This window comes from Chlorocebus sabaeus, chromosome 6 (assembly GCF_047675955.1).
Source record: "Chlorocebus sabaeus isolate Y175 chromosome 6, mChlSab1.0.hap1, whole genome shotgun sequence".
Lineage (NCBI taxonomy): Eukaryota > Metazoa > Chordata > Mammalia > Primates > Cercopithecidae > Chlorocebus > Chlorocebus sabaeus.
In genome coordinates this window covers 49,881,096-50,100,086 of record NC_132909.1, presented here as the reverse complement: position 1 = coordinate 50,100,086, position 218,991 = coordinate 49,881,096, and the positions used below count along the sequence as shown (strand labels likewise).

The following is a 218,991-nucleotide window of genomic DNA, read 5'->3' as shown; positions in this document are numbered from 1 at the left end:
TTGTATTTTTAGTAGAGAGACGGTTTCACCATGTTGGCCAGGCTGGTCTTGAACTCTTGACGTCAGGTGATCCACCTGCTTCTGCCTCCCAAAGTGCTGGGATTACAGTTGTGAGCCATCAAGCCTGGCCACAGATTTCTTCTTCTTCCTTCTCCTCCTCCTCCTCTTCCTCCTCCTCCTCCACCACAACCACCATGCCCAGCTTATTCCAGGTTTGGTTGTTTTTTTCTTTGAGACAGAGTCTCACTTCATTACCCAGGCTGGAGTGCAGTGGCACGATCTTGGGTCAGTGCAACCTCCACCTCCCTGGTTCAAGGGAGTCTCATGCCTCAGCCTCCCGAGTAACTGGGATTACAGGTGCACACCACCACACCTGGCTAATTTTTTTTTTTGTATTTTTAGCAGAGACAGGGTTTCACCTCTTCCAGGTTTTATGATGGTGCCCTGCTTACTTCTTCCCAAACTCTGCTCTCTGAAATACCCACATCAGTGCCCTGGCATTACTCATTAATGAGGCAGCCACTGTCCCAGGATCATGGGTTCTTCCTCCCTCAAGCCACAGCATTCTCAGGCCCTCTGGGCTTCAGGTTTTACTAATTTAATCACACGGACTCCTGATGAGTCCTGAATATAAAAGTCCAGCCAAGGCCGTGAGCTATGATCACGCCACTGCACTCCAGCCTGGGCAACACAGTGAGACCCTGTCTCAAAAAAAAAAAAAAAAAAAAAAAAAAGGCCTGACATGGCGGGGCTCATGCCTGTAATCTCAGCTGGGAGGCAGAGGTAAGTGGATCATCTGAGGTCAGGAGCTCAAGACAGGCCTGGCCAACATGGTAAAAGCCCGTCTCTACTAAAAACAAAAATTAGCCAGGCGAGGTGGTGGGCACCAGTAATCTCAGCTGCTCAGAGGCTGAAGCAGGAGAATCGCTTGAACCTGAGAGACAGAAGTTGCAGTGAGATTGTGCCACCGCACTCAAGCCTGGGCGGCTACAGAGTGAGACCCCATCTAAAATAGAAAAGAAAGAAAAGGAAAGAAAAAGAAGAAGGAAGAAAGAAAACAAAAATTCAGCCAGGATCCCTTCTCTAACTGTAGACCCAGAAAGCCAACTGCCTCTTAGATGTCTCCTTGCAGAGATCTCACAGACGCTTCAAACATAACACACCTGAAATCCAGCTCCTAATCAGCCCCCCAATCTGCCACACCCTGTGCGTTAGCTTTGTCCTTCCAGGTACTGAGGCCAAAAGAAGTCATGTGGATTCCTCTTCCCACCACAGGCCATCACATCAACCCAGCGGCCACACCAACCCAGCAGCAAATCTTACCAGCTTTGCCTTTATTTTTATTTTTATTTTTTATTTTTGAGACATAATTTCGCTCTTGTCACCAGGCTGTATTGCAATGGCACGATTTTTGCTCACTGAAACCTTCACCTCCCGGGTTCAAGTGATTCTCCTGCCTCAGCCTCCCAAGTAGCTTGAATTACAGGCGCCCAGTACACCCAACTAATTTTTGTACTTTTAGAGACAGGGTTTCATCATGTTGGCCAGCCAAAGTGCTGGGATCACAGGCGTGAGTCACCGTGCCCTGCCAGCTTTGCCTGTAAATCGTATCTAGAATCCAACCATTTCTCACTCCTCCAGGGCCCCCAGCCTGGCCAGAGCCTCACTATCACCCACCCACCCGGACTACCAACCTGGTCTTCCAGCTCTGGCCCTGGCCTCCTAAGCCTGTTTCTCCCAGAGTGGCCACCAGAGGGCGCCTATGAACACCAGGGCCAGGTCACATCCCTCCTTTGCTTAGACTCTTCCATGGCTCCCACCTCACTTAGAATAAAAGTTAAAGTACTCTCTGCAGCCCACAAGTCCCTGAATAATCTCCCCACCCTCATCTGCTTTCTTTCATTTTTACTTTTACATTTTTTTTGAGACGGAGTCTTGCTTTGTCTCCCAGGCTAGAGTGCCAGTGGCGCCATCTTGGCTCACCGTGGCAAGCAAACTCCGCCTCCCGGGTTCACGCCATTCTCCTGCCTCAGCCTCCCGAGTGGCTGGGACCACAGGCACCCGCCATCAAGCCCAGCTAATTTTTTTTGTATTTGTATTTGTATTTATTATTATTATTATTATTTTTGAGATGTAGTTTTGCTCTTGTTGCCCAGGCTGGAGTGCAATGGCGTGATCTCGGCTCACCACAACATCTGCCTGCCGGGTTCAAGCGATTCTCATGCCTCAGCCTCCTGAGTAGCTGGGATTACAGGCGTGTGCCACCACATCCAGCTAATTTTCTGTTTTTTTTCTTTTAGTAGAGGTGGGGTTTCTCCATGTTGGTAAGGCTGGTCTCAAACTTCTGACCTCAGGTGATCCTCCCGTCTCAGCTTCCCAAAGTGCTGGGATTACAGGAGTGAGCCACCGCGCCCGGCCGCATTTTTCTGTATTTTTAGTAGTGACAGGGTTTCACCGTTTTAGCCAGGATGGTCTCGATCTCCTGACCTCGTGATCCGCCTGCCTCGGCCTCCCAAAGTGTTGGGTGGGAGCCATCGCTCCCGGCCTTCTGCTTTCTTTTTTTGTTTGAGACGGAGTCTTGCTCTGTCGCCCAGGCTGGAGTGCAGTGGCCCGATCTCCGCTCACTGCAAGCTCCATCTCCTGGGTTCCCGCCATTCTCCTGCCTCAGCCTCCCGAGTAGCTGGGACTATAGGCGCCCACCACCACGCCCGACTAATTTTTTGTGTTTTTTAGAGATGGGGTTTCACCGTGTTAGCCAGGATGGTCTCGATCTCCTGACCTCATGATCCACCCACCCACTGTGTCCAGCCTTCTGCTTTCTTATTCACTCCACTCCAGCCACTCTGGTCCCCTTACTGTCCCTCTAGCATATCAAGCGAGGTGTCATCTCAGGGCCTTTGTGCAAACTGTTCTGCCTGGATCTTCCCCAGATACCTTCATGGCCTCTCCCTCACCTCCTTCAGGTCTCTGCTTCAATAATGTCACTTCCTTGGTGAGGCCTCCTTTCTGGACCTTTTTTCTTTCTTTCTTTCTTTTTTTTTTTGTAGATGGGATCTCACTGTGTTGCCCAGGCTGCAGCGAGCTGAGAACGTTCCACAGTGGTGGCTCACTCTGGTAACTCTGGGCACCAAGGTAAGGGAGAGAAAGTGGGCCAGGGGTTTACCCCATTGCTTTTAAGAAAAGCTTAGTGGCCGGGCACGGTGGCTGACTCCTGTAACCCCAGCACTTTAGGAGGCTGAGATGGGCAGATCATCTGAGGTCAGGAGTTCAAGAACACTCTGGCCAACATGGTGAAACCCCAGCTCTACTAAAAATACAAAAATTAGCCCGGTGTGGTGGCATGTGCAAGTGGTTCCAGCTACTCAGGAGGCTGAGGCAGGAGAATCGCTTGAACCCGGGAGGCAGAGGTTGCAGTGAGCCAAGATCGTGCCATTGTACTCCAGCCTGGGTGACAGAGTGAGACTCCATCTCAAAAAAAAAAGAAAAAATAAAGCAACAACCAAAAAACAAAACCACTACACATTCACAGACACACAAAGGTGATCCCCACTACACATTCACAGACACACAAAGGTGATCCTCACCTATCTCTGGATGGTACTATTCGTCACGCACACTTAGTAAGAATGCAAACCAAGCTTTTCTTTCTTTTCTTCTTTTTTTTTTTCTTTTTGAGATGGAGTCTTGCTCTGTTGCCCAGGCTGGAGTACAATGGCTTGACCTCAGCTCACTACAACCTCTGTTTCCTGGATTCAAGCAATCCTCCCACCTCAGCCTCCCGAGTAGCTGGGATTACAGGCATGTACTACCATGCCCTGCTAATTTTTCTATTTTTAGTAGAGGAGTGGTTTTGCCATGTTGGCCAGGCTGGTCTCGAACTCTTGACCTCAGGTGATCCACCCATCTAAACTTCCCAAAGTGCTGGGATTACAGGCATCAGCTACCGTACCTGGCCGCTAAGCTTTTCTTAAAAGCAATGGGCTAAACCTCTGGCCCATTTTCTCTCCCTCACCTTGGTGCCCAGAGCATAGCCAGGGCAGATTGAAAGTCTTTATTTTTGTCAAATATAAAATCAGAGTCTCCCCAGGCAGCACATGAACTCCAGAGAGAGAATCAACGATAAGAATCACATTGCTAAAAAGAACAGGCCTATACCTACCTCCCACTCTCCCTCCCCACCAATCTGGGAGAGGGAAGGGCAGAGATCATGGCCTCAAAGTTCTCAAGCAGCTGGCTGAAGCCCAGTGCTGGGCGCCATGTGAGGTGGAGGAAGCCAGGGTGGGTGGAGCCCAGGCTGGCTGGATCCTGAGGTCAGTGCTTGTCAGTGGGGCGAAGGTTCAGAGATGCGAGGCGTCCCAGGGGTCCACGGCGAGCATTGGTTGCCAGCCGCTGCTGTGCCAGGAATGACTGGGCATGGGCAGGCGCCCGCTCTTCCCCAGCTCGCTGCTGCAAGGCCATGCCCTTCAGAAGGAGGTATGGTTGGGGTCAGGTGAGCTCACAGGACCCCCTCCACCAATACTCTACCCATGAGATCTTAGAGCCCAGACCCCACACTTACCATATTATACCAGGCACTGATGAGCAGCTTTTCTTCCTGCTCCCTCTGACTTCGGCTTTTCTCAAAGTCCATCTGTCAAGAAGGCAAGTGTCAGGGGCCTAGATATGCTGGAGGCCGCGTAAAGGCATGAGGATACCCACCTCCAGGTGCCGGATGCGGACATCGCGTTCTCGGAGCTGTGTCCTTAGGGAACGGAGTTCTGGAGGTCCCCCTGCAGCCGGCCGCTGCTTGGGTTCCATGGTCTGCATGACCTACAGGTTGAGGAAGTCACAGCCAGGTGACTTTGGCCTTGAAACCCAGTGGGACATATTGGGGTGTGTGTATTCATTCATTCATTATAGAATGTTGCCCAGGATGGTCTTGAACTCCCGGCATCAAGCAATTCTCCTGCCTTAGCCTCCCAAAGTGTTGAGATTACAGGCATGAGCCATTGTGCCCATCCATGCAGTACTTTATTTTTATTTTTGTGATGGAGTCTGGCTCTATTGCCCAGGATGGAGTGAAGTGGCACAATCTCAGCTCACTTCAACCTTTGCCTCCCAGGTTCAAGTTATTCTCCTGCCTCAGCCTCCCAAATAGCTGGGATTACAGGCGTGTGCTACCACTCCCAGCTAATTTTTCTATTTTTAGTAGAGATGGGGTTTCGCCATGTTGGCCAGGCTGATCTCGAACTCCTGACCTCAAGGGATCAGCTGCCTCAGCCTCCCAAAGTGCTGGGATTACAGGCGTGAGCCACTGCGCCTGGCTGTGCAGTACTTTTTTTTTTTCAGATGGGCTCTCACCCTGTCGCCTAGGCCGGAGTACAATGGCACAATCTTAGCTCACTGCAACCTCCACCTCCCAGGTACAAACGATTCTCCTGCCTCAGCCTCCTGAGTAGCTGGGATTACAGGTGCCCACCACCATGCCCAGCTAATTTTTGTGTTTTTAGTAGAGACGGGGTTTCACCATGTTGACCAGGCTGATTTCGAACTCCTGACCTCGTGTTCTGCCTGCCTTGGCCTCCCAAAGTGTTGGAATTACAGGCGTGAGCCACGGCGCCCGGCCGGCTGTGTAGTACTTTAATGCGACAATCAGTAGCAGTGGGGAATCATTGCAGAAGTCGGTCACATGGTGGGGTATGACAGGTGTGAATTGGGGCACAGATGTGCAAGCAGGAGGTTTGGCTCAATAGGAGGCACAAAAAGGCGGGAGCCAGGGCAGGCAACTTGTGGGAACACCCAGTGTCCTCACCATGCGGGCCTTGTCCACGTAGCGGCGGTATCGCTCCTCCATGGCCCGCAAGTCGGCGTCCTTCTTCTGCAGGTTATGCTGCAGCTCCTCGATCCGTCGGGCTGCTGGTGGAAGAGGTGGCTCATCAGCTTCATGCTGCTGGGCTCTGGGATCTCCCCACCCCCTGGTCACCAGGTCCCACTTACTGCTGCTGTCAGTGGGTGGTTCCAGCTCCTCAATGTACTCCCGCTTCCTCTGCAACTCCAGATCTGCCTCATGAAGCTTCTGCCTGTGGACAGGGATGAGCAGCAGGGGGCTGACCTCCGAGCTGGCTTCTCTTTCGTCCCAGTGGTAGCCACAGACCTCCCCGCCAGCCAGAAATGCCCCTACATGGCCACAGAGCCCTCTCTGCCTGCCCCTCATGCCTGGGGGCTGTGTGCCCTGGTCTCACCATCTCCTCAGCCATCAGTCACAACCCTTCGCACCCTTAGCAGGTATCCTGTGGAACAGCCCCCTGCTGTCCGCTTCGCCCATCCCAAAGCTCCCAAGTTGGTCCAGCCACCATCATCCCTTGCTAGCTTCTTCTACTCTCAACCACTCCATCTAGCAGCCAGGGATCTTTCTAGAATACAAATCTCTTCAATAGCAGACAGGTAAAAGAAAAGAAAGAAGGCCAGGCGCAGTGGCTCATGCCTGTAATCCCAGTACTTTGGGAGGCCAAAGCGGGTGAATCATCTGGGGTCAGGAGTCCAAGACTAGCCTGGCCAACATGGTGAAACCCCGTCTCTCCAAAAAATAGAAGAAATTAGCCAGGCATGGTGGCACACGCCTAAGAAACTCCCCACTAATGTCAAATCCATGCCCCCACCAAGAGTGCCCTCTTTCTGCGACTTACAAATGTTCCTCCAGCTTTCTTTTCAGCAAGACGGACTGGGGGAGAGAAGAGGCAAGGTGAGTGAGGGGTCCAGAGAGGACCTAATTCCTCCTTCCCAGGGTGAGGGTAGGGGGTGCCACCCTGGGCCCATGGTACTTACAATGGCCTGTATGGGGCATCGGGCAGCATGGGAGAGAGAGGAGGGTTACTTCGGGGCATGAGGGAGGGCCAGGCAGGGAGGTGGTGGGTGACACTCACGTCTTCAGTCTTGCCCCCCTGCTCCTGCAGGGCTTTCTGAAGGTCCTCCACCTGGGCCCGCAGCTCAGATAGCTGCTGCTGGTTCAGCCTGCAAGGGTGGGGGGCCGCTTAGTGCCTTCGCCCACTTTCGGCCCCCTCTGTCCCTGCTCTGCGCAGGTAGGTCCCCAGGCGCTCACCGGAGCTGCGTCTCCAACCCGTGGCGTGCGCGGTTCGCCTCCTCCAGGTGGCGCTGCAGCTCCTCCTGCCGCTCCCGGTCGGCCCCCTCCTGCCGGCACAGCCGCTTGTTCTCCAGCTGAAGCCGCAGGAGCGTCTCTCTGCAGACCCGGGAGGAGAAAGCAGGGCCAGGGTCGGGTCACCCCGCAGGCTTGCTGGGGCTCAGGGCGGGTGGAGCTAGGGGCGGGACAGAGCCCTGGGGAAGAGCTCAGCCAGACCATGGGGTTGGAACACCGAGGACCTAACTAGGGTTAAAGTGGACGGAGCCCTAAGCTGGGGTACGGGGTGGAGCTAGGCAGGGGCGGAGCTACAAGAGTGGATTCGAACAGCTGGGATGCGGCTGCTGGAAAGCCGGAAGCAGAAATGGGAAAAATTAGGATGGGAGAGTTTTTGGGTTTTTTTTTGTTTGGTTAGTTTTGTTTTTTTTGTTTGTTTGAGATGGAGTTTCGCTCTGTCGCCTAGGCTGGAATACAGTGGCGCGATCTCGACTCACTGCAACCTCCGCCTCCCAGGTTCAAGTGATTCTCCTGCCTCAACCTCCCGAGTAGCTGGGACTACAGGCGCACGCCAGCACGCCCAGCTATAATTTTTTGTATTTTTAGTAGAGACGAGGTTTCACCGTGTTAGCCAGGATAGTCTCGATTTCCTGACCTTGTGATCCGCCCGCCTCGGCCTCCCAAAGTGCTGGGATTACAGGCGTGAGCCACTGCGCCCGGCCGTTTTGGGGGTTTTAAAATCATTTATATTTTGTAGAGAGGGCCACTATGTTGCCCAAGCTGCTCTCGAACTCCTGGGCTCAAGTGATCCTGCAGCTCCGGCCTTCCAAAGTGCTGGGATTTAGAGGTGTGATCCACCATGCCTGGCCTGGGAGAGTTAATGCCAGCAGGGTACAGGGGACTGAAACTCACAGAGGCTACACTGACAGGGGTGGACCCTGGGGGAAAGGATCAAAGTCGGCGGGGCTAGGGCATAGGATTTTTGTGCGGGAAGTGGAGCCAGGTGTTGGACATAATGTGTGTACTAAGGATAGACCCTGGAGAGGCAAAGTCATCTGGTAGGGCTGAAAGGAGCCAAATCAGCAGTAAGTGGGCCTAGGAGCCCGGCTAGGACCCGGAGCTGAGACCAAGCAACCGGTGCTAGTAGGTGGGAGGGCGGGGGGTGGGGCTGAGGGCGGGCCTTGGCAGGCCTGGGTGGAGCCAGAGTTTTGAGTGACCCCAGGATACCTGAGCTCTGCAGGCAGGATCTCCGCGGCTAAGTTATCCACGGGTGGGGAGGTGGGATCCAATGAGGGGTCTGAAGAATGCAAGAAAAGTCTTCAGGTCTCTTCGCATTCCCTGTCCCCGCCCCTAGGGTCTTCTTCCCAAACATCATCTTTTGGGGCTCAAGTTCAGCCAACAGCCTGGCTTAACACAAGCTCCATCCCCGGCTTTATCATAGAGAACCAGGAGGGTTGGCCTGGCTTTTTAGCCTTTGCTCCACCCTGAGACCCTGAGCCTCTCTCTTCAATATGACCATGTCACATCTTTCTGGTCACCTCCAGCCTGGCCTAGCTCTCTCCCCAGCCTAGACATGCACTGGGACACAACCTGTTCTGTCCAAACAGTACACCAGGACAGGTAAGGCCCCAGCATGGGGCTTCATCTCACCGGCCTGGGTCAATCCCCGCGGCTGCAGCTGGGCGCAGCGCAGCTCCTCATTGGCCTCCCGCAAGGAGTCCCGCTCTGCCAACAGCCGCTGCAGGGACAGGGTACAAGATACCACACGGGTCAGGCTCGGCTCCCTGGGAAATAGGCTACCCCAGAATTGGCAGGGTGGGGCTTGGGCAGTGGAACCTCAGCCTCACCTCCTTCTCCTTTGTCACCGACTCATACTTTTCCTCCAGGTTGCGGTATTCAAATAGCCATTTCTCGGCCTTCATGGCCTCCTCCTGCCGCTGTCCCTGCAGTTCCTGCACCTGAACACAGAGAGGGGAAGAATAAGGACTGCAGGGGTGGAAGCAGGGGCAGGGGCTGAGTACAGATGGTTCCCAATCCAGGATGGTTTGACTTATGATTTTTTTGACTTTACTATGGTGCTTTCAGCTGTGTATGTTTTTTGTTTGGCTTTTTAAGAGACAGGGTCTCGCTCTGTTGCCCTGGCTGGTCTCAAACTCCTGGCCTCAAGCGATCCTCCCACTTCAGCCTCCCAAAGCACTGGGATTACAGGTGTGAGCCATTGCACCCAGCCAACTGTGAATGTTAATAGTAAGAACCCATATAACCATTCTGTTTTTCAATTTCAGTAAAGTAGTCTTCAATAAATTGCATGATATTGTCAATGCTTTATTATAAAATAGGCTTTATGGTAGATGATTTTGCCAAACTAGGCTAAGGAAAGCATGATTAAGGTAGGCTAGACTAAGCTGTGATGTTCGATAGGTAAGGTATGTTCAATGGATTTTCTTTCTTATTTCTTAAAAAATTTTTTAAAAATTATTTTTTAAAAACAGATGGGATCTCACTATGTTGACCAGACTGTTCTCGAAATGCTGGCCTCAAGCGATCTCCTATCTCAGCCTCCCAAAGTGCTGGGATTATAGGCATGAGTCACCACGCCCAGCCCTCTTTTTCTTTTTTTTTCTTTTTAAATATATTTTTCTTTTTTTCTTTTGAGACAGAGTCTCCCTCTCTCAACCAGGCTGGAGTGCAGTGACGCGATCTTGGCCTACTGCAACTTCACCTCCCAGGTTCAAGCGATTCTGGTGCCTCAGCTTCCTGGGTAGCTGGAATTACAGGCGCGCGCCACCATGCCCGGCTAATTTTTGTATTTTTAGTATTTTAGGGTTTCGCTATGTTGGCCAGGATGGTCTCAAACTCCTGCCTCAAGTGATGTGGGGTTACAGAAGGCGTTATGGGGTGCCCGCCTTGGCCTCCCAAAGCACTGGGATTACAGGCGCGAGTCACCGCACCCAGTCTTTTTCTTTTGTTTGAGGCAGGATCTCGCCTTGTCACTCAGGCTGGAATGCAGTGATGCAGCCACAGCTCACTACAACCTCAAAATCCCAGCCTCAAGTGATCCGGTTCAGTCTCCGAAAGCGCTGGGATACTAGGCCTGGCCTTTAAACGCATTTTAGGATATTTTCAATTTACCACGAGTTTTGTTACATGGGTAGATAGCCCCAAGTAAATCAAGCAGCAAGGTGAAGGGGCGGGCATCAAAGAATTTAGAGGAGCGGTACTTAAGGGAAGGGCTGGGCTTACTAACCCAGACAGAGGAACAGCCTGGGTGGAGGGAAGAGGCCTGGAAGGCGTGGCCTAAGTGCAAGTAAAGCAGGGTCTCAGGGGAGGGCGGGCCAACAGTAAGAGACACGCTGCCAGGGGCGGGGCCCCGGCCCTAACCCGGACCCCGCCGCACCTGCCGCCGCTGCGCCTCCAGCTGGGCGCGCAGGGAGCCAGCTCGGCGCAGCTCATCCTCCAGCTGCCGCGTGCGCTCGGCGTGGCCAGCATTGCGTTCCTCCAGCTGCCGCACCTGCCGCCGCAGCTCCCTCAGCTCTCCCAAGCGGCGCTGGCAACTGTTCAGCGTGGCCTCCAGCTGCCCAGCACGCTCCGAGGACTGCCTAGGGGAGTGGGGAGGGAGTGGGGAGGGAGTGGGGAGGGAGTGGGGAGGGCTGAGAGCTCTGATCAGGGTTCAGCTGGGATGCAGAGTGGCCCTTGGAGCAGAGGAGGGTGTTGTTCAGCCTGAGGCTTTTGGGTTCAAGGTGAAGGGGTCATGAAAGTCGAGGGTCAAGGGTCAACCCGGGCCTGGTGCTGTTGAGAGTCATTACAGCAATAGTTAGCCCAGGGTTATAATCAGGGATCCTCTGGGGTGGAATTGTGGGGACACAGAGGGTTGTGGGGTTATAGGGGGAGTGATGGGGGGCCTAGAGAGGTCTGAGCATCTGCCAAGGACACTTTGGGGTCATTGGGGGAGCTATGGGACAAGAGCACTGTGGGGTCCTTAGAAGTGCAATGGGGGCCGGGCGTGGTGGCTCATGCCTGTAATCCCAGCACTCTGGGAGGCCGAGGCGGGCGGATCACAAGGTCAGGAGATGGAGACCATCCTGGCTAACAGGGCGCAACCCCGTCTCTACTAAAAATACAAAAAAGCCGGGCGTGGTGGCGTGCGCCTGTGGTCCTAGCTACTCTGGAGGCTGAGGCAGGAGAATGGCGTGAACCCGGAAGGCGGAGCTTGCAGTGAGCCGAGATCGCGCCACTGCACTCCAGCCTGGGCAACACAGCGAGACTCCATCTCAAAAAATAAAAAAAAAATAATAAAAAAAAAAGAAGTACAATGGGGGGGTGCACTAGTTCTTTTGCATTACAGAGGTGCTATAGGGGCCCAGTGGAGCCCTTTGTGGTTACAGAAGGCACAGTAGAGTCAAAAGGGGTTGCAAAGTCCTAGAAGGTACCATGGGCATTATGAAGTCCAAAATGTGCAGTGGGATCTGCAGACCATTGTGGGGGAGGTTCTTGTGTTTTGTGGGGCCAAAGGGATGCTATGGGGTCTTGGAGGCATACTGTGGAATAAGAGGGGACAGTGTGGGGTCCAGGGGTTATGGTGGAGTTCAGGATAGCGCAATGTGGCCTTGGGCGTTCTGTAGGGCTCAGGGTGGCACCGTGGAGTCCAGGGGGCATATTGGGGGTTCACTGGGCATATAGAAATTACAGAGTTGCATGGCATCAGAGGGGAACTCTGGCAACAAGTTTACCCCCAGCCCCCTGTGATGGGGACCCAGGAACCCACCACTCACCGCAGCTCATCCATCTCATCCTTCAGGGCCTGTGCCTCCTGGGCCAGGCTGGTCAACGCCTGGTTCCGGTGCTGCAGCTCCATAACCTCCCGCTCCAGCTCAGCACAGTGCAGGCGCTCATCCTCTCTGCCACTCTCCAACCTGGGGGTGGTGGTGGGGAAAGGGCACATGAGGGAGCTGCCCTCCCCCTGTCCCCTGGCTTGCCTGGCCCAGTCCCCAGATGACCGTACCTGAAGTTCTCCTCCTGCAACTGCTCCAGCTGGGATTGCAGCAGCAGCAGCTTCTTGGCAGTGAGACCTGGGGTACCCTCGCCTTCAGGTCGGCCCACCCGCTCACGCAGCGCTGCATTCTCTTGTGCCAGGCTCTGCTTCTCCTCTGACAGGAGCATCAGCTAAGGGCAGGGTAGGAAGATGAGCTGGGGCTTGGAGAGGGGCTATTGAAATGTCCCTGCCCCACCTCGGGCCCTACCTGCCGCTCCAGGTCCAGACAGCGCTGCTGTAACTCGTCCCCCTCCTCAGCCTCCTCACTTAGGAAATAGTACCTGCGGGACTGCGGAGATGAGGGGGAAGAGGAACTCAGGAATTCAGGAGAAGGAGGAGGCGAGGGAGGCTGAGATCTCTAGAGGCCAGTGGAGGGGAACAAGAAACCCTCAGGATTGAAAAGAGGGCTGGTGCCGGGTGCGGTGGCTCACGCCTGTAATCCCAGCACTTTGGGAGGCTGAGGCGGGTGGGTCACCTGAGATTAGGAGTTCCAGACCAGCTTGGCCAACGTGGCAACCCCCGTCTCTACTAAAAATACAAAAATTAGCCAGGTGTGGTGGTGCGCACCAGTAGTCCTGGCTGCTCGGGAGGCTGAGGCAGGAGAATCGCTTGAACCCAGGAGGCGGGGGTTGCAGTGAGCCGAGATTGCGCCACTGCACTCTAGCCTGGGTGACAGAGTGAGACTCCATCTCAAAAAAAAAAAAAAAAAAAAGAGAAAAAGAAAAGAGGCCGGGCGCGGTGGCTCAAGCCTGTAATCCCAGCACTGTGGGAGGCCGAGACGGGCGGATCACGAGGTCAGGAGATCGAGACCATCCTGGCTAACACGGTGAAACCCCGTCTCTACTAAAAATACAAAAAAAAACTAGCCGGGCGAGGTGGCGGGCGCCTGTAGTCCCAGCTACTCCGGAGGCTGAGGCAGGAGAATGGCGTAAACCCGGGAGGCGGAGCTTGCAGTGAGCTGAGATCTGGCCACTGCACTCCAGCCTGGGTGACAGAGCGAGACTCCGTCTCAAAAAAAAAAAAAAAAAAAAAAAAAGGAAAAGAAAACAAAGCTGGGGTTGGAGACTGAAGGAAGAGCGACTCCAGAACACTGGAGACCTGGCACAGGAAGTGACTAGCACCCTGGGAGATGGGCGTGGCTTACAGGCTTAAGGACAAGCCCCTCCGCCTTAGGGAGCCCTGAGCATCTGTATTGGGGTCTGGAACTCTAACAAGGTTCAGTCCCAAGGTTAATCACAGCAAACTTATTCCCAACTCCGGGCCTTTGGATTTGCTGATCCCTGTGCCTAGAACACCCTTCCCCCAAATCTCTTACCTGGCTATCAAAGTTGCCATATGTCTCTGGTGACAGGGAGTCAGGAGTGTCTTTGGTCATGAGCTGGGGAGTGGGAAGGGGCATTGTAATGAACTGGATATCTGAGGGCAGCCTTCAAAGCATCTACTATCCCAACTGAGAACCTCTCCATCTTCCCGTCGTCAAGGCCAGTTCTGCCCAATAACCCCAGCCCAGAGGTTGCCCTCCTGCCTCCAGCACAGAGGAAAGCCAGATCCCTTGAGCCTGCTATATTGCGACTTAGAGCTGGGAGGAGCTGGCAGACACATGAGACAGAGATGTCTGGCCAGCTGAGTTCCAGGCAGAGTCCAGAGCTTACCAGGGCAGGGCCTGTGCCCAGTTGCCTCTGCCCTAGTGATGTCCCCTCTGCTGACATTTTTCAATTGCACACTGAGCGCCCCCACCCACCTCCTGGATGGCTTCCATCACCACATGCTGAACCGATTCTTCCAGCGTCATGATTCTCTGGATGTGCTCTGGGGATCAAGGTGGGGGAGGCTGAGACCCAGGGGTGAGGTGGGGAGGAAGGAGGATTTCCTCAGGCCAGCCCCTGGGGACCTCCTAAGCTCCCCATACCCTGCTTTTTCTCGCAACTGATGGCACAGCCCAGCACCAGCTGAAGCAGCTTGCCGAGCTCTGCTGGGTCTGAGAACTCTCCAATGAGGCTCACATCTGGGAGGTGCTCTTCTGACACAGGATGCGCCAGGACCTGGGGAGAAGGGGGTGTCAGGGGCTCATGGGTCCACCCTTCTCCCAACTCAACCCCCTGAATCCCTTTACAGTTACTCACATCCTGGGAGTACTCTACCAGGCTCCGTAAGACCGTCTTCAGATTGCTGACCTAGGGAGAAACAAGGAGCTGTGGACAAGTTCAGAGGTCCCCGACTCTAAATCTGTACATCCCATCCTTTCTCCACCTCACTTCTCTTTTCCTGCTCATCTCATCCTATTCTCCTGCATGTGCCTTCCTCTAGGGGTGACCTGTTTGGCTATCTGCCCCTTTTGTGTACCTGACCATCTTTGTTTCGTTTTTATTTATTTTTTTTGCTTTAGTTTTTTGAGACAGGGTTTTGCTGTCACCCAGGCTGGAGTGTAGTAGTGCAGTCTTGGCTCACTGCAGCCTCGACCTCCTGGGGTCAAGCAATCCTCCTATCTCTGCCTCCCTAGTAGCTGGGACTACAGGCATATGCCACCACACCTGACTACTTTTTTTTATTTGTAGAGAGGAGGTTTTGCTATGTAGCCCAGGCTGCTCTCAAGCTCCTGAGCTCAAGCAATCCTCCCATCTCAGCCTCCAAAAGTGCTGGGAATACAGACATGAGCCACAGTGCCCGGCCTGCCTGACCGTCTTTCTTCATATGTCTCCGGAACCCAGTCACTTCTCACCACCTGCCCCACCATCCTTCAGCCCCGCCCATCCATCCTCACCTCTCACCTGGATTAATGCACCAGCTGCCTCTCCTCTTCCACTTTCGCTGCCTACATTTTATTTCTTTCCATGCAGCCAGGGGGAGCTTTATAAAGCCTAAGCCAGGTTGCATCTTTGCTCTGCTAAAACCCTGCCTTGACTTTCCACAGCACTTAAAAATAGAATTCACACCCTCACCATGGCCTGCCAGGCCCCTGATGACCTCATCTCCTACAAATCTTGCCCTCTTGCTCTGTTCTGCCCTCTTTCCCATTCCTCCATCACACCAAGTTTATTCCCAACTCAGGGCCTTTGCATCTGCTATTTGCTGTGCCTGGAACACCGTTCCCCCAAATCTCACTTGGACATTAACCCATCTGATGTAATCACCCACCCATGCCCTCATTGCTCTTTCTCAAAGCCCTGCTTTTTTCTTGTCTTCATAGAACTATTGGCATCAAAAGTTTTTTCTTTTTCTTTCTTTTTTTTTTATTTCTTCTTGAGACAGAGTCTCGCTCTGTTGCCCAGGCTGGAGTGCAATGGCTCGATCTCGGCTCACTGCAACCTCCACCTCCCAGGTTCAAGTGATTCTCATGTCTCAGCCTCCCAAGTAACTGGGATAACAGGTGCACACCACCACAGCCAGCTAACTTTTGTATTTTTAGTGGAGACGGGGTTTTACCATGCTGGCCAGGCTGGTCTCAAACTCTTGGCCCCAAGTGATCCACCCACTTTAGCCTCTCAAAGTGTTGGGATTACAGGCATGAGCCACTGCGCCCAGCCTGGAAGTTAATTTTTATGGTTGTGTTTTATGTGTTGCTTGTCACTAGAATGATGGCTGTGTGGGGCAGGTTTTTGTCTGTGTTATTCCTTGCTGAATGCCCAGGCCTGGCACAGGGTGAGTACTCAATAGATGAATGGATGAACAAATGGTTGATCATCAGACATCTGTCCCTCTTCCTGCCGATCACCCAGGACATGTGCCTAGCTGATCCGTGTCTGGTCATCTCTTCACCAGTCTGTCCTCTAATCAGGAGTCCAATTGTCACCTTCAGCTTCCAGTTGGGACCTGGATCTTCTGAGATGCCCTGGAGCCATGCCTCGTTGAACCAGGAGGGGTCTCTGGGGGCGAGAAGGTGGGATGAGAAGACTGGGGGACACTTTTGGGATCCTCCCCCTCAGCTCCACTCACATCTGGTTCAGCACATAAGCTATGGCAAGGCCGCTGCTCAGGTCCTGAGGGCTGGCACACGAAGACGGAACATGGAACGTCCGTAACTGAGGGGTCAAGGAAAAGACAATGGAGAGAGTTAGGGCCTGGGAGAGCAGGACCACTCCCCTTTTGCAGACTTTGCCAGTCAGCGAACCTCACATGGTGGGGCGGGTGCTGCTCCGCCACAGTAGCTCTGCAAGGGAGTGGCTTCTGCTCACCTGAGCCCAGAGGGGGCGTGGCCTCACTTCACCTCTGCCCAACAAACCCTACGCGTCCAGGCCAGGGCAGTATCACGAGTCACCTGGGCCCCACAGGCACCACGTGACCAGGCCAATTCACCTGCGCCCTCGCCCCACGTGAACCAGCCACAGAGGGGCGGGGCCTCACCTGTCCATTCCACTCAGACTTGCCACGTGACGGGGGCGGGTGCTCGGGCCAGAGTCCAACGGTCCAGCAAGCCGACGACCCCTGCACCTCCCCGCCCCAGCACCAAGGGACTGACCGCACCAGGACCAGGGATCCCGGGCAAGAGGAGTGGGAGCTCACCTTCCCCTAGCCCCGCCCCACGACCTACCCAGGTGAGCAGAGACCCGCATAGCTCGGCCTTGTCCACGCTCATGGCTCCTGATAGGATTCAGTCCAAGCCACGGAGCCCCGGCGCCGCGGCCGCCTCCGGGTCCGCCACCAGCGAGCGCCCGCAGCCCCGACCTCCGGCTCGGCCTAGAGCGCCGCCCCGCCCCGCCCCCTAGGCGCAGGCCCCGCCCCGCCCCCAAGCCCAGGCTCCACCTCGGTAACGTGATCTCCTCCCCACGCCCGCTCTTGCCTCCAGCCCCGCCATCTTGGATCCGGGCAGCGTTCGGGCGCCCACCCTGCCGCTAGGGGTCAGCCTGGCACAGCCTTGTGCATCCGAGGGTGGTCCCAACTTCCCTCCTCCCCCTGGTCCTTTTTGGGGTGGGAGGTCCTCAAGATCCTTTTGAGACGAGGTGCTCCACCCTGTTACGCAAGCGCATTCACATATTTTCTCTGGAACTTAAATAAATTAATGCGTCTAACCACTTTATGATCGGAGCCTTTGTGCTGGGCGGGGCGAGCCCTGGCATTTTCTATGGACTCGGAGAGGGGATGCTAAAGGGGTTTTCCGGCCGAACGCCGTGGCTCTCGACTGTAATCCCTACTTTGGGAGGCCTAGGAGGGATAATTAGTTTGGCCAGAAGTTCGAGACCAGCCTCTCTTCAAAACATTTAAAAATTAGCCAGGTAGCGGTGGTTCACGCCCGTAATCCCAGCACTTTGGTAGGCAGAGGCGGGCGGATCACGAGGTCAGGAGTTCGAGACCAGCCTGGCCAACATGGCGAAACCCCCGTCTCTATTAAAAATACCAAAAATTGACTGGGCGTGGTGGCGCACGCCTGTAATCTCAGCTACTCCGGAGTCTGAGGCAGGAGAATCGCTTGAACCCAGAAGGCGGATGTTGCAGTCAGCCAAGATCGTCCCACTGCACTCCAGTGGGGCAACAGTGCAAGACTCCTTCTCAAAAAAAAAATTACCCAGGCATGTTGGCGTGTTTCTGTCGTCCTAGCTCTACAAAGGTTGAAGTGGGAGGATGGTTTGAGCCCAGGAGGTCGAGACTGATGTGAGCCGTGATAGAGCCACTGCACTCCAATCTGGGTGACAGAGCAAGACCCTGTCTCAAAAAAAATAAAAATAAAAAAAGATAAAAATTTAAAAATAGGACCAGGCGCGGTGGCTCACGCCTGTAATCCCAGCACTTTAGGAGGCCGAGGCGGGCAGATCACGAGGTCAGGAGATCCAGACCATCCTGGCTAACACGGTGAAACCCCGTCTCTACTAAAAATACAAAAAATTAGCCGGGCGTGGTGACACCTGTAGTCCCAGCTACTCGGGAGGCTGAGGCAAGAGAAGAGCTTGAACCCGGGGGGCGGAGCTTGCAGTGAGCCGAGATCGCGCCACTGCACTCCAGCCTGGGTGACAGACCACTGCACTCCAGCCAGGGTGACAGAGCGAGACTTCGTTTCAAAAAAAAAAAAAAAAAAAAAAAAAGGCCTGGCGCGATGGTTCACATCTGTAATCCCAGCACTTTGGGAGGTCGAGGAGGGAGGACTGCTTGAATCCAGGAGTTTGAGAACAGCCCTGGCAACACAGCGAGACTCCGTTTCTACAAAAATAAAATAAAAAATAAATGTAGCTGGGCGTGGTGGCATACGCCTATTCCCAGCTACTCCAGAGGCTGAGGTGGGAGGATCGCTTGAGCCCGGGAGGTCAACGCTGCAGTGAGCCGTGGTCGCGCCACTGCACTCCAGCCTGGACGTCAGGAGGGGAGGCTCTGTCTCAATAAATAAATAAATGAAGGGATCCTCCCCGCATTATTGACCCTAGGAGTAGATAAGGGGACACGGGTATGGTTCTAGGTCGAGGAAAGGTCAGCTAGACACATATCCCGGCTGATGGACAGGCACCCTTGACCAGCCTGGATCCGTCTTCCACGATATTCCCCCCACGCCTTCCCCTCCCCAGATGAGCGCTCGGCATCCCCCAGCACCTCAGAACCCAGGATTTGGCTGAAGCTGCCGCGACGCCCGCGCCCACCAGGGGGCGCGGAGACCGCAGAACTAGGCCTAGGGGGAAGACTGTGCCCGCCGTGAGACCCCCGCTGGGGCGGTGGAGGGGGCTCAATGGAAAGTGATGGCAATTATAGTTAACAATAAAATTGCAGTCACCATGTATGGCGTGCTTACTGTATGCAGTCCCTGCGCTAAGCGATTTAAATACGTAGACTACTAGATGGCAAGTGCTGTTTTAAATCCTTGTTTTGCCGGCGAGAAAACAGAGGTTCCGAGTGGACCCGGTTTTGAGGGGAAGGGTGAAGCCCAGGCTCGCGCCCTATGACCCCAGGGTCCCTGGGCAACCCCTCCCCCATAGGCGGGAGGCGTAATGTGCACTAATTAGAGGTTATTAGCTGTACCCGGAGGGAGGGGCGGGCTCTGCATTGGGGGCGGGCCCAGATGGGAGGGGAGGGGCGCTGCTCCCATCCGCCCAGAAGATCCTGGCGCCAGCTACCTTGCCCCGGAGCAGGGTGGGCAAAGTGACAGCTGCTCCCCGCGCGCATCGCACGAACGCAGTCACTCACCCCCAGACACCCCATTACAGCCTACTCATGCGCAGCTGTACGCACCCGGGGGCCTCGGATGCTCGTCCACGTCCCCACAACCTCCTCCCGCGTGGTTTTCCAGACTCCAGCCCCTGGGAGCGGGTGGAGAGGATAGTGGGGGATGGGGACAAGGGCCGGCAGCGCTGGCTTCCGGACTGGGCTGTCTTCCGGCGGTCGTGGGAACAGCTGCTGTTGGCTCCCCCACCTCGCATTCACCAGAGGCGAGGGTGCTGCCAATACTGGGAAACAGGGCCACCCCGTTCCCAGGTAGCAGTTGGAGGTGAGCCAGGAACCACAGCTGTTACAAGCATGGGTGACTGGACATGCTGAGATCATCACATTAGGATGGGGGTCGCAGGGATTTTGATGTTCAGGAGAAATCTGGAAATCCAAATATTTAGGGAAATTGACTTAAATTGTCCTAATGTTGGCGTGATGTTGTGGGCGTCCCAGATGTTCCGGGAGCCAGGAGTCCCCAGACTTAAGGAAAAGTCTGGGTGTGCTCAATTTGGGGGAGGAGCACAACCCTCCATTTTGGGGCGGCAGGGAGTCCCACATTTGGGGAAAAGCAGTGAGCTTCTATGTCAGCAGGGAAGAGAGCAGCAGTCTCTGTTTTGAAACACAGGGACCCTGCTGTGCGGAGATCCAGGCACCTTTAGTTTAGCAAGAGAGGCTGAAAACCTTCCACATTTTGGAAGAAGGATCCAAACCCGTTTTAGGTAAAGAGAGCCCCCAACGTTTTAGGGGATGGTCTGAAGGCCGCCATTTGTAGGGACACAGAACCCTGGTGTGCAGGTCTGGGCCAGCAGCCCCCAGCTGGATTGGGAAGCCCACCCCCTCCTACCGGTTTCCAGGAACAGCTGGGCCCAGCCTGGGTTGTACTGCTGGGAAGTGGCTGACTCAACCCCTCCCTGTGGCCACAGCTGGACCCCGGCCTGCCCCCTCTAGCCTTCACATCTGGGCAGGGACCCAGTCTTCATCAGGGCTGAGAAGGGGACCCTCAGTCCCACAACTGGAGAACAGTGCCCCTCTGGCACTCCCCTGGCTGACCACAGCCACTGGGTGGACTCCATGCATCATTACCATGGAGGACTCTGGCAGGACCCCTACAGCCCAGATATTGACATCCTGCCAGGAACTCCTAGCTAGTCCCCCCTCCCTGTGTCTGTCTGCGCCTGAGTCCATGTGAAATGTGCTGGGTTTTTTGTTTGTTTGTTTGTTGTTTTGGAGAGAAAGGGTTTTGCTATGTTGCCCAGGATGGTCTCGACCTCCTGACTTCAAATAATCCCTCTGCCTCTGCCTCCTAAAGTGTTGGGATTTCAGGTGTGAGCTACCGCGCCTGGCCAGATGTGCTAGTCTTTGTAGGTGTGAGATGGAGGACCTGTGACTGTGTGTACACGGGCATGTGTCCTGCATCCATTGTGTCATAAGGCCTTGGAGTTTGTGCAACAGGCTGTGCCTGATTTGATGTGGAGGGGCGGGGATTTGCTTTCAGGGACTGGGGGAGGGGAAATTTGTAACATCCTTGTCTGTAACATCCAGGTTGGGGCCCGGCTTGTTGGCTCACAGCAGTAATCCCAGCACTTTGGGAGGCCAAGGCAGGCAGATCACTTGAGATCAGGAGTTCAAAACCAGCTTGGCCAACATAGTGCCAGGCGTGGTGGTGAGTGCCTGTAATCCCAGCTACTCGGGAGGCTGAGGCAAGAGAATCGCTTGAACCTGGGAGGTGGAGGTTGCAGTTAGCTGAGATCGCGCCATTACACTGTAGCCTGGGTGACAAAGCAAGTCTCCGTCTCAAAAACAACAACAACCAGAAAAACCCATCCAGATTTTAGGGGGACTAGGGAACCTCTAGTGTATGCCCCTGTGTATCTCTGTATGGTCCAGGCAGAGTTTGGGTAGGGCTCTCTCATTCCAATTGCATCTTCATGTGTTGTGTGTCTGTGTCTACTATATACGTCTATATGGGACCTCACTTTGGGTTTTTATCTGTGTCAGTCTTTGTGTGAGAAGTGAGGTCATGAAAATAAGACAAAGTAAGACAATCAGTGCCTCAATATAGCTTTACCTTGTGTGTCTGTGACCATGTCCTACTTTTGTCTTTGTAGTCTGAGATAGTGTGACCCTGTCATGAGTGTCCTTGGTTTGTCCATGTCCACTTGACATTCTGAGTGTCCCTGTACGTGGCCTTGTCTATGTGACTGTATCCCATTTGGTGCCCCCTACTTGTGATAACAGGGGTCACGTGATGGCATGACCACCCTATGTGTGTATATGTATCTCTGTACCACCACAATCACCATGGAAGAGGTGTGGCTGTGTGACAAACCAAGCCCTGGTGTCCAAGACTGTGTCCCTCCCTGTTCCTGTTTTTCTTTGTTTTTGAGACAGGGTCTCCTCTGTTGCCCAGGCTGGAGTGCAGTGGCACAATCATGGCTCAGTGCAGAGTTGAATTCCTGGCCTCAAGTGATCCTCTTACCTCAACCCCCACATACTTGGGACTATAGACACGACTATAGGCATGCACCACCATGCCCAGTTAATTAAGAAAAAATCTTTTTGTGGAGACAGGGGTCTTGCTATGTTGCCCAGGCTGTTCTTGAACTCCTGGCCTCAAGCAATCCTCTGGCCTTGGCCTTCCAAAATGCTGAGATTACAGGCCTGAGCCACTGCGTCCGTCCTACTTTGCTGGATGGGGTTGCTTTATCAGGATATATCTGCCACCTGCCTGTGTATGAATATGGCTCTGTTTGCGTCCCTATCACAAACACTATGTGACTGACGTGCCTGCGTGATTGTCTGCGTCTCCATCCACGTGTGTCCGTGTTCGCTGTGAGGCTGGCTGGACTAGAGAGGGTTGGTGCCAAGATGTGGCAGGTGTATCCTGCGTCCGTGTGACACTGTGGGTCGGGGAGTTTGTTTGTGACCTTGTGTGTAGGGGGCGGGAAGTGGGAGTCAAAGTCACAAAGGACAGCAGGCTGCGCGGACGCAGTGATGTGCGCAGGGGGCCTCCCGCCCGCGCCGTTCTCCTCCGGGAGGGCGCCCTCCCCGCGTTGCGGGGGCGCGTGCGTCGTGCGTGACGTGAGACACGACGGGGGTCGCTGCGTGCGTGGAACCCGACGCGGTCGTGCGTGCGAGCACGGGGAGGGGGGAGGGCGGGAGCTCTGCACCGGCTGCGTGCGCGCGTGCGTGGGCGGTGGCGTGGGCTGGGCGATCGGAGGCGCGCGGGGCAGGACCAGCCCCGCCCCGGCAGGGACTGTGGGGCGCCGGTGAAACTCGGGAGGGGGCCGCCGTTAACCCCTTCCTGCCCGATCCGAAACTTCTGGCCCCTCGACCAAGGGCGCGGGGGCTTCCCCAGCGCCCGACGGGAGGGCAGTCCCTGTTGGGGGAGGGACCCTTCCCATGGAGCTGAGACCCCCCCCAGTTGCCATGGGAACCAGAGCTTCCCGCGCAGCCAGGCGCGTGTTTCCTCTCCCCGCCCAGCCATCCTGCTTTTCCTCCAGCTGCCTAGTCTACCAACAATTCGCTTCCCGCTCGTGATCCCGGGAGAAGGGGGCTGGGGTCAGCGTGGCCTGGGCGTGCGTGACTCAGGCCAGCCCGGGGGTCCCCTGGCCGCAGCTGGCCTCGCTCCGGCTTCTCCGCCCCCGTGACTCACCCCTCCCGGCTTTCCCCGTGTGTGACTCAGGCCCCTGGGGAGGGGGCTGCGGAGTCTGGGACCCCTCCAGACAGTGGGGCCAAGAACCAAGTTGTGGGGACTTCACTCTCCGCGGGGAAGGCCTCCCCCACCAGCGAGCATCCAAGTGACAGCTACTCCCCTTAGCAGGCCAGAGGCGCTCCCCCCTCACCCCGCCTCTGAATTGGTAGACCCCCCACCCCCACCCCTGCAAACCTCCGGGAACCCAGCCCCCAACCCCTCCTCCCAGCCCACAGGAAGTTTTGGCAGAGCCCGTCGCGGCGATGAAACGGTTAAAGCCGTTTTCTTATTCATTTCATCCAGGGGCCCATTTTGACTCAGAGCAAGAGGCGCCCCCCTCGAGCCTGGCCTCCTGGGGGCCTGGGTGCATACTCTACCCCACATGTACCATTTTAGAAAGGGGAGGAAGGCGCTTGGTGAGCTGGCTGGGGGTCTTGGGTAGCATATAGAGCTGGGTTCAAATCCTGTCTCTGCTCTCATTGCTGCCTGGACCTCAGTTTCCCCATCTGAAAATGAGGGATCATTATGTCCAGCTTATTGGGTTGTTGTGGGGATTAGGTGAATAATAGATGGGACACTCTGCATCCAGGGTTGGGGACGGGAGCCAGGAGAGGGCTCCTCCTGTTTCTCAGGTCAGGGTGCCCAGCAGAAGCGAGTCCTTGCCGGGCAGGCCATGCCCCACCCAGGCACTCTAAGGCCATGGGGTTCATCTTGTCCACCCCCTGCCCGAGGCAGGCACCCAGGAAGTGAGAGGCGGGGCAGGAATGAGGCACAACCTGTTGGGCCCGTCACCTCCCCGCCCCCCACCCTCATTCCAGTGCCCTGACAGGGCCCCCCCACGCTGCAGCCCCACCCCCGCCGCTCTGGACGCCTGGGTCCTGACCCGCGGGTGGCCCGAGGGAGGGGACGTCGGATGGAGACTGTGTCTCGGGAACATCCTGTGGACTGCTGGCTGGACAGACAGAGGAGGGTCAGCCCCTCCCGGGGCAGGGCAGACATCGACTGGGGGCAGAGTAAACATGGCCCAGGGTTACCAGACAGGGGGCGGGTGGGGGGCTGTAGGAATGTACACAGACACAGTCACCCCAAGAGAGCCAGTCCAGACACACAAACCCCTGTCACCTTGGCCACAGAGAGACTGCCAGCCAGGGACACACAGACAGGGTCAGACATACAGCTGGGCAAGATGATCCAGCAATGACTGTCACACACGGACACAGTGACAGACGAGACCCTCAAGCAAGAGATGCACACCGTCAAACACGTGAACGCATCCACAGGTCAAAAATATGCAGGCAGGCCATGTGTGGTGGGGATAAATCAATCCAGCACATAAGCGTGATTGACACACACAGAGACTGACATTCAGGTGAGAGGCACACAGCAAGGCAGACACAATGGTGTGTGACACACATGGAAACAAACACGACAGGCTAGAAACACAGGGGCAAGACAGACACAGAGTGAAGTATATGTGAGACAAGCAGGCAACATGTGCATGCTGATAGGAGAGACAATCACCTTTGGCAGCAGCACCCTGAGAGCCACACGAGAGAAGAATACAGACACAGGCATGCACTGTCAGATTCTGACACGCAAGAGAAGGCCACACACACACACACACACACACACACACACACACCCCAGATCCCCAACTCAGAAGACAGAGACAAGACAAGAGAGACAAACAAACCTAGGGACAGAGAAGATGTGTTCATAGTATGGCAGAGAGTCCCTGGCACCCTGGCCCACTACTGTTGCACACACATCAGAGATGCTCCTAGGGACACCAAGCCGAAGCCTTAGAGGTACACACCATCTCACCAGGAACATACATATGTGGAACCTGGCAACAGATTGGGCAGATTTGGGCAGACAGACTGATACATTCACAGACATGGTCTGGCCAGACAGTCACACCCAGTGCAGAGAGGCACAGACAGGCCACAGTGGGACATTCATAAACACATCGGCACAGAGAGACCCTGACAAAACCTGCTTGCACACACACATGTGCACACATACACATGGAGATCAGTAACAGACAAGATACAGATCAGCCATGGAACACACACATGGAAACAAGCCACAGACCTCACACACAGAGACCACACACGCACCAACCAAACACAAACCAACCACAGACCTCTTTTTCACACATACACACACACACACACATTACAGATCGTATACACACATACCAGCCATAGATGTCTTTTTCACAGACACACACACACACACCAGTTACAGGTCATATACACACATATATACAGACCAGCCACAGACCTCTTTTACACACACATACACACACACTACAGATTGTGTACACACATACAGATCAGCCACAGACCACACACACACACACACACACACACGGACACAGGTTAGCTATAGGAACTCTGAAGCAATCTACATTTACATACATCTAGGCTATGTGCAACCTATCCCATAGAGTTCACACGCACACAGAGCAGAACAGAACTCTACACAGATAGGTCCCACATAGACCTTTGCATCCAGGGCTGGGCACAGAAGCGGGCAGAGGGCTCCTCCTGTCTCTCAGGCCTGGGTGTCAGGGTTGGACCAGCACACACTCTCACACGCATCCTATAGGCCAGCCACATGCTTGCCCCCTGGACCTTGCCAAGGTTCTGTGGGGGCACTGGACACCCCAGTCTGTCTCTGCCCCACAGAGATCCTGGCACTTCCTCTCTCCAAACATCACCCCCACTTCCCTCCCTCTTTGCTTTTGCCACTTCCCCTAGGAGGCCTAGCTCAGCAGCCTCTGCTTCTGCTGGGGTGGGGGCCTGCTATAAAGAGGTCACCCAGGGTCTTGGTGATGCCCAGGTCCCCCAAGGCTTCACCAGCAGTGGCAGGATGGAAGCAGCTTCCTAGGAAACTCCCCTCATGCCCCACCATGTCAGCCTGGGAGAAAGAGAGAGACTCTCCTTCCTGCTTCCAAGAAAATCCAGCAGCTTCCTCTCCAGGAGAGGGGTTGAGGGACCCCCCAAACCACAGAGGTGGGAGAGGGAGGCTGCTGGTAGGCCAGGAGTTCCTCAGGGAGGGCTCCTGCTGGGCCTCAGATCCACACCCAGGGGCAGGGACACGGGAGGGAGACTGGGTGCTGTGTGCTGCGACTTGTGGGTTCTCGCCCTGGCCTGCCCACTGGCTGACTCACAGGCAGCCCCCGGCCCAGTTTCCTAGTGAGGGCCCCACCGGTCAGTGGGGCCAGCAGGGAGGGGGGTCACCAGGCTATTTATAAGAAGGAGAAGTCCCTTGTGCCAAGACCAAAAGCCCCGAAGACACTTGTGGGTGGGGGTGGGTGAACTTCCTCCTTATCCTGTGCCCTAGGCCCCAGGCCCTGGGGCATTGGGGAAGCCTGTGCACGGGCTTCTTAGCCAGGTGCTGGTCTGGAGCCCAGGGCCTGGGCAGTACCCAGCTGCCAGTCTGGGCGCTCAGGCCAGGCGGGGGAGGGGGCTGTCCTCCCACCCTCCTCATGGGGCCGGCCTGGCGCCAGTGGGGCGGCTTGAGGGGGTGGTGCCCAGGCCACAAGGGTGACACTGGCAGAGGCCTGGAACCGGCTGTACCAGCTTGGCTGGGCTCCCGCCCTCCCTGTCTGGTCCAATCTCCACCCCCTGCTCAAACACCCATGCAGACTGCTTGGAGGGACCCTACTCCCACATGCTGGCCTGTCCACAGAGACCCGTGCCCCTCTCTCTGTGCCCGACCACATTTCTCCCCCAATAAAAGGAGACCCTCAGTGGGGTGCAGTGGCTCACACCTGTAATCTCAGCACTTTGGGAGGCCCAGGTGGGAGGATCCCTTGGGGCCAGGAGTTCCAGACCAGCCTAGGCAACAGAATGAGACCCTGTCTCGATAAAATATATTAAAAAAAAAAACCTTAGCCAGGTGTGTTGTGCTTGTAGTCCCAGTTACTCTGGAGGCTGAGGCAGGAGGATTGCTTTTGCCCAGGAGTTCAAGGCTGCAGTGAGTTATGATTATGTAGCTGAACTCTACCCTGAGCAACAGAGTGAGATGGTCTTGCTTTGTTGCCCAGGCTGGAGTCCAGTGTCAAGATCATGGCTCATGTGATCCTCCTGCCTCAGCCTTCAGAGTAGCTAGGACTACAGGCACACCCCACTGACCCAGCTAATTTTTACATTTTTTTGTAGAGATGGGGGTCTTGCTGTGTTCCCTAGGCTGCTCTTAAAAATTTCTGGGCTAAGGCTGGGCGAGGTGGATCATGCCTGTAATTCCAGCACTTTGGGAGGCTGAGGCGGGCAGATAACTTCAGGTCAGGAGTTTGAGACCGGCTTGGCCAACATGGTGAAACTCCATCTCTACTAAAAATACAAAAAATTAGCTGGGCGTGGTGGCATGTGCCTGTAATCCCAGCTACTCTACTCGGGAGGCTGAGGCGGAAGAATCGCTTGAACCTGGGAGGTGGAGGTTGCAGTGAGCTGATATTGTGCCACTGCACTCCACCCTGGGCGACAGAGCGATATTCCGTCTCAAAAAAACAAAAGAAAACAAACAAACAAACAAAAACTCGTGGGCTCAAGTGATCCTCCAGCCTCGGCCTCCCAAAGTGCTGAGATTATAGACATGAGCCACCGCACTTGGCCAAAGTGATGTTCTCTTTAAAAAAAAAAACAAAAAAAGGGCCGGGCGTGGTGGCTCACGCCTATAATCTTAGCACTTTGGGAGGCTCAGGCCGGCAGATCACAAGATCAGGAGTTGGAGACCAGCCTGACCAATATGGTGAAACCCCCTCTGTACTAAAGATACAAAAATTAGCTGGGCATGGTGACATGCGCCTGTAATCCCGGCTACTCAGGAGGCTGAGGCAGGAGAATCGCTTGAACCCAGGAGGCGGAGGTTGCAGTGAGCCAAGATCATGCCATTGCACTCCAGCCTGGGTGACAGAGCAAGACTCTATCTCAAAAAACAAACAAAACACCAAAAAAAAGAGACCTTTCATGAGATGGCCTGCAGCTGGTACTGCATACATGCTTCTCTGGTTGTCATTATCCACAATATAGTGGCTAATGCTCTGAAGCTAGACAGCTTGGATTGTATTTCAACTCTAGTGCTTATAGCTGTTGGACACCAGACAAGTTCCTTAATCTCCTGTGCTTCAGTTTCTCATCTGTTAAATGGGGATACAAATAACATGCATTTTGCTGGATTGTTGGAAGCAGTCGATGACTTATTTTATGTTAACCACTTAGAAGGGTGCCTAGCCCACAGTAAGAGCCTTATAAGTATTGGCTATTAAAATAATAATTATTATTTTCAGCCTGTCTGTCTTAAGTGTCTCTGAGTCTTACTGTCTGTCTGCATGACGCTAACCTTGAACCCATTTGTCTCTCTGGGCATCTCTCCCTGCCATGACCCCCTGCCCCCATACACCCACTCTTCCTTGCCCTCCTCCTGGGATGGACTCTCTCTAGGATGGCCTCACCTCTCTCTAGAACTCCCCTCTGGCATGGCCAGCCTCAGCCCTGGCCAGGGCTGAATTACCGTGGCCTCCTGTCTTGTGGAACCTGCAGGTTAGCTTCCCAAGGTGCTGCCCTCTGGCCTGCCCTGCCCAACCCCCCAACGCTGCCCACTGTGCCCCCACAGGCCCAGCCAGATGTCAGCTGCAGTTATTAGCCTGGGCGGGAGACACAGGCCTGGCAGCGTGCCTGCCAGACTCACAGGCCTCCGGAATCTCCCTTGAGCCTAGGGCGGGGGAGGGGAGCCATTCAAGCAAGGGGAAGAAGGGAGGGGGCATTTAGGGGTCACAGGGACCCTCCAAGGACGGGACGCCCCCAGCTTCTGCTGGGACCTTCCTCCAGCAAGGCCACTGCACTGCTGGACTTCCCCCTGCCCCCACATAGCTCAGTTTCTTTTTCGCCTCTTTCGTTTTCCTTCTCTTGCCCACACTTGGTGAGATCTAGGCTGCCCCAGAAAGGCTGTTTAACCCCTATCCCTTAGCCTCTTTCTACCCTAAAGAAGAGACAGGCTCTCTTCATCCTCCAGAAGCCAGAGGCCTGGGAAGCTGAGAGAGAGAGAGACTAGGCTTCTCACCTCTTGGTCTAGTGGGTTCACACACAAACTGCTCGAAGTCCCACCTTAAGTCTAACTGGAAGCCTCACCATCTGCACCTCGCCGCAGCCCTTCCCGGGGAAGGGGCTGTGGGTTCCCTCATATTATCCCCTTAGATTTTCAGGTCTTCTCTGACTGGGGGAGGGAAGCCCTTAGATGAAGGAGCCACTCTAGGGAAGGAGGGGGGACTCCCTCTAGGTATTCTGGATGATGGATGGATGGGACCCGCAGACTCAAACGAGAGTGGAGCCCCTGACCCACATGAGTGAGTGCGGGGTGTTGGGGAAGGAGCCCCAGACCTCCTGGCAGAAGGGAAGGGCACCCCACCCGAGGGAGGAGGCAGCCGCCGTTCCAGCCCGCCCAGGCGCCGGGGGCGCCTCGAGGCATCGGCCCGCCCTCTCCGCGCCCCGTCGGGCCGGGGGCGAAGTCCGACCCAGGCCCGCGGGCAGGCGGGGACCTGCCGGGCTGGGTTGGGCCAGGCCGGGCCTGGCAGGACGCAGCCCCAGAGCGGCGGGGCGGGGCGGGGCTGGGCCAGGCGGCCGTGGGGGCCCCGGGGGCGGCGGTCGGGGCTGGTCGGGACTAGCAGTCCGGGGGCCCAGGCGCGCCCTGGGTCCTGGCAGATACTCGGGCTCCCCACTTCTGGCGCTGGGCCCCAGGACAGCGCTGGTCCCACCTCTTCCTGTGCCCTAATATGGGCGGCGGGGAGACACTCCGGGGGCCGCCCCGCCCTCAGTCCTGCCTGCGGACTCCCGCCTGTTGCCATGGCGACCAGGCCCCGCTCCTCGACTGCGTCCCCCGCCGTCGGGCCAATGGAACAGTCCCATGTTGCCTGCCTCCGCGGTCCCCTGCAGGCGCCGCGGGCGGAACCATTGCTTGAGGGGAGAGGATGGTGGCTGGAGGCTTCCGCGGCTGGGCAGGCTCCACGCACCCGGGCCTCCGCGGGGGCTCGCACGCCCAGGTTCCTCTTCCGAGGCGCAGGATGCGGCGGGACCCAGGGCGGGGCGCACGGTCCCGTAGGATCCAAGTGACGGAGACAGGGCCGGGCTCCTTCCCCCGGGGCTGTTGCCACACTTCCTGCCTCGGCGCTCTTTCCCCAGCCTGTTTCTAAGGAAGGGAGTGGGGTTGGGCGACCGCGCCCCAGCCGTCGGGCTGGGTCCAGGCTCCAGGAGCCGACACGGTGTCGGGCAAAGCCCAGGGTCAATAGGGGAGGGTTTTAGGATGGGGGACAGAGAATACAGATGCCTAGGAGGTTACCCACGATGGGGAGCACCAGTCGTGGAAGATCCAGCAGTCCTGGTGCGCAGGACCCTCAAAGCCCCCTCCTCGCATGTCAACTGAGTATCCTCTTATTGTCTTCTCTGCTCCAAAGATGTGTCCGGACCCTTCTGACTCTCTCCTTCATCCGGGCTTCGCAGATGACCCCAGTGGTCACCAGTTTCTGGCAGACTTGTCTCCATCTTCTACCCTGCATATTTTACCTGCCTCAGTGTACCGCAGGACGCTTACTCGCTTTCTGCATACCTAGATTTCCCCTAATTCCTCCTTCCCAATTACGGGAGAGCCCTCAGACCCTCCCATGGGCTCCTGGACCCTACTCATTTCTTGCAATTTAATGGGTCGTGCAGCTCCGCCCACTCACCCCTTTTGATCTCTCCCCTCCTCCATCCTGTGAAAATTCCAGTCCCGCATCCTTCTATGCCTGGGACCCCCAGTCAATTCCTGGGTCAGGTGTCTCCTTACCCCTCCCGATTTACCGTGCTTAACCCTCATTCCTGCTTTTTGGGGTCTCCCAATGAATTGTCCTACCCCTCTCGTATTCTGGGTACCTCAGGGGTTTCTTGGCACACCCTGAGATCCTCACCCTACTTGCTGCGTACCAGGTCCTGGTATTTGTCCCAGTGGACTTCAATGAAATCATCCTCCTCCCTGAAACCCCTCACTCATGTGCCTGGGCCCCCAGGCCTCCTTCCATGCGTACCCCGGGGTCCTTTGAGCCCCTCCCCCTGCAGGCCCGCCGAGCCACCCGGCCCGTGGCCGCTGTTTACAAGGACACGCGCTTCCTGACAGTGACGCGAGCCGCCTCCTCCCCTTCCCCACGCTCGAAGAGGGGGGCGCGGGGGCCCGGCTTCGGCGACGGCCAATCGGAGCGCACTTCCGTGGCTGACTAGCGCGGTATAAAGGCGTGTGGCTCAGGCTGAGCGGCTGGGACCTTGAGAGCGGCCAGGCCAGCTTCGGAGCCAGCAGGGAGCTGGGAGCTGGGAGAAACGACGCCAGGAAAGCTATCGCGCCGGAGAGGGCGACGGGGGCTCGGGAAGCCTGACAGATCTTTTGCGCACAGCTGCCGGCTGGCTGCTCCCCGCCCGCGCCAGCCCCCGAGAACGCGCGACCAGGCACCCAGTCCGGCCACCGCAGCGGAGAGCGCGCCGCTCGCTGCAGCGAGGCCCGGGGCGGCCCCGCAGGGACCCTCCCCAGACCGCCTGGGCCGCCCGGATGTGCACTAAAATGGAACAGCCCTTCTACCACGACGACTCATACACAGCTACGGGATACGGCCGGGCCCCTGGTGGCCTCTCTCTACACGACTACAAACTCCTGAAACCGAGCCTGGCGGTCAACCTGGCCGACCCCTACCGGAGTCTCAAAGCGCCTGGGGCTCGGGGACCCGGCCCAGAGGGCGGCGGTGGCGGCAGCTACTTTTCTGGTCAGGGCTCGGACACCGGCGCGTCTCTCAAGCTCGCTTCTTCGGAGCTGGAACGCCTGATCGTCCCCAACAGCAACGGCGTGATCACGACGACGCCTACACCCCCGGGACAGTACTTTTACCCCCGCGGGGGTGGCAGCGGTGGAGGTGCGGGGGGCGCAGGGGGCGGCGTCACCGAGGAGCAGGAGGGCTTCGCCGACGGCTTTGTCAAAGCCCTGGACGATCTGCATAAGATGAACCACGTGACACCCCCCAACGTGTCCCTGGGCGCTAGCGGGGGGCCCCCGGCTGGGCCCGGGGGCGTCTACGCCGGCCCGGAGCCACCTCCCGTTTACACCAACCTCAGCAGCTACTCCCCAGCCTCTGCGTCCTCGGGAGGCGCCGGGGCTGCCGTCGGGACCGGGAGCTCATACCCGACGGCCACCATCAGCTACCTCCCACACGCACCACCCTTCGCCGGTGGCCACCCGGCGCAGCTGGGCTTGGGCCGCAGCGCCTCCACCTTCAAGGAGGAACCGCAGACCGTGCCGGAGGCGCGCAGCCGGGACGCCACGCCGCCGGTGTCCCCCATCAACATGGAAGACCAAGAGCGCATCAAAGTGGAGCGCAAGCGGCTGCGGAACCGGCTGGCGGCCACCAAGTGCCGGAAGCGGAAGCTGGAGCGCATCGCGCGCCTGGAGGACAAGGTGAAGACGCTCAAGGCCGAGAACGCGGGGCTGTCGAGTACCGCCGGCCTCCTCCGGGAGCAGGTGGCCCAGCTCAAACAGAAGGTCATGACCCACGTCAGCAACGGCTGTCAGCTGCTGCTTGGGGTCAAGGGACACGCCTTCTGAACGCCCCCTGTCCCCTTACGGACACCCCCTCGCTTGGACGGCTGGGCGCACGTCTCCCACTGGGGCCCAGGGAGCAGGCGGTGGGCACCCACCCTGGGACCTGGGGGCGCCGCAAACCACACTGAACTCCCGCCCTGCGCCCAGTCCTTCCACCTCGACGTTTACAAGCCCCCCCTTCCACATTTTTTTGTATGTTTTTTTTCTGCTGGAAACAGACTCGATTCATATTGAATATAATATATTTGTGTATTTAACAGGGAGGGGAGGAGGGGGCGATCGCGGCGGAGCTGGCCCCGCCGCCCGGTACTCAAGCCCGCGGGGACATTGGGAAGGGGACCCCCGCCCCCTGCCCTCCCCTCTCTGCAACGTACTGTGGAAAAGAAACACGCACTTAGTCTCTAAAGAGTTTATTTTAAGACGTGTTTGTGTTTGTGTGTGTGTTTGTTCTTTTTATTGAATCTATTTAAGTAAAAAAAAAAAATTTGTTCTTTATTAATTTCTGTTGTCTTTTTTTCCAAGCTGGGAGGGCGGAGGGAAAAAAAAGCACTGGTGTGCCCCCAGCTCAGTGCTGTTGGTGGCTCGGTCCTGTGTGTGTCCCCCTCGTCGGCTCTGCGCAGGCATCTTGTGGTCCCAACCCGGGAGTCCCACCCTTCCCGCGTCCCCAGATCTCCAGGGTTGGATGGTTGGGGCGCGGGACGCAGTCCAGGGACCCAGTAGCTGAAGGCAGGGCGCTGGGGGCGAGACGCGGAGCGCGCAGGCGCGGCCCTGCCCAGCAGTGCGCGCCGGGGCTTTCCCCGCTGACGCAGCGGAAGCGCTGCCCATACAAGGACCGATTCTGCCCAGTGACGCGACCGCGGTCTCTGGGCAGATTCCGGGAATCCCCTCCCCCGCTCTGCCGGGCAGGGCCGCAGCGCCGGGAAGGGGGCCGGGATTTTCCCGGGCAGGCGGCTGCCCGGGCACGGAAAGCCCCAGGCCTGGGTCCAGAGGGCCCGTGGTGGGCGGGCAGCGCTCCTGGGCCCCGGGAGCCACCTCTGTGCTACCTTCAAGACACTGGCGCCTGGGCCCCGCCGCGCCCACGCCCCCTCCGTCTGACCTGACCGGGGCAGAGGGTTCTGCTGCTTCGGCGGCTTTGCCGACGCCGTCCCCTCTACCCCCACCCCCGCCAGGAAGGGCGGCGCCCGCCTGCCAGCTTCCCCTCCCGGGTGCCAGGCCAGGAGCGGGGCGACTGCCAGGTCTAGTCCTGCCGGGGCGGCTGCTCGGGCCGCTGGGCGCCGCCACCGCCCTCGCGCTGGGCTCCCTCCCGCGCAGCTGGGACACTTGGGGGTGGGGGTGCCGGTGCGGGTGCTGCTGGCACGCCTGGAGGGAGTCTGGCCGGCTTCGGGGCTGTAAGCCCCCAGAGCAGTGGAGAAAAACAGGTAGAGAAACTAGACAGGCAGTAGGGTGAGTGGAACAGACACTTCATCAATTCATTTGTGCAATACCTAGAACAACTAGACCCTGGAGACACAGCCTGGACCCCTCCAGACAAGACAATAAATAAACAAGCAAGCATGGTTCTTCAGAGGTGGTGGTAAGTGCTAGTAAGAGGGAAAAAAAAAAACCACACACACACACACACACACACACAGGTCAAGGTGGCAGTGATGGGGCAGAGAGGAAAGTTGCTTTGTAAAATGGAGTGGGAACATGGACCTTTAACGGGGCGACTTTTTCTTTTTTATGTTTTAGAGACCGGTCTTGCCCTGTTGCCCAGGTTGGAGTGCAGTGTTGCAATCATAGCTAACTGCAGCCTAGACCTTCTGTGCTCAAGCAGTTCCTCTCACTTCAGCTTCCCGACTAGCTAGAACTACAGGCACACACCACTATGGCTGGCTAATTTTGTTTACTTTTGTAGAGATGGGGTCTGCTCTGTTGCCCTGGCTGGTCTGGAACTCCTGGGTCAAGCAGTCCTCCCGCCTTGGCCTTTCAAAGCACTGGGATTCCAGGCATGAGCCACCGGGCTTGTCTCTCAGTGACTTTTTCTTTTTTCTTTTTTTTTTTTTTTTTGAGACAGATTCTTGCTCTGTCACCCAGACTGGAGTGCAGTGGTGTGCTCTTGGCTCACTGCAACCTCAGCCTTTTGGGTTCAAGCGATTCTCCTACCTTAGCCTCCCAAGTAGCTGGGATTATAGGTGCCTGCCACCATGCCCGGCTAATTTTGTATCTTTAGTAGAGACGGGGTTTCGGCACGTTTGCCAGGCTGCTCTTGAACTCTTGACATGAGGTCATCTGCCAGCCTCGGCCTCCAAAGTGCTAGGATTACAGGTGTGAGCCATCGTGCGTGGCTGCGACTTTTCAACAGATTTGAAGAAGTGGGGTCCTGAGAAAATCCTGGGTAACAACAGCATCAGAGGTAACAGGTGTTTTTTTTTTTTTTTTTTTTTTTTTTTTGTTGTTGTTGTTTTTTTTGAGGCGGAGTCTCGCTCTGTCGCCCAGGCTGGAGTGCAGTGGCCGGATCTCAGCTCACTGCAAGCTCCGCCTCCTGGGTTCACGCCATTCTCCTGTCTCAGCCTCCCGAGTAGCTGGGACTACAGGCGCTCGCCACCGCGCCCGGCTAGTTTTTTGTATTTTTTTTTAGTAGAGACGGGGTTTCACCGGGTTAGTCAGGATCGTCTCGATCTCCTGACCTTGTGATCCACCCGTCTCGGCCTCCCAAAGTGCTGGGATTACAGGCTTGAGCCACCGCGCCCGGCCTTTTGTTTGTTTTTTGAGATGGAGTCTCCCTCTGTCACCCAGGCTGGAGTGCAGTGGCTCGATCTCAGTTTACTGCAACCTCCACCCACAGGATTCAAGCGATTCTTCTGCCTCAGCCTCCCAAGTAGCTGGGTCTACAGGCGTGCATCATCATGCCAGGCTAATTTTTATTTTTATATTTTTAGTAGAGAGGGTTTAATCATGTTGGCCAGGCTGGTCTCAAACCCCTGACCTCAGGTGATCCGCCTGCCTTGGTCTCCCAAAGTGCTGGGATTACCAGTGTGAGCCACCCCGCTCAGCTGAGAGCAGCTCTTAAATGGCAAAATTTCTGTAGCCAGGTGAGCCTGTGAAAGAACAGCAGGAAGCCAGCGTGTCTGTAATTTGAGTGAACCACAACAGGGCAGATATTTAGGGAGACTGAGCAGGGGCCTTGGGGAGGAGTGTAGATTAAATTCCAAGGGCGATGAGTGACCCTTAGAGGGTATTAGGTGGGTACCAGCATTAATAGTGGATCCATGGATTAAATGAGCATATTAGCCCTGTTCTGTAGGAGGAAATTGGGGCATAGAGTAGCAAAACTACTTGCCTGAACGCACACAATATTCAACTGCACCCCTGGGAACCCTGCCTTGCTGCTAATACCTGCCTCCTAGCCTAACTGCCACCCTCCCACCCCAGGGGCAGACAGGCGATCTTTCCAGCCTGGGGTGGGGCAGAGCTCACAGCAGGGACTCTGCACTCTGCACGTAGCTCAGGCTCTCATTCTTGGTTCTGCTCTTAAGACTGGGTCCCCACCCTCTTCCCCATAAGACTAGACTGGGCTGGGTTCCTTCCAGCTCGAGGAAGCCATCTTAGGAACTAGGAACTGGGCCCCACACAGGGGCCTCGGCCCGAGCCTCACATAACTCATCACCTACAACTTTTACCACGTGCATAGTGATCTGGGTTTGCAGTCCTATTTTACTGTTGAAGAGACCCAGAGACGATCACAGCTCTTAAATGGTATTTGAACCCGGGCTGGCTGGTGACAAAATGTGGGCGCTGCCTTGTATGGCCAGATTTCTGGATGTAGGGCATCCTGGGATTTGCAAGGGACAAAGGCATGCCCTACTCCTCGGAAACCGCCTTGAACGCAAGGAGGAAAAGAGCAGGCACTGAGCATGTGATAAGACCGCCACCGTGTGGCGAAGATGAGCAAACAGGGTCAGTTTCCCAAGCCTGAGCCTGGAGAAGGGAGGGTGTTGCAGGGGAGGAAGAAAGGAGAGAGCACACCAACACAGATTTACACCTGTCCCTAATACTTTATTGGTCACCTCTAGGCCTGTGTGCGGCTAGGTGGGTTCGGGGGAGGGCGCCACTATTCAGCTCCTAGGTGGAGGCATGAGAAGGCCTTGGCCTAGCCCTCCAGGGTCCCAGACTGTAGGGTTTGGAGGGGCAGGTCTGGCCTTTCCTGGGTCAGCACAGGGCACCCAGGTGGGGGCACAGGTGGACACCCAGCACAGGCACCTAGGTAGGGGCACAAGCTTACTATCCGTTGGCTAGCCTAATTGTGTTTGGAGAAATATTCCTTGCTGTCATCCACGTTGGGCTTAATCGTGTCACTGCCAGGCTTCCAGCCAGCGGGACAAACTGTGGGAAGACACAAGGATGCACATGAAAGCTACAGCCCCAGGTTCAAGGTGAAGCAAACAAGGGCCTGTGTTGCAGAAGAAAATGCTGTAAGTGGTTCAGGCCCAGGAATGTGGATATTAAGAGAAGCCCTCCAGCCGGGCGCTGTGGCTCATGCCTGTAATCCCAGCACTTTGGGAGGCCAAGGCGGGCGGATCACGAGGTCAGGAGACCGAGACCATCCTGGCTAACACAGTGAAACCCTGTCTCTACTAAAAATACCAAAAAAAAATTAGCCGGGCGTGGCGGCGGGTGCCTGTAGTCCCAGCTACTCAGGAGGCTGAGGCAGGACAATGGCGTGAACCCGGGAGACGGAGCTTGCAGTGAACTGAGGTGGTGTCACTGCACTCTAGCCTGGGCAACAGAGCAAGACTCTGTCTCAAAAAAAAAAAAAAAAAAAAAAAAAGAGAAGCCCTCCAAGCCCAGTTCAGTATTTTTTCTCTTTTTTTTTTTTGAGACAGAGTCTTGCTCTGTTGCCCAGGCTGAAGTACAGTGGCATGATCTCAGCTCATGCAACCTCTGCCTCCTGGGTTCAAGCGATTCTTGTGCCCCAGACTCCCAAGTGGCTGGAATTACAGGGGTGCACCACCATGCCTGGCTAATTTTTGTATTTTTGGTAGAGACCATGTTAGCCACGCTTGTTTTGAACTCCTGACCTCAAGTCATCTGCCCATCTTGGCCTCCCCAAGTGCTAGGATTACAGGTGTGAGCCACCATGCCCAGCCAAGTTCAGTATTTTCTCTTTTTCTTTTCTTTTTCTTTTGAGACAGAGTCCTGTTCTGTCGCCCAGGCTGAAGTGCAGTGGTGTGATCTCGGCTCACTGCAACCTCCGCCTCCTGGGTTCAAGCGATTCTTCTGCCTCAGCCTCCTGAGTAGCTGGGACTGCAAGTGCCCGCCACCACGCCCTGCTAATTTTTTGGTACTTTTAGTAGAGACAGGGTTTCACCATATTGGTCAGGCTGATCTCAAACTCCTGACCTCAGGTGATCCGCCCCCCTTGGCCTCCCAAAGTACTAGGATTACAGGCGTGGGCCACTGCGCCTAGCTAAGTTCAGCATTTTTTAGTTGGTGTGTTTCCTACCCTTAATTCTTAAATTTCTTTTTGCCACCCACCTCTCCTTTTTCTTTTTTTTTTTTTTTTTGAGACGGAGTCTCGCTCTGTCGCCCAGGCTGGAATGCAGTGACCAGATCTCAGCTCACTGCAAGCTCCGCCTCCCGGGTTCACGCCATTCTCCTGCCTCAGCCTCCCGAGTAGCTGGGACTACAGGCGCCCGCCACCTCGCCCGGCTAGTTTTTTGTATTTTTTAGTGGAGACGGGGTTTCACCATGTTCGCCCATGTTGGGATGGTCTCGATCTCCTGACCTCGTGATCCGCCCGTCTCGGCCTCCCAAAGTGCTGGGATTACAGGCTTGAGCCACCGCGCCCGGCCCTCCTTTTTCTTTCGTTCTTTTTTTTTTTTTTTTGAGACGGAGTTTCACTTCACTCTTCTTGCCCAGGCTGGTGTACAATGGCACGATCTCGGCTCACTGCAACTTCTGCCTCTCAGCTTCAAGTGACTCTCCTGCCTCAGCCTCCCAAGTAGCTGGGATTACAGGCATGTACCACCACGCCCGGCTAATTTTGTATTTTTAGTAGAGACGGGGTTTCTCCATGTTGGTCAAGCTGGTCTCGAACTCCCAACCTCAGGTGATCCACCCTCCTAGGCCTCCCAAAGTGCTGGGATTACAGGTGTTAGCCATGACATCTGGCCTCTTTTTTCTTTTTCTTTTCTTTTTTAAGAGATGGGTTATTCCTATGTTGCCTAGGCTGGACTCAAACTCCTAGGCTTAAGCAATCTTTTGCCTCACTCTCCAGAGTAGGTGGAACTACAGGCATGAGACAGCATATTCCTGTCTTTTCGGCCCCTTTAACCCCATCTTTGTCCCTCTGCCCCACCCCTACAGGTTTTGTTATTGTTGTTTTGTTTTGTTTTGTTTTGTTTTTGACATGGAGTCTCACACTGGGCCTGGGCTGGAGTGCAGTGGTGCGATCTCGGCTCACCGCAACCCCCTCCTGGGTTCAAGCAATCCTCCTGCATCAGCCTCCCAAGTAGCTGGGATTACAGGCACCCACCACCATGCCCAGTTAATTTTTTTGTATTTTTAGTAGAGACGGGGTTTCACTATGTTGACCAGGCTGGTCTCAAACTCCTGACCTTGTGATCCGCCCGCCTTGGCCTCCCAAAATGCTGCTGGGATTACAGGCGTGAGCCACTGTGCCCGGCCTGTTTGTTTTTTGAGACAAGGTCTTGCTGTGTCACCCAGGCTGGAGTGCAGTGGTGCGATCATAGCTCACTGCAGCCTCGACCTCCCAGGCTCAAGCGATCCTCCGGCCTCAGCCTCCTGAGTAGCTGGGACTATAGGTATGCTTCACAAGCCAGGCTAATTGTTGCCCAAGCTGGAGTACAATGGTACGATCTCGGCTCACTGTAACTTCCGCCTCCCAGATTCAAGAGAACTCCTGCCTCAGTCTCTCAAGTAGCTGGGATTACACGCACATGCCACCATGCCCAGCTAATTTTTTTGTGTTTTTAGTAGAGAAGGGGTTTCACCATGTTGGTCAGGCTGGTCTCGAACTCCTAACCTCAGGTGATCCACCTGTCACAGCCTCCCAAAGTGCTGGCATTACAGGCGTGAGCCACTGAGCCCAGCTCCTTTGTCCACCTTGGTTGAATGTCAGGGGTATTTGTCTCCTACCACACTAGAAACTTCCTGCAGACAAACCCCTGAGCTGAATCTTCTTTGGGGTCCTAACACCCATCTAGACAGGTCAGAGGACAGGCAGTGAATGTTTGCATGAGTGACAGAGGCACTGAGTATGTACCCATGTGTCATGTGTGTTTCTGCTCACCTTCTCCATGCTCGTCTGTGTACTGGAAGGCCTGGACCAGCCGCAGAGCCTCATCCACGGAGCGTCCCACAGGCAAATCATTAACAGTGATCTGGCGAAGGACACCCTTGCCATCGATGATAAATAGGCCCCTGAAGACATCAGGGTTCCCAGTAAGGAGCTGGGAGCTCCCACTGCCAGAGACAAGGAAGGGACTACCAACCACCCGCTGCTAGCCACAGGGCTGGGGGCAAAGAAGACATTGTACAGGAGTGGTTCCAGCTCCACAGGAATGGGGGGTCTCCATGAGCCGGGCTGAGGGTCCCACAGTACCTGTAGGCAATGCCTTCATCTGTTTTTAGCACGCCGTAATCCTCAGACAAGTGTCTGGTCACGTCAGCAAGCAGGGGGATGTTCAGGGGGCCCAAGCCTCCTTCCTTCCGGGGGGTGTTGATCCTGGGAGTAGAGGAGATAGAATTGGGGCCTCAGGATGCCTGGTACAGCCGGGTCCTCACCCTGTGGGCCCAATGTGATAAGCACTGGAGGCCAAAGATAAGGGGCTTTAAAGTAGGCTGCTGGGAGCCTCACCCACCCCACCCTGGGTTGGGTACAAGGACTTCCCACAGCTGGGAAGACTAAGCTTGAGAGGCAACGCTCCAGCTAAGTGGCTTCACATGTGCTTGTAACTTGCAGCATCACCCAGCAGAGAGCCCGTGTTAAGAGTCTCGGTCCTCCTCTAGCTGCGTCATGGGGTACAGCTCTTCACTTAGGTGAACCGGAGTTTCCATCTTTATGAAATAGGGCAGCACAGCCTCCCTCCTGGGAACTAGTAGATAGAGCAGATAAAGTTGCATCTGAGTTGCATCTGCAACTCTATGTGCCAAACAACTAGCTCAACTAGCTGCCAAATGCTAATAATTACTGCCATCCTTAAAAACTTGGGCGGCAATATTTCCATTATGTTCAAGATGGGGAAACGCAGGTTCCAGAGATTGAGCAATGGTCACGAAGCCACACAGCTCGGACCCGAGGGTGTGAGCTTAGCTGCAACCTCCTTCTCTGGCCCCTGCTCATACCAAGCCAGGTGGGTGAACTGAGAGTCCACCGAGACGCCCAGCACTTCGCAGCCCAGCTTGCGGAAGTCCTCGGCACGGTTGCTGAACGCGATGATCTCCGTGGGGCACACAAAAGTGAAGTCCAGAGGGTAGAAAAAGAGGACCACGTACTTCCCTGGGGAGGAGGGACCAAGAGGAGTTAGGGCCCAGCCTCTCTCATGCACGGCCCCGCTTCTGCTTCTACCTGGGTCCGCTCCGGGCTGCGCTCACCTTTGTAGTCCGACAGCTTCACCTCTTTGAAGGCGCCATCAACCACTGCTGTGGCCTTGAAGTCAGGGGCTGGCTTTCCGATGCGCGCGTTACCGGAGGCCATGACTGAAAGCTGAGAACCCTGTCCGGTCAGTGCGCCCGGGAAGACCCTTTGTCCTCCCACCCCAAGGTCGCGCTGCGTGCTGGGCCCTGTGACTGAGTCAGCACGGCGGAGGCGACAGCACCAACCCTCACCCTCCCGTGTACCGGGTCTGCAAAGCCCAGAGGCTGCCGGAGGCCCGCCCTCCTGACCAGAGCACGAGTGACCCAGCCACTGCCACTAGCACCCCACGAGCGAGTCGGCCGGAGCGCGGTGTCGCAAGCCCCAAGTCCAGAAGGAGACAGTGAGGCCCCCTCGAGCAGGGGGCGGGGAACAGGGCGATCGGGCCTGCACTGCAAGGCTGTGGCCTCGGTTTCCCCCGCAAGGACAAAGGAGGCCACTACAGCGGATGGAAAACAAAGGCGGCCAGCACTGAGATCAGGATCCGGCCAAAGCAGCTTGAAGGGGGTCCTCCCGCCAGGTGCACTCTGTGTGTCTATACCTGCGTGGGCAAGGGCTAGACGCACGGACGATCACACGCGTGGACCCGCGTTCTCAGCGCCAAGTGAGCCCTGGGCCGCGAAGCCTTTTATGCCCGGCCCGAACCAAGACGTGCGCTGCGCAGGGGAGGGAGCGAACGAGCGGAGCGGTCGGGTCCACTGCACCCTCAGGTGCGGGGGAGCGTGCGGCCGGGTCCATGCGCCTGCGGGCGCCGGGGGGAGACGTGTTGCCTTCGGCCGGGACCACTGCACCGGCTCGCGGGGGTAATGCGGCCGCCGCAGACTCCGCGCACAACTCTGCCTGCGAGCGCGCTGGGTGCCGTTGGAGTCGGGCATGGCCCGGATCCCGGCGGCGCTGCTGCTGGTGCCTCTGCTACTCCTGCCGCTGGCGACCCCTGCCCAGGTCTACCAGGACTATCAGTACTTCGGCCAGCAGGGCGAAGGTGACACCTGGGAGCAGCTGAGGCTGCAGCACCTAAAGGGTAACCTCAGGCGGCGGGGGTGACGATGTCCATAGGCTCCCCGTTGCCCTACTTCTCCTGCTGGCTGCAAAGGGACCTTCCTCCGCGGGCTGCAAATCTCCACCCAGCTCTGCACTAGAGGCGTCCCCCTGGGCTGGTTACTGTTCTCTGAGGCTCGGTTTACTCTTGGATACGTTGAAATAGATACTGCTTTAAAGCAGCTCCCAAGGGAAGAGGGGGTGTGAGTAGGACATTGAAGCTGTCACTCGGGGATAGGTGCCAGGAAGGGCAGAAGCAGAGAAAGAAGAGGGCGGGCAAGCTTGGGAAGTCAGAGAGGGTCCGGTTGCAGAAGACCCGTGACCAGTGCAGCGAGAACGACAAGCGAAAACCCCAAATGGAAAGATTTGGGGAAAGAATGTCCAAGAAAGAGGGAATAGCAAGTGCCAAGGTGAAAAGGCCTGAAGGAGAAGTGGGAAGAGGTCGGTGAGGTGTGGCAGAGTGGGTGTGGGAGGGTAGCAGGTGTCAGATCTTGGTGAGCCGCGAGTTGGGATAAGATCGGAGTTGGAGGCCTGGCGCGATGGCTCAAGCCTGTAATCCCAGCACTTTGGGAGGCTGAGACGGGCGGATCACGAGGTCAGGAGATCGAGACCATCCTGGCTAACACGGTGAAACCCCGTCTCTACTGAAAAACACAAAAAAAACTAGCCGGGCGAGGTGGCGGGCGCCTGTAGTCCCAGCTACTCGGGAGGCTGAGGCGGGAGAATGGCGTAAACCCAGGAGGTGGAGCTTGCAGTGAGCTGAGATCTGGCCACTGCACTCCAGCCTGGGCGACAGAGCGAGACTCCGTCTCAAAAAAAAAAAAAAAAAAAAAAAAAAAAAAAAGATCGGAGTTGGGATAACATCTGTCTCATAGGGGAAAGGGGCAGATTCAGTATAGAGCCCTTTGAAGTGATCATAGTGGCCAGTGCGGTAGCTCACGCCTGTAACCCGAGCACTTTGGGAGGCTGAAGTGGGAGGATCCCTTGGTCTCTGAGACCAGTCTAGCCTGGCCCACATAGAAAGACTCTGTCTCTACAAAAAAGATTTTAAAATTAGCCTTAGGTGATGGCCTAGCACTTTGGGAGGCCGAGGCGGAAGGACTGCTTGAGCCCAGGAGTTCAAGACCAGCCTGGGCAACATGAAGAGACCCCCTTCTCTACAAAAATAAATACATAAATAAAAACAAAAAATAAATTAGCCTGCCATGGTGGCATGAGCCTGTCCCAGCTACTCAAGAGGCTGATACAGGAGGACCATTTGTGCCAAGGAATTTGAGGCTGCAGTGAGCCATGATTACGCCCTTACATTCCAACCTGGGTAACAGAGCAAGATCCTGTCTCAAAAAATAAAAATAAAAATAAAAAATAAAAAATAAACCTGATCATAAAAATTTGGTTTGTATATGCTAGTGCAGCACCAGGAGATTTACTTACCTTCATTCTGTCAATTATGCCATTTATCACTTGATAGCCCTGCTGGTCAGTTGGCATTGTGCCTGCTTCAGGGCCATGGTCACACCCCTGAAGACAGAAGTCAGCTTCAGATGGCAGGCACCGAGGATGTTATAGGACACTCACAACTGTGCAGGCTGGCACAGCCTGAAAGTGTCAGGTTGTAGTTCCTCTGAGCCACTTACCCTGTGTATGAGCTTGGAAGGTTGGCTTGCTGTCTCTTGGTTTCCCCACCTGAGACTCATGGAAAGATTAAATGAGGCCAGACATGGTGGCTGGCTCACACCTGTAATCCCAGCACTTTGGGAAGCTGAGATGGGAGTATCACTTGAGCCCAGGAGTTCCAGACCAGCCTGGGCAACATGGTGAAACACCATCTCTGCAAAAAATTAGCCAGGCATGGTGGCATGTGCCTGTAGTCCTAGCTACTTGGGAGGCTAAGGTAGGAGGATTGCTTGAGCCCAGGAAGTTGAGGCTGCAGTGAGCTGTGACTGTGCCACTGCACTCCAGCCTGGGCGACAGAGCGACACCCTGTCTCAAAAAAAAAAAAAAAAAAAAAAAAAATTAAATGAGATAGTCTACCGGGGAGTGTCTAGCATAGAGGCAGAGTCTAGCGAATATGCGCTTCTCTTATTTGTTAGTATCTTTATCTTTCTTCCTCTCTGGGGGAGGGGATTGGGAGTAGACCGCCTCCACCTAGGTCTTCATCTCTGCCCTCCCTCTCTAGAAGTCGAGGACTCAATCCTTGGCCCGTGGGGAAAGTGGCGGTGTCTCTGCGACCTGGGCAAGCAGGAGCGCAGCCGCGAGGTAGTCGGCACAGCCCCAGGCCCAGTTTTCATGGACCCGGAGAACCTGATCCAGTTAGGACCCTGCCGGCAACGGGATTGTCCATCTTGCAAGCCCTTCGACTGCGACTGGAGGCTCTGAGCCCGAGTGAGAGAGGGGCCCAGAGGACGCCGGGCCAGGGCAAGCCGCAGGGCCCAGGGTGGGCGCGGAGGGAGGCGTGCGGTGCGCTGCGGGTATGAAGTGAGTTTGGGGAAGGGAGAACTGGGGCTCCAAGTCTTGAGTGACTTGAGGCTGATATGGTTAGGCGGAAGCTGAGGCAGGAGCCGAGAGCCCCCCTGATATCTAGGGAGAAAGGCAGAAAAATGGAGGGGGGCGCCGGGCGCTAGGACTCAAGCCTGTAATTCCGGCATTTTCGGAGGCCGAGACAGGCGCATCTCTTGAGTCCAGGAGTTCAAGACCAGTCTGGGCAATATAGTTGAGATCATCTCTCCATAAAAATTTTAAAAATTAGACGAGCGTGGCGGCACATGCCTGTGGTCCCAGCTACTCGGTAGGATGGGGAGGGAGGATCGCTTGAGCCTGGGAGGCAAAGGTTACAGTGAGCCGAGATTGCTACACTGCTATCCAGCCTGGGCAACAGAGTAACACCCTGTCTTTAAAAAAAAAAAAAAAAAAAAAAGTGGAGGGTGAGGCGCAGAGGAATAAAAGGAGATAAAAAGACAATGAACTGGCCAGGCGCGGTGGCTCAAGCCTGTAATCCCAGCACTTTGGAAGGCCGAGACGGGCGGATCACGAGGTCAGGAGATCGAGACCATCCCGGCTAACAAGGTGAAACCCCGTCTCTACTAAAAAAATACAAAAAAAAAAAAACTAGCTGGGCGTGGTGGCGGGCGCCTGTAGTCCCAGCTACTCGTGAGGCTGAGGCAGGAGAATGGCATAATTCTGGGAGGCAGAACTTGCAGTGAGCCGAGACCCGGCCACTGCACTCCAGCCTGGGCGACAGAGCGAGACTCCGTCCAAAAAAAAAAAAAAAAAAAAAAAAGACAATGAACTAGGACCCTGAGGAAGGGGCATGAGCCTGGTAAGGGGCAGGAACCCACAGGCAGAGGACATGAGCCCCAGTGAGTCCAGGGAATAGAAGAAGTGTGGAGGCCAGGCACTGTGGCTCAGGCTTGTAATCCCAACACTTTGGGAGGCGGAGGCGGCCGGATCACTTGAGCCCAGGAGTTTGAAGCCAGTCTGGGCAACATAGTGAGGCCCCGTCTCTACAAAAAATACCAAAAATAGTTGGGCATGGTGGTGTGGTGTGCACCTGTAGTCCAGCTGCTTGGGAGACGGAGGTGGGAGGGTCGTGTCAACCCAGGAGTGGAGGTTGCAGTGAGCCAATATCGCACCACTGCACTCCAGCCTGGGCAACAGAGAGAGACCCTGTCTAAAAAAAAAAGGGGGGGGTGTCGGGGTGGGGGTGGGGACATTCATTCTAAGTTAGGAGGAATGAGCTTCTATATAGTGGGCAGAGACCCTGAGCAGGAGTCCACTGAGGTCTGTGATCTCCAATGGGGGTGGGGAAGGCTTTGCCTGAATGAGAGAGAGGGTAGGAAGCACAGATCTTGCAGGGAGTGGGGGTGGGCTGAAGGCAGCAACCAAGAGAGGGAGTTTGGGGACTCCAAATCCAAAAGCCTGAGTTTAGTGGAAGCGCGGCTACCTGGTTTAGGGGACTTAGAATGTGTACAGAAGAAGGGACTGCGAGTACAGGACCTGAATCCAGGTGGAAGTCGGGGACGCAGTGATGCGGGGACCGGGTCCTGGGAGTGGGGTGGTATTTGACCCTCTAGTTCCCCATTAGGCTGGGTCTTCGAAGCTGCGTCTCAGTTTCCCTTTTATTTCCCCTTTTTCCTACCGGCTAACGCAGGCGGGGCCCCAGAGACCGTGAAGCAGAGCTTGCAAAGTGACCCGGTCCACCGAATTCCCCACGCTGAGTATTCGGCCACAGTCCTTCGGGACTACAATTCCCAGAAGGGCGCACGGCAGCGGCGTCGGCGTCGGCTGCGTAAGCGTCCACGGCCGTGGGAGCGACAGGGGCGTGTTCTGCCCGCGGATTGGCCGGAAACAGGCGCCGCTGCAAGGCCCGCGGAAAACGCGCGCGGAGACCCGCTCCCGCGGTGTTAGTTCTTGCAGCTGGTGGCGGCGGCCGAGGCGGCATGGATCTCAGCGAGCTGGAGAGAGACAACACGGGCCGCTGTCGCCTGAGTTCGCCTGTGCCCGCGGCGTGCCGCAAGGAGCCTTGCGCCCTGGGCGTCGATGAGGCGGGCAGGGGCCCCGTCCTGGGTGCGCACCTAGGGCCAGGGAGGGGAGGGGCGTGGTACGGGGGATGCGGGAAACGGGAGTCGGGATTGCACCGCACTAGGGGAGGGGATGTGGTCGTGGTGATGGCACCCAAAGAAGCAGTGATGGTAGAACAGGGATGGATGGCAACTTTCACGGGCTCAGTGATTGGACCCCGGCTGCCAGAAAACTGACACCCCTTCTCCCCAGGCCCCATGGTCTACGCCATCTGTTATTGTCCCCTGTCCCACCTGGCAGATCTGGAGGCCCTGAAAGTGGCAGGTGAGCCCGAGGTGTGCGTCTGGGGAAGGGATTCCTGGGTATGTGCAGGGGCAGGTGAGAACTGAAAGGGGAGGACAGGAACTGGGAGAAGCAGCTGTTCCCCTTCTCTTCCAAACCTCCTCCCAGACTCGAAGACCCTATTGGAGAGCGAGCGGGAAAGGCTCTTTGCGAAAATGGAGGAGAACAGGGACTTTGTCGGCTGGGCGCTGGACGTGCTATCTCCAAACCTCATCTCTACCAGCATGCTTGGGCGGTGAGGGGTACCCGGGAGGGGCTGTGGGAGAGGGGCAGCCAGCATGGGCTGACTGGGCTTTCTTCCTAGAATGAGGTTAACTGGGCTCTGTTCCCCACGACAGAGTCAAATACAACCTGAACTCCCTGTCACATGATACAGCCACTGGGCTTATACAGTATGCATTGGACCAGGGCGTGAATGTCACCCAGGTAAGTGTTGAGTTGTCCCCATTTAGTCATCGCAGGATAAACTGGCGACAAAACAGGAGTTCTAGACTGCAGTGAGCCATGATCATGCCACAGCACTCCATCTTGGGTGACAAAGAAAGACCCCCCCAACCAAAAATGAAAATGGAGGCTGGGCCCAGTGGCTCACGCCTATAATCGCAGCACTTTGGGAGGCCGCGGCGGGTAGATCACCGGAGGTCAAGAGTTCGAGACCAGCCTGACCAACATGGTGAAACCCCGTCTCTACTAAAAATACAAAAATTAGCTGGACGTGGTGGCGGGCGCCTGTAATCCTAGCTACTCAGGAGGCTGAAGCAGGAGAATCGCTTGAACCCAGGAGGCAGAAGTTGCAGTGAGCCAAGATTGTGCCATTGCACTCCAACCTGGGCAACAGAGTGAGACTCTGTCTCAAAAAATAATAATAAATAAAAATAAACTAAAAATGGGAGGCCAGGCACGGTGGCTCAAGGCTGTAATCCCAGTGCTTTGGGAGGCTGAGGCGGGCAAATCACCTAAGGTCAGGAGTTGAAGACCATCCTGGCCAACATGATGAAACCCTGTCTCTACCAAAATCGCTTGAACCCGGGAGGCGGAGGTTGTAGTGAGCTGAGATCGTGCCATTGCACTCCAGCCTGGGGGACACGGCAAAAAATAAAGATAAAAGAAGTAAATGTGGGCAAAAACGTGCAGTGGGCAGATTTAGCATCAGATACGTCTGGAGTGCCTCAGGCATATTCATTGCTACTGTTGATTTCGTGCTCCTGTTTCTGCCCTAAATGTGTGCCACACTGAGGACCACAGTGTAGCCCCTAGTCCCATCTCCATCTAATCTCTCCCTCATCCTAAAGGCTCAGTCTGCAGAACAAATCCCATATGTGTCTCCCTGCTACCTCTGTCCTAGCCCAGGACAACCCCCCACACCCTGGACACCTGCTGAGCATCGTCTCTCATCCCCCACCCTCCTGTCCCCTCCAATCTGTTCCCCATGCAGCAACAGAAGGTAGTCTTTTTGAAATGCACATCTCCTGTGGCTCACACCTGTAAGCTCAGCACTTTGGGAGGCCCAGATGGGCGGATCACGAGGTCAGGAGATGGAGACCATCCTGGCTAACACTGTGAAACCCCGTCTCTACTAAAAATACAAAAAATTAGCTGGGCGTGGTGGCAGGCGCCTGTAGTCCCAGCTATTCAGGAGGCTGAGGCAGGAGAATGGCGTGAACCTGGGAGGTGGAGTTTGCAGTGAGCCGAGATCGCGCCACTGCACTCTAGCCTAGGCAACAGAGCGAGACTCCGTCTCAAAAAAAAAAAAAAAAGAAATGCACATCTCAACATTTAGTTTTCCGATCACAGTGGAAATTAAATCAGAAAAATTTACAGTCGAGTGGGGGAGAATTACATTAAATTACCAGAGAAAAACATAAATCAGCATTGCCTCGAATGCTCTCAGTGAAAGAACGGACCATTTTGAGAGCATAACAAGGCAAAATACCCTCGACGTAGGAATTGCATGCTGGGTGTGGTGGCCCATACCTGTAATCCCAGCACTTTGAGAAGCTGAGGTGAGCAAATTGGTTGAGGCCAGGAGTTCCAGACTAGCCTGGGCAACATAGCAAGACCCCATCTCTACAAGAAGAAGAAGAAAGAAAGGAATTATAGCAAGGTAGGCCTTGCTGAGGAGGGACCTGAGGATCAGGTCCAAATGCAGAGCTGGCGATGCAGTAATTGGCATAGACAGACAAGGGACCTGCCCGTGGGGGTTCAGGGCCTAGCCTGGGCAGAAAAATGTTTAGCTGGTAAACAAAAAATAAAGGTGGTTTCTGAAAACAGTACTGCTGTGGAGATACCACTTTCTCCCAGCAGCTGTTGACCCCTCTCTTCGGTGCTGTAGCCATAGACCCCCGTGCAAGGGCCCAGCATCATGGACCTGGTCCCAGCTCAGGGCCTTTGTACTGGCTGTTCTCACACCTAGAGCCCTCTTCCCCAGATCTCTGCACGGTTTAGTTCCTCATCTCCTTCAAGCCTTTATTCACCACTACACCTAGCTAATTTTTTATTTTTTGTAGAAACATGGTCTCCATATGTTGTCCAAGTTGGTCTCGAACACCTGCCCTCAAGTGATCCTCCCGCTTTGGCTTCCTAAAGTGTTGGGATTACAGGCGTGTGCCAACGCACTCTACCACTTTTTTTTCTTTTTTTTTTTTTTTTTTTGAGACGGAGTCTCGCTCTGTCGCCCAGGCTGGAGTGCAGTGGCCGGATCTCTGCTCACTGCAAGCTCCGCCTCCCGGGTTCACGCCATTCTCCTGCCTCAGCCTCCCGAGTAGCTGGGACTACAGGCGCCCGCCACCTCGCCCGGCTAGTTTTTTGTGTTTTTTTAGTAGAGACGGGGTTTCACAGTGTTAGCCAGGATGGTCTCGATCTCCTGACCTCGTGATCCGCCCGTCTCGGCCTCCCAAAGTGCTGGGATTACAGGCTTGAGCCACCGCGCCCGGCCCACTTTTTTTTCTAGTGTTTTCTGCCACCTCAGTTCCTAGAACAGTATCTGGCATGCAGTAGGTGCTAAATAAGTGTAGAGCAGATGCAGCATGATCAGAGGAAGCCTCTTCAGGAGGTGATTTTTTTTTCTTTGTTTTATTTTATTGTATTTATTTTATGTTTTTGTAAAGATGGGGTCTCACTGTGTTGCCAAGCCTGGTCTCAAACTCCCAGGCTCAAGCGATCCTCCCGCCTCAACCTCCCAAAGTGCTGGGATCACAGGCGTGAACAACGTGGCCTGGCCTGGGAGAAGATGTTTGAGTTGAAATCCCTGATTGATCCAGCCTGGGGACGGGCTGTGAGAAGAGGATTCTGGGTAGCAGGAAGAACGTGCCAGGGCTGTGAGGCTAGAGCATTGGTACATTGTTCAATTAATATGTGTCTGTTGCCGTGGCAGGTGTTTGTGGACACTGTAGGGATGCCAGAGACATACCAGGCGCGGCTGCAGCAAAGTTTTCCCGGGATTGAGGTGACGGTCAAGGCCAAAGCAGATGCCCTCTACCCAGTGGTTAGTGCTGCCAGCATCTGTGCCAAGGTCAGTACCCTACTAGCCATGGCCGGCTTCCAGCATCCCACTATATAAGGGCCAGGCATGGCCACCACGGGGGAGGAGGGAGATTCCAGGTGGCTGTCTTGCCCACAGGTGGCCCGGGACCAGGCCGTGAAGAAATGGAAGTTCGTGGAGAAACTGCAGGACTCGGATACTGATTATGGCTCAGGCTACCCCAATGGTGAGCAGACAGTGACCATGGTACTAATGTTGAAATGGCCAGAGCTGAGCACACTTCTGAGGTTTTCTTTTCTTCCTTTCTGTCGTTTATCATTTTATTTTGCTTATTTTTTGTTTCTATTTTTTATTTTTATTTATTTTTTGAGACAGAGTTTTGCTCTTGCTGCCCAGGCTGAAGTGCAATGGTGCGATCTCGGCTCACCGCAACCTTCACCTCCTGGCTTCAAGTGATTCTCCTGCGTCAGCCTCGCGAGTAGCTGGGATTACAGGCACGCGCCACCACGCCCGGCTAATTTTGTATTTTTAGTAGAGACAAGGTTTCTCCAGGTTGGTCAGGTTGGTCTTGAACTCCCGACCTCAGGTGATCTGCCCGACTCAGCCTTCCAAAGTGCTGGGATTACAGGTGTGAGCCACCGCGCCCGGCCTATTTTTGTTTTATAAAAATGGGTTCTTGTCATGTTGCCCAGGCTGGTATCACACTCCTGGAGTCAGGCAGTCCTCCCACCTTGGTCTGTCAAAGTGCTGGGATTACAGCCATAAGCCACCACCCCTGGCCCTTTTTTCCTTATTTTTTTAAAGAGATGGGATCTCCCTATGTTGCCCAGCCTGGTCTTGAACTCCTGGGCTTAAGTGATCCTCCTGCCTTGGACTTCCAAACAGCTAGGATTACAGGTGTGAACTACTGTGCCTGGCTGGAGGTTTTCTAAATTGTTCTGGTCACCCTACTCCACAGTGAAAGAGGCCAAGTGTTAGATAGTGGTGCCATTTGTTCATGGCCACACAGCCAGTGAGTGACGGAGCTGGGTTCCAGGCCATAGGATTGCTGCTGTCTTCCCCGCTTCCCACTTTACCGTCTCTCTGGAGCCCCAGTGATGAACTGAGACCTACGGTGGGCATCTGCCCCTTTGTTAAGGGGAAGGGGACCAGGCATGGTGGCTCATGCCTGTAATCCCAGCACTTTGGGAAACTGAGGTAGGAGAACCGCTTGAATCCTTGAGTTCAAGACCAACCTGGGCAACATAGCGAGATCCCCAACTCTATAAAAAATTTAAAAAATTAGCCGGTTATAGTGGTGCCCACCTGCAGTCCCAGCTACGCAGGCTAAGGTGGGTGGGTTGCTTGAGCCCAGGAGTTTGAGGCTGCAGTGAGCTATGATTATGCCACTGCACTCTAGCCTAGGTGACAAGGTGAGAGCTTATGTCAAAAAAAAATAATGTTAGCCGGGCGTGGTGGCTCACACCTGTAATCCCAGCACTTTGGGAGGCTGAGGTGGGTGGATCCCTTGAATTCAGGAGTTTGAGACCAGCCTGACCAACATGGTGAAACCCCATCTCTACTAAAAATACAAAATTAGCTGGACATGGTGGCACACGCCCGTAATCCCAGCGACTCAGGAGGCTGAGGCAGGAGAATTGCTTGAACCTGGGAGGTGGAGGTTGCAGTGAGCTGAGATCACACAATTGCACTTCAGCCTGGGAAATGAGCGAAACTCCGTCTCAAAATAATAACAATAATAATGTTTAATGACAGGCTGGGCGAGGTGGCTTATGCCTGTAATCCTAGCATTTTAAGAGACAAAGGCAGGTAGATCATGTGAACTCAGGAATTCAAGACCAGCCTGGGCAATATGGCAAAACCCCATCTCTACAAAAGATACAAAAATTAGCCAGGTGTGGTGGTGCACACCTGTAGTCCCAGCTACTTGGGAGGCTGAGGTGGGCGGATGGCTTGAGCCTGGGAGGCAGAGGTTGCATTGAGCTGTGATCATGCCACTACACTCCAGCCTAGGTAATAGAGTGATACCCTATCTCAAAAAAAATAAAAAGACTGGGCATGGTGGCTCACACCTGTAATCCCAACACTTTGGGAGGCTGAAGTGGGTGGATCACCTGAGGTCAGGAGTTTGAGACCAGCCTGACTGTCCAATACTGTGAAACCCCATCTCTACTAAAAATACAAAAATTAGCCAGATATGGTGGTGGGTGGCTGTAGTCCCAGCTACTTGGGAGGCTGAGGCAGGAGAATCACTTGAACCTGTAAGGCAGAGGTTGCAGTGAGTTGAGATCACACCACTGCACTCCAGCCTGGGCGAAAGAGCAAGACTCCATCTTAATAAATAAATAAATAAAATAGGCCGGGCGCGGTGGCTCAAGCCTGTAATCCCAGCACTTTGGGAGGCCGAGGCGGGCGGATCACGAGGTCAGGAGATTGAGACCATCCTGGCTAACACGGTGAAACCTCGTCTCTACTAAAAAATACAAAAAACTAGCTGGGCGAGGTGGCGGGCGCCTGTAGTCCCAGCTACTCGGGAGGCTGAGGCAGGAGAATGGCGTGAACCCGGGAGGCGGAGCTTGCAGTGAGCCGAGATCCGGCCACTGCACTCCAGCCTGGGCGACAGAGCGAGACTCCGTCTCAAAAAAAAAAATAAATAAATAAAATAAAAATGTTTAATCACTTGTTCTTGGAGGTCAAGGAGATGTCTCAGAGGCACTCTCCCTGCACTGCCCTTTGAGCAGTTCTTGGCCAGGTAAAGGTCCTGTGGCAAGAAGGTGCCTCAGACAATAGGAGGTGCCCCAGGTACTCCGGAGGAAGCCTTAGAAGAGTGGCAAGGAGGCCAGGCGCGGTGACTCACGCCTGTAATCCTAGCACTTTGGGAGGCCGAGGTGGTTAGATCACGAGGTCAAGCGATTGAGACCATCCTGGCCAACATGGTGAAACCTCATCACTACTAAAAATACAAAATTTTGCTGGGCACGGTGGCGTGTGCCTGTAATCCCAGCTACTTGGGAGGCTGAGGCGGGAGAATTGCTTGAACCCGGGAGGTGGAAGTTGCAGTGAGCTGAGATGGCGCCACTGCACTCCAGCTTGGGGACAGAATGAGACTCCATCTCAAAGAAAAAAAAAAAGAGTGACAAGCAGCTTGAATGTTATGGACTGTCACCATTGCCCACCCTACCCCAGATCCCAAGACAAAAGCGTGGTTGAAGGAGCACGTGGAGCCTGTGTTCGGCTTCCCCCAGTTTGTCCGGTTCAGCTGGCGCACAGCTCAGACCATCCTGGAGAAAGAGGCGGAAGACGTTATATGGTGGGTGTCATGGATGTCCTGGGGTGCTATAGGGAAGGAAAGAGGGAGGCCAGGGTTTAGCCCTGCCTGAGAGCATGGAAGTGGTCACTTTTATCACCTCTCTCCCACAGGGAGGACTCAACACCCGAGGATCAGGAGGGACTCAGGAAGATCACATCCTACTTCCTCAATGAAGGGTCCCAAGCCCGTCCCCGTACTTCCCACCGTTATTTCCTGGAACGTGGCCTGGAGTCAGCAACCAGCCTCTAGCAGCTGCCTCTACTCGCTCTATCTGCCTCCCCAACCCAGACATTAAAGTTTTTTAAGGAGAACCGCACGTAGGGGATGTACTTTTGAGACAGAGGTGAGGTGGGATTGTGCTCTGCAGCTGGGTCCAGCTATTGCCTTTTGGAACCTTTAACAGAATGGGTGTTGGTTGATTGATTTTATATGGTTTGATTTTTTTGTATTTTTAAATTTTATTTATTTATTTTATTTTATTTACTTTTTTTGAGAGACAGGAGTCTCACTCTGTCACCCAGGCTGGAGTAGAATGGGGCAATCTCAGCTCACTGCAACCTCTGCCTTCCAGGTTCAAGTGGTTCTCCTGCCTGAGTTTCCCAAGTAGCCGGGACTATAGGCATGTGCCATGCCCAACTAATTTCTTTTTTCTTGAGACAGAGTCTCCTGTTGCCCAGGCTGGAGTACTATGGCACGATCTCGGCTCACTGCAACCTCCACCTCCCTGGTTCAAGCAATTCCTCTGCCTCAGCCTCCCGAGTAGCTGCGATTACAGGCACGTGCCACCACACCCGGCTAATTTGCTTTTCTTTCTTTTTTTTTTTTTGAGACAAAGTCTCGCTTTCTCACCAGGCTGGAGTGCAGTGATGCAATCTTGGCTCACTGCAACCTCTGTGTCCCAGGTTCAATCGATTCTCCTCCCTCAGCCTCCCACGTAGCTGTGACCACAGGCACGTGCCACCATGCTCAGCTAATTTTTGTATTTTTAGTAGAGACGGGGGTTTCACCATATTGGCCAGGATGGTCTTGATCTCTTGACCTTGCAATCCGCCCGTCTCGGCCTCCCAAAGTGCTAGGATTACAGGTATGAGCCACCGCGCCCAGCCAGTTTTCTTGCATTTTTAGTAGAGACGGTGTTTCACCACGTTGGCCAGACTGGTCTTAAACTGCTGACCTCAGACAATCTGCCCGCCTCAGCCTCCCAAAGTGCTGGGATTATAGGTGTGAGCCACTGCGTCCCACCTAAATTTTGTGTTTTTTAGTAGAGACAAGGTTTCACTATATGTTGGTCAGGCTGTTCTCTACCTCCTGACCTCAGGTGATCTACCCACCTCAGCCTCCCAAAGTGCTGGGATTATAGGCGTGAGCCACTGCACTGACATTTTTTTAGTTATATGTTTAATTTAAAATTTTTTAAAAATTTTCTTTCTTGAGACAGAGTCTCGGTCTGTCACCCAGGTTGCAGCGCATTGGTGCAATCTTAGCTCACTGCAACCTCCGCCTCCCAGGTTCAAGTGATTCTCCTACCTCAGCCTCCCTAGTAGCTGGGACTACAGGCGCATGCCACCATGCCTGGCTCATTTTTTGTATTTTTAGTAGAGACAGGGTTTCACCATGTTAGCCATGATGGTCTCAATCTTCTGACCTCGTGATCCGCCTGCTTCGGCCTCCCAAAGTGCTGGGATTAAAGGTGTGAGCCACCGCACATGGCCTATTTTTATGTTTTTAAGATTTTTTTGAGAAAGAATCTCACTCTGTCACCCAAGCTGGAGTGCAGTGGTGCGATCTCAGCTCACTGCAACCTCGGCCCCCTGGGTTCAAGTGATTCTCCCACCTTAGTCTCCTGAGTAGCTCAGATTCCAGGCATATGCCATGATGCCAAATTAATTTTTGTGTTTTTTGTAGAGATGAGGTTTCACCATGTTGCCCAGGCTGGTCTTGTAGTCCTGGGTTCAAGTGATCTGCCTGCCGCGGCTCCTCAAGGTGTGAGCCACCATACTTGTCCGATTTATTCTAATATGTAAAGTACATGATATGACTGGGCACAGGGGCTCATACGTGTAATCCTAGTGCTTTGGAAGGCCAAGTCAGGAGGATCTTGACCAGCCTGGACAACATAGGGTAACAAGAGCAAAACTCTGTCTCAAAAAAAAAAAAAAAAATTGGCTGGGCCGCATGGGGGAAGATAAGAAAAAATAAAGGTAACAAACCAAACAAAAATCTTGACGGGCAGGGTGGAGTATGGCTGCAGTCCCAGCTTTTCTGGAGGTTTAGGTAGGCTCCAGCATGGGCGACAGAGCAAGACCATGTCTCCAAAAAAAAAAAAAGCGTATCTGCGCATTAATGTTTGGAACAAGCTGCATTCTCTCCAGAAGGACCTAGAAGGCCCAGATAAGCCCACCAGTGATTTGAGGCAGGTTGAGATGGAAGCTTTTCAGATGTTCTTTCTTTGGTGCTGTTTTTGTTTTGTTTTGTTTGAGACAGAGTCTCATTCTGTCACCCAGGCTGGAGTGCAGTGGCACAGTCTTAGGTCACTGCAATCCCCACCTCCCACGTTCAAGCGATTCTCCCACCTCAGCCTCCCGAACAGCTCCCGAACACCATGCCCGGCTAATTTTTGTATTTTTAGTAGTGACAGGGTTTCACCATGTGTGCCAGGCTGGTCTGAAACTCCTGACCTCAAGTGACCCACTTGCCTCAGCCTCCCGATGTGCTGGGTTTATAAGTGTAAGCCACTGCACCCAGTCTGTTTTTGTTTTCTGAGAGAGGATCGCTGTCACCCAGGCCAAAGTGTTGTCATGTGATCTTGGCTCATTGAAGCCTGGAATGCCTGGGCACACACGATCTTCCCACCTCAGCCCTGTGAGTAAGTGGAACTACAGGTATGCCACCAGGCGCAGCCAATTTAAAAAAAAAAATGGCCGAGTGTGGTGGCTCACACCTGTAATGCCAGCACTTTCGGAGGCTGAAGTGGGCGGATCACGAGGTCAGGAGGTAGAGACCATCCTGGCTAACACGGTCTCTACTAAAAATACAAAAAAATTAGCCAGGCGCGGTGGTGGGCGCCTGTAGTCCCAGCTACTCTGGAGGCTGAGGCAGGAGAATGGCGTGAACCCGGGAGGCGGAGCTTGCAGTGAGCCGAGATAGCCCCGCTGCACTCCAGCCTGGGTGACCGTGCGAGACTCAGCCTCAAAAAATAAATAAATAAATAAATAATTGGCAGAGACGGGATCGCCCTGTTGCCCAGACTGGTCTCTCAAATTCCTGGACTCAAGCGATCCTCCCATCTCAGCCTCCCAAAGTGCTTGGGATTACAGGTGTGGCCCACTGTGCCTGCCCTGCTCTCTTTTGAGACAGAGTCTTGCTTCGTTGCCCAGGATGGGTGCAGTGTTGCAGTCTTGACTTACTGCACCCTCGAACTCCTGAGTTCAAGTGACCCTCCTTCCTCAGCCTTGAAGTAGCTAGTACTGCAGGCATGTATCACTATGCTCACCATGCTCAGCTAAGTTTTTTTCTTTTTTTTTTTTTTGAGACAGATTCTCACTCTGTAGCCCACGGTGGAGTGCAGTGGCGCAATCTCCGCTCACTGCAAGCTCCGCCTCCTGGGTTCAGCCATTCTCCTGCCTCAGCCTCCCAAGTAGCTGGGACTACAGGCGCCTGCCACCATGCGCAGCTAACTTTTTTGTATTTTGTTAGTAGAGACAGGGTTTCTTTTTTTTTTGAGATGGAGTCTCGCTCTGTCGCCCAGGCTGGAGTGCAGTGGCCGGATCTCGGCTCACTGCAAGCTCCGCCTCCCGGGTTCACGCCATTCCCCTGCCTCAGCCTCCCTAGTAGCTGGGACTACAGGCGCCCGCCACTGCGCCTGGCTAATTTTTTTTTGTATTTTCAATAGAGACGGGGTTTCACTGGGTTAGCCAGGATGGTCTCGATCTCCTGGCCTCGTGATCCACCTGCCTTGGCCTCCCAAAGTGCTGGGATTACAAGAGTGAGCCAACACGCCCAGCCCGAGAGGGGGTTTCACGGTGTTAGCCCGGTTAGTCTCCATCTCCTGACCTCGTGATCCACCCACCTCAGCCTCCCAAAGTGCTGGGATTGCAGGCATGAGCCACCGTGCCCGGCAGGTTTTTTATTTCGTAGAGATGGGGTCTCCCTATGTGACAGGAGGCCTAGCACTTTGGGAGGCTAACACTATGTTGTGTTCTTGAGACGGAGTCTCACTCTGTCACCCAGGCTGGAGTGCAGTGGCATGATCTTGGCTCACTGAAACCTCCGCCTCCCAGGCTCTAGCAATTCTCCTGCCTCAGCCTCCCAAGTAGCTGGGATCACAGATGCGCACTTCCATGCCTGGCTAAATTTTTGGCATTTGGCATTTTAGTAGAGATGAAGTTTCACCATGTTGCCCAGGGTGGTTTCGAACTCCTGAGCCCAGGTGTTCTGCCCACCTTGGCCTCCCAAGTGCTGGGATTACAAGTGTGAGCCACACCTGGCCCCCACAGAGTTCTTTCTTTTTTTTTTTTTTTTTTTTTTTTTTTTGAGACGGAGTCTGGCTCTGTCACCCAGGCTGGAGTGCAGTTGCCGGATCTCAGCTCACTGCAAGCTCCACCTCCCAGGTTTACGCCATTCTCCTGCCTCAGCCTCCCGAGTAGCTGGGACTACAGGCGCCGCCACCACGCCCGGCTAGTTTTTTGTATTTTTTAGTAGAGACTGGGTTTCACCGTGTTAGCCAGGATGGTCTCGATCTCCTGACCTCGTGATCCGCCCGCCTCGGCCTCCCAAAGTGCTGGGATTACAGGCTTGAGCCACCGCGCCCGGCCCAGAGTTCTTTTTTTTGTTTTTTTCTTGAGATGGAGGCTCACTCTGTCACCCAGGTCCCACATACTCGGGAGGCTGAGGCAGGAGAATAGCTTGAACCCGGGAGGTGGAGGTTGCAGTGAGCCGAGATCACGCCACTGCACTCCAACCTTCTCGACAGAGACTCAGTAAGAAAAAAAAAAAATTGGGGGGGGCGCCGGGCATGGTGGCTCACGCCTGTAATCCCAGCACTTTGGGAGGCCGAGGCAGGTAGAACACCTGAGGTCGGAAGTTTGAGATCAGCCTGGCCACGATGGCAAAACCCTATCTCTACTAAAAATAAATTAGCTGGGAGTGGTGGCAAACACCTGTAATCCCACCTACTCGGGAGGCTGAGGCAGAACTGCTTGAACCTGGGAGGCAGAGGTTGCAATGAGCCAAGATCGTGCCATTGCACTCCAACCTGGGCGACAGAGTGAGACTCCATCTCAAAAAAAAAATTTTTTTTTTATAGAGATGGGGGTCTTGCTCTGTTGCACAGTTTGGTCTCAAATCCATGCCCAAAGGATCCTCCTGCCACAGCCTCCCAAAGTGTCAAATTGTTGAGATTACAGGCATGAGCCACAGTGCCCAGCCAAGTGTCCTAATTTCTTTTTTTTTTTTTTTTTTTTTTTGAGACGGAGTCTCGCTCTGTTGCCCAGGCTGGAGTGCAGTGGCCGGATCTCAGCTCACTGCAAGCTCCGCCTCCCGGGTTTACGCCATTCTCCTGCCTCAGCCTCCCGAGTAGCTGGGACTACAGGCGCCCGCCACCTCGCCCGGCTAGTTTTTTGTATTTAGTAGAGACGGGGTTTCACCGTATTAGCCAGGATGGTCTCGATCTCCTGACCTCGTGATCCGCCCGTCTTGGCCTCCCAAAGTGCTGGGATTACAGGCTTGAGCCACCGCGCCCGGCCGTGTCCTAATTTCTTATAGTCATTGGATTAGAGCTCACAAATATGAACTCATTTTACTTTTCCCCTTTCAACACACTCTCTCCAAACAGTCACATTTTGACGTCCTGGGGGTTAGGACTTGAACATATGAATTGGGGGAGACCATTCAACCCAAAACAGAGCATTTCTCCACTCCACGAAAATGCTGTGTTGGACACAGAAGCCAGCACTGCCCCAGCCAGCCAGAATCCCAGAACTGCCCTTGGACAGTGGAGGCTAGAGTGCCTGGGAATGCATGATGGGGGACCCAGCTCTGATCTGGAGGTCTCAAAGCCTGAGGAACCAACTGGCAGAGGTCTGCGGGGTGAACACAGTGGAATAAGTGACTGGAGGATGGAGGGGGTTTCAGGCAATGGGCACGTGTAGAGGCCTAGAAATGGGAGACCTGGCTTCAAGAAGGCCCAAGAAGCCAGGCGCCGTGGCTTACGCCTGTAATCCCAGCACTTTGGGAAGCTGAGGTGGGTGGATCATGAGGTCAAGAGATGGAGACTATCCTGGCCAACATGATGAAACCCCATCTCTACCAAAAATACAAAAATTAGCTGGGTGTGGTGGCGGGCGCCTGTAGTCACAGCTACTCCGGTGCCTGAGGCAGCAGATCACTTGAACCTGGGAGGTGAAGGTTTCCGTGAGCTGAGATCGCGCCACTGCGCTCCAGCCTGGTAACAGAGCAAGACTCTGTCTCAAAAAAAAAAAAAAAAAAAGAAGGCCCAAGAGCAGGGCAGTGAGAGGAGGCATTCAGGAGGAGGTTTGGTCTCCACCCAAGAGACACCCTCTATCCAACCCTCATCCTGTTGTTATTATTATTTTGTTATTTGACTTAAAAACTTTATTTTTCTTTTGAGATAGAGACTTGCTCTGTTGCTCAGGCTGTGTTGCAGTGGCACCTCGGCTCACTGCAACCTCCACCTCATGGGTTCAAGCGAGCACATCTGGCTAATTTTGTATTTCTTTTTTTTCTTTTCTATGTTTTTTTTCTTTAATTAATTAATTTATTTATTTTTTGAGACTGAGCCTTGCTCTATCGCCCAGGCTAGAGTGCAATGGCCGGATCTCGGCTCACTGCAACCTTTGCCTCCCTGGCTCAAGTGACTCTCCTGCCTCAGACTCCTGAATAGCTGGGATTATAGGCACCCGCCATCCCGCCCAGCTAATTTTTTTCTTTTCTTTTTTTTTTGAGGCAGAATCTTGCTTTGTCTCCCAGGCTGGAGTGTGGTGGCGTGATCTTGGCTCCCTGCAATCTCCACCTCCCGGGTTCAATAAATCCTTCTGCCTCATCCTCCCAAGTATCTGGGACTACAGGCACGTTCCACTACACCTGGCTAATTTTTTGTATTTTTAATAAAGACAGGGTTTCCCCGTGTTAGCCAGAATGGTCTCGATCTCCTGACCTCGTGATCCGCCTGCCTTGTCCTCCCAAAGTGCTGGGATTACAGGCGTGAGCCATTGCACTCCACCTTCTTTGACTTTTTATAGACACCGGGGGTCAGGGGAGGTGGGTCTTGAAGTCCTGAGCTCAAGTGGTCTCCTGCCTTGGCCTCCCCAAATGCTAGGATTATAGGTAGAAGCCACCAGTCACAACGTGTGGCCTGTAAATGTTATTTCTTTTCTTTTTTTTTTTTTTCTGGAGATAGTCTCGCTCTGTCACCCAGGCTGGAGTGCAGTGGTGCAATCTCGGCTCACTGCAACCTCTGCCTCCCAGGTTCAAGCAATTCTGCCTCAGCCTCCCGAGTAGCTGGGATTATAGGCATGTGCCACCACTCCCAGCTAATTTTTATATTTTTAGTAGAGACGAGGTTTCACCTAGTTGGCCAGGCTGGTCTTGAACTCCTGACCTCAGGTTATCCACCCAGTTCAGCCTCCCAAAGTGCTGGGATTACAGGCATGAGCCACTGCGCCCAGCCTGCAAATGTTACTTCTAACAACAGTCTGAATTTGTGTGAACTCAGTGCTGGGTCCCCATCCTAGCAGCATGAAGCTCACATGGGAGTTGGAGAGAGTCCAGGGTTCCACACTGACCTGCTCAAGATCCCCAGTATCATATTTTTGAGGATTTTGTTAAGAAACAGGGTTGGCTGGGTGCAGTGACTCACGCCTGTAATCCCAGCACTTTGGGAGGCTGAAGCGGGTGGAACACCTGAGGTCGGGAGTTCTAGACCAGCCTGGCCAACATGGTAAAACTCCATCTCTACTAAAAATACAAAAATTAACCAGGCCTGGTGGCAGGTGCCTGTCGTCCCAGCTACTTGAGAGGCTGAGGCAGGAGAATCGCTTGAACCCGGGAGGCAGAGGTTGCAGTGAGCCGAGATCACACCATTACACTCCAGCCTGGGGGACAAGAGTGAGACTTCATCTCAAAACAAAAAAAAGACGGTCTTGGCCAGTCACTGTGGCTCCCGCCTGTAATCCCAGCACTTTGGGAGGCCAAGGTGGGCGGATCAGGAGGTCAGGAGTTCAAGACCATCCTGACCAAAATGGAGAAACCCCATACGTGTAATCCCAGCTACTCGGGAGGCTGAGGCAGAGGAATCGCTTGAACCCAGGAGGCAGAGGTTGCGGTGAGCCGAGATCGTGCCATTGCACTCCAGCCTGGGTGAAAAGAGCAAAACTCCATCTCACACACACACACGCACACACACACAAAATAGCTGGGTGTGGTGGTGAGCGCCTGTAGTCCCAGATACTTGGGGAGCTGAGGTAGGAGGATCACTTGAGCCTGAGAGGTTGAGGCTGCAGTGAGCCAAGATTGCACCACTGCACTTCAAAGCCTGAACAACAGAGTGAGACCCTGTTCAAAAACAAAAACAAAAAAACTCAAGGCTGGGCATGGTGGCTCATGCCTCTTATTCCAGCACTTTGAGAGGCTGAGGCAGGTGGATCACCTGAGGTCAGGAGTTCAAGACCAGCCTGGCCAACATGGCAAATACCCGTCTCTACTAAAAGTATAAAAATTAGCCAGGTGTGGTGGCAGGTGCCTGTAATCCCAGCTAATCAGGAAGCTGAGGCAGGAGAATCGCTTGAACCTGGGAGGCAGAGGTTGTAGTGAGCCAAGATCATGCCACTGCACTCCAGCCTGAGTGACAAGAGTGAGACTCCGTCTAAAAAACCAAAAAACCTATGGCTCTCACATATTTCCTTTTCCAAATGAGGTCCTGAGTATCTGGGACTACAGGCACAAACTATAGCACCTTGCTAATTTTTTTGTTTGTGTGTGTGTGTGTGTGGTTTTTTTTTTTTTTTTTTTTTTTGGTAGAGATGAGGTCTCACTGTTGCCCAAGCTGATTTTGAACTCCTGGCTTCAAGCTATTCTCCTACTTCAGCCTCCCAAAGTCTTGGGATTACAGGTGTGAGCTGTCCTGCTTAATTTTGTCCAGCCTAATTTCTTTTTGTATTTTGGAGATGAGGTCTGGCTGTGGTGCCCATGCTGTTCCCAAACTCCTGGTGTCAAGCAATACCGTCACCTCAGCCTCCCAAGTAGCTGAGACTATAGCCACGAGCTGCCAAACCTTGCATCACACCCTATCGCTCTCTTTTTTTTTGAGACACCATCTCCCTTTGTTGCCCCAGCTGGAGGGCAGCAGTGCAATGACGGCTTACTGCAACCTCCACCTCCTGGGCTCAAACAATCCTCCCACCTCAGCCTCCCAAGTAGCTGGGTCTACAGGCGTGTGCCACCATGCCTGGCTAATGTTTTAAATTTTTAGTAGAGATGAGGTTTCACCATGTGGCCCAGGGTGGTCTGGAACTCCTGACCTCAAAGAATCCATCTGCCTCAGCCTCCCAAAATGCTAGAATTACAGGTGTGAGCCACCACTCCTGGTACATCACACTCTATCCTCAGATTCAAATGCCTCTGCCTGGCATCCAGTGTCTTCCAGGACCAGACCCCATCTCCCATGGTCTATCCCAGGCTTCCTGGTCAGCTCAGAGTTCCCAGAATATGAAATCTCCAGGCCTTTCACTTGGAATGTCCTCCACAGCTTGATTATCTGACTGGCGATCCTTTAAAGACTTGCTTTACTTGGGCCGGGCCCGGTGGCTCATGCCTGTAATTCCAGCACTTTGGGAGGCCGAGGTGGGTGGATCACGAGGTCAGGAGATCGAGACCATCCTGGCTAACACGGTGAATCCCCGTCTCTACTAAAAATACAAAAAATTAGCCGGGCATGGTGGCGGACGCCTGTAATCCCAGCTACTCGGGAGGCTGAGCTTGCAAGTGAGCTGAGATTGTGCCACTGCACTCCAGCCTGGGTGACAGAGAGACTCCGTCTCAAAACAAAAAAAAGACTTGCTTTACTTTTCTTCCTTCAGTGCTTGTTCCTCTTCCTTGTCACAATAACACAGTCTATAACATCAATAACCCAGTATGTAACATCATCCACAAGAAACAATCATAATAGACGGTGTCTACATTCATTGAGTGATAATTATGTGCCACACTTTCTAAGCATTTTATTTGACATCCCTCCCATTGGAGGTGGAGTCTATGATGCCTCTCTTTGAATATGAGCTGGCTTCAGTGACTCCCTGTAGTGAATAGAAAGAGATGTCACACTGTGTTAATTCCAAGGTTAAGTCATCAAAACTGAACTCCCACTTGGCTTGCTCTCTTGGGACATTTCCCTTAGATCGTAGCTGCCATGTTGAGAGGAAGCCCAAGCCACAGAGGGGCCATGTGCAGATATTCTGGCAAATAGCCCCAGCAGAAGTTGAAGACAATAGCCAATGCCAGCTAGCAGATATGTGAGTGAGGAAGACTTCAACGTGATTCCAGCCCCAGCCACTGTCTGCAAGTACATGACAGATCTTCAGGAAGAACTGCCAGGCTGGACTGAGTCAAACCCCAGAAGCATGAAAGATAGTGACTTTTTTTTTTTTTTTTTTTTTGAGATGGAGTCTCGCTCTGTCACCCAGGAGGCTGGAGTGTTATGGCGTGATCTTGGCTCACCGCAACCTCTGCTTCCTGGGTTCAAGCGATTCTCCTGCCTCAGCCTCCTGAGTAGCTGGGATTACAGGCATGCACCACCACCACACCCGGCTAATTTTCTGTATTTTTAGTATAGGTGGTGTTTCACCATGTTGATCAGGCTGGTCTTGAACTCCTGACCTCGTGATTCACCTGCCTCGGCCTCCAAAAGTGCTGGGTTTTTTTTTGTTTTGTTTTTGAGACGGAGTCTGGCTCTGTTACCCAGGGTGGGGTGCAGTGGCATTACCTCGGCTCACTGCAACCTCTGCCTCCCGGGTTCAAGTGATTCTCCATCCTCAGCCTCCTGAGTAGCTGGGACTACAGGTGCCCGCCACCACGCTCGGCTAATTTTTTGTATTTTTAGTAGAGATGGGGTTTCACCATGTTAGCCAGGATGGTCTTGATCTCCTGGCCTTGTGATCCGCCCGCCTCGGCCTCCCATAGTGCTGGACTTAAAGGCATGAGCCACCGCGCCCAGGCTAGTGACTTTTTTTTATCATCACTATATTGGAGTTGCTTGGTACGCAGTGTTAGATAAGCAGAAAAACTTGTACTAACTCACTGAATTCTTTCTTTTTTTTTTTTTTTTTTTTTGAGACGGAGTCTTGCTCTGTAGCCCGGGCTGGAGTGCAGTGGCCGGATCTCAGCTCACTGCAAGCTCCGCCTCCCGGGTTCACGCCATTCTCCTGCCTCAGCCTCCGGAGTAGCTGGGACTACAGGCGCCCGCCACCTCGCCCGGCTAGTTTTTTGTATTTTTAGTAGAGACGGGGTTTCACCGTGTTAGCCAGGATGGTCTCGATCTCCTGACCTCATGATCCGCCCGTCTCGGCCTCCCTAAGTGCTGGGATTACAGGCTTGAGCCACCGTGCCCGGCCTCACTGAATTCTTTCTCAGTTCTGTGAAAGGAACTCATTTCCATTTTATTTTATTTATTTTATTTTAATTTTTCTTTTTGAGACAAGGTCTCACTCTCTCATCCAGGCTGTAGTGCAGTGGTACTATCTCAGGTCACCACAACCTCCATCTCCTGGGTTCAACTGATTATCCCACCTCGGCCTCCCAAGAAACTGGGATTACAGGCATGTGCCACCACGCCTGGCTAATTTTTTTTATCTTTGGTAGAGATGGAGTTTCGCTATGTTGGCCGGGCTGGTCTTGAACTCCTGGACTCAAGTGAATGCACTGCCTGCCTCAGCCTCCCAAAGTGCTGGGATTACAGGCATGAGACACCATGCCCAGCCCACATTCCCATTTTAAAGATGAAGAAATTGAGGCTCAAGCTGGGCAATGTGTGAAACTGAAGTTACAGCATAAGTAAGTGGTAGAGCTGGGTTGTGAACACAGGCGGACACTACACAGGGTCATTCTCACCAAACTCTGTAGTCTGTATATGTATAATATGGGGTCTTGGACAGGCATGGTGACTCATGTCTGTAATCCCAGCACTTTGGGAGGCCGAGGTGGGTGGATCACCAAAGTCAGGAATTTGAGACCAGTCTGGCCAACATGGCGAAACCCCATCTGTACTAAAAATACAAAAATTAGCCATATGTGGTGGTGTGTGCCTGCAATCCCAGCTACTCTGGAGGCTGAGGTACGAGAATCACTTGAACCCAGGAGGCTGAGGTTGCATTTGCCAAGATTGCACCACTACACTTCAGCTTGGGAGACAAAGCTAGACTCTGTCGCAAAAAAAGAAAAAGGGCGTGGCGTGGTGGCTCATGCGTGTAGTCTTAGCACTTTGGGAGGCCGAGGTGGGTTGATCACCTGAAGTCAAGAATTTGAGACCATCCTGACCAACATGGTGAAACCCTGTCTCTACTAAAAATACAAAAAATTAGCCGGGCTTGGTGGCAGACACCTGTAATCCCAGCTACTAGGGAGGCTGAGGCAGGATAATCACTGGAACCTGGCAGGTGGAGGTTGCGGTGAGCTGAGATCCTGCCATTGCACTCCAGCCTGGGCAACAAGAGCGAAACTCTGTCTCAAAAAAAAAAAAAAAAAATTGGGGTCTGGCTTTTGCCCAGGCTGCAGTACAGTGGCAGGATTATAGCTTACTGCAGCCTCGAATTCCTGGGATCAAGTGATCTTACCTCAGCCTCCCAAGTAGTTGGGAGTTCAGCACATACTACCATGGCCAGTTTGGTATTCTGTGTCTGCATGTCTTATTATTTTTTATTTGAGACAGGCTCTCACTGTGTCACCCAGGCTGGAGTACAGTGGTGTGATCATGGCTCACTGCAGCCCTGAACTGAGCTCAAGTGATCTTCCTGCCCCAGCCTGCTGAGCAGGTAGGAATACAGGCACGCACCACTACACTGGGCCAATTTAAAATTTTCTTTTTGTTTTTTTTTTTTTGGTAGAGACAGGTTCTCACTGTATTGCCAAACCTGGCCTTGAACTCCTGGGCTCAAGCAATGCAACCACCTTGGCCTGTGAAATTGCTGGGATTACAGGCACGAGCCTCTGCACCCGGCCTTGAAGTGTGTCTTGAGGCCTATACAAGTTAGGCAGCTTTTTGGGAGCCCTGGTGGCACACAGTGGGAAGGAACCCCTCCTGCCCTTGTCAGACCCTGTTCTGACCCCCTCTCCATTTCCAACACCTGGGTGTTCGGAGTTATGTTGACTGCTCTAGGGCACAGGCCATCCATCATTTACACTGTAGTATGAATCAGTCACTGCTTCTAGGATCTGAGGATTAGACGTGAGACATCTGTTACTTTCTGGCAATTCTCCTTCCCACCTGTTTCCCCAAGAAGCAGCCACACACATCACGTGCTATAGCTGGCGACTTTATTCAAAGGGGAGAGGGAAAAGTGAGAGAGAGAGTTGGGTCATTTCTGGGATAACCTGGAGAGGGGTGAGTCTCTGGAGCTCCAGGGAAGAGGGACAGACATCTCAAAACTATTATAGAAGGCCGAGAGGGTGAGGGGTGGGGTTCTGGGTGTTCTGAGGGGCAGGGCTGGGGGAAGGGACCCTCCCCCAACTCAGGGCCACGCGTCCGCTAGGGGCCGCTGCCGCTTCCACTGCCACTCCCGCTGCCTGCAGCGTCCAGGATGGAGGTGCGAGGGCGGCGGGAACGCCAGGAGGGAGTTTCCCGGGCCCGCCGTCCTGGTCTGGGACGAGGTAGCGAGAAGATGGAGATATTGAAGCAGTGATGGGCTCCAGGAGCGGCCACCGGTAGGGCGTGGCCCAGAGCCGAGCGACAAAGGTCCGTCCCGTCTGCGAAGGTCTAGGAAAAAGTGGAGTTAGGGCCGTAGTGGGCAGAGTCCAGAGGGGCATGGCTTTCTCCCAGGGGCGTGGCCTCGGGAAGGGAAAGTCTGTAAGTTCCTTTGGGATTGGGGTCAGAGGCGGAGTGTGCAGTTTGGGAGTCTGTATGCGGGGCCAGAGTGGTGGCAGGTCCTTGGGGAGTGTGAATGTTCTTACTGGGCCCTAGCGGGATGAATCAGGGTTGGGGCAGTCGCGGGGCGCGCAGAGAGGTCTGTATCAAGGCTGGGGTTTTGTAGAGGGTGACTGGGCTTCTGGGTCCTCCATGGTAAACTGTGGATGGACCCAGAGCAGGGATGGTTTCTTGGGAAGGGCAAATCTGGACTTAGGGAGCTTTTGGGGTCAAAGGGCGCAACCCAATGGGAGGTTGGGCTAGGGAAGGGTTGGAGTAGGGACCTGGGGAGTGCCAGTCCGGTCTCTGGGGTCTAGACAAGGTAAGAAAGAACTTGGTGGGGGTCGGGGCAGTGGCTCATGCCTGCAATCCCAGCACTTTGGGAGGCTGAGGCGGGCGGATCACCTGAGGTCAGGAGTTCAAGACCAGTATGGCCAACATGGTGAAACCCTGACTCTACTAAAAATACAAAAATTAGCTGGGCATGGTGGCGAATGCCTGTAATCCCAGCTACTCAGGAGGCTGAGGCAGGCAAATCACTTGAACCCGGGAGGCAGAGGTTGCAGCGAGCAGAGATTGTGCCACTGCACTCCAGCCTGGGCAACAAGAATGAAACTCCGTCTCAGAAAAAAAATAAAGAACTTGGTAGAGAGGATCTCAGTCTCTTCTCTTCACCTTCTGCCTCACACTCACCTGTCCATAGGTAAGGCAGCTAGGCTCACAGCCCCTTTTTTCTGAGAGTGGGAGCCAAGTCGGGCCACAGGTGATATCATCTTCGCAGTTGGCGAACCTGGAGATGGCGAATGGAGAGGTGGGTAAAGCTTTTGTAGCTACATGCCAGCGGGATTCCGGTTCTTCTAGACTGTGTTAAGTATATGTCCCCCGCTGGGGTCCAGGCCCTGCCTCTTAGAACCACTCCCCTGCTAACTCCAGATTTCATCTCTCCAGATGTCATCCCACCCCATATTCTATCAGATCTTTCCATACTTTGGGCCATGTCACAACTGGCCTCGTCCCTGCAGACCTCAGACCATTTGTTACGGGCCAGTCCCTCATATTTTCCCACTCTTTCATTTTCCTTTTATTTATTTTTGAGACAGGGTCTTGTTCTGTGACTCAAACTGGAGTGCAGTGGCACAATCATGGCTTATGGCAGCTTTGACCTCCCGGGCTCGAGCAGTCCTTCACCTCAGTGTCTCAAGTACCTGGTACTATAGGCACACACCATCATGTCCGATTAGTACTTTTTTTTTTTTGAGATGGAGTCCTGCTCTGTCTCCTGGGCTAAAGTGCAGTGGCCCAATCTCTGCACACTGCAATTTCTGCCTCCCAGGTTCAAACAATTCTGCCTCAGCCTCCCGAGTAGGTGGGATTACAGGCGCCCACCACCACACCTGGCTCTTTTTTGTGTTTTTAGTAGAGACAGTGTTTCGCCATGTTGGCCAGTCTTGTCTCAAACTCCTGACCTCAGGGTATCCGCCCACCTTGGCCTCCCAAAGTTCTGGGATTACATGCGTGAGCCACTGCGTCTGGCCCACATCTGATTAATTTTTAAATTTTTTGTTGAGACTGGGTCTTGCCATGTTGTCCAGGCTGATCTTGAACTCCTGGCCTCAACCAATCCTCCTATCTTGACCTCTCAAATGACAGAGATTACAGGCGCCCTCCCTTTTACCTTCTCTTTTCAATCAGGAGGACTCACTCCTTAAGAAATCTCAGGGCCTGGCTGGGCATGGTGGCTCACCCCTGTAATCCTAGCACTTTGGGAGGCCAAGGCAGGCAGATCACCTGAGGTCAGGAGTTAGAGACCAGCTTGGCCAACATGGTAAAACACCGTCCCTACTAAAAGTACAAAACTTAGCCGGACGTGGTGACGGAAGCATGTAATCCCAGCTACTAGGGATGCTGAGGCAGGAGAATCACTTGAACCCAGGAGGCTGAGGTTGCAGTGAGCCGAGATCGTGTCACTGCACTCCAGCCTGGGCAACAAGAGCAAAACTCTATCTCAAAAAAAAGAAAAAAAGGCCGGGTGCGATGGCTCACACCTGTAGTCCCAGTACTTTGGGAGGCCGAGGTGGGAGGATCACGAAGTCAGGAGTTCGAGACCAGCCTGACCAACATAGTGAAACCCCGTCTCTACTAAAAATACAAAAATTAGGCAGGCGTGGTGGTGTGCGCCTGTAATCCCAGCTACTCAAGAGGCTGAGGCAGGAGAATCGCTTGAACCTGGGAAGTGGAGGTTGCAGTGAACCGAGACTGCACCACTGCACTCCAGCCTAGGGGACAGAGTGAGACTCCATCTCAAAAAAAAAAAAAAAAGGAAAAAAAAAAGAAATCTCAGGGCTATGAAAAGCCACATCGCCATATGGCAGGTATCTTAAAAACTGGGGGCTTCTACCTGGGCTCTAAACATTAAGCTGCATCTCTTAAACCTTGGCCCTGTTGGAGGCCACTCCCCTTTACACAGAAGGCCAATCAAACTGCAGGCTCCGCCCTCTCCCCCGCCCAAGTCAAGCCACGCCCCTTGCCCCCGCGTGTCCTACCAGGCCTGGCAGAGCTCCTCGCAGAGCGGCTGTGCTTGGCGTACCCCTAATAGCCGCAGGCGGAAGCGACTGCGAAGGGCACGTTGGAGGTGTTCCAGGAAGGATTCGCACCTAGACATCGGGAGAGAGAGGGTTGGATGGGTTAGGACCCGAGGGAAGTTCCAGGGCAATGGGCAAAGTACGGGAGAAAACAGTGGAGGGTGCTGTACTCACTCGGGGCTCGGCACTCCACAGCGTTCTGGATGGTTCCCAGGGCTCGATATCTCTGTTGTGTCCATCTCTGAGGGACAACAAGTTCCTGGCAAAGGGGAACCCTGTGAGCCAGGGTCTTGGATCCTCAGATAAGGTTTGGGAACTGAGGGCTGGGGATCCCCTGGACAAGGGAGATCCCAATTACATCAATCCTCACAAACTCATAACTTAAGACCCTTCCTTTGGAATGCAAATGCAGCTTCAAGTAGTAATGATCATTTATTGTTTATAATAATCAACTTACTTGTCATGTGCCTGGTAGTGACACTTGTGCTTAATCCTTTTCCTTTATTTTTCTTTCTTTCTTTTGAAACAGGGTCTTGCTCTGTCGCCCAGTCTGGAGTGCAGTGGCACGATCTTGGCTCACTGCAACCTCCACCTCCCAGGTTCAAGCAATTCTGGTGCCTCAGCCTCCCAAGTAGCTGGGATTTCAGGAGCATGCCACCTCATCCAGCTAATTTTTGTATTGTTAGTAGAGACAGGGGTTTCACCATGTTGGCCAGGTTGGTCTCAAACTCCTGACCTCAAGTGATCTGCCCACCTCGGCCTCCCAAAGTGTTGGGATTACATACGTGAGCCACCGAGCCCTGCTCATATGCTCATATGCTTAATCTTAACAACAGCTTTGTGAGGTATGTTTGTTATTTCTCTCTTTTTGGGGGTCCATGTGAGACCCAGAGAGGTTAGATGACTTCCTCAGGGTCACATAGTTACAAAGTGACAGAGCTGAATTTGAACCCAGGCAGTCTAATTCTTATCCACCATTCTTCAGCACTATCCCTGCCTCCCACCTTCTTGGCCTGCTAGGCCCCTCTCATAAGGAAATTCTAACATTGCCATGGCAGGGTAGGTATGGGTTTCTGGGTGTTGGTGGTGAGGCAGGGTCTGGGGTGCTCACCTGCCAAGTGCAGCTTGCCTTTGCCCAGATCAGCTGCCAGCCCATGGTGTCGCTGGGACCTGGCTTGGAGTGGGTGGCTCCCTCCACAGGCTTCTAGCAGGATCCATGTCAGGGTCAGTTGCACGACCCAGGTCAGGCCGATGGGTCGCATGTGGACCCTGCAGGCCATGTCCACCTGAGATAAGAGCTGGCAGGCATAGTGTGGGGTTCAGCCATCCCTTTCTGTGAGCTTAGGGTGGCACCCACCCAATGCATACCCAAGAAGCAGTGCCAGACAGAGTAGGGAAAATGCAGCTGAAGAGGAGGCTGGGGCAGTGGCCAAGGATATTCAAATCCCAGGAGACCACCAGGGCCTGCCTCCCTCCTAGGAACCCCCCTCCCATCAGAACCCTGACCTCTCTGTCCCCCACCAAGTGCCACCCCCACCAAGCTTAGACCACAGTCGCCCTCCCCCATCCAGCAGGATCTCCCACCTTTTTAGTCCTCAAGGGACCCCTTTTTTTCTCAGAATGAAGGGGACCTCCCTAGCTCTTCCAATCCCCCTCTGCTGTTCAGTAATTCCTCCTTCTCTTCTATGCGGCCTCCCTCCTCCCTCTCTCACTCTCTGCCGGCCTTTCTCTGGGTCACCTTCTCTCGGCCCACAATCGGCTTAGGGGCCACCCAGAGCTGGGCCTTTGGGACCAAGCGTGGTGTGGCAGGGCTCAGGTTCTGTCACTGGGGCCCAAAACCACAAGGCAGGGACAGCTAGCCGTCTATGGAGACAAGAGTGTCCCCTTCCTGCCTCCCCGAGTTCAGCCCCTCACCTGTTAGCTGGATTGGGGTGTAGAGGCTGATAAGACACCTCAGGATCCACTCCAGGAAACTGGCAACTGAAAGGGGCATGGCTTAATGCAGGGGCGGGACCTCCCACCATCCCGCCCACACTCCTGCTGACCAAAGGCTGGCCAACTTGGGCTGGTGTGTATATATCCTTGTGTTTGCTTTTATGTTGAGCTTGTGGCTTAAGCTGTGGTATCTGTATATGAGGGGAGTGCGTGTGTGTGTATGAGGAAGGTGTATTTGGCCTGCAAATTAACACACATACAAACACATACTCAGCAAATGCAAACACATGCAAACATCCACAAATACAGATACACACAAACTCACACTCTGCAGCCATACAAACACATGCTTAGGAAACACAGACATACACACACTCATCCAATGCAAACACACACAAACAACACATATAAACACTTAACCAGTGTCAACCAGTTCAGAACTTCAACAACTTCTGAAGTTTCTGCGAATGTGTGTTGCTTGTGAACACTCCCTTAACTCATCCATTCATTCGACAAACATTTATTGAGCACCTACTGTGTGCTAGATTCTGGGGATGCAGCAGTGAACAATACATGAAAATTTCAGCCAGGCATGGTGGTTCACACGTGTAATCCCAGCACATTGGGAAACTGAAGTAGAAGGATTGTTTGAGCCCAGGAGTTTGAGACCAGCCTGGCCAACCTGGTGAAACCCCATCTCTAGTAAAAATAATTTAATTTGGGAGGCCGAGACGGGCGGATCACGAGGTCAGGAGATCGAGACCATCCTGGCTAACCCGGTGAAACCCCGTCTCTACTAAAAAAATACAAAAAAAAACTAGCCGGGCAAGGTGGCGGGCGCCTGTAGTCCCAGCTACTTAGGAGGCTGAGGCAGGAGAATGGCGTGAACCCGGGAGGCGGAGCTTGCAGTGAGCCGAGATCCGGCCACTGCACTCCAGCCTGGGCGACAGAGCGAGACTCCGTCTCAAAAAAAAAAATAATAATAATAATAATAATAATTTTTAAAAAAATTAGTTGGGCGTAGTGGCACATGCTTATAATCTCAGCTGTTCAGAAGGCTGAGGCATGAATATAGTTTGAACTTGGGAAGCAGAGGTTGCAGTGAATCAAGATTGTTCCACCGCACTCCAGCCTAGGCAACAGAGTGAGACTCTGTCTCAAAATAAATAAATAAATAAATAAATAAATAAATAAATAAATAAAAATAAAAGACACACAAATCTCAACTTTCATAGAGCTGACATTCTAGGGGGAGAATCGGATGAGAAAAAATCCCTGCAGTGGGTACGGGTGTGTATGTCTATGTGTTGTGTTGGGAGAATAATTTGTTTTAGATTATAATTTGTGTGCAACTGGACATCCCTTGGTTTTGGAAATATGTGGCTGTGCTTCCACTGGTTGAGTGTTTATATGTGTTGTTTGTGTGTGTTTGCATTGGATGAGTGTGTGTATGTCTGTGTTTCCTAAGTATGTGTTTGTATGGCTGCAGAGTGTGAGTTTGTGTGTATCTGTATTTGTGGATGTTTGCATGTGTTTGCATTTGCTGAGTATGTGTTTGTATGTGTGTTAATTTGCAGAATGTGTGGGTCTGTGTTTGTGGAGTATATGTTTGCAGAGTGTGTTCAAATAAGTGTTTGCGTGTCTGTGTTTCCTGAATATGTGACTGTATGTAAGTGTTTGTGTGCGTCTCATCTCAGGGCAAGAGAGGCTTTTTGTCTGCCTCTTTTATCGCTGTATTCCCTCCCAGATCCCAAAATACTACATTGCACATAGTAGGTGCTCAATATGTGGTAAGTGAACAAATCAGTAGATACTATCTCTGGGTCCCTCTGTGTGCACCCAGTGATGTGCTGGAGACCTCAGTAAGCAAGATCTGCCGGACCTAGCCTTCTCCTGGTCCATCTTGAGGTGGTCCCAGATGCTTGTGGGTCAGATCTGTTCAGCCTCTGGGCCATGCCTCACGCCAGAGCCTCCGCACCCTTTGTCCTTCCCTAATCTCAGCCCCCGACCCTGCGCTTGGATTTCAGCACCGTGGACAGGAGCGCGCGAGACCAGCACCAAGGAGAGCTCCCGCGGTCGTCATCGTGAGCTAGGTCGCCAGGGGCGGAGTCCGGGCCATGGACGGAGAGATGTGCGAGCAAGGGACTCAGCGAGACGGTGACACAAACATGCCGACAAACATATAGAGAGACAGACAGATATAACCCAGGCAAAGGCGCGAACTTGAGGCGACAAGCTCCTGGGGAAAACCCGGACCCAGCCTCGCCGTCGTCCAGCAGGGGTCGCTCTTACCCAGCAACCGCGCCCTCCCGGACCTTGGGGCCAGATACTGGCCACCACCCCTTGGGAAGCCCTTCTGTCCCCCAGTGCCAAGACTTGGAGTTCGGAGGACTCGGACACCCTCCTCTCCAACTTCGGGAAGCATGGTGGATTTGGCCTCACCTGTGTGAACATGGAGGAGCGTCGAGGGAGCTGAAAAGCGCTTTAACTGCCCCCCTCTCCAACTACCAGCTAATCGCTCCTATAAATACAGACGGCCTGGCCTGGCTCCTTAATCCGGACCATGAGGGAGGGGTCGCTAGAGGGGCTGCAGGGTTCCCTGAGGAGGCTCTGATTGCGGGGGGCGGGGGGCGTAATATGCATGCACATGTTTTTCTGAGGTTGCCTCGCCTGTGAAGATGGGTCTCCTCAGTGAAAATGTTTCTCTGTAAGCATGACATCTCCCCTGGGGCTGTAGAGGTCTCATGGGTGGGGACAGTTTTCCACAGAGGATACGGCTTTTAGGGGTCTCTGATTGGAGGTATCCTCCCCAGTGTCTCGACGGGAATTGTTACTCCGGGGATCTTTCTCTTTGGGGAATGCCTCTTCCGTGGGGAGGGGGATGGCTTTTGAGAGGAAAGTCACCTCTCAGGGACCATATCTCTTAGGAATGATTTTCAGGGTTGGGGGAGTTCTTGATTGGAGAGGGTGTCCATGTGGAAACTATCTCCCCCGGGAAATGTGTCTCACCAAGGGGGTCTCTGGGGGATGAATGTGGGGGGAATGTATCTCAGGGAGAAGGCTTCCTTTGGGGTGTTTCTTAAGTGGGGGTTCTACCCCTGAGAATGTCTCTCCCCTGGGGTGTGTCTTTTTATAGGGGTCTCTCGGCAGCTTGGCTCCCGTGGGGGCACCAGGAGGCTCCGCCTCCCCACCCACCCCTTCCCCCCCCCCAGGGCGGGCAGCGGTGGCTGAGCTCGGGCTCGGGTGCCCAGACGCAGTGACGGCGCCGGGCCCGCCCCACTTCGCTCCGCCCCCTCCACCCCCCCCCCCAACCAGCCGCCGCCGCCGCCGCCGCCGCCGCCGCGGTCCCCGCGGCTTCTCACTCCCTCCCTCTTCCCTCCTCCCGCCGCCGCTGCCTCCCTCCTCCCTCCCCGGGCCGAAGTCGCCGCCGCTGCCGCCATGGACGATTCGGGCCTCATCCGCCGCCGGAGGCTGCAGGTACGCGGCTGCCTGGGCCCCGGGTGGAGAGGAAGGGGTCAGCGCCCTGGGGCGGGGCCGGGCAGGAGGCGGGCGAACTTGCACCAGGGTCGGCCGGGACTCCCCCACCCATGGGCTCGGGACTCTAACCGCAGGAAACGCTGTGGCCGCGCGTCCCGCCGCGCTGGGGACCCCGCCCCTCAGGCGCCGCCCGGCGATCCAGGGAGCCGCCGGAGGGGTGCAGCCTAGCGCTCCCCCTCGAGGATCGCCTGATGGGCGCTTGGCCCGCCCTAGGGGGAGGGGGCTGGGGCCGAAGTCATCGCCCTGGCGCCTCGCCAGGCTGGGGGTGAGGGGGCGCAGAGCAAAGTTATTACCCTAGGGCTCGTGCCCCTCAGGGCCATCGGCGCCGCTGGAGGCGTAAACATGTTTGTGCAGCAGCCTCGCCCCTCACCACCCCAGAAGCCCCCTCCCGAGGCATAGGACGCCCTGCGTCCCCCACGCACCTGCCTGGCCACCAGGATTCTTCCTACTGCCCTAATTGGACAGGCACCTAGACAGCTTTCTCACTCTTCATTCCACCTCCTCCACTACAACATCCGCCCCCCCACCGCGATCCTCAAGTCCAGCCCAGCTTGTGGGTGGGCGGGAGCGATTTTTAGCTCCTTGCAGCCTTAGAAGATGCTGGTCTCGAGGCTGCGCAGGCGCAGGAGGCGTGCGTCCACTGCACGGAGTGGGACACTGAGGATCGCTGTGGAGTGTGGGGAAGGTGGGGACAAACTCAGGTGTCGGGAGCTCCTACCTCCAAGGTGGGGAGGGATTCTGTAGCCGAGAAGCGTCCTCTGCTCGTCTTCAGCTGCGTTTCTGAGGGGTTAGTAGAGAAGTTCAGGGTTAACACAGAGGTTCGGTCCCAAACATTCCAGAGAGGAAGGTGATGATATCTGTGCCCCAAGGCCCTGCCTGGGGTCTGGCCCTTCTGAGCCTCCTTGGAGCTCAGCCCCAGGCTTGGTAATCTGGAGTTTAGATAAAGCCAAGAATCGGCCCAGACTCAGGCTCCATCCCCAGCCTGAATCTTGGGAAAACAGGATTCAAACCCTCACCTAGGGCTTCGTCCATTTCTAGACTCCCCTAATCCATCATTCCCGAGGTTGAAGACCAAGGGGAGCTGATCGGTCAGTGCAGCAGGAAAAATGGTGATCAGACTGCAGGAAGGACCTTCCAGGCGTCTGGATAACGCTGGAGCCAGACATGAGTTGGAAAACTAATTTGCTTTCAGAGCCCAGATGGCCCGCTCTCTGGAGCTTAGGCCTCTCTGAAGTGCTCCCCACATTCTCTCCCCCTCCTAGGGGTGGGTTAGGAGAGTGGGTTCCGGGAAAAGGGAGGCAGCTGCGGCAAAGTTAGAGCAAGTGCTGCAGCAGCCAGGCTGGGTTCGCGCCGTCGGGTCTCCGAGAAAAGGGAGGAAAGAGGCGGGGCCTGCACTGTGTGTCCCCGCCCTCCGGGCCGGCGTCAACTCTCATTGGCTCATCGCCACGCGGGACTTTAGACTCCCGCTCAAGACACCGCCCCCAACGCGGGATGCTTCCACTCACCCACCCACCCACTCAACCCGAGGCATGCTCTGGGTCTGGTGACCCATGTCGGAGTCCTGTCCCCACCGCTTCCCTTCTGGTGGGATTAACCACTTCGTTGCCTGGATACACCCACACACGTTGCTGCAACCTCTTAGGAACTGTCGCATCACTGCTGAGCGCCCGAGGGTCCCCTGTGTGCAGCTAGGCTCTAGTAGCTGGGATTACAGGCGCACGCCACCATGCCCGTCTAGTTTTGTATTTTTAGTAGACAGCGAGTTTTGCCATGTTGGCCAGGCTGGTTTTGAACTTCTGACCTCAGGTGATCCGCCCGCCTCGGCCTCCCAAAGTGCTGGAATTAGAGGCGTGAGCCACCACGCCCTGGGATCTTATATATAGACAGCATCCTGAGTTCGAATGTCCTGTCTGCAGTGTCAACTATTAATCCCGTGCAGGAGAAGCGGAATCCACTTGGCAGAGCGGCTCTGCAGCTGAGGTTGGAGGTGGCGTCTATCTACACTGACGTCAAAGATCTGAACTTTCGCCGCTCCAGTTTGACCCTTTCTTCGTCCCTAGAATGTTTGGGGGCGCTAGCAGATGGGGCTGGGTTCAAGGTTTTCTTCGTGTTGTGCTTAAAAGCCCTCCAGGGGCTTACCCTCCAAGGCTGGGTTATCCGGGTCTGGACCCCCCGGGCTCTGGGCCAGAAAGTCCAGGTCTTGATTTCTCTTGGGCCATTGCAGACTCGCAGCCAGGTCAACTGGTCCTGGCTGCGGCTCATTCAGGCCGGTCGTGCAAAGACAGAGGGAAAACCTGGTTTGGATTACCGGTCACCCGTGACTCGGGAGGGCAGGGCTGCCCTTTGGCACCGCTTATATGTTTGTCCATTGTACAAGGGGGTGGGACGACCCTCTGGCCCATCCTCTGTCATGCAGCATGTCCCTCCTTAATAACGCCTGTTCTCCGAACTTAGTATTTATTGAGCATTTGCTATGTGTTAGGCACCATGTTAAGGGGCTAGGCATCTGCATCAACTCACAAAATCCTCAAGGAGACACGGGAGTATTGGAAGGTCATTTGCCAAGGTCATAAAAGGCAAAATTGAGATTTGAACCTAGGGTTTTCTGCTTTTAGAGATCCTACAAATAGTCTAGAACATCCCTCATTTTCCTCTTGTTGGAGGTTTTGAAACTCTCCCCCAAACCTTTCCACCTGCAGCCCCACTCAGTTTTCTTCCTTCCACCTCACCCTGTGGATAGAAAACTGGCTGGAAGGTGCCGCCCCTTGTCCCCCATTCCTTTCCTCAGAAAAGGGCCAAGACCCCATATCTCCTGATCCCTACAGAGACTTCCTGAGAGCTTGACAAATGGAAGGCGACCTTCTTCAAATGCAGACACATAAAGTTAATACCCACTAATTATTATTATTATTGTCATTATAAAAAATGACTACGTGGCCATCACCTGCATTTCCATTTTTATTTTTTTATTTTTTAAATTTTTTATGTTTTTGTTTTTGCTTTTATTTTTGTTTTAATTGAGACCGTGTTTCACTCCAGCAGTGGTGTAATCACAGTTCACTATAATCTCGACCTCCTGAGCTCAAGTGATTCTCCCACCTTAGCCTCCCTGGTTCCCATTTTAAATCTCAGTTGTGAGTCACTCTACTTACCTACCCCCCACCCCCTACCCCAACTCTGTGACTCTAGCTGGGAGTCAGATAGATCTGTTGAGGTGTAGATGAGTCATTCATTCTTTCAACCTTTCATTCATTCAACCTTTCATTCATTCATTGAGCATGCCAAGCTTATTCCCGCCTCCAGGCCTTTGCCCTTGCAGTTCTCTCCACCTGGAATTCTCTCTCCACAGATCCTCCCATGGCTGGCTCTTATCTTTCAGCAACCAGCTTAAAAGTCACCTCCACAGAGCAGCCCTCTCTGACAATGTGTCTCCATCCCAGCCATTGTCCATCATATCACCCTGTTTATTCATAAGACAAATTACTGTCTAAAATGATTTTGTTCACTTCTACACTAATCTTGTTTAGTGTCCCCTTTACCCTACAAATACTCGTCCCAAAAGGCCAGAAACTTTTTTTTTCTCCTTGAGACAGAGAGTCTTGCTGTGTTGCCCAGGCTGGTGTTGCCCTGGACTCAAGCGATTCTCCTGCCTCAACCTCCCAAGCAGCTGGGACCAGAGGTGCACACCACCACACCGGGCTTGTAATTTATTCACTGCTGTGTCCCTAGTGCCTAGGATAGGGTCAGCATACAGTAGTGCTCAAGACATATTTTTCAAATAAAGATTCCTATTTCATTTGCACAAACACACACTGAGATGCCAACTCACTTGCCTTTATACAGGACCCCGCCTGTGTACTTGGGTCTCTGTTGGTCTCTGAGGGTCAGGAGAGGAATCACCCGGGGATCCTCTCCCCCAAGAAACTTGGCCCACAGTGCATGGCCAAGGGTGAAAGTGACAATGCTGAAGAGGGGCCTGTCTTACCCTGCTTCTGCTCCTCCAGGGAGCTGAGAATGCTTGTGGGCAGCAAGGGTAGGTCCACGCTGACCTTCATCGCTTTGCTTCTTTGCCTTCCAGAAGGATTTGCCCCTGCCCCGGAAAAGCAGCAGGTGAGCCTTGGGGAGAGACGTGGCGGGGGCTGGCCGCCCCTTCTCCCGCCGGGGTGGGGGCGCCAGGCGCGTGCGTGGGCGGGGCCTGGCTCGCCCGCACACAGCAGCGCCCCCTCCCGGCCAGCTGCAGCCGCAGGGCCCTCCCCTTCCCTGCCCTCCCCTGCCCGCTGCGGCGGCTCCAGCCTCCGCCCCGCGCGCTTGCTCCCCGCGCCGCCGCCGCCGCCGCTGCCGCACCTGCCACCATGTCGCCGCCGCCGGGTCATGTCTGACTCTCTCTGGACCGCGCTTTCCAATTTCTCGATGCCCTCCTTCCCCGGCGGCAGTATGTTCCGCCGCACCAAGAGGTAGACCCCCGATCCCCTAGACACTGTCCCAGCCCTCCCCGCAAAAGCCTCCGCTCCGGGTGCTGCTGCAGGGCGGGGCCCGGGATGCTGCGCCCGGTACAGCTGCGCCAGAGGTGCCCGAGCTGCGCCTTCCCGCCGGGGATGGGGTTGAATGGGGGTGGTGTGGGCCGAGTCTGGGGGGATTGCACGCTGGAGAGGACGGCCGCGGGGGGAGGGGGCTGCGCCACTGGGGGTTTGTGGCGCCTTTGTCTGCTGGAGCTGCGGGCTCCAACAGCCTGGTGGGGGTAGAGGAAGAAGGGGAGGCTGGGGGGCTTGGCACCCTCAGAACAATAGCCGCAGCCTGGCCTCCCCCCACCCCCATGCCGCGTGCTCCTGGACGCGCTAATATGCTCAGTCACTGCGGCTGTGGGTGAGGGGACGGACGGAGGGGCTTGGGGCTCCCTCTTCGGGAGTTGGGATGCTGAGGGGTAGAAAAAAGGGGGGATTTATCATAACACAACCCCCCCCAGAACACAGCCTTACACTGAAAATAGTGACACACAGCGTCACACAGGACATGATGTCACACACACATACACACACAACAGCCCTAGTGGCCCAGATACACTGGGAGGTGCCACACATACCTAGCCTTGCAGCTGCCACAGGTTAGAACCATGCACAGACACACAGGGGCACCACGTCCTGTACACCTAGTAAGATGTCACTTGCATGGTGATCCACACACACAATTATGTCATCCAAGATGCACACATGTGTGGCAATATCCCATCCATGCATCCAACAATGTCAACACACGATGTCAAATCTAGGAATCTCACATACTGTGTCACACTGACATCAGCATAAACAGATGTAGGGATCTTACAGAGAGAGAACCACGCAAAATCACACGTTATCACATGCAATACTCACCTAGAGAATGTCATACGTGGTGATATGTTTGGACATGGCCAGTGTCACAAGATGTTAAATTCACACAATAGATGCTACATACACATGGACACACATGGTGAATGTCACACCCAGACGGAAGGACAGTATCGGACACAGACTCAGAATGCCACACAAAGACATAGATACATGTAGGCGGGATCATGCATCCTGGCCAGGCATGGCGGCAGGCGCCTGTAGTCCCAGCTACTCAGGAGGGTGAAGCGGGAGGATAGCTTGAGCTCAGGAGTTTGAGGCTGCAGTGAGCCACTGCACACTGAACTCCATCCTGGGCGACAGAGCGAGACATTGACTTAAAAGAAAAAAATGCAGCCTCCCGGTGTTACAGCACACATTGTTATGGACAAGTGGCATTTCACACTGTGTCACATAGACACAGAAATGCTCAAATTGTGTCACACAAGATAAACCCACGTTGTGTCACACATATCACACTAGAATGCGTTCAGGGTCACACATTGTGGAATTCATACAGTGGATGCCACATGTGGATACCTACAGTGAATGTCACGCATAGACCGAAACACACTATCACCAATAGTGTCACCTAGACACAGTGACTATCACACCATGACAGACACTGCCGTACACATAATCAACACTGGGAGTTTCTCACACACATGTCACATGCAAATCCCCTGCCATACACAGTCCTGCCGAAGCCTCCACCACGTTTTCCTTCGAGAAACCCTCCCAGGGAGCCTCCAAACACACATGGATGGGAGATAGGCGGGGATCTGAGACGGGAGGTCAGCTGGTGGGGCACAAGAACTCACTGGGCTGCGGCCCGGCCCGGCCCCCCTGCCTTGCCTTCCCCGCAGCTGCCGCACCAGTAACCGGAAAAGCCTCATCCTGACCAGCACTTCGCCCACGCTGCCGAGACCCCACTCCCCGCTGCCAGGTCACCTAGGTGAGACCAGTGGCAGAGACTTGGTGGGTGCGGAGTGGCCTACAGGAGGCGGGGCCTCAGGCGAGGAAGCGTGGTCATGCTACAGAAGGGGAGCAGTTTGAATGGAGGCGAACTGGTTTGGATAGGGGGCGGAGCCATGCTTGTGTGGGTGTGGTCAGTCGTAGAGGGACGGGCATTGGAGGGCGGAGACTCAGGTGGGCGGAGACTCAGGTGGGACGGAACAGAAAGGAGGAGTCGTACCTGAGGGGCGGGGCCATCCCAGATGAAGGCAGAATCTCCTTGGAAGGGGCCGGGCTGAGTTGGCAACGAAAAAATTTAGAGAGGCTGGGCCACAGGCGAAGGGGCGTGGTCTCCCCATAATAGGCGGGACTAGACTAAAGACAGGACATGCTGCTGTTTGCACGCCCCTTTAGGGAACAAGAGGCCTGAAGGGATTTGCCCCCTCTTTCTCTCACAGGCAGCAGTCCCCTGGACAGCCCCCGAAACTTCTCCCCCAACACCCCCGCCCACTTCTCATTTGCCTCCTCCCGAAGGTGAGTCCCTCCCCTCCAGGGCCCCAGAACCCTGGGCAGACCCTCTCCACCCACCGTCTGGGCCGCCATCTGTTCTCTTCCTAATAGCACCCGAGCTAGGGCCTGAGGGGACCAGCAAGTGCCCCAAGGTCCCAGCGGGAAGGAGCGCCTAGCCTTCGGGATGGGGCCCATAAGAAGGCGGGGCCCAATCACTGGTCTGGAATGGGGAAGGGGGTGGGGCTCCTTTTGCGGCTGGTCGAAAGCGCGTGCGCCCTGGGCGTGGAGTCTGTCTCCCCGAGCCTCGCTCTCCTGGCCAGGTGTTTCCATAGCAACAGGACGGGGTAGCCAAGATGAGGTGCGCAAGCGCAGATTGCGCGATGCCTATCGAGCGACTCTTGGTCCCCGAGGTGGGGGAGGACGACTAGGGCTGTTTCTCAAGGGGAGGAATCTCAGGTTTCTTTCCAAGAATCTCTGAGGGTTTCTGGGGTGTCCTTAAATGAATTTTCTATGGGCCTTTGGTGAAACGGGGAGGCAGAGAGGTTTCTCTGATGTTTTCTGGAGAAACTTTTCTGGGAGTTTAGGCCCGTCTCTTTTTCTTTGAACTCTATTCATTCTAAAAATGGTGTCTAAACACCTGCTATGTTCTTAGGAGCTGGGCGTATGGGGTCAATGACGTTCTGTCTCTACCCTCTGAGTTGAATAGAGCAGGCAGGCCAGAGAATGGGGATCGTTGCAAAGGCTGATGAAGGCTGTGTTGTGGGAGTCAAGAGAGACTGTGGGGACAGAGGACAGCTCCCTTGGGAAAGTGGGGGAAACCGCTTATTGACCATGGAATTTAGCTGAGGGCAATAGAAAGGCAGGGTAAGGCTCTGGGATTGGGTCTCACGTGTTTATCCGCAAGCGGGGAAGGCTGAGCGAGGGGACTGCTGGGAAGAAGGAGGAAGGGAGGAGTCCAATGTATGGGGTGTGCGTGTGTCCTTGTAACTGTGCAATCTGTCTGCTGGTGTACGTGTGTGATTGTGACTGTGTGAGGAATTACGTGCCTATGCAATGGCACGAGTCTCCGAACGTGAACGTGTGAAGGTGTGTCTGTAGGATTGTAAGCATCTGTGAATATGCGAGGGGAGCAAGTCAGGTGTGTCTCCAGGTGAGCGTGCAATCTGTGTGTGGGTGTAAGCGTGTGTGAGTGTGTGACTGTGAGATAGTAAACGCAAAGTCACAGTGTTTTCTGTCTCTCTCTCTCTCTCTTTTTCTTTTCTTGAGACAGAGTCTCACTCTGTTGCTCAGGCTGGAGTGCAATGGCAGGATCTCGGCTCACTGCAATCTCTGCCTCCCGGGTTCAAGCGATTCTCCTGCCTCAACTTCCCAAGTAGCTGGGATTACAGGCGCCCGCCACCACACCCGGCTAATTTTTGTATTTTTAGTAGAGATGGGGGTTCACCAGTTTGGTCAGGCTGGTCTCGAACTTCTGACCTCAGGTGATCCACCTGCCTCGGCCTCCCAAAATGGTAGGATTACAGACATGAGCCACCGCGCCTGGCCAGTGTTTACAGTCTCACAGCCACACACTCACATGTGCATGTGCCAATGTGTGTTGTGCACTCACATGAGCATAGGCCGATGTGTGTCCCTGTGAGTGTGTATTTGCGTGCAAGTGTGAACGAGTGTGTCGCTGTGTGCAAGTTTCAATGTGTGGCAGTGAGCGCAGGTGTCTGGAATGTGCATCTGTGTGAATGTGAAAGTGTAGAGTACGTTTGGGTGAGTCTATGTGTCAGAGTAAGTGCTGAATCTCTGTAAGCACGTGTGTCTACAGATGAGTCCATGTCTGGTCTTGCACGTGCGATTGTGCATTAGTGTGTGAGAGTGTGATATTTGGGTCCATGGATGGGAGAGTCAATACGTGTGGCTGTGTTGAGGAGTCATGTGTGAGTGTGTGTCTTGGGGGTGTGTGAAGTGTAAATGTGTGCACTGCCAGTATGTGAACCTGACCTGATAGTCACACCAACATTAATGGGTTTGGCTACAGCAGCGATTGTGTCTGTGTGCACGAGAGCATAAGGACACAAGATTCTATGTCAGTGTGTTGGGGGATGGGAGGGGTCTTTCTTCTCTGAGAAGATCCAAGGGTCCCCCTCTGAGAGCTTTCTCATGGAGTGTTCACTCGGGGAAAAATTCTAGAATCTCTCTGGAAAGGCTTCATTGGGTGGGGGCTTTTCCAATTCTTGGTGTCCACTCTGGATGATAAGAGAGGGGACCATGGGGAGGAGAGCAGAGATGGATCCTCCCTCCAATTCCCGGTGCCTGTCTGGAAGAGTCCCTCTTTACCCCCTTGATTCTGAGGGCCTTGAGTAATCTTAGAGTGCAGACACATTCCCCCAGCCCCCACCCTGGCCGTGGCCAGTGGCTTCACCCACACCCTGAGGAGTAGGGGGACCTCTGGGGCCTTGTGGCCTCTGAGCACCTTGGCTGGGTTCCAGGGCGGACGGACGCCGGTGGTCTCTGGCCTCGCTCCCTTCATCTGGCTATGGCACCAACACGCCCAGTTCCACCGTCTCGGTGAGTGTGGAAAATGGGTGGGTGGGCCGGTGGGTGAGGAATTCAAGGGGTCCTCCAGCCTGAAGACCCACACCCAGGCCAGCAGTCCAGGCTGGGCTTGATGACAGTTTAGGGCCAGGCACAGTGACTCATGCCTGTAATCCCAGTACTTTGGAAGGCCAAGATAGGATTGCTTGAGCCCAGGAGTTCGAGACCAGTCTGGGCAACAGAGGGAGACCCTTGTCCCTACAAAAATTAAAAATTATCTGGGCATGGTGGTGTGCACCTGTGGTTCCCGCTATTTGGGAGGCTGAGATGGGAGGATCGCTTGAGTCTGGGAGGTATAGGCTACAGTGGAGCTGAGATTGCACCACTGCATTCCAGTCTGGATGACAGAGTGAGACCCTGTCTCAAAAGAAAAAAATAAAAAAAGACAGTTTGGGTTTCCCCATCCTTCAAGGGTGTTCACTTGTCCATCTGTTAGAGAGTTATGAGTCTGCTCCACTCAAAGCCCTATGCTCTGCCCTCAACACATTTATGGGAGGGTCCTTCCTACTCATTTCTGACTCACTCATTTACAGCTGGTGACATAAGGCTCTGTGAGTTAAGCCATTTACCCTGATATCAGCAGCTGGGCTGGGCCAGGCCACAGCTTTCACCCAGAGCCCATTTGCTCACCCCTTGCAATACCCAAAGTCTCTCCATCTGCTCCCTTTTCTATCCATGCCCATGGTTCCCTTATTCATCCATTGGCATGATGTTCGGCAGAAATTTGTCATGAGACTGTCATGTGGTAGGCGGGTTCTGCAGGCTGGGTCAGAGTGTAAAGATTCACACAGCCCTCATGGGGGAAGACAAGCCAGTAAGAAGGCATTCACAAAATAGAATGGTCAGAACTTTGATGCAAGTAGAACAAGGTGAGGTGATAGCAAAGGAGATGCATGTGCTTCAGCTTGGGGGGTTGTCAAGGAAGGCTTCCTGGAGGAGGTGACATTGAATCCAAGACAAAGGACCAGCAGGAGTTTGGCAGGTGGAAGAGAAGGGAGAAGAGTGTTTCAGGAAAGGGAAGAGCATGTGCAAACGTATAGAGGCCACAGAACTTGCTGCATTTGAAAAGTTGAAAGTAGCTTTGTGGGGCTGAAACTTTGGGATGCGGGGGAGGAATAGAGACGATGCACGCAGTGACCTTGATCAGGCTGGAACCTTGTCAGCTGGGGCAGCAAGGGAAATTTTATTCTAAATCCAGTGTGGGAGCCATGGAATGGCTTTATTTCTTTATATTAAATGGTACTAAAATTTCAGTTTGAACCATTTGAAATTGTGATTCTGTAGGCCATAGATAATGTACACTAATTTAAAAAATAAAAGAGATGGATGGGGTGGGGAATTTTAACCAGGGGAGTGAGCAATGTGATGTTTAAAAATATCATTCTGGCCGGGCGCGATGGCTCATACCTATAATCCCAGCATTTTGGGAGACTGAAGTGGGTGAACCATTTGAGGTCAGGCATTCAAGACCAGCCTGGCCAACATGGTGAAACCCTGTCTCTAGTAAAAATACAAAAATTAGCTAGGAGTGGTCGTGGGTGCCTGTAATCCCAGCTACTTAGGAGGCTGAGGCAGGGAGAATTGCTTGAACCTGAGAAGTGGAGGTTGCAGTGAGCCAAGACTACACCACTGCACTCCAGCCTGGGTGACAGCTGTATGGCTGGGCACAGTGGCTCACACCTGTAATCCCAACACTACAGGAGGTTAAGGTGGGAGGATTGCTTGAGCCCAGGAGTTTGAGGCCAACCTGGGCAACATGATGAAACCCTGTTTCTAAAAAAAAAAAAAAAAAAAAAATTAGCCAGGTGTGATGGCTTGTACCTCAAGTCCCAGCTACTCAGGAGGCTGAGATGGAAAGATTGCTTGAGCTCAGGAGGTGGAGGTTGCAGTGAGTGGAGGTTGAGCCACTGCAATCCAGCCTGGGGGACAGAGAAAAACCCTGTCTCGAAATAAAAATAAAATAAAATAAAATAAAATAAAATAAAGCAAGAGGAGGACCAGGCATAGTGGCTCATGCCTGTAATCCCAGCACTTTTTTTTTTTTTTTTTTTTTTTGATACAGAGTCTCACTCTGTTGCCCAGGCCTGGAGTGCAATGGCAACGTGTCAGCTCACTGCAACCTCCATCTCCTGGGTTCAAGCAATTCTCTTGCCTCAGCCTCCTGAGTAGCTGGGATTACGGGTGCCCACCACCATGCCTGGCTAATTTTTTTATATTTTTAGTAGAGATAGGGTTTCACCCTGTTGGCCAGGCTGGTCTGGAACTCCTGACCTCAGTTTTTCTGCCCGCCTCAGCCTCCCAAAGTGCTGGGATTACAGGCGTGAGCCACCATGCCCTGCCCTCAAGCCCAGCACTTGGAGAGGCCAAAGCAGGAGTATTGCTTGAAGCCAGGAGTTGGAAGCCAGCCTGGGCAACATAGCGAGACCCTGTCTCTACAAAAAAGAATTAGCCACGCATGGTGTAGTCCCAGCTACACAGAAGGCAGAGGTGGAAAGATTACTTTAGCCCAGGAGTTCAAGGCTTCCATGAGCAATGATTGCATTACATCACTCTAGCCTGGGTAATATAAGGAGACCTTGTATCTCTCTCTTTTTAAAAAAATTTTAAATAATTTTAATAAACAGAGACAAGGTTTCATTATGTTGCCAACTCCTGGGATCAAGTGATCCTCCGGCCTTCAACCTCCCAAAATGCTGGGATTACAGGTGTGAGTCACCATATTCAGTGGAGACCCTCTCTCTAAAATAATAATAATAATAATAATAAAGCAAGAGGAAACAAGATAGGGTAGGGATCGGGAAGAATGGGTGTGTGTTCAGAGGAGGTCTTCCCAAGGTGTGACATTGAAGCAAAGATTTGAAGGATAAGAAGGAGGGATCCATAGTTGATGTGTTCCAAGCAGAAGGAATAGCTAGTGCAAAGGACCTGAGGAAGGAGGTTGCCTGGCTTGTCCAAGGACCATCAACGAGGCCACTAGGCTGGGTGTGGTGGCTTGCGCCTGTAATCCCAGCACTTTGGTGGATCACCTGAGGTCAGGAGTTCAAGACCAGCCTGGCCAACATGGTGAAACACTGTCTCTACTAAAAATACAAAAAATTAGCCGGGCGTGGTGACAGGCACCTGTATTTCCAGCTACTCAGGAGGCTGAGTCAGGAGAACCGCTTGAACGCGGGAGGCGGAGGTTGCAGTGAGCTGAGATCACACTCCAACCTAGGCAACAAAAGCGAAACTGCATCAGAAAAAAAAAAAAAAAAAAAAAAAAAAGGAGGCCACTGTAGCTGGAGCAAAGGAAGTAAGCAGGAGACTGATAAAAAGCCATGGCAGGGACACAGGGTGGGATGAGGCAGGACCTTGTATAACTGGGGAAGGACTTGGGTGTTTACCCTGAGTAAGGTGGGAGCCATGGAGGGTTCTGAACAGAGAAGGCTCATGAATTGACACAAGCTTTAACAGAATCACTTTCTCCACCCCGTCTGTCCCTGTCCACCTGTGTGTGGCCAAGAATCCCAGTCAAGAGCCTAGGATCCAAGGATGGTAAATCAGGTCCTGATCCTGGCCTTGCCCAGTGACCCCATCAGCCTTGGGAGTCCCAGCTCAAGATCCTGAGCTGTTGGGGGGCCCATGGTGGCTCTGACCCCGGCCCTGCCCCTCTCCCCAGTCCTCCTGCTCCTCCCAGGAGCGCCTGCACCAGCTGCCCTACCAGCCCACGGTGGACGAGCTCCACTTCCTCTCCAAACACTTCGGGAGCACCGAGAGCATCACAGACGAGGATGGTGGCCGTCGCTCCCCAGCCGTGCGTCCCCGCTCACGGAGCCTCAGGTGGGCAGGTCTTAGGACTTGTGCATAGAGAGACCCCTGCCCCGCGAATAAAAGGGTTACATCTCGGGGCGAGGGCTCTCTGCGGGCTTGGAGGCAGAGGACTGGACAGAATGGGCTTCTCTCCCCGCAGCCCCGGGCGCTCCCCCTCCTCCTACGACAACGAGATCGTGATGATGAATCATGTCTACAAGGAGAGGTTCCCGAAGGTGAGGTGGGACCCAAGGCGGCCGCGGGGTGACCTGGCGGCTTGCACTCTCGCTCGCCTTATCCCCGCGCGCCCCCTGGCGGCCTCGGTGCACAGCGCAGGCTCCTGGCGGCCACAGCCTCCGGGCACATCCCCGCGCCCCTCCTCCGTCCCTCCCGCAGGCCACTGCGCAGATGGAGGAGAAGCTGCGTGACTTCACCCGCGCCTACGAACCCGACAGCGTTCTGCCTCTGGCCGATGGCGTGCTCAGCTTCATCCACCACCAGATCATCGAGCTGGCCCGGGACTGCCTAACCAAGTCCCGTGACGGTCTCATCACCACGGTCTACTTCTATGAATTGCAGGAGAACCTGGAGAAGCTCCTTCAAGACGTGAGTGCACGCGGAGGCCCGGTCGATCTCAGGCTCAGCACCGCCAAATTGTGCCCAATGCACCCCTTTCTTCACCCCACATCCATTTAGGGAGCTCCTACCACGTTTCAGGCACTGGCGTGGAGCTGAGGACTCACAGGGTGGAAATGTTCCCTTCCCTAGGTCTGACTGACTGAAGCGGCAGGAATTTCACCTCGCTCATTTCCCTTAGGTCTTTACTCAAGTATCACCTTCTCAGGTGGCTTCTTAGGTGGTCCCCAGCCATTTAAAATATTAAACTCGGCCGGGTGCGGTGGCTGAGGCCTGTAATCCCAGCACTTTGGAAGGCTGAGGCAGGTGGATCACCTGAGGTCAGGAGTTTGAAACCAGCCTGGCCAACATGGCAAAACCCCGTCTCTACTAAAAATACAAAAATTAGCGGGGTGTGGTGGCTTGCACCTGTAATCCCAAGTACTTGGGAGGCAGAGGTGGGAGAATCACTTGAACCTGGGAGCCGGAGGTTGCAGTGAGCCGAAGTCATGCCATTGCACTTCAGCCTGGGCAACAAGAGTGAAACTCTGTCTCAAAAATAAATAAATAAATGAAATAAAATAAAATATTAAACTCTACTCATATTTATCACCCACTTTTTCTTTAGTTTCTCCTTGACACTCAGCACTATCCATCATACAGTGTATTTTTGCTTATTTTATTTCATGTCTATCCTTCTCCAATGTCAGCCCCATAGATGGCAAGGATGGGGGGGCAGGGTTGTCTGTTCTGTACACTGCTGTGTCCCTGCTGTTTGGAACAATACCCAGCACACAGGAGGTACTCAATTAATGCTAGGTAAATTGATGCATGAATGTCCCTTTGCAGTGGCATGCACCTGTAGTCCCAGCGACTTAGGAGGCTGAGTTGGGAGGATTGCTTGAGGTCAGGAGTTTGAGACCAGCTTGGGCAACATAGCAAGACCCCATCTCTAAAACAATAAAAAAAATTTAAGCCAAGTGAGATGGTTCACAACTTTAATCCCAGCACTTTGGGAGGCTGAGGCGAGCGGATCACGAGGTCAGGAGTTTGAAACCAGCCTGGGCAATAAGGTGAAACTCTGTCTTGACTAAAAATACAAAAAAATTAGCCAGGAGTGGTGGTGCACGCCTGTAATCCCAGTTACTGGGGAGGCTGAAGCAGAAGAATCTCTTGAACTCGGGAGGCAGTGGTTGCAGTAAGCTGAGGTTGCGCCACTGCACTCCAGCCTGGGCGACAGAGAGAGATTCTGTCACCAAAAAAAAAAAAATTTAAATTAGCTAGGCATAGTGGCACACACCTGTAGTCCCAGCTACTTCAGAGGCTGAGGCAGGAGGATCACTTGATCATTCATTAATTCCACCAATATTTATTTATTTATTTATTTATTAAAAAATTTTAAAAATTTTTTGGAGACGGAGTCTCGCTGTATCTCCCCGGGCTGGAGTGCAATGGTGCGATCTTGGCTCACTGTAACCTCCACCTCCCAGGTTCAAGCAATTCTCCTGCCTCAGCCCGAGTAGCTGGGATCACAGGCACCCACCACCATGCCTGGCTAATTTTTGTATTTTTAGTCCAAACAGGGTTGCACTATGTTGGCCAGGCTGGTCTCAAACTCCTGACCTTAGGTGATCCACCTCCCTCTGCCTCCCAAAGTGCTGGGATTACAGGTGTGAGCCACCACGCCCAGCCCCTACCAATATTTATGAAGCACCTACTATGGGCCTGACACGAGCCTAGAAGCTGGGAAATCAACTGGAAATAAAACAAAAATTCTTGTCTTTGGGGAGCTGACATTCTGTTAATAGCAGGAAGAGACCGAGGATAAACAATAGGCATTAGAAGCTCACCCCTGGAATCCCAGCACTTTGGGCAGCTGAGACAGGAGGCTTTCTGGAGCCCAGGAGTTGGAGACCAGCCTGGGTAACATGGCAAGACCGTGTCTCTACAGAAAAACAAGTCAAACAAACAAAAACCCAATAGACATTAAGGCTGCGACCAGGACCAAGGTGAAGCAAGTGATTATTTCTTCCCCTAGAACATTAGATTAATTTTTGAAAAACTTGAAAAGTAGATAAATGAAAATCCAACATTATTTTAAGCTTACATATTTTATTTATAACCAAGCCAGAATCTGTTATAAATTTTACTGTCCTGCTTTTAATGAAAACGAACTCATCAATAAGACTATTTTCACTGAAGCTATTAGATGTTTCCAAAGACACGTTAAAACACATACAGGTTGGGGCACACTTTTTTTGACTCAAGTTAAAATATGACTAGGCACAGCCTGTTGAATTCTGTCTTTATTTAATTTTCTTTTTCTTTCTTTCTTTTTTTTTTTTTTTTTTCATTTGAGAAGGGGGACTCTCTATGTTGCCCAGAGTGGTCTTGAACTCCTGGGCTCAAGCAATCCTCCTGCCTTAGCCTCCTGAGTAGCTGGGATTATAGGCATGTACCACTACATCTGGCTTATATTTTGATATTTTGCTTATGATAGATTTTTGGCATTAATTTTAGGCTTTTCAAGTATTACAATAAGATACTAGTTCTTTTTTTCTTTTTTTCTTTTCTTTTCTTTTTTTTTTTTTTTTGAGACAAAGTTTCACTCTGTCACCCAGGCTAGAGTATAGTGATGCGATCTTGGCTCACTGCAACCTCCACCTCCCGGGGGGTTCAAGTGATTCTCCTGCTTCAACCTCCCAAGTAGCTGGGATTACAAGTGTGTGGCACCATGCCCAGCAAAGTTTTGTACTTTCAGAAGAGATGGGGTTTTGCCATGATAGGCAGGCTGGTCTCAAACCCCTGACCTCAAGTGATTCGCCCTCCTCTGCCCCCCAAAATGCTGGGATGACAGGCATGAGCCACCGTGCCTGGCCTCTTTTTCTTTTCTTTTCTTTTTTTTTTTTTTGAGATAGGGGATCTCTCTGTAACCCAGGCAGGAGTGCAGTGGTGCAGTCAACTCACTGCAGCCTTAGTCCCCCGGGGCTCAAGTAATTCTCCTGTTTACTTCAGCTTCCCAGGTAGCTAGGACTACAGGCAAGCACAACCACACCTGGCTAATTTTATTTTTTGTAGAGACAGGGTCTCACTATGGTTTTGTTGTTTGTTTGTTTGTTATTGCTTTTGTTTTGAGACAGAGTCTCGCTCTGTCACACAGGCTAGAGTGTAGTGGCATGATCTTGGCTCACTGCAACTTCTGCCTCCCAGGTTCAAGCGATTCTCCTGCTTCAGCCTCCCAAGTAGCTGAGATTACAGGCATCTGTCACCACGCCTGGCTAATTTTGCGTTTTTAGTGGAGATGGGGTTTTACCATGTTGGTCAGGCTGGTCTCAAACACTTGACCTCAAGTGATCCACCCACCTGGGCCTCCCAAAGTGCTGGGATTACAGGCATGAGCCACTGTGCCCAGCCTCATTATTTTTACTGTGTGGCTTGGGCCTCAGTCTCCTCACCTATAAGATGGAACAGTAGCAGCAGTATGTACTCCAAGGTGCTGAGAGAGGGGCCGGGATGAGGCAGGGTGCCTGTGAGCCCTGTCCCTCTGTGTCCCCTACCACAGGCCTATGAACGCTCTGAGAGCTTGGAGGTGGCCTTTGTTACTCAGCTGGTGAAGAAGTTGCTTATTATCATCTCACGTCCCGCGAGGCTGCTGGAGTGCCTGGTGAGGGGGCTGGGCATGGGTAGGGGCGGGGGGGTGGACCTGGGGAGCCTGTGGCGAGCCCACTCCTGCCCTGCCTCAGGAATTCAACCCCGAGGAGTTCTACCACCTGCTGGAGGCGGCCGAGGGACACGCCAAGGAGGGCCACCTTGTCAAGACAGACATCCCCCGCTACATCATCCGCCAACTGGGCCTCACCCGTGACCCCTTTCCAGGTGCTGACTGGTGGGCGCAGGGGGACTGGGGGTGAGCAGGCACAGACCCCAGCTCGTGCTCACTCTCGGTCCCTCCCTAGACGTGGTGCACCTGGAGGAACAGGACAGTGGTGGCTCCAACACCCCTGAGCAAGATGATCTCTCTGAGGTAAAGCTGGGTGGCCAAGCGGTCAGTACCCTGGTTCCTGGGAGGGTAGGGTAGGGCTCAACTCCAGCTTCTTTGCCCCCAGGCCTTGTGGATCTCTTGGTCCTGCACTCTGAGCCTCAGTTTTCCCATCCATAAAATGGGGTTAATAATAGCTCTTCCAGGGCCTGGCGCGGTGGTTCATGCCTGTAATCCCAGCACTTTGGGAGGCCAAGGTAGGCGGATCACCAGAGGTCGGGAGTTCGAGACCAGCCTAACCAAAATGGAGAAACCCCATCTCTACTAAAAACAAAAAAATACAAAAATTAGCTGGGTGTGGTAGCACATGCCTGTAATCCCAGCTACTTGGGAGGTTGAGGCAGGAGAATCACTTGAACCTAGGAGGCAGAGGTTGCTGTGAGCCAAGATCACGCCACTGCATTCCAGCCTGAGCAACAAGAGCGAAACTCTGTCTCAAAAAATAAAATAAAATAAAATAAAATAAAATTGAATTAAATTAAATTAAATAATAGCTCTTCCCCTGTGACCTCTTTATTTGTCATGTTAAAATCCATGAAACATAAAATTTAATTTACCTTTTTAACCATTTTAAAATGAACAATTAGTGGCCGGGTGCAGTGGCTTAGGCCTGTAATACCAGCACTTTGGGAGGCCGAGGCAGGAGGATTGTTCGTGCTTAGGCATTTAACACCAGCCTGGGCAGCATAAAAAATCAGCTGGGCGTGGTGATGCATGCCTGTAGTCCCAGCTACTCGGGAGGCTGAGGTGGGAGAATTGTATGAGCCCAGGAAGTCAAGGCTTCTGTAAGCCATGATCACACCACTGCACTCCAGCCTGGGCAACAGAGTGAGACCCTGTCCCAAAAAATGAAATTAAAAATAATAAAGAATAGGCCTGGTGTGATGGCTCATGCCTGTAATCCTACTACTTTGGGAGGACAAGATGGGCGGATCACTTGAGGTCAGGAGTTCAAAACCAGCCTGGCCAACACGGTAAAACCCCGTCTCCACTAAAAATACAAAAAAATTAGCTGGGCGTGGTGGCACATGCCTGTAATCCCAGCTACTTGGGAGGCTGAGGCAGGAAAATTGCTTGAACCTGGGAGGTGGAGGTTGGTGTGATGTGAGCTGAGATCGCACCACTGCACTCCAGCCTGGGCAACAGAGTGAGACTCCATCTCAATAATAATAATAGTAATAAAGACTAATACTAATAAGTAAATAATTTAGCAGCATTTAGTAATTCACAATGCTGTACAATTATTAGATCTATGTAGCTGCAGAACTTTTTTATCACCCCAAAGGAAAACCTCACACCCATTACACCCTCCCTCCTCATTCTTCCCTCCTCGCAGTCCCTGGCAACCTCTAATCTATTTTCTGTCTCTGTGGAGTTGCTTTATCTGGATATTTCCTTTTTTTCTTTTCTTTTTTTTTTTTGAGACAGAATTTCACTCTCGTTGCCCAGGCTGGAATGCAATGGCATGATCTAGGCTCACCGCAACCTCCACCTCCCAGGTTCAAGCGATTCTCCTGCCTCAGCCTCCCAAGTAGCTGGGATTACAGGCATGTGCCACCACACCCGGCTAATTTTTGTATTTTAGGTAGAGACAGGGTTTCACCATGTTGGTCAGGCTGGTATTGAACTCCTGACCTCAGGTGATCCGCCCACCTTAGCCTCCCAAAGTGCTGGGATTACAGGCGTGAGCCACATGCCTGGCGTTTTTCTGGATATTTCCTATAAATGGGATCATATGCTCTGTGGCCTCTTACATCTGGCTTATTTCACTTAGCATAACGTTTCTGAGGTTTATCCATGTTGTTGTAGCTTGTATCACTGCTTCATTCCTTTTTAAAGCTGAGTAATATTCCATTGAATGGTAGATCCATTCATCCACTGGTGAACCTTGGGTTGTCCATCTTTCATCTGTTGTAAATAGTGCTCCTATGAACATGGGTATACAAATATTTGGCTGGACAACTGTTTTGAGTTATTTACGGTATACGTATAGAAGTGGAATTTCTGGGTCATATGGTAGCTCTATATTTAACTTAATCCTGCATGGGCTTTTGAGCAAGCTAACTGGCTGTATGTGTTAATGGCAGCTCAGCATGGGGAAAATTGCCAATTCTATTTCCAGGCCAGCCACACTTTGGCAGATCTTCCAGATGTCTACTGGAGAGTCCTACCCCAGTGGCCACATGTGTGTTTTCTCTGAACTGCCTAGTGTTTTTCAAAAATTTGGGCAGGACATGGTGGCTCACAGCCACCCAGCACTTTGGGAGGGTGAGGCAAGTGGATCACTTGAGGTCAGGAAGTCGAGACCAGCCTGCCCAACATGGTGAAACCCTGTCTCCACTAAAAAAATACATAAAATTAGCCAGGTGTCATGGTGTCCACCCATAATCCCAGCTACTTGGGAGGCTGAGGCAGGAGAACTGCTGGAACCAGGGAGACAAAGATTGCAGTGAGCCAATATCGAACAACTGCACTCCAACCTGGGTGAGAGAGTGAGACAATGAGGCTCCATCTCGAAAAAAAATAAATAAATAAAAATAAAAGAAGCAAAATATAAAAATTGAAAGATTTTTGCTTCAAAATCTGGGTTTGGGCCTCCTCTTGAAAAATCAGAAGCTCTAGGGCTGGGTGTAGTGGCTCATGACTATAATCTCAGCACTTTCGGAAGCCAAGGTGGCAGGATTGCTTGAGCCCAGGAGTTCGAGATCAGCCTGGGCAACATAGCAAGACCTCGTCTCTACTTAAAAAAAAAATAGACGAAGAAGAAGTTCTAATAAAACTGTGGTGGAACCAGCTGAGTGGGGGTGGTCCTGTGATATTGGGTACCTGCCCCTTTGTCACCCATGGCCTCCACCCTGGTCTACTGGCCCCTGAAGATGCTTAAGTTTGTAATCTTTGTTTCAAATTGTGTCTATATAGTCACACAAATATATACACACACCTTTCCTTCATGTATATATTTAAAAGGAATCTCATGATACATGCCATTTGTTTAATTTTTTGAATAGGTAATGGAATGACATCACTCAAAAGTCTAAAACTCTAAAAAGGTATTTATCTCTCATTGTTTGTAGGATTCCATTTAATCAAACTTGTTAATTGAGTGATTCAAATCTTCCATCTCCCTATTCATTTATCTTGCCTGATTAATCTAAACAGTTTCTGAGAGATATGTGAAACCTTATTTTAAGCAACTTCTCCTTGTAATTCTGTCAATCTTTATGTCAGATATTTTTAGGCTACATTCTTTGGACCATATAAGTTCAATATTTTTGGCTGGGCGCAGTGGCTCAAGCCTGTAATCCCAGCACTTTGGGAGGCCGAGATGGGTGGATCACGAGGTCAGGAGATCGAGACCATCCTGGCTAACACGGTGAAACCCCGTCTCTACTAAAAAATACAAAAAACTAGCCAGGTGAGGTGGCAGGTGCCTGTGGTCCCAGCTACTCGGGAGGCTGAGGCAGGAGAATGGCGTGAACCCGGGAGGCGGAGCTTGCAGTGAGAGGAGATCGCAGCCACTGCACTCCAGCCTGAGCAACAGAGCGAGACTCCGTCTCAAAAAAAAAAAAAGACAGTACCTGTTCATCCACATATTTGCCCATAGAGGGTGTCAGGTTTTGGATTTTTTTTCTCCCAGTCTACTAGGTGAAAAATGGTATTTTGTGGTAATTATAATTTGTCTTTCTGTTATTATGAAATTGAGTTGTTTTTTTTTTTTTTTTTTAGCTGGAATTTTGCTCTTGTTGCCCAGGCTGGAGTGCAATGCCGTGATCTCAGCTCACCACAACCTTAGCCTACTCTGTTCAAGTGATTCTCCTGCCTCAGCTTCCCGAGTAGCTGGGATTACAGGCATGCACCACCATGCTTAGCTGATTATATATTTTTAGTGTAAATGGGGTTTCTCTATGTTGGCCAGGCCTGTCTCGAGCTCCTGACCTCAGGTGATCCACCTACCTTGGCCTTCCAAAGTGCTGGGATTACAAGCGTGAGCCACCACGCCCGGCCAAGATTCCTTTTTTATTTTTTATTTTTTTCTCTTTTGAGACGGAGTCTCACTCTGTCGCCTAAGCTGAAGTGCAGTGGTGTGACCTCTGTTCACTGCAAGCTCCGCCTCCTGGGTTCACACCATTCTCCTGCCTCAGCCTCCTGAGTAGCTGGGATTACAGGCACATGCCACCACACCCACCTGATTTTTTAAATTTTCAGTAGAGACAGGGTTTCACTATGTTAGCCAGGATGGTCTCGATCTCCTGACCTCGTGATCCACCTGCCTTGGCCTCCCAAAGTGCTGGGATTACAGGTATGAGCCACTGCACCCGGCCCGAATCCTTTAATATATTTAAGAGCTATAACTGGCTGGGTACAGTGGCTCATGCCTGTAGTCCCTACTCTTTGGGAGGCCAAGGCAGGCAGATTGCTTCAGTCCAGGAGTTCAAGAGCTGCCTGGGCAAGATGGCAAAACCAAATTACTAAAATTAGCCTGGCGTGGTGGTATGTGCCTGTTGTCCCAGCTACCTGGGAGGCTGAGGCAGGAGAATCACTTGAGCCCTAGAGGTGGAGGCTGCAGTGAGCACCACTACACTCTAGCCTGAACATCAGAGTGAGAACCTATCTCAAAAAAAAAAAAAAACTCTTAACTGTAATTTGTAATTGACTTGCCTCACCTACTTTTTTTCTCTTCAATTGTTAGGCTTTTGTTATTGATTTTTGGAAACTCTTTATATATTTATATATTAGGGTGACTATTTTGTAGGTTTCCTGCTATCTTTTCTAAAGAAAGAAAATGAGAATATGTCTTCAGCGTCAGTCTTGGGTTCAATTCCTGACTTTCTCTTTCATTATGGCACTTGGATGAAGGACTTTCTCATCCTTTCTGTGCCTCAGTTTCTCCATGTGTAAAATGAAATTAAAAGCATCCTACCGTCATGATGATGATGGAGGTGTGGTCTTCATCTTTTCCCTGAAGGGCCGCAGCAGCAAGGCCAAGAAACCTCCCGGGGAGAATGACTTTGACACCATCAAGCTCATAAGCAACGGTGCCTACGGGTGAGCCACCCGGGGCTCTGGCGGGGGGAGGGTGGCGGAGGCCGGGTGTCTCGGAGGTGACGGCCGGTCCTCGCTCTCTCCCCCTGCAGGGCTGTTTACCTGGTGCGGCACCGTGACACACGGCAGCGCTTTGCCATGAAAAAGATCAACAAGCAGAACTTGATCCTCCGCAACCAGATCCAGCAGGCCTTCGTGGAGCGCGACATCCTCACCTTCGCCGAGAACCCGTTTGTGGTTGGCATGTTCTGCTCCTTCGAGACTCGGCGCCACCTCTGCATGGTCATGGAATATGTGGAAGGTGTGGCTGCCTGTGGGGCCTCAGGGAAGATGGGCCATGCTCACTGGTCAGGGCTGCGGGGTGGCCTGCCTGAGCCACATTCACCATATTGATTAGTCGGCCTGTATGTTTATCCATCTATTTATTTCTGCAGTTGTTGATTTGTCCATCCATTCTCCCTATATATTTATTCAGTCATCTATTGGTTTATTTGTTTTTCATGTCATTCAATATAGATATATTCAGTCTGACCCATTATCCATCCATCTATCCTTCTATCTACTGATTTGGTAATCTATCTGTTTTTCCATCCATACATCCATGAACCTGTTTATTTTTATTTTATTTATTTATTTATTTATTTTTTGAGATGGAGTCTTGCTCTGTCGCCCAGGCTGGAGTGCAGTGGTGCAATCTCGGCTCACTGCAAGCTCCGCCTCCCAGGTTTACGCCATTCTCCTGCCTCAGCCTCCCGAGTAGCTGGGACTATAGGCGCCCGCCACCTCACCCAGCTAGTTTTTTCTATTTTTTAGTAGAGACGGGGTTTCACCGTGTTAGCCAGGATGGTCTCGATCTCCTGACCTCATGATCCGCCCATCTTGGCCTCCCAAAGTGCTGGGATTACAGGCGTGAGCCACCGCACCTGGCCATTTATTTATTTTTTGAGACAGAGTCTTGCTCTGTCACCCAGGCTGCGGTGCAGTGGTGCAATCTCGGTTCACTGCAACCTCCACCTCCCGGGCTCAAGCGATTCTTATGCCTCAGCCTCCCGAGTAACTGGGATTATAGGCCTGTACCACCATACATGGCTAATTTTTCTATTTGTAGCAGAAACAAGGTTTTGCCATGTTGACCAGGCTGGTCTTGAACTCCTGACCTTAAGTGATCTGCCTGCCTGGGCCTCCCAAAGTGCTGAGATTACAGGCATGAGCCACCGTGCCAGGCCTATTATTTATTTATTTATTATTGAGACGGAGTCTCGCTGTGTCGCCCAGGCTGGGGTACAGTGGCGCAATCTCAGCTCACTGCAAGCTCTGCCTCTGTGGTTCACGCCGTTTTCCTGCCTCAGCCTCCCAAGTAGCTGGGATTACAGGCATGTGCCACCACGCCCGGCTAATTTTTTGTATTTTTAGTAGAGATGGGGTTTCACCGTGTTAGCCAGGATGATCTCGATCTCCTGACCTCGTGATCTGCCCACCTCGGCTTCCCAAAGTGCTGGGATTACAGGCGTGAGCCACCACGCCCGGCCCTATTTATTTTTGAGACAAGATCTCACTCTGTTGCCCAGGCTAGAATGTGCGATCACAGCTGTGCGATCGCACAGAAGGTGCAATCACAGCTCATTGCAGCCTCAAATGCCTGGGCTCAAGCAATCCTCCCACCTCAGCCTCCCAAATACCTGGGATTATAGGTGCAGACCACCACACTTGGCTAATTCTTGGGAGACCAAGGCGGGCAGATCATGAGGTCAGGAGTTTGAGACCAGCCTGGCCAACATGGTGAAACCCTGACTCTACTAAAAATACAAAAATTAGCCAGATGGCACAGTCCTATAATCCCAGCTACTCGGGTGGCTGAAGTGGGAGGATTGTTTAAGCATGGGAAGCAGAAGTTGCAGTGAGCCAAGATCGTGCCATTGCACTCCAGCCCTGGCGACTGAGCAAGACCCTGTCCCACAAAAAAAAAAAAAAAAAAAAGTTTTTTTTGGTTTTTGTTTCTTTTGTTTTTCTGTTTTGTTTTTTATGCAGTCTCCCTGTATTGCCCAAGTTGGTCTCCAAGTCCTGGGCTCAAGCAACTGTCCTGCCTCAGCTTCCCAAATTCCTGGGATTACAGGCACAAGTCACCAAGCCCATCCCATATACCTGTTTATTAATCCACCTTTCCATCTATCCCTCAATTTATCTATGTGGTTGTCCATCTGTTTATCCATCCGTATGTCTGTTTACCATTACACACCTATTTTTCTTGTTTCTTTTTTTTTTTTTTTTTTTGAGACGAAGTCTCGCTCTGTCACCCAGGCTGGAGTGCAGTGGCCCAATCTCGGCTCACTGCAAGCTCCGCCTCCCGGGTTCAAGCAATTCTCCTGCCTCAGCCTCCTGAGTCGCTGGGATTACAGGCGTGTGCTATCACACCTGGCTAATCTTTTGTATTTTTAGTAGAAAGGGGGTTTTCCCCATGTTGGCCAGGCTGGTCTCGAACTCCTAACCTCAGGTGATCCTCCTGCCTCAGCCTCCCAAAGTGCTGGGATTACAGGCGTGAGCCATAGCTCTCAGCCCATATATTGTTTTTAATCCATCCGTGCATGTATTCACCCAAATATTAATCCATCTATTGTCCAAAAACACACATGCTGTGGCTATTAGGACACATACTTGATCCCTGGGGCCTCAGCTATGCCTCCTCCAAGACTTCCAGTCAACTATCCAGTCACTCAACAAACGCTTCCTCATCATCTCTCTAATGTCACATGCTGTGCTAGGTGCCAGTGACACAGAGGGGGCCCAGGCAAAGACATCTCCCTCTCATGGAGGTTCCATTCTGGTCTGTATAGACAGACAATAAACAAGCAGAGCAAGCCAAAAGAGATAAGGACATTTTATTTATTTATTTATTTATTTATTTATTTATTTATTTATGGAGTCTCGTGCTTTCACCCAGGCTTGAGTGCCATGGCGCGATCTTGGTGCACGGCAACCTCCATCTCCTAGGCTCAAGCGATTCTCACACCTCAGCCTCTTGAGTAGCTGGGACTACAGGTGCACCACCACCATGTCCAGCTGATTTTTGTATTTTTAGTAGACATGGGGGTTTCCCCGTGTTGGCCAGGCTGGTCTTGAACTCCTGACCTCAGGTGATCAGCCCACTTGGCCTCCCAAACTGCTGGGATTACAAGCATGAGCCGTCACGCCCAGCCAGGACATTTCATAGTGAGGGCATGAGGTCCCTGAAGCTGGAGGAGGTGATGGGGAGGCAGGCAGGGAGCTTCTCAGAGGCCTAGATTATGATGGGGTAAGTGACCTGCTAGTACAAAGTCTGTTAGGTGACAATTTGGATTTGGAGGAGGGGAGGGGAGGGGAGGGGAAGGGAAGGGAAGGGAAAAAACAAAAAGCAGAAAACTACGCTCCAGTGGCCTTCTCCTCCCCTCCCCTCCCCTCCCCTCCCCTCCCCTCCCTTCCTCTTCCTTCCGTTCCCTTCCCTGATGGAGTCTCGTTCTATTGCCCAGGCTGGATGCAGTGGCGCATCCTTGGCTCACTGCAACCTCCGCCTCCCGGATTCAAGCGATTCTCCTGCCTCAGCCTCCTGAGTAGTTGGGACTACAGGCACGCGCCATCACACCCACCTAATTTTTGTATTTTTAGTAGAGATGGGGTTTCATCATGTTGGTCAGGCTGGTCTCAAACTACAGACCTCATGATCTGTCTGCCTCAGCCTCCCAAAGGGCTGGGATTACAGGTATGAGACACCGCGCCCGCCTTTTTTTTTTTTTTGAGATGGCGTCTCACTCACGCTGTCACCCAGGCTAGAGTGCAGTGGGGTGATCTCGGATTACTGCAACCTCCACCTCCCAGGTTCAAGCGATTCTCCTGCCTCAGCCTCCTGAGTAGCTAGGATTACAGGCATGCACCACCACATCTGGCTAATTTTTGTATTTTTAGTAGAGAGAGATTTTCATCATGTTGGCCAGGCTGATCTTGAACTCCTGGCCTCAAATGATCCATTGGTCTCGGCCTCCCAAAGTGCGGGGATTACAGGTGTAAGCCACCACGCCCAGCCTTGTTTTGTTTTATTTTTAGTGCATTGTTCAGGCTGGAGTGCAGTGGTGTGATCACAGCTCACTGCAGCCTTGAACTCCTGGGCTCAAGCGATCCTCCCACCTCAGCCTCCCAAGTGACTGAAATTACAGGCAGGCACCACCATGTCCAGCTAATGGAGGGTTTTAAGTAGATTTGATATGATCAAATTTATGCTTTAAGAAAATCCATTTGGAGGCCATTATGGTAGCTTACGACTGTAAGCCCAGCACTTTGGGAGGCCGAGGTGGGCAGAACACTTGAGGTCAAGAGTCCAACACCAACCTACCCAGTATGGTGAAACCCTGTTTGTTTTTCTTTTTTTTTCTTTTTTCTTTTTTTTTTTTTGAGACAGAGTCTCGCACTCTCCCCCAGGCTGGAATGCAGTGGTGCCATCTCAACTCACTGCAAGCTCCACCTCCCAGGTTCACGCCATTCTCCTGCCTCAGCCTCCCGAGTAGCTGGGACTACAGGTGCCCACCACCACGCCTGGCTAATTTTTTGTATTTTTAGTAGAGATGGGGTTTCACCGTGTTAGCCAGGATAGTCTGGATCTCCTAACCTTGTGATCCGCCTGCCTCAGCCTCCAAAGTGCTGGGATTACATGCGTGAGCCACCGCACCCGGCCTCTTTTCTTTTTTTTTCTGAGATGGAGTTTCGCTCTTGTTGCCCAGGCTAGAGTGCAATGGTGTGATCTTGGCCTACCACAACCTCCACCTCCAGGGTTCAATCGATTCTCCTGCCTCAGCCTCCTGAGTAGCTGGAATTATAGACATTCACCACCACGCCCAGCTAATTTTGTATTTTTAGTGGAGATGGGGTTTCTCCATGTTGGTCAGGCTGGTCTCGAACTCCCAACCTCAGGTGATGCACCTGCCTCGGCTTCCCAAAGTGTTGGGATTACAGGTGTGAGCCACTGTGCCCGGCCAATGAAACCCTGTTTCTACTAAAATTACAAAAATTAGCCAGGAGTGGTGGTGCATGCCTATCATCCCAGCTACTCCGGAGGCTGAGGAACAAGAATTGCTTGGCCGGGTGCGGTGGCTCACGCCTGTAATCCCAGCACTTTGGGAGGCCGAGGCAGGTGGTCACGAGGTCAGGAGATTGAGACCATCCTGGCTAACATGGTGAAACCCCGTCTCTACGAAAAATACAAAAAATTACCTGGGTGTGGTGGCAGGCACCTGTAGTACCAGTTACTGTGGAGGCTGAGGCAGAAGAATGGCGGGAACCTGGGAGGCGGAGCTTGCGGTGAGTCCAGATCATGCCACTGTACTCCAGCCTGAGCAAGAGAGAGAGATTCTGTCTTGGAAAAAAGAAAAAACCGCTTGAACTCGGGGGCGGTGGGTGAGGGGAGGTTGCAAGGGGCCAAAATGGAGCCACTGCACTCTAGCCTGGGTGACAGAGCCAGACTCTGACTCAAAAAAAAAAAAAAAAAAAAAAGGAGAAGAAAAAGAAAAAATTAAGAAAAGAAATTCCATTTAACTCCTGTGGACAGAGCAGGATCAGGAGAGTAGGAGGTAGGTGACTTCTGTAGTCCAGGTTCATTGCAGAGGAGAAGGAGAGAAGGGGGCTGAATCAGTATCTCTATGGTGGGTTCTGAGTACACAATAAATGTGCTCAAATGCAGATTCCTGGGCCCCACCCTCAGAGAGTTTCTGAAACCCAGCAAAATCTCGCAGAAAAGAGAACAGAAAAATAAAGAAATATACTAGCTTTCTTGGTCTTTGGTGATTGAAAAATCAATTATTACCTTCAGGAATGGCTGGATCTAGGCACTCAAACCATTCCATCAGGAACCTCTCCATCTCTTGGCTCTGTACTCTAACATGTGGGCTTCCTTCTAGACAAGCCCTTATGTAGCAAGGTTGCCATCTAGCAGATCTCAGCTTACATTCTATGAGTGTAGCAATTCTTTTTTTTTTTTTGAGACGGAGTCTCATGCTCTGTCGCCCAGGCTGGAGTGCAGTGGCACCATCTCGGCTCACTGCAAGTTCCATTTCCCGGGTTCATGCCATTCTCCTGCCTCAGCCTCCCGAGTTGCTGGGACTACAGGCGTCTGGCACCATGCCCGGCTAATTTTTTGTATTTTTAGTAGAGACAGGGTTTCACCGTGTTAGCCAGGATGGTCTCGATCTCCTGACCTCATGATCCGCCCGCCTCTGCCGCCCAAAGTGCTGGGATTACATGCGTGAGCCATCGTACCTGGCCGAGTGTCGCAATTCTTATGGGAAAAGAGTGAAAATTCCAAGGGCTGAGTCACTGGAGCAACTTGGGTTACATACTGACGAGTTGCTGCACCTGGAAGGAAATCTAGCCTTTGTAAGAAAAAAAGGAAATAGATATTGAGAGACTGAAATACTAACGTCATTTACAGTAAATCTGGTGGAGGGGCGGATGCAGTGGCCAACACTTTGGGAAGCTGAGGCAGGAGGATCCTTTGAACCCAGAAGTTGGAGGCCAGCTTGGGCAACACAATGAAACTCTGTTTCCACAAAAACCTTTTTTTTTTTTTTTTTTTTTTTTTTTGAGACGGAGTCTTGCTCTGTCACCCAGGCTGGTCTGCAGTGGCGCGATCTTGGATCCCTGCAACCTCTGCCTCCCAGGTTCAAGCCATTTTCCTGCCTCAGCCTCCTGAGTAGCTGGGATTACAGTTGTCTGCCAACACACCAGGCTAACTTTAGTATTCTTTTTGTAGAGATGGGGTTTCACCATATTGACCAGGCTGGTCTTGAACTCCTGACCTCAAGTGATCCACCTGCCTTGGCCTCCCAAAGTGCTGGGATTTCAGGCATGAGCTACCACACCTGGCCTTGAGCAATTTTTAAAAAATCAGCTGGGCATGGTGGCTCACATCTGTAGTCCCAGCTACTCAGGAGGCTGAAGCAGGAGGATTGCTTGAGCTAGGAGGTAGAGGATGCAGTGAGCTGTGATCTTGCCACTGCACTCTAGCCTGGGCAATGGAGTAAGCCCTAAGACCCTGTCTCAAAAAAAAAAAAAAAAAAAAAATCCAGTGAAGGCCAAGAATCTGCATCTAAGGCTCCCAGCTCCAAGGTTCAGACACCTTGAGATAGAGGGCTGTGCTTCCAGATGCAGTTGATAATTGGGCAGCCTTCCTTCCCCAACTAAATGTCACCTCCTCCAACAACTGCCTGCATGACCCATCCTCTGTTTGAGTCTCCATCCCTTTGTGAATAAGATGAGCTGATGACACCAACTTTGGAGGACAGCTAAGAGGACAAGAAGAACCCAGTAGAGGGTCGGGTGCGGTAGCTCACACCCATAATCCCAGCATTTTGGGAGGCCGAGGCAGGCAGATCACGAGGTCAGGAGATCAAGACCATCCTGGCTAACACGGTGAAACCCCATCTCTACTAAAAATACAAAAAATTTAGCCGGGAGTGGTGGCGGGCGCCTATAGTCCCAGCTACTCGGGAGGCTGAGGCAGGAGAATGGCATAAACCTGGGGAGGCGGAACTTGCAGTGAGCCGAGATCACGCCACTGCACTCCAGCCTGGGCGACAAAGAGTGAGAATCCATCTGAAAAAAAAAAGAAAAAAAGAAAGAAAAAGAAAAAAAAGAGAAGAACCCAGTAGAGGACCTGGAGAGAGGGAGGCCCCTTTCAGAGCCTGTTTCCCTTATCTGTAAAATGGGTACATAACATGGGAAGTTGGTGCTATGGTGCATGCTCTCTTTACGTGGGCCCATTTCCTGGCTTGCAGGCGGCGACTGTGCCACTCTGCTGAAGAATATCGGAGCGCTGCCAGTAGAGATGGCCCGCATGTACTTTGCCGAGACGGTGCTAGCTCTGGAGTATTTGCACAACTATGGCATCGTGCACCGCGACCTCAAGCCTGACAAGTGAGCTTTGATCTTTCCCATCACTACCTCTCTGCCCCTTGGTAGGCCAGGAGGCAGAATGGACGGGCCTCATCCCTGAGACCCCGCCTGTGCCTACAGCCTCCTTATCACCTCCATGGGTCACATCAAGCTCACAGATTTCGGCCTTTCCAAAATGGGGCTCATGAGCCTTACCACCAACTTATATGAAGGCCACATCGAGAAGGACGCCCGGGAGTTCCTGGACAAACAGGTGTGTGTGCGGGCATGGGGGTCGCTGCGGGTGGAGTGACCCGGCAGGACCTCGGGAACCCAGGGCCTGTTGGGGGGCACAGTTCTCCCTCGAGGGCCCTCCTGTGGCCAGGGCGTGGGCTGACAGCCTGCCCCCAGGTGTGTGGGACCCCAGAGTACATCGCGCCTGAGGTCATCCTGCGTCAAGGCTACGGCAAGCCAGTGGACTGGTGGGCCATGGGGATCATCCTCTACGAGTTCCTGGTGGGCTGTGTGCCCTTCTTCGGAGACACGCCAGAGGAGCTATTTGGACAGGTCATCAGTGGTACGTGGCTTTGCAGTGCACAGGGGCAGGGCGTGGTGTGCACGGAGAGATGGACAGGCCCAGTGTTCCAGGGACTTCAAAGCCACCCCCCAGAGGATTGCTTGTACCCAGGAGGTCAAGGCTGCAGTGAGCCATGATCGTGCCACCGCACTTCAGCTGGGTGACACAGTGAGATCCTGTCTCCAAACAACAACAACAACAACAACAAAAACGCCCCTAAACTCCGTTTTGTTTTGCAGATGACATCCTGTGGCCCGAGGGGGATGAAGCCCTACCCACAGAGGCCCAACTCCTCATATCCAGCCTCCTGCAGACCAACCCTCTGGTCAGGCTTGGGGCAGGTAAGTCTGCCGTGCAGAGGAGCTGAGGGTCCACTGATGGAGAGCAGGACTCCAAAACCCCAGGCCCAGCCTGTGCTGTGGCCCGGGGGTGGAAGACATGGGGGGCGGGGCTCGGCTGCTGGGTTGGCCATCAGCTGTGGCTGGAATTCCTTCCCTCCCAGGTGGCGCTTTTGAGGTGAAGCAGCACAGTTTCTTTCGAGACCTGGACTGGACAGGGCTGCTGAGGCAGAAGGCCGAGTTCATCCCCCACCTAGAGTCGGAAGATGACACTAGCTACTTTGACAGTGAGCTGGGACACCAGGCACGGCCTGGGTCGAGGGGTGGGATCCGGGAAGAGGGACCCTGGGGTAAGTAAAGCCTGGGATAGGGCCCGGCTAAGTACTTAGATGTGATGCCTAGGTGCAAAGGTGGTATTTTGGCGGGGGCGGACTTTATCAGGGGCGGGGCCAATGGGGCGGGGCTGACATGGGGTGGGGCTCAGGCTGAAATGTAGGTAAGAATCTGAGATTGGGGTGGGTGTGGGGCGTGGACTGGGGTGAGTTGTGAGCGTGGGCCTGTAACTGAGCTAGAGAGAGGTACTAGCGCTCAGAATGGCCTGGGGTGAGGCCAGGGTGCAGAGCACTGTAGGTGGAATCTGGGGGCGTGGCATCTTTGGAGGCGGAGCTAGACGGTGCCACTGAGAATGGGGCAAGGACCTAGCCTGGGAGCGGAGACTAAATTAAATACACTAATGAGGTACGGACGTGGCCTGACCTGAAGACTTGTAAACTGGGCTTGAACCAGGACTGGGCTTCTGCGGGGATGTGATATGAGGAGGAAACACGTACCCACAGTCACAGCCCATACCCGCTCCCCAGCCCGCTCAGACAGGTATCACCATGTGAACTCCTATGACGAGGATGACACGACGGAGGAGGAGCCCGTGGAAATCCGCCAGTTCTCTTCCTGCTCTCCGCGCTTCAGCAAGGTGGGCCAAGGCTGAGTGTGGGACAGGGCGAGACCTCGGGAGGGATGGGACTTGGAGAGACAGTGAGAAACAGGTTCCCTGGTGCCCAAGGTTTCAGGAGCGGGAAGTTATTGATGGGGTGGGAGTCTGGGAAGTGGTAAGACCACGCGACAGGCAGTTTCGGGAGTCTATGGGGCGGGCCTTTGGCATTGAGTGGAATCTAACAGGAATCAGGACAGTTATGCAGATTGAGGCCATGGTGGGGCGGGGCTAGGTCTGGGCGGGGCGGGGTCAGGACGTGGGAATGAGGCCAGCAGCAAAGGCGGGGTAAAGCCCAACAAGGTCTTGCTTTTATTTATTTATTTATTTATTTTCTGATAACAGGCAGAGAAGCCATAGGTTTTGCTTTGAGAAGCAACTTGTAGAGAGGTGCAGGGTCTAGCCTGGGCGAAGGAGACATAAATTAAGGGGTTGCTGGGAAGATGGGGTGTGTAGAGAGCAGATTGGTCAGGGCATTCTAGGGATAGAGTCTAGAATAAAACGCAGGGCCTAACTTTGTGGGGTGGGGCCAGAACTGAAGAATTGTAGGTGGGCGGACCATGCACAATTGGTCGGAGCCAGGCCTCGGAGGGTGGAGTGCGCTTTGCGGGGATCCACTGCCAGGAAGATGATTAGCTCTGGAGTGAAGGTGGAATCCGGGCTGGACTTGCCTCCCACCACCACCTACAGGTGTATAGCAGCATGGAGCAGCTGTCGCAGCACGAGCCCAAGACCCCAGTAGCGGCTGCAGGGAGCAGCAAGCGGGAGCCGAGCACCAAGGGCCCCGAGGAGAAGGTGGCCGGCAAGCGGGAGGGGCTGGGCGGCCTGACCCTGCGTGAGAAGACCTGGAGAGGGGGCTCTCCGGAGATGTGAGCAGGGTAATGGCGGAGTTTGGGGGCGGGGTTGAAGGGGGCGTGTCTTCCCTGACCACGCCCCTCCGTGCAGCAAGCGATTCTCCGCGTCCGAGGCCAGTTTCCTGGAGGGAGAGGCCAGTCCACCGTTGGGCGCCCGTCGCCGTTTCTCCGCGCTGCTGGAGCCCAGCCGCTTCAGCGCACCCCAAGAGGACGAGGATGAGGCCCGGCTGCGCAGGCCTCCCCGGCCCAGCTCCGACCCCCCGGGCTCCCTGGATGCACGGGCCGCCAAAGAGGAGACTCAAGGGGAAGGCACCTCCAGCGCCGGGGACTCCGAGGCCAGTGAGTGCCCTATCGTGCTACCTTCCCCAATGTCCTACTGGTCATATAGTGAGCATCCCATGAGCCTGTTGCTGTTTGTGAAAGACTTCACGTACTATTCACATTCTAATTTAGGATTTTTTTTTTTTTTTTTTTTTTTGAGACAGAGTCTCACTCCCTCACCCAGGCTGGAGTGCAATGGCGTGATCTCGGCTCACTGCAACCTCCACCTCCTAAGTTCAAGTGATTCTCGCATCTTAGCCTCCCAAGTAGCTGGGATTACAGGCGCGTGACGCCACCCCCGGCTAATTTTTGTATTTTTAGTAGAGACGGGGTTTCATCATGTTGGCCAGGCTGGTTGCGAACTCCTGACCTCAAGTTATCTGCATTCCTTGGCCTACCAAAGTGCTGGGGTTACAGGCGTGAGCCACCGCGCCCAGCCCTATTTGAGATTCTTAACATTAGAAACACCCCAGTGCCATGGTCAGTCAGTGATACAGTCTGATACAGACTATGTCTCTATATGAGCAGCAGTGCGGGATGCAGGTTACCTGCTCAGATGAAACTCACCATACATCAGGGGTAAAAAGTGGGAAGAGCATTCCAGGCAGGGAAACAGCATGTGGGAAATCCCCGGCCTTGGACTGATTCCTAACACACCTGCTTTCTGTTGCAGCTGACCGCCCACGCCCAGGTGACCTCTGCCCACCCTCGAAGGATGGGGATGCATCAGGCCCAAGGGCTACCAATGACCTGGTTCTGCGCCGGGCGCGGCACCAGCAGATGTCGGGGGATGCGGCAGTAGAGAAGAGGCCTTCTCGAACTGGGGGCAAAGTCATCAAGTCAGCCTCAGCCACTGCCTTATCTGTCATGATTCCTGCAGGTAACGCTGGGCCCCACCTGGCAGGGGAGGGGCTGTCCCCCCATTTGAGGCAGGACAGACCAATGAAAATGCTGCATATTCCCTGTCCACCGTGATTGGCTCCAGGCTGGACCAATGAGAGGCTGCTCTGCGACTTAGACTTGGGAGGAGGGAGGAGCAGATACAGGGAGATGTGTGTCTTCTTGGTTCTAATTTCTGACCACGGTTGTGTGTCTGTAGTGGACCCACATGGAAGCTCACCCCTTGCTAGTCCCATGTCTCCACGATCTCTGTCCTCCAACCCATCCTCACGGGACTCCTCACCCAGCCGGGACTACTCACCAGCTGTCAGTGGGCTCCGCTCCCCCATCACCATCCAGCGCTCGGGCAAGAAGTATGGCTTCACACTGCGTGCCATCCGTGTCTACATGGGTGACTCGGATGTCTATAGTGTCCACCACATTGTCTGGGTGAGTACTCATGGGTGGAGTCTCTATCACAGAGTGGAGGCTGGGGGGGAAAAGGCCCCTCCAGCTCAAACCAGTTAGCCTGGGTGAGACACCTCTGTGACCCTCTATGCCTCTTCCCTCTCTGAACCTGTTTATTTTTATTTTTCTTTTTTATTTTAGGCGGAGTCTTGCTCTGCCGCCAGGCTGGAGTGCAGTGGTACAAGCTCGGCTCACTGCAACCTCCACCTCCTGGGTTCAAGCCATTCTCCTGCCTCAATCTTCCGAGTAGTTGGGAGTACAGATAGCCACGTGCCACCACGCCCAGCTAATTTTTGTATTTTTAGTAGAGACGGGGTTTCACCATGTTGGCTAGGATGGTCTCGATCTCTTGACCTCGTGATCCGCCCACCTCGGCCTCCCAAAGTGCTGGGATTACAGGCGTGAGCCACAGCATCTGGCCGAGTCTGTTTCTTCATCTGCAAAATAGGGAGAATAGTCCAGGCGCAGTGGCTCAGGCCTGTAATCCCAGCACTTTGGGAGGCTAAGGTGGTCAGATCGCTGGAGGTCAGGAGTTCAAGACCAGCCTGGCCAACATGGTGAAACCCCGTCTCTGTTAAAAATACAAAAATTGGCCAGGTGCAGTGGCTCACGCCTGTAATCCCAGAACTCTGGGAGGCTGAGGCGGGCAGATCACGAGGTCAGGAGTTCGAGACCAGCCTGACCAACATGGTGAAACCCTATCTGTACTAAAAATACAAAAAAAAAAAAAAAAAAAAAAAAAAAAAAAACCCACAAAAACTAGCCGGGCGTGGTGGCAGGTGCATATAATCCCAGCTACTCAGGAGGCTGAGATAGGAGAATCACTTGAACCCGGGAGGCAGAGATTGCAGTGAGCCGAGATGGTGCCATTGCACTCCAGCCTGGGTGACAGAGCAAGAGACTCCGTCTCAAAAAATAAAAATAAAAAAATAATTAGCTGGAGGTAGTGGCGCATGCCTATAATCCCAGCTACTTGGGAAGCTGAGGCAGGAGAATCGCTTAAACCTGGGAGGCGGGTGTTGCAGTGAGCCAAGATCACGCTACAGTGCTCCAGCCTGGGTGACAGAGTGAAACTCCGTCTTAAAAAAAAAAAAAAAAAAAAAAAAGGGTAGGAATAATTGCTATTTCACAAGGTGTTATGAGGATTCTAGTGCATGGAGAACTAAGTGTACTGCATATAAGTTTAGGAGCTTTCCTTGTTACCAATCCCACTAATCCTGCCCCTGTGGGGTGCTCTTTCCCCAGCACGTGGAGGAAGGAGGCCCAGCCCAGGAGGCAGGACTCTGTGCTGGGGACCTCATCACCCACGTGAATGGGGAGCCTGTGCATGGCATGGTGCATCCTGAGGTCGTGGAGCTGATCCTTAAGGTGAGTGCAGGGAAGGAAGCACCCTGGGCAGAGGGTGGGGGAGGCCTGAGCAACCCCTAGCAGAGTATTTTCCCCCATTCTTCCCCCAGAGTGGCAACAAGGTAGCAGTGACCACAACGCCCTTCGAAAATACCTCTATCCGCATTGGTCCCGCAAGGCGCAGCAGCTACAAGGCCAAAATGGCTCGGAGGAACAAACGACCCTCCGCCAAGGAGGGCCAGGAGAGGTGGGCACAGCTGTAAACAGCTTAATCTTTGAGCAGTGGGTGGAACTCAGGCGGGAGGGGCACAGGTGAGGATGGAGAAGGGAAGAGCACGGGAAAGGTGGGGGGAACAAGTGACCAACAAGCAAAGGGAAGAGGACAAAAAATTAAGAGGGGCTGCGGGCTGGGCGCGGTAGCTCACACTTGTAATCTCAGCACTTTGGGAGGCCGAGATGGGCAGATCTCGGGATCAAGAGTTTGAGACCAGTCTGGCCAATATGATGAAACCCTGTCTCTACTAAAAATACAAAAATTAAGGCCGGGCGCGGTGGCTCACGCCTGTAATCCCAGCAGTTTGGGAGGCCGAGGCGGGCGGATCATGAGGTCAGGAGATCGAGACCATCCTGGCTAACACGGTGAAACCCTGTGTCTACTAAAAATACAAAAAAATTAGCTGGTCGTGGTGGTGGGCGCCTGTAGTCCTAGCTACTCGGGAGGCTGAGGCAGGAGAATGGCGTGAACCCGGGAGGTGGAGCTTGCAGTGAGCCGCGATCCGGCCAGTTTGGATGAGTGTTTGTAGCCAGGATTGGGCGTGGCCTAAAGTTGGGCGGGGCCTGAAGTAGGAGGAGCTAAAGGAAGTTCTATCTTGATAGGTGTGTTGTAGCGGAAGAGGGAGGAGCTAGAGAGGTGGGCGGGGCAGAATAGGTTGGTTTTGTTTGGATGCTTGTTTCTAGCTTAGACTAGGAGTGGCCAAAGGCGGGGTGGGGACTGAAGTGGGAGGAGCCAAGCAGCACTGAGCTAAAGGAAGTTCTTTGTCTTGATAGGTGGGTTGTATCTGGAGAGGGAAGGGCCAGAAGGGGTGGGAGGTTACAGTGGTGAGACCGTGAAGTGGGAGGAGCCCTGAGCTCCGGCTTCCAGGTCAAGGACTCTTGGCCCCCTCCCTGTCCCGCAGCAAGAAGCGCAGCTCCCTCTTCCGGAAGATCACGAAGCAGTCGAACTTGCTGCATACTAGCCGCTCGCTGTCGTCGCTGAACCGCTCGCTGTCATCCAGCGATAGTCTCCCGGGCTCGCCTACGCACGGGCTGCCGGCACGCTCGCCCACGCACAGCTACCGCTCCACGCCTGACTCCGCCTACCTAGGTATTACCTCTTGCACCTGCGCCGGGACCTGGCTGGTGCTCGGGCTGGTGCGCAGGGTGGCCTGGCTGGTGCTCGAGCTGTATTCACTCGCTTCACCTCATGTCACCTGCAGGCGCCTCATCCCAGAGCAGCTCCCCAGCCTCGAGCACGCCTAACTCGCCTGCGTCGTCCGCGTCGCACCACATTCGGCCCAGCACGCTGCACGGACTGTCGCCAAAGCTCCACCGCCAGTACCGCTCTGCACGATGCAAGTCGGCCGGCAACATCCCTCTGTCGCCGCTGGCACACACGCCGTCCCCCACGCAGGCGTCACCGCCGCCACTGCCGGGCCACACAGTGGGCAGCTCGCACACTACGCAGAGCTTCCCGGCCAAACTGCACTCATCGCCTCCAGTCGTGCGCCCGCGCCCCAAGAGTGCCGAGCCCCCTCGCTCGCCGCTCCTCAAGCGCGTGCAGTCGGCCGAGAAGCTGGGAGCCTCCTTGAGCGCGGACAAGAAGGGTGCACTGCGCAAACACAGCCTCGAGGTGGGCCACCCGGATTTCCGCAAGGACTTCCATGGCGAGCTGGCGCTGCATAGCCTTGCCGAGTCCGACGGCGAGACGCCCCCAGTCGAGGGCCCTGGCGCGCCCCGGCAGGTCGCCGTCCGCCGCCTGGGCCGACAGGAGTCACCTTTGAGCCTGGGCGCGGACCCATTGCTGCCCGAGGGTGCCTCCAGGCCACAAGCATCGAGCAAGGAGAAGGAATCCCCGGGGGGCGCCGAGGCGTGCACCCCGCCCCGTGCGACGACCCCTGGGGGCCGGACCCTGGAGCGGGAAGTCGGCTGCACGCGGCATCAGAGCGTGCAGACGGAGGATGGCACTGGTGGGATGGCCAGGGCTGTGGCCAAGGCGGCGCTGAGCCCGGTGCAGGAACACGAGACGGGCCGGCGCAGCAGCTCTGGCGAGGCGGGCACGCCCCTGGTACCCATTGTCGTAGAGCCTGCGCGGCCCGGGGCTAAGGCTGTGGCGCCTCAGCCTCTGGGCGCGGACTCCAAGGGGTTGCAGGAACCCGCACCCCTGGCGCCTTCCGTGCCCGAGGCCCCCAGGGGCCGGGAGCGCTGGGTGTTGGAAGTGGTGGAGGAGCGCACCACGCTGAGCGCGCCTCGCTCCAAGCCTGCCTCCCCAAAGCTCTCCCCGGAGCCCCAGACACCCTCCCTAGCCCAGGCGAAGTGCAGTGCACCCAGCAGTGCAGTAACCCCAGCCCCACCGTCTTCCCTCTTGGGCTCGGGCACCAAGCCTGAAGTGGGGCTGACCTCCCGGTGCCCTGCTGAAGCTCTGCCCCCAGCAGGCCTGACCAAAAAAGGAGTGTCCAGTCCCGCACCCCCGGGACCATAGCTAAGGTGGGCGTTGGCCCTACGCTGTACAGCCTCCTGTATACATATGTACACATATAAATAAAGTGCGTCCGTGCTGCGTGAGTTTTCTGGGGCTCACTCCAGGCAAGGCGAGACATCATCACACGACCCCACCCCATGCCCAGGTGCTTTTTGGGAGGTGGGACTCCAGTTCTGGTTACCATGGAGAGTGGAGGGAACTTTGGATAGACACCTCCTGTGGTCGCACTTCTGGTCTCACCTCTGCACCAACTGTCCCCAAACCTTTAGGGGGAGAATTGATGCTGCAATGCTCTTGTGTCCCAGCGTCCACCTGAAGAAAAGGTTAACAGCCTCGTCCACCAATTTCCATTTATTTACTCCTCAACAATCCTGATAGCAGGTATTATGTTTCCATTTTGCAGACAGGTAGACTGTGTCACAGAGCAGTTAAGGCACACAATCAAGGTCACACAGCTAGGAAGGGGATGAACTGGGATTCAAAATCAAGTCCAAACTGGTTCCTGAGCCCTTAGATTTTCTTTTCTTTTCTTTTCTTTTTTTTTTTTTTTTTTTTGAGATGGAGTCTCATTCTATCACCCAGGCTGAAGTGCCGTGGTGGCATTATCTCAGTTCACAGCAACCTCTGCCTCCTGGGTTCAAGCAATTCTCCTGCCTCAGCCTCCTGAGTAGCTGGGACCACAGACACATGCCACCATGCCTGGCTAATTTTTAAATATTTTTAATGGATATGGGGTTTCACCATGTTGGCCAGGCTGGTCTTGAACTCCTGACTTCAAGTGATCCACCCATCTCAGCCTCCCAAAATGCTGGAGTTACAGATGTGAACCACTGCGCCCACCCCCCTACCTTTTTTTTTTTTTTTTTGAAACAGGGTCTTGCTATGTGACCGAGGTTGGAGTAATAATAGTTCACTGTGACCATGATGTCCCTAGTTCAATGGTTCCTCTGGCTTCAGTAGCTGGGACTACAGGCGTTTATCACTATGCTGGACTAACTTTTTTTTTTTTTTTTTTTTTTTTTTTGAGACGGAGTCTCGCTCTGTCGCCCAGGCTGGAGTGCAGTGGCCGGATCTCAGCTCTGCCTCCCGGGTTCATGCCATTCTCCTGCCTCAGCCTCCCAAGTAGCTGGGACTACAGGCACCCACCACCTCGCCCGGCTAGTTTTTTGTCCTTTTTAGTAGACACGGGGTTTCACCGTGTTAGCCAGGATAGTCTCGATCTCCTGACCTCGTGATCCACCCATCTCGGCCTCCCAAAGTGCTGGGATTACAGGCTTGAGCCACCGCGCCCGGCCTGGACTAACTTTTTTTTAAGTTCTAGTAGAGCTGCAGTCTCACTATGTTGCCCAGGCTGGTCTCAAATTCCTGAGTTCAAGTGATCCTCCTTCCTTGGCTTCCCAAAGTGCTGGGATTACATACGTGAGCCACTGCACCCGGCCGTGAGGGTTAGATCTTATAATGTCTGCTGGGCTTCCTGGCCGTGCCATTACAGGGCTGGTAGTTCTTCACCAGCGGCTGGAAGGCCTTCCAGAGGGCTGGCAGCTGGGCACACAGCGTGCCCCCACCCCGTTGCTCCTCTCCCTGGTTCCGATTCATGTCACCCACGCAGGTCCAGGGCCCTTTTGGGGACACGCACCATTTGGAGTGGTCCTCTGTGCTGTTGAAGCTTGGGCCACCTGGTCCAGGGAAAGCTATCTGGTTCACATTCAGAACCTGCCAGATATCTGAGCAGTTAGAGGGCAGGACGCCTACAGTTTTGTGCCAGAACTGGACCTGTAGGTTGGTACCAAGGGCTGCTGCCAACCAGCCAGAGTACAGGTCTGCAAAGGATGGAGAGAGGGCACAGGTAAGGTCAAGGCCATGGCTAGGGAGTCCCTAGGCCACTTCCCCTCTCTCAGCTCAGTTTCCATATTTCTTTTTTCTTTTCTTTTCTTTTCTTTTTTTTGACGTGGAGTCTTGCTCTGTCACCCAGGCTAGAGTGCATTGGTGCAATCTAGGCTCATTGCAACCTCTGCCTACCAGATTCAAGTGATTCTCCTGCCTCAGCCTCCTGAGTAGTTGGGACTACAGGCATGCGCAACCACACCCGGTTAATTTTTTAATAAAGAGACAGGGGTTTCACCATGTTGGCCAGGCTGGTCTCAAACACCTGATCTCAAGTAATCTGCCCACCTCGGTCTCCCAAAGTGTTGGGACTGCAGGCATGTGTCACCGAGCCCTGCCATAGTTTCCATATTTCTGAACTCCGTTGTCAATTCCCAGCCCTGGGAATGATGACATTAATATTAACTGCCCTTCCCAGATTTTTTTTTTTTGAGATGGAGTCTCACTCTGTCACCTAGGCTGGAGTGCAGTGGTGCAATCTCGGCTCACTGCAACCTCTGCCTCCTGGATTCAAGCGATTCTCCTGCCTCAGCCTCCCGAGTAGCTGGGATTACAGGTGCCCGCCACCACACCTGGCTAATTTTTATATTTTTAGTAGAGATGGGATTTCACCATGTCGGCCAGGCTGCTCTCAAACTCCTGACCTCATAATCTTCCAGCGCCTGCCACCATGCCCAGCTAATTTTTGTATTTTTAGTAGAGATGGAGTTTCACCATGTGGGCCAGACTGGTCTTGAACTCCTGGGCTCAAGTCATCCACCCGCCTCGGTCTCCCAAAATGTTGGGATTACAGGTGAGCTACTGCATCCAGCCCTAAGTGTTTTTGATTAATTAATTAACTTATTTATTTTGAGACCGGGTCTCATTCTGACGCCCCGGCTGGAGTGCAGTGGCAGGATCACGACTCCCTTGCAGCCTCGACCTCCTGGGCGCTATTCTCTCATCTCAGCCTGCTGAGTAGTAGGGACTACACATATGTGCCACCATGCCCCACTAATTAAAATTTTTCTTATAGAGATGGGGTCCCACTATGTTACCCGGGCTAGTCTCAAACTCCTGAGCTCAAGTGATCCTCCTGCCTAGACTGGGATTACAGGTGTGAGCCACTGTGCCTGGCCTATTTATTTATTTTAATTTATTTATTTATTTAATTTTGAGACACAGTCTCGCTGTGTCGCCCAGGCTGGAGGTCAGTGGCATGATCTCTGCTCACTGCAAGCTCTGCCTCCCAGGTTCATGCCATTCTCCTGCCTCAATCTCCCAGGTAACTTGGACTGCAGGCGCCTGCTACCACGCCCGGCTAATTTTTGTACTTTTAGTACAGATGGGGTTTCACCGTGTTAGCCAGGATGGTCTTGATCTACTGACCTCGTGATCCGCCTGCCTCAGCCTCCCAAAGTGCTGGGATTACAGACCTGAGCCACCACACCCAGCCTATTTATTTATTTATTTTTAAATAAAGACAGGGTCTCGCTCTGTCACCCAGGCTGGAGTGCAGTGGAGTCATCATAGCTCACTGTAGCCTGAAACTCTGGGCTCAATTTATCCTCCTGCCTCAGCCTTCCAAGTTGCCTGGCTAATTTTTAATTTTGTAGAGATGGGGTCTTGCTATGTTGCCCAGGCTTGTCTTGAACTCCTGTCTTCAAATGACCCTCCTGCCTCAGCCTCCCAAGTGATGGATTACAGGAGTGAGGCACCGCCTCTGGTGCCCAAATGCCTTATATGTACCACTTCATTCACAACAATTTTTTAAGTAGATGTCAGTATCCCCATTTTTCAGATGAGTAGACTGAGGCTCAGGTGAAATTATACATCACACAGCTAGAACCCAGGGTTTGAACCCAGGTCTGTTCACTGCTTATGTGATTATAGCTCCCAATCAGACCCAGTCTCTACCCCTGACTCGAACTCAGCCATGGCCGCACCAGTCACCCCTTCTGCAGAGAAGGAGCTCTCCACCCTCAACCTTCAGACTCACCATCTCCAAATTTGCTGAACTTGGCAAAGCTCTGGAAAACAGTCCCGGCCTGGGATGTGAGTGTGACGCTGCTGTTCCAGGGTTCTTGGCTAACGTGGTAGCCCTGGATCACATTCTCCAAGTCGGGGAATTCCTGGGCAAAGATTCCTTCCAGCTGGTAGTCATAAACCTGGGGGTAGGTGTAGGTCAGCTGCTTGCCTGGAGGACAAGGGGAGGAGGAAATGCAAGATCATTCTAGGTTCTAGTTGGTAAACCCAGGACTCATCCTGTGTCCCTGACTCCACTCACCAATCTTCGAGAACTGAGTGAAGGGAAAAGACACACAGAGCAGGGTCTGCCCGTAGGTACAGGCGCTATGAGGCCAGCTGTATGCAGCAGAGGAGGCCAGTGGAGGGAAGTCAGGTACGCTGTGGACCAGCCAGAAGCCTCCGTCGTGGTCGAGGAGCAGGACACCTGGACCAAAAGAAGGCATTAGAGGAGGTCGGGCGCGGTGGCTCAAGCCTGTAATCCCAGCACTTTGGGGAGGCCGAGACGGGCGGATCACGAGGTCAGGAGATCAAGACCATCCTGGCTAACACGGTGAAACCCCGTCTCTACTAAAAAAAAATACAAAAGACTAGCCAGGCAAGGTGGTGGGCGCCTGTAGTCCCAGCTACTCGGGAGGCTGAGGCAGGAGAATGGCGTAAACCCGGGAGGCGGAGCTTGCAGTGAGCTGAGATCCGGCCACTGCACTCCAGCCTGGGCGACAGAGCCAGACTCCATCTCAAAAAAAAAAAAAAAGGCCAGGCGCGGTGGCTCAAGCCTGTAATCCCAGCACTCTGGGAGGCCGAGGCGGGCGGATCACGAGGTCAGGAGATCAAGACCATCCTGGCTAACACGGTGAAACCCCGTCTCTACTAAAAAAATACAAAAAACTAGCCGGGCGAGGTGGCGGGCGCCTGTAGTCCCAGCTATTCGGGAGGCTGAGGCAGGAGAATGGCGTAAACCCGGGAGGCGGAGCTTGCAGTGAGCTGAGATCCGGCCACTGCACTCTAGCCTGGGCGACAGAGCGAGACTCCGTCTCAAAAAAAAAAAAAAAAAAAAAAAAAAAGAAATCAGCCTGGCCAACATGGCGAAACCCCATCTCTACTAAAAATACAAAAATTAGCTGGGCGTGGTGGTGGATGCCTGTCATCCCAGCTACTCAGGAGGCTGAGGCAGGAGAATCGCTTGAACCTGGGAGGCGGAGGTTGCGGTGAGCTGAGATCCGCCACTACACTCCACCCTGGGCCACAGAGCAAGATTTCATCTCAAAAACAAGTAAGTAAGTAAATAAATAAATAAATAAAAATTTTATAAAAGAAGGCAGACCTCACGCAGTGTCTCATACCTGTAGTCCCAGCACTTTGGGAAGCTGAGGCGGGTAGATCACCTGAGGTCAGGGGTTCAAGACCAGCCTGGTCAACATGGAGAAACCTCATCTCTACTAAAAATACAACATTAGCTGGGCGTGGTGGCAATGCCTGTAATCCCAGCTACTTGGGAGGCTGATGGAGGAGAATCGCTTGAACCCAGGAGGCAGAGGTTGCAGTGAGCTGAGATAGCACCACTGCCCTCCAGCCTGGGCAACAAGAGCGAAACTCCTTCTCAAAAAAAACCAAAAAAAGGCAATTAGAGGGTATTGCTCCAGGCCTCCCAGCAAGGTCATCTGCAACCAGGAACACCCTCAGTTTGCAGCGGGGCTTAGAGAGGGTGCCAGCAGCGTTAGAACCACGGCTGAGCTTAGTTTTTGCAGGCGTAAACTCCTATAGTCCAGAATAACGCCAAGATTAATATAAGGTAGGGAAACAGGCCAGGTGTGGCGGCTCATGCTGGTAATCGCAGCACATTAAAAGGTGAAGGTGGGTGGATTGCTTGAACCAGGACTTCGAGACTAGCCTGGACAACATGGCGAAACTTCACTCTACAAAAAATACAAAAAGTAGGCCAGGCGTGGTGGCTCACACCTGTAATCCCAGCACTTTGGGAGGCCGAGGCAGGTGAATCACCTGAGGTCAGGAGTCCGAGACCAGCCTGGCCAACCTGGTGAAACCCCGTCTCTACTAAAAAATACAAAAATTAGCTGGGCATGGTAGGGCACATCTGTAATCTCAGCTACTCCAGAGGCTGAGGCAGAAGAATCACTTGAACTGGGGAGACGGAGATTGCAGTGGGCTGAGATTGCGCCACCAAACTCCAGCCTGGGAGATAGAGAGAGAGTGTCGCAAAAAAAAAAAAAAAAAAAAAAAAAAAAAAAAAAAAAAAAAGCCAGGCGTGGTGGTGGGTACCGACAGGCCTGGTACTTGGGAGGCTGAGGTAGGAGGATTACCTGAGCCCTGGGAGGTCAAGGCTGCAGTGAGCTGTGATACTGCACTCCAGCCTGGGTGACTCTAGGTGAGACCTTGTCTCAAAAAAAATAAAATGGGGGAAAAAGATGACTAAGGTCTGACAGGGGAGATCTCCCACCCGGCTACGGAGATCAGGGGTGAGTTTGGAAAAATGTATAGGAACTCGGCTGGGCAGGGTGGCTCATTCCTGTAATCCCAGCACTTTGGGAGGCCAAGGTGGGTAGATCACTTGATGTAGATCACAGGAGTTCAAGACCAACCTGGTCAACATGATGAAACCTCGTCTGTCCCAAAAATACAAAAATTAGCCTGGTGTGACAGCGGGCGCCTTTAATCCCAGCTACTTGGGAGGCTGAGACAGGAGAATTGCTTGAACCCCAGAGGCAGAGATTGCAGTGAGCCAAGATTGTGCCACTGCACTCCAGCTTGGGTGACAGAGTGAACTCCCTCCGTCTTAAAAAACAAAAAGAAAAAAAAAATGTTGGAGGGAATAGATGCCCAGGGTCTGACAGTGCAGATCTCCCCAACCACCCAATGCAGTCAGGGGTTAGCCTGGAAAAATGTATAGGGACCCAAGTCTCTCCCCAACCCCCAATCCAGTCCTCACCCTTCGTGTGCCCACGTTTGGAAGAGTTGTGAGCCTTGCTGGCTTGAGGCGGTTGGTCATTGTAGAGCAGGAAGGCGAGCTGGGGGCGAATAAACGGAGACAACGTGAAATTCCTCCCAGGCAGGGCGGCCCTAGAATTTCACCCCTACTTGGCCCAGGGCCCCCTTCACCTGGCTGTTGTTGCTCCGGTACAGCGGCTGTAGGCTTCGGCCCACGGCCCCCTCCGGGCTGTCGATGAGTCCCCTGCCGTCCCGCCAGCCTCCGGAGCTCTCGTCCAGATACTTGTACTGCAGCCCTCTCTGCGCCGCCTCCCCGGACCCTCTAAGAGCTGGCAGCTTGTAGACCACGAACCTGGAGGTCGGAGAACGCACAGAAATAGGGGAGAGGGAAGAGAAAGCACCCCAGGGTTCCCCGAGGAGGCAGCCATCCCGGTCAAGTGACCCCCGCCGGACCCCGGGGCGATGGTAGGCCCCCCGCTGCACACTCACCAGTCTACAGGCTGCCCAGAGTCCCCGTAGCAGGTCAGGGCCCCGGCGGGGACGCACAGCAGCGCGGCCAGCAGCAGCGGGATCATCACTGCTATGGGGCTGAGATCCAGGAATCTGTGTCGGGGCTGCGGGGCGATGGGTTGCAACAGAGGCCAGGACTGGCACCTGGCACCTTTTATTTCCCTAAACTTGCCTGGGAACCCGGGCGGGGACATCACGAGGGTAGAGACTCCTCCCCCGAGACGCGACGCTGCGTTTTGGAGAGGCAAAAGGCAGCCCCGAGTCTGCTCAGACCACGCCCACGACGGGCCAGGCGCTCCAGCGTCTCTTGGAGCCTGGTCACCATTCCTTTTAGTGGTAGCTAATCCCAGCCCAGGCACTTCTGTTCGACCCAACTCCTGCCTCGGTTTCTGGATCAGGCACAAGTTTGATTTTGTTTCCAGCCCTACAACGTGGGTCCAACTCTTGTGACCTTTGTTGTTATTATTCTTCTTCTTTTTATGAGATGGAGTTTCACTCTTGTCGCCTAGGCTGGAGTGCAATGGCACAATCTCGGTTCACTGTAACGTCCGCCTTCCTGACTAAAGCGATTCTCCTGCCTCAGTCTCCCGAGTAGCTGGGATTTCATGCGCCCACCACCACGCCCGGCTAATTTTTGTATTTTTAGTAGAGACGGGGTTTTTCCATGTTGACTAGGCTGTCTCGAACTCCTGACCTCGTGATCCAACCGCCTTGGCCCCCGAAAGTGCCGAGATTACAGGAGTGAGCCACCGTGCCCTGCCATGATCTTTGTTTTCTTAAGAAGTGTTTGTGCTCCAGTGGATCTTCCCCTTTTTCTTTCTTCTTTTTTTTTTTCCTTCCTTCCTTTTTTTTTTCTTTTTTCCCCAGACAATATCTCACTCTGTTGCCCAGGCCGGAGTGCAGTAGCATGATCTTGGCTCACTGCAACCTCTGCCTCCCCAGTTCAAGTGATCCTCTCACCTCAGCCTCCTGAGTAGCTGGGATCACAGGCACATGCCACTATGCCCAGTTAATTTTTGTAGTTTTTTTGGAAACACGGTTTCACCATGTGGCTCAGGCTGAACTCCTGAGTTCAAGGGATCCACCTGCCTTGCCTCCCAAAGTGCTGGGATTACAGGCATGTAATCCACCCCACCCAGACTCCCCTTTTTCATTCTGCACGTTTTCCCCAGGACTCCCTGAGCTAGCAAAGAGGTGACTTTATGTTTGGTTTTTGTTGTTTTGAGACAGGATAATGGTTTCTCACCCAGGCTAGAATGCAGTGACTCCATCACGGTTCACTGCAGCCTCAACCTACTGGGCTCAAGTGATCCTCCCAGATAGCTGGTACTACAGGCCTGTGCCACCACACCCAGATAATTGTTCATTGTGGTGATGAGGGTCTCACTATGTTGCTCAGGCTGCTCTGGAACTCCTGGGTTCAAGTGATTCTCCCACCTCAGCCTCAAGGGATCATGGCAGGGCAAAGGGCTATGGGAATCTGAGTACTTGCTTGAAACTGCCTTTGCAAAAATTATAACAGAAAACCAACTCCACCTTGCCTTTAATCCCCAAACTGCCCTTGCTTGGTCATTCCTGAGTGTGAGGCCAAGCTAATTTTTTTTTTTTTTTGAGACGGACTCTCACTCTGTTGCCCAGGCTGGAGTGCAGTGGCATGATCTCGGCTCACTGCAAGCTCCGCCTTTCCGGTTCACGCCATTCTCCTGCCTCAGCCTCCTGAGTAGTGGGGACTACAGGTGCCTGCTACCACGCCCAGCTAATCTTTTGTATTTTTAGTAGAGGCGGGGTTTCACCGTGTTAGCCAGGATGGTCTCGAACCCTTGACCTTGTGATCCACCCAGCTCGGCCTCCCAAAGTGCTGGTATGACAGGCGTGAGTCACTACGCCCAGCCAACTTTTTTTTTTTTTGACACATTGTCTCGATCTGTCACCCAGGCTGGAGTCCAGTGGCATGATCTCAGCTCACTGCAACATCCGCCTCCTAGGTTCAAGCAATCCTCCTGCCTCAGCTTCCTGAGTAGCTGGGATTATAGGCATGCACCACCATGCCCTGCTGATTTTTGTCTTTTTGGTAGTGACTGGGTTTCGCTGTTTTTGGTAGAGATAGGGTTTCGCCTTGGGGCTCAGGCTGGTGTCGAACTCCTGGGCTCAAGTGATCTGCCCACCTCAGCCTGCCAAATTGCTGGGATTAAAGAGGGAGCCATCTATGCCCGGCCCCAAGCTAATTTTGGGAGGAATTTAGTTTATAGCTTAAATGATAATAGCCCTTCCCCAAACTAAACTGCCTTTGTAGAAATAATGACAGGGCACTAGGTTAGGAGGATGAGAGGAGCCTGAATTCTGCTAAAATGTAGTTGTAGTAGTTAAACTATGACCAGCCATTATTCTGGCCCGGTGTGGTGCCTCATGCCTGTAATCCCAGCACTTTGAGAGGCCAAGGCCGGCGGGTTACCTGAGGTCAGGATTTCGAAACCAGCCTGGCCAATATTTGGAAACCCCGTCTCTTCTAAAAATACAAAAATTAGCCAGGCGTGGTGGCACGTGCCTGTAATCCCAGCTACTTGGTCGGCTGACACAGGAGAATCACTTGAACCCAGGAGGCAGAGGTTGCAGTGAGCGGAGATGGCACCACTGCATTCCAGCCTGGGCGAGAGCAAGACTCTATCTCAAAAACAAAAACAAAGATGGCCAGCCATTATTCTGGAGGTCACAAGGTTTGCAACTTCCCCAGTTATTTCTGCAAATAACATGACTATTGCAAAACCTTACACTGGCCTTTTTAGATGTCTTTTTAGGCTTTTTGTATATCTGACAACTGGATGACCCTACCCAGACTAGTGTCTCTATGGTCCCCATCCAAAAGCTGACTCAGCAACTGTTTTCCACAGTCCCATGATTGCATCAAGGCACCCATTCCCTAGCCCTTCTGCCCACCAAACTGTTCTTGAATAACCCTAGCCTCTGAATTTTCAGGGAGGCTGATTCAAGTAATAAAACTCCCATCTCCCATTTAGCTGGCTGTATGTGGATTAAACTCTTTCTCTGTTGCAATCCGTCTGTCTGCATAAATTGGCTCTATCTGGGCAGTGGGCAAGATGAACCCCCTGGGCAGTCGCAGGCTGTGGATTCTCAAATGCAGGGAGATGTTTGCTGTCAATGTCCACAGGGTTTGAGGCAGAAGGCAAACATGGTGCAGCCTGAAGTGGGCGGGAAAAGAGAGGACAGCAAGGCCTGCAGTGCCCACGGAGGCTTGTTGGAGTTGAGGGGTGTCACTGTAGTTTAGGAGATGAGGGTGTGTAAGGCCCTCTAATATGACCTCTAGGTTTACAGCCTCCTGCTATCTTCCAGCCTCCAAAACCCAAAAATTCAGGCAAACGCTGAAGCTTTATCTGGGAAGGGCATTTTTATAGGACCCATAACCATTGACAGTTAATATCAGCCACAATAAGGGACCTTCAGGAGCCCCTTTCTAGACCCAGGGTCTCTGGGAAGCCTCACCCCACACCCTCTCCTGCTGTCCAGTGCCATCTGGGAGCTGGTCTGAGTGTCCACTGAGTCCGTTTATTTGGTGGTCTGTCTCACTGGGTCTGCATGACAGTTTGGACATCTCTGTGTGGCTCTCTGTGGCTGAAGACTTGTCGGATTTCCGTGGGAGGCTCCCCCAGGGCTGTCTATGGGTCCGTTTTTGATATTTGGGTGGATCTTTGGGACAGCGAGTCCAGGAGAGGGTCCATTCGTGGGAAAACCACCCGGCATTGTGTCACGCGCGTCCGTGTGAAGAGACCACCAAACAGGCTTCTTGTCCCATCCCCAATCCCCAGGACAGTCCACGTGCCAGGGCAGGGCTCAAAGGTGGCGCTTCATGTGCAAAGCCAGGTGGTCTGAACGCGAAAAAGCACGTGGGCAGAGCTGGCAGCGGAAGGGGCGTTGCCCCGTGTGTTTCCTGTAGTGGCGGGTCAGCTCGTCTGAGCGCGCGAACCTCCAGCCGCAGCCTTCCCACGTGCAGGCGTATGGCTTCTCCCCTAGGGGACGAGGAAGTCATAAGCGCTATTGTCAGCCCAATCATGTCCCTGGGTCCCCTGCATCTGGCCACACCCCTTTACTCAGTCTGGGCTGGGACTAGGATGAACAAAGTGAGGCCCCTAGGGCACAAAATTTAAGGAGGCACTCACTCTCAGAGCCAGCCAAGTCCAAGTCCCGCCCTCTGCAACCCTTCTTCCCCTGTAACTACAGCGGGTGCCACGCCCTTTCTCATGTCCGGGTTCCGTCCCCTCACCTGTGTGCGTGCGCAGATGCGCCTTCAGGTGGGAGCTCTTCGTGTAGCTCTTGCCGCAACCCGGGTGCACGCACGTGTGCGCCGCCTGCCTCTTGCGCGCCCACGAACGTCGGCCGCGCTTGGATGGCGCGGCCTCGGCTATCACACCGGGATCCCCCGCAGTCCCCCCGAGTCCAGTGCCCACCGTCCCGGGTCCCAGGCAACTCAGGAAGGAAGGGGACGTGGCGGGACCGGGCGCGGGTCCCTGGAGCCCGCGGAAGAGCTGGAAGTGCCCTTGGTACTGAGGCGCCGGGTACACCGCGGGGTACCCGGACAGCAGCCCGTAGGGGGCGCCCGACGCCGCAGGCACTGAAAGCCCGGTCCGCTGGAAGTAGCCGCCCGAAGAGCCGGCGCCGGGCCCGGGGTACACCGGTTGCAGCGCCAGCGCCTTGGGCTCGGGGGCCGGGGCTGGAGCCACGGCTGGGCCCACGAAGGCGTCGGGAGCCGGGGCTCGCAGGGCAGGGCGCACCCAACCCGAGTGATCCTCCGAACCCAAGAGCCCAGCCACCATCCCCGGGCCGCCCGCATAGGCGCCCAGAGTCTCGGGGGGCGGCGGGTATTGCACCCCGGGGGCCTCGCTGGGCGCCAGAGCGCAGGTCTGGGGCGCGCCACCCGGCTCCGGGCCCGAGAAGTTGGTGAGGAAGAGATCCAGGTCCCAGGTGGCGTCCGCGCCCCTCTCATCGTCCTCCTCCTCCCCGGGCTGGTCCTCAGACTTCACATGGAGGGGCGGCTCCGTGGGGTCAGGAGGACCCGGGCCCATGTCCTGCGCCTCTTCGGAGCGCCACCACTGCGGGAGGGAGCAGGCAGCTTGAGGTTCGGTGGACACTGAGGTGCCCTGCCCAGGGACATCGCAGGCTGGGTACTCTTACAGGGACAGGCTGGCCAGAGGCTTTGGAAAAGGGTCCTGTTTGCCTGTCTCTCTGTCCCACTTCCCCAACACTAGCCGCCCTCTAGCCGCCCCTCTCCCCCCTCTCCCCCAGCTCCAGGGACAGAAGCCGATCAGGTCTGGCTGGAGACAGGAGATAAGACTTCCACTATCTGGAACCACACTTGGGGATGGGGGAAGGGGTAGCAGAACTGCTGGAGATGGAAAATTGGCGGGGGATGGGGGAGAGGGTGCCAGCCTTGACTTAGTTTCCCCCTGGAACATCTCTCTCCTTCCCTGTCTCCTAAAACAAGAATAATTCCGAAATTTTGGATGTCCCCCAGACACACTCATCATTTCCCTCTGATATCTGGAAGATTGTGAGCCTAGATCTCGTTCCTTTTTTTTGTTTGTTTCTTGAGATAGGGTCTCACTCTTTTGCCCAGGCTGGAGTGCAGTGGTGCAGCTCACTGCATCCTTAATCTCTTGGGCTTTATTAATCCTCCTGCATCAGCCTACAGAGTACCTGGGACTACAGGCACATGCCCCCACGCCTGACTAGTTTTTGGTATTTTTTGTAGAGATGGGGTTTCACCATGTTGTCCAGGCTACCTTCGTTTTCTATTACAGAAATAGATCACACCTAGAACCTCAAGCCCCTAGACCACCCTCCTCACCCTCTGCCAGACTAAGCTGAGATCCCCTCACCTGGACTGAGTGTACCTCAGTTCTGGTTAAGTCCCTTGATTGCAGGGCAAGATGCAGGTCTGGACCCCAAGATCTGTGACTGTGGCCCTGGATCCCAGCCAGCCCACCTAGACCCCACCTTCTAGGCCCCACCTTGAGGAAGTCATCCTGTGTGTCCGGGAAGGGGCCCAGGGCGGTCAGTGTGCTGATGGAGGGCAAGGCGGTCTTGGCTGTGGCCATGGCTGGCTGGTGCCCACCCTGGGCCTCAAGCCTCCTCTTCCTTGGCTGCCTGGTGAACTCTGAGGCTGTGATAGCCCCTTCGAGGGCTCCTTTCTGCCCTTAGCTGATTGGCTGCAGCCTCTGATAAGGGGAGGCAAGACAAGGCAAGGCGGGGGGTCACTGTTTCTGGGGCACAAACTTCACATTGGCCTGTCTGGGTTTGGGACTCAAAGACTAACCCTGTGTCCAAAGCCAAGTCAAATATCAGGGGTTGAGGGGTTCAGGGTTTGAGGGTCCAGGTGCTGGGTAAAAGGAGACATTGGGTCTCCAAAGAAGGAGAGATTCGGGGGTCTGCCCTCAGTTTACTTTCCTGGAAAAGGCAGAAAGGGTATTCTGGGAAGAAGCTGTGGGACCCCCTGTCCCCCTGATTGAGGCTCTACAGCCCTCCCCCTCCCCAGTAAACAGCAAAAACCGTGCCGATGGCGGGACTTGGCACAAACTCCCTGCCAAGCATTATCAGACACCCCAGACGTTGGAGGCTGCTATCAGGTGGGGGGCCCAGGCCAGCTAGAGCTCTGTCCTCTGGTGAAGGGGAGAGCTGGGGGTTGGGTCTTCAAATTAGCCTGGCTTTCAATTTGCCTGGGTTGGGACCTCCCAGGGTCTGAGCCCTGTAGCAGGAGGACACCCCTGCCAACTGGCCCACCATGGTCTACTGGGGACCCTCGGGTGGCACTGCATGGGACTGCATGGAGGCTGGTTCAGTGCCAGCTGCTTTAGTGCGATGGGGGCAGTCAAGGGAAAAGTGACCCTCTCTCCTCCTGCGTGGGATAGGACCGTTGGACCAAGCCACAGGCAGTATCTGACCTGCAGGAGACCAGTACCCTGGCTCTGGGCCTGGCTGCTCCTTGATTCTGCCCAAAATGAGGAGAGGATCTGAGTTGCTACAACAGGGACCTCCACTCTGGTGCCCTGGGAGCCTGGGAAGGGGACATGGATACATATTACAGACACATAATTCATAGTCACTCATTGGAAGACTGAGGCAGGAGGATCACTTGATGCCAGGATTTCAAGACTAGCCTGGGCAACATAGAACCTATATTTCCAATAAAAAGCTGTGAGTGGTGGCGCATGCCCATAGTCCCAGATACTTAGGAGGCTGAGATGGGAGGATCGCCTGAGTCCAGGAGGTCGGGGCTGCATTGAGCTATAATCACAACACTGCAATATGACCACACCACTGCAATATGACCACACCACTGCAGTCCAGCCTGGGGAACAGAGAGCAAGACTCTGTCACTGAAAAAAAAAAAAAAAAGAGAAAAGTTGGGTGGCCATCTTTATTCCAGGCAGATCAACCTGGGTGACATAAACAAAAACAAGGCCAGGTGCAGTGGCTTACGCCTGTAATCCCAGCACTTTGGGAAGCGGAGGTGGGAAGATTCGAGAACAGACTGGCCAACATGTTGCAGCCCTGTCTCTGCCAAAAGTACAAAAATTAGCCGGGCATGGTGGCATGTGCTTGTAATTGTGGCTACTTGGGAGGCTGAGGCTGGAGAATTGCTTGAAACTGGGAGGCGGGGGGCCAGGCGCAATGACTCACGCCAGTAATCCCAGCACTTTGGGAGGGCGAGGCTGGCAGATCACCTGAGGCCAGGAGTTCAAGACCAGCCTGGCCAACACAGTGAAACCCTGTCTCTACTAAAAATACAAAAATAGGCTGGAGATGGTGGCATATGCCTCTAATGCTAGGTACTTGGGAGGCTGAGGCACAAGAATCACTTAAGCCTGGGAGGCAGAGGTTGCAGTGAGCCAAGATCACACCACTGCACTCCAGCCTGGGCTACAGAGCGAGACTCCCTCTCTAAAAAACAAAAATAAAACAGACTGGGAGCAGTGGCTTATGCCTGAAGTCCCAGCAATTTGGGAGGCCAAGGTAGGAGGAATGCTTGAGCCCAGGAGTTCGAGACCAGCTTGGGCAACACAGTGAGATCCCATCTCTAAAAACAAAAACAAAAACACAGTTACTCACAGGACCATGCAATTGCATAATGACATGAGTTCCTGGTCCCTCAGTCACACTGATCAGATCATATAATTCCTGCACATATAATTGTGTGTCTGTCTGTGTATATGGACTATGCACAGACACACAATTCCCAGGCACTAAAAGACAACCCTATGTTATATTGGTTACACAATGTCATAGCCAAACAATCCTTAAAACACAGAATTCATAATCCACAGGCAGGCACAGTTACACAATCCTACTGACACAATTTAGCTATAATTGAGCAGACACACATGGGGAGTCAGATACATTGTCGCAGAACTTTTTCCTTTTTAGACTGTGTGTCTCTCTCTCTCACCCATGCTGGAGTGCAGTGGCTTGATTTTGGCTCACTGCAACCTCCACCTACTGGGCTCAAGTGATTCCTCTGCCTCAGGCTCCCGAGTAGCTGGCATTACAGGTGCCTGCTACCACGCAAGGCTAATTTTTTTTTTTTTTTTTCTTGAGGCAGAGTTTCACTCTTGTTGCCCAGGCTGGAGTGCAATGGCATGATGTCGGCTCACTGCAACCTCTGCCTCCTGGGTTCAAGCGATTCTCCTGCCTCAGCCTCCCGAGTTGCTGGTATTACAGGCATCCACCACCACATCTGGCTAATTTTTTTTTTTTTTTTTTTTTTTTGAGATGGAGTCTCGCTTTGTCGCCCAGGCTGGAGTGCAGTGGCGTGATCTCGGCTCACTGCAAGCTCCGCCTTCCGGGTTCACGCCATTCTCCTGTCTCAGCCTCCCGAGTAGCTGGGACTACAAGCGCGCACCACCACGCCTGGCTAATTTTTTGTATTTTTAGTAGAGACGGGGTTTCACCGTGTTAGCCAGGATGGTCTTGATCTCCTGACCTCGTGATCCGCCCGCCTCAGCTTCCCAAAGTGCTGGGATTACAGGCGTGAGCCACCGCGCCTGGTGGTCTGGCTAATTTTTGTATTTTTAGTAGAGATGGGGTTTCCCCATGTTGGCTAGGCTGGTGTCGAACTCCTGACCTCAGGTGATCCACCCGCCTTGGCCTCCCAAAGTGCTGGGATTACAGGTGTGAGCCACCTCACCCAGCCAAAACCTACACTTTATATAGTCACACCACCCATCACTTTTGCAATATGTAAAGTAATTATTTAGTCACACAGTTGCATAGCTACCAGTGCCCAACCATAGGGGATGCACCCAGTTAAACACAGACAACCACAAGGGCATGGCATCATAGGTCCTGAGAGACATACACATTTCTCAACGGATACACAATCAGAGTGGGTGGACCACAAACACACTACACAAAAGACAAAACAGGCGGAGTGCAGTGGCTCACGGAGTGCGGTGGATCACAGGAGGCCAGCCTGACCAACATGGTGAAACCCTGTCTCTACTAAAAATAAGAAAATGGCCAGGCATGGTGGCCCACAAACCTGTAATACCAGCTACATGGGAGGCTGAGACAGGAGAATTGCTTGAACCTGGTAGGCAGAGGTTGCAGTGAGCCAAGACTGCACCACTGCACTCCAGCCTTGGCGACAGAGTGAGACTCTGTCTCAAAATACATAAATAAATAAATACATTTAATTAAACAAAAAAAGAAATAACCATAAAAATGGGCAACGAGCAGCCCTTGGAGTTGTTCTGCTTATGGAGGTTGCAGTGAGAAGAGATGGCGTCACTGCACTCCAGCCTGGGCAACAGAGTGAGACTCCGTCTCAAAAAAAAAAAATTAGCCAGGCATGAAGGCATGCTTCAGTGGTTCCAGCTACTTGGAGGCTGAGGTGGGAGGATTGCTCAAGCCCAGAAGGTGGAAGCTGCAGTGAGCTATGATCGCTCCACTGCACTCCATTCTGGGCGACAGAATGGACCCTGTCTAAAAAGAAAAAACAAAAACAAAACAAAACAACCCACATAGACTCACAGAATCACACAAGTTCACACACACACGCACACACACACACACACACACACAGTCACAAGTATCTACATGTGCTTTTTTTTTTTTTTTTTTTTTTTTTTTGAGACGGAGTCTCGCTCTGTTGCCCAGGCTGGAATGCAGTGGTGCGATCTCGGCTCACTGCAAGCTCCGCCTCCCGGGTTCACGCCATTCTCCTGCCTCAGCCTCTCGAGTAGCTGGGACTACAGGCGCCCGCCACCACGCCCGGCTAATTTTTTGTATTTTTAGTAGAGATGGGGTTTCACCGTGTTAGCCAGGATGGTCTCCATCTCCTGACCTTGTAATCCGCCCCCTTCGGCCTCCCAAAGTGCTGGGATTACAGGCATGAGCCACCGCGCTCGGCCTGCATGTGCTTCTTGGGACAGACTGGCAGACAGGTTTACTAAGATCGCCCACTCGGAGATCATCTTCCCCACAACCAGCGATCAGAGAACTCGAGACTGGCCTCCTGGGTTGGGGAGGACGCCTAGCGCTGGCGCCAGAATTTCTTTGTTTAATTCTTGGCTTCCTCTGCACACACCCCCTGCAACTGACCAACCAGGAGTGGGCCGAGCACTTTTCTACGGCCAATAAGAGGAGAAACCCAGCTGGCCAATCGATTTCCCTCACTCGTCTTCCGCCCCTACCCCGTCCGCTTCTTAAAGGGGCTAACCTATCTCCGTGTGGGCCCTCCTATTTCCACAGGCAAGGCTACCTTAGCCCTTTTAAAAGGCAGAGCGCGGAGGGGGCCGGATTCTATGAGGAACCAATGAAAAGCCTCACTCGGCCTCCGCTCCTCCCACTGTTTGCTTAGGTCAAAGGCCTGCGTCAGTTGCACTCTAGCCTGGGCGGTGAGCTGGGAGGTACCAGGTAAGAAGGTAAGGTGGCTCCAGCCGTGGGTGAGAGGAGCTCCGCTGTGACACCCCGGTTCCTGTAGGTCGTCGTCGTTGCTCCGCTCGCTCTGAGAGAGCATGACCCTGAGAGGCGTCTCCGTGCAGCTGCTGAGCCGCGTTCCCGGCCTGCGCGTCTTTCGCACGTGGGTCTCGTCGGCGGCGCAGACCGGTCAGTCTGGGGTCGGGAGTGTGGAGGGAAGGAGTGAGGAACTGGGGGCTTAGGGACTTTCCGGGGTTGACTTTCCCGTTCTGTGCTTGCAGAGAAAGGCGGGAGGACACAGAGCCAACTGGCCAAGTGTAAGGACCTCTGGTCGCGCCGTGTGTCTGCTGCCCCTGTTCAGCTGTCTGTCGGCCCCAGGTGGACTCTGTCCCAGAATCCGAGGGCTGCCCGAGCAGGGTGGCAGGGTCGTGGCCAGGGTCAGAGGCACTAAGGCAGTGAGTGCGCTGTGCCTGCGGGGCCGGAGAAAGCTCACCTGGTCAGTCTCGTTTGCAGCTCGCAGTAGCCGGGAGGCGACATGGGTGTGGAGCGGTAGGGCTGATGAGGGTCCGAGAAGGGAGGGCACAGTGATCGGGCGGACTGGACCGAGGCGAATTCCTGCTCCCCTTCCCAGCCTCGCGTCCTGAGTTTGACTGGCGGGACCCGCTGGTGCTGGAGGAACAGCTGACCACAGATGAGATTCTCATCAGGGACACCTTCCGCACCTACTGCCAGGAGAGACTCATGCCTCGCATCCTGTTGGCCAATCGCAACGAAGGTGGGCGGGCTGGTGGGTGACCTGAGGCTGCTCCTCCCCCTGGAGCCACAGCCACCCCGCCTCAAGGCCCCCTTGTCCTTGGGGCTGGGGCTTCCTGTGGCCTAGGGCTGGGCCTGAATTTGGGCACTTGTCCCTTTGCAGTTTTTCATCGGGAGATCATTTCGGAGATGGGGGAGTTGGGTGTGCTGGGCCCCACCATCAAAGGTAGGAACAAGTGTCTCTCCACACACTGCAGACCCCTCTGTATTCTGAAAGCCTCTTCCTCCTTCCTTCCCTGCCGCCCTCCTTCCCTCTCTCCTCCCTCCCTCCCTCCCTCCCTCCCTTCTTTCTCTTTCTTTTCCTTTCCTTTTCTTTCCTGTCTTTTTTTTTTTTTTTTTTTTCCCCTGGAGTCTGAGGCTGGAGTGCAGTGGCACTATCTTGGCTCACTGCAAACTCCGCCTCCCAGGCTCAAGCGATTCTCCTGCCTCAGCCCTTCTAGTAGCTGGGATTACAGGCATGTGCCACCATGCCTGGCTAATTCTTGTATTTTTAGTAGAGACAGGGTTTCACCATGTTGGCCAGGCTGGTCTCAAACTCCTGACCTCAGGTGATCCGCCCGCCTCAGCCTCCTAAAGTGCTGGGATTACAGGCATGAGCCACCGCATTCAGCTTTTTTTTTTGAGACAGAGTTTTGCTTTTGTTGCCCAGACTGGAGTGCAGTGGTGAGATTTTGGCTCACTGCAGCCTCCGCCTCCTGAGTTTAAGTGATTCTCTTGCCTTAGGCTCCTGAGTAGCTGGGATTAAAGGCGTCCGCCACCACGCCTGGCTAATTTTTGTTTTGTTTTGTTTTTTTTTTTGAGGCGGAGTCTCGCTCTGTCGCCCAGGTTGGAGTGCAGTGGCCGGATCTCAGCTCACTGCAAGCTCCGCCTCCCGGGTTTACGCCATTCTCCTGCCTCAGCCTCCCGAGTAGCTGGGACTACAGGCGCTCGCCACCGCGCCCGGCTAGTTTTTTGTATTTTTTAGTAGAGACGGGGTTTCACCGGGTTAGCCAGGATGGTCTCAGTCTCCTGACCTCGTGATCCTCCCGTCTCGGCCTCCCAAAGTGCTGGGATTACAGGCTTGAGCCACCGCGCCCGGCCTCGCCCGGCTAGTTTTTTGTATTTTTTAGTAGAGACGGGGTTTCACCGTGTTAGCCAGGATGGTCTCAGTCTCCTGACCTCGTGATCCTCCCGTCTCGGCCTCCCAAAGTGCTGGGATTACAGGCTTGAGCCACCGCGCCCGGCCAATTTTTGTATTTTTAGTAGAGACGGGGTTTCACCATGTTTGCCAGGCTAGTCTCGAACTCCTAACCTCAGGTGATCCACCTGCCTCAGCCTCCCAAAGTGCTGGGATTACAGGTGTGAGCCACCATTGCCCGGCCCTTTTCTTTTTCTTTTTTTTTTGAGATGGAGTCTCGCTCTGTTACCCAGGCTGGATTACTGGATTACAGTGGTATGATCTTGGCTCACTGCAGTTTCCTCCTCCCAGGTTCAAGCACTTCTGCCACCTCAGCCTCCTAAGTAGCTGGGATTACAGGGGCGCACCCCCACGCCTAGCTAATTTTTTATTTTTAATAGAAATGGAATTTCACCATGTTGGCCAGGCTGGTCTTGAACTCCTGACCTTGGATGATCCACCCGCCTCGACCTCCCAAAGTGATGGGATTATAAGCTTGAACCACTGTGCCTGGCCCCTTTGTTTCTTTTTTTAGAGACAGGGTCTCACTATGTTGCCCAGGCTGGTCTCAAGCGATCCTCCTGCCTTACTGAAAGCCCCCTTCTTTCCCTAAGCCACAATTTCCCAGTCTGTAAAGTGGGGCTGTTGTCCCACCCTCTGAAAGTGGCTATGGAGATGAAATGAATAAACCTCAGCTAGGGCCAGCTTGGTGCCTGCCTCCTTGTGTGTCCCTATCCCGCCCTGTCTCTTGGGTCCTAGCTGGGCAGGGTCGTGTTCTCTATTGTCCTGCTTTCCCCTCCTACTACCACCAGGATATGGCTGTGCTGGGGTTTCGTCTGTGGCCTATGGGCTCCTGGCCCGAGAGCTGGAGCGGGTGGACAGTGGCTACAGGTCGGCGATGAGTGTCCAGTCTTCCCTCGTCATGCACCCCATCTATGCCTATGGCAGCGAGGAACAGCGGCAGAAGTACCTGCCCCGGCTGGGTGAGTGGCTGGCCATAGGGCCTGGTGGAAGGAAGACAGTCCCTGAGGTCTGGAACTCAAGGGTGGGGCTGTCCCCTGAATCTATTCTGTCCCTATCTCAAAGATAGCATAAGTGGCCACCTGGACCCCCTGCCAGACCCTGGGCTTCACCTGGAGATCTGATCCCTGGCCAGCCTGATTGTCCCCCTCTGTGACCACCATCATCTCCCTACACTTTCTATGTGCCCCAGCCCAGCCCAAAGTGTAAAATCCACCAGGTCCCTGCTGGCCATGTGCAGTGGCTCACACCATAGTCCCAGCACTTTGGGAGGGTGAAGTGAGAAAATCCCTTGAGCCCAAGAGTTCGAGACCAGCCTGGGCAATGTAAGGAGACCCCATGTCTATTAAAAAACAAAAAAAGGGCCGGGCGCGGTGGCTCACGCCTGTAATCCCAGCACTTTGGGAAGCCGAGGCGGGCGGATCGCAAGGTCAGGGGATCGAGACCACAGTGAAACCCCGTCTCTACTAAAAATACAAAAAATTAGCCAGGTGCGGTAGCGGACACCTGTAGTCCCAGCTACTCAGGAGGCTGAGGCAGGAGAATGGCGTGAACCCAGGAGGCGGAGCTTGCAGTGAGCCGAGATCGCGCCATTGCATTCCAGCCTGGGTGACAGAGCAAGACTCCGTCTCAAACAAAAAAAAAAAAAAAGAAAGAAAGCGCCTATGTGGCCTGAGCTAAGCGGACGTTGACCCTCTTTTCCATGGCGCCTCGGAGGCGTTCAGCTGCTTCATGATGAAGCTGAACATCTCCTTCCCAGCCACTGGCTGCCAGAAACTCATTGAAGTGGACAATGAACGTAAACTTTGTACTGTTTTTTTTTTTTTTTTTTTTTTTTTTGAGACGGAGTCTCGCTCTGTCACCCAGGCTGGAGTGCAGTGGCCAGATCTCAGCTCATTGCAAGCTCCGCCTCCCAGGTTCACGCCATTCTCCTGCCTCAGCCTCCCGAGTAGCTGGGACTACAGGCGCCCGCCACCTCGCCCGGCTAGTTTTTTATATTTTTTAGTAGAGACGGGGTTTCACCGGGTTAGCCAGGATGGTCTCGATCTCCTGACCTTGTGATCCGCCCGTCTCGGCCTCCCAAAGTGCTGGGATTACAGGCTTGAGCCACCGCGCCCGGCACTTTGTACTGTTTATGAGAGGCATATGGCCACAGAAGTTGCTGCTGACGCTCTGGGTGAAGAATGGAAGGGTTATGTGGTCCGAATCAGTGGTGGGAACAACAAAACAAGGTTTCCGCATGAAGCAGGGTGTCTTGACCCACGGACGTGTCCACCTGCTACTGAGTAAGGGGCATTCCTGTTACAGACCAAGGAGAACTGGAGAAAGAAAGAGAAAATCAGTTCGTGGTTGCATTGTGGATACCAATCTGAGCGTTCTCAACTTGGTTATTTTAAAAAACTAAGGAGAGAAGGATATTCCTGGACTCATACTACAGTGCCTCATTGCCTGGGGCCCAGTAGAGCTAGCAGAATCTGTAAACTTTTCAATTTCTCTAAAGAAGATGATGTCTGCCAGTATGTTGTAAGAAAGCCTTTAAACAAAGAAGATAAGAAACCTAGGACCAAAGCACCCAAGATTCAGTGTCTCGTTACTCTACATGTCCTGCAGCACAAACGGCAGCGTATTGCTCTGAAGAAGCAGCGTACTAAGAAAAACAAGGAAGAGGCTAGAGAATATGCTAAACTTTTGGCCAAGAAGGAGGCTAAGGAGAAGCACCAGGGACAAATTGCAAAGAGACGCAGACTGTCCTCTCTGCGAGCTTCTACTTCTTTTTTTTTTTTTTTTTTTTTTTTTTGAGGCGGAGTCTGGCTCTGTCGCCCAGGCTGGAGTGCAGTGGCCGGATCTCAGCTCACTGCAAGCTCCGCCTCCCGGGTTCACGCCATTCTCCTGCCTCAAGACTCCCGAGTAGCTGGCACTACAGGTGCCCGCCACCTCGCCCGGCTAGATTTTTGTATTTTTTAGTAGAGACGGGGTTTCACCGTGTAGGCCAGGATGGTCTTGATCTCCTGACCTCGTGATCCGCCCGTCTCGGCCTCCCAAAGTGCTGGGATTACAGGCTTGAGCCACCGCGCCCGGCCGAGCTTCTACTTCTAAGTCTGAATCCAGTCAGAAATAAGATTTTTTGAGTAATAAATAAGATCAGATTCACCAAAAAAAAAAAAAAAAAAACAAACCACAAGGCTCTATGTAACCAGGCCTCTGCTGACCTTCCCACCTCTTCTCTGGCCACTCACGTGCTCCTCCCAGCCAGACTTGGCTCCTGGAAATTCTCCAGAAGTACCACCAGTCCTTTGCACATCTGTTCCCTCTCCTGGCACTGCTGTTCCCCACAGCCTCCTCCTGCTTAACTCCTCACGCCCTTCCAGTTTGGCCAACTCCTTCCTGACTCCTTGGGTCCCCCTCCCCATCTTGACATTGTGATCATGACTTTGGGGTAACCTGTCTCCTGAAAGCAGGGCCAGATCTAACTTAGTTATGAGGCCTGACTCAGGGGCTAGGGTAATTTTTTTTTTTTTTTTGAGACGGAGTCTTACTCTGTCCCCCAGGCTGGAGTGCAGTGGTACGATCTTTGCTCACTGCCACCTCCGGCTCCCCAGTTCAAGCAATTCCCCTGCCTTAGCATCCTGAGTAGCTGGGATTACAGGTGCTTGCTACCCATGCCTGGCTAATTTTTGTATTTTTGGTAGAGATGGGGTTTCACCATGTTGGCCAGGCTGGTCTCAAACTCCTGACCTCAAGTGATCCACCTGCCTTGGCCTCCCAAAGTGCTGAGATTACGTGTGTGAGCCACCTCGCCTGGTTTAATTTTTTGTGTTTTCAGTAGAGATGAGGTATCACCATGTTGGTCAGGCTGGATTTTTTTTCTTTTTTTTGTTTTTGTTTTTGTTTTTTTTGAGGCGGAGTCTCGCTCTGTTGCCCAGGCTGGAGTGCAGTGGGCGGATCTCAGCTCACTGCAAGCTCCGCCTCCCGGGTTTACGCCATTCTCCTGCCTCAGCCTCCCGAGTAGCTGGGACTACAGGCGCCCGCCACCTCGCCCGGCTAGTTTTTTGTATTTTTTAGTAGAGACGGGGTTTCACTGTGTTAGCCAGGATGGTCTTGATCTCCTGACCTCGTGATCTGCCCGCCTCGGCCTCCCAGAGTGCAGGGATTACAGGCTTGAGCCACCGTGCCCGGCCTGAGTCTTGCTCTTTTGCCCAGGCTGTAGTGCAGTGGCATGATCTTGGCTCACTGCAACCTCTCCTGCCCAGGTTCAAGCGATTCTCCTGCCTCAGTCTCCTGAATGCTGGGATTACAGGCACACGCCACCACATCTGGCTATTTTTTTTTTTTTTTTTTTTTTTGTATTTTTAGTAGAGATGGGGCTTCCCCATGTTGGCCAGGCTGGTCTTGAACTCCTGACCTCAATTGATCCACCCGCCTCGGCCTCCCAAAGTGCTAGGATTACAGGCGTGAGCCATTGAGTCCTGCCACAAGGATAATTTTTGAGTGAGGGGATGTATTGGGGACCAGGTAGCCATGTGACTGTCTTGTGCCTGCAGCCAAGGGGGAGCTCCTGGGCTGCTTCGGGCTCACAGAGCCCAACAGCGGAAGTGATCCCAGCAGCATGGAGACCAGAGCCCGCTACAACTCATCCAACAAGAGCTACACCCTCAACGGGACCAAGACCTGGTAAGGGGTCTAGGCAGTGGGCAGGCGGTGAACAGGGGCAAAGGGACGCTGGTCAGACCCCTCACCGACTGTTCTATCCCCAGGATCACCAACTCGCCTATGGCCGACCTGTTTGTAGTGTGGGCTCGGTGTGAAGATGGCTGCATTCGGGGCTTCCTGCTGGAGAAGGGGATGCGAGGTCTCTCGGCCCCCAGGATCCAGGGCAAGTTCTCGCTGCGGGCCTCAGCCACAGGCATGATCATCATGGATGGTGTGGAGGTGCCAGAGGAGAACGTGCTCCCTGGTGCATCCAGCCTGGGGGTGAGTGGCAGCCACTTTGGGAATGGGTGTTGGGTCACCTGCAGGTGCGGCTTTGTCAGGCAGGCTCCGTGCGGGGGACGCAGCTCCCTGTTCCTGTGGAGCCCACACAGTGGTGATTCTTACTCAGCCGGACTCACTGATGTGCTGAAAACTGCCCCTGTTTGGTGACCGTCTCGCTCATCCCGGCTCTGCCCGGGACACATGGGCCTGAACCAGCTCAGTCGTTGTACTCACAGTGCATCTTCTGGCATCCATCAGCCTCCTAGCTCTGAGCATGGAACCCAGATCCCAGGCTGGGTGGGACTGTGTGCAAACCAAGTGAGCAGGCACCAAGCTTCGGTGCCAGGGCCGTCTGTGATGTGAACCCCCTGCGTGGGGTGGCTGGGGAGGAGGCTTTCCCTGCTTCAGAGTTGGTTCTACATAGGCACTCTTGGTGTCTCTTGGGTGGGGCTGAGGTGCCATCTCAACTCTACAGGGTCCCTTTGGCTGCCTGAACAACGCCCGGTACGGCATCGCGTGGGGTGTGCTTGGAGCTTCGGAGTTCTGCTTGCACACAGCACGGCAGTACGCCCTGGACAGGTGTGTGGGGGCTGCAGTGAGATCCCCTGGGGCTGTGGGGCAGCTTGGGTTTCATTCTCTACCCCATGGGTGACTCCCCAGCCCCCACCCACCAGGCCTGAGTTCCTTGCTCTGGAATGACCAGTGACGTCCTTCTGAGCAGTCATGGGCTGAGTCAACAGCAGGGCCAGGGTGAGCTCGGGGGCACTGAGGCAGCCTGGGAGGCTTCCTGGAGCAGGGGGCCCCAGGACAGGGACGGGGTGGGAGAGTGGACCTCCCCTCACCCTTACCCTGCCATTGCCCCTGTAGGATGCAGTTTGGTGTCCCACTGGCCAGGAACCAGCTGATTCAGAAGAAGCTGGCAGACATGCTCACTGAGATTACCCTGGGCCTTCACGCCTGCCTGCAGCTTGGCCGCTTGAAGGACCAGGACAAGTAGGGGTTGTGTGGCGGGGGCTGGGGGACGGCAACTGTGGGTGGAGGACCTTGTGTCTTTCCTGGAGAGAAAGGTCCTTCCTGCCTGGTGGCCCCGGGGACCTGAACCTTCTGCTCTCCCTCTTGTCTTTGATGGGCTGGGCTGAGGACAGCCCCACTGGTCCCTCATTGGGAGCTTGGCTGCATCAGGGAATCCCCACCCCGGGCTAGGTTTGCTTGGGGCATCGGGATGCCAGAATCCCCAGTCCTTGTTACCCTCATGTATTGCTCCCAGGGCTGCCCCTGAGATGGTCTCTCTGCTGAAGAGGAATAACTGTGGGAAAGCCCTGGACATCGCCCGCCAGGCCCGAGACATGCTGGGGGGGAATGGGATTTCTGACGAGTATCACGTGATCCGGCACGCCATGAACTTGGAGGCTGTGAACACCTACGAAGGTGGGAGCTGGACCTCAAGAGGGCTCGCTGCAGCCTCAGTGTCTGGGGTGGGGGTACAGCGAGGTGGTACGGGGACAGGCCTGAGTCTGATTCCACCTATCACTAAGTGACAGTGTGACCTGGGGCGAGCCTCACCCCTCTGTCCCTCATCTGGAGTTGCTTACACGAGGACTGTGGAAGTGAAGTGCTTCATGCACCACATGGAGGCCCCATCATGCCTTGCGAGGGGCTCCCAGCTCTTTCTCCCACATGCTGGGGATGAGGAATGTTCCTGAGACAGGTAAGCTCCGAAGGCAGCCCAGGGGTGAGGCCCAACTCCTAGCAGGCTGGTGGATGTGAGCGAAGCTACACGCAGGACTCAACGCTCCATTTTATGTTAAGAGACAAAAGTCATCTTAAGATGACGGTGTTTGCACCCTGCAACTGATGGTGATTTACATGGTGGCCCAGAACCCCTTGCTTGGTGGGAAGACAGATGTGGAAAAAGATACTTAAAAAAAAGAAAGTGCAAACCCAGTGTGCACTATGCAGGAACAGAGGGAGGTATGAGGACCCCACCCCGGCAGAGAGGCTTCCAGACAGAGAGGACAGCAAATGCAGGAGGGGTGCCTTCCCTGCGCCACAGCCCCAGATCTTATCTCTATCTGGCAGCTGGTGGGTGGGGGGATCCTACAAGTGTGAGAATGACCCTGAGGACAAGCAGAGGGCGCCGTGAGACGGTTTTATGCAGAGATGGCATGAGTCAGATTTGGTGCTTTACAGGCTGGGCGCAGTGGCTCACACATGTAATCCCAGCACTTTGGAGGCTAAGGTGGGAGGATTGCTTGAGTCCAGGAGTTAGAAGTTACAATGAGCAATGATCACTGTGCAACTGCACTCCAGCCTGGGTGACAGAGTGAGACTGTCTCAAAAAGAACAGAAACAAAGGCCGGGCGCAGTGGCTCAAGCCTGTAATCCCAGCACTTTGGGAGGCCGAGGTGGGCAGATCACGAGGTCAGATCGAGACCATCCTGGCTAACACAGTGAAACCCCATCTCTGCTAAAAATACAAAAAATTAGCCGGGCGTGGTGGCAGGCGCCTGTAGTCCCAGCTTCTCAGGAGGCTGAGGCAGGAGAAGGGCATGAACCCGGGAGGCGGAGCTTGCAGTGAGCTGAGATCTGGCCACTACACTCCAGCCTGGGCGACAGAACGAGACTCCGTCTCAAAAACAAAACAAAACAAAAATAGGTTTGTACTTTAGGAAGTAAACAGAATTGGCTCTAAAAAGGAGGCTACAATCTTGCCTTCTGCTCCATGGAGCTGGGGAGGAGCAAAGGATGAGACACCAGGGCGTAAGGTGTGGCAGAAGCTACCTCTTCTCTGGGAGAGGTGGCTTCAGGTGGGCAGAGGTCAGCTGAGGCAAGTGACCGCTTTTCCGACGTGCTGTCCCTCCCGTCCCTCCCAAGGGTAAGAAAGGGCAGCCTGCTGTGTTTCCCTGGAGCTCAGGGGTGCTTTTAGCCTCTGTGGCAAGGAAGCGTGGCCAGGTTGAAAATCAAACATTTAATAAACTGTGGGCCTGGGGGTGAGGAGAACTTGCCAAGGGTGGGGAGCATGAAGGCTGGGCCCATGGCAGGGGCTGAACTTGCTACGTTTTGGGAGTTCAGCACAAGGAGCTTTGGGTTTTTGTTTTTTTTCTGCCAAGATGCATTATAGAACCATGAAAAACAATTTCTCAGTGTGGCCCAAATGGTGGCCTCACAGTCTTCTGGAGGCTGTCACTAAGGCGTGAGTCTCCCGGCAGCTGTCAGCATTCACCATCTCTGTGGGTCTGTTCTTCTGAAGCAGTGGCCTGGGGGGACATGAAAATTCATTTTAAAGGAAGTTGTGAGCCGTGAAGACTCCAAACCAACTCTATATTAATCTTGTCCAGGTACACATGACATTCACGCCTTGATCCTTGGGAGAGCTATCACGGGAATCCAGGCATTCACGGCCAGCAAGTGAGCCTACCCCATCAGGGGCCCAAAACTCTGAAGCCCCTTTCTGGAGAGAGGCCTGGCTGGACCGCAGGAGCGCCATGCTCTGAGAGGGAGGTGGCGGATGGCGTGGGAAGTGAGAGACACTGATTTTTAAATATCAAAATTTCCCTTTGAAGTCGTTCGGATGTGTTCCTTAAAAAGAAGATGGAATTCTCTGTAGAGCGTCTCAATCCACTTTTAACCATGGATGAGAACAGACTCCATTTACCCTGAAATAGCAGCTTTTCTTGAGAGGAGAGTGACATTGAAGCAACTCCATCTGCTCTAGCCGACCCCTCACACCGAGTTCACAGTGTGCCCTCCGTCCCTCCCGTCTGGGGGTAGTGCCTTATGCTGGGTGTTGGAGCGGAGTGAGGGAGAGGAAAATAAAGAGCTGCACATCTGACCCCAAGGTGTCAGGCCGGTTTACTAGTAACCACCTGAGAAGTAGTTTCAGCCATGGAAGAAACGAACACGTCTGGGGGCTGTGAGTCGCTGGGACGTGGTGGGGACTTCCCCCTAGAGTGGTCTGGCCCCCGTCTGAGTCTTAGGCTCTGGTGTGAAAAAGAAACCCAGGTTAGCAGTGACAGGCTGTGCCAGGGCTGCAGGGCTCAGGGCTGTGGGCAGAGGGGATGATTTCTGAGTGGCAGGGGTGCAGGGGACTTTGTCCTTTCTGTCACCACAGAGCTGCTCATACAACAGTGGGACATGACAACGGTTTGGCTTCTCAGCTCAGACACACCATGTTATGTAGGGGACCACAAACAAGATGGTAAGTGCACCAGGGGCTTTGCAGGGACTGTGGCCTGGTGGGGTCAGTGCTGGGTGCCTGGTTTCTGTTCACATTTACTCTTGGCTGGGCCATCCCTGTCCTCTTCCTCAGGCAGCGCGCCCCATGTGAGTTTCCTCATACCTCAGGCTGGAGACACAGGTCTTTGTACACAGTCTCCACGCTGTGGCAGACTTGTTTGAGCTCTGTCTCCAAATGGCTGATCTTTGCCATTTTCTGGGTGAACTCTTGGAGCTTTTCCTGGATGATCTTGTTGTGGTCATTATAAATCTGATAGATCCTCTCCTCTAATTTCTCTGTCAGATCTGAAACCTTTTAAAGAATAAGATGTGTTCTTGGAAAATCAAACAAGAGGTATCACAAGACATATGTGTTAAGTGGGTTTCTTAGATTTCTGTAATTTATCTTATGAAAATGGCAAAATAGGCCGGGCACGGTGGCTCACGCCTATAATCCCAGCACTGTGGGAGGCAGAGGCGGGTGGGTCACTTGAGGTCAGGAGTTTAAGACCAGCCTGGCCAACATGGTGAAACCCCGTCTCTACTAAAAATACAAAAATTAGCCGGGCATGGTGGCACATGCCTGTAATCCCAGCTACTCGGGAGGCTGAGGCAGGAGAATCACTTCAACCCAGGAGGTAGAGGTTGCAGTGAGCCGAGATTCCACCACTGCACTCCAGCCTGGACAAGAGTGAGACTCCGTCTCAAAAAAAAAAAAAAGAAAGAAAATGGCAAAATAGGCCAGGCATGGTGGCTCATGCCTGTAATCCCAGCACTTTGGTAGGCCGAGGTGGGTGGATTACTTGAGGCCAGAAGTTCAAGACCAGCCTGGCCAACATGGTGAAAACCCATCTCTATTAAAAATATAAAAACTAGCTGGGCATGGTGGCATGCGCCTGTAATTCCAGCTACTTGGGAGGCTGAGGCAGGAGAATTGCTTGAACTGGGGAGGTGGAGGTTGCAGTAAGCCAAGATGATGCCATCGCACTCCAACCTGGGCAACAAGAGTGAAACTCCATCTCAAAAAAAAAAAAAAAAATTAGCAAGGCATAGGTGACGCACGCCTGCAGTCCCAGCTACTCAGAAGGCTGTTGCAGGAGGATCAGTTGAGCCCAGGAGTTAGAGGCTACAGTGAGTCATGATCACACTAATGCACTCCAGCCTGAGTGACCCTACCTCAAAAAAAGAAAAGAAAAACACCAAAAACTAAAACCCAGTGCAGTGACTGGGGGTCAGATTGCCTATATGTTAAATTTTCTTGTTTTCTTGAGGCAGAGTTTCACTCTCGTTGCCTAAGCTGGAGTTCAATGGCATGATCTCAGCTGACTGCAATCTCCGCCTCCTGGGTTCAAGGGATTCTCCTGCCTCAGCCTCCCGAGTAGCTAGGATTATAGGCGAGCGCCACCACGCCCAATTAAGTTTTTGTATTTTTAGTAGAAATGGGGTTTCACCATGTTAGCCAGGCTGGTCTCGAACTCCTGACCTTAGGTGATCCACCCCCACCCCCACCGGCCTCCCAAAGTGCTGAGATTACAGGCATGAGCCACCGCACCTGGCCTGTTAAATTTTTTTAACAGGCAAAAGTATATACAGTCGTGTGCGGCATATTGACATTTTGGTCAATGTCAGACTGTATATACAATGATGGCCCATAAGAATATAATGCCATATTTTTACTGTACCTTTTCTGTGATTAGATATATTTAGATACACAAATACTTACCATCGTGTTATAAGTGCCTACAGTATTCAGTATGGTAACAGGTAACAAGCTGTGTGCAGGTTTGTAGCTTAGGAGCAATAGGCTCTTCCATGTAGCCTAGGTGTGTAGTAGACTATACCATCTAGGTTTGTGTAAATTCACTCTATGATGTTCAGATGATGACAGTGTCACCTAGGGATGCATGTCACAGAACTGTACAGGACAAGCTCAGCCAGGTTAGGAAGAAAGTACACAGAATAGAAGAGGCATCCAACAAAGTGGCCTCTGGGTGGTGTATCCAAAAAATAATAAATAAATGTTTTTGTATCTTTTCGGTTTGTTTTTTTTTTTTTTTTTTTTTTTTTTTTTTTTTTTTTGAGACGGAGTCTCGCTCTGTCGCCCAGGCTGCAGTGCAGTGACTGGATGGCAGCTCACTGCAAGCTCCGCCTCCCGGGTTTACGCCATTCTCCTGCCTCAGCCTCCCGAGTAGCTGGGACTACAGGTGCCCGCTACCTCGCCCGGCTAGTTTTTTGTATTTTTTAGTAGAGACGGGGTTCATCGTGTAGGCCAGGATGGTCTCGATCTCCTGACCTCGTGATCCGCCCGTCTCGGCCTCCCAAAGTGCTGGGATTACAGGCTTGAGCCACCACGCCCGGCCTTTGTATCTTTTCTACTAGAGGCCAAGGCAGCGGGGTGAGGAGTTGAAGACCAGCCTGGGTAACATAGCAAGATTCCAACTCTACAAAAAAAATTTTAAAGAAAATTAGCTAGGTGACTGCACCGAGCCAATTTTTCTATTTTTAGTAGAGATGTGGTTTCACCATGTTGGCCAACCTGGTCTCTTAACTCCTGGCCTCAAGTGATCCACCTGCCTCGGCCTTCCAAAGTGCTGGGATTACAGGCATGAGCCACTGCGCCTGGTCCCCCCATTATATATTTTGAAGAGGCATCAGGCGCAACCATTCATGTAAGACCTGAACATCACACCAGCTTTTGCAAGACGTAAGCCCCGGGCATGTTGAAAAACCTCCACTGCCCCATCACAGCCCATTCGATGGCTTCTGCTGGACATATGGTTGTGACAATGCAAGTTATGCCTTGACCCCCTACTCCCATGGCTGCTTGACCTTGTGTGAAGTAACAGGGCTGGGTGTTGGAGGCAGGAGGGTATCCAATGCCCTGCTCCTTCAGCCTGGCTCTCTCATGAGGCAAATCATTCATTTCCAAGCCTTATCTATAAAATGGGTCCAATCTCTTCACTGTAGGACTATTCTAAGGGTAAACTGAGATACAGATGGTCCCCAACTTACTACAGTTCAACTTACTACATTTTTCACTTATAGCATTTTCAACTTGCAATGAGATTATTGGGATGTAGCCCCATCATACGTGGAGGAGCGCCTGTGCTGTGTGTGAATGGTCTAGCACCGTGCCTGGTGTACAACAGACATTCATCAGTGGTTCATTCCCTCCCCTTTTGCATAAGGAATCCCCCCTCTCGCTGGGTGAAGTCTGTCACCTTGGTCTTCAGGCTGTTCCTGAAGTTGGTCATGAGCGCATGGTCCTTTTGCCGGCTCTCGTTGATGTTTTCGATCAGCTCCTGGGCTCTCTTCTGCAGGATGTCGATGCTTGAGTCCAGAGAGGAGAAGTAGAGTCCCGACTTCCCTTCCAGCACTGTCAGCTGGCAACTGGCACTGGAGATGGCGACACAAGGGCAAGAAACCTGACTTCACAGAGTACAGGATGCGGCCGGGTACGGTCGCTCATGCCTGTAATCTCAGCACTTTGTAGGCCGAGGTGGGCGGATCACAAGGTCAGGAGTTCGAGACCAGCTTGGCAACATGGTGAAACCTCGCCTCTACTAAAAAAAAAAAAAAAAAAAAAAAAAAAAAAATTAGCCAGGCACAGTGGCATGTACCTGTAGTCCCAGCTACTTGGGAGGCTGAGGCAGGAGAATTGCTTGAACCCAGGAGGTGAAGTTGCAGTGAGCCAAGATCATGCCACTGCACTCCAGCCTGGGTGACAGAGCGAGACTCCATCTCAAAAAAAAAAAAAAAAAAAAAGTACAGGACGCTGAGATCAGCACCAGACTCTTCCAAGACCAGCTGATCTGAGAGAGCTACATGGTGGGAGGGGACCCACATTGTTGCCTTCCATGGGTGATACGAGGCATGCTTCCTAGGTTATTCCATTCACACACATGCCCTGAACGATGAGAATGGCACCTCATTTTATAGCTGAGAAAACAGACCAAGAGGCACGACTAAATATGCACAAGGTTCCAGACCAAGGAGGTCTCTCTGACCCCAAAGCCCACTGTTATTTTATGACACCAACTCGCTTCTTTGGAATACCAATAATAGTATCAATGCTTTCTTTCTTACTTTCTTTTTTTTATAGAGACAGGTCTTGCTCTGTTGCTCAGGCTGGAGTGCAGTGGCACAATCATAGCTCACTGCAGTGTCAACCTCCCAGGCTCCAGTGATCCTCCCACCTCAGCCTCCTGAATAGGTGGGACTACAAGCATGTGCTACCATGCAGAGCTAATTTTTTAAATTTTTAAATAGAGACTGGGCTTCACTATGTTGTTCAGGCTGCTCTCAAACTTCTGGCCTCCCAAAATGTTGGGATTACAGGTATGAGCCACTGTGCCTGACTGATGTAATCAGCAATCTCTTGCAACCTCCGCCTCCTGGGTTCAAGCGATTCTCCTGCCTTAGCCTCCCGAGTAGCTGGGACTACAGGTGCACACCATCACACCCAGCTAATTTTTGTACTTTTAGTAGAGACGGGGTTTCACCATGTTGGCCAGGCTGGTCTCGAACTCCTGACCTCAAGTGATCCTCCTGCCTCGGCCTCCCAAAGTGCTGGGATTACAGGGGTGAGCCACCGCACTCAGCCTGATGCTTTCTTAAGTGACCTTCCTGTCATTAACCTGCTGCATCCCTTTCCCAACCTACTGGGTGATGTTCATCGCCTGGGGCTACAGTGTACCTGCACCTCCTTGCTCCTACCAGGTGAGGTAAATACCTGTTGAATTATATTTAAAGAGCATTTAAAGAAATGTGCACACACGCAAAAAGTTGTTGATCCCATGCTGTACATGTAACTAATGATATAATTCAAATATTATGTTAACCAGTGAAATAGTGGCAGAAGAGTGACAACTGTCTAAAAAGCTAAACAGAATGAAAAATGTTGAGTAATATGTAATGTTATGTAACTTCATAATATTCAATGTAATAAAATGGAACTTCGGTTGGGTATGGGGGAGATGACTAAAATTGAAGCAAAGATCATAAAAATCTAGAAAAATTCTGCATATAGATTGCTCTGCCAAGGTTTTGTTCTCTGCTTTAAAAACAGAACTGGGGCCAGGAACGATGGCTCAAGCCTGTAATCCCAGCACTTTGGGAGGCCAAGGTGGGTGGATCACAAGGTCAGGAGTTCGAGACCAGCCTGGCCAAGATGGTAAAACCCCATCTCTACTAAAAATACAAAAAATTAGATGGGCACAGTGGCGGGCACCTGTTATCCCAGCTACTCGGGAGGCTGAGGTAGTTGAATTGCTTGAACCCGGGAGGCAGAGGCTGCTGTGAGCCAAGATCGCGCCACTGCACTCTAGCCTGGGTGACAGAGCAAGACTTCATCTCAAAAATAAATTAAATTAAAATAAATTAAAACAGAACTGAAAATTGTGGGTAATGCATTGTGAATGAAGTTTATACTGTGTTCTGATAAGGCAACCCATTGGTATTTTAAATTAAGACATATTTTTTTTTTTTTTTTTTTTTTGAGACGGAGTCTTGCTGTGTCACCCAGGCTGGAGTGCAGTGGCCGGATCTCAGCTCACTGCAAGCTCCTCCTCTCGGGTTCACGCCATTCTCCTGCCTCAGCCTCCCGAGTAGCTGGGACTACAGGCACCCGCCACTTCGCCCGGCTGGTTTTTTGTATGTTTAGTAGAGACGGGGTTTCACCGTGTTAGCCAGGATGGTCTCGAAATCCTGACCTCATGATCCGCCCGTCTCGGCCTCCCAAAGTGCTGGGATTACAGGCTTGAGCCACCGCGCCCGGCCAAGACATATTTTTTCTTTTTCTGATTCTCTGGTTTATTTGACCTGTTTGATGTCTGATCAGTTAGCGGTTCTGGCCAGGTAGAGCTGCCCCTGTGAGTCACAGCTAATATTTCCTCAGCCATGTTCCCGGCACTGAGCTAAGCCACATGCCTTGTCTTGGTGCAGCCTCACGACCACACTTGGGTCGTCTGCTGTTCTCTTTACTTTATGGCTGAGGACATGGGCTTAGAGTGGTTACACCACCTTCTCAAGGTGGAGGACAGTCTGTGGTAGAGCTGGGCTCTGTACCCACTAGGCCTGACTGCCCAGCTGGTATCCTGCTTCCTACTAAGGCACTCAGGTGCCACTCCCCTCCTGGATCTTATATTTCCTCGTCGGCCTCTGAGGTCCTCTAGCTCTGAAAGGCCAAGCCTTGTAGGTGTGGACAGAGCAGTTCCTGAATGCAGCAGGTCACACAAAACCTTAAAGTCAGCTGTGTCCACAAGCAGGTTACTGACTACTTAGAAAAATACATCTTGGCCAGACATGGTGGCTCACGCCTGTAATCCCAGCAGTTTTGGAGGCCAAGGCAGGTGGATCACCTGAGGTCAGGAGTTTGAGACCAGCCTGGCCAACATGGTGAAACCCCGTTTCTACTAAAAATACAAAAATTACCCGGGCATGGTGGCATGTGTCTGTAATCCCAGCTACTAGGCATGCTGAGGCAGGAGGATCGCTTGAACCTGAGAGACAGAGGTTGCAGTGAGCCGAGATTGTGGCACTGCACACTAGCCTGGGCAACAGAGCAAGACTCCGTCTCAAAAATATAAAATAAAGAAAAATAATTTTCAGCTATCTGAACCAGGCACAGTGGGCTCATGCCTATAATAGCAGTACTTTGAGGGGCTAAGGCAGGTGAATCGTGAGCTCAGGGTTTTGAGACCAGCCTGGGCAACATGGCAAAACCCCATCTCTACGAAAAACACAAAAATTAGCTGGGTGTGGTGGCGTGCACTTGTAGTCCCAGCTACTTAGGAGGCTGAAGTGAGAGGATCACTTGAGCCCAGCAGGTGGAGGCTACAGTGAACTTGATCATGGCACTGCACTGGAGCCTAGGTGACATGACGCCACTGCATTCCAGCCTGGGCGACAGAGGGTGACCCTGTTTCAAACAAACAAAACAACCACAACACACAAATACATCCCTCTCTCCCCACCCAGTCTCCCCCAGCCAACCACCTCCCTCTTCCCTCCCCATCAAGGCCAGGGTTCTAGAAGGAGCTGCTTACACTTTCTGGGCTTTTTTTTTTTTTTGAGATGGAGTCTCGCTCTGTCGCCCAGGCTGAAGTGCAGTGGCGTGATCTCGGCTCACTGCAAACTCTGCCTCCCGGGTTCACGCCATTCTCCTGCCTCAGCCTCCCAAGTAGCTGGGACTACAGGTGCCCACCACCACGCCCGGCTAATATTTTTTGTTTTTAGTAGAGACGGGGTTTCATCGTGTTAGCCAGGATGGTCTCGATCTCCTGACCTCGTGATCCTCAGCCTCCCAAAGTGCTGGGATTACAGGCATGAGCCACTGTGCACGGCCTTTTTCTTTTTTTTTTTTTTAAGAGAGAGGAGGGCCTCACCCTGGGCTTCTTTTCTTTTCTTTTTCTTTTTCTGTTTTGTTTTTTTTTGAGACGGAGTCTCGCTCTGTTGCTCAGGCTGGAGTGCAGTGGCGCGATCTCGGCTCACTGACCTCGTGATCCACCCGCCTCAGCCTCCCAAAGTGCTGAGATTACAGGCATGAGCCACCACACCCAGCCATCCTGGGCTTATTTTCTTACCTACCCCCCATTCACTTTTCAGTCCATTGCAATCAGATTCCTACCCCGGTTCTCAAATGAAACAGCTCCTACCAGTCCCCATGACCTTGTGGTTACAGCGGTAGACATCTCAGACCAACATGCTGACCTCTTGGCAGCAGCCAGCACTGCTGACCACCCTTCCCTGCTACTCCTGACATGTGGTATCCCAGGGGTATGTGCTTGGGCCTCTGCTGTCTTCTTCCCAGACACCCTTAATCACACACTTGCTCTGCAGTGAGGCCTCCATGCCTCCTCCCTGTTGGCCCCTGCAGCTAATATTCCAGCCACCATTCCACAGTGCACAGGCTGTTACTCTCCAAAGGCATTCATTCCCGTAGCATGGGATCCCTGAACAGTCCCCTTTGCCACCCACGTCCTGTCTCCTCCGGAAAGTGTTCCTTGGCTGGATTCAGTGCACACAGCACCTACGGTGTCACTGTCTACACCTTGGCCTCCCCTGTAGTCTCCTGAAGGGCCAGGGCCATGTCTCATTCCTTCGTCTTTGTATCTTCAGTACCTACTCCTCATGAGAGAAGCAATAAGTGTGCTGCTAATAAATAAATGACTTGCAAGTACTTTCCATTACCATCCACACTTCGGATTCTATCATCTAGATTCTATCATCCCAGCCCATGCCTCTCTCCTGAGCTCCCAAGAATATATGAAACCTCCCAGTCTCCCCACATGGCTGTCTCAAAGGCATCTGAAACTCCACATTTGCACAACCAAAAGCATCATCTCCCTGGCAACCCAATTTCATCTTCCCTTCCCTTAGTGAATGACATAAAAAGCCACCTGGTTCCCAAGCCCAAAACTTAGCAGCAAGCCTAGAGTCTTCTCTCTGTCCCTCCACATCCTGTCTCAAAATCCTCTCATTTCTACCTTTTTTTATATTTATTTATTTATTTATTTATTTGAGATGGAGTCTCGCTCTGTCGCCCAGGCTGGAGTGCAGTGGCGCAATCTTGGCTCACTGCAAGCTCTTCCTCCCGGGTTCACGCCATTCTCCTGCCTCAGCCTCCCGAGTAGCTGGGACTACAGGCGCCCGCCACCTCGCCCGGCTAATTTTTTTTTTGTATTTTTAGTAGAGATGGGGTTTCACCGTGTTAGCCAGGATGGTCTCGATCTCCTGACCTCGTGATCTGCCCGCCTCGGCCTCCCAAAGTGCTGGGATTACAGGCGTGAGCCACCGCACCCAGCCTTATTTTTATTTTTAATTTTTTTTTTCAGACGGAGTTTCACTCTTGTTGCCCAGGCTAGAGTGCAATGGCGCAATCTCAGCTCACCGCAACCTCTGCCTCCCAGGTTCAAGTGATTCTCCTGCCTCAGCCTCCCAAGTAGCTGGGATTACAGGCATGCACCACCACACTCGGCTAATTTTGTATTTTTAGTAGAGACGGGGTTTCTCCATGTTGGTCAGGCTGGTCTTGAACTCCCGACCTCAGGTGATATGCCCGCCTCGGCCTCCCAAAGTGCTGGGATTACAGGCGTGAATCACCGCGCCCAGCCTTTTTGTTTATTTTTGAGACAGAGTCTTGCTTTGTTGCCCAGGCTAGAGTGCAGTGGAGCGATCTCAGGTCACTGCAACCTCCAACTCCCAGGTTCAAGTGATTCTCCTGCCTCAGCCTCCCAAAGTGCTGAGATTACCAGCGTGAGCCGTGGGTCAGCCCCTAGTGACCTTCTACACTATAATCTGATTTCCTACTCCTGTTTGTCAGCCTAAAACTGGCCCCCTCCAGCCACAAGATCAAGTCTAAATTCCTTTGCACAGCATACAAGGCCTTCCAGGGCCCTGGCCTCCACCCTCTCTTCCAGCCTTAATGGGTTTTTTTCTTTTTCTTCCTTTCTTTCTTTCTTTTTTTTTTGAGAAGGGGTCTCACTCTGTCGCTCAGGCTGGAGTGCAGTGGCATGATCTCGGCTCACTGCAGCCTCTGCCTCCTGGGTTCAAGCAATTCTCCCACCTCAGCCTCCCGTAGCTGGGATTACAGGTGCCTGACAACCATGCCTGGCTAATTTTTGCCTTTTGTTTTTTTTTTTTGAGACAAGTTCTCGTTCAGCTGCCCAGGCTGGAGCGCAGTGGCGCGATCTCAGCTCACTGCAACCACCATCTCCCGATTTCAAGCAGTTTTCCCATCTCAGCCTGATGAGTAGCTGGGATTACAGGCACCTGCCATCATGCCCATGGGGTTTCACCATGTTGGCCAGGCTGGTCTGGAACTTCTGACCTCAGTTGATCCGCCTGCCTAGGCTTCCCAAATTGCTGGGATTACAGGCGTGAGCCACCGCGCCCAGCACAGGCTTAGTTTCCTTTCTTTTTTTTTTTTTCAAGACAGAGTCTTGCTCTGTCACCCAGGCTAAAGTGCAGTGGCATGATCTCAGCTCACTGCAACCTCTGCCTCCCGGGTTCAAGCAATTCTCCTGCCTCAGCCTCCCAAGTAGCTAGGATTACAGGTAACCGCCACTGCACTCGGCTAATTTTTGTATTTTTAGTAGAGACGGGAGTTTCACCACGTTGGCCAGGCTGGTCTCGAACTCCTGACCTCGTGATCTGCCCACCTTGGCCTCCCAAAGTGCTGGGATTACAGGCGTGAGCCACCAAGCACAATCTAGCCTTACTGTTTTCTACAGTCCCTCCATCTGCAGCAATTGGGGACCTTCCACAATTTCCCCAAACATGTCAGCCTTTGCCTGGAATGACTTTCCCTGCCTGCCTCCTTCAAAATGGAACATTTGGAATTTTACTTCTCTACCCCCACTACACTTTGGCCTTGCTGGTCACAAAGCTGCCACAGTTTATGAACATCAGTCCCCTCTAGCACACGATACCTTGAGGGTGCAGGCTACACCCTACTCATTTGTTCTGCAGCACCCCAAAGGCTTCATCAGTTTGCTGAATATCTAAATGAATGCAGCACTGACATTGGGGCTCCCACACCTCCTCCTACGGAGTTTGCTTTGTTATCTCGACCTCTCCTGGATGCTCTCAACAGTTTCAGACCCTAAAATTAAAATCAATGAGAGCACCAGGTGTTTCTTTGTGTGTGATTGTTCACAACCTGCTTGAGCTGCTAATGGTTCAGAGCTGCTCCTTTCTAAGGCTCAAGGGATGAGGCTGGAACCAGTTTTCATGGCAGCTAAGCAAACAGTTAAAAAAAAAATCACTTGAATTCAGCTAATTCAAGTTTCATGGTAGGACAAAGGCCTGCATCAGATGTCTGCTGAGAGCTTCTTTAGTTTTCCAACCTCTCCTTTGGGGATTTATTCCTTTCGATTTCATTTTTCTTAATACTCAGCAGCTGCATATTAATCAGGATGCTAATGAATCATAGGCTTCCCTGGGCCTGCATTCACCAATTAACTTTAATAAACAAAATGCGCGGTGTCCTCTCTGCTGGCTTTCTCGGTTCCTAGGCCGGCTTCTGTTGCGGAACCCTGGACCGAGGCCAGAAAATGCAAGTTAGCCCTACACAGCACGTTGGGTGTGCATGGCCTGCGCCCGCATTGGGCAGTGGGCTGGGGGCTGTGAACACAGCGCTTCGTTCATCTATTATGGTCTGTCCTTCTAAGAAGTCCCTAATTTGGCTGCGAGGATTAGGACATAGTTCCCAAGCAGGGCCCACGCTGGCAGGGGGCCCAGGAGCTGCGGAGGAAATGGGTCTAAGCGAAGAGACCATCTGTTCGCTCCAGGTAAAGCTGTGATTGGCAGGCGACTGAGCCAGAACCGCCCGCTGGCGGGGCCCTCCCTCCGTGGCCTCTAACAGATATACAAGTAAACAATCCGCCAGCCACTTATGACCACCGCGGGTGGCAGTCCCGGGAGAGGAGGCAAGCTAATCAAACATTCAAGGGGGGAACACAACAGAATCTCTGGCGCTTAGGCAAAACAATGTTTTGCTGAAGTACAGCCAGGAAGGGGGAAGGTTTGAATGGGAGCTGATGAGCCAGTTCCTCAACCTCTCTTTTTCTCTCTGGAAACGTGTTAACATTTTAATCATGTTGCTGAGTATCTGCTGCTGGATCTATTAACTGGCCCCTGCACTGGTTTTAATCCATCTGTTTTTTGGCCCAGAGTTCCCGTGGAGCTCCTTGAAGTCTCTAAATGATTTGCAGCAGTCTGTCTTTTCACTACACAGATCCTGGTCTAAACATGCTATTCCGCAGTAAGGTATTAGCAAACAAACGACTTCAACCATTGCTTCCCTTTTTTTGGGTCTCCAATTGATAGCACACACTAGAAACCATTTCACACCCGTGGCCTGCTTTCCAGCAGAGGAATGTGCCAGGTGAGGGAAGCTGACTGCTTTCTGCCTGGAGTCCTCAGGGCCCTGTCCTGACCCTCCTCTCACTCCTTCCCCAGGTGAGCTCATTCATTCCACAGCTGCTGCTGAAACAGTGATTCCCACAGCACCATCTCCAGCCCCTCGCCCCATCCCGAGATCCGGGTCAGAAAGTTCAACTGTATCCTGGACAGGTGGATGTCCCTGGCCACCTAAAATGGCTCAGAAAAACAAGGACAACACGGAATTCGTGTTCTTGTCTCTGCCAAGAAGCCAACACCTACTGGAAACCACCACAAGCTGGAAAGCAGGCAACAGTGATGTGCTGGTAAGCATTTAGCAACTGGCTGTGTGATGGGGGGAAGCCCTGATTCATAGCGTTTGCCAGTTTCCGTGGTGCAGAGCCTCCCACCATAACCAACTTCAGGCTACCAACATGAAGACAAGACGCTAAATGCCAAGTTGGGAAGAGATGTGTAGAATCGGCTCTTGCAAGCCGGTAAGAGCTCGCTCCAGCACGTCATGGCCGGGAAACATCCTCCCTCATCCCCTTCCTGTGCCCCATGGTACAAGGCACTCCCTCCACCTGCCCTGCTAAAGGCCACGCCCCCACAGAAGCCTCTCACTAGGCCTCCCTACATTCACACATTCTCCCAGCCATTCTCTACAAAGCAGCCATTTTAAAAATTAATATTATTTTTTGAGACAGAGTTTCACTCTTGTTGCCCAGGCTGGAGTGCAGTGGCGCAATCTTGGCTCAGTGCAACCTGCGCCTCCCGGGTTCAAGTGATTCTCCTGCCTCACCCTCCCAAGTAGCTGAGATTACAGGCATGCACCACCACGCCTGGCTAATTTTGTATTTTTGGTAGAGACGGGGTTTTGCCATGTTGGCTAGGCTGGTCTCGAATTCCTGACCTCGGGTGATCCATCTACCTCGAACTCCCAAACTGCTGGGATTACAGGCGTGAGCCACCGTGCCCGGCCTGCAGCCGTATCTTTTTTTAACTGGAACCTGAGCATGTCACTTCTGTGAGCCAGCAGTTCCCTTCCTAGGTATGAGTATGCCCAGGAGAAATGAAATCATCTGTCTACACGCAAATTTTTCTAAATAGATTTCATAGCAGTGCGCTCATAACAGCCAAAAAGTGAAAACCCCCTGAATGACTATCAGCAGATGAATGGATAAACAAAATGCGGTAGACTCATGTGGAATATTATACAGCCATTGAAAAGATGGAAGTCCAGATGCAGTGGCTCACGCCTGTAATCCCAGCACTTTGGGAGGCCACTGTACCCAGCCTGGAGTGATGAAGATGTTTTAAAGTTGACTATGAGAATGGTTGTCCAGCTCTGAATATACCCAAAGCAATCAAATCATACACTTCCAGGAGGTGAGTTGGGCGTGGTGGCTCATGCCTATAATCTCAGCACTTTGGGAGGCCAAGATGGGCAGATCACGAGGTCAGAAGATTGAGACCATCCTGGCTAACATGGTGAAACTCCGTCGATACCAAAAAAAAAAAAGCCAGGCATGGTGGTGCATGCCTGTAGTCCCAGCTACTCGGGAGGCTGAGGCAGAATTGCTTGAATCCAGGAGGCGGAGGTTTCAGTGAGCCAAGATCGCACCACTGCACTCCAGCCTGTGCGACAGAGCAAGTCTCCGTCTCGGAAAAAAAAAAAAAAAGAGGTGAACCGGATGGTATGTGAATTATATCTGAAAGCTGTTACTGAAAAAACCTCTAGGGTAAAGTCTGTAGCCCACAAAATGCCTCATGACCTGGCCCCTTCTGCAGCCCTCACCTTGCCCTCACCTTTGTACCCCACTTGCTTGCCCAGCCACACTGGCCTTCCTTCAGCTCCCCGAATGCCACAAGCAGGGACTTTGCACAAGCTCTTCTCTCAACTCCTCCTTCCCTGCCCAGCCCACACCTTCTGCTTCAACATCTCATCTACAAAGACACCTTCCCTGGCTCCATGTTCCAGTCTGGCTGCCCCCAGGGGAAAGGTCTCCCAGCACCATGATCTGTTCCGTGTTGGTGCTTGGTCAGATGCAAACACCAGGAGGGTATGAGCATGTCTGTCTGGAGGACAGGGGTGTCCCTGCTGCCAATTACAATACCTGCCATATCAGCCTCTTTCCCTGAGACAGGGTCAGGCTCTGTTGCCCAGGCTACAGTGCAGTGGTGCGATCTTGGCTCACTGCAACCTCTGCCTCCCAGGTTCAAGCAATTCTCCTGCCTCAGCCTCCAGAGTAGCTGGGATCACAGGCACACGTCACCACACCCGGCTAATTTTTTGTATTTTTAGTAGAGACAGGGTTTCACCATGTTGGCCAGGCTAGTCTCAAACTCCTGACCTCATGATCCACCCACCTCGGCCTCCCAAAGTGCTGGGATTACAGGTGTGAGCCACCGTGCCCGGCCAACATCAGCCTTCTTGCTCTTTTGAGAACACATCAAGCTTATTCCTACCTCAGGGACTTCATACTTGGGGCCCCCTCTTCGTGGAAGTTTTGAGCCCAGAATGCCTCCTGGCTGGCCCCTTCTCATGTGACCTCTTCAGAGTTCTCCAACTGCTCTAAGGTCCCTGTAACTCTACTTGCTCCTTACTATATTTTGTTTCTTCATTCCACTTACTTGCCACCAGTTGAAATGACATTATTTACTTATTTATTTTTGAGACAGGGTTTTGCTTTTCCAGTGCAGTGAAGCAATCATGTCTCACTGCAGCCTCGACCTTCTGGGCTCAAGTGGTCCTCCCACCTCAGCCTTCCAAGTAGCTAGGACCACAGGTGTATGCAACCACACCGTGCTGATTTCTTTCTTTTATTTCTTTTTGGAGAGATGTGTCTCCCTCTGTTGCCCAGGCTGGTCTCAAACTCCTGGGCTCAAGAGATCCTCCTGTCTTGGCCTCCTGAGTAGCTAGGACTACATGTGTGCACCACCACGCCTGGCTGATTTTTGTATTTTTAGTAGAGACAGAGTTTCACCATGTGGGTCAGGCTGGTCTCGAAATCCTGACCTCAAGTTATCTGCCAGCACCAGCCTCCCAAAGTGCTGGGATTACAGGCATAAGCCACCGCGCCCAGCCTCTACTAAAAATATATATATATATATATATATATATGTATGTATGTATGTGTGTGTGTGTGTATATATATATATTTTTTTGAGACGAGTCTTGCTCTGTCACCCAGGCTGGAATGCAATGGCACAATCTTGGCTCACTGCACTCTCCACCTCCCAGGTTAAAGCAATTCTCCTGCCTTAGCCTCCTGAGTAGCTAGGATTACAGGCATCTGTCACCATGCCTGGCTAATTTTTGTAGACACAGGGTTTCCCCATATTGGCCAGGCTGGTCTTAAACTCCTGACCTCATGATCTGCCTGCCTTGGCCTCCCAAAGTGCTGGGATTACAGGCATGAGCCACCGGTGCCTGGCCTACTAAATTTTTTTTTTTTTTTTTTTTTTTTTTTTTTTTTTTGAGACGAAGTCTCACTCTGTTGCCAGGCTGTAGTGCAATGGCATGATCTTGGCTCACTGCAACCTCTACCTCTGGGGTTCAAGTGATTCTCCTGCCTCAGCCTCCAGAGTAGCTGGGACTACAGGTGTGTGCCACCATACCCAGCTAATTTTTGTATTTTTAGCAGAGGTGGGGTTTCATCATGTTGGCCAGGATGGTCTCCATCTCTTTTTTTTTTTTTTTTTTTTGAGATGGAGTCTCGCACTATTGCCCAGTATGGAGTGCAGTGGCACGATCTCGGCTCACTGCAACCTCCGCCTCCCGGGTTCATGCCATTCTCCTGCCTCAGTCTCCTGAGTAGCTGGGACTATAGGCGTCCGCTACCACGCCTAGCTAATTTTTTGTATTTTTAGTAGAGACGGGGTTTCACTGTGTTAGCCAGGATGGTCTCGACCACCTGACCTCTTGATCCACCCACCTTGGCCTCCCAAAGTGCTGGGATTACAGGTGTGAGCCACCACTCCTGGCTTTTTTTTTTTTTTTTTGAGACAGAGTTTCGTTCTTTTTGTCCAGGTTGGAGTGCAATGGCGCGATCTCAGCTCACCGCAACTTCCACCTCCCAGGTTCAAGCAATTCTCCTGCCTCAGCCTTCCGAGTAGCTGGGATTACAGGCATGTGCCACCATGCCCAGCTAATTTTGTATTTTTAGTAGAGATGGGGTTTCTCCATGTTTGTCAGGCTGGTCTCAAACTCCCGACCTCAGGTGATCCACCCACCTTGGCCTCCCAAATTGTTGGGATTACAGACATGAACCACTGTGCCCAGCCAATATATTTTAATAAGTTAGCCAGACATTCTGGCATGCCTCTAGTCCTAGCTATTTCGGAGGCTGAGGTGGGAGGATCACTTGAGTCTGGGAGGTGGAGGTTGCAGTGAGCCGTGATCATGCTGCTGCATGGTGACAAAGCAAGATGCTGTGTTAGGAGGAAAAAAAAAAAAGAAGCAGACACTGGCAGAGCCTTGGGGAAGAAAAGGGTGAATGAGAGGGACCCAGGGGCCCGTGTGGACCCACAGGGCTGGGATCTTCCTCACCTAGCTGGCCCTCCACCAGCTTCCTCCTTGCAGTTCTCTTCCCACCGCTGATGCTCCTTGCTCTCCCCCAAGGGCTGTGGCTCCTGGTCTTTGCACTTCACATGGGGCACGTCCACCTGCGAGCACAGTCAGAAGGGAGGCCAAGGAGGGAGGATAAGGAGTGAACAGATCGTCCTCCTGCCGACCCTTCAACCCTGGGCACCTCTATGTGCCACCGCAGGACGTTGGGGACCCGCAGGAGAGACAGGCAGGGCTGGGCAGGTGCCATGAGGGCAGGGGCGTGGGGTGAAAGGACACTCTGTCCCTAGGGGACACCTGGACACCAGACCTAGAGCGGCCGGGTGAGGGCAGGACTGTAGGAATGTAACTGGGGGACCTGGGCTCCTAACTGGTATGTGTGTTGGCTGGAGTCCTTCCAGAAAGAAGAGGTAGGAGAAAAGAAATGAGGCCGGGCGTGGTGGCTCACGCCTGTAATCCCAGCACTTTGGGAGGCCGAGGCGGGCGGATCACGAGGTCAGGAGTTCGAGAACAGCCTGGGCAATATGGTGAAACCCTGTCTCTACTAAAAATACAAAACTTAGCTGACGTGGTTGGGGCATGCCTATAATCCTAGCTACTTGGGAGAAAAGAAATGAAAGAAATGGGTGCGGTGCGTGGGTTTTTGTGCCTTTCTCTACTCCATTTCGGCCACGCGCCATGTGTGGAAATCAGACCGTCAGTGCGTCAGTCAGGGCCGGGTTCAGTCAGTCAGGAAATTTGGGGCCAGGCCTGATGAGAGGCAGCCCCAATAGCAAAGGACAAGCGGCCGGGCTCAGGTCCGCTGGAGAAGGCTGGGATCGCAGCCGTTCCCTGCCCATCTGTCCGCCCGCCCCACGCGCGCGAAGGAAACAAGCGCCGCGTACTCCCTGTCGCTCCATTACGTATTTTCCCGCCTTCAAGCTCGCACCGTCTGCGCATGCGCCGACCCGCCCCTGGTTTGCTCCGCGCCTGCGCGTGCTTGTTGTGCAACTCGTGCTCCCAGCCCCGCCCCCTTTGAGAACTTGCGCGGCCAATGGGACGGGGCAGACCGTTAAGCAGCAGTTTCGTGGTCCCGGGGCTGCGCGCGCAATAGGCGCTGCTGGAGAACAGGGGGCTAAGCTCTGTGTGCCCGTGTGTGCCCCTGTGAGGCTCCAGGGTCACACGTAGCGCTCAGGTTATAGGGATCTCATAGAGTCCTGTATTTATTCTGTACATCTAACTTCATCCACTCTGCCTTGGAAAATATTCTCAATAACAATTTTTTTTTTTTTTTGAGACAAGGTCTTGGTCTGTCGCCCAGGCTGGAGTGCAGTGGTGTGATCATAGCTCACTGCAGCCTCGACCTCCCAGGTAGCTGGGACTACCAGTGTCATCCACCACGCTCTTTTATTTATTTATTTATTTTGAGACAGAGTCTCGCTCCGTCACCCAGGTTGCAGTACAGTGGAGCGATCTCGGCTCACTGCAAGCTCCGCCTCCCGGGTTCACGCCATTCTCCTGCCTCAGCCTCCTGAGTAGCTGGGACCACAGGTGCCCGCCACCACACCCGGCTAATTTTGTTTTTGTATTTTTAGTAGAGACCGGGTTAGCCAGGATGGCCTCTATCTTCTGACCTCGTGATCTGTCCGCCTCGGCCTCCCAAAGTGTTGGGATTACAGGCGTGAGCCACGGCGCCAGGCCATGCCCTTCTAATTTAAAAGTATTTTTCTGGCAGGGAGCGGTGGCTCACGCCTGTAATCCCAGTACTTTGGGAGGCTGCGGTGGGTGTATCACCTGAGGTCATCAGTTAAAGACCAGCCTGGCCAACATGGCGAAACCCCGTCTCTACTAAAACTACAAAAATTAGCCGGGCGTGGTGGCAGGCGCCCATAGTCCTAGCTACTCGAGAGGATGAGGCAGAATCACTTGAATCCGGGAGGCGGAGGTTGCAGTAAGCTGAGATCATGCCACTGCACTCCAGCCTGGGTGACAGAGTGAGGCTCCATCTCAAAAATAAATAAATGAATAAATAAACACATAAACACATAATTATATATATTTTTTCCTGTAGAAATGAGAATTCTCTGTGCTAAGCCCAGGCTGATCTCCAACTTCTGGGCTCAAGCCATCCTCCCATCTTGGTTTCCCAAAGTGCTGTCTCAAAAAAATAAGAAATTATCTGACCTACCCTATTGACTGTAGGTCATAAGACCTCCGTTTCAAAGAAGTTTCTGCCCCACACAAGGCCTACCTATGTAGATTTTTCTTGGTCTCTCTGAGCATGCATTCCTGAGATTCCAAGAAGAATCTAGACAAACAGGCCTTGCTGGCTTTCCCGATTCAGCCTATTAGTATTAGACAACCCCCCCACCTTTTTTTTTGAGTCTTGCTCTGTTGTCCTGGCGACACTGGAGTGCAGTGGCGAGATCTCAACTCACTGCAACCTTGGCCTCCCGGGTTCAAGCGATTCTCAGCCAACCAAGTAGCCGGGATTACAGATGCACCATGCCCAGCTAATTTTTGTATTTTTAGTAGAGATGGGGTTTTTCCATGTTGCCCAGGCTGGTCTCAAACTCCTGGCCTCAAGTGATCCACCCACCTCAGCCTCCCAAAGTGTTGGGATTACAAGCGTGAACCACAACACACCCTTTTTGTCCAATTAGACTTCTACCTGGGTGTTCAAACTTTGTTGAACCTAAGCATAAGACACTTTTCATTAATCAGGCATGGTGGCAGGCACGTATAATCCTAGCTATTTAGGAAGCTGAGGCAGGAGAATCCCTTGAGGCTGCAGTGAGCCAAGATCACCTGTACACTCCAGCCCAGTCAACAGAGCCAGACTCCATCTCTAAACAAAACAGTTTCCCCTTATCTCTGGGTCTTCATTCTGAAGGCTTGTCAGGTAACACTATGATCAAATACATTCATATTCCTTTTCTCTTATTAATCTGCCTTTTGTCAGTAATTTTTAGTGAAACTTCAGAAAGCAATAAGGAAGCTTTCTCTTCATCCCTACACAGCCAAGGTTCAGATTTGATGGAAATGGCAACAGATTCCAGGGTACTTGTGTTTATTTAGACACATAAATATGTATTTATTTAATGACAGGGTCTCACTCTGTTGCCCAGGCTGGAGTGCAGTGGTGTAATCACGGCTCATTGCAGCCTCGACCTCCCAGGCTAAACTGATCTACCTGTCTGTGGAGTACCTGGGATTATAGGCATGAGCCACCATGCTGAGCTAATTTTTGTTTTTTGGGGACAGGTCTCTCTCTGGCCTATGCTGGAGTACAGTGGTATGATCTTGGCTCTCTACAACCTCCACCTCCTGGGTTCAAGCGATTCTCCCACCTCAGCCTCCCAAGTAGCTGGGACTACAGGTGCCTGCCACCATGCCTAATTTTTGTTATTTATTTATTTATTTTTTGAAACAAGAGTCTTGTTCTGTCACCCAGGCTGTAGTGCAGTGGCACAATCTTGGCTCACTGCAACCTCTGCCTCTTGGTTCAAGTGATTCTCGTGCTTCAGCCTCCAGAGTAGCTGGAACTACAGGCGCTCGCCACCATGCCCAGCTGATTTTTTTTTTTTTTTTTTTTGTATTTTTAGTAGAGATGGGTTTTCACCGTGTTGGCCAGGCTGGTCTTGAACTCCTGACCTCAAGTGATCTGCCTGCCTTGGCTTCCCGAAGTGTTGGGATTACAGGCGTGAGCCACCATGCCTGGCCTAATTTTTTTATTTTTAGTAGAGATCTGGTTTCACCTCTTTGGCCAGGCTGTTCCTGAACTTCTGACCTCAAGTGACCCACCCACCTCAGCCTCCCAAAAGTTCTGGTATTACAGAAGTGAGCCACTGTGCCTGGTCCAGTACCCAGATTTTTGACCATCAAGTGGCACACTGAGCTAGGGGGACCCAACAAGACATGTCACCCCTAAGGAAAGCCACCAGATGGGGGCAACTGCCCACTTTATTAGACAGTAGGTGGCCCACAGGTCTCCTCAGGGCCCACCCTCACAGTGGACACACCACACAGGACAACAGAAGGAACCTGCTACCTGGTCCTCTGTCCCTGGGATTCTGGTTCTGGGACAGGTGGGAAAGAGGAAGGTGGGGGCTGGCCTCACAGAGGCCTCATAAATACAAGGTCACTGGCCAGGGATGCAAAGGAGTGCAGCAGCAGGGACTCAGGGAAGATGAGCTGTCCTAGACTGGCCCATGTCAGGCAGCCTCCTGTGTGGGAGGGGGCCTCGGCTCAGCATCCAGGCGGCACAGGGGACTGTCGTACACCATCTGCAGGTTCACCTTGTGGCCCACCAGGTCCCGGATGTTGTTGATGCCATATTTGATCATCGTTGGGCTTGAAAGAGAGGGAACAGAGTTTACTATGAGGTCAGCACATGCACTCTTTGGCTTAGGATGGCTCCCATCTTCCTCAGAGGAAAAGTTCAAGTTCTCCCCATGACCCATAGGGCCCTGCACCAACTGCTCTATCACCTCTCACCCTCTGCCTTCAGCCACACCAGCCTACTCGCACTTCTCCTTAATACAAAAGGCACATTCCCACTTCTGGGCCTTTGAACTGTGACCACTACCTAGAACACCTTTACCCAGATACTCTCACAGTTTACCTCTTTATCTACCTCCAGATTTTGCTAAGATGGCACTTCTTCCTCCATAATGCCTTCACTGACCACGTAGTTGCCTTAGCCCTCCCTATACCACTTACTGCCCTGGTACACACTTTTGTCTTTATTTGCTGAGTGCATTTGTTTTTTGAGACAGTCTCACTCTGTAACCTAGGGTGGAGTGCGGTAGCACAATCTCGGCTCACTGCAACCTCCGCCTCCCAGATTCAAGTGATTTTCATACCTCAGCCTCATGAGTACCTAGGACTAGGACTACAGACGCACACAACAGTGCCCAGCTAATTTTTGTAGTTTTAGTAGAGACGGGAGACAGAGTCACACTCTGTTGCCCAGGCTAGAATAGAGTGCAGTGGCATGATCTTGGCTCGCTGCAACCTCTGCCTCCTGGGTTCAAACAATTCTCCTGCCTCAGCCTCCCAAGTAGCTGGGATTACAGGCACCTGCCACCACACCTGGCTAATTTTTGTATTTTTAGTAGAGACGAGGTTTTGCCATGTTGGTCAGGCTGGCCTCAAACTCCTGACCTCAGGTATATACCTGCCTCAGCCACCCACAGTGCTGGGATTACACGCATGTGCCACCACGCCTGGCCTGTTTTTATTCTTTTTTTTTTTTTTTTTTTGAGACGGAGTCTCGCTCTGTCGCCCAGGCTGGAGTGCAGTGGCCGGATCTCAGCTCACTGCAAGCTCCGCCTCCCGGGTTTACGCCATTCTCCTGCCTCAGCCTCCCGAGTAGCTGGGACTACAGGCGCCCGCCACCTCGCCCGGCTAGTTTTTTGTATTTTTTAGTAGAGACGGGGTTTCACCGTGTTAGCCAGGATGGTCTCGATCTCCTGACCTCGTGATCCACCCGCCTCGGCCTCCCAAAGTGCTGGGATTACAGGCTTGAGCCACCGCGCCCGGCCAGTTTTTATTCTTTGTAGAGATGGAGACTTGCTCTGTTGCCCAGGTTGATCTCAAACTCCTGGCTCAGGCGATCCTCCTGCCTTTGCCTCCCACAGCACTGGGAGCTACCACGCCTGGCCTGATATGCTTGTTGGTCTTGCTAGTTATCATCCTTCTCGCTCCACTGGGACCCCAGGTTCAGAGGCAGGGACATGAGCTGTCATGTTCACAGCACGGGGCCAGGCATTCAGTTTGTGCTTACTATGAAAGTTTTGTCCATTGGATGAATGAATGGGTGGTGCTGAAACCACGCAGGCCCCTATGCCTGGAGAGTTGTTTGAGGCAGCTGGACACCCAGAGTTTCCACCTGGGCACTTACCGCTCCAGGGAGAGGCCCCAGGCAATGACCGACACATTCTCGGGAAGCCCCATGGGCAGCAGCATCTCCGGACGGAAGACCCCCGAGTTTCCGACCTCCACCCACTTCTTCAGGCCTGCAGGGGCAGGACAGAGAAGACAGGGGCAGCGCGTGTTGAGTTTCTGGGCACTGCTGGTACAGGTTCTGGGTCTGGTGGTGAGCTTGGGAGGTGGGGTACAGGTGTGGCAGTGGGGGGACCCAGGCTGAACCACGGTAGCCTGAGACCTCCCTCCCACCCCAGTACCAGGGCCCACTCTGACCTTGGTGGTAGCTAAACACCTCCATGCTGGGCTCTGTGTATGGGTTGTAGGCTGGCTTGAAGCGGAGTTGTGTGATACCTGCAGGGAGTAGGGGCGGGTAGGAGAGCAGGGGTTTGGAGGATAATGCTGGTGATCAACACACCCGCCTGCTGCTGCACCACCACCGCCCACCCCTGCCCCCTGCTCACCCAGCTTGGTGAAGAACTCCCGCAGAACGCCCATGAGGTGGCCCAGGGTGAGGCCGTGATCTGCCACCACACCCTCGATCTGGTGGAACTCAGCCAGGTGCGTGGCGTCCAGGGTCTCATTCCGGAATACGCGGTCGATGGAGAAGTACTTGACCGGCGTGAAGGGTTTCTAGGGGTGACAACCGAGCCAGGCCCAAGTATGGGTCAGAAGGTCCCTTTGACAGCACCCTCTCCCCACTCTGGCCCCCACCTGGGCCAACCGCACCTTTTGGGCAAGGCGATAGAGTGCACGGGCGCTGGCTGATGTGGTGTGGGTACGAAGTAGGTTTTTCCGGGCCTCATCCAGCTTCCAGGTATACTTGTACCTTCAGGAGGGAAGGTGGGAAGTCCATGCAATGGCCCAGGGGTCCCCAGCTTCCTTCCCTTCCATACCAGGTGAGTCCTGCCTCACCCCTGTGAGCCGTAGCCGCCCTGAGAGTGGGTCCGCTTGACCCGCTGGACGTAGTCCATTGGGAGCTGCAGGGCCTCAGCTGGATCTGGGCAGGACAGAGCAACATCAGGTCAGTCAATGAGCATTTCCCTTTCTTTTTTTTTTTTCAGACAGGGTCTCACTCTGTTGCCCAGGCTGGAGTGCAGTGGTGCAATCTGGGCTTACTGCAACCTCTGCCTCCCAGGTTCAAGTGATTCTCGTGCCTCAGTTTTCTCATTTGTGTGTACTTTTTTCGTTTTTTTTTTTTTTTGAGACGGAGTCTTGTTCGATCACCTCAGCTAAAGTGCAATGGCTCAATCTTGGCTCACTGCAACCTCCCAAGTAGCTGGTATTACAGGTGCCCACCACCACACCCGGGTAACTTTTGTATTTTTAGTAGAGGTGGGGTTTCTCCATGTTGGTCAGGGTGGTCTCGAACTGCTGACCTCAGGTGATCCACCCGCCTCAGCCTTCCAGAGTATTGGGATTATAGGCGAGAGCCACTGCACCTGGGCTTTATTTATGTACATATGTATGTATGCATTTATTTATTTATTTATTTTGAGATGCAGTCTTGCTCCACCTCCCGGGTTCACACCATTCTCCTGCCTCAGCCTCCCGAGTAGCTAGGGCTACAGGCACCCACCACCACACCCGGCTAATTGTTTGTATTTTTATAGTAGAGACGGGGTTTCATCATGTTAGCCAGGATGGTCTTGATCTCCTGACCTTATGATCCGCCCGTCTCGGCCTCCCAAAGTGCTAGGATTACAGGTGTGAGCCACCACGCCTGGCCCTAACATGGAATCTTGTGCCACTGCCCAGGCTGGAGTGCAGTGGCACACTCTCGGCTCACTGCAACCTCCTCCTCCCAGGTTCAAGCAATTCTCCTGCCTCAGCCTCCCAAGTAGCTGGGATTACAGAAGTGTGCCACCACACCCAGCTGATTTTTTTTATTTGGTAGACATGGGGTTTTACCATGTTGGCCAGGCTGGTCTCAAACTCCTGACTTCAAGTGATCTGCCTGCCTGGGCCTCCCAAAGTGCTGGGATTATGCCACTGCGCCCGGCCTTTTGTTTTCTTTTTTTTGAGGTACAGAGTCTTGCTCTGTTGCTTGGCCTGCAGTGCAGTGATGCAATCATAGCTCACTGCAGCCTCAAACTCCCAGGCTCAAGCAATCCTTCACCTCAGCCTCCTGAGTAGCTACAACTACAGGCATGCACCACCATGCCCAGCTAATTTTTTTTGTAAGATGGGGTCTTTCTATGTTGCTCTGGCTGATCTCAAACTCCTGGACTCAAGCAATCCTCCTCCCTTAGCCTCCCGAACAGTGGGATTATACCCACTGAGCCTGGCCAAGTTTCCTTCTTTGTAAAAAGGGGTAATAGTAGTGCTTCCAGTAGTTGGCAGGAAGATTAGAATAGTGGCTAGCATGTGATGAGTGCTTAGTAAGTTTTGGGTGCTATGACAATGATGACAAGAATGATGTTGCTCCTCCTGGCCAGGTAAGCCGGCACCCAATGACCTCAACTGCCCTCTTGGTCAGGAAGGCCACCCCATTGTGGGAAGTCATTCCATTCCGGACAGTGCTAAGGGCAATGAAAGAAAGAAATGTGACAGAAGAATAAACACTAGGGGTGAAGGGCTTCTGTAGAACTGGGGGTGAGCCTGGGAGTGTTAGGCTGGCCTGTCTCTGGTGACACGTGAGCAGAGGTTTGAGGCTGCAGCCTGCCTTGAAGATCTGGGAGAAAACAGCTCTCAGCTAAAGACAGAACGTAAGCAAAGGCCCTGAGGTGTGCACAGCCTGGAATGCTCAAAGAAGACATGCAGGCAGGCAGGGTGTAGGGGCTCACACCTGTAATCCCAGCACTTTGGGAGGCTGAGGCAAGAGGACTGTTTGAGCTCACGAGTTCGAGACCAGCCTGGGCAACATAGAACAAGACAAAACAATACAAAAATACACTAATTTTTAGCTAGGCGTGGTCGCTCACGCCTGTAATCCTAGCACTTTGGGAGGCCAAGGCAGGAGAAATACTTGAGGTCAAGAGTTCAAGACCAGCCTGGCCAACATGGCGAAACCCTGTCTCTACTAAAAACACAAAAATTAGCCGAGCATGGTGGTGGGTGCCTGTAATCCCAGCTACTCGGGAGGCTGAGGCAGGAGAATCGCTTGAACCTGGGAGGTGGAAATTGCAATGAGCTGAGATCGTGCCACTGCACTCTAGCTTGAGCGACAGAATGAGACTCTGAAAAAAACAGCCAGGTGCAGTGGCTCACGCTTGTAATCCCAGCACTTTGGGAGGCTGAGGCAGGCCGGAGCTTGAGACCAGCCTGGCCAACATGGCGAAACTCCATCTCTACTAAAAATACAAAAATTAGCCGGGCATGGTGGTACGAGCCTGTAATCCCAGCTACTCGGGAGGCTGAGGCAGGAGAATTGCTTAAACCCAGGAGGCAGTTTGCAGTGAGCCAAGATCGTGCCACTGCACTCCAGCTTGGGCGACAGAGTAAGACCCTGTCTCAAAAAAAAAAAAAGACTGGAGGTGATATAATGAGAACAGAGCTTGACACATTCAACAAGGATGGACTTTAATTAATTTTTTTAGAGGTAGACTCTTCCCTAGGTTGCCTGAGCTGGATTTGAACTCCTGGGCTCAAGCAATCCTCCTGCCTTGGCCTCCCAAATAGCTGCACTACAGGTGCACACCACCGTGCCCCGTTCTAGACCTAATTTGATAAAATGGGATGCCCATTCTGTAAAGGCTCTACCCTGGCGCCTGGTGTCTCTCATGTCTCAGGGAGGCCCTAGGGGCTGACCCACCTCGAAGGAAGAAGGTATCATGCTGGTCACGGGCTGGGTGCTGCTGGGGCTGGAAGAGGGCATCAAAGTTCCAGAAGGAGCTCTCAATGAAGTTATCGGTCGGCATCTCGGTGAACCTGGTGGGAGATGCGGCCTGACTGCCCTGCCTGTACCCAGCAGCAGCACCAGGCCCTGCCCCCAGCCCTGTGCTCACCCCATCTCCAGGAAGATCTGTCGGAACTGGGAGCGGACCTTGAGCAGGGGGTGAAGGTGACCGCTGTCGGGGAGGACACCGTGGGCCAAGAAGTTGTAGGGCTTGAAGGGCCGGTCCCGCCAAGAGCCACTGGGGGAGGATGCAAGGGCCTGGTAAGGGCTGCCCGTCCCCGCCCCCTGCTCCAGCTCCCATCCGCCCTGACCCTGGGGTTGACGCCTACCTAGAGATCATCTCTGGGCTCAGTTCTGTCTCTTGCTTGGAGATGCTGGTACTAAAGGCACTGCCTTTGCTCACCCAGTAGGTCTTCAGGGTCCTGTGGCCAGGGAAACGAAGGAGATGCCACTGCTATCTCCTCCTAGAGGACTTCCTTGATCTCCTGCCTGATGAGGATCCCCACGCTACCTACCAAGTCACTCTGCTTTATTTCCATCCTGACATTCATCACTATCTGAAATCCCCCTATGTGGCCATGTCCTATCTCCCGTATGCACTTACTTATTCATTCAAAAAACGCTTATTGAGAACCTAATGTGTGCCAGAGTCTGTTCAAGGTGCTAAGTACACAACTGAGTGATAAAATTAGGGAAAGTCTAGCAGATTTATTCTGTGCCAGGCTCTATTCTGCGAAAGTCTCTCTGCAAGCCCCTGAAAGAGGGCAGTTTTTTTGGTTTTTTCCTTTTTCTTTTTTTTTGAGATGGAGTCTTGCTCTGTTGCCCAGGCTGGAGTGCAGTGGCTGGATCTCAGCTCACTGCAAGCTCCGCCTCCCGGGTTTACGCCATTCTCCTGCCTCAGCCTCCCGAGTAGCTGGGACTACAGGCGCCCGCCACCTCGCCCGGCTAGTTTTTTGTATTTTTTAGTAGAGACGGGGTTTCACCGTGTTAGCCAGGATGGTCTCGATCTCCTGACCTCGTGATCCGCCCGTCTCAGCCTCCCAAAGTGCTGGGATTACAGGATTGAGCCATAGCGCCCAGCTCCTTTTTCTTTTTTGAGATGGAGTTTCACTCTTGTGTACTTCAATTATGCATCCCAGCTCTAGTCTCTTCAATTAGGCATCCCAGCTCTAGTCTCTTCTCTCTGCCACTCTGTGTCTGCTCAAAGGGGACATTTGTTCTGTGAGAGGACAGCCCCTAGACCATCTAGGTTCCAGGAGCCTGTCCAGCGTGTGTTCATTAAACTTCGGACCACACTAAGGACAGTGAAAGAAATGAACAAGCACCAAAGATGAAGACTAGGGGTGATGGGCTTCATGGAACTCAAGAGGAGAGGAGGGGTGGCAGGGTGGCCTCTTTAAGCGGACGCAGGAGAGAGACTTGATGAGGAGCCGACCTTAAAGATCAGAGGGAAAACAGTTCTCAGCAGAAGGGTCCTCATGGACAAAGACCCCGAGGCACATACGCTTGACAACTATGGCATTAAGTGAGCTGGGAGGAAACTGGCCACACCTGTGCCTGGTGTGGACAAGGTGTCTCCCTCCCACCATGCCTCCACCATGCCATGCAGGTGGTGGGGGCCCGAGCCTGCAGGGGGCACCCACTCACACTTCAGCCAACAGCTTCCTCTTCCTCAGCTCGCTCCTCTCCTTCTCCCCCAGCTTCTCAGCCTGTCCCCCCTGGACCAGTTGAAGCCGCCGCTGCACCTCGTCCTCCATGCTGTCCACCTGCCAGGATAAGGGGTGTGAGGGCCAGGGGCCCACGTGCCTGTCCACCTGCCCCCTGGCCAGCCCGCAGGAACGCACCACTCGGAACACCCGGGGCCCGTCGGCTGCACTCTTGTCCACCCGGATCCACTTGTTGGACATGGCCTTGCTGAAGCCCACTTTGCCACTGGGCAGTCGCTGGAAAAGAGAGGCTGCAGTGAGTGGAGCACCAGGGCCACCTTCACCCCATCACTCACTCCCCGTTCACCCTGCAGCTCCTACCATAAGCTCGCTCTGGGCCAGGCCCTCCGGGGGGATGCTTCGAAACACACGGGCCTCATGGCTGCCCTCCCGGGCAATCTCCTCACCCTCCGCAGTAAGCTCCCAGCGCTTGGTGGACCGAAGTTCAGCCTCGATGACCTAGAGGGACATGGCGGGGGGTGGGGAGTCCAGGCAGGGGTGAGGCTTAGAGTCAGGCACCCCCTTTCGGCAGCACTGGGTCCCAGGTTCAAAGCATAGCCCTTGAAGCTGGCTTCACATCCCAGCTATGCAACTTTACAGTCAAGTGGTCTCAAGGGAAAGACCTTGTTGTGTCTCCATTTCCCTTATGTAACACAGGGGTAATAATAATGGTAGTTGACACCTCCCTGGGTAAAGTATACCACTAAGGATGTTACCTGGCGGAGGACAAATTCTTACTGTCAGTTTTGAACCTGTGACAGATTTTAAGGTGAAAAATTAGGTGAACTGATTCGCCTTCACATTTTTTTCTTTGTTTTTGTTTTCATTGAGAGGGGGCCTAACCCTGTTACTAGGCTGGGGTACAGTTGTGTGATCACAGCTCACTATAGCCTTGAACTCCTGGACTCAAGTGATCCTTCCGCCTCAGCCTCCTGAGTAGCTGGGACTACAGGCACGTGCCACCACACCTGGTTAATTTTTAAATTACCCTTCTTTTTTTTTTTTTTTTTGAGATGGAGTCTCGCTTTGTCGCCCAGGCTGGAATGCAGTGACGCGATCTCGGCTCACTGCAAACTCCGCCTCCCGGGTTCAAACAATTATCTGCCTCAGCCTCCCAAGTAGCTGGGATTGCAGGTGTGCGCCACCATGCTCTGCTAATTTTTGTATTTTCAGTAGAGATGGGGTTTTGCCATGTTGGCCAGGCTGATCTCAAATTCCTGACCTCGTAATTGGCCAGCTTGGCCTCCCAAAGTGCTGGGATTACAGGCGTGAGCCACTGCACCCAGCCCTTTAAATTACTTTTTTTTTTTTTGAGACAGAGTCTTGCTCTGTCGCCCAGGCTGGAGTGCAGTGGCTGGATCTCAGCTCACTGCAAGCTCCGCCTCTCGGGTTCACGCCATTCTCCTGCCTCAGCCTCCCGAGTAGCTGGGACTACAGGCGCCCGCCACCTCGCCCGGCTAGTTTTTTGCATTTTTTAGTAGAGACGGGGTTTCACCGTGTTAGCCAGGATGGTCTCAATCTCCTGACCTCGTGATCCGCCCATCTCGGCCTCCCAAAGTGCTGAGATTACAGGCTTGAGCCACCGCGCCCGGCCCCTTTAAATTACTTTTTAAAGACAGGGTGTTGTTATGTTGTCCAGGCTGGTCTCAAACTCCTGGTCGCAAGTGATTCTCCTTTCTCAGCCTCCCAAAGTGCTGGCATTATGGGCATGAGCCACCACGCCCAACCTGTCTCCATGTTTAAATGTTCACATGTCAGTGCCCAGAATGTCAGACAAGGGCCCTGGAGGTACACATTACAAACAAAAACTGAGGTTCCAGGTCCAGAGTCACGAAGAAAAGGACAAAAAGGATAAACAGAGTGCACAGGACCTGGCTCCCACTTCGTTCTAATCCCACCTCTGCCCTTCATTTCCTGTGTGACCTCGGGAAAGTTGCTTAACCTCTGAGCAACTCTTCTCATCCATCAGAGAAAGGTGTGATGGGTTCTACCTCAGATGATTTTAAGGAGTAGCTAAATTAATACACAGAAAAAATATATAGTGCCTACCACGTGACAACTGCTGCATAAATTTTTTTTTTTTTTTTTGAGATGGAGTCTCGCTCTGTCGCCCAGGCTGGAGTGCAGTGGTGCGATCTCGGCTCACTGCAAACTCCGCCTCCCGGGTTCAAACAATTATCTGCCTCAGCCTCCCAAGTAGCTGGGATTACAGGCACCCACCACCATGCCTGGCTAAATTTTTTGTATTTTTAGCAGAGACGGTGTTTCACCATCTTGGCCAGGCTGGTCTTGAACTCCTGACCTCATGATCCACCCGCCTCGGCCTCCCAAAGTGCTGGGATTACAGGCGTCAGCCACTGCACCCGGCATAAATTCTAACTACTATAATTATTTTTATGGCTATTACTGTCATTAGATTTAACCTTACCTCCTTATATTATTTAACCCTCTGTGATGTATACAAATGTCAAATCATATTGATCAAAGCACTGTCACCCAACAGAACACAGCTGCCTCTGCATTGAGGACTACGGGCTCTGCAGCCTGAGTGCCTAATTTCAAATCTGGGTTCATCGGCCTCTTCTATTCACACTGATTATGTTACTGACCATCAGTTGTCACATCTGCAAAATGGGAATAACATGGCCATCAGCCAGGATTATGGAATGAATTGGACAAACAAGCTGAGACCAAAGTGGGGCGCAGAACGTGAGCTCTAAGGATAAACAGCCCAGATCCTGGCCTCATGGATCTAGCCTTCTGGGTGGCCCACGGGCCCCTCAGCATCCTCCTCCTGTGACTCTGTCACTGTCAACTTGCCCAAGTCTCATCGGTGTGCCCCCTGCCTTGTCCTGAATCCCATGCCTTCCCCACCTCCCCCAAGCTGCCTTCCCATAGCCAGATATCATGCCATCCAGCTTGGGGAAGTGCCAGCTTCTGCTTTCATCCCTTCACCTCCTGTCCTGTCCCTGCCAGTTATTCCCAAAGGTGATGTGGATAGCACACTCATCTGACCGGGCTCTAGCTCCTGCTATCGCTCCCCAGTTCCCTCGTGAGGTAAAGACCTAAGAGGCCTTGCAATTACAGCTATGCTGGTCTCCCTCGCCGCCTGCCATCCCCGAAGATCCCGGCCACTGATCTCTAAAGTGGTATCACTTTCCTCTACAGAGAACCGCCTCAGCCGTCACCTGCACCAGGCCGCTCTCCCTGACCCCCAAGCCTGGGTCAGCTGTCACAGCTGGGTCCCCTGTGTTCCCCCCATCACTCTAGTTCTTGAAGCACCTTCCTATTAGGTCGCAACCTGCGTGAGGGCAGCAACCGCGTCCTCCTCGTCCATTATCGTTCCCCCTACCCACGCTGACCGCGCCTCAATAAACGTTTATTGCATGAGGAACATCTGGGCCCTCACTCGTCCCACTTCCCGTCCGCGCATCCCGGGGTGGACACATATACAGCTACCCCAAACTAGGCCTGAGGAATTTGGTCTGGACGTAGAGCCCTCCTGGCAAGGGGACCGTAGGTGCAAGGGCAAGGCGGCCCAGCATCACGGGCCCGGCTCACCTCGCCCAGTGCCTGAAGGCTCTTCACGGCGCCCACCACCGCTTGGTGCTCCATGCCCAGCTCAGCCGCCAGCTCGGCGCTGTCCAGGCCGCCATCGGACGCCTCTAGCCGCCGGAGCAGCAGTTCCGCCACCGGACCATCCGCCATGGCTGCTTCCAGTGTGCTCAGCGTGTCCTGGCCGGGGCCTGAGCCACCGGAACCGGAATCCGGGCTGTGCATCGCCATCTTGAATGTGTCTAACCGCAGAGCAGGGCTCAATGTGTCGTCATCTTGAGTGTGGCGACGGTGCCTCAGAAGGTGCACGGGACTCAGTTCCCACCTCCACCCTGGCTCCATCAGTGGCGTCTGGTTGACCAGAGAGGAAAATCGATTATCTCAAGGTCAGAAGCACCGCCCTGTTTTGAGCTTTATCTAGCCTCACTTCGAGCGGGCTGTGTGACTTTGGACTTAACTCTCTCTGGGTTACAGAAATCTCTGCCCTTCTGGTATTCTCTCTTGCCCTACGAGAGGCGGTGGGTGGTGGGCTCCAGAGATGGTCATTTTGGCGATGTCAGCTACTTTTAAAATTTCAAAGGAAGGCTGGGTAGGTACCATCCCTTTTTATAGAGGGGAAAAGGATTCATCTAGTAAGTCAAGGTGGCACCTAACCTGTGTGGACTACCTCCTATGTGGTAGTACTTAGCCCAGAACTAAGTACTTCACGTGTAGTATTTCATTTCTCCCCAAAACTTTATGATGTAGATACTGATATAACCGCATTACACAGATGAGAAAACTGAGGCTCAGAAGGTGGTATGACTTGCCCAAGGTTCTACAGAGAGTTGGTGGAAATTAAGTCATAAATTATAAACCTTCTAGATCCCCCACCCCTGTGCGCTGAGAGCAACGTCGGTGCAAATACTGCATGGCCTAGATTAGCACTGTCCTATAGAAATATAGTGCAAAACATCTTTCTTTTTTGAGACAGGGTCTTGCTCTGTCACCTATGCTGGAGTGCAGTGGCGCAATTATGGCTTACTGCAGCTTTGACTTCCCAGGCTCTAATGATCCTCTAACCTTAGGCTCCTGAGTAGCTGGAACTACAGGTGCGTGCCACTACACCCAGCTTTTTCTTTTTTATCTTTTTTTTTTTTTTTGTAAAGATGGGTTTTTGCCATGTTGTCCAGGCTGGTCTCAAACTCCTAGGCTCAGGTTATCCTCCTGCATCGGTCTCCCAAAGTGCTGGCATTACAGGCGTGACCCACCGTGCCCAGCCAGCCAGACCCTGACTCTTAAGAAAAAAAAAAAGATGACTAATAAAATATTTTGCACTCGGCTGGGCGCGGTGGCTCACACCTGTAATCCCAGCACTTTGGGAGGCCCAGGCGGGCGGATCACCTGAGGTTGGGAGTTCGAGACCAGCCTGACTAACATGGAGAACCCCTATCTCTACTAAAAATACAAAATTAGCAGGGCATGGTGGTGCATGCCTGTAATCTCAGCTACTTGGGAGGCTGAAGCAGGAGAATCACTTGAACTTGGGAGGCAGAGGTTGCAGTGAGCCGAGATCACGTCATTGCACTCCAGCCTGGACAACAAGGCGAAACTCCGTCTCAAAAAAAAAAAAAAAAAAAAAAAAAAAAGCACTTTTTTTCCCATACTAAATCTTCAAAATCTGATGTGTATTTTACACGTACAACACATCTCAGTTCAGACCAACCACGTTTCAAATGGTCAGTAATCACATGTGGGCAGTGGTGATTTATGTCAGCACAGGTAGATTGGAATCCTAGATCTGCAGGCCAGGCGCAGTGGCTCATGCCTGTAATCCCAGCACTTTGGGAAGCTGAGGTGGACGAATCACCTGGGTCAGGAGTTCAAGACCAGCTTGGCCAAGATGGCGAAACCCCATCTCCTCTAAAAATACAAAAATTAGCCAGGTGCTGTGGGGATGCCTGTAATCCCAGCTACTCAGGAAGCTGAGGCAGGAGAATCACTTGAACCTGGGAGGTGGAGCTTGTAGTGAGCGGAGATTGCCCCACTGCACTCCAGCCTGGGTGACAGAGCAAGGCTCTGTCTCAAAAAAAAAAAAAAAAAAAAAAGAATTCTAGATCTGCCATTTATGTCATTCAACCAGAAGGCTTAATCTTTCTGTGCCTCAGTTTCTTGCCCACATGGAGATGATTGGAGCCCAGGTTATTGTGAGAATTAAATGCCCACACATATTCACACTGCTTACTAAATTGAGTGTGGTCCATGTTCGAACACTCTTATAAGCAGAACACATTTATTCCTTTTACATCACAATTATTATTTGAGTCTGCAAAATGGGATGACTCATATCCCCCAGTCCTGACCCTATATGAGGTTCTGTATTCAGGATACATTCCTCAAAGTCCCTTCTCTCCTCCCATTTTTTGTTGATTATTTATTTATTTATTTAGAGAGTGGGTCTCACTCTGTTGCCCAGGCTGTAGTGCAGTGGCATGATCTTGGCTGACTGCAGCCTCCACCTCCTGGGCTCAAGTGATCCTCTCACCTCAGCCTCCCAAGTAGCTGGGACTACAGGTGTGTGCCACCAGTCCAGGCTAATTTTTTATTTTATATATATATGTGTATATATATATGCCAGTTACATATATATGTGCCAGGTGTGTGTGTATATATATAAGTATATATATAACTATATATAAATATAATTAGTCAAGCTAATTGTTATATATATCATAATACATGACATATGATATATGTGACATATATATCTCATATACAATTTATATATCATATATATTATATTTGACATATATATATAATGTGTATGTATTTTTTTTTGTAAGAACAAGGTTCCACCATGTTGCCCAGGCTGGTCTCGAAGTGCTGGGCTAAAACAATCTGCCTGCCTCAGTTTCCCAATGTGCTAGGATTACAAGCGTGAACTACCATGTCCAGCTTATTTTTATTTATTTTTGAGACAGGGTCTTGCTCTGTCACCCAGGTTAGAGTGTGCAGTGGCAAGAACACCGCTCACGGCAGCGTCAACCTCCTGGTCTCAAGTGATCCTCCTGCCTCAGCCTTCTGAGTAGCTGGGAACACAGGCAGGCGCCACCATGCCTGGCAATTTAAAAAACTTTTTTTCGCTGGGTGCGGTGGCTCACGCCTGTAATCCCAGCACTTTGGGAGGCCGAGGCGGGTGGATCACGAGGTCAGGAGATCGAGACCATCCTGGCTAACATGGTGAAACCCTGTCTCTACTAAAAATACAAAAGCAAAATTAGCTGGGCGTGGTGGCAGGCGTCTGTAGTCCCAACTACTCAGGAGGCTGAGGCAGGAGAATGGCGTGAACCCGGGAGGCAGAGCTTGTAGTGAGCCGAGATCGAGATCACGCCACTGCACTCCCCAGTCTAGGTGACAGAGCAAGATTCCATCTCAAAAAAAAAAAAAAAAAAATTTTTTTTTAGTAAAGATGGCATCCTGCTATGTTGCCCAGGCTGGTCTTGAACTCCTGGCCTCAAGTGATCCTCCCATCTTGGCCTGCCAAACTGTTGGGATTACAGGCATGAGTCACTGTGCCCAGCCTGTTTTTAGTTAATTTCTACAAGTCCTTCCTGCCTCTCTTCTGTCATGCAGCAAGTAGTTTTTAATCCTGTTCTGTGCCAGATGCTGCAGGTGACACTGAAGGATGCAAAGTGAACAAAACAGGCAGTGTCTAATCTCAGGTAGGAAGTGCCAAGCCCACAGGTGCCTGACACAGGAACAGGAGGAAGGGTCAGCCAGAGGCCTGGGATGGTCCTCGGGATCCTCATTGAGGGGACCAGACTAGGCAATACTGAATACTACCTAGAGGAAGGGGTAGAACCCCAACTTCCCAATTCATTCTCCCCCTTCTTTTTTTTCGAGATGGAGTCTTGTTCTATCACCTGGGCTGGTGGCCTAGAGTGGTGTGATCTCGGCTCACTGCAATCTCTGGCTCCCAGGTTTCAAGTGATTCTCCCACCTCAGCCTCCTGAGTACTGGGATTACAGGCACCCACCACCACGCCCAGCTAGTTTTTTTTTTTTTTTTAGTGGAGACGGGTTTTCACCTTGTTGGCCAGGCTGCTCTCGAACTCATGACCTCAAATGATCCGCCTGCCTCGGCCTCCCCAAGTGCTGGGTTTACAGGCGTGAGCCACCACGCCCGGCCACCATTTCTTTTTCTTTTCTTAACCAAAGACCCTTGCCAAGTCATTCCCCCACTCCACTTTGTTTTCCTTTTCATTTTTTCCTTCCTCCCTTTTCTGAGTCACAACCATTAGCCAGGAAGCACCCCCTCCTCACCCTCTTTCCTGGATCCCCCTCATTCCCTTCTTCCACAGTCCACTCCCGTGTTCCCAGGTCCAGGGCTTATTTGCCCAGAGTTTGGAAAACCCCCAGCTCTCCTTTCTCCTTTCTACAGCGTGGGGGCAGGGTACTGGTGCCAGTCCCGTGCCTCTGGCTTCAGAAGACTCCAGACTGGGGTGGGGTGGGGGGGGTCCTGCCCATCTCCCTAGCACCTTATCTTCCCTACCATCTGTGTCTTTTTTCCCTCCCCAAACGGAACCCCCTGCCCTCTCGCCTATAGCCGTTTAATTGCAAAAGCCAGGCCGTTTGTGGGAGACCACAGACAGCGACCTCCTTCATTTACCGGTTGAGAGGAAAGGGGCTGCTGCAATCTGGGTAATAACCCTATCCCCACCCCAGGAGTCACAGTCACGTCGTTAAGTCTTCCTCCCCTCTTGTCCCAGGCCAGCTTTAAAAACGTTAACAGCATTTCTGCTGGGTAGCACCTGGGCAGGGTCACCCCCTCTGTCTGCTCAGGAACGTCTGTCACTTCAGAGAGGTTAAGTGACTTGCCCCAGTCACACAGCAGCAGTCTGATAGGCTGCCAGGGCCCTAGGGGCAGAATGAGGAGAGGGCTGGCATTCTTCCCACTGGCCCGCGTGGCTGTAGCACCGGGGTGCAGCGTAGCCCCAGGGCCCCAACCCATGAGCTCTCTCCTATCCCGGGGCGGGGGTGGGGGAGCAGCAGTGGAGTGCTGGTTCCCAAATGCAAGATAAGAACTGGCTAGGAAAGCCTTGCCCAGCCCCTCCACCTAGAGGGAACGGGAGGAAGAGAAGCTGAGGCGGGGTCCCGATCCCGCGTGGAAACACCTGCGCTCCCGCGGGTTCTTTAAACGCCCAGATGGGGAACGACGCGCACGGGCAAGGGCGGTGTTAGGTTCAGGTCTGGTCACATGACCTGGCCTGAGGCGCTCGCGGCCCCCACCCCACCAGTGGGCGTCCCCCACAACGCGTGGTCGACCATCATTGGTCAGTGGTGAGGCCAATAGAAATCGGCCATCTGGGAACCCAGCGTTCCGAGGCGCAGCCTAACCTAGTGAACCGACGAAGGTCCAATGGAAAGAGACGGCCGTGGGCGCAGGCCAATGATAAAGTGTAAGGGGCGGGCCCAAGGGCTGGGTCAGGTTGGTTTGAGAGGCGGGTGGGTATAAAAGTGCAAGGCGGGCGGCGGCGTCCGTCCGTACTGCAGAGCCGCCGCCGGAGGGTCGTTTTAAAGGGCCCGCGCGCCGCCGCCCCCTCGGCCCGCCATGCTGCTATCCGTGCCGCTGCTGCTCGGCCTCCTCGGCTTGGCCGCCGTCGAGCCCGCCGTCTACTTCAAGGAGCAGTTTCTGGACGGAGGTAACGCCTGGTCCCACCTCGAGGCCGTCCCGACGACGCGGCCGGCCCCCCATCCCGGATCTGCGTCGTCGCCCGTAATTACCGCTTAGAGGGCCAACACAGTGGTCCCCGGCGACTGGAGCTGCGGGCGATCCCTCTTCTGCGTCCCTGGGGAGCGCGGAAGGCGTAGCGGCCTCCCGCGGCGGGAGTTAGGGTTCGCCCGAGGATCGCTGAAGGCACCCGACGTGTCAACTAGAGGTTGGGGTGGGGAGAGTCGGGGATCTCCTTCCCTGTCCCCAGCAGCTTGTGGTTCTCCGCAGATGCTTGGTGTGGGGGGGATTAGCAGAGCCGCGCTGACCTAACTCTCTAACCCCCCACTTAGACGGGTGGACTTCCCGCTGGATCGAATCCAAACACAAGTCAGATTTTGGCAAATTCGTCCTCAGTTCCGGCAAGTTCTACGGTGATGAGGAGAAAGATAAAGGTAAGAGCCTAGGAGTGGGTGCTCAGATCCGTGAGGACTTCCTGGCAGAAGTCCTTGTCCGCACACACACAGCCGGGACAGTCCCCTAGGAGCAGGGCAGGTGGAGGAAGTGGGGGAGTCGTCTGTATCGTCCAAATCGAGGGTTCTCGCGGGTCAGGACCCAACGGTGACCACACTACCGTCCCGTCTCAGGTTTGCAGACAAGCCAGGATGCACGCTTTTATGCTCTGTCGGCCAGTTTCGAGCCTTTCAGCAACAAAGGCCAGACGCTGGTGGTGCAGTTCACGGTGAAACATGAGCAGAACATCGACTGTGGGGGCGGTTATGTGAAGCTGTTTCCTAATAGTTTGGACCAGACGGACATGCACGGAGACTCAGAATACAACATCATGTTTGGTGAGGGGCTGCTTCCTCGTGCTGATCTCTGTCCCATTAGTTGGAGGGAGACCCAGACCCCACTGACTTTCTTAATAGTTACGATTTTCTTTGGAAGGGGAGCTAAAAGAATAAGTCACAGCAACAATTTATTGCGTTATGATCGCAGATCTAGGCTGTTAACTTAATTTGTGTCATTGTATATAGTTATTTCCCAATCTTACAAATGAGGATGTTGAGTTCTAGAGCACTGATTTTTTTTTCTTTAAACTTAAGGCTTCACCCACAACCCATTCAGGACAGAATCAGGGTCTGAGTTTCTCTTTTCAGCCTTGACAGACCCGAGTTTAGGAACCAGGTCTTCGTTTTGTAAAGAGGGGTGAGGAACTGGAAAATGGTGGGTAGTCTCTCTTAACTGGATCTGCTTCACACCTAGGTCCTGATATCTGTGGCCCCGGCACCAAGAAGGTTCATGTCATCTTCAACTACAAGGGCAAAAACGTGCTGATCAACAAGGACATCCGTTGCAAGGTGTGCCTGGGGGTGGTGGCAAATGGGTGTCATGGGGAGGTTCAGAGGTCAGCCTGATTGAGGGGGGGCTGCTCACCTTCTTCCTTCTTCAGGATGATGAGTTTACACACCTGTACACACTGATTGTGCGGCCAGACAACACTTATGAGGTGAAGATTGACAACAGCCAGGTGGAGTCGGGCTCCTTGGAAGACGATTGGGACTTCCTGCCACCCAAGAAGATAAAGGATCCTGATGCTTCAAAACCTGAAGACTGGGATGAGCGGGCCAAGATCGATGATCCCACAGACTCCAAGCCTGAGGTTGGTGTTTGGGTGGGGGCTCTGCTCTCCACATTGGAGGGTGTGAGGACATTTGGGCCAACTCTGACCTCTTCATCTACCCCCCAGGACTGGGACAAGCCAGAGCATATCCCTGACCCCGATGCTAAGAAACCCGAGGACTGGGATGAAGAGATGGATGGAGAGTGGGAACCCCCAGTGATTCAGAACCCTGAGTACAAGGTGAGTTTGGGGCTCTGAGCAGGGCTGGGGCTCACAGTGGGGAGTGCACCAACCTTACTCACCCTCTAGTTCCCTTCTTCCTTCTGCAGGGTGAGTGGAAGCCCCGGCAGATCGACAACCCAGATTACAAGGGCACTTGGATCCACCCAGAAATTGACAATCCCGAGTACTCTCCTGATCCCAGTATCTATGCCTATGATAACTTTGGCGTGCTGGGCCTGGACCTCTGGCAGGTGAGACTTGGAGGAAAAAGGAGGATCCCTGGGATACCTCAAGTGCATAAGATCACCCAAGGGGAAAGTGACAGGATACGATCGCACCCCAGGCGGGTCTGACTCAAAAATGGTACTTTTTGTAAACAGTACTTCCTGGTCTGTCCCTGTGGAGTCCTCACAGCAACGCTTTTGAGGTTGTACTTCTTGTGAACTAAGTACTTCCCCAAGTACTTTTATGCAAATCAACTTCTTTAAATACCCCCAAAGAACTAGAAGGTGGTCAGGTAACCCACTTAGTTAGCTGGGGCTGGGCACAGTGGCTCACCCTTATAATCACAGTACTTTGGGAGACTGAGGCAGGAGGATTGCTTGAGGCCAAGAGTTAGACAACCTTGCTTGGCAATGTAGTGAGGAGACCCTATCTCTACAAATTTTTTTTTTTTTTTTTTTTGAGACGCAGTTTCACTCTTGTTGCTGAGGCTCGAGTGCAATGGCACGATCTCAGCTCACTGCAACCTTCGCCTCCTGGGTTCAAGCAATTCTCCTGCCTCAGCCTCCCGAGTAACTGGGATTACAGGCATGTGCCACTATGGATGCCAGGCTAATTTTTTTGTTTGTTTTTTGTTTTTGAGATGGAGTCTTGCTCTGTCGCCCAGGCTGCAGTGCAGTGGTGCGATCTCAGCTCACTGCAAGCTCCGCCTCTCAGGTTCACTGCATTCTCCTGTCTCAGCCTCCCGAGTAGCTGGGACTACAGGCGCCTGCCACCACGGCTGGCTGATTTTTTTTTTTTTTTTTTTAGTAGAGACGTGGTTTCACCATGTTAGCCAGGATGGTCTCGATCTCCTGACCTCATAATCCACCGGCCTCAGCCTCCCAAAGTGCTGGGATTACAGGCATGAACCATCGTACCCAGCCTTTTTTTTTTTTTTTTTTTTTGGTAGAGACAGGGCTTCACCGTGTTGCCAAGATTGGTCTCGAACTCCTGGCCTCAGGTGATCTGCCCACCTCGGCCTCCCAAAGTGCTGGGATTACAGGGGTTGAGCCCCTGTGCCTAGCCTCTACAAAAACTTTAAAAATTAGCCAGATGTCGTGCATACCTGTAGTCCAAGCTACCAAGGAAGGAGGATGATGCTTGAGCCTGGGGCATCGAGGCTGCAGTGAGCCATGATCATGTCACTGCACTCCAGCCTGGGTGACAGAGTGAGACCCTGTTTCAAAAAAAGCTGGGACTGAATTTTTGTCTTTTTTGGTCACTGAAATACCTTCGGTGCCCAAGACATTTTTTGGCATTTAGTAGGTACCTGAAGAATACCTGAATAAGAGAGTGAGAAACAGAAGAAACAGGTACAGAGAACTGAAGTCAGTAGCCCAAGGTCATGGGGGCAGGAAACCACAAAGCTGGGGTTTGAACCCGGGCAGTACAACACCTAAGTCGCTCCATCCTTTTTTTTTTGTTTGTTTTAAATATAAAGACAGAGTCATGCTCTGTCACCCAGGTTGGAGTGCAGTGGCTTGATCTCGGCTTACTGCAGTCTCTGCCTTCCAGGTTCAAGTGATTCTCAGGCCTCGGCCTCTCGAACAGCTGGAATTACAGGCATGTGCCACAGCGCTGGGTTTTGTGTTTTTTTTGTTGTTGTTTTTTTGAGATGGAATTTCACTCTTGTTGCCCAGGCTGCAGTGCAATGATGCAATCTTGACTCACCACAACTTCCGCCTCCCAGGTTCAAGCGATTCTCCTGCCTCAGCCTCCTGAGTAGCTGGGATTACAGGCATACCAGGCATGTGCCACCACAGACACCGGGCAATTTTTTTTTTTTTTTTTTCTAGTGGAGACAGGGTTTCACTATGTTGCCCAGGTTGGTCTTGAACTCCTGGCCTCAAGTGATCTGCTTGCCATGGCCTCCCAAAGTGCTGGGATTACAGGCGTGAGCCTGTGCCTGGCCATCTCTCCATCTTTTTTTGAGATGGAGTCTCTCTCTGTCGCCCAGGCTGGAGTGCAGTTGCGCCATCTCCACTCACTGCAAACTCCGCCTCCTGGGTTCACGCCATTCTCCTCCCTCAGCCTCCCGAGTAGCTGGGACTACAGGCGCCCACCACCACGCCCAGCTAATTTTTTGTATTTTTAGTAGAGACGGGGTTTCACCGTGTTAGCCAGGATGGTCTCGATCTCCTGACCTTGTGATCCACCCGCCTCGGCCTCTGAGTGAGGATTACAGGTGTGAGCCACCGTGCCCAGACTCTCCATCTTTTTAACTGCAATGTCAGCAGTGTTCCTTGTCTTCTCTGCAGATGCAGGCAGTAGGGTGTAGTGGTTATAGGAACACAGGCAGAAACCCTGTCCAAAGGAAGGTGTCACCTCTGACCATCCTTCCCATTCATCCTCCAGGTCAAGTCTGGCACCATCTTTGATAACTTCCTTATCACCAACGATGAGGCATATGCCGAGGAGTTTGGCAACGAGACGTGGGGTGTAACAAAGGTGAGGCCTGGTCCTGGTCCTGATGTAGGGGGCGGGCAGGGAAGGCAGGGTGCAAGGCCCTGAGGTGTGTGCTCTGCCTGCAGGCAGCAGAGAAACAAATGAAGGACAAACAGGACGAGGAGCAGAGGCTTAAGGAGGAGGAAGAAGACAAGAAGCGCAAAGAGGAGGAGGAGGCAGAGGACAAGGAGGATGATGAGGACAAAGATGAGGATGAGGAGGATGAGGAGGACAAGGAGGAAGATGAGGAGGAAGATGTCCCCGGCCAGGCCAAGGACGAGCTGTAGAGAGGCCTGCCTCCAGGGCTGGACTGAGGCCTGAGCGCTCCTGCCGCAGAGCTGGCCGCGCCAAATAATGTCTCTGTGAGACTCGAGAACTTTCATTTTTTTCCAGGCTGGTTCGGATTTGGGGTGGATTTTGGTTTTGTTCCCCTCCTCCACTGTTCCCCCCCGCCCCCCGCCTTTTTTTTTTTTTCTTTTTTAAACTGGTGTTTTATCTTTGATTCTCCTTCAGCCCTCACCCCTGGTTCTCATCTTTCTTGATCAACATCTTTTCTTGCCTCTGTCCCCTTCTCTCACCATATCTCTTAGCTCCCCTCCAACCTGGGGGGCAGTGGTGTGGAGAAGCTGCAGGCCTGAAATTTCATCTGCTCTCCTTCCTGGAGCCCAGAGGGGGGCAGGAGAAGGGGGTGGTGTCTCCAACCCCCCAGCACTGAGGAAGAATGGGACTCTTCTCATTTCACCCCGCCCTTTCTCCCCTGCCCCCAGGACTGGGCCACTTCTGGGTGGGGCAGTGGGTCCCAGATTGGCTCACACTGAGAATGTAAGAACTACAAACAAAATTTCTATTAAATTAAGTTTTGTGTCTCCCTCCTGTGTCTCCTTTTGGGGAAAGACAGACTTCAGGAAACCCAGCAGTGGTCTTTTTTGGGGGTGGGGAGGGTTTCCAGTATATCTCCTTTTTCAGCTGTTGCTAGAGAGGTTACTGACTGTTCCACAAGATTCCAGGGACCTGTATTTACCCCATAACCCTCAAAACCAACGGGGGAATGACTGTTGCTGCCGTAAATACTCCACATATTAATTTACTGAATCCTTGAACCTAACTGGTAAGTTTCGGTTCTGTTTATTGGTTTTATTTATTTTTAAAATAGACTGTTGCTCTGTTGCCCAGGCTGGCCTACAATGGCTTAATCTGGTTCACCCTGCCTCTTAAACTGGCCTTCTTCATGCTTCTATTCCTTTGGGGTCCTGTGGCTCAGCCCAACCCCTCTGGGATGCCTCTAGGACTGGCAGATCCAAGGGAGAATTCTGTTTTTAATGTCGTGAGGCTTTGAAAGTTAACATCTTTAAATACTTTTGGGGTCAGATTGGGGATAGTACAACAAAGTACTCCTGGCGGTAGACCCAGGAATTAAAATAGTAGGTTCATTCCAAAAATCCGGATCCCTAAAGAATGAATGAGGCTACAAAATGGCACCTTGCCCCTGCTACCGATTTAAGGTTTTTTTCCTCTGCTTGGTGGCCTTTCAGGTATTTCTAGTCTTGAGTAACTTCCACTTTGCCCTATCTGCCAGAATAAAACTCGGGGCCAGGTGCAGTGGCTCGTGCCTGTAATCCCAGCACTCTGCCAGGCCGAGGCGGGTGGATCACCTGAGGTCAGGAGGTGGAAACCAGCCTGACTCTATTAAGAATACAAAAATTACCAGGGCATGGTGGGGGTGGTTCCCTGTAATCCCAGCTACTCGGGAGGCTGAGGCAGGAGAATTGCACGAACCCGGAGGCAGAGGTTGCAGTGAGCCGAGATCGCGCCATTGCACTCCCGTGACGTCACCGCTAACGGGCGTGGCGTCACTGGAGATCTCGTGTGCGGGCAGAATGAGAAGCACCGTCCCCGCCCACGCCCACAACGCGGAGTTTAGTCTGCGCATGCCTCGCTCGACACCGCGCTCGTGCGCATGCCCATAAAGGCCAAGGCGGGGGGTGCGCACAGGTCACGTGCGCCGGTGGTCAGCGCGCGCATGGCCTGCCCCGGAAGTGGTCGGCGCGCGGCGCGGCGCGCCTGGGCGCTAAGATGGCGGCGGCGTGAGTTGCATGTTGTGTGAGGATCCAGGGGCCGCCGCGTCGCTCGGGCCCCGCCATGGCCGTCACCATCACGCTCAAAACGCTGCAGCAGCAGACCTTCAAGATCCGCATGGAGCCTGACGAGACGGTGCGGGCTGGGCCAGAGCCCGGGGGCGGGAGTGACGGGTGCCGAGGATGGGGCGGGGGCGGGGAGACTAGGATCCCAACGGGAGGGGCAGGGAGGACGGCGCGGGTCGGCCCTGTCCAGATCCCCGACCTGCCCGACTTTCCTGGACCCCCCGAGGGTCTTTAGCCCAGTCCCCAGCGGATCGGGCGGCGCTCCTGGGCCAGTCTCCGGGCGAGGCCCCACCCCCGGGCCTCTGGCCAGGTCCCGGCTCCAATGTCAGCGCTCTCGCGGGGCGCGGGAGTCACAGGCTCGGAGTCCTGGGCAGGCCAAGCTCTCCAGGACTGGGCTCCACGTTCTCAGCTTTGCAGGCTTCTCCTGGGGACACTGGTGGTGGAATCTAGGAGTAATGACCAGGAGATACTGAGTAGTGACGACAACAACGATGTTAATGATAATAAACGGATCTCAGTCTTTATAATTTTGGTGGTCCGTGTTTGTTGGGCGTTTATTTTTTATCAGTCATCGAGTGTTTTAGTGTTGTTTTACTGCTCTGCATAACGGGCTTGTCATTGGGGACCTCTGACCATTTTACAGATGTGGAAACCTTGGGGTTAAGGAACTTTGTCACAGTCACACATGTAATGTCAGAGCTGGGATTCACATTCAGTTCTGCCTCGTGTGAGCGTCCACTGTATAAATATTATGCTGCCTTTTTATTCGAAAATAGAATTAGGACCTAATTCAAACATAGTGACTATTGGGTACTTGGCACGTTTTGCACGGTGAGGGAGACATTGAAGTCCACTTTTTGTAGAAAAGGAAACACATTTTTTGATCAGCTCAACGGTTTGGCTTTGGGCAAGTGAACCTCTCTGTGCCTCCGTTTTCTCAAAATATCAAATGAACCTGTCACCTGCTGGCTTCCGCCTGTAATCAGCATTTAGGGAGGCAGAGGCAAGAGGAGCGCTTGAGCCTGGGAATTCAAGATCATCCTGGCAACACAGTGAGACCTCATTCTCTACAAAAAGAAGAAACAAAAATAGATAAAAGGAGGCCAATTAAATGTATTTCATAGGAAGCTTAAAAGGTATGCCACACGCACACTTACAGTAGCCCTATTGGCCAGGCATGGTGCCTCATGCCTCTGTAATCCTAATGATTTGTTAGGCGGAGGCAGGAGGATTGCTTGAGGCCAGAAGTTTGAGACCAGCCAGCCTAACGTAGGGAGACTCTTATCTGCAAAAATAAATTTTTAAAAAATTAGCCTGGTGTGGTGGTGTGCACCTTTAGTCCTAGCTACTGCCGAGGCTGGGTAAGAGTACCACTTTAGCCCAGGAGTTTGAGGCTACAGTGAGCTATGGTCGTGCCACTTCAATCCAGTGTGGGCAGCAGTGAGATCCTGTCTTTTAAAAAAGAAATATCGCTGTGAACTATTAGTCACTGTTTTTGTCCAAGATACAGTGTAGAGTGGGGGACTGTCCCCTTTATTCTGTTATCATACTTTATACCACCTGAAATTAACATTTTCTTCACATTAGTGTTCTCTCATTGAGAGCAGGGACTTGTGTTATGTTCTGTGCTGTGGCCTCCATAAAATAGCATCTGGCACGTAATAGGCGTTTAGTATAAATAAATACTGTGTTGAATGGCATGATTGAATGAATTCTTATCTAGCATGCTTTAGATGCCAAGATAGCTTAAAAATTCCAGCATGCTTGCCTCTCTGCCATCAAGGCTTGCAGCTTCTCTGTCCTAAACTAGAAGGGAAGAGAGAATCTTGGGGTTTCCAGTGACTGTCTGTACTACTTCTTCTAGGTGAAGGTGCTAAAGGAGAAGATAGAAGCTGAGAAGGGTCGTGATGCTTTCCCCGTGGCTGGACAGAAACTCATCTATGCCGGCAAGATCTTGAGCGATGATGTTCCTATCAGGGACTATCGCATCGATGAGAAGAACTTTGTGGTTGTCATGGTGACCAAGGTGGGTGACCTGTGCTGGCTGGGAGGGACGAGCAGGGTAGCTGGCAAAGAGCCCGTGTGCGCAGGAGAGATTAGCCATGAACAGGGCGGGGCCACAGCAGAGCGGGTTGTTGGGTCTGATAGGGTTGCTGATGCCAGCTCCCTTTTTCTTGCTGTCGCAGACCAAAGCCGGCCAGGGTACCTCAGCACCCCCAGAGGCCTCACCCACAGCTGCCCCAGAGTCCTCTACATCCTTCCCGCCTGCCCCCACCTCAGGCATGTCCCATCCCCAACCTGCCGCCAGAGAGGACAAGAGCCCATCAGAGGAATCCGCCCCTACGACGTCCCCAGAGTCTGTGTCAGGGTAAGGCGGGGGCAGCAGTCCCAGCTTGGGCCCTGTCTTCCTAGCACATTCCAGCGTCCACATAAGTGGTCCCACACACCTGGAGGGAGGGCAAGCCGCCAGAAGCCAGGGTCCGATTTCTCTCTCTTGAATTTGCAGCTCTGTTCCCTCTTCAGGTAGCAGCGGGCGAGAGGAAGACGCGGCCTCCACGCTAGGTGGGTGGGTGGTCCCCAGGGCAGAGGCGACTGGGTGCCCCAGCCATCAGCTGGGCCTTGTCTGGGTGTGGGAGGGCCTGGGAGCTGCCTTTTCCTCTTCCTGGTGACCCAGGCTTTTCTGCTCCCTCCACAGTGACGGGCTCTGAGTATGAGACGATGCTGACGGAGATCATGTCCATGGGCTATGAGCGGGAGCGGGTCGTGGCCGCCCTGAGAGCCAGCTACAACAACCCCCACCGAGCCGTGGAGTATCTGCTCACGGTGAGGTGGGGCTGCTGCCTCCTGGGAAGGCCTTGAGGGTGTATACGGGCCTCACTGCCTTGATGGGCGGTTGGGAAGGCAAAACTTGCCCTGAAAAGCCTTTGGGTAGTGATTCTAGCCACTAAGGGCTTCCCACAGGAGGCTGGATGTGAGTGGTGGGTGGGCCTCTGGAGGGCAGGGCCGAGGCCTCATCTGTGTCCAGCCAGGGCATGGAGGAGGGTGGCAGCAGGAGGTCTGTGCATTAGAACTAAACAGGACCCCTGACAGGGAATTCCTGGGAGCCCCGAGCCGGAACACGGTTCTGTCCAGGAGAGCCAGGTATCCGAGCAGCCGGCCACGGAAGCAGGTGGGTGTGCACGTGCTGCATCTGCCCTCCGGGTACCTGACTCACATCACACTCCACCCCGCAGTGCTCCTAGGAGCCGGGCATGGTGTCTGACTGCACCCCTTCCTACTATCAGCAGGAGAGAACCCCCTGGAGTTCCTGCGGGACCAGCCCCAGTTCCAGAACATGCGGCAGGTGATTCAGCAGAACCCTGCGCTGCTGCCCGCTCTGCTCCAGCAGCTGGGCCAGGAGAACCCTCAGCTTTTGCAGGTGTGATCCCAAGGGCAGAGGGAGCCATGGCAGCCACCATTTTTGTTCCCTGTGGGCACCAGAGTCCATAACACGTAGGAATTGTTCTAGGCCTGGAAAGCAGGACTAAGCACATGCTTCCCCCACGCCCCTTTGCTTCCTGTGACCTGTTGATCCCCACGGTTTCTCAGTCTTCCCAACCATCTTGTGAGATGTGGGTGCTGTCAACATCACCTCCCACAGAAGAAGACACCAGAAGCTTAGAGCAGCCGGTCATTCCCAGGGTCATACAACTGGTAGTGTGTGTCTGCCTGCTGCCTCAGGGTCCTGGGCTGGGGCTCTGACTCTGGCTCCACATACAGATGCTGCTGCGTAAGTGTCTGTAAGGTGGCATGACATCACCCAGGACAGCTGTGCCCCAGTTGGCTCTGGGATGACTCTGCTCAGTGAGGCTCCACCTTGCCCTTGAAAGTTCACAGGAAGAGTGGGGGAGTGACCCCCCGGCTGCAAGCAGGTTCCTCTGGGTCCTTGGTGAAATGCCTACCGGTCTTGGCTCAGGACCCTGCTGTCTGCCCATTCTCCTCACTTCTCAGTCCTTTGCCGGCTCGTCCTGCTCGGTCCTGTTCTTCATCTGCACTCAGCCCTCCCTCATAATGTCCTGGGGCCTTCAGTCTGTGTGGGAACCCCCAAATCTATGTAGCCAGCCCAGGCCTCTCTGAATGCCACACTCCATGGCTGGCTTAATCTCTCCATCAAAGTGCTCTCTAGACTAGACTTCTAAGACTTAGAACAGACCTCCTCAGTCCTCCCCAATCTCTGCAAGGACTAGCCTGGGGTTGCTTCAGCCCCAGGCCCTGGGGACCTGCTGGGGTCCATCCCTTGTCCTGTCTGCTCTTCCCACTCAGCGCCTCCTGCACTCCAGCTCCCTGGCAGCCTCTTCCTGGGCCTCTGCCACTGCACGGTCCCGCAGTCCACTTTCCGTCATGAGGCAGATAACTGAAAAGCACTTTCTGCTTTAATGCGAAAATGGTCAGATGTAGACAATAGTAGAGTTGCATGAGAGCTTCCAGATACCCAGGCAGGGCACAGTGGCTCATGCCTGTCATCCCAGCACTTTGGGAGGCTAAGGCAGGCGGACTACTTGGTCAGGAGTTTTAGATCAGCCTGGTCAACGTGGCAAAAACCCGTCTCTACTATAAATACAAAAAGTAACTGAGCATGGTGGCAGGCCACTGTAGTCCCAGCTACTCGGGAGGCGGAGGCATGAGACTTGCTTGAACCCAGGAGGCAGAAATTCCAGTAAACTGAGATTGCCCCACTGCACTCCAGCCTGGGTGACAGAGTGAGACTGTCTCAAAAAGAACAGAAACAAAGGCCAGACACGGTGGCTAACGCCTGTAATCCCAGCACTTTGGGAGGCCGAGGCGGGTGGATCACGAGGTCAGGAGATTGAGACCATTCTGGCTAACATGGTAAAACCCCGTCTCTACTAAAAATACAAAAAATTAGCCAGGTGTGGTGGCGGGCGCCTATAGTCCCAGCTACTGGAGAGGCTGAGGCAGGAGAACACCGTGAACCTGGTAGGCGGTGTTGACTGTGAGCTGAGATCGCGCCACTGCACTCCAGCCTGGGCAGCAGAGTGAGACTCCGTCTCAAAAAAAAAAAAACAAAAAACCAGAAACAGAAATGAACAAACGGGCCGGGCGCGGTGGCTCAAGCCTGTAATCCCAGCACTTTGGGAGGCCGAGATGGGTGGATCACGAGGTCAGGAGATCGAGACCATCCTGGCTGACACGGTGAAACCCCGTCTCTACTAAAAAATACAAAAAACTAGCCGGGCGAGGTGGCGGGCGCCTGTAGTCCCAGCTACTCGGGAGGCTGAGGCAGGAGAATGGCGTGAACCCGGTTGGCGGAGCTTGCAGTGAGCTGAGATCTGGCCACTGCACTCCAGCCTGGGCCTCAGAGCGAGACTCCGTCTCAAAAAAAAAAAAAAAAAAAAAAATGAACAAACGAACTTCCAGATACCTAAACCCAACACCCAGATGAGTTCACTTTTTTTGGTTTGGTGGCTGGTGGGTGGGAATAGAGACACAGCCTATGTTGTCCAGGCTGGTTTTGAACTCCTGGGCCCAAGCAGTCCCTTCTGCCTTGCCTCCCAAATTATTGAGGTTACAGGTGTGAGCCACCACACCCAGCCAAGTTTACCTTTCTAAAAGATCCATAGACCACGTCTTTTCCCGTGTAACTGTCACCATCGTGGCTTCCCCCTGTTCTAGAAAATGGGTCTGACTTGGGCCTTCCTCTCTGGTGTCATTGTCTGCTTCCTCCCCCTTCCCTTATTCACTCTGTTTTTTTTTTGTTGTTTGTTTTTGAGATGGAGTTTTGCTCTTGTTGCCCAGGCTGGAGTGCAGTGGCGCAATCTCGGCTCACCGTGACCTCCACCGCCTCGGTTCAAAAGATTCTCCTGCCTCAGCCGCTGGAGTAGCTGGGATTACAGGCTTGTGCCACCATGCCCTGCTAATTTTGTATTTTTAGTAGAGATGGCGTTTCTCCATGTTGGTCAGGCTGCTCTCAAACTCCTGACGTCAGGTGATCCGCCTGCCTCAGCCTCCCAAAGTACTGGGATTGCAGGCGTGAGGCACTGTGCCCAGCCACATTCACTCTGTTCTTGCTTCTGTTTCTGAGACTTCCCAGATGCATCCACCCTGGGCCTTTGCACTTGCTGTTTGCTTTACCTGGAGGAAACCTTCTGCATCCCCTACACTGCAGGCCTGTCCTCCAGCCCTCGTCTGCAGTTCCTTCCTAGCCAGTTGTCTGGTTCATTTATTGGCTCACTTACTTACTATTTTTGAGACTTTGTTGCCTAGGCTGGAGTGCAGTGGTGCTATCTCAGCTCCCTGCAACCTGTGCCTCCCAGGTTCAAGTGATTCTCCTACCTTAGCCATCTTGAGTAGCTGGGATTACAGGCACGTGCTATCACACCCAGCTGATTTTTGTATTTTTAGTAGAGAGAGGTTTTACCATGTTGGCCAGGCTGGTCTCCAACTCCAGGCTGGTCTCAGATGACCTCAGGTGATTACTGGTGTGAACTACTGCGCCCAGCCTATTTGTCTATTTATTTATTCAAGACAGGGTCTTGCTCTGTTGCCCAGGCTGGAGTTCAGTGGCTTACTGCAGCCTCCGCCTCCTGGGTTCGGTTTCATGCTCAGCCTGCCAACTAGCTGGGATTACAGGCGTCTGCCACCACACCTGGCTACCCTTTTTTTTTTTTTTTTGAGATGGAGTCTGGCTCTGTCGCCCAGGCTGGAGTGCAGTGGCCGGATCTCAGCTCACTGCAAGCTCCGCCTCCCGGGTTTACACCATTCTCCTGCCTCAGCCTCCGGAGTAGCTGGGATTACAGGCGCCCGCCACCGTCGCCCGGCTAGTTTTTGTACTTTTTAGTAGAGACGGGGTTTCACCGTGTTAGCCAGGATGGTCTCGATCTCCTGACCTCGTGATCCGCCTGTCTCGGCCTCCCAAAGTGCTGGGATTACAGGCTTGAGCCACCGTGCCCGGCTCCTGGCTACTTTTTGTAGAGATGGGGGGGGAATTCACCATGTTGGCCAGACTGGTCTCGAACTCCTGACCTCCAGTGATCTTGACCTGCCTCTGCCTCTTAAAGTGCTAGGATTACAGGTGTGAGCCACCACGCCTGGCCTATTTCTTGGCTCACTTAAAAGCCCATCATCAGCTCCTCCAGGGCAGGGCTTGTGTTGACTGCTATGTTGTGTTTGGCCAGAATAGGCTCCTCTGGATATTTGCCTGACTGAATGAAAAAGCAAGGGCTCTGATGACCTGGGGAGAGGAGGGCTGTGGATTACCTTCCCTTCCCACCCTTTCCTGCAGCAAATCAGCCGGCACCAGGAGCAGTTCATCCAGATGCTGAACGAGCCCCCTGGGGAGCTGGCGGACATCTCAGATGTGGAGGGGAGGTGGGCGCATAGGAGAGGAGGCCCCGCAGATGAACTACATCCAGGTGACGCCGCAGGAGAAGGAAGCTATAGAGAGGGTAAGAGGCCTGGCTGAGGGGCGACTGCGGGTGGGCAGGACCCCTACCCTCTGCTGCTCACACTTAACCCATCTTCCCACAGTTGAAGGCCCTAGGCTTCCCAGAGAGCCTGGTCATCCAGGCCTATTTCGCGTGTGAAAAAAATGAGAACTTGGCTGCCAACTTCCTCCTGAGTCAGAACTTTGATGACGAGAGTGATGCCAGGAAGCCAGGCCACCCAAGCCCTCACCCTACCCCTACTCCATGAAAGTTTTATAAAAGAAAAATATATATATATTCATGTTTATTTAAGAAATGGAAAAAAAAAATCAAAACCTTAAAAAAAAAAAAAAGCAAACAGTCCAGCTTCCTGTCCTCCTAAAGTGGCCCCTGTTCCCATCTCGGTCTGAGAAGACCCGGGCCAGACAGCTGTCCCCCCATCCTCCTCTCCAGCCCAGCCTGCTCAGAGAAGCTGGCAGGACTGGGAGGCGACAGATGGGCCCCTCTTGGCCTCTGTCCCAGCTCCCTGCGGCCAGATGGAAAGGCGGCTGCTTGCCTCTCCATCCTCCGAAGAACTCGAGGACCCCCCCCACCCCATCTTCTTCTAGGATGAGAGGAAGCTGGAGCCCCAAACTTTGATCCTCCATTGGAGTGGCCCAAATCTTTCCATCTGGGGCAAGCCCTAAAAGGCCCAAGGCCCCTCCCCAGTCTGGCTTTGGCCTCCAGCCTGGAGAAGGGCTAACATCAGCTCAGTGTCAAGGCCACCCCGACCCCAGAACAGAACCGTGTCTCTGATAAAGGTTTTGAAGTGAATAAAGTTTTAAAAACCAGCCCTATGGTCTGTACCTGCTGGGGCTCCCCGCGCCCGCCTGTCTGGGTTTGGGGGCTGGCTAGGCACAGGCAGGCATGGTGACGGGTGCCGGGAAGGGGGAGAGGAGTCTGTGAGACCCTGCAGATTGAGGCTCCCAGTGTCTCCTCCCGCAGTGTGCCATTTCCAGGCAGTGGTCCCCAGCCCAACCTTGCAAGGACTGCTGCTCCCCAGCCCCCGCCATCACCACCACAGTCTCTTTTGGCTATACTACTCCCTCCTGCACCAGCCCTGTAATTGGCTAATTACTGGAGATGAATGTTGGTAAACAGAAGCCGCCTTCTCTTCTGCCATCTGCTTCTCCATTATTTGCCCATTGCACCCCCCTTTTCCTCCCCCTGAAGCTCCAGTTAGTCAGCAGGGCCTAGAGTCTCTGTCCCCTTTTGAGTAGAGCCAAGTGGGGGATTCCCCAGCCCTTAAGCATTGAAGGAGGAACCAGGGGACCCAGAGAGGCACACCTTGAGAGGGGACAGATCTCTTCAGGGGTACTGCCAAGTAGCAGGCTTTATTGGGAAGGGACAAAGCTTCAGGAGCTGGGTGCCCCAGAGGCTGCTGGGTCCTGAGCTGCAGCTGCAGCCAATGCAGCAGCTCGCGCCTCTTGCTTCTGTCTTTGTTTTTCCTCCTTGAGGCGCTTGCGCTCCTTCTTCTCTAGGTCCTGGAGCAGCTCCTGGAAGCGGGCACTCTTTGGGTTCACTTGGTAGCCCAGGAGCTCCTGGGCCTCAGCCTGCAGTCGGGCCCTCCTCTCCTTGTCAGCCTGGGCCTTCTCCCAGCGCTCCCGCTGCTGCTGCTGCCAGTTCACAATCATCTGTGGCATCTTGGCCATGCACTCTGCGATGTGCTGCTCCCTGCAGGGGAGGGAGAGTGGGCTGTGACACTGGCACTCAGCCAGGGCAGAGCCCACCCACCTATATCTCACCCATAGGCCTTTGCCCACAGGCCTGCCTCCTCAACTCCCCCTGTAGATTAACTGTCAGGAAAAGCCCTTGACAAGTGAAGAACAGGAAGAGATGAGAAAGTTACTTGTGCATGAATTTGATCACAAGGGTGTGTCAAGCCCCAGTAAACCCCAGGTGCGAAAGCCAAATCAACATTTCACTGAGCGGCCTACGAGCAAGCCAAGTGCCACTCCCGTGGGTAATTTCACACCTCTATTCCACAGACACTGCTGAGCATCTCCTGTACAGAGGCCAGGCCCAATTCTAGGCACAGGAGTGAAAGCAAGAAAGACATTTCCCACCAATCCTTGAGTTTGTAGCTACCAGTCACAGCCCCATTTTTTTAAGTTCAGGAGTACAAGTGCAGGTTTGTTACACAGGTAAACTTGTGCCATGGGGGTTTTTTTGTACAGATTTATTTCATCACCCAGGTATTAAACCTAGTACCCAGAGGTCATTTTTCCTGATCCTCTCCCTCCACCCTCCAAAAAGCCCTAGTGTGTGTTGTTCCCCTCTGTGTATCCATGCATTCCCATCATTTAGCTCCCACTTATAAGTGAGAACACATTGTATTTGGTTTTCTGTTCCTGTGTTTGCTAAGGATGACAGTCTCAAGCTCCTGTCATGTCCCTACAAAGGACATGATCTCGTTTTTTGTGACAGCCTCATTTAAGGATTTGAAAAGTGAAGAATTAAGCCTTATAACGGTCATCTGGCTGAGGAGGGGCAGAAACAAGAGTCCCTGCTCCATGGTTCCCTGCCTGGGTGATCAGACACATGGCTTCACCAAGCCTCAGTTTCCTCATCTCCAAAATTAGGGCAATCCCTTCTTCCTCTTAAGGCTGTTGGGAAAACAAGAAGGTTAAACACCAGGAACACACTTGACCTACCCCCTTCACCCTCCAGGATGTGGCATTATCTATAAGAGATGCCCCTGGTCTGGTCGGACGCTGTAGCTCACGCCTGTAATCCCAGCGCTTTGGGAGGCCGAGGTAGGTGGATCACCTGAGGTCAGGAGGTCAAGATCAGCCTGGCCAATATGGTGAAAGCCGGTCTCTACTAAAAATACGAAAAATGAGCCGGGCGTCGTGGCAGGTGCCTGTAATCCCAGCTACTCGGGAGGCTGAAGCAGGAGAATCGCTTGAGCCTGGGAGGCAAAGGTTGCAGTGAGCTGAGACAGCACTCCAGCCTGGGCAACAAGAGCAAAACTCTGCCTCAGAAAAAAAAAAAAAAAAAAGGATGCCCCTGGTCCTTCAGACCTGCCTCTGTATCCGACCTCTGCCCTTGGTTCCAGGACCCATCACCTTCCTGCCGGCAACTTGTCCCCAGCCACACTGACCTCCTGGCTGTTCTTTAAGGCAATATCCTATCTCAGGGCATTTGCCCCAGCTGCTCCCTTTACCAGGAACTCTTTACCCAAGAGATCACCCCATAGTTAAGTCTGGTTATTCAGGGCTGTGCTTAAACATCACTTCAGAGAGTCCTGAGGCTTCCCAAACCAAAGCCGCCCTCAGGCACGCACTCTTCACTCTTTTACCTTCCTAATAGTCCGCTGTCGCCATCTGATGTTAAGGGCCCTTTGGGGGCTTGCCTCGGCCTCCCAAATAGCTGGGATTACAGGCATGAGCCACCGCGCCCAGCCTGGGACAGGGTCTTGCACAAGGTATGAGCTCGGTAAATACTTGGTGATGATGGCCGGACGCGTTGGCTCACGCCTGTAATCCCAGCACTTTGGGAGTCTGAGGCGGGTGAATCACTTGAAGTACGAAGTGACCTGGCCAACACGGTGGAACCCCGTCTCTACTAAAATTACAAAAATTAGCCGGGCGTGGTGGTGCACGCCTGTAATCCCAGCTACACGGGAGGCTAAGGCGGGAGAATCGCTTGGGGAGGCGGAGGTTGCAGTGAGCCGAGATCTTCCCACTGCACTCCAGCCTGGGCAACAGAGCGAGACTGTCTCAAAAAAAAAAAAAAAAAAAAAATTGCTGATGAATGACTAAATAGACTGTTATTCTGAGTTTGTTTTGCGGCCAGGTGAGCGAATATATAAATCTACAACATACAGATGCTACGACGTGACCCCGATGGGGTAGGCACGGCTTGGGGACCAGTTCGCCCACTGGGCACAGAGGGCAGCCCCGCGCATCTGCCTGCACGCACGCACCTCTCCCGACGCTTCTGCTCTTCGGCCAGATGCTTCACCCGCAGCGACTCCTGCATGGTCGCCAGGCTCGGGTACCATTCGCGTTCTTCGGCCTCCAGCTCCCGCAGCTGCTCCGGTGACGGCCACAACGAACCGGGGGCCACCCCGGAGGCGGCGCCGTAACGCGCGAACTGCTTAGCCGCGTAGCGCGGTCCCAGCTGCCACCGATGGGTCAGGAGATCCTCGGGGTCTGGCCACCAGGGTCCCGGCTCGCGGCGCGGGGGCGGCGGCGCCCGGTAGCCACGAGAACCCGGGGCCAGGGTCGCCGTCAGTCCTAGCAGGCTGCGTGCCTGTCGCAGGGACGCCGCCATCTTGGCTGTGCGGGGTCCTTGCAGGCCCGCCGGGCTGTCCACGCCCATTGCCTGAGCGCGAGGCCCGGTGTGGGCCAGGGCAGGGAGAGGGGTGTCCCTGCTGCCTCAGTTCCGGGGAAGGCGGCCAAGGGAGTAGTGTGTATTTTATACGTTTCCACGTATAGCTTTAAATTTTAGTTAAGCAGTTACTTAGTCATTTTTTATTTTCACTTTTTTTCCTCTCCTTTCTGCACACTGACACTTAAAAATATATATTTTTAGCCGGGCGCAGTGGCTCACGCCTGTAATCCCAGCACTCTGGGAGGCCAAGGCGGGCGGAATACCTGAGGTCGCGAGTTTGAGACCAGCCTCTTTTCTTTTTTTTGAGACAGAGTCTCGCTCTGCAGCTCAGGCTGGAGTGCAATGGCGCGATCTCGGGTCACTGTCACCTCCGCCTCCCGGGAAGAGAGGAGAAACCCCGTCTCTACTGAAAATACAAAATTAGCCGGGCGTGGTGGCCCATGCCTGTAGTCCCAGCTACTCAGGAGGCTGAGGCAGGAGAATCGCTTGAACCCTGGGGACGGAGGTTGCGGTGAGCTGAGATCACGCCATTGCATTCCAGCCTGGGTAACAGAAGTGAAACTCCATCTAAAATAAATAAATAAATAAATACATACATACATACATACATACATACATACATATATGCTCACCTGGTTGCAAATATATGCAGTGTTCAATGTTCTTTGGGTAAAAATCGTATTTTTAATTTTACTTTTATACATTTAAACTAGCATTTATTAGGCTGGGCTCGGTGGCTCCCGCCTGTAATCCCAGTGCTTTGGGAGGCTGAGGTGGACGGATCACTTGAGGTCAGGAGTTGGAGACCAGCCTGACCAACATGGCAAAACCTCGTCTCTAATAAAAATTAGCTGGGCATGGTGGTGGGCGCCTGTAATCCCAACTACTCAGGAGGCTGAGGCAGGAGAATCGCTTGAACCAGGGAGGCGGAGGTTGCAGTGACCTGAGATGGTGCCATTGCACTCTAGCCTGGGTGACAGAGTGAGACTGTCTAAAACAAACAAACAACCCACTAGTATTTATTATTTTTTTTATGTAAATGTACCTGGATGCGGTGGTTCACACCTGTAATCCTAGCACTTTGGGAGGCTGAGGCAAGCATCACTTGAGGTCAGGAGTTCGAGACCAGCCTGGCTAACATGGTGAAACCCTGTCTCTACTAAAAATACAAAAATTATCTGGGCGTGGTGGTGCACGCCTGTAATCCCAGCTACTCGGAAGGCTGAGGCAGGGGAATTGCTTGAACCCAGGAGGCGGAGGTTGCAGTGAACTGAGATTACACCAGTGAACTGAGATTACACCACTGCTCTCTAGTCTGGGCAACAGAGCGAGACTCTGTCTCATAATAAATAAATAAATAAATAAATAAATTCTGTCACGTGCTGTGACATGGATGAACCTTGAGGACATTAGGCTAAGTGAAAGAAGCCAGTCACAAAAGGATAAATATTGTATGATCCCACTTATATGAGGTAACTAGAGTAGTCAAATTCATGGAGACAGAAAGTAGATTAGGAGTTCCAGGGGTTGGGGGTGGAGGAGTGGGAGTTATTGCTTATAATGTATAATATATTTTATGTTGTAAAATATACAAAATAAAAAGAATTTGTGTTTTGTTTTGAGTCAGAGTCTCACTCTGTCTCCCATGTGAGAGTGGCGCAATGTTGGCTCACTGCAACCTCTGCCTCCCAGATTTAAGGGATTTTCGAGCCTCTGCCTGCTAAGTAGTTGGGACCACAAGCGCAAGCCACCAAACCTGGTTGATTTTCGTATTTTACTGGAAACGAAGTTTCACCATGTTGGCCAGGCTGGTCTCAAACTCCTGACCTTAAGTGATCTGACCACTCAGCCTCCCAAAGTGCTGGGATTAAAGGTATGAGCCACCATGCCCGGCCAGATGTTGTTGTTGTTGTTTTTGTTTTTTGGTTTTTTTGGAAACGGAGTCTCCCTCTGTCACCCAGGCTGGAGTGCAGTGGTGCGATCTCAGCTCACTGCAAGCTCTGCCTCCCAGGTTCACACCATTCTCCTGCCTCAGCCTCCCGAGTAGCTGGGACTACAGGCACCTGCCAACACGCCCGGCTAATTTTTTTGTATTTTTAGTAGAGATGGGGTTTCACCGTGTTGCCAGGATGGTCTCGATCTCCTGACCTCGTGATCTGCCCGCCTTGGCCTCCCAAAGTGCTGGGATTACAGGCGTGAGCCACCGCGCCCGGCCTGTTGTTTTTAATTACACACATGCACATCTTCTCTGCCCCCGCAAAAAATAATTGCAGTTTTCTCAAGACATGAATATTCATAACAATACCACGTATATATGTCATTCCCAAGCTGGAAATAGCTCACACCCAATGTCCATCTGAAGTAGAATGGACAGCTAAATTATGCTGTTTCAGCCAATGGAATACTACACAGGAATGAAAGAGCAGATATTACATCTTCTCACAGCAAGATGGATGATTCTTTTTTTTTTTTTTTGAGAGGGAGTTTCGTTCTTGTTGCCCAGGCTGGAGTACAGTGGCGCAATCTCGGCTCACCGCAACCTCCGCCTACTGGGTTCTAGTGATTCTCCTGTCTCAGCCTCCTGAGTAGCTGGGATTACAGGCACCCACCACTATGCCTGGCTAATTTTTGGTATTTTTAGTAGAGACGGGGTTTCACCATGTTGGCCAGGCTGGTCTCAAACCCCTGACCTCAGGTGATCCACCTGCCTTGGCCTCCCAAAGTGCTGGGATTATAGGCGTGAGCCACCGTACTTAGCCTGGATGATTCTTATAAGCATAATGTGCAACAAAGGAAGCAGGACCTATATGATTGCTTTTAAAATTGTATTTTTTTGAGACAGGGTCTTGCGCTGTTGCCCAGGCTAGAGTGCCCTGGCTCGGTCATAGCTCACTGCAGCCTTGAATTCCTGGGCTCAAGCGATCCTCCCGCCTCAGTCTCTCGAGTAGCAAGACTACAGGCATGAAACACTACTCCCACCTACATTTTAAATTTTTTTATAGAGACGGGGTTTCTCTATGTTACCCAGGTTGGTCTTGAACTCCTGGGCTCCCCTCCCCTCCTTTCTTGACAGGGTCTCGCTGTCACCCAAGCTGGAGTACACTGGCATGATCACTGCAGCTTCAATCTCCTGGTATCAGGTGATCCTCCCACCTCAGGCTCCTGAGTAGCTGGAACTGCAGGCAGTCACCATCAAGCCGGGCTAATTTTTGTACTCTTTGTACAGACAGAGTCTCAATATGTTGCCCAGGGTGGTCCTGAATCCTGGGGCCCAAGTTATCCTCCTACCTTGGCCTCCTGAAGTGTTGGGATTACAGGTATGAGCTACTATGCCTGACCTCAGAATCTTTTCATCTTGCAAACCTGTAACACTGTATCCATCAAACACTCACTCCCCAGTTTCCCTTTCGCCCAGTCCCTGGCAGTCACTATTCTCCTTTGTTTCTATGAATTTGACTACTCTAGGTATCTCATATAAGTGGAATCATACGTTATTTGTCCTTTTGTAACTGGCTTGTTTTTTGAGACAGAGTCTTGCTCTTTTGCCCAGGCTGAAGTGCAGTGGCACGATCATAACTGGCTGCAGCATCGACCTCCTGGACTCAAGTGATCCTCCAACTTCAGCTTCTCAAGTAGCTGGAACTAGAGGTGCTCACCTGGCTAATTTTTTTTATTTTTTGAGACAGAGTACTTGCTCTGTTGCCCAGGCTGGAGTGCAGTGGCGTGATCTCAGCTCACTGCAACCTCCGCCTCCTAGGTTCAAGCAATTCTCATGCCTCAGCCACCTGAGTAGCTGGGACTACAGGTGGAAGCCACCTGTGCCTGGTCTAATTTTTACTTTTTTATTTTTAGTAGAGACAGGATCTTACTGTGTTGCCCAGGCTGGTCTTGAACTCCTGAGGTTAAGCGATCCTCCTGCCTTTGTCTCCCAAAGTGTTGGGATTATAGGTGTAAGCCACTGCACCTAGGGCTGGCTTATTTTAGTTAGTATAGTATCCTAAAATTCCTCCTTCCTTCCTTCCTTCCTTCCTTCCTTCCTTCCTTCCTTCCTTCCTTCCTTCCTTCCTCCCTCCCTCCCTCCTTCCTTCCTTTTTTTTTTTTTTTTTTGAGACAGTCTCGCTCTATCACCCAGGCTGGAGTGAAGTGGCGGCGGGATCTTGGCTCACTGCAACCTCCACCTCCCAGGTTCAAGCAATTCTTGTGCCTCAGCCTCCCGAGTAGCTGGGATTACAGGTGCCCGCCACCACACCTGGCTAATTTTTGTATTTTTAGTAGAGATGGGATTTCACCATGTTGGCAAGTCTGGTCGCAAACTCCTGACCTCAAGTGATCTGCACGCCTCAGCCTCCCAAAGTGCTGGGATTACAGGCGTGAGCCACCATGCCCGGCATATCCTAAAGTTTCATCCATGTTGTAGCACGTGTCAAAATTTCTTTCCTAGCCTGGGCAACATTGTGAAACCCTGTCTCTCCAAAAAATACAAAAATGAGCCGGCTGTGGTGGCGCATGCCTGTAGTCCCACCTACTTGGGAGGCTGAGGTGGGAGGACCACTTGAGCCTGGGGGAAGTAAAGACTGCAGTGAGCTGTATGTCACTGCACTCCAACCTGGGTGACAGAGCGAGACTATCTCAAAATTTTTTTTCTTTCCTTTTTAAGGCTGAATGCTATTCCATTGTATGGCTGGACCACATTTTTTTTTTCCCAATTGCAGATGTCAGGCTGAAAGAATGGACCATATTTTAGGCTGGGCACAATGGCTCATGCCTGTAATCCCAGCACTTTGGGAGGCCGAGGCAGGAGGATCATGAAGTCAGGAGTTCGAGACCAGCCTGATCAACATGGTGAAACCTTGTCTCACTAAAAATACAAAAATTAGCCAAGCATGGTGGTGCCCGCCTATAGTCCCAGCTACTCAGGAGGCTGAGGCAGGAGAATCGCCTGAACCCAGGAGGTGGAGGCTGCAGTGAGTCAAGATAGTGCTACTGCGCTCCAGCCTGGGAGACAGAGTGAGACTCCGTCTCAAAAAAAAAGAATGTACTGCGTTTTGTTTATCCATTCATCTGTATGTGGACATTTGGGCTGCCTCCAATTTTTGCCTATTGTGAATAATGATCCTGTGAACATGAGTGTACAGCATTTCTTCTTCTTCTTCTTTTTTTTTGAGACACAATCTCATTGTGTCATCCAGGCTGGAGTGCAGTGATATGATCTTGGCTCACAGCAACCTCTGCTAGGTTCAAGCGATTCTCCTGCCTCAGCTTCCCAAGTAACTGGGACTATGACTGGGCACGGTGGCTCACACCTGTAATCCCAGCACTTTGGGAGGCCAAGGTGGGTGGATCACCTGAGATCAGGAGTTCAAGACCAGCCTGGCCAACATGGTGAAACCCCCGTCTCTACTAAAAATACAAAATAAGCCAGGTGCTGTGGCGGGCGCCCGTAATCCCAGCTACTCGGGAAACTGAGGCACAAGACTCACTTGAACCCAGGAAGCGGAGGTTGCAGTGAGCTAAGATCGTGCACCTGCACTCCAGCCTGGGCGGATAGAGTGAGACTCTGTCTCAGGAAAAAAAAAAAGGAAAAAGGAGGCCGGGCGCGGCGGCTCATGCCTGTAATCCCAACACTTTAGGAGACCGAGGCAGGAGGATCACAAGGTCAGGAGATCCAGACCATCCTGGCTAACACGGTGAAATCCCATCTCTACTAAAAATACAAAAAATTAGCTGGGTGAGGTGGTGGGCGCCTGTAGTCCCAGCTACTTGGGAGGCTGAGGCAGGAGAATGGCATGAACACGGGAGGCGGAGATTGCAGTGAGCTGAGATTGCGCCACTGCACTCCTACCTGGGCAACAGAGCGAGACTCGGTCTCAAAAAAAAACAAAAAAACAACAAAACAAAACCAGGAAAAAGGAGGTGGGATTATAGGTGTGCACCACCACACCCAGCTGATTTTTTTTTTTTTTTTTTTTTTGTATTTTTAGTAGAGATGAGATTTCACCATGTTGGCCAGGCTGGTCCCAATCTCCCGGCCTCGAGTGATCTGCCCGCTTCCACCTCCCAAAGTGCTGAGGCTTTTATTCTTTTCCACCCCCCGCCCTGAGACGGAGTCTTGCTCTGACACCCAGGCTGGAGTGCAGTGGTGCGATCTCAGCTCACTGCAACCTCTGCCTCCCAGGTTCAAGCAATTCTCCTGCCTCAGCCTCCCTAGTAACTGGGATTACAGGCACACCCACCACTCCCAGCTAATTTTTGTGCTGTTAGTAGAGACGGGGCTTCACCATGTTGGCTAGGCTGGTCTTGAACTCTTGACCTCGTGATCCATCCACCTCAGCCTTCTAGAGTGCTGGGATTACAGGTGTGAGCCACTGTGCCCAGCCAGGTTTTTATTTATTTCTTTTTTTTTTTTGAGACGGAGTCTCGCTCTGTCGCCCAGGCTGGAGTGCAGTGGCACCATCTTGGCTCACTGCAAGCTCCACCTCCCGGGTTCATGCCATTCTCCTGCCTCAGCCTCCTGAATAGCTGGGACGACAGGCGCCCACCACCATGCCTGGCTAATTTTTGTATTTTTAGTAGAGACGGGGTTTCACCGTGTTAGCCAGGATGGTCTCGATCTCCTGACCTTGTAATCCGCCTGCCTCGGCCTCCCAAAGTGCTGGGATTACAGGCGTGAGCCTGTGCCCGGCCAGACTAACTTTTTTGTGTGTGTGTTTTTAGTAGAGACGGGTTTTCACCGTGTTAGCCAGGATGGTCTCGATCTCCTGACCTCGTGATCCGCCCGTCTCGGCCTCCCAAAGTGCTAGGATTACAGGCATGAGCCACTGCGCCCAGCCTGGGTTTTTATTCTTAATGAAATAAAGTAGCATAGAATAAAATTACCAGATTGTTTCTGGTAATTACTATCACACTATAGTAAGCGTAAGTATTGTTTTACAAAACTTGCATTTCTGGCACGTATACATGTGTGTATGTACCGGTGTTCTGTCTCTAGTTGCCGCCAACAAACTTTCCCATTTTATTAAGCCCATGGACTCTGTGGATCAGGATTTTCTGTAGGGCCCAGTGGGGATAGCTTGTCCCTGCTCACTGCTATCTGCAACCACAGCCAGGAAGATCTGAAGGTTGGGGCAACCTGACACCTGGCAGCTAGAATCATCAGGAAACATCATTCATTCATGTATAATGACTGATGCTGGCTGGGGCCTCAGCGGGACTGTCAATTGGTGTATCCACACAGAGGTCTCTGCATGGGCCAGTTTAGGCTTACTCACAGAATGGTGACTGAGTCTCAAGAAAACAAAACTGAAGTGTATAGCATCTTTTTTTTTTGGTTTGTTTTCCTTTTTTGAGATGGAGTCTGTTGCCCAGGTTGGAGTGCCTGGCCCTGAGTTTTTATTTTTATTATTATTTTTATTTATTATTTATTATTTATTTATTTATTTTTTAAGACAGAGTCTCGCTCTGTCGCCTGGGCTGGAGTGCAGTGGCCGGATCTCAGCTCACTGCAAGCTCCGCCTCCCGGGTTTACGCCATTCTCCTGCCTCAGCCTCCCGAGTAGCTGGGACTACAGCCTCCCGAGTAGCTGGGACTACAGGCGCCCGCCACCTCGCCCGGCTAGTTTTTTGTATTTTTTAGTAGAGACGGGGTTTCACCGTGTTAGCCAGGATGGTCTCGATCTCCTGACCTCGTGATCCGCCCGTCTCGGCCTCCCAAAGTGCTGGGATTACAGGCTTGAGCCACCGCACCCGGCCCTTATTTTTATTTTTAATTAGTTAGCCATGGTGGTGCATGCTTGTAATCCTAGCTACTTGGAGGCTGAGGAGGGAGGTTCACTTGAGTGTAGGAGGTCGAGGCTGCAATGAGCTATCATTGCACCACTGCATTGCAGCCTGGACACATTTGTGTTAAAAAACAAGAGACTGGAAGAGATAAATACATAAATATTTACAAGAAAGTAAAAGTGGTTATTTCTAGGAGGACAGGGAGACTTTTTCTTAAGTTTCTTGTTGAATTGACAGTACACTGCACATAGTTAAAACAATTTAGGTCGGGCACGGTGGCTCACGCCTGTAATCCCAGCACTTTGGGAGGCTGAGGCAGATCACAAGGTCAGGAGAGCGAGACCATCCTGGCTAACACAGTGAAACCCCATCTCTACTAAAAATACAAAAATTAGCCAGGTGTGGTGGTGGGCACCTGTAGTCCCAGCTACTCGGGAGGCTGAGGCAGGAGAATGGCATGAGCCTGGGAGGCGGAGCTTGCAGTGAGCCAAGATCACGCCACTGCACTCCAGCCTGGGCGACAGAGCGAGGCTCTGTCTCAAAAAAAAAAAAAAAAAAAAGAAAGAGGCTGGGTGCAGTGGCTTATGCCTGTAATCCCAGCACTTTGGGAGGCGGAGGCGGGTGGATCACGAGGTCAGGAGATTGAGACCATCCTGGCTAATACAGTGAAACCTGTCTCTACTAAAATTACAAAAAAATTAGCCGGGCGTGGTGGCACACGCCTGTAGTCCCAGCTACTCGGGAGGCTGAGGCAGGAGAATGGCATGAACCGGGGAGGCAGAGCTTGCAGTGAGCCGAGATTGCCGAGATTGCACCACTGCACTCCAGCCTGGGCGACAGAGCGAGACTCCGTCTCAAAAAAGAAAAAAGAAAAAAAGAAAAAGAAAAAGAAAAAAACACTTGCTGAGAATCATGAGATTAAAGCGTTTTTTGTTTGTTTGTTTGTTTCTCTTTTAAGATGGAGTCTTGCTATGTTGCCCAAACTGGAGTCCAGTGGCGCGATCTTGGCTCACTGCAACCTCCACCTCCCGAGTTCAAGCCATCCTCCTGCCTCAGCCTCCCGTGTAGCTAAGATGGCATCTGGCTAGTTTTTTTGTATTTGTAGTAGACACGGGGTTTCACCATGTTGGCCATGCTGGTTTCCAATTCCTGACCTCAGGTGATCTGCCCACCTCGGCCTCCCAAAGTACTGGGATTCTAGGTGTGAGCCACCGTGCCTGGCCTGATTAAAGCAATGTTTTTTGTTTTTTTTTTTTCCGAGACAGAGTCTCGCTCTGTCGCCCAGGCTGGAGTGCAGTGGCCGGATCTCAGCTCACTGCAAGCTCCGCCTCCCGGGTTCACGCCATTCTCCTGCCTCAGCCTCCCGAGTAGCTGGGACTACAGGCGCCGCCACCTCGCCCGGCTAGTTTTTTTGTATTTTTTAGTAGAGACGGGGTTTCACCGTGTTAGCCAGGATGGTCTCGATCTCCTGACCTCGTGATCCGCCCGTCTCGGCCTCCCAAAGTGCTGGGATTACAGGCTTGAGCCACCGCGCCCGGCCAATGTTTTTTTTTTTTTTTTTTTTGGAGACGGAGTCTCACTCTGTCGCCAGGCTGGAGTGCAGTGGCATGATCTCGGCTCACTGCAACCTCCGCCTCCCGGGTTCAAGCAATTCTCCTGCCTTCGTTTCCTGAGTAACTGGGACTAGAGGCACGCGCAGCATGCCCAGCTAATTTTTTTTTTTTTTTTTTTTTTTTTTTTTTTTTTTGAGACAGAGTCTCGCTCTGTCGCCCAGGTTGGAGTGCAGTGGTGCGATCTCAGCTCACTGCAAGCTCCGCCTCCCGGGTTCATGCCATTCTCCTGCCTCAGCCTCCCGCGTAGCTGGGACTACAGGTGCCCGCCACCACGCCCGGCTAGTTTTTAAAATATTTTTAGTAGGGACGGGGTTTCACCGTGTTAGCCAGGATGGTCTTGATCTCCTGACCTCGTTATCTGCCCGCCTCGGCCTCCCAAAATGCTGGGATTACAGGCGTGATCCACCGCGCCCGGCCACAATTTTTATAGTCTAGAGTGAGGCTCCCTCATATCCTCTGTCCATTTCCGTGCCCCTCCTCAGCAGGAAAACCTGGCTGCTTTTTGCAACACGCAAATACAAATAAACAATAGCTGTAAATTATTATTTTCTCTTTCCCCAAAAGGTTGGAATGATATAGACCATTCTGAATGTTTTCCTTTTTACTTAATTTTTGGGGAGTATCTTTCCATGCTGAAACTTAAAGAGCTTCTGCGTTCTTGTATAGCTGGCATAAATAGCATTATAGAGTGTGCCTGGTACGTTTGGAAAAATGGAATGAGCAAGTGTGGCTGGAGGTAGAAAAGGGGGGCTTGTGGGGAGAGGAGGGTGGGGAGGTGATGGGGGCACATCCTCGCGGGCCTCCTCCTGAGGCTTTTTTCTGAGGGAGATGAGAGCCATGGAGGGTTTCTCATCAGAGGGACCAGCCTCGACTCAGGTGCTCACAGGCGCCCCCTGGCCGCTGTGGGCGGAATAGACTGGAGGGCACTGGTGGCCAGGGCGAGAACTGGGAGACCTGGAAGGAAGTGACTGCACTGATCCGGGTAGGGGGACAAGGAGTGGGTGAGAAGCGGGCGGATTCTGGGTAGATTCTGGAGCTGACCGGAGTTACTGTCATATAAGATTGGTGGCGGGGATGGGTGTTAAAGAGATTGGTCAAAGGTGCTCTCCAAAGTTTGGAGCCTTAGCACCTGGCAGGACAGAGCTGCCGTTAATGGGTCTAGAGGACACCAGAAGGGCAGGTTGGGCGACAGTCAGGAGCTGGGATGTAGCAGAGCTAGGTGGGAAGCACGCCCGCCCCTCCAGGCTTGGCGTCTGGGAGGCGGGTGTCCTGGGCGCGGCCGCCGCTCAGTCCCGAGAGCCGCCGCCAGAGGGCGAGCACGCCGCATCACACTCGCCGCTCCTTGGCGGGGAGGGCGCGGGAAGGGCTGGCCTCGTCTCTTCCCACGACCCCCGCGGCCTCCAAGCTCCTCACCTGGGTGCGAGATAGAGGTGCCAGGATCCAGCCAGGACCCCCCAGACACCTCCGGGGCTCCAAAGCCTGGGATGCGACTCTCACCCTCTTTATCTGCTTCTAACACTCTCAACCTCCACCCCCCCCACCAAGCTGTTCCCACCGCCTCCAGCGCCATCTCAGGTGTCTGTAAAAATGCCACCTACTTGGGGAGGCCTTCCTTGACCACCCTGGAGACAGAAGCCCCCGCCCTGACCCCTCTAAGGAACATCCCATTTTAACAGATTTTTAATCAAGACTCTGAAATGATCTTTATTATTATTGTTATTATTAATATTAATATTTTTGAGACGGTTTCACTGTCACCCAGGCTGGAGTGCAGTGGCGTGATCTGGCTCACTGCAGCTTTCGCCTCCCGAGTTCAAGCAATTCTCCTGCCTCAGCCTCCAGAGGTAGCTGGGGTTACAGGCGCAGGCCACCACGCCCGGTTTTTTTTTTTTTTTTTTGAGACTCAGTTTTACTCTTGTTGTCCAGGCTGGAGTGCAATGGTGCGATCTCGGCTCATCGCAAACTCCGCCTCCTGGGTTCAAGTGATTCTCCTGACTCAGCCTCCGCAGTAGCTGGGATTATAGGTATGCGCCACCACGCCCGGCTAATTTTGTATTTTTAGTGCAGATGGGGTTTCTCCGTGTTGGTCAGGTTGGTCTCGAACTCCTGACATCAGGTGATCCACCCGCCTCAGCCTCCCAAAGTCCTGGGATTACAGGTGTGAGCCATCGCGCCTGGCCTTGCCCCGCTAATTTTTGTATTATTTAGTAGAGACGGGGTTTCACCATGTTGTCCAGGCTGGTCTCCTGGACCACAGCAGTGAGCTGTGATTGTGGGACTGCATTCCAACCTGGGTGACAGCACAAGACCCTGTTAAAAAAAAAAAAAAAAAAAAGGCCGGGTGCCGTGGCTTACACCTGTAATTCCAGCACTTTGGGAGGCCAAGACGGGCAGATTGCCTGACCTCAGGAGTTCGAGACCACCCTGGGCAACATGGTGAAACCCCATCTCTACTAAAATACAAAAAAAAAAAAAATTAGCCAGGTATGGTGGCAGGAGCCTGTAGTCCCAACTACTCGGGAGGCTGAGGCAGGAGAATTGCTTGAACCCAGAAGGCAGAGGTTGTGGTAAGCTGAGATCACACCACTGCACTCCAGCCTGGGGGTGACAGAGGAAGACTGTTTCCAAAAAAAAAGAGAAAAACAAGTCAGGCAAGATAGCCTCCTGTGCCTATATTCCCAGCATTTTGAGACCTGCACTTCAAGACCAGCCTGGGCAACATAGTGAGACCCTGTGTCAAATAAAATAATAATAATAATAATAGTGAGACTCCATCTAAAAAAAAAAAAAAAGAACAAAAAACCCAGCAGCAATAATGTTATTCATAGCTGATTCATGGTGTTACTGTGTAGGAACCACTGTTTTAAGCTCCTTACATAAATTACCTCCTTGAGTCCTCAGAACAACCCAATGAGATAGGGACTATTTTATCCTCATATTACAGAAGAAGAAGGTAAGGACCAGGATGGTTAAGGGATTTGCTCAAAGTCGCACGGCCTGGAAATTGCAATGCCTGGGCTGAACCCAAGAAACCTGACTGCAAGGTATGCTATTTTTTTTTTTTTTTTTTGAGATGGAGTCTTGCTCTGTTGCCCAGTCTGGAGTGCAGTGGTGCGATCTTGGCTCACTGCAAGCTCTGTCTCCCGGGTTCAAGCCATTCTCCTGCCTCAGCCTCTTGAGTAGCTGGGATTACAGGCGCCCGCCAACACATCCGGCTAATTTTTTTTTGTATTTTTAGTAGAGACTGGGTTTCACCATGTTGGTCAGGCTGGTCTCAAACTCCTGACCTTGTGGTCTGCCCACTTCGGCCTCCCAAAGTGCTGGGATTACAGGCGTGAGCCACCGCACCTGGCCAATTTTTGTATTTTTAAAGTAGAGACGAGGTCTCACCATGTTGACCAGGCTGGTCTTGAATTCCTGACCTCAGGTGATCCGGCCTTCTCAGCCTCCCAAAGTGCTGGGATTACAGGTGTGAGCCATTGAGCCCAGCCAAAAGTGTGCTTTTGCTAATTGGAGAATCGGGCTCCCAGGACTGGAAAGTCAGCTGCCCAGGGGCTTCAGGCATTGTGTGTCTCGGCCCCTGGCCCCAGACCTATCTTTCCTGGTCCCCACAGCTCGCACACAGCAGGACCAGCCCCCATGTCTCAGCAAGCTGGGAGGGAGTGTGGGAACCCAGCCGGTCTGAGTTTACTCTCCTCCCCCGCTGTGGGTCTATAGAAATGCCTCCCAGGCTATTCAGGAGGGGCCAAGAGATTAAAAGCAGGTTCAGAGGGCTCAGATGCCACTCACCAGACAGCAGGGTCAACTGCTAGTGACCTTGAGCCCAGTCCTGGACGGACAGACAGACGGACGCAGAGAGAAGCAGATGCTCCTTGGCCGGCTAATCACTCTTCTGTGCCTGCTTAGCGGGGCCCTGCCTACAGGCTCAGGGAGGCCTGAACCCCAGGCTCTCAGACCTCAGTCCTGGGCTGCAGCCAATCAGACCTGGGCTCTGGGCCCAGGGGCCCCGCCCCCACTGGTGCCAGCTCCTGCTCTTAGGAGCTGGAAGGCCTTCTTGGGCCTGCAGAAAGCCAGGCAGCTGCGGATGGGCAGGCTGCAGCGTGGGCAGGACGAGGTGGCTGCTGTGACTCTGCCACTGAACCCTCAGGAAGTGACCCAGGGGATGTGTAAGGCTGTGCCCTTCGTTCAGGTGAGTGTGTAGGTGTGGGGAGGAGAGGGCTGGGTCTCACCATTGGCAGAAGGCACAGGCCGTGGCCCCAGACAGATTTGGGTTCAAGTCCTGTATCCTCCACCTGAATGTCTCCGTGCCTCAGTTTCCTCCCTTATAAAATGGGACCCGAGCCTCTCCCACCTGGGCAGATGCAGTTGCCTCTATCCTGGTCTCCTTGATTCCACTATCATGCCCCTCTCCACCCCCAAGCCTGGTTTTCCACTCAGCAGCCAGAGGGCGCCTGTGAACACCAGAGTCAGATCTGGTTCCTCCTCCGGCTAGAACCCATGGCTCCCACTTTACTCAGAGCAAAAGGCCAAGTCCTTCCCACAGCCCACAGATTTCTGTACTGTCTGATCCTGTTACCTCCCTGATTTCACCTCCTCCCACTCTCCCCCTCACTTACTTTGCTTCTACACATCAGCCTCCTTTTCCTCAGACACCAACTTTCTTTCTGTTTTTTAGACATGGGAGTCTTGCTATGTTGTGCAAGCTAGTCTTGAGCTTCTCGCCTCAAGCAATCCTCCCACCTCAGCCTCCTGAGTTCCAGGTGTGAGCCCCCGTCTCCTGCTTGATATACCAACTTTCTTTCTTTTTTTTTTTTCAAGACAGAGTCTCACTCTGTCACCCAGACTACAGGGCAGTAGTACAATCTTGGCTCACTGCAACCTCCAACTCCTGGGCTCAAGTGAGTCCCGTGCCTCAGCCTCCCAAGTAGCTGAGATTACAGATGTGCATTACCATGTCCGGCTAATTTTTGTACTTTTAGTAGAGACGAGGTTTGGCCATGTTGACCAGGCTGGTCTCGAACTCCTGACCTCAGGTGATCCGACTGCCTCGGCCCCTCAAAGTGCTGGAATTACAGGTGTGAGCCACCACACCAGGCCGGTGAGAAGTCTCTTATGAGGAAGGTGGCTCAGGATTTGGGGGAGAGATGATAGATCCACTTGGAGGGGATCACAGGAGGAACTAACATGCATTGAGCACCTACTTTGTGCCAGGCAGCGGGCTAAGGGTTTTCTGTTGGATGCTTCTGGGCTCCTGTAATACTGCTGTCCCTTACACCTAGGGGTACTAGTTGGCTTCCTACTGGTACCATCACCAGGCCACCTTATCATCATATCCTGCTTGGCTTTTCTTTACTTTTCTTTTCTTATTGTTTATTTATGTATTTTTTTGAGATGGAGTCTCGCTCTGTTGCCCAGGCTGGAGTGCCATGGGGCGATCTTGGCTCACTGCAACCTCCGCCTCCCGGGTTCAAGTGATTCTCCTGCCTCAGCCTCCCAAGTAGCTGGTATTACAGGCACATGCCACCATGCCCAGCTAATTTTTGTATTTTTAGTAGAGACAGGGTTTCACCATATTGGTCAGGCTGGTCTCAAACTCCTCAAACCCGCCTCTGCCTCCCAAAGTGCTGGGATTACAGGCGTGAGCCACTGCACCCAGCCTTCTTTACTTTTCTTTTCATGTTTTTGTTTTTTTGAGACAGAGTCTCACTCTGTCGCCTAGGCTGGAGTATGGTGGTGCAATCTTGGCTCACTACACCTCCATCTGCCGGATTCAAGCAATTTTCCTGCCTCAGCCTCCCGAGTAGCTGGGACCACAGGTGCCTGTCACCATGCTCAGCTAATTTCTGTATTTTTAGTAGAGGCGGGGTTTCGCCATGTTGGCCAGGATGGTCTTGAATTCCTGACCTTAAATGATCCACTCACCTCGGCCTCCCAAAGTGCCAGGATTACAGGCGTGAGCCACCGCACCCGGCATCTTCATGTTTTTTGTTAGAGATAGGGTCTTACTCTGTTGCCCAGGCTGGAGTACAATGGTGCGATCATAGCTCACTGCAGACTTGAAATGCTAGGATCAAGCAATCCTGCTGCCTCAGCCTTCTGAGTAGCTAGGCCTACAGGTGCACAACATTAGCCCAGCTAATTTTTTTTTTTTTTAATTTCCTTGTAGAGACAGGGTCTCACTATATTGCCCAGGCTGGCATCAAGCCACTACATCCAGCCCTTGGCTTTCAAACCCCCAGGTAACCAATTCCCTGAATTAGTCCTCTTTGTTGAAAGGCCTAAAGTGATTTCTTCTTTTTCTCATGTAATTAATTTATTTGTTTATTTTGGAGACAGAGTCTCGCTCTGTCACCCAAGCTAGAGTGTAATCGTGATCTCAGCTCGCTGCAACCTCCGCCTCCCAGGTTCAAGCAATTCTCCTGTCTCAGCCTCCCATGTAACTGGGATTACAGGTGTGCACGCCGAAGCCCGGCTAAGTTTTGTATTTTCAGTAGAGACGGGGTTTTGCCATATTGGCCAGGCTGGTCTCAAACTCCTGGCCTGAAGTGATCCGCCCACCTCAGCTTCCCAAAATGCTGGGATTACAGGCGTGAGCCACCGCGCCTGGCTGTCCTTGTTGAATTTCAGTCATTTTACAGGTGAGAAAACAAAAGCTCAGAGAGGTTAAGTAATTTGCCCCAGGTGAGCCACTGCACTCAGAGATGGCAGAGATGGCAGAGTCAGGATTTGAACCCAGGCAACCTGGCTGCAGCATCCATACCTGTCAAGGTGGGGTGGAAGTGGACAGGTGATTATCCTCACCACTCTGGCCCCAAACCCCACCACCCTGACCGTCTCCATGCCTCCGGCCCCAGGTGTTCTCCCGGCCCGGCTGCTCAGCCACACGCCTCCGAAATCACCTCTGCTTTGGTCATTGCTCCTCTCTCTACATCCCTGGCTCGGACCCCACCCCACTAGTCCTGTGCAACAGCTGTATGCCTGCTCGCAAACATTCGGCACCTGTGGTCCTGTGGTGTCACACTGGCAGCTCAGCCTCCCGTCGACGGGTGAAGATAACCACCGTGCTGATCGAGGGGTGTCATTGCAGCCTGAAAGCATGAACTGAGCATCGTGGATGGGTGCACGGAGACACGCACCTTGGAGAGATGAGGGGAGACGGACCAAGAAAGACGTGGACCTGGATGACGTACTCTGGGTCAAGAGACCAGGGATGCAGGGTTAGGCAGACAGGTCCCCAGAGTCCTCACCCTGCTCCCCAGACACTAGACACCGTGCCCGTCCTGGAGTTGCACCACTGATAGTCACAGCACACGCTGACTGACAAGTCACTTTTTTTTTTTTTTTTTTTTGAGACAGAGTCTCGCTCTGTCACCTAGGCTGGAGTGAAGTGGCTTGACCTCGGCTCACTGCAACCTCCGCCTCCCGGGTTCCAGCAATTCTTCAGCCTCAGCCTCCCAAGTAGCTGGGATTAACAGGTGCTCACCATCACACCCGGCTAATTTTTGTATTTTTAGTAGATATGGGATTTCCCCATGTTGGCCAGGCTGGTCTCAAACTCCTGACCTCAAGTGATCTGCCCCGCTTGGCCTCCCAAAGTGCTGGGATTACAGGCATAAGCCACCACACCCGGCCAACCACTGACTGTTTACCAGGCCCTGTGCTAGGCATTTGATGCATACTAACTCTTGTAATCCTTACAGCAGCTCAATGGGATAGTGGCTAACATCACCCCGTTTTACAGATGAGACAACCAAGGCCCTGAGTGGTGAAGCCACTCACCCAGAGTCACACCACAGTACAGAGTCACACCACAGTATAGTCACACCACAGTAAGTGGCACACAGTAAGCGGCACAGCCAGAATTCAAATCCACTCTGTTTTTTGTTTGTTTGTTTTTTTGTTTTTTTTTTTGTTTTTTTTTTTTTTGCAGGACAGAGTCTCTCTCTGTCACCCAGGCTGGAGTGCAATGGCGCGATCTCGGCTCACTGCAACCTCCACTTCCGGGGCTCAAGCAATTCTCCTGCCTCAGCCTCCCAAGTAGCTGGGACTACAGGTACCCACCACCATGCCCAGCTAATTTTTGTATTTTTAGTAGAGACAAGGTTTCACCATATTGATCTGGCTGGTCTTAAACTCCCGGCCTCAGGTGATCTGCTTGCCTCGGCCTCCCAAAGTGCTGGGATCAAATCCACTGTTAATCACTAGGCTGAACGATCATCTCTTATACAATGAAGTCAAAGACACTCCCAGCTGCAGGGAGGGCAGATGGCCCCACCCAGACCAGGAGACACAGCGATGACCTTGTCCTCGGGACACCAAAAAAGAAAAACAACAACAACAAAAAACCCAAACCAAAAACGCAAACCAAAGCAGGCAGGCAGACAGCTGCTGGGGGAAATCCTGGGGTCCTTGAGACAGAGGCAGGACCCTCGTGTTCCCAGCTGCCTCTTGCCTTGATAGTGGTTGCTGTGCCCCTCTCAGACCCCCCACCTGAGTCTCCACACAGCCCCACGCCTGGCGTGGCATTCCACAGAAACCATAAAGGTTGGCTGAGTCCAGCTGTCTATATGTGCATCTGTTTGTTCCTCCAACTGGGGTTCCCTGTGAGTGGGTGGCCCCATGACAGGCTGTGGGCATCTGAGTGCTCCCTCCCCAGCTGGGGCTCAGGGTCTTCGGCGGGCGAGGGCAGCCTGGCTTTGGGCGGCTGGAACCAGGGCCCTGGCAGATGGGCCTGTCTGGCACAGAGGCAGGGACATGTGGCGTTGTCAGTGTTGCCTCCAAATGCCCCCTGGAGCGTGGGGCGGGGAGCCGGCCGGGCCCTTCTCAGCCCTCTTCCTGCCTCAGGAAGGAAGGCCCCAGGTGAGGGGAGCAGGAGGGGACCCGAGGAAACAGATGGGCCAGTGGGGCGTGGGAGCCTGAGACCCCTGACCTTGCAGGCCTCACAGAGAGATGGGAACAGGCCAGGCAGGCAGCTCCCAAGGCCCCTTGCTCGAAGGGCCCTGTAGGGGAGGGTCATGAAGGGCTCTAGGGGGGCTGTCCCCTCCCTGTTCCCTCCAGAGTTCTGTGCCAAACCCCAGGCAGTGTCCGAGTGGGCAGCTCAGCCCTGGCACCATGGGCAAA

At 53.0% G+C, this 218,991-nt stretch overlaps 16 protein-coding genes, 1 long non-coding RNA gene and 1 pseudogene across 31 annotated transcripts; 9 read left to right on the top strand and 9 right to left on the bottom strand.

Annotated features, from left to right (window-relative positions):
- Positions 1 to 4,032: 4,032 nt before the first annotated feature.
- On the bottom strand, positions 4,033 to 16,822 carry HOOK2 (hook microtubule tethering protein 2). 3 transcript variants are annotated; one of them, XM_007995425.3, is made up of 22 exons: positions 16,672 to 16,822; positions 16,077 to 16,162; positions 15,934 to 16,006; positions 14,267 to 14,317; positions 14,053 to 14,185; positions 13,885 to 13,952; positions 13,459 to 13,521; positions 12,352 to 12,432; positions 12,114 to 12,274; positions 11,884 to 12,024; positions 10,509 to 10,710; positions 8,959 to 9,069; positions 8,762 to 8,849; positions 8,339 to 8,408; positions 7,079 to 7,216; positions 6,903 to 6,990; positions 6,666 to 6,700; positions 5,977 to 6,059; positions 5,792 to 5,895; positions 4,699 to 4,809; positions 4,559 to 4,630; positions 4,033 to 4,461 (listed from the first exon to the last, which is right to left on the bottom strand). In XM_007995425.3, exons 1-22 carry the CDS (start codon positions 16,714 to 16,716, stop codon positions 4,312 to 4,314), a joined length of 2,154 nt encoding a protein of 717 aa, XP_007993616.3. In that variant the 5' UTR covers positions 16,717 to 16,822; the 3' UTR covers positions 4,033 to 4,311. The 3 variants fall into 3 exon arrangements, with proteins under 3 accessions (XP_007993616.3, XP_037848091.2, XP_072872993.1); XM_037992163.2 differs by having other exon boundaries at positions 5,792 to 5,892; XM_073016892.1 differs by lacking the exons at positions 14,267 to 14,317; positions 15,934 to 16,006; positions 16,077 to 16,162; positions 16,672 to 16,822 and having other exon boundaries at positions 13,885 to 13,974; positions 14,053 to 14,152.
- A 14,418-nt stretch (positions 16,823 to 31,240) lies between these two features.
- Positions 31,241 to 33,075, top strand: JUNB (JunB proto-oncogene, AP-1 transcription factor subunit). Its single transcript, XM_007995426.3, has one exon. The coding sequence runs from the start codon at positions 31,540 to 31,542 to the stop codon at positions 32,581 to 32,583; it is 1,044 nt and encodes a 347-aa protein (XP_007993617.1). The 5' UTR covers positions 31,241 to 31,539; the 3' UTR covers positions 32,584 to 33,075.
- Positions 33,076 to 36,597: 3,522 nt separating this feature from the next.
- On the bottom strand, positions 36,598 to 41,900 carry PRDX2 (peroxiredoxin 2). The gene is made up of 6 exons (XM_007995427.3): positions 41,760 to 41,900; positions 41,179 to 41,290; positions 40,930 to 41,083; positions 40,187 to 40,309; positions 39,875 to 40,005; positions 36,598 to 36,945 (listed from the first exon to the last, which is right to left on the bottom strand). The coding sequence occupies exons 2-6, from the start codon at positions 41,279 to 41,281 to the stop codon at positions 36,860 to 36,862; spliced, it is 597 nt and encodes a 198-aa protein (XP_007993618.2). The 5' UTR covers positions 41,282 to 41,290; positions 41,760 to 41,900; the 3' UTR covers positions 36,598 to 36,859.
- Positions 41,901 to 42,011: 111 nt separating this feature from the next.
- On the top strand, positions 42,012 to 46,516 carry THSD8 (thrombospondin type 1 domain containing 8). Its single transcript, XM_037992162.2, has 3 exons — positions 42,012 to 42,239; positions 44,436 to 44,641; positions 46,407 to 46,516. The coding sequence occupies exons 1-2, from the start codon at positions 42,092 to 42,094 to the stop codon at positions 44,633 to 44,635; spliced, it is 348 nt and encodes a 115-aa protein (XP_037848090.1). The 5' UTR covers positions 42,012 to 42,091; the 3' UTR covers positions 44,636 to 44,641; positions 46,407 to 46,516.
- On the bottom strand, positions 43,337 to 46,502 carry LOC119621852 (uncharacterized). The gene is made up of 3 exons (XR_005238440.2): positions 46,395 to 46,502; positions 43,894 to 43,942; positions 43,337 to 43,777 (listed from the first exon to the last, which is right to left on the bottom strand). It is a non-coding gene; the product is annotated as an uncharacterized lncRNA (long non-coding RNA).
- A 62-nt stretch (positions 46,517 to 46,578) lies between the features above and the next one.
- On the top strand, positions 46,579 to 54,226 carry RNASEH2A (ribonuclease H2 subunit A). The gene is made up of 8 exons (XM_007995428.3): positions 46,579 to 46,822; positions 47,030 to 47,101; positions 47,228 to 47,354; positions 47,458 to 47,545; positions 50,493 to 50,630; positions 50,739 to 50,826; positions 53,787 to 53,910; positions 54,021 to 54,226. The coding sequence occupies exons 1-8, from the start codon at positions 46,696 to 46,698 to the stop codon at positions 54,157 to 54,159; spliced, it is 903 nt and encodes a 300-aa protein (XP_007993619.1). The 5' UTR covers positions 46,579 to 46,695; the 3' UTR covers positions 54,160 to 54,226.
- A 4,178-nt stretch (positions 54,227 to 58,404) lies between these two features.
- Positions 58,405 to 80,216, bottom strand: RTBDN (retbindin). 9 transcript variants are annotated; one of them, XM_007995442.3, is made up of 8 exons: positions 80,078 to 80,121; positions 76,811 to 76,872; positions 72,535 to 72,600; positions 71,732 to 71,918; positions 70,795 to 70,879; positions 70,582 to 70,692; positions 68,732 to 68,828; positions 67,436 to 67,891 (listed from the first exon to the last, which is right to left on the bottom strand). In XM_007995442.3, exons 4-8 carry the CDS (start codon positions 71,898 to 71,900, stop codon positions 67,664 to 67,666), a joined length of 690 nt encoding a protein of 229 aa, XP_007993633.3. In that variant the 5' UTR covers positions 71,901 to 71,918; positions 72,535 to 72,600; positions 76,811 to 76,872; positions 80,078 to 80,121; the 3' UTR covers positions 67,436 to 67,663. The 9 variants fall into 9 exon arrangements, with proteins under 9 accessions (XP_072872992.1, XP_007993633.3, XP_007993627.3 ...); XM_073016891.1 differs by lacking the exons at positions 67,436 to 67,891; positions 72,535 to 72,600; positions 80,078 to 80,121 and adding exons at positions 58,405 to 58,871; positions 77,109 to 78,020; XM_007995436.3 differs by lacking the exon at positions 72,535 to 72,600 and having other exon boundaries at positions 80,078 to 80,216.
- On the top strand, positions 75,894 to 115,473 carry MAST1 (microtubule associated serine/threonine kinase 1). 2 transcript variants are annotated; one of them, XM_007995429.3, is made up of 27 exons: positions 75,894 to 76,032; positions 80,171 to 80,202; positions 82,322 to 82,410; positions 82,868 to 82,943; positions 85,400 to 85,478; positions 89,164 to 89,324; positions 89,455 to 89,530; positions 89,691 to 89,900; positions 93,472 to 93,573; positions 93,653 to 93,785; positions 93,866 to 93,933; positions 98,915 to 98,994; positions 99,084 to 99,292; positions 106,785 to 106,923; positions 107,023 to 107,155; positions 107,293 to 107,458; positions 107,698 to 107,799; positions 107,961 to 108,083; positions 108,657 to 108,766; positions 109,475 to 109,653; positions 109,730 to 109,977; positions 110,633 to 110,839; positions 111,059 to 111,288; positions 112,552 to 112,674; positions 112,764 to 112,900; positions 113,829 to 114,016; positions 114,129 to 115,473. In XM_007995429.3, exons 1-27 carry the CDS (start codon positions 75,994 to 75,996, stop codon positions 115,388 to 115,390), a joined length of 4,701 nt encoding a protein of 1,566 aa, XP_007993620.3. In that variant the 5' UTR covers positions 75,894 to 75,993; the 3' UTR covers positions 115,391 to 115,473. The 2 variants fall into 2 exon arrangements, with proteins under 2 accessions (XP_007993620.3, XP_007993622.3); XM_007995431.3 differs by lacking the exons at positions 75,894 to 76,032; positions 80,171 to 80,202 and adding an exon at positions 80,354 to 80,546.
- Positions 115,474 to 116,217: 744 nt separating this feature from the next.
- On the bottom strand, positions 116,218 to 122,928 carry DNASE2 (deoxyribonuclease 2, lysosomal). Its single transcript, XM_037992157.2, has 6 exons — positions 122,714 to 122,928; positions 122,396 to 122,576; positions 122,226 to 122,304; positions 119,541 to 119,705; positions 119,253 to 119,450; positions 116,218 to 117,210 (listed from the first exon to the last, which is right to left on the bottom strand). Exons 1-6 carry the CDS (start codon positions 122,926 to 122,928, stop codon positions 116,837 to 116,839), a joined length of 1,212 nt encoding a protein of 403 aa, XP_037848085.1. The 3' UTR covers positions 116,218 to 116,836.
- On the bottom strand, positions 122,494 to 134,285 carry KLF1 (KLF transcription factor 1). The gene is made up of 5 exons (XM_007995450.3): positions 134,154 to 134,285; positions 128,755 to 128,961; positions 127,011 to 127,836; positions 122,714 to 126,756; positions 122,494 to 122,576 (listed from the first exon to the last, which is right to left on the bottom strand). The coding sequence occupies exons 2-4, from the start codon at positions 128,839 to 128,841 to the stop codon at positions 126,581 to 126,583; spliced, it is 1,089 nt and encodes a 362-aa protein (XP_007993641.3). The 5' UTR covers positions 128,842 to 128,961; positions 134,154 to 134,285; the 3' UTR covers positions 122,494 to 122,576; positions 122,714 to 126,580.
- Positions 133,595 to 148,159, top strand: GCDH (glutaryl-CoA dehydrogenase). Of its 3 annotated transcripts, none has more exons than XM_037992420.2 (12): positions 133,595 to 133,849; positions 133,942 to 133,977; positions 134,292 to 134,435; positions 134,577 to 134,639; positions 136,442 to 136,612; positions 140,192 to 140,321; positions 140,405 to 140,621; positions 141,097 to 141,200; positions 141,489 to 141,614; positions 141,889 to 142,049; positions 144,733 to 144,819; positions 148,025 to 148,159. In XM_037992420.2, the coding sequence occupies exons 1-12, from the start codon at positions 133,759 to 133,761 to the stop codon at positions 148,045 to 148,047; spliced, it is 1,353 nt and encodes a 450-aa protein (XP_037848348.1). In that variant the 5' UTR covers positions 133,595 to 133,758; the 3' UTR covers positions 148,048 to 148,159. The 3 variants fall into 3 exon arrangements, with proteins under 3 accessions (XP_037848348.1, XP_037848347.1, XP_007993640.2); XM_037992419.2 differs by having other exon boundaries at positions 147,882 to 148,063; XM_007995449.3 differs by lacking the exons at positions 144,733 to 144,819; positions 148,025 to 148,159 and adding an exon at positions 143,960 to 144,453 and having other exon boundaries at positions 133,598 to 133,849.
- Positions 137,232 to 138,825, top strand: LOC119621838 (small ribosomal subunit protein eS6-like; annotated as a pseudogene).
- Positions 143,575 to 165,076, bottom strand: SYCE2 (synaptonemal complex central element protein 2). Of its 2 annotated transcripts, XM_037992422.2 has the most exons (6): positions 162,174 to 165,076; positions 161,272 to 161,387; positions 148,058 to 148,232; positions 144,961 to 145,149; positions 144,488 to 144,601; positions 143,575 to 143,878 (listed from the first exon to the last, which is right to left on the bottom strand). In XM_037992422.2, the coding sequence occupies exons 1-6, from the start codon at positions 162,186 to 162,188 to the stop codon at positions 143,834 to 143,836; spliced, it is 654 nt and encodes a 217-aa protein (XP_037848350.1). In that variant the 5' UTR covers positions 162,189 to 165,076; the 3' UTR covers positions 143,575 to 143,833. The 2 variants fall into 2 exon arrangements, with proteins under 2 accessions (XP_037848350.1, XP_037848351.1); XM_037992423.2 differs by lacking the exon at positions 144,488 to 144,601.
- A 124-nt stretch (positions 165,077 to 165,200) lies between these two features.
- FARSA (phenylalanyl-tRNA synthetase subunit alpha) lies at positions 165,201 to 176,482 on the bottom strand. Its single transcript, XM_007995451.3, has 13 exons — positions 176,302 to 176,482; positions 173,062 to 173,199; positions 172,879 to 172,977; positions 172,682 to 172,800; positions 171,364 to 171,456; positions 171,144 to 171,272; positions 170,951 to 171,066; positions 168,112 to 168,196; positions 167,926 to 168,025; positions 167,661 to 167,829; positions 167,473 to 167,550; positions 167,174 to 167,288; positions 165,201 to 165,621 (listed from the first exon to the last, which is right to left on the bottom strand). The coding sequence occupies exons 1-13, from the start codon at positions 176,446 to 176,448 to the stop codon at positions 165,483 to 165,485; spliced, it is 1,527 nt and encodes a 508-aa protein (XP_007993642.2). The 5' UTR covers positions 176,449 to 176,482; the 3' UTR covers positions 165,201 to 165,482.
- Positions 176,483 to 181,804: 5,322 nt separating this feature from the next.
- On the top strand, positions 181,805 to 187,406 carry CALR (calreticulin). Its single transcript, XM_007995452.3, has 9 exons — positions 181,805 to 181,975; positions 182,337 to 182,438; positions 182,631 to 182,834; positions 183,250 to 183,344; positions 183,437 to 183,646; positions 183,734 to 183,847; positions 183,937 to 184,080; positions 186,449 to 186,541; positions 186,625 to 187,406. Exons 1-9 carry the CDS (start codon positions 181,885 to 181,887, stop codon positions 186,823 to 186,825), a joined length of 1,254 nt encoding a protein of 417 aa, XP_007993643.1. The 5' UTR covers positions 181,805 to 181,884; the 3' UTR covers positions 186,826 to 187,406.
- Positions 187,407 to 188,554: 1,148 nt separating this feature from the next.
- On the top strand, positions 188,555 to 196,933 carry RAD23A (RAD23 homolog A, nucleotide excision repair protein). The gene is given in 10 exon segments (XM_007995453.3): positions 188,555 to 188,749; positions 190,544 to 190,705; positions 190,866 to 191,047; positions 191,186 to 191,241; positions 191,375 to 191,502; positions 191,770 to 191,848; positions 191,964 to 192,097; positions 195,962 to 196,047; positions 196,049 to 196,124; positions 196,207 to 196,933. Coding segments are annotated over 10 exon segments (1,140 nt in total). The 5' UTR covers positions 188,555 to 188,677; the 3' UTR covers positions 196,372 to 196,933.
- A 512-nt stretch (positions 196,934 to 197,445) lies between these two features.
- GADD45GIP1 (GADD45G interacting protein 1) lies at positions 197,446 to 200,461 on the bottom strand. Its single transcript, XM_007995455.3, has 2 exons — positions 200,071 to 200,461; positions 197,446 to 197,816 (listed from the first exon to the last, which is right to left on the bottom strand). The coding sequence occupies exons 1-2, from the start codon at positions 200,418 to 200,420 to the stop codon at positions 197,498 to 197,500; spliced, it is 669 nt and encodes a 222-aa protein (XP_007993646.2). The 5' UTR covers positions 200,421 to 200,461; the 3' UTR covers positions 197,446 to 197,497.
- A 13,275-nt stretch (positions 200,462 to 213,736) lies between these two features.
- Positions 213,737 to 217,169, top strand: DAND5 (DAN domain BMP antagonist family member 5). Its single transcript, XM_007995456.3, has 2 exons — positions 213,737 to 214,060; positions 216,726 to 217,169. The coding sequence occupies exons 1-2, from the start codon at positions 213,737 to 213,739 to the stop codon at positions 216,969 to 216,971; spliced, it is 570 nt and encodes a 189-aa protein (XP_007993647.3). The 3' UTR covers positions 216,972 to 217,169.
- The last annotated feature ends 1,822 nt before the right edge of the window (positions 217,170 to 218,991 follow it).

Coding starts and splice junctions, on each gene's coding strand:
- KLF1 (XM_007995450.3), bottom strand. CDS start 128,841: ATGGCCACAGCCAAGACCGCCTTGCCCTCCATCAGCACACTGACCGCC. Junction 127,837..128,754: donor CACAGGATGACTTCCTCAAG/GTGGGGCCTAGA, acceptor TCCCTCCCGCAG/TGGTGGCGCTCCGAAGAGGC. Junction 126,757..127,010: donor GCATCTGCGCACGCACACAG/GTGAGGGGACGG, acceptor CTCGTCCCCTAG/GGGAGAAGCCATACGCCTGC.
- PRDX2 (XM_007995427.3), bottom strand. CDS start 41,281: ATGGCCTCCGGTAACGCGCGCATCGGAAAGCCAGCCCCTGACTTCAAG. Junction 41,084..41,178: donor GAAGCTGTCGGACTACAAAG/GTGAGCGCAGCC, acceptor CCTCCTCCCCAG/GGAAGTACGTGGTCCTCTTT. Junction 36,946..39,874: donor CACAGACGAGCATGGAGAAG/GTGAGCAGAAAC, acceptor GTCTTCCCACAG/TTTGTCCCGCTGGCTGGAAG.
- MAST1 (XM_007995431.3), top strand. CDS start 80,464: ATGTCTGACTCTCTCTGGACCGCGCTTTCCAATTTCTCGATGCCCTCC. Junction 89,325..89,454: donor CCCCGCTCACGGAGCCTCAG/GTGGGCAGGTCT, acceptor CTCTCCCCGCAG/CCCCGGGCGCTCCCCCTCCT. Junction 109,978..110,632: donor CGCCGGGGACTCCGAGGCCA/GTGAGTGCCCTA, acceptor TTTCTGTTGCAG/CTGACCGCCCACGCCCAGGT.
- HOOK2 (XM_007995425.3), bottom strand. CDS start 16,716: ATGAGCGTGGACAAGGCCGAGCTATGCGGGTCTCTGCTCACCTGG. Junction 12,025..12,113: donor TTGCAGGAGGAGAACTTCAG/GTACGGTCATCT, acceptor CACCACCCCCAG/GTTGGAGAGTGGCAGAGAGG. Junction 4,631..4,698: donor TCCGCATCCGGCACCTGGAG/GTGGGTATCCTC, acceptor CCTTCTTGACAG/ATGGACTTTGAGAAAAGCCG.
- RTBDN (XM_007995436.3), bottom strand. CDS start 80,147: ATGAAGGTCAGCGTGGACCTACCCTTGCTGCCCACAAGCATTCTCAGC. Junction 71,919..76,810: donor AATCCCTCCCCACCTTGGAG/GTAGGAGCTCCC, acceptor TATGCCTGCCAG/CTCTTATCTCAGGTGGACAT. Junction 67,892..68,731: donor GCTGCCTTACCTATGGACAG/GTGAGTGTGAGG, acceptor ACTTTTTCCTAG/ACCTTCGCAGACGGGACGGA.
- CALR (XM_007995452.3), top strand. CDS start 181,885: ATGCTGCTATCCGTGCCGCTGCTGCTCGGCCTCCTCGGCTTGGCCGCC. Junction 181,976..182,336: donor GGAGCAGTTTCTGGACGGAG/GTAACGCCTGGT, acceptor CCCCCCACTTAG/ACGGGTGGACTTCCCGCTGG. Junction 182,835..183,249: donor AGAATACAACATCATGTTTG/GTGAGGGGCTGC, acceptor CTTCACACCTAG/GTCCTGATATCTGTGGCCCC.
- FARSA (XM_007995451.3), bottom strand. CDS start 176,448: ATGGCGGATGGTCCGGTGGCGGAACTGCTGCTCCGGCGGCTAGAGGCG. Junction 173,200..176,301: donor GCCTTCAGGCACTGGGCGAG/GTGAGCCGGGCC, acceptor ATGTCCCTCTAG/GTCATCGAGGCTGAACTTCG. Junction 171,457..172,681: donor AGGAAGCTGTTGGCTGAAGT/GTGAGTGGGTGC, acceptor CCCTGGCCACAG/GACCCTGAAGACCTACTGGG.
- SYCE2 (XM_037992422.2), bottom strand. Junction 144,602..144,960: donor ACCTGTGTCTCCAGCCTGAG/GTATGAGGAAAC, acceptor TTTTCACACCAG/AGCCTAAGACTCAGACGGGG. Junction 143,879..144,487: donor TGGCTGAAACTACTTCTCAG/GTGGTTACTAGT, acceptor ATGTCCCCCCAG/GCCACTGCTTCAGAAGAACA.
- GADD45GIP1 (XM_007995455.3), bottom strand. CDS start 200,420: ATGGCGGCGTCCCTGCGACAGGCACGCAGCCTGCTAGGACTGACGGCG. Junction 197,817..200,070: donor GAGCAGAAGCGTCGGGAGAG/GTGCGTGCGTGC, acceptor CCTCCCCTGCAG/GGAGCAGCACATCGCAGAGT.
- DNASE2 (XM_037992157.2), bottom strand. CDS start 122,928: ATGTCCCCGCCCGGGTTCCCAGGCAAGTTTAGGGAAATAAAAGGTGCC. Junction 122,577..122,713: donor TCTGGGCAGCCTGTAGACTG/GTGAGTGTGCAG, acceptor TCCGACCTCCAG/GTTCGTGGTCTACAAGCTGC. Junction 117,211..119,252: donor GTTCAGCAAATTTGGAGATG/GTGAGTCTGAAG, acceptor CATCCTTTGCAG/ACCTGTACTCTGGCTGGTTG.
- THSD8 (XM_037992162.2), top strand. CDS start 42,092: ATGGCCCGGATCCCGGCGGCGCTGCTGCTGGTGCCTCTGCTACTCCTG. Junction 42,240..44,435: donor GAGGCTGCAGCACCTAAAGG/GTAACCTCAGGC, acceptor CTCCCTCTCTAG/AAGTCGAGGACTCAATCCTT.
- DAND5 (XM_007995456.3), top strand. CDS start 213,737: ATGCTCCTTGGCCGGCTAATCACTCTTCTGTGCCTGCTTAGCGGGGCC. Junction 214,061..216,725: donor AGGCTGTGCCCTTCGTTCAG/GTGAGTGTGTAG, acceptor CTCCGGCCCCAG/GTGTTCTCCCGGCCCGGCTG.
- RNASEH2A (XM_007995428.3), top strand. CDS start 46,696: ATGGATCTCAGCGAGCTGGAGAGAGACAACACGGGCCGCTGTCGCCTG. Junction 47,546..50,492: donor AGGGCGTGAATGTCACCCAG/GTAAGTGTTGAG, acceptor TTGCCGTGGCAG/GTGTTTGTGGACACTGTAGG. Junction 50,827..53,786: donor TGGCTCAGGCTACCCCAATG/GTGAGCAGACAG, acceptor ACCCTACCCCAG/ATCCCAAGACAAAAGCGTGG.
- JUNB (XM_007995426.3), top strand. CDS start 31,540: ATGTGCACTAAAATGGAACAGCCCTTCTACCACGACGACTCATACACA.
- GCDH (XM_037992419.2), top strand. CDS start 133,759: ATGACCCTGAGAGGCGTCTCCGTGCAGCTGCTGAGCCGCGTTCCCGGC. Junction 140,322..140,404: donor CTCAACGGGACCAAGACCTG/GTAAGGGGTCTA, acceptor TTCTATCCCCAG/GATCACCAACTCGCCTATGG. Junction 144,820..147,881: donor AGGGGACCACAAACAAGATG/GTAAGTGCACCA, acceptor TTTCACTTATAG/CATTTTCAACTTGCAATGAG.